Source organism: Netta rufina (assembly GCF_964035555.1).
Source record: "Netta rufina genome assembly, chromosome: 12".
Taxonomy (NCBI): domain Eukaryota; kingdom Metazoa; phylum Chordata; class Aves; order Anseriformes; family Anatidae; genus Netta; species Netta rufina.
Window position 1 is genome coordinate 19489518 of NC_140135.1, and position 288358 is coordinate 19777875.

Genomic DNA, 288358 nt, shown 5'->3' on the forward strand with positions numbered 1-288358 from the left:
TAAGTACACAGCTGATGTCTCCTTCAAGAATGGTTCTATGGCTTTTTGATATAAGCTGTAAAAAGAGCACCTGTGAGCCCATTGTTAGTCAGACAAGAGCCCTTGAAGTATTACTTTCTATTATTCAGCATTTAAAAAGTTTAATAAGCTGCATTTTATCAAATATTGCTAGCTCTTTCAAAGGATTTTTGAGAGACTGTCTTAACCATTTTTTTCCCAAACCCCAGACAACGTGAGAAGAAAATGAGAGCCAGCGCACAGGCCTTGGGGGACCTCCCCTTCGTGCCTCAGCCCGTTCATGGTCCTCCTGGTGGGCTCCCAAAAAGCACAGCTTTTGGATGGGCTTTCTGTGGGAAGCACAGAGCGGTCGGCAGCAGCTGCCCCAGGGGAGATGTGCTGTACCGGGGGGAATTCCTGGGGGCTCATCAGCTGCCTTGGTCCATTTTCTGCTATATAAAGCGGTAAAGCTAAGTGAAGTCTGGCACTTGGCTGAAAACAGTATCAGTAACATAAAATCTTTAGCTAAATCAAGCTTTATTAATTGATTGATCGATTTTCCGATGTGGCGGAGGAAATGTAATTAAAATGCGGACAGAACACAAACTACTATTCACCTACTAAAGGCTGCTCGTGAAGGGCATGGTTTAGCTGTGAGCGAGCGAACACGCAGCGCATCCTGCTGCTATGTGGGAACCCATAGGCGAGATGGTGAAAGTTGAGTATGTCAAAAATTGGTTTTAAGGTCTCTCAACATTACTAATAACTTATTATCAGTTGAGTATACAGAAATAGTGACTGCTTTTCTTGTGCCTTCCAGTGACATTCTTGTATTTCAGCCCTACAGTGATGTTGGACGAGCCCAGATGGCCCAACACCATGGCACAACATTAACCATGTCTGATCATGAAGGGACTTGTGGTGTGAACTGCTCAGGACGGGCACACGGCGTGCCAGGAGGTTTTGTGGTGCACACACCGGGGCCTCACATCCACCTCAGACTTCACTGTGAGGCGACAGAGCGCTGGGACGGGCTGCCGGCGGAGAGCCTCCATCTCTGGAGACACCCAGAGCCCGCCCGGCCGTGAGGCGACTCCGCGCCAGGTGCGGGCTCTGCGAGCTCCCCGGGCCCGGCTCTCCCCTCACGCACCCGGCACCGCCGTGCCCGCGGCGAGGCCGCAGGCGCCGTGCGCGCGCGCCGTGCCCGCGCACCGCGCCGTGCCCTCGCAGCCCGCCCCGGCCGCCGTGTGCCCCCCCCCCACACACACCCCGGGGCGGGGGGCGGGCGCGCGCTGTCCCGGCCGGCGCTGATCTCGCGCCGCCATTGGCCGCTGTCTGCGCTGACGTCACGATCATGCTGAGAATGGCTGATCGGGGCCGCTGATTTCATTGTGTGACGCCGGGACCCGCCCAGCCCCGGCCGCCTGCAGCCGCAGCCCCGCGCAGCACGGTGAGCCCGCCGAGGGGCCGGCGGCCGGGCAACGCCCCGGGGGGGGCGGCGGGCAATGAGGGGAGGGGGGCGGCCCGGGACCCGCCGGGGGCTCCGCGGCCGGGGCGGGCGGGCGGGAGGCGGCGCGGGGCCGGCGGGAGAAGGAGGGGGGGGGGGGGGGAGAGAGCGCGCGCGGGGGGGCGCCGCGCGGGCTGGCGCGCGCGGAGCCGCCTCGGGCGCGCACGCGCGCTGCGCCTCCCTCCCGGCGGGCCCGCAGCCGCCGCGCCGCCGGGAGGGGGGCCGCGTGCGCATGCGCCGCGTCAGCGGGGGGAGGGAGGGCGGGCGGGCGTGCGCGGCGCGGCCTCGGGGCGGGCTGGGCGCATGCGCACAGAGCGCGTCTCCCCCTCCCCGCCGCCCGGGCGCGTTGCTAGGGCTTCGCGGGCCCGGCCTGAGGGGGGGCCTCGGCTGCCCGGGCTGTTGGTTTGGGGCAAGCACTGAGGGGTGAAGGTGCCCCGCATCGAGTGTGGTGTCCTTCAGACTGGGAATAAAGCTTGGAATAAAACCGTCTTTGATTGTGCCCTGGGTTTAGTGCAGTTTTCCAAGTTAGTGCTGCAAGGGCCTTTCGTGCTCTCGTTCGTAGGCTTACTAGAAATAACCCACCCAAACCTACACAAATAATACTGGAGTGTGCAAATAATAAACCATGAGGTCTCCCCAAAAAGCCCTACACCTTACAAAGTTTTTACTAAGTGGCAGCCAAAAGTAGTCCCAACACCCTCCAAACTGGAGTATTGAAGCAGTTGATGTCCCCAGGGTAAAACTGACTCCTTTTTGCTGACAAGGGCTTTACAAACGCTGTTGTACCTGGTTAAGTTAAAACGGGGCTGATGCAGCTGAGGCCAGAAGCCTCATCAGCATGCATAAAGTTAGGTGAGATGCATAAACCTGCGGAGCAGATGCCATAGGTCATGCTGTTACCAAGTTTCTGAGAGCTCGTTTGTCCCTGAGCAAGGGCTGAGTTTTATAAGCAGAACTCTAATTATACTAGATTGCAAATGCTGTACCTGCTGCTGTAAGTCACAGAGACTTAGAAGTAGTTTCATGGGACAGGCAGCGTATTACACTCACCCATGGATCAGCGTGATCTGCCGCGCTGACAGCCTGCATGGGAAAGGACCAGCAACCTGCACCTTCAGGGGATTAACCATGGGTGCTGGGTGTCTGCTACCTTCATGCACGCTGTGTGATTGGGGGGAATTCATTACTGTGTTTTTATTTTGTTTCTTAACTTTCCCCTTGGGATGTGTGAAAAAACTCAGTTTTTACCAGACATGGGAAGTGAATGAACTGATTGCTAGTTCAGGTCAGGTTTCTAAAGCTGTAGCTAATAGTGTCTCTGCCGTGGTCTTGTTTTATTTATGTATGTAATAGCTTCCTTATTATAGTCGCAGTTTTGTCTCGGGTTTGTATTGGCACTGAGTCTTGTTATTTTGTACCACTGGAGTTCTGTGGATGGAAAGAAAAATTGAAATGAGGAACGTGCTGATTTTCTTACTGCGCCTGTTGAGGATGGGCAGACTAGAAGAGCAGTAGGCTTAGAGGCTTTTACAAGAGGACTTTTTTTTTTTCACCAAACAAATTCTTGTATGGTGCTGAGGTTAAAAAACAAAACACAAAACAACCCTGCTTGTTCCCTTTTACCCCTGTGTTAATCCCTGACAGTTTTATAATGGTTTATAGTGTAAAATAATTTTACACAGTTACAGTGGCTCGTTCTCTGTGTAAAAATCTTCTTAAGTGTGATGTGTGATTTCAACTCCAGGACTGATTTCTGTTACAGCTTGGAATGAGAGGGATATCCTTAAATTTTTATTTCGCATCTTTCAAATGTATGGGTATTTTTAACGCAGCATCTTACAGAGACTTACCTTGTAAGTTAGTTTACTTGGCTCAGCAATCTTAACATTCCCAGACTTTTTGATGTCTGTAATGCTACACATCGTAGACTCACTTTAGACCACAGACAGATTTATTCTTTTCCCTCTGCTGCTGCTTCTCTTTTTCCATTTACTTTTTCCCCCAGACCTTTCAAGTAGTCATTGTGGAGCACTTTTCTTTTTTTTTTTTTTAATAAGGAATCATCAGTACAGGAATATTCCCTTTTTCTTATGGTTGTTCCTTCTCTTGTGATGCTCCTTGACACCAAGTTGTCTTCAGTAGTTTCTAAAAACACATCTCTGGGCTTCACCAGGTCTCCCTGGAGAGATTTTTAATTCTGGAAGCTGAATAAAGCAGCTAGAGCGGAAGAACTAGGCAGTTGTGGCAAACTGTGGGATCGTCATTACGTTAAGTACGTGTTTCATAAAGCAAATGCAAAGTTGCATGAAGCAAACTTCAGGAGCCAGCTTGGCTTTAATTCTCCCTTCTTCCCTTGTGCTCTCTTGCACAAAGGGAAAAAAGAAGGATACTTTGGGAAAAGTTGCTCAAATGCTGTCTAAAGAAGTTCAGCTGTAAGAATAACCTTGATCTCATCTGACGAGGAGCCAGTGTGACAGGCTGAAGTGTGTTAGTAGGATCGTCCTTCCTGAGGCTCGTATTCAGCAGTCTTGGAGAAACTGAAGGGCATGGAGTTCCCATCGTGGTCCTTACCTCTCACGAGCCTGAGATCCCCAGGGTCTGACTTCAGCACTTGGGCTGTTTACATCTGCCTAACTGCTGCATATAGAGAAGGGGTTCTTCTGGTGCTATTATATGTATATATATATATATTTATTTTATTTTATTTTATTTTATTATTTTTTTCAATTAGCTTTCAGTTTAGAAGGGGAGTGAGGGTTAACATCTTTATCTTGATGGGTTCACCAAAGACTGAGGAGTGGGAGACAACCAGCCTGGGAAGCTGAATGATGTGTGTTGGCTTAGGACACACAGCAATTGTGAAGGAAATACTTAGAGGAAACCTGTTTTTAAACTTGTCATAGGTTGTTCTCAGCACTGTCACTTAGACATCAAAATACGTGCCGAAGCTGCCTTATTTTATTAGCAGAGCAGGTGGATGTTGAGTCTTCAAAAATACTGCTTTGTTACCCCTACCTTTTTCTGAAGGTTCATGGAATTTCACTTTACTTACTGCTTTGCCTGAATTTAACAAATGTTACTGAATTCTGTAACAGTCTCTCTTCAGTTCCAATGTATTGCCCACCAGCAGTACACCTGTTTTTCTGAAAAGCTCCAATGTGTGTTTTCTAAGCTTGGCAAGTCAAACATTAAAAATTAAATCCTGATAAGAATCCACGTGGATTTCTAACTCGGAGTCTGAGGTTCAGGATAAAGGTGAGAAATCTGAAGAAACCGGAGTGCTTTGTGGATACACGATTTGGGAAAAGGAGATTATTGCCTTTGAAGTTACTGAGATTCCCCTGAATGATACTGAGTTCATTGTGAAGGCGTATCAACTTCTGATTACCTTGATACTAATGGGGCTGCATTACTGCTTAGCGACGTCAGCACTCTGTAAGTTATCTCCAGTCTGTGGATATTTCCACTGGCAGCTGGGGATCTCCAGTGTCGAAGTGCAAGAATTAATACCCAGTTCTGAACAGCTACAGAAACCGATGCAAAATCAGTAATACTTCTCCAAAAAGCCTCAGTGTAATACTTTGATGAATATACCTTGTATGGTTGTAGTCTCCAAGTCACGTTTTCCCCTTTGCGGATGCTCAATGTAGTCAGTGTAGGTAAATGGTAGGTTTGACAAGCATGGGAATAAGCAAAACCTGCCTGTGAAATGGGATGTGCAGAGGCAACACCTTGTGAATTAACATGACCATCACGGATTGGTTTGGAAGTAACCTTATAGCCCACCCAGTCCCCAGTGCCATGGGCAGGGACCCCTCCTACCAGCCCAGGCTGCCCAAATCGCACCCAGCCTGGCCTTGGGCACTGCCTGGGATGGGGCACCCACAGCTCCTCTGGGTAGCCTGAGCCACGGCCTCACCGCCCCCAGAGTGAAGAATTTCTTCCTATTATCTAGTCTAAACCTCCCTTCTGCTTTATCAACTGCACCGCTCACCTTGCTGTCAGTTTGGTGCTTTGGGAGTATATATGGCTTTCTAATGGAGTTTCCAAACATTCAGTAATTGGGTTATTCAGCACAGGATATCCTAAGTATGTGCTTAAGAACTGCTGATAGCAAACTGATTTCCATCTAGACTTTACAGATAATGTGCTATCAGTGTGGTGTTGTATTTTTAAGCATGCAAGAGAAGAAATACTGCTAAATGTCCTGCACACTTGTGTGAAGACAGCATGCAAGTTTTGTCCTATGCTATTGAGGTAGAATGCTTGGAAGTTTACTGTTAGTCGTAGTAGAAATAGTAGTAATAACCTTGTGATTTCTTATTCCTAATTAGAAACTATGTGGGCAATTAAAACAAGCAAAGAAACAAACAAACCAAAAAAAAAAAAAAAAGCCCAACAATTTACCATCTGAAATTAAGGTGATTCCTGATTTCCTTCCTCTTGTTCTTTATTATCTGAGATCTTCACGAGAAGTTGCATTTCCTGCCCAGCTATGAACATCTTGTGAGGTTTGCTACATCTGGAATCCAAATAGCAAAAACCACTGCAGCTTCCTGGGGGGCAGGATGGGTTTCTTGGGCTTCATCCCAGACGTTAGTGCTGTACGTTGAGGTTTCCTATCCCTTGTGCACTCTACAGCTTAACATCTTCTTGTTATTGATGGTGTTACGCTGAACAACTGTAGTTTAGGTGACGGTATTGTGGGGTGTGAGAGAAATGCTGCAGTGGAGCACCACAGAATTGGTCAGTTGGCTTTGGGTAGAAGTTGAACCTCATTTTCTGTTGGGCAGGTACAGCTGCCGGCATAAGCCCACTGTTCTGCTATTTAGCCCTACATTTTTGTTGTGCCTGATAACAGACAGTTTTTAAAAACTTCCTTTAACAGGCTGCTCCCTGTTCCCCAGTCACAGCACCAAGCCTGCTGGAATTCGAGGAGCGTTTGGACACCGCTATCAGACATGTGGGATTTGGGTGGTCCTGTGTGGGGCCAGGGGTTGGACTCAATGATCCTTGTGGGTCCCTTCCAGCTCGGGATATTCCATGAATTAATTGGCAGAACAGAATGAATAAGATTGTCTTACAGTGCAGGATAGCTAGTGAGTTTTTTTTATCAGTTGGAACTAGAAATAAGAGTATTTTCTTGTCTTATTTTTCTGTAGTTTCGGTAAATGTGTGTGGATGGGTTGGGCAGTGGGAGGCAGTACAGAGCTCTTTGTTGACCTCGGGTTCAGTATAAAATGCAAAAAGCATTAATAAATTCTTACTTGCTCCTTTGAAAGTTGAGCTTACATTCTAACAATAAAGTTATGACTCAGCTTCCGTAACTGTATCGGTAGTGTCCTGCAATCTGTTTATTTAAATCCAATCCTGATTGCCTCTGCACAGATACTCCGAGCTGTACTTGATCAGACTCGAAGGCAAAAGTTGCTACGGAATCTTACCAATGTTTTAGTTGGCAGGTGTAACTTCCAAGCACTTGAAAGGTAACCACAAAAATGCGGTGTTTAACAAACCAGACTGTGACCTCTTCTCAGTTGAGGTAGGCGAAGTCTGTCATGCAATGTGTATTTTGGATGTATATTGGATGACAGGCTTCATCTTCAGCATCAGGAAGACAGAAGGTTCATAACTATTTCTGATGAGGTCATTCTTGGGTGCTGATCTCAGCTAAATAAAACAGGACCACTGGTACTGGGACAGAAACTGGATCTTGTCCTGTCATGTTCAGTGTTTTTTTAGAGGCCTGTTGAACTCAAGTGTCCATTACCATTAACTAGCATAATTATCTTAATAACATGAAGGGTGTTGGGTGTTTGCTCCTGCTCGTGACCCCTTAATGATTTTCTTTATTTGCTGTTAGATGTTCTGCGAAGATTGTGTATATTTCCCTTCTCCTCCTTTCCATCTGAGATTTCCAAAATCAACAATTAAAAGTTGGTAGCTACAAAGGGTTGCCCCCTTAGCTTTATTTTCCTGCAAGGTGACAGTGTGGTTTCTTACTCTTCAGTTTGTTCTGCGTTATTTTTATGTAAATACTGAAAGTATTAAACATAACTTGTGGCTGGTGCCATTTCCCTTTTCTGAAGCACTGAGTCAGATGCAGACTGTTCCTGGACAGTGGCTTGATTTGTCTCAGCTGGCAGCTTTCTGTGTGAGACAAAATAAAGGCCCCATTTTGGAAACCTTGTGGTGATGGGGCTTTTCCTACCAGTTTTGGTAATACTAATTGGAGCTAGATAGCCAGGGGATTGTATGTTATTTGCCCGTGTAGAGCATGTAACAAGTGTGAAACCCAACTTTGCCAGTATGGAGTCCCTTCAGTAGTAATTTGCTCGCACTTGGTAACATCCAGCTGCCTGCTGTCTGCCTTTTGCAGTCCCGGGTGTGAATTTCACACGTAAGAGGCTGTGCCTGGCCTGATGCTTCCACCAGGCCGCAGCTGACGAGGCCGCCTCAGCACCTTCACCACCGAGCCTCGGGCCCTGCGTGGCTGCATGGGGTCTCTCGTGGGGAAACCAAGTGCTGGAGGCAAGATCCGAAAGCGCCGCCAGGTTCCCATGAGCTCTGGAGGGAGCAGGGAGGGTCTCGGTTCTGGCTGAGTGGGCTGGAAAACTTGGTGCCGCTTTGGATAAAGCCATGAAGCAGGAAGGCTTCCTGAGGGCTGTGGCACTGGGCTCTGTTCAGCATCCAACACTGGTTTATATCACTGTAAAACAACCCTTAAGCATTCTTTTAAAAAAAAAAAAAATAAAAAGGTATTACTTTAGGGTACAGTTTCATGGTATCTTTCACGTTTCCAAATGCAGGCTGTGGTTCGTGTGGTCCCTCCTTTGTGTTAATATTACTGCGTTAGCATTGCGGTGGGCTGGACTGAACCCCCAGAGCCTTTCTGTTTGCTTTTTTGTTTTTGTCTTTTGAGTTGGTCTTCAGTCCTGGTCCTTGATCTTTTCAACCTTGCAGCTGCAAAGTGTGGGTGCTGACGCAGCAGGAGGAGTGGGATTGACCAGCCATAATGGAGTGTAGGATTTGCTGAAGTCAGAGACGGTGGAAACTACTCGTGCCAGACTGTAACCTTCCTTTTATCTCAGATTGTCTCTTTTTTTGGTAGGGGAGGGGACGCAAATCTGCCAATATTGTTGGAGCAGCTGGTGTTACTCTGTTTTGCCTAATGCCTTTTTTTTTCCTTTTTTCAAGTGACAAACTTTTTTCTTTGTCTGAAACCAGAGGCTCTTGGGCTTAGCGCTTCAATGTAATACTTGCTTATGAAAGGCTGTCAGTGTTGTTCCAAACATGTAGCTCACCTGCTCAACTTGAGTCCCTCACAAAGGAGTCACTAATGCTGACTGTAACAGTATTGTCTTTTCAGTTTTTTTGAAAGTAAAAGTAAGTAAAAGTATGGGTAAAGGATTCCTTAAAGATGTCAGCACTTAGCATTACCACAAGCATAAATAAGAGCCTGTGCATTCTACGAGCATTACAGTTTTTATTCCAACTTTCAGAGTATCTTCTTTTATTTTTAGATGAATCTGCGTTCTGTATTTACTGTAGAACAACAAAGGATATTACAGCGTTATTATGAAAATGGAATGACAAATCAAAGTAAAAATTGCTTTCAGCTCATATTACAGTGTGCACAAGAAACTAAACTGGACTTCAGTGTAGTCAGGGTAAGTACTGAGGCCTTCCAAATTTGTATGTTAAAGTTGTACACGTTCATTTCTTTACATAAAATATCTTCAGAGGGCTGAAGTCTTTAACTCCATACGTGTCTCTAAATCAGACTTCATGCTTGTATAATGTTCGTTTTTATTCAGTGAGCCTGTTTATAGTCTGTTTGCTCTGAAATGTCATCACATGGTTGCTGTATTAAGCAGGAGCCTGGATTGCACAAGGAGTGTTTGTTTTGTTTTTGTTTCTTTTTTATTTTGTTATTTTTCTTTGTCTTTTGTTAATGGTGTTGTGTTTGTATTTTGCTGTGTTCTTTTTTTTTCTTTTTTTTTTTTTTTAATTAAACTGCAAATAGAATTGCCCTATAGAAGCTTTGTGCAATGTATTGTATCAAAGAAAGGTCATGTTATTAAGAAACTATTCTTAGTTAAACCAATTTCTGTAACCTTATGTATTTGGGAAAAAATGTGGAAGTCTTTTTTTTTAACACACTGCCACATTTGTATTCCATGTCACAATCATAAATATTATGCTCATGCATGGTTATTTGCAGTGAGTACATTCTTTTCTTAGAGAAGAAGAATGCCAATAGTGCTAGCATGAGCTCTTCCAAAGTCTATGAATTCAATGCGAAGGGAAAGAATAATGTCTTTATGAAACTCTAGACAATAAAATGGCTGTTGTCTTAGAGCAGAAATAGAAATCATGAAACATTAACTGAAAAAATAACAGTGGGAGTGGAGCTAGGAGTTACTGTGACACTGGGCATAAAGGAGCAAGAAGAAAGACCAGTCTAGTTCTTAGATATATGCCTGGGGTATACTGAAACTGACAACTCCTCCTGCCTCTTAATTCTTCATTCCCATCTCTCAAAAGGCTCTGGAAATACTAAACTTAACTTTCTCAGCTCAGGAAGTTCTGAAAGTCAGCCAGAAATTCAGACTCCCTGGGACAAACAGTTGTAACAGGAATCTGGATGCTGATGATGCAGTCGGGCCTATTTTTCTATTTTTATTCTGATTGAAGGACCTAGAGGAGGCAGCTAGTCTGCTCTGCTTGCAGTCCTCATTCATTATCCACCTTATTACTCTTCCCTCTTCTCTTTCCCTTACTGCAATAATGTGTCATAGCTTTTTTCTTTAGTTCTCTTCCTTTATTGTGCCCTTCTTTGCAACCCATATACTCTTCCTGCTTGTGAAACGCAATGGAAACAGACTGAGTATTTGTCCTGCGCTTGTCATACTTTCAATGATCTTACCTTTCTCTTCTTCATACCTCTCATTTCTGCCTCTGAATTCCCACCCCCCTCTTTTTTTGTAGGACTGTTGGACAGGGATTAGTAGTTTGTACAGTGTCTAACAAAGTGATGCGTAGGTTGCACCTGACACTTGTAGATAAGACTGTAATATAAACATGAGTTACCTAAATGTGTGTTATAATTGAGAAGCCATAACTCTACGGATAAATAATTTCCCAAAATGGGATTTCTATAGCCTTATCCCATAGAACTACATCCAGTCTTTCTAATCTTTAGATGGATTGAAGAGTCCAATTTATGATTTGGTGTAAACATCTACAGATTTTTTTTTTTTTACCACAATATATAAACTATGCCTCTCCCTTTTAAAATTAGGAAATGTGGAAATGTTAGTTCTGGGAAAATCACTTAACCCTCTTCAAAATTGATAGAGATGCATTTGAGCTGTATAGGGTTTGAATAGCATGTTTTTGTTCATTAATATTAGCACACTTCTACTCTTGGTTGCTTTTTGTGTTTGCAGTAAGTATAAGCAGTATGTCTTGTTGAAGTTCTCTGACGATTTTTCGTAGTTATCACCGAATGCTGAGGAGCATGTGTTATACCCTTTTGGGGAGTTACACCCACAGATCATTCAGGTGGGTGCTTTAGGTTATATGGTGCGAGCAAGAACCTAGAACCTGGGGACAGAATCAGTAGAATGGGACTCTGAGCAGGGGGACATCTGACTTGGGATGTCTTATGAAACTTTACTTCAATCCCAAGTGAATAGTACTACTAGTAAGTTATTTGCATTTCTTTATTTTGTTGATTCCTTTTTAGGAAAGTTGTGAGAAAAACTTCAGGTTTTAGTTTAATACAGTTGAAGAAGTTAGGGGTGGGGGATCTTTCTTCCTGGCCCCAAATTTGCAGTGTCTCTAGTTATAATGTCTACCTTGAAAATTTACTGACTGAGAAGAAAAAATGAAAAACAAATTTGATCATTTAAATTTGTTTTATGCAACAAAAGACAGTAACTTGAGACCTGTGGCTGTAATTTTGTATATTTACACTTGGTTTTGTGAAGCTAAATTCTATCACTAGTAACTGAGGGGTTTTTTGCATGCAATGAATCATGCCTCAGATTAGGCATTTTGTAAAATTCGACAATGAAAATGAGTAGAATGGATTGGAGACTTCAAGATATTTCTGTATGACAGGAGTGCATATTTTGCTGTAGAAAATCTATTTACTTCCTTAGTAGGTGTCAGTATGTGAAGAAAGCTCGCCTGCTTTCATGCGATGAGATGGAAATCCAAGATAGGTACTCGGTGCAGTTGCTTCTTGTGGGGTGAGGTGGTTTATTGATTACATCAACTGGTTTGGCTTGCTCAGTGTTGAGATCTTGTGTTGGTTTGGTTTTAGATGTGCAGCAGATGATATCCATAGTGGTACAGAAAACTGTTTCACCATATTTATATATGCATATCTGATTCTTTTCAGTAACCAACATAAGCTGATGCAAAAGCTTATTTTTTAATTCTTTGGTGCTTGTGTCTTATTCCCTTTTGCTGTCACATTCAGTACAAATGTCGTGTGGTGACAGAATTTAGCAAGTCTTGTCTCACTGATCCTGTAAGTTCCCAGGAACAGTTATGCAGTGCTTATGCTTCCAGTGCTAGAGCTGATGCTTCCACCAGATTAATTCTCTTTATCTTGAAACACTGAAGTTAATATTTCCCCTTAAGTTCTTTTAGCTGTATTTTAATTTATTACTTGCAGGACAGGCTTTCCTGTCTATTTAAAATAAACAGCAGCATATTTTGTTGTGTGTATAACCCCCATAGCAGGGGAAAAAATACCTACCTGAAAAAAGGAATGTTGTCTTTTACATTAGTCCATATATTGTCATTGTCACTTTCAGAAATGTCCTAATAGGAAATTTCTGTTGGAATTCAACCCCTGTAGTCCTAATCTTGTCTCTCAAAAGCTTTTTGACATCAGATCTTGACTTATGTAGCTGGCAGAAGAGGAATTAGTCCTTAGGTTTAAATACTTCACAAAATCGTTTTATCATTTTCTAACAGAAAGAGTAGTTCCTGTTCTTGTTTTCTTCCTCTCATCTAAAATAAAGAATTGGCAGATTCTGTTCAAGGCAGTATTGAAAATTGAGTCTGTCAAGTTATTTGTTTGAGGAATCTTACTTCTTTTAGAAGTTTTTCCATGTATTTCAACAATGGTTTGGGATCCCAATGTGCTAAATATAAAAACTAAAATTCAGGGGAACTCACCACAGGGGTTCCACAATGAAATAAATCTTAAGGATAACTTTGGGATAGGAGGCATGATAGAGTCTATTAGGGTTTTTGAGAAACTAGGGATTTGGGATTGAGACTGGGATTCTCATGTGTATTACTGTGTGAATCCCAAGCATGAGAGACATGGATTTCCACCCTGCATTGTTCAGACTCTGCATAATCAGTAAATGACTTACAGGCTTGTAAACTTAGGTCTCAACTTGAACACTTAACATTTCATCAGATCTGCTTAAAGATTAAAAAAATGCCTATTTTTTTCTGCTTATTTAATGCTTTGTTTTGTGTTTGTTGTCATTGTTGTTTGTTGTTTGCAGACGTGGGTTGGCAATAAAAGAAGGAAGATGAGCAGCAAGAGTGCTGTAGAATCTGGAGGCACTCCCCCAGGGACTGCCCCTACTACTCCCTCAGTACCTCCAGAAGCAGCAGTTAGAAATGTGGTAAATATTGCTCGATCCCAAAGTCAGCAGTCTTCTTGGACCTCTTCTAATAACGATGTAATAGTTACTGGTATATACAGTCCTGCTAGCTCATCCAGTAGGCAAGGATCCACCAAGCAGACAAATGCTTCAATGGCAGAAATACACAAAACCTCTATTCCAAGACTCTCGGGAAAAAATGACACAGACTTTCAGCAGCAGCACATCCCTATAGGACGACAAGTACCACACTGTAAAAATGCTTCCCTATTAGTAGGGGAAAAGACTATTATTTTATCTAGACAAACAAGCGTACTGAATTCTGCGAACTCCATTTATAGCCACACTAAAAAGAGCTATGGTGGCTCCTCAGTGCAGACCGCAGAGTTGGTGTTACCTCAGAAACCGATGATATGCCACAGACCTTGTAAAGCTGAACCCGTGGGATGTCAAAGGTTACAAAAACCGGAACATGCAGCTCTTGCATCGCATGTGCCCCCCGGACAAAGGGCTAATACTAGGGACCCTTCTTGTAGCACGCAAAACCTGGAAATTCGTGAAGTGTTTTCTCTGGCGGTTACAGATCAACCTCAAAGAATCGTGGGAGGAAGCACGGCACAGAAGCACTGCTCGGGGGAAGGCAGCTGTCTGTCCATTGCGATGGAAACTGGCGACGTGGATGACGAGTATGCTAGAGAAGAAGAACTAGCATCCATGGGAGCACAAATACAAAGCTATTCAAGATACTGTGAAAGTAGCAGCTCTGTTCGAGTAGAGAACCAAAGCGCAGCCTTGTCGGGGCCAGGACGAAACGTGAGCTGTAGTTCTCAGCTGGTGAATGCCAGGGACGTGCCTGACAATGTTCTGTATCATAACAGAGACTACCACTTGCCTGCACGGACCTCGTTGCATACAACATCCAGTACATTATATAGCAGTGCTAATCCATCAAGAAGTACTTTTTCTCCTCATTTTACATCTTCAAGTCAACTGAGGCTGTCACAAAACCAAAATAATTACCAGGTAATCTGTCAATTTATTCGTCTTCAAATCTTGAAGACAAGGTCATAGATGAGTAATGTATTCTTTGAAGGCTGGTGGCTAGTAAGGGGTAGGTTCATATTTCTGCAAGCTGTGCTCGATTTACATCCTTCAGCAGAGCTGATTCCTTCTTAAATAGAAGCAAAGGTATGACTAAAATATGGTAGCACATAGCTGTGTGGCTGAGCCTGTGGCTGTAGTGGGCAGCCATACAATGAGGAGCAGTCTGGGCTTTATGGTTTTACTAGGTAAAGTTTGCTTACAAGAGGCTCATACCTGTGACTGCTGATGCACGCTACTCTGTGTTGTCCTGACTTGGCTTGCCAGTGCATGTCACAGCTCTTCCCTTGGTTGTTCCTCTGCAGGCATCCTTTGCACGTGGCAGAGGGCACAACACGGGATCACACTGTCATTTGTGTGCTGTACAGTTGCTTGCCCTTATTAATGTCAGCTTGGATTAGCTCTTCCATCAGCACTGCCTTTACCCACTATAGAATTGCTGATACTGTGGACCGGTTTTCTGTTAGTTATTAGATCTCACACAAGCTAGATAAGATGATGGAAGACACTAAGCAAGCAAATATTCTTCCTCTCCCACAGCATCTAATTCAAATATCAGTTTTACATTCAGTCCTGTTATTTCCTCATCCTACAACAGAGCCCATTCAACGAATATTGAGAGGGGAAAATTAAATGCAGATAATTGAAGAACTACAAGATCTTCAGAAGAAGCTGTAACACTGATACACTTACTTTTTTATTTTTTTATTTTATTTAATAAACAGGGGAGAGATAATCATGCAGGAAACATCCAAATTGATTTTTTAATGGATTTTTGTGCAGTCTGGCATGCCATAATCTATAGACACTGCGATAAGTCTTACAACTGACAGGATGTTATATTACCTGTGTTACTTCTGTGCTTTTCTCTGTTACATTTTCAAATTTATCCCCAAAATGAACCATATAAAAACATACCATCTTTTCTTGTGCATTGCTCACTAGTGTAGGGAACAATACTTTGTGGTGGTTTTTCTATTTTTTTTCCTCTTCTTTCTGACATGTTCCTATCTTGTGAGGATTTGAAAGAAAGTTTTTGAGTCCAAGTGCATACCACTTTTCACCAGAAATCATCAGGATTACTGCTTTTCTTGGCAAACCTGAGGTTTGAGGAACATGTGCTCTCTGGACTAGATTCTGTGCAGTAGAGGGGATATCTCCAATTCTTATTTATGGCCTTTATTAAGTCAAATAATTCGGATAAGCTGTTTTTCCCCTTTTTCCCATCTGCTCTCAGATGGTCTGTCAGTGTTTGCTATTACTATTCTTGAATTACAAAATTCATTAAATGCTGTTTACTTTTGAAATTTCAGTTTCATGGGAGAGGAAAAGCTGTAAATGTGTGCATCTGTTCTATCAAGGGTTGGTAAAGCTGCAAAAGCGCATACAGCACAGTTAAGGAAACTTTTCTTAAGTTTCACATAGTGAAATATAGTATTGATACCTCCAGCCGTATGCTCATGGTACTTTATTTCACTCTTGAAAAAGCATTAGTTATCAGTATTACTGTTTTATTTATTTATTTATTTATTCATTTGTTTGCTTTTAATTATTATTATTGTTTTTATTCTTTTAGAAATTTGAAATAACTCATATTGGGGATATTTTGGGGGTAGGGACTGAGGCTCTGTATAGATAGAATGGTTCATGGCAGGTGACATTTTATCCATGTGGTGTGGATCGGAACAAGGACATCTCTGTAACTTACTTTGTTGTCGTTGTTTCTTTGTTGTTTTTCCACATTATAAAGATGTTTGGTAAGTAAGGAATTCTTCTTTACTCCGTTTGACTTCCATGCCTGTCTTTAACAAGCTCTGTTCTATGGAATTTTGGAATGCAGCTTGGGCTGGGGGAAATTCTGTTTCTTGTGGCATCCTTTGCCTTTCCCAGTCTTAAGCCTTGGAAAAACTGGGAAGGTTGCTGTTAACTGACTTGGTGCTGTAAGCATCCATGCTGTGAAACTCTGAGATGATACTCATCAGTATCAGAAAATTTACGAGGGCAGATCCGTACAGCCATGCAGAAATTGGTGGTGCTGATTTCTCCACATCACTGCATTCCTTGACAAGAGTTTTTAGCGTATTGCAGAACAATGCAACGTTGAGGTCTGTATCTTAGGACGTGTCAGTGTATGGCAGGAACTCACTTCCAAAACTCAGCTCACTTTTACAAGAAAAGTTCACTGCCACCTTCAAAATCGTCTGTAATGTAGCACACCCCAATAGGCTGATAACACGTTTTACCAAAATCTTCAGGTCTGCACTGCTTTCACTCCCTCCCTCCCCAAGTGCTCCTCCTAAAATTATGAGTTATCAGCCCTCCTTTCAACTCCTTAGGTCTGTAGGAAGGCTTGCTCGGATCTAATACTGATCTTCAGTTAAGAAGCCCACTGCTTCCCCTTTCCTTGCCTGCCTTGTTTTTGCCCCCAGGCTGTGTGGTGGAGCACAGGCATTATTCCCCTGAGACCTGGACTGAAGAGTAGTTCCAGTTTGGGGCTGAAAGCTGGAATTCAGAGGAATGACTTTTCTGTTGGCTGAATTTAGCAGTCCTTGCTCAGCCCAAGTAGAAGGGGAAAAGGGGAAAAAACAGCTCTCCGTACAGCTCTCCGTACCCAACGCACTCCTTGGCTGCATTTTGGTTGTCTGTGGTCCTTGGGTCAGGTTGGGCAGTGTTTTAAGTACTCATTTGCTTTCCAGAATTTAAGGGAAGCCAAAGAAAAAACCCTGAGTCTGGTATGACTGGTACCTCTCATAGACACTCCCTTTCCTTACACCTTAATAACCTCTATATATTAAACTTCCAGAGACGTGTATTTTATAACTGTATTAATTCTTTTTTTTTTCTTCTTGAGAGCTTTTTTTTTTTCCTCCTCGGGTGCTGTCTAACGTCTTGTAGACATGTATAGGATCACACTTCTTTTGTGTGTAGTCAGTTCCAGTTACTGTTATTGCCCTTCTTAGCCAATTTATCAGCCTAGGAACGAAGATCCTTAAGCTTAGGGACATTTTCCTAAATTTAAAAATAGATTAAACCCGAGTTTGCAGGATTGTTAGAGTGGTTAAGCAGCCAAGCAGATGCTTCTTTAAAGGCAGGAACGCGTGATTGGTGTTTTGATGAAGTGATTACTGTTGTACATTGGTGGGGCATCTAATTAGCAATTAGTTATAGCTTCCTTACTGGTTCAATTAATCAAATCCATGTTAGTGTAACCTAAGAATAAATTTAATAAAATGATCAATTTTAATGCCTGAGCAGTTTTGCTAAACAAATTGTTCAACCCACTTACTTTGCTTAGTTTGGCTTTCAGCTCCCCGAATGAGAGGCTCCTTGCTGCTCCTCAGGCTGAATGCAGATTTAGTCGCAGTTTACTCCCCCCCCAACCCTAAGGGGCAAAAATCCTGTGGAAAACATGTGCGGTTTTTTTAATTACTTTGTTCTACACACTGAAGCACGGTTAATCTAATTTAGTCCCATCTTCTTCTAGGGAAAGTCCTGAACACTGCAGCCAGTGCAGCAGAGTAGGATATGTGTAATTTGGATTTATTTATTACTGAGATCCACTTTAAGGATACTGCTTTGTATGAATGAGCTCTGAGTTTGCTTTATTTAAGGAAATGGAAATCAAATTCACTTCTGTGTTATTAAATGTGTCAGAGGGGTTTGTTTACTTCCTTGGTGTTTTTTTGCAGAGGAGAGGAGGGCTTCCTTGTTCATTTTGGGCAGCACGGCGTTTTGTGGGGGAAGCAGCGTGGTTTTCTCTGGAGTCTTGGGCAAAGCGTTCCTGACACTGGTTCTTGTAACAGAAGCAGAGCTGCGTTTGGCACAGCTGGTGGCTGCCCTTTATTTCTGGGACACACGAGCAGGGAGAACCCCTGGGCCTGCTGGGGGGGAGAGCAGCAGGGAGCAGGCTGCTGAAGCACTGCATGGGGCCTGCCCTGGCTCCAGGGAACAGGCCCAGGTGCTGCCTGGGGCTCTGGATTTGCCCCAGGGCATTGAGTCTGGGACGGTGGCATCCAGGTGAACTGGGAGGAGGTTGTGTGGGCACTTTATATTGCCTAATCTCTTGAAGATACCAAAATGGTAGCACGCCAGTGTTGCAGTACTTTGGGGCTTTCTGTAGCGTCTGCGAGAGTTCCCCCTTGGGCTCTGTTCCCTCTGAGACACAATATATTTTCTTTAACAGCTGCTTTAGGTCGTTTTTGCAACTCGCCGTGGCTGTTCCAGTTGGAGCAGGACTAGGGGGCACGGCTGCGGGTGTCTGGGCTCTAGCTGCTGCAGGAAGACAACCAAAGAAGAAAAACCCTTCTGCCTCTTTATAGAGCCAGTTGAGAACATTTCCATGTATATTGCCTTTCAAATAGTTAAACTTTATTGGATTTGGCATCATATCTGTCAGAACTGGTGTACATCTCTGTTCCAACCAACTGCTAGTTCATGCTCTGCCAGACCGATCCTTCTATTTACACAAAAAAGCACTTTTTTTTTTTTCCATAGCCCCTCTTTAAATTTGTTGGTCTTCTGAGGAATAAGAATATAAAGCAGTGTTGGATCTGATCCACTGCTGAAGTAATTCAGTTTAACCTCGCAGTTAATTTAGCAGGAAAAATAAATAAATAAAAATAAACAGGAATTATGTGGATACTCGCATTGCTTTTCTGTTGTGTGAAGCTGTTGTGTGGGGTAGGAAATTGTAATGGACGTAACTTGTTTCTACTTGGTTTCTAAAATGTGTGCAAGTAAGAAATTGATATTTTAGTCAAGGAAGCTGGTGCAGACTTGCTCTTAGGAGGAGAGGGTGTTCATTTCTAGCCCTCTCTCTCTGCCCTCCTTGTGCTATAATGGGAAAGTGTCTGACATGAGGTAACCCTCAAGCACTTTCAGCTAAAAGCTAGAAGAATAAAAGTATCTTATGTGCTTGTACAGCAGACAAACTGTACCAGGTATTCTATATTTGGTTATACTCATGCTGAAAGATGCATTATTAGAGCCCTTCCCAAATACAGAAACTATTAGCATAGCTTGATAGAGTCAGCAGAAGCAAGTAGATTTTTCTTCCTCGTACATAGTGTGTGTAACAACTTGAGATTGATTAATCTCTTGAGCTATGTTTAGTCTGAAGCATTGCTTGTCTGCAGCAGAAGCTGAACATGGAATCCTAAATAAGCCGCCAATATTCCCGGTGATGAAACATCGCCCATGTCCAGGGAAAATAATACAAGATTATTTTTGATAAGCCTGGCTCTAGGAATGGTGGGGGAGCAACAGGAATCAAGGAAGCTAACCTTCGCCTTCACACCCAGTCCTCATCCTTCTCCAGCCTAATCTCCCTGTTTTTTTCTGATAGTCTACAAATTCTTAACATTCAATGTTAAATATTTCAGTTACTAATGTCCTAGTATTTCTCTTCTGAAAGCTCAACTGACATAACTGAAAAATACATTACAGCCCTTCTGCCAAACATTAGGCCTTTGCTAACTCCGGTTTGCTTAATCTTATGAGCTTTGCGACAGATGGAAGATGAAAACTTAAATTTTTATAATACAAGTTTTGAGATAGTAAAGTACAGAAGGGTCTGAGGTGTGGTTGTGTTGTCACCCTCAACCGAAGAACCAGTTGATTTTTAGTCTTATAACAGTGAGGCAAGTGTGAGTCTGTTTTGCTTTTACATCTTAAACTGTTTTAAATGCACTGCTATCAGAACCAAATGCACAACACTGAAGTCTTTTGAAAGCTGCTCTCTATTGTTCTAGTAGCAACCTAAACTGATGTTGTTTTCTGTTCTGTTTTCCCCTTCCCCTCTACAGATTTCAGGAAACCTTACTGTGCCTTGGATTACAGGTTGTTCCAGAAAAAGAGCAGTAAGTATATTTCCATTCAAGCATATGATGTATCGAGTAGAAGAATAAAATTTCATGTAAATGCATTTTTGAAAATTTCAGTTCGGTTTAGGTTGTGTGCTTATTTGGGTGTGTGTTTTGTGTTTTTTTTTTCCCCTTAATGTTTGTTTTAGTCAAAGCATAATCTACAGCTACAATGCTTCAGTTAGCATGAAGTTGATGTTTATCTTCAAAAGCAAGTCAAGTAATGTGATGCCCAGGTATATGATTGTGCTATTAGCTGAAATGGAATGGTTTCTATTCGGGAGAGAATGAAACGCCCCAGCGAGTAACTCTCTTTTCAGTTACTCTGTGCACATTCACAGAATTAGTCCCTGCTATCTGTAGTAACTTTCTCAAATCTCATTTTACCCATGTGTCATTTTACATTAGGCAGAACCAGCCAGGTTGGTGTCTTCAATTCACAAATTACTCCAAGCATGATACAAGGTATGAAACAGCTTTTGTAGGGAAAATACCCAACTCTTCTGTTTGGTTACTGTTCAAGAGTAGCTTGTGAACTTCTCTTTGAAGAGCATGGAGAATCTGCTTTTAAACCTGCAGCTTGGGTGGTACAAACTAAGCTCTCGAGAGGCGTTTATGTGTTAGTCCAACTATATCAGAAGCAACAGTCCCGTGATGACTATCGTGATAACCAAACTACAAACCAATGAGCTGCATCATGTGTATTGCTTTGGTAATGATGTCTGGGTAATGGAAGAACCTTGCCTTGCCTTCTCTTCCCCGCTGTGTACCCATGGCTGTTCGCTGACGTTAATTGTTTTCTCTCAGACTTTTGCTAGGTTTCAACAGTGGCACATTCCTAGTTTCTTCAGACTTCGATAGTGTCATTTTTATTTCTCTTCATTAGAGAGTACTTCAGAAGAGCACTTCCCAGAGGAAGATGCTCTTCCTTTTATACAAATCCTGTATAAAATTGTTCATTGAGGTGAAGGTGACAGCAATCCTGTTGCTTGTTCCATCTATCCTGTCCCTTCCAAGTACAACCTTTCTTGAGTAAGCTTTTATAAATGTAGCCTTTTTCTGGAAGGCACCTTCCCACTTTCATCTAAAACATCAAGCTGGTCAGTGTCCTAAGGTACAGCTTCACTAGTTGGCTGAGCTGATTTCACAGCACTTCACTGCCCAAAGGGGAATTTCGCCCCCACCCACACTCCATCTGGGTGCACCACCACCCCGGCCATGGCACTGGTGCTGGTATCTAATTGCAAGGTACTCCAGGTCAAACACCTGACCTGTCAGATATATTTTTCTTCTGCTGAGCTTGTATTTCCACTGCTTTTAGTGAGCCGAACATACTTGGGATCAGGTGAGTGCCAGAGCCAGCTCCAAGTAGGCAGCAGGAGCTGCTGGCTGGGAGCAGTGACCTGGTGGGTAAAAGCAGAGCTCCCGGTGCTGGCTGCGGCCGTCTGCAGCAGATTCTGTCCTGGTCTAGTGCAGAGCCCTGCAGGACTGTTAAGAATAACACCAAATTCCTTGTTGTTTCTCCATTTTTTTTTATTATCAGTGGATAATGCTTAGGCAGGACATCTTGAGCTTTTAACAGTATTTAAACTGATAGTTTAGAAGTTCACGTTTCTGAACAGAGTAATCTGCTCTGTGCTGCAGTTGGTGTATTTTTTTGCAGAGAATTGGGGCATTTTACCTCCTGATGAACCACAGATTTGCTGACTAATTCCTTCTGTAGTAAGGGAAGTTACTGTGCCAGGCTGCTCTCTGTTTACAAGTGGAATCTCTCCGGGGGCAGTGTCTCCTGGGGAAGGGCTGGTGGTTCCACTTTCTTCTGGCATTTCAATTATAGCTGCCTTTCCCCACAGCATGCTGTACTCCCGCTCTTACTTTGAGGTAAGCATTACAACTTGACACTTCTCTAGCTTGAACTTTAGATACTTGGAACACTTAAGGGAAGACTTTTCCATTACCATCAGCAGCTGCATTAGCTCCCTAAACCATAACTTTAATCACCCGTTTAACAGTGTAAACTATTTTTTCCAAGCCATTTTGCTCCGAAGTCCCTATGTAAATGAAATCATTTCTTTTTCTCATTACTTCTCCTGTTCCTCTGCCAGCCAGACTGCAACACCCGACTTAGATTGTTCAGAAAGTTAGTATGCAACTTTTTTTTGGGGGGGGGGGGGATGGTTTTGTTCAATTTCTTTCTCCTCTTTTTGCTCTACCAAGGTTGCGTTGCCATATGGGGATGCACCCAACTGGAAAATGCAGATGTAAGCAATTGCTGTGGCTGCTGCAGGGAGGTTGTTATGACTGAGAAGGCAACAGATAGAATTTCAAGGCAGCTGTCTTCACAGCACAGAGTGAATCACAAATGGTGTATCTCCTTTGCTGCATAGGGCAGAAAGGATCCTACCTTTCTACCAGGTACTCCAGATAAGTTACATCTTAGGGCAGTGTTTACCCTCATCTGACATACATTTGGATGGATCTATGTAGAAGGTGAGCCTTCGAGGATTTGGGAATGCTGGTTTTTAAGGGTGATTATTAGGGATTTCTTTTTCCTTAGACCTTCTCTCCTGTGTCTTTTTTAACCAACAGTTTTGTGGTTTATTGATTAATATAATCCAATTCAACAGCATCTGTTTCCAGATCTGTGGCTTGCCTTTTTCCAATTTGCATGCATAATTGGTCATGTTGAGGAGAAAAGTTTAGGAGTTGGCGCTCCAAAGCTGATGTATTCACAAGAGCGTAAGAAAACAGGAAGGGAGAACAAGCTCCTACTTCCTAGGAAACTTTTATTTTCAAACGTGAAATTCTTCTGAAGAAAGAGCATGAGGGAGCAGAATTAGAATGGATAGAGTTGCGATTGCGGCAATTACTGCCATTCAAACAGCAAAACGGCTGATCTGTATTTTATCTAAAATGGAGAAGATTGGCTTTTACATGATCTGATTTTTTTTTTTAATCTTCTGCTTTGATATTTTGTTTTCCTTGCCCTGTCCTTCAACTGCATCAAGAGACAAATAAGAGCTATCTGTGCAGGTCTGCAGAAACTTGCTAGTCTGCTCAGCTATGCCCTAAAATGATGTAATCCTGACAGTTAATGAATATTAGTGCAGAAATATCACTCAGTTATTCATGAGAATGTCCTTGGAAAATGTGGAGTCCCATATTCTGTTACGGTGCGTGCAGAGCGTTGCCCTTTATGAACACTCTGATTTATTCTTTTTTCCCCACAGTGTGGTGGAAGGACAAGGATTCAAAGACAGCGATGAAGATAGTTGGTTAAATAAAAAAGAGGAAAATATCTTTTATCTTTTTCTTCTCCTTACACTTCAGTCTTAAGTGTACTAACTGTTCTTAAGTCATGTCATCTGATGTCTTAACGGAATGGTTAGCATTTGTAATATATCAAACGTGGAAGGCATGTTATAACTTAGTGTGCTGACAACAGAAACCATTTTTCACAGGTGTTGACTCTAGGTAAGCTGTGCCTGGCTTAGCTGTGGAGTTTTGTTTCTGGAGGACAGCCAAGGGCCATGGAATTTTTTTTGGGGGGAGGGGGAGGGGAGAGGAGGAGGTGTTTTTTTTTTTTCTCAATTTCTATTTAGAAATAGTTCTAGTGGTATTAGTGACTTTGTGTTCCAGACTTGATATTAAGACAACAGATTAAGCTTTTAGAATTATTTCAGCCCGTCATCCTTGAGCAGCAGACATAGTAAATCAGAGAGTACGCAGCACATATGTATTTTGGCTGGGATTTTCAGCGAAATTTATTGCCTTTCATGCTAATGTCAGGGCTAGCTCATGCAGGGTTTCAAGGGGACATCGCCTTCAGTAGAAAAAGCTCAAAAGGGAGCTGATTTTTGTATTTCCCTTCCACCTGGAATAACGTTGCATTGTAGCGACGGCTTTGATCCCTTGCATAGTGTGCTTCTCAGGTCGGTGAGGCCTCTGAAGGTTGGTGAGCTGGGTGTGCCTAGAGCTTCAGCTGGCATTCACTGACCTCTCAGGCTGCTGTGCGGATATTTTCCCCCAAAACGTGGGAGTCCCCCAGGGCTCCTGTCCTGAACGTTTGCGTTTTGATTTTAAATTGCTGGTTTAATACAGACTATTTCAATAAAATTCTGGAGATAGCAGCAGTACAACGCTCCCTCAGACTTGTGCCTGTCACAGAAGGAACACAGTAAGTGTGTTTTGAATCAAGTGGAGGACTGGATCTAACTCCAGGTCGCTGTGAGACCTGCCAGGAGTTATACTGGCACGCCTGGGCACAGGGTGCTGACAGCTGGTATGTGTGGAGGGCACTAAGTGGGGACATCACTAAGTAGGGACATCACTACAGCTGCTGAAGAAAGGACCTCGTTGGGCTCTGCTCTGAAAGCCTCGTGAAAACTCCTACTGCCAGAGTAAGCCAACGTGCACTGGAGAAAATATGTCTTCGAGCAGCTTTTAAAGTAAAACAAGCACCCACAGGGATTAAAACTACTTGCAGCAAAGTGCACTTCAGTTGTACCTTTTTAGTTTAAAACTGCATGCCAGTATTAAAATATTTATCAGTCCTGCCTCACCCGGAGCACACCGAAAGCTTACCAACATAGTGGAAAAAGAGGCAAAAAGTCTCTTTTCTGGAAGTCTTAAGTTTGTGTGCTAGTGCTACATTAGCTGGAATAGTTTAAGGGTGCCTTTGGATGCTGCTTTCCTTGTCATCTGTTTCAAACACGATTTTGTCTGCAGGCTGTGCAGCTTGCAGTCTTCTGCAGGTGTCATGCTCCGAATGAAGCTGGTGGTAACACCGTTCTGCTAGCTGTTTTTAGGGGCCTTCAGGTATGTTTCTGCATCCTAAGAAGATTGGAAGTGTCTTGTGATGAGTAGTTGTCTGCCCATATGTGGAGAAAGGAACTGTCACGTCCTGGGGAAGGGCTGTGTCCAGAAACCAAACAGAATTGTTCTGGTAGTTATGGCCATCAGCTGCCTTCAATTTTTTTTGTTGTTTTTGTACTCAAGGGAGAAATATGTATGGCCTGGGAGTCTTAGAGGGTGGAAGTGCACATAGTGTGCCTGTCTGCGGCACATCTAGCTCTTCAAGGGTGCTTCGGGCTGCACTGTGTATAAGAATAATATTAAATGGTACAGATGAGAAAGCAGGAATATGTACAGAATGGTTAATTCAGAAGTAACTTCCTACTTACAAATAAGATCTTTACAAATGAATTGATAATTCTCTGGGAAAAAAAAACAACTAGACGATTAGAAGTGTCAGAGTTCAAAGAGCTGAACGCTGGCATCATTGGGAATGGGGAACAAAGCAAAATAATGTCAGAAGTAGAGAAAATCTAGGATTTGGTCACACCTTGTAGGCTGTTTGCGATTCTGATCATCCTGTGCCTCCCAAAATTTAATAGAGCGATCAAACCAGTGATCAAAGTGACAGTGATCAAAGGCACGGAATAGCCACACCGTGAACAGCCAGATGGGCTGCACCTCTTCAGACCTGAAAATAGGTGACTAGGAGGGGGTGGAGGAGCATGATGGAGATCTTTGAAAGTATGTGAAGTGTGGAGAAGAAAATGCAAGACTCATTTATTTCAGTGGAAGAACGGGCATCAAATGAAGCTAGTGTTAGTTTGGCTCAAAAGCAGATCTGTTTAGATTAGCTTAGGTAAAGAATTTGAAAGATATTGCGTGATTTGGCTGCCAGAGAAGAACCTTGAAAGCATGCAAAAAAAAAAAAAAAAAAGAGAGAGAGAATTATGCTGTGAGTTCTCCTGCTGTTTCTCCATGACAGAGTTTCTGAGTGGTAGCAACTAAAATTTGTCATGAGAAGTTTGTTTGCTAGAAATAACTCTGACCTTAGAATACTTCATCACGGAGCATCACAACTGAGCTGTTGGTTTCGTTAATATAATTGCAGTGGAATTTTAATACATCTTTTTGTCTGTAACACCATATGTAACTCAGCTGCAGCATAAATGCAACAGTCACTGCATCTATTTTAAAGCTCCAGTTCTTTCAGTTTGGAATATGCCACATAATCTGAAGATTCTGGGTAGCTTCTGCACGTGTGGCCTCAAACGCTTTCAACTGATGCAAAAAAACTGATCTAAAAGCAGGCTGTAATGACAGACAGGATAAGGGCACTCTGCTGAAATGTAATTATTCCTACCAATTACAGCCACTAGATTTGCACCACAAATGCTGCGTGCACAGTGGGTATTACGAGGGGCTTGGCCAAGGGCCAGGAGTGCCCGTAATAAACTGGGTCATCTCTTCGAAGAATGTTGTCATTACACTTGAGAGGTCAGGGGATAAGCAGGGTTTAACCCTCAGCTTGGCAGAACTGCTGATTCAATTTGCTCGCAAGGATTGCTTTTCATTGGGAGTTGATGGTCTGTTCTCTGCTGTAGGGAGCTTCCCTCGGCTTTCCAAAACGTGGACAACAGAAGTGATAAATGTAACGTGTTCTGCAGACAGTTAACGCTCCCGAGGATAAAGCCGAGCCTCAAATCAGCAAGTAGGGGATCTGAAGAGAGGAAATGAGAATTGCATTCATAATATTTGTTATAACCAAGTAAAAATAGGAACTGAATTCCTGACTTGTCTTGAGATATGAAAAGTATTATCCTAAACACAAAGCTTTTCAGTATTATCTTTTGATATTTTCCCCTGTGATAACTGATGCATAACCGTCACTGTTAGGAGATTTGTAGGACTGTGGTTTTTGTTTCCTCAGTCCCTCTGATGATACTGAGCATGCAGAGGTATTAATATTAACTAAACTGATGGAAGTGCCGCTGTATATTTGATGCAGGGACTCTCCCCTTTGTTTTCTTGCAGAAGACCTTGATTGTTAGGAGAGCATAATGTCATGTTTGAGCAGCACAGAGTGCAGGACTCCAAGCACCATCTTTGTCAAGGGCGTAATCGTGTAACTGAATGTAGCTCCTCTAAGAAATTCGTGAAAAGGTGTATGGCACGGTCACTTAGAGGAGTTAGCCTGGATCTGAGTTGTGGACAACCCAAAGTGTTATTTACATCTGGTGAGCCTAAGGGTCGGGGCTGATCCCAGCAGCACGGGAGAGCAGCGTAAGGACGCTCCTCCTTTACTCTGTACTCTGCATAACGCAGTGCCCGTGTGCTGGGAGCAGTGCAGGCAGGCAGCTACCGGGCTCTGTTTAATATGCAGTAACCTGCTGGCTTCTCTCTGACTTGTCGTCGAATCTGAGCCCCCAGATGTCAAGAGTCTTCCTGCTGGGGCACTGGTGACATTCCAGGTCCGGTGATGGATGCTGCTGTTCGTGGCTGCAGACCGCCGAGCTGTAAGAAGTTGTCACTTCGGCTGTCAGGAGGTAGCTCTCTGAAGGCAGCACTCGGAGCTGTTCAGGGGAGGCTCGATTCCTACCTGCTTGGCTGCTTGTAGAAGGTTATTCAGTGCTGAGCTTGGTGAGCAAAAATGGCACAAATCAGATATGGACTCAAGAGGTGAAAGTTGAAGTGGGATGAGAGATCGTAATTGGAGAATACACCGAGTTTGCTGGGGTAGACTGAGTCCTGCATCACAGTGAGGCTGTTAACTTCAGCCCTGAGAGGGAACTGACTCTTCATTATAGCTTTTAACCGTTCCCTACTGCAAATTTTATTAATTTATCTACTTTTGACGAATATCATCTTCTGCTTACTTGAACTTGTTTTTGTCCTCTCAGTTTGTTTCTGCTGTCTGGACTGTCTCAGGCAGTATGTGCTGTAGGCTTTTGGTTTTGCTTTGTGTTTGTTCTTTCATATCAGTAGGCTGAAAAAGCTTGTTCTCCCTTTCCTTCTGTGACCTATGATCAGTATCAGCGTGATTCATGTGCTGCTGCACGAGTCCTTCAGCACCGAGAAAAAGTGAAGTACCTGATGTGACAGTCTCTGCAAGAGCAGCACAAATATGTATTGTCAGCTTAAACACTAGGGAGTATTTCTGAGAATGAGGTAAAGCAGAAATTCCAAGTTCTCTTTGCATATTAAGCGTAGTAGAGCTCATACGATGCTGCTTGAGTGATGCAGCAGTGTTGTCAATGACCTCTCCAGCAGCAGCAACAAATGCTGTTCATTTTTAGAAAAACACTCAATGTGCTTTAGAAGGTGGAGTTGCCCTGAGCTACCTACCTGTTCAGGGAAGCTGGAGAGGCCAGAGTGACTTGTTTCTCCTTGTAGGTTTAGCACTGCTTTCACATTGCTTCCTGCCTTCCCTTTTCTCAGCGCTCGGCTGCCTCTCCCTGACTGCTCCATGCAGAACAAGGGAGAACTCCCCCAGCCATTTTCAGAATTTGCAGTCTGTTTTGCCAACAGCCATAAAAAGAGATATTGGCGCAGTGATTCGGGATGGAGACGGCTCCTACACTTCTTCATTTCAATGTGTGAAAGTGCAGCCAAGGTTCTGCCACCCCTGGTCCACACCAGTGTATTTAGGAGGCTCAGGTGCTTCTCATGTGCTGAGATGTACAATGCAATTTTTGAAGAATATTGTAAAGATTACCATATCTGGGAACTAACAAAGATTGAAATTGGTAATGTATGTGATCCAAATTATTCTAGTTCTGCAAAATTTCTTTTTGCTACACTTTAAGGTTACTTCCTTCTAACTTTTAACAGCTTTTCAATGAGCAAACCTAGATTTCAGACCTGAAATCACAATCATTTCTTACAAAGTTCAACCGTTGAAATAATGACAAATTTGGCACGAGCAGCAACTACTGATGCGCTTTATGGTTGCATTTGTGTACTCCTAATAGCAGGAAAGATGACAAAGATGGGTTGGTATACAGAAACTGGAAGTATTAATTAAAATTCTGGGCTAACAGCTATTGATAAAGCTTTTAAGTCCTGTTAACAGGATGGTACTCTATTCCCTTAGAAGTGGTAGGAAGAAATAGTATGAAGTCCAGCTTCGTTTCTCACTTCTACTGCTTATTATCAGTAATCTACTAGCACATATTTTGACAAATATACACACGGAGCTAGGGAACTTGCAAATAAACAGTAGAACCAATTTAAACTCTGAAGCTTACCAAATAAACATTAAAGTTTTCCCTTTAGGAACCCAGAATCCTTTGAATTATGCATGTATTGTAGTTTGCAGTAAGATAAAAGAACTTCAGGGGGGGAGGGTGAGAAACTTGAAAAGCCTTAAGGAATAATTTGCATAAATTGGGTGGAGAGAGTAAACAGCACGAGGGGAAACAGTTATTTTCAGTAAGGCCTTATAGAGTGAGATAAAACAAATTAAAAAATCAGGTGGAGTTTGAAACAAAGCTAAAGTGCTTTGGACTTGCTTTAGCACTGGCACTGTCTTTCAGGCAAATCCCAGGGAACTCTCTACCAGCCTGGATGGGAAACAGCACTTACAAAAAACCTTAAGGGAGAGTAAAAAGAGAAGAGCCACGGAGGCAGTGTAACATGTATTACTGTATGCAAGACCTCTGGAAATTAAATGAACATTGTAAGGACTTCTTTTAAATCTAACAGTATTTTTTTTTTGTTTTGTTTATCTTACAGTTACAGGACCGCACACAATTTAGTGACCGAGACTTAGCTACCCTAAAGAAATACTGGGATAATGGCATGACCAGCCTGGGCTCAGTCTGCAGAGAGAAAATTGAAGCTGTTGCTGCAGAATTAAATGTTGACTGTGAAATAGTGCGGGTAAGAAATCCAGAGTCTTCCCCTATCTTGTTGCAGAAGCAAAAATAGGACAGATGAAAGCTTTTAAAAATTTCATGAGGAAGCTTGAAATAGATTTCATGTATTACATAATGAATGACCATGTTGGGAAGTGCTCTCTTGTTCTTTTTGCAGTCTATATATAGAAAAAAGCCCTCAGGTAAGAGTCTTATCGATCAGCAGCGGGAGGAGCACTACGAACCATTTGACATTCTCTTTAGATTCAAGTGAGATTTTGAGTAAATGTGATAAATGTTTTTGGGGATATCCTAGAAGAATTAAAAGCATTATCATTTATATTGTGATTAAGATTCAAAGAAGCTTCTCTAAAAATATAGAGAAAATATTTTTCCATTAATGCTTATAGGGAAAAATAAACATATATAAAAGAACAAAGGGTTGTTTTAGGATTTACAGGCTTAGTGTAGGTGACCTGCTTTCTGAGAATCACTCCACATCATCTGCTCCAGAGGCGGGGAAGTTTGTTAAAGTGTCAGTTGTTGCCACTGTATTCACAATTACCAGACATCACCGCTCTGAATCTGTGACTGTCTTACTCACTCAGAGCTTCCATTCTTCAGAAAATAGTCTGACTGCCTTTGCAGTTGGTACAAAAATGTCATTAGTCTTCCCTTCCCATCATAATGGTCATGACGACTGTGACTAGTCCTTTCAGCCTTTGTCTTCTTTTTCCACCTCTCCCTTAAAATTTTGACATCAAAGCAGAAGAGGAGATAGGAGCCATTATTTGAGAAAGACAGGATGACAACTATCAAACTACTCCGAAATATAGGAGGAATATAAGGAAAATGCATGGTAATTTTATTTAATAGAACACAAACTTTCATACATAAAAGGTCAAATGCTACTCCGAATCACCTACCAAAGCAAAAGATGAGGTAGGAGCCCTTATTTGAAACTCCTCCCTTGTGGCCATCTCTGTTGGATTGATATATCAAACTGGGACCAGAGTTGGTTTCAGTATTGAACACTGATCTGCTTATTTACTTGCTTGTTTTCCTAAGCAAATCTGCATTAAGAAAAAATTAAATTGCATTTTTTGGAGGTTTAGAAGTATTATTTTTTTATCTCTAGAGAACAAAGCTTCTGCATATTTTTCGGGCTCTTCAGTTTGTTTTTTGAAAGGTGAACCTGTTTCCACTGAAAACATCTCAAAATGGGCTCCCAGCTCTATAGTACCTTACTCATAGGACAGGAGAGTTGACACCCTTGCTTAGCTTCCATTACTTCGTTTCCTTAAGAACATCCTTACTGGCAAAATTTTGTGCACATCTTTCAGTGCTTTTGTCTTCAGGGCAGATGTACCAGGCTCAGATGAACTCCATAAAACTCTATGCTGTGCACACGAATGAATGAATAAACAAAGAAAAAGATTTATTTTCTTCATAGTAGCTGATTGTTGTTGCCAGTATCTGACCTCCCTCTGCCTCTGGTTCCTCTGTATAACAGCATGGAAAAGTTAGAGTGAGATTTAGGTTGGTCCTGCATCATGCTACGCTTTTTTTTTTTTTGTTTGTTTCAAAGGGCTGAATTTGTGCTATGGGGAATGTGTGATCTTCAGTGCTTCCTCCTGTCGGTCCTCTAAGGCACTCTGTATCCCAGATGTGGATAGGAAATTTCCGTAACGTGCTGAGGAATCTCTCCTAAATTTGTCTTGGGCTCTATGTAGGCACAACGTATTATGCCTCTTTCTTTATGTGCCAGCCTGGGTTTTCTTCAGGAGGAAACACGAATGTCTGGAGATTAGAGTGCAGTGTGCTTGCTTTCTTGGAGTCAGGACGCAGCGGTGATGTATTGCAAGGCCTGAGTGAGCCCTAAAGTCTGTGCTCTATACTCCTTGCTCAGCTAAGAAGAGTTGCACTAAGAGACTCTTCTGGAAAAACCTCTCCATTTTCAGTAAAGGTACAGGCCTTGTTGCCTTTGGGTGTATTTCACTGTACCTTACATTCTAGGTAGGTGGTGTACAACTAGCAACCGTCTCTCCATTTGTGACATAACAAAATAAAAGTAAAATAGTAATAAATATAAATATATATATATAAACAAATCAAGTATATATATAAGGTATGTATTAGGAACATACTTCTTATACATTTATGTAATTTATATTACACATTTTATATTTACATAACTATGTACAATAGTTTTATATACATATTGAAGCTTGATTCAATTCAATTAAATGCACTTCCCCCCTTTTCCCTTTCAATAGCTTTTTCAATGGAAATTCATTATTTTTGTCCAGATAAATGTTGCTTTTCCAGAAGTACAAATGATTGATCCTTATGACCCTGTGCTTGCTTTAAAGATTGCCAGTACTACACACATATCAGTATTACTGGAAAGGTAAAGTTTGCCACCATGCATAGTTCCACTGCATTTGATCGCTCACAGATGCACAGGGCATTTGCTGGCTTCTTCTGCTGGGACTCTGCCCTTTCTTCCCCAATTTTTGCTGCTCATCTGTTCAGATGAAGCAGGGGAAGTTGCTGCTGAGTTCATTATGGGCTGCTCTAGGTAGGTGTAGTCAGTTTAATTACATATATTTTACAGATGTGTGAAGTTTTTAAGGAGGTAATATTTTAGGGATATAATGAGAATTAGCTTTTTGTGTACCTATTTTGCATTCATCATTGAGGAAATTTAGAGCTGGGAAAGCAAAAATGATTTATCAAAACCAGTCCTAAGCATGTCATTTTTTAGCTAAAGAGATTCAGCTTAATTTTTAATTATTTGGAAATAGCAATTGTGCATGCTTCCTGGAGGTATGTTTGGTTTTTAGTAACCCAGAAGTTCCAGCACTAAGTATTCCTCAAAACCTACTAATGACCACGCAGTAACGGAGCAGACTCTGCACAGCCACAGCTTACAAGGCCAAATCCCCCTATTGGCAGTCATAGAATCATAGAATCATAGAATATCCTGAGTTGGAAGGGACCCTTAAGGATCATCAAGTCCAACTCTTGACACCGCACAGGTCTACCCAAAAGTTCAGACCATGTGACTAAGTGCACAGTCCAATCTCTTCTTAAATTCAGCCAGGCTCGGTGCAGTGACCACTTCCCTGGGGAGCCTGTTCCAGTGTGCAACCACCCTCTCTGTGAAGAACCCCCTCCTGACGTCCAGCCTAAATTTCCCCTGCCTCAGCTTAACCCCGTTCCCGCGGGTCCTGTCACTAGTGTTAATGGAGAAAAGGTCTCCTGCCTCTCGACACCCCCTTACGAGGAAGTTGTAGACTGTGATGAGGTCTCCCCTCAGTCTCCTCTTCTCCAGGCTGAACAGGCCCAGTGACCTCAGCCGTTCCTCGTACGTCTTCCCCTCCAGGCCTTTCACCATCTTCGTAGCCCTCCTCTGGACACTTTCCAACAGTTTCATGTCCTTGAGCAGCAGGTGGCCAGGCCCTGGGACAATGTGGAAGGTGCCTGTAGTGCTGTCAGCACTGCTCCGGGCGTCTCACAGACACTGTGGAAGGTGAGGAGAGCCAGGTCAAGAAGACTAGAGGTTAAAATAAGCAAAGAAGTTGATTCCTGGCTGTGAGAGGACTTTTGGATGCCAGTGAGGAATTGACTTTGAGTAAAGTGTCTGGGAACAGGAGCTGATAAGTAGAGTTGAAATTGGATGAGATACCAAAAGCCTGAGTAACGCAACAAAAGGAAGGGAGTTAAATGGTAGAGGTACGGACAACTCTTACTGCATCATGTTAAACTCTATTTTGAGTCTTTAATAGTTTTAGCATAATTTTTCTTTAGAATTTATCAGAAAGCAAGTCAGATTTATTGATGTAAAATGAACTTAGAGCATCCATACCTATCTGATCATGAATGGGGGTTTCCAAGTTCCCTGGTCCTGGCCCTGTTTCATCTCCCACTACTGTTATCCCTTACTGCAAGCAAATTTTCTTAAAGACTCATCTTCCAATTAAAGAGAAGTGAAAGATAATACTGCTTTGGGCTTACTTCTGCCAAAGTGGAGTGATGTAGAGCTACCACCTTGGATAATTTCTTCTGTGCTATAGGAAATCCTAGAATAGATGGACCATTTGGGTCACTGGATGCTTTAGTCCCACCAGAAGATGCAGAGTGGGAGCGCCTGAATCAAAGATCACATGTTAAATTCATACAGTGATTTAGGTAGGGATGGACCTTACAAGGTCACCTAATCCTACTCTTTATTCAGAGCACGACTGACTTCAGAGCGAGGTCAGGTTTTTCAGGACCTTGTCCAGTAAGATGTTGAGTCCTTGCAAAGTTGGCGATTCCAAAACTGTGGGCAAAGTGTGCCGGTACTGAACTACCCTCACTGTAAAACTTTTTCTTTTTTCTTAATTCCAATCAGAATTTTCCTTGTGTGACCTGCAGCTGTTGCCTCTCTTCCTCTTGCTCTGCACAACTTTCCCTTTTCCCTTGCCCTGGAGGACTAAAACTGAACACAGTACTCCGGGAAGCAGCCTCATGAAGGTCAAACACTGGGGAATAATCACCTCCCTTGGATTGCTGGCTATGCTCTTGGTCTTAGAGTGCAGATGTGCTAAATTCACTTGGTTGTGGGCCTGTTGCTTTGTTATAGTTTCTGATATCATTCATGTTTATTTCTCTTGCAAGACGTGGATTGGGAATCGAAGACGGAAATACCGTTTAATGGGGATTGAGGTCCCACCCCCTAGAGGAGGTCCTGCTGATTTCTCTGATCAATCTGAATTTGTTTCTAAATCAGCACTTAATCCAGGAGAGGAAACTGCTACTGAAGTGGGGGATGATAATGATAGGAATGATGAAGTATCAATCTGCTTATCTGAAGGAAGCTCACAAGGTATTTGACAATGCAGTTCCTACTGTACATATATTTTTAATTTTATGCAGTGTGCATGCTTTGGATTCTCTGTTGTACGCATTCAAATATGTCTGCAAGTGTCTAACAGTTGCAAGTTATGTACCTTGGCTATGCTGAGGGTATCGTTTGGTCTCTTCTTTTACTTCTGTATGAGTTTTGTTGATATTTTTATCTCAAAGCTTGCAGAAACCTTTTTTCATAAGACCTGTGTTTCTGCCAGATTCATCAGAAGTTAATTACCAAGTTCGCAATTTGCTGGAGCAACTGAGAGATGAACAGACAGTACAAACGTGTAGGTCTCACTTCCTTAAGGAGCTGGTTTCTAAGAAAAATGCTCTCTGCTAACTTGCCAGTTCTACTCTGCCAGCTTGAATATCCGTTCGTGTTAGCGTGAGCCACATCAGCAGTTCTTGTCTTAACAAGCACTGATGTGTGTGAACCTGCGAGCTCTGAGGTGACCAGAACTATGTAATTACAGTTCCCGTAATAAACTCTTGCTGATGAGATATGCTCAGAAAATACATTGCCTCAAACTTGGTCTTGAACTGAAGGAGCTTCAGACTATGTCAGAGCGCGGCAGAAGGCGTCATTAAGCTGTCTGAGGTGTGTGCATGGGCTCTGACAAGCAAACACAAACCTGCAGAAAAGATCAAAGTCAGTAGCAGGGGACGTTCAGGCAGCCTTAGAACTGCACAGGCAGGGTGCGTGTTTCTTCACAGTAAACTCCATGATCTCGACTGATAAGTGTCTTGAACTTAATTCCCTTTTTACCCCACCTCACATAACCGCATGACCACGTTGAATAAACCTCTCCCTTCCCCTCCTGTACACTTGTGCTCTGGGCCTAGGGCGGATGAACTGCTGCTCGGCACGTTTCAGTAGCTTCACAAGCTCAACTAATTGCTCCCAGTGCTTCTGATTAGAAGAGATCAATAAAACCTTTGCTCTCTAAACTGAAAGAAAGTCTGATCGAGCGCATGCTATTTCAGCTTAATACGCCAGACTTGATCTTGTCATTTTGGCTGAACAATTTAAAGGAAAGAACTAGAAAATGGAGAACTGCTGGGAATGAATTTGTGATAGCTTTGTCATATTGCACTGTAAAGAGAATAATATGATAAAGAAATGGGTCAAATGATTGAACGCCAAGTGAGATGCAGAATCTGAGTCCTTGATTTGCCTGAGGTGTAGAAGGAGCTGATGTAGTCAGATCTGTTTGGAAGAAAATGGTAATGGGGGAAGAATCTGAGCATTTTGCAGCTTAAAGTGAAAAATAACGCCGAATTTATCGAAAGACTTTCTTAAAACAGGGCAGAGCTGTAAGACTATGAATAAATAGATGGCTACAAGACGTAAAGAAGTGTAAGAAACTGATAGGATTTCCATAGCATCCAGAAATCCTGCTTTAATTCTACCACAAGAATTGTTTGTTTGCTCTTGCAGCTGAAACCAGTAGGTTTCCCTACTGCAGTTCAGTTTGTTTTGAACTTCCTGGAAAATACTTACAGCAATAATCCTGTATGCTATTCAGCCACAGATGCGTGATTGATTGTAATATAACTTTTGGTCCTAATTAAACAACAAAACAAACAAACAACCCCCCCAACTCTCAAAGAAAGGATATTTTTAGTTGCCTAATTAGAGCAGAAGTGTTGGTGGCATTAGCTTTTAAAGAGTAGTGTGTAAATATTAAAAGAGAAGAAGAAGAACAACAAAAAAAGGCTGTACTCGGAGGCAAAATTAAGCACTAAGATTCTCATAATGCCTTGCCTTTTTTAAAGGTACGTTAATTGAATCCATAGTTTGTGTAAATGAACACAGCTCTGTGGAGGCCATTACAGCTCTGCCAGTTTGTATTAGCTGAGGATGAATTTTTAAAGACTTTAAAGTGCTGTAGGGAGCTGGATTCGATAGCCAGATGGAGTGAGGGGTGAGGCAGGGTGACGGAGCTGCTGGTGCTGGGGCTGCTGCAGCCCCTGCAAGGGTGGCGATGAGGCTGCATGTGGCTCCTGCTTCACGCTTCTCCCATTTGCCACCACTTGCTTTTGTTTCTAGCAGCAGTTTTGCTCTGAAGTTACAGCAGTGGCAGATCAAATTTAGCTGAAACAACTTCTGGTTGCATTGTGGGTGCCCTCCACGCCGCCTCTCCCTGCTAGCTGGGCCACTGGCCCTATAATGCCAGCTCTGCAGTGCGTTTCCCCTGAGTAGCCTTCCTGTTAATGGTGGCATTTAAGGTTCTTAGCAGAGCACTCTGACTTCTGTGTTTTGGTTTATTTCCCGATTTGCTGTTTCTGTGAACCACTTTCTTCTGGACTGCACATTAAATGTAGAGGAATTGAAGTAAATCTGAGAAACATACTTAATTGTAGGAACAAATATGCTTCTCTCTCACTTCTCCTGTTGGCCATATTCAGGGCTGATAGAATCATCTCAGCTTGTGGCTGGGACTGAAGGTTAAGGTTTGCTGTTTTCAAGTGCGAACCTTGCTCTTACATATAAGAAACAAGCTTAGATTTATTAGGACCTAACAGTTTGCCATACAAGAATGAAATAATCTGCATGATGGGTTTTCTGTACAAAAGTAGTCAGTGCCTGCAAGAAGGAGGTGGGATTCTGACATGTACCCTGTAATCACAGGGCATGCTGGATTTTTCATGTATTAATTTATTTTTTTTTAAAGTTCTGGGCACCTCTGATGTGAAACACTTCATCAACTTTGAATATTCCAATGTGAACCTAAAGCTAAGAACAGTTTGGAAGGTTGCAAGAGAGTAACTGGTACTCTTTCTGTCTTTTCAATCAGAGATTGACATGACTAGCCTGAAAAACTTATGATAGGATGTCTTGTTTAATGGGATATACAGTATTTTTTTGAGTAGATACTGATAATGACTTTTTTTTTGTATCTAGCAGATGTGACATATTTAGTGGTAAAGACTACTAATGTTTCTTAAGCATTAAATTGAATGAAATCTGAAAAATGATTTATTTCTGCAGAAGAGGCAAATGAAGGTCTTCAGAATGAAGAAATTCATCACAAAGAAGATGATCAGAATCCAGTATCTACTGATAATGTGGTACGTATACCTTTCCTTTTCCACTAATTTTGAGGTTGCTGTCCAACACCAGTGTTTTTCAGTAGGTGAAAACTTCATTTGGGTGTGCTGAGAATCCTTCCTTATTGCTTGTGTGCTAAAAGAAATTGTACTTAAAGTACTAGAAGAAAATTTTGCACGTTCAGTAGAAATTGAATACTACAGATGTTTCTGTATTATAACAGACTGGTGTTCTTTTTCTGGAGTGCAAAGCACAATGCTTGAGTAGTGTTCTGTAAGTATATAGTATAGTAAAACAATAAGAATGAAATAAAAATAAAAATTGAAAATGTTTTTCTGTAGCTTTGAGAAAGTCAGATATTGCTATTGCTTCCTCTCTATACCTAACCTTGCATCTGTGAGATAAACCAGGGTGCTATGTACTCTTTGTTCCCATAATCTCGATAGGGCATTATTTAGATGATCGTTGTTTTCTCACTTGCATTCACCTTAATTCAAACACAGTTGTTCTTGCTGTTTTTAATTGACTGCAGTGAGACTAGGAAGGAAAGACAGAGGGAGGAGTCATGGCAAATAATGCAATATGTCCCTTTGTTTAGCCTGCCTTCTCTCAAATTAGAAGAAAGGAGAGGAGGAAGAGGAGAGAAGACCCCAAGTGGTAGGGTATTTTTTATCTTAAAAAGTTATCTAGAGAATGAACAGGGGATGGTTCCAGTTCCCAGTAACACTCTTATTGCAGTCAGAGACAACACTAGCTCAGAACATGACTAAAACATTTGTTTTACTTTAATCACACAAAACCTGAAATGGGGAAATGAACAGGAGATTCTCTTTCCTTTCTCTTTCCTCCATATGTGCATATATATATATATAGGATGTATATATACGTGTAAAGGAGAATGTTTAATTTTCTGTTACTGTAAGATCATCTTTTGGATAAACCGAAAAGCCACAGCTGTATTTTCTGTGGCTTACCTGAATAGAAGCAGCAGCCTTTTTCCTTTCTGTTTACCTTAGCAGCCTGCTGTGACCTTAGATATAATCACTCAGGCTGCTGCGTTTGCCATGGAGATGCAGAACGTAAAATGACAAAGGTAAAGGTTTGCAAAGGTGATGTCCAAGAGATTCAGTTCTCCAGTCTACCTAAACTCCAGCATTACATAATCTGTCACAATAAGAGGGGCAAAAAAGATGACTACTTTTTTCATACTCTATTTTGAAAACACAGTAATTTTTTTTTTAAATGTTTGCTATTGAAATTGGAATTGCTAAGAGATTTCTTATTTGAAATTCTAATCCATTCTTTCCCCTGCTATCTTAAAGTGTATAATTATAAGATAGTGTGACTGTTTGGCATTTATTTAGGAACTTTTTCTTCAGGCTGAGTCTAAAACCAAAAATATTGAAATCACAGTGTTACTCAGTGCATGATACCGCAGCAGATCTTTGTGACATTAAGACTTTGAAATGCTGTCACTTCAGCTGGGTTGTCAGACGCTGAGGGACAGAAAAAGTGTTTTTCCCTCATTTCCTTCAACACATGCTGGTGAGCTTGGTGGGATCTGCTAGTGAGAGCGATAACCTCTCTTTATGGATTTCTGACGGGCGATGAGAAGGAAATTTCCAGTGACAGGTCTGTAGGTAGATGGAAGAAACACATCTGTGCTGTAGTGACGAGATCTCTAAAATAATACCTCAAGAACTAATGATCAGAGGGTATTGTGTCAGTGTGGGCCCTCACCCACATTGTATTATGCAGCATACTAAATAATGTAATAAACTTACTTTAACCTATTACATGCAGTCTCTATTATAAGCATACAGCTACCAAAACAGTGAACAATAGTGAAAACAACAAAACAGCCAAATCCCCTCTTCTTACACTGCCACTGCTTCCCCTCTGATCCAGTGAAATTTGTAGTTTTATCTGAGCAGTGATCCTTCCGAGCTCTTGCTTAGAAATGCCACTCTCTTGCTGCTATTTAATTCAAAATTGTTCCATCTGTTTGAGATCTAATTTAGATATGAATAAAAATGAAAATCTTACAGGTGCACTAAAAACATATAATTGTTCTGTTTACTCCTATGGAGATAACTTTTTAATTTTCTCACGCAAGAAGTCTTTCTTTTGGGGAGAAAAAGCGTGATGTGTAGAAGTGAGAGAATGTCTTAAAACTTCACATACAGTTATGTTGCATTTCTATATTTTAAATAACATAAAGTTGGCCTTTAACATTTGAGTTTAGATATCTTTAGAAAACCCAACATAAAACTATCACAAAAATTGTTGTGAATTAAGGGAAAATGTCCACGTTTATGCATTTGGAACTGTCTTCTGTATCAATGCCTTACACTTTTCAGGGCGTTTGACTTGCCTGTGACCAAAGTAGGCCAAAAGGGCACCTCTCCTATTTCCTTGGCAAGAAGCAGGTCAGCTAGGCCTTGCCTGTCACTTGCTGTAATGTCTCTTTCTTCAGAGGAATAATCTTTGATAGTTTTTGCTCTCTAGGAAGTCTTCAACAAATGGCTTATGGAATAAAACACAGGCCATAGTGAGCCGGTATGCGATTTAATGCCAAAAGCGTGGTGGCACGTAGCGCCTCCTCTGCACACAGCTCTCAGCACAGTTTCAGCTCGGATTCTTCTTGTGGCTGAGGTGCATGATTGCCACCTAATGGGTGCTTCACAATCCAGAACTGTTCATGAGCAAACGGGTCCTCTTCCCCTCGTCCTGTCCCGTCAGCTCGAGATGCAGGTTGCTTGCCTGATTTATACGTTGCATATTTGGAATGAACCCTCTGCTTCTGTTTCAGAAAATAGAAATCATAGATGATGAAGAAAGCGATATGATAAGTAATTCTGAAGTGGATCAAATGAGTTCTCTTCTGGATTATAAGGTGAGTAATTCGGGCTGCGAGATGTTTAGCAGGCTAGGCCTTCACAGGAGGTGCTGACAGGTCTGCGAGGAATTCTGCAGAGGTTTGTGAGAGCCTGCAGCTCCCCTGTCAGGAAGCCGTGGCACCACACATCATCCCCACAATCATGTCTCCTTGTCCCATTTACAGGGAGCTTACCCTAGTTTTAGTGCAGAGGGAGGCAGGAAAAATTCTGCTTGTGCAGAACAGCTCTGCTACCAGAGCTGTACCATCTGCAGCTCCTGCCACGTGTCCCAAAACAAAGCAGCAATTTCCTTAGCGTCTAAAACAAAACTTCATCTTCCTGTGCCAGAATTGTTCTTTGGAGTGCTATGGCATGATTTTAAATGCGGCATGTTGCTGCCAGCTCTGGAAAGGGACATAACAGCTGGAATCCTCTAATAAAATGGAGGGAACAGAGAAATCAGTCATCCTAACAATGTAGTGTGGGACGTGTCTGTAAGCGGTAGTTGTGGGTTGGAGGAAAATCAGTTGGATACCTGACAGCTGCTGTCTTCTGCCAAATGGTAAAGGTTGTGTGTGTGTGCTACTGCTCTCAGACGAGTCGCCACAGTTCTGTACTGTGTAGTGAGTGGATTTTTATGCATCTAGCTAAATTTTTCCATTAGGTACAGGTATGCTCTACTAATGATAATTGGTTACCAAGATAATGAATAGATCATCTGTTCAGAACAAAAATTACTCCCTCAAGCATGATTTTCCTGGTAAGGGCAATGCAGAATGAATATGGATAGGGAATGACCTTTTCATAATGTCACCTGTCACCAGGCTGAAAGGCTTGTTGTGACAGCATGCCCTACAGAATCCTGCTTGTTGTTTTGGTGTTTGACATTGGTGATTAGTCTTTGTGGCGACGTGTTTCGCGCATAAATCTGAATCCCATCTTTGGCTGGCCAAAATCTATTGCTGCTTGTTTCTATCTAGAAAATAGAAAAGTTTCTATCTAAAAGGAAGACATTAAGCTGATTTCCTTTTGAAAGCCTTAAAATCATAGCCCAAATATTTATCCCTTACTCTCAGAGCTGTTATGACCCGAAACATTATGGTGAGCAATGATTTGATTGATGACACCTGAATTTTCAGTACGAAATACAACAAACAATAACTACATTTGAAGGCTTGTTACATGCTTCCCATTCATCACCTACTTTCACCTTGTCTCACCACCTAAAGTTGAACTACAGCCAGTCTAGCAAATGGCAGCAGGACTATCAGAGCATCGTTCTGTATTATGACAAAAATACTTTAATAAAAGCAAAATGCTAACTCTTGTAAGTTGAGTATTAGAATCTGTTTATGTAACTATTTACTGCCATCAAAACCAGCCATCAAGGAACATTTTATATGCAGCACTGCCAACCTAATTAGTCATGTGGCTGCCTAATAAAGGACTGCTTTTTTTTTTCCTACTTCCTTTCCATATTGAAAGGGAGAAAATTAATTTTAGCTTTACTCTGATCAACAGATAGATTTAGCATTTGAATCTTACATACCAATCAGTTGATAAGTTTGAAGGAAAAGAGACACTTGTAACAAACTGAAGTACGTATCAAATGTGAATTTTTAATCAAGATGTTTGTTATTTCGGTATAAAAGAAGTGATTTGCATGTACAGTGACGTTATTTATATGAAGGTTGGGAAGAATGTCTTTTCATCCACACTATATAGAGATTACTAATATTACCCCATTTTTGTACATATGTTGCTATTCATTCTGTAACCTGAGAGTTCCTGGGGAGGTTGGTAAGCTGCTGCTTCATGATACAAAATTGGGCTGCATTAGAAAATGCTAGTGATGAATGCAGTAATTCTGAAATGCCTTGGCTGCTTGTAATGTGATTTGCCATCACACATCTCTTTTGGAGGGTAGTGAGAAGGGAAATGGCATGTGCCATTTTGTCACTTAGTACTGATTTTTGCAGGAATCATAACATGCAGTTTTACCTATTTCCACTAAAAATAATTCAATACAAATATGTTTAGGTGTCATTAAAATGATGCAGTACTTATTTATTCGGTGTTTATTATTTCCAGAACTTTATGTAATTTTCCCCCACAGAATGAAGAAGTCAGATTCATTGAAAATGAGCTGGAGAATCACAAACAGAAGTATTTTGAATTACAGACGTTTACTCGGAGTTTGATACTTGCTATTAAATCAGATGATAAAGAACAGCAGCAGGTGAGTCTTAAAGTAGATTTTAATAATAGGAGGTATTTGTCATTTTGTGTTCTGTCATTTCCTTGGTTTTATTCCTCTGTGCCCAGAGGCTCCAATTACGATTAGGGCAGCATTGTGCTGAACATCTTGTAGACAAAGAAAAGTTGAACATATAAAAGAAACATCTCACAATCTACACAAACAATGACATGGGGAAAGTATTACTTTTACAAAGGGACAACCAGTGCAACAGCATACACTGAGCAAATTTGATTCATCTGTTGGGAAATGGATCTAGGAAAAAAAAAGCCAGACTTCTTCAGTTTTACTGCACTGTGTTTCATACATAGCACTTCTTGTTATATTTGGTTGGATCATGTCCTGTATGACTAATGTTCACTTTTCTTTTTTCCTTTTTTTAAAGGGATTTTGTTGTCTTTTTTTTTTCTCTTCATCTCTACAGTCTGCAATTTTTCAGGTGTAAAAATAGTAACTATAAGTGACAAGAAAGAAACTTAGAATACCTCCAAAATAAATTTGTCTTCTCGTTGTTTTTATAATTCTTTCATAAACCAATGTGAACTGAATATAAAGAAAAGTGAACTTGAAGTCTTTTGAGATAAATAATGTAACAGTAAAGATCTTGTACACACCATTTCTATCCCTTGTGTGCTCACAGTATAGCATGATTGTAGATACATTAAAGCTTTTGCATGTCCAAAATATCTGAATAAAATAAATGAATATAAATCATGTGGTTTTGTCCAGTTTGGGGGAAAAAATATTTTGACTTGTTTCGAGAACAACTGAAGTAACTTATGGGATTGTTGTTCTAAGACGCTCATCTTGGACAATGTTCTTCTTTTCAACATCTGTCAGTACTGACCTTGCGGGGGGTTGTTTGTTTGTTTTTAACCCATCCAATATGAACGCTGACCAAAAAGCTCAACAGTTTCTTCACTATATGTTTGAAAGATATTTAATTGCTGATATAAAACAGATACCTAATACTGCATTGTAATATTTCTTAAATTGTAGGCACTGCTCTCAGACTTACCTCCTGAATTAGAAGAAATGGATTTCAATCACACGTCCCCAGAGCCTGATGATACCTCATTCAGCTTGTCGTCTTTATCGGAGAAAAATGCCTCAGACAGTTTGTGATTATTTTTTTCAATTATTTTTAACTGACAAAAAGAAACCCCGTGTAACATGTAGGTTTCAAGAGAACAGCATTTTGCTATCCACTGTTCTTCAGTCCAAACCAGAAAGCCCAAGGTGAAGTAGACCTGCCTGAAGGATGCCTGTAGTACGTAATGGCTGCACTTTGCAGTGTCAAGAAATTTCAAGTGTTGTTTGTGCTAAACGAAAGAACCGTGTGAGGAAATGTTTCACTTTTAGCAGTTTGTCCTTGATTAGGATAACTTCTGACTTTCCAGAATAACACTTGCTCTGTAGCAAAGTCCTTTTGAGCAGGGATCCAAGAATGGAAAACAACTATCCTACTATACAGACAGCTAATTTTTCAGAGTTGCTCACCAGTCCTAGTTTTATATTTTTCTCCATTTTTACTCAGGTAGGCGGACTAAAAATTGGGAATCCAAATAAAATAATGATTTTTTTTTTTTTGAGTTGTGCTTGAACCCTTTGAAAATCTGAAATTAAACTAAAGTGTTCTTCATTACATGACTTCAGATTATTGAATCTTCTATTTTCTGACCAAAATAGCTGAAAACACTTTGAAAGCCTAACTGAATAATTTGAATTATCATCAATAAATTATTAATGTACAGAAGCAGTCCATATGTGTTGTAACAAATTAGATTGTGGGAAACCTGAGAGCTGTGGAATGTGACTTTCTGATATTGCCACAATAGCAATGGGTTTAGATATGTTTACACTACTGCTTGGGGTTTATGAATGTACTTACAGATTTTCTTTGTCCAGGTCTGAATGGTAATGTTCATTGTTTTTAATATCGTTTACTTATTTTTCAACAAACTTTACTCAGTTTTTCAAGAGAGTGTCTTAAATCCACAGCTGTCATTGTGTCCTGAAAGGCATTTAAGTATTTGGAACTGAGCATTGCAGATCTTCATGTGACCTGTTTTAGAAGTGTCCCTGTCTGATGAATTTTTTGGCAAGTGCCATGTTACCGTTGCCATTTCTAAAATGTGAGCTTGATTGCAGGCAGTGACTGAAATGAATTCTTCCTTTCCCAGCTGTCATCCACATTGAATCCCTTCACTCATCTGCAAGTGGATGTGCAGACACATTCAGATAAACTTAGCAGGGCATGTAGGTGCATGCTCCTATTATTAATGCTCTATAATTTCTAATCTGAATATTCCTCAGCAAGCATTTTTGAAACATACCTTACATCAAGTAATAATTTAGTCTGATGAATCCCTATTCATGCAGTACAGTAAGTAATCCCATTAATTTCAGTGGTAGGTCCTAGGTGTAGCTCAGAAAATTCAAGAGTGTTGGCTGGGTGGGAGTGGGGACAAAAACAGTTTTTTTATTTAATACTGGGATCAACTCACCGGCTTCATTTTGTTTTCAGTCTGATCCTGGTCCTCCCTAATTACTTTGGCAGATTTTCTCTTCTTAGTATCTGTAGTGAGCTCTGTTCTTTTTCTTTTCTTTTGTTCTGTTTCCATGTTGTCCTTGGACATGGGGAGTTTGTACTGTTAAATGCCAGTTGCATAAAGGATAGTAGCAGTTTTAAAAGGTTTTTAGAGGAAAAAAAAAAAAAAAACAGAAAAGGTTTCACAGTTCTGATTACTATACAATTCAGTTAGTATTTGGTCCTCAAAAGACCTCTTGCCATCTATTATACAGAGTAACCCCAAAAAAGGATGCTGTTGGGCCTGTACTTGAGTTGAGATAATAAAACTCAAAGCAGTAGCCCATGAGGGAGAGAAGGCACTCTGCGTAAGCAGTGTGTAAGGGGCACGTTGTTCACCCTCTCACTACCTGAGCTGAAATATCCCATCCTGGCTGCCAGAAACATCCTCATATCCTTGCTCGAAGGAGGAACCATATTTTACATCCCTGCTGAAATGACCACCAATCTAAAATTAATTAAGGTTCGTGAGCAAAGACCACAATACTACCCTTCAAATGTGAGATAGAGCTCAACTGTGATTCTGCTCACTGTGGAAAAAATCTTTTACAAAGGGTTTTTTTATACTGAGTTAACAATGCTCTCTATTACTGTTCTCTTGAGATAGGAAATTTGTGCCACTGACAATAAAGCCTCTTGTTTCCTGTGAGCTTTGCTGAAATAATGAAAAAATAGTACTGAGATCTGCCACTATTTGGACCCTGTTTTCCTGCTGCTTTTGCTTAAATTCCCATGACAAAGGGCAGGAAACTCTTACTGAGAGTTCTTGATTTTGTGGTCAGTTAAGTTATCCACCTGTATACATGAAAACTTTCCTTGCTAATAACTGGTATTTGCCCTGTCTTGCTTTTATTTGATGTGCCAAATAAATTGAAGGAATTAATTCTGAATGTACTACTGTCAGATTCAAGCAATTACACAAGCCCCTTTTCTCAAGGGATTGGGAATTGTCTTTAGGATGTGCTGCTGAAGTACTAGCTGCAGTCACCACCCGTGTCATCCCTTTGGACAAGTTGTTCTTTGGTCCTTTTTTTCTGTAGGGTGACGAGACAAAACACAGTGAAGTAGTCACAAACATGTGGCAATATACAGGCTGTTCAGGAGGAAGAGGTATGAATTATGTTCCTGTGTAACGAAATACTGGACAAGATCATACTGCACAGCTGTTCTGTGCTCCTTTTCCAATCTCAGTATGTATTTCCTGTCATAGGTAAAACAAAAAGCTTACTGCTATATTACCCTTGCTGGGTATTTAAAATGTTGCAGCAACAGTAGTTTTGCAGTTCAGTGGCTGAAAAGCAAGACGCTCGCTTCTGAGGCTAACACAGAGCTCAGCGATCCTTCAGGGTTACGGAAAGCACATCCCGGAGTACTGCAGATCAGACTAGCACCACGCATGCTTTATGGCTTTGTGATTTGTTTTTTTGTTTGTTTGTTTGTGTCCCTGACAGACTTAATGTGCCCCTCAAATTTGCAGATTACGTCCAGATCCTGGTAACTTGTATCAGTTCAGCTGGACCTTAGAACAGGATGACGGAATTTGGCAATTGTTGCCATCCATATTCCTGTCCAGTTTTGTCGTAGCAGTTGTGCTGAGAAGCATCAGGTTCTGCTGTGGAGTCATCAGGTTATTCATTTCCACTCTGAGAGTTCTTCAGGTGATGGAAAATGATAGTGAGAGCTCTCTGGGCCCATGACATATTTAGGATTTTGGTTTGTTTTTATGTGCTCGTAGGATGAGCACAACAGCACACACTAAGTGCTGGTTCAGCATTAGCACAGACTTCCCATGACAGAGAAAGCTAATGTTGCGTTGTGTCATGATGAAAGAAGCAAGTCCCCCTTGCTGTTTCCCTGCTTTGGATCTGTAAGTTGAATCACTGCTGCAGCCGCAGTGCTGTGTGTTGATGTTTTCGTTGTCTTGCTGCTAAGGCTCTCATTTGTCCATGGAAGGTGACTTGGCAGGCGTTGTTTATTCCTAATGCATCTGTTGGAATACGAATGGCCAACCTTTCTGAAGAAACCAAAGTGGGAAAAGGTAGTTCAGAACAGACTCGTGACAACAGAACCAGGGCGCTCTCCTTTCTTAAGGAGCAGTGCACTTCTTTGCTAGCAAGCTTACTTATTCTTAAGAAAGCTGCTTCCTGAAGCTATGCCTCTTTTCATTTCCCTGCAGATGTTGCTTCTGTCAAGTGTATAGGTCTAACAGGAGTAATAGTAAATATTCTAATAGGTTAATTTTGGCAGATTTAAAAGTACGTGAACAGACGTACCATACAAGTGTCAATTTTCTTGAGTACTTGGCTCTTGAAGCAGCACTGCACTTTAATCTTTCCAAGTATTTCTTTTTCGCTAAGGCAATAAAAAGTATGAAAACGACAAGCAGATCATGGGCTTTGCAGTCCTCTGAGTTTCTCATTTTCTAAATTTGGGAAGCAGTTTGTCAGGTCTATGAACCAAACGGGGACAGTAATATGTACAGTTGTGGTTATAGAGCTGAAATGATAGGACAAATCAATCATATCATGCACACCTTTATTGTGGAAATTCCTGCTTAAAATTCATCAGCTATCCGATTCGGGGTCTCTATTGCACTACCGTATTAGTAACATTAAAAAGAAGATAATGCACAGCACTAACTTTTCCATAGGTACTATAGTCGTAGCTGACTGTTGGTCTCAGGATACTGATAGAATAAGATAAGAAAATAATATGCATAAATGGAATAGCACACAGAATATCTGAAACGTGAAGAATTAGTAATTTGTAATATTGCAACCAAAAGTGTAATTTACTACCTCCAGTCCTGCTGCCCAGATCCTTCAGGTCAGCCCGTGAATTACAAGGCTGCTTTCCGTGTTGGAGGAGCTAGCAGCTGCCTAGCTCTCAACTTGCATTTCAGGACTCTGCCTTTTCTGCCCCAAAATAATCATAACACTTTAAGTTATCAGTTGTGAGGTGCCTGGCCAAAGTTAGAGGGTGGTAAGAAAGCTCCAGCTAGTTATTAGAGAAAACAGGAGCTGGTTTACAGCGTTTGATTTATCTGACCAATTAATATGTTAGTACATTGGCCAAATGTGGAAAGCTATGAGCAAAAAATAAGAAAAAAAGGTACTACAAAATGCTTTCTGCGGCAGAATAGGGTTTTTACTCTTGACTAAAGAGTATTTGTCTCTCTAAGATAGTGACTGACATTTTGGTCAGAAGACAACACAGAACAGAGGCAGAAACTTGGGCTCGTGGTGGTTGTTTGTTATTGTTTTTAGACAAATAAGCAATCCTCTTCAATAAATGATGCTTAAGAATGTTTCTGTAAGGAAAATGGTTTCAGGTCAGTGCTTGGGTTCTGGTGAACATTTTACTGTATGACGGAACTAAGTAAACCTTTTCAAACTCTGTATTGCATTTTACACACACTACCTCTGAAACATAACACCACCTTTAAAACCACACAGAAAATGTGAATTAAAAAAAAAAGTTTTTATAGGCAATAAATTATTTCCAACACACATTCTTCAATTTTGTGCTTGTTTTTTAGTTGTGTGATATGTCCTTTTTTTTTTTTTTTTGTAATTTTAGTATATTTTATGTACTTGTCTTAAACAGTCTATGGACAGGGAAGTAATAAAAATGTGATACTGGGGAAAAAAAGATTAGCATATGTTAACAGTAGTAAATATTTATATAAAAGTTCAAGGATGATACAGTCAATTTTTGTAGCTGTACAATTTTTGGTATAGCTGTTGTAAGAAATGGATATTATACTTAGAAATACTCTGGTACTAAATGATTGTCGTAATGTTTCTTAATACGTCGTAGATTAATTTATCAGAGAGATCAGTCAAATAACACATCTCAGCAATGTAATGAGAAGGAATAAGATTTTACATTTTCTGAGATAAAATATTTCATAAGAATGTTCTCTTCTTTTAGTGCCAGCTATTTTTTTTTATTTTTTTTTTTTCATACCAACATGTGTAAAGGTCTTGTAGAAACTATTTTGATTTGCTTGTAAGCAAGTGTTAAGTTAAAATGAGTCAGTAGCAAGCTAAGGCTTATATGTAAATGTAGATCATGTTTTGTAACAAAGTCCCTATAATTTTCCCCATCCCATCTATCTCTACAAAATACATGGGGGGAGGTGGACAGAACAAACAAGCCTCTTCAAGCTGTGGCTTTGGGGAGGGAATGAGACAAGGAAGCATTTCAGCTGAATGGCAGCAATGAAGGTCTTGGGGATTTTATTAAAATATATATATAAAAGAATAGAAAAATTTCAACACCTTGGATAATATGAGCTTCTACTTTATCTCTGATTTTGTGAAGTACAGTTTATAAAGTCAGACTCCACTAAATCGTGTTGGGGAAAATGTTGCTCTCTAATGGGAAGTAATTTCTATAATTTTTAGAATTACTGAGAGTGTATATGAATATAGGTGTGCATAATTATAATGTGCACAGATAGAATGAACACGATCGACCTATTAGCACCTACAAAGATACTTAAAATACTAATGTAATTCATCTAAAATATACTTGATTTGCTCTCATTTTTGTAAGTTTTACTATATTGATTACATAGTTCTGAAAAGTTAAAAAGGGGTAAAATACATCCATACAAATATTGATTAGAGTTCAGCTCCGCAAAACCGGTAACTTTAGGCTTGGAAATGCATTAAAATGCCCCTAATAATGGTATTTCTAAGTGCTCTTGGCGTATAAACAAACTGCTGTATTTATGAAGAGGTAATGAATCTTCTGCTATGATAGGTTCTGTTTTAATTTCCCTAAAGGTATTAGTTTGACGTCTTCTCAGAGTTTAAATGTTATCCTGTATCATGGATGTTTTCATCAGCTTACAAAGCATAACATAACTGACCAGCTTAAAACTAGTGTGATTTCCTTCTGGGCCAATCTGTCAAGCCTTGTAACCTGAGTGTATTAATGACTCTCTGTGAAAGATCAGTATTTATATTGCGTTTTTATTATTTGTATCAGTATGTGTAGCAAAGAAACTACTATAAATCCTAAACTGAAGTACCTCCACTATAGTCCAGGACGGATGATCTTGGCTTATTTGAGAGATGGATGCCTAGTGAAATATTCCATTCATTTATATATATTTTTTGTTCTGTATATATAAGGGTATTTATAATTCTGTATTAACAGAGTCATCATAAGAAATGCTTATTTCCTTCTTTAGAAGCCTGCTCAGCTATTTTTATATAAAATGTTGGTCTTTGCCTTATTTTTTTTTATTTTTTATTTTTTTTTGTGAAAAGTTGTGCCATAGATATTTAAACTTATCCACAGCTGGTTTACAGAATTTGCTTTGACTTATTTTTATTATTTTTTCCTAAAATTATTCTAAATTGTTTTATGTTTTATCCTCCAGGTGTGTGTCAAGATGCTTTTTTCCTTTTTTTTTTTTTTTTTTTGGTAAAGTTTTGGAAGATATCTTCATATGCATGCTTTGATAGAACAAGCTTTTTCTCTGTAGCTTATTGTTTATAGTTTAGCAAAACCTTTCACTGAAAAAAAAAAATGAAGTAATGCTTGTACAAATGTATCTAGGATGGCCCAAATGGTCAGAGCAAAGGGCTATTTAGCATTGGTAAATTTGTCTACTAGACTCAAGGATATTTTTCTACGTCTGTCAAGTTTGGGACTATGGAGAAATGAAATAAAGGTTAACTAACTCCTTTTCCTACACGAAGTTCTCAGTTTCTATATTTCCTATTGTCTTGTAAAAACTCACGTGTATAAAAGTGGACACTGCGTTCGTGGAACCTCATTCCTTACTCAGTCCGGATGTCCGTGTGTAGGGCCTGGAAAGGTACAGCCCTTCCTGTGGGTTAATGTTGGGTGGTGAACCATTCAGCTAACCACTATCAGTTTATAGATTGATTAGCAGGGAGCTACAGCCTTAGTTATTAACATATAAAAGAAAAAAATAAATAAAATCACACTAATTCAGGTGAGCCATTAATGTTTTAAAGCATTTTTTAAATTATTTATTTTGAAGCTAAATGTCAGCTCTAAGTTGCTGCTAATCATGATACCAGCTCTTAGCACTTCATCTCCGGAGCTAAATGCACTTGCCTCTGTCTTCAGCTGGGAACCTAAATAATTGGTTTGACTCGGTGCTAGAAACCTGCCAAAAGTTGGAGGTGCCAATTGCTGTTGGCTGTCTGAGCAAGCGTGGGTGATGAATATAATAAAACACTACAGCAGTCCTGGAGAGCTGACGTGGTGCTGCGCTGCAAGCAACAGGACTAAGGGGAAGAACTTAAATGAGTTCAAGACCGGGACTAGCAAGAGAGAAAACCAGCTGCAGGAAATGCTGTGGAAAAGGGCTCTGGTGCCTGGGAGCTGGCTTCCATGCGTGGCACGAGCCCACAACCCCTCCAGGACGAGTTTCTGCTGGCACTACTTGGGACAAGGCTGATCACAGTTTTATTTGAGCGGGCTCCTGTTCAGAAGTGCTGCCAGGTGGCAGTGTGGCTGCGTGCACACGCGGGCACTGTGCTGGGTGGGCACACGCTCACCTCTCTGCAGCTGCAGGTGTGAGCCTGATCCCTGCTCATTTACAGAGGCTTTGTAAGTAAAATTCTCAGTCCTCTGACATCAACTGAGTTCATCCAAAGCTGGCCTTTGCAAGGATAAAACTTTACATTGAAAACTGCAAAAAAGCCCCTGTCAGTAGCACAGAGGGGCTAAGTCATGCTTTAGAAGGACTAACTTGTTCTGGTCTAGACATTCGGGAAAAAGTATTTCAGTCACTATTTCTCCTCTTTCTATGTCCCCACACACCCTCGGGCAGCCACACAGCTCCAGTTCTTTCCCCCCCCCAAGAAAAGCTGTGGAGGTCACGAGCATCACAGCCTGGTGCTCCTGGTGGCAGCCGGAGCGCAGTTACGGGGCTACAGGGATGCAGAGGAGGAGATTTAAAAAGTTTGAGAGAGAAAAGCAATAAATGAAGATGAAGCAAGTATGTCAGACACAAAAGCTTTAGTAACAAATTTGCAGGTGATTGAAATTGAATGTTTTGGGGGGAAAGAAAAGATGCGATGGCTGTGGCTGCATTGCCACCTGGTGGCGAAGAACTAGTAATTGGGGAAAAAATGCCTTGAGCTGTCCTCACTGTATTTTTCACGAGTAACTCTTAAAAATGTAAATGAAAAATAAATGCAGTATTAAACTGAGGAATCAAGCATTTAAAAATCAGGAGACCGAGACCAGGCTGAATGTGCAGCCTTAGCTCTGCCCCCTGTTCGTCCGTGGCCATTCTGCTCAGCACCGCGTGCGTGTAGCTCAGTCCTACTTCAACGTTTTGAAATCCAGTGTAGTACAGAAGTAGTAACTAAACAGGACTTTCAGGATAATATCTAAAGTCTCGATACCAGTATTTTTGCTGAGCACATTAAGAACAAACGTGTGTGTGTATCAGGTAAACCAAATTTCCTGGCGCTGTCCCAGCCTGAAGGAAACTCTTCCCAGAAAGCATCCAGGGACTTGCAGTGTGATGCTGAGCCTTCCAGCTAGTTTGTAGTCTTCCCTGTCAGAACAGTGTGTTTCTGCAACAAACGCCTGTAAAAGAAATGCTACCAGAAAGAAGATAAAATATTGGCTGCAGTCATCTGAGGAGTACTGAGGAGCTGAGTGTGTAAAGTGCAGGTACTGTTCAAGAAAAAGGTCTGGAAAACTTCCACAAAAGCTGGCATCCAGCAGAGGGATGGGTTTTCACCAGGAAAGAGGCAGGCGTAGGGTGCCCGGGGAGCTGCTCTGGAAGGAGGTGATGCCTGGAAAACCAAAATACTCACGTGGGTGTGGGCAGTGCTGGGTTTGCTCTTTCTGATGTGGCCGAGCAGAGCGTACAAGGGCTTTTACACAATTGTTCGTTCTTCTCATGCAGCAGCTTCAGCCACGTCCAAAATATTCCCCAGCAGCTCTTCCCTGGCCTTGCACACAGGCAGCAGATAAGGGGAAAAAAAATAATAATCAAAAAGTGTTTTCTGGTTGTTTACTTGCTGTTGTTTGTTTCATTTTAGTGGGGAAGAGGCAAGGAAGAAAGGGAGGCTGTTATTCCTGCTGAAGAGAACTGAAAATATCCTGACCTTATCTGTGATTTTATCTGAATTTTTAGATTTTTTTTTCCCTTGCACCGAAAATCTGGAATAATTTTGAACTGCATTTTTTTTTTCTAAAAGAGAAAATCTTATTTTATTTTATTTTTGAAAGTAAAGTTTTCCCTAGTCCCTATCTTTCTGCAGCTGTTTTCTCTGTTTTGTGTGAAATTTCAGCTAAAGGTCTGTTCCTGGTCTCTTTCTTCAGCAGGGTTTTGGGTCCAGCTGGCCTCACAGAGCAGGGATGGGGGAGAGGGGAGGATCCTGTACTGGCACTTGCTTGAACCAGCCCCGTCGCTTGGCCTGGGAGGCCTTGGGAACAAAAATGCACTGTTAGTATTCGGGCAGGAGGCCAGCTGTGTCATCTGCCTCTTCCTGAAGGGAAGCAGGGTTTCAGGGCGAGTGGTGCTGTGTGGAAACCCCATCCCAGAGCACAGCATCACTCCCGGGATTTCATCGGTGGGATCCATATGAATCCAGCAGCAGGTGATCCTCCTGCCCAGGCTGCTGCCTCCTTGCTTCTCCTCTGTAGCTTAAATAAATCCCCAGCAGATCGCCCAGACGTGCCACACAGCACGCAGCGAGCAGAGGCGCTCCCCTATCCCCCTTTTGCTATTCCCTACTTCACAGGGGATGAAAAGAGACTGAGCAAAGTGGGGAATCATGAAAGACTTAAGAAAAAGCTGGCGGAGGTGGAGATCAAGAACAAAACCATATGGAGGCACTTAAAAGGGAATTAAAAACCCCAACCAGCAATACCCCCCTGGTCAAAGACGACCTGAGCCTGCAGCACGAGAGCAGCAAACAACACCAGGAGGGCACGTCCCGAACGGCCCCGGCACCCGTGAGCAGCTTCTCACCGCAGAGACCGCCGGGGAATTTGCCTGTATTTAAATGTTCTCTTAATACTTTTGTTCTTTAATATCTGCAAAACCATTGCAAGCAAAATCCCTCCGATGCTGGGCCTTCTTTCCAATAATAGTAAGTAAGTGGCTCACTGTGATCTCAACTATAAACAGATTTTATGAATCCTGCCAGAAATTTAATATTGAATTATTTCTTTATGCCCACATGTCTTTCCTGCTTTTCTTAATTCTGCCAAATATTTAGCTCAGCAATCTCTTCTCTCAGCAACCCACACTCCCCTAGCTACATAAGCCCATTTTTGGACCATTATTTAAGATTTCAGCATTTTCACAGAGCTGGCCAAAGCAGCGAAAGTGATCTGAGAGGAACAAAATGAACGCACTTGGTCAGCTCTTATCTGTAGCTCATGGTATTCACTGCTCACATGAAATTTGGACGAGCAAGCAGCAGGGTTTGAATATAAATTTAAGCAGCCTGTGTGCGCCGCTAACCTGCCCCGTGCCCTGGCAAGCCCCCTCCTTTCTTTCTCCCCTCCCTGGGTGCACGGACCCCTGGCACAGGGCCCTGGTTTGTAACCCCTCAGGGAAGTGGAGCCCTGCGATTTCCCCTGCTCGCTCTTCCCAAAGCAAGCACTGACCAGTTTATTTGCAATAACCAGCTCAATGTGCTCCTTTACGCTAAATTCTGAGAACCTGGGGAATCAGAATAAGTGCCGGTGAGCGTCACTGTGCACAGGGCAAGCCCCTTCGGAGCACGGCTTTTGCCTCCTTGCTGAGCTGAGAGCCACAAGAAATGGATGGGTCCGCTCCTGCATCGCACCTCACACGTCACAGCCACACCAGAAATATCCAAATGTCATTTCTGGCTGCCATCAGTGGGCCATGAGCTCACTCACGCCTGCTATGCTCTGTTTCCTCATAGGGAAACAGGATGAACACGCCACTTAATTTTCAGAGTGTTTATTTGTGTAAATGGCATATGTAGGGAAAAAAAAAATAAAAAAAGAAGAAGGAAAAAAAAAGGAAATGTTGCTCACTCTTTTTGTTTGTTTTTGTTTGATTGCTCAGCTATCAAGCACAGACAATGATTGAAAATGAAATGAAAGAATCCGAATCTGTGCAGGCACTCACAACGAAGAGTTAAAGCCACCTTTGTAGGCTGTGTATGTGGTCTGCTCCCGCCGTGAGGCCCTTACACCTTCCTGCTGGAGAAGCCACCGAGGATGACACCCAAAAACTTGCTGCAGCTGCTGGCTCCGTGCCTGCAGCCCCCGTGGCTGCTGCCCTGGGCACAGCACCAGGGGAATGGGGGCACCGGGGGCTGCCAGAGCCCCGCAGCCCCCGGGACGGTGCCGGCGGCAGCACCGGCTGCTGGCTTCTCCCACGCCGAGGCGATGTGTTGATTCACTCTGTAATTGATTTGGGCAGCTCGAAGCAATTGGTTTCCAAGATACCACATCCTTCAGATATTTAAAAAATCATAACTCTGGCAGTATATTATATTTAAATGTCGATGTATAATGTGTGTGTGTGTGTGTGTATATATATATACAGACTCATAGGTCTCTGTGTGAATTGAAGCTGGATACAGGGGAAGGGAAGCGTGTGTAGCTGCTGCTTCTCATCCAAGGAGGCTGCTGGAGGTTCGGTGGGTGGCACCTCTGTGAGTCACGGCTCCGTCAACATCTCAGCACAGCCTTCGACTCGCTGCTTTATCTCCTGCACTCTGGTTCTTGGGTAGAGCTCAAATTAACATCCTGACCACATGCAGTTATGAAAGATTAATTTCAGATTTTTCTTAAAAACGCAGGGGCAGTGACCAGCTCGGCAAGATCCGTATTATTTGCTGTTTCTGGGGGAAACATTGTGGTCCCTCATCGTCTTCCCCACCTGTCACTGCCTGGCCACCACGGCTCTCCTAGGGGCTGCTAGCGGTGATGGGATGGCCTCCCACCTTCGTAAATGTGGTGCCAAACACAGTTTAGATGTGGTAGCTGTTGGTCTTGGGGATGCAGTTACTCCTCAAGCTGGCTCTGCTGGTGCAGGAGCAAGGTTAAGTTTGGAGGAAGGGAGATTTTCTGTCCTCTCTGCTTTGTGATTCTCAAACAGGAGCTGCCTTTGTTGAAATCCTGAGATCTGGCATGAGCAAAGCTTAGGCAACGCAGTTTTCCTCCCTTGTTCTGAGGCAAAGACAAGTTGTGAAGTGTATTAAGAATGGAGATAAAACAAAGGCTTGTGACCATCGTGATTTAGGTTTGAATATACAGCCTGGTTCCAAGATCACCCAAATTCTCATCATATCTGTCTCTTGGGTGTAAGCACTGGCAGGAGACCACACAGGGACCATAAGCAAACAGCCAACCCAGCTGGGAACTGCGGGTAACAAAACCAGATTTAACCAATGGACATCGGTGTAAATACATAATGAGAAAGGGAAGCCTGTAAAAAAAAAAAGGACAACTGCATGAGACGTGCAAATGCAGTCTAAGGAAGGGTTTGAGTACACGAGTGGACCTGTGGAAGGAAGAGCAGCTTACTGACAGCAAAGACAGAGCACCACGAAGGAGGTGAAGCATTTGCTTTGTGTTCATGGTAAATAGAGAAAGCCTGCAGATGTACCAGATGGCAGTACACATGTACAGGCCTTGGAGGAGAAAGAAAGAGTGGCAGGAACTTGGAACCAAACCGCAGGAGCCTCCTTGCTGGGGTTTAGTCAGAGCTGACCTTGGGCATTGCTGCCTTTCCTTCTCCCATCTGCCCTTCTGGGATGGCACCAAAGGGCTACGGCAGCGGGGCAAGGGAAGAAACTGGGGGAGACGTGCACAGGGAATCAGGGGGCATCATCTTCACTGCTGCCTTCAAAAGAGGCAGCAGTCAGCATTTAAGAGCTAAGTGGCAAAACCATTACCTGATGCCTGTCCCTTACCAGCACTTCTTGTTGAGATGGAGTAAGAAAAACTATTGAGTAACACCAAAATGCTCCAATGCACTGCTGAAAACATGGACAAGTCAGTTCTGATGCTGAAGTGAAATTCACACTGTAAATTAGAAATATGGTTGGAGAAGTCGTCCGAACATAAGCGTGTCACCCAGGACTGCACAAATTCAGCCTGGCACACATCAGGAAGGTGCAGCATCCTCGGTACGAGTCCTGGTGCTGTTTGTGTACATGCTGCTTTGATGACGTGGCCTGTAGGTGTATCAGTGGGACATAATAACAGTTGATTTGGTGCTCAATAAGGGGGAAAAAATAAAACCTTTTAGAATTGTGTTACATGTAAAAATAAAATGTGTGCACAAAGTAATAATTTGTATTAAAAGCAATACAGTAATTAAAAGAAGAAATTAGATCTGTTAGTAAAACTCCTGACCAGGAGGAGTTTTACAGGCTGTTTGTACACTTACATGGTACTGATGTTGGGTTACATATTGTTTTCCATATCCTAACGATTTCAAAATGATGAGTGTTTTTTCTAAAAGTACGTCTTAGTTCAAGGAAAGAGATCTTGAACTGATTCACCTCATGCTCGGAAATAAACAGGGTTGTACCAACTGCCTCTGTCCAAGATCTGACCTGATAACTCTAATTTACGCCTCTTTGGTGACTCCTTCAAGGTATTAGTCATTCAAATATAACCAGAGCTTGTAAATGTGTGTTTAAATTTGTAGTAAAAGGCAGAATTTTAGCTTCTGAGGGGCTCTTGCAAGAACCAGCTGGGAGCTGTGGAGCAGTGTTGCGTGGTGCTGGTCGGGAGCGATGCTGACTGCAGCAGAGGGACAGCCTGGCTGAAGCAGCCCTTGCCCAGATGCTGTTTCTGAGAGCTTTCTGGATACATCACCCCAGGATTATGATAACCCACGTGTCAGACTGGAGCTCTCGAGGTCCCTGAAGACTTTGAATCTCTCAGGAAATCTGGAGGGCCATGCAAAAAGGTTTTAGCAGCTCTCTGTGAAATCGATGCCAGCTGAAAGATGGACAGTCTGGAGGCAAAACAGCTGACTCGGTAGCACTCAATGTGCTTAATAATTTTCAGCACACTCGATAAGAAATTAAAACAAAAATTGAGAGGGATTGCAGGCTACGGAGACAAAGCAGAAGAAAGATGATTTACATAGAGAGTGGGATGGAGAAAAAAACACAGAAGAGCTTGGGACTGCATTAGGGCCAATCAACATGCTTGCCGTTTGGGGGGTTAAGGCCCTCAGTAAAAGCTCAAAATATGATTTCCTGCTCAAAAACAAAACAGAAACCCCCACACTCACCCACACGCAGAGCAAGAAGCTGCAATGTTCTCCAAATTAACCCTTCCCAAAGTGAGAAGGATTTGATAGCGAAATGAAGTCTCTCAAACCTCTCCACTGAGGTGGTGAACACGGCGGGCTGCTCAGGCAGGATTTGGCCCGGTGTCCCTCATGTCACTGATGGGAAAAGGAGAGAGGTGGAGGTGTCCAAGCCACGGAGAAGCTGATGCCATGGAGAAGCCCTTGCTCCTTGCAAATATTTAAACGATTCTGAAGTGAAATGCATTGGCAGCAGTTTTGGCAGGTGCTGTTCAGACTGAACCACCAACCTGTGCGAGTGAATCACCCTCTTTGGAGGCAGTGTTTGGTAAAATGCTGGTTCAGCAGCCAAGGCGTTTTGCAGGTGATCTCTCTTTTTTCCAGCTGTATAGAGTATAATGAGATGTAGGTGTCGCTTTGACGTGTCAATAGCATTAAAACAAGCATTCCCAGAGTCTCAGAACAACTTTGGAAAAAGCCAGGAGTGCTGGATTAATGTTCAACAAACAGTCGAGCAAACAAGGAAGGACAATTTTCATTTCCCCTGGGCTTTCTGCGTCGATCTGTGGGTTATGCAGCTCTGTCAGCGTGACTCGAGGGGAGTCGGAAGGAAATTCTGAGCACTCAGCGTGATGCTTTATGAAAGAAAAGTCTTTTATGAAAAAAAAACTTTACGGCAAAATATTCTCTACAGAAAGAGAATCCAGCACGTTTGTCCCACTGAAAGCCTATCTAACTTTGTAATGCCTCTGCAGGTGCCTTGTGCCGGTTCTGCGCTCAGATAAGCATACGCCTTGCTTGAAAAATGCCATTTCTCAGTGTTAAATGGGCACACGGGTTTATCTGTAGCTGGTAAAACAGATACAATAATCTCGGAGTGAAAATATGTGCCATCCCGTGAGCTAAGTAAGCAATATTGATAGCTGGACGTAAAATGTCTGTAATACCATGAGACACTTTATAACTGTCTTACAAAAGCACATTAAGCAGTGAGAACTTTGTCATAACAGAAGAAATATGTTACTTCTGTTGCTGCAAGCTTAATAATTATGCTTAATCACCCATTGTTTGGTAATTCAAAATTTAGAAGGGTGTTTTGGTTTAATTTTTAAGAGTTCTCAGAGTTCATGTGCTGTAGAAAAGAATCGCTGGGAGGCAGTTACAGTACTCTACAGACCCTAATTTACCATTAAACCCCAAGTTTCAGAACTGCTGCCCCAGCCACATCCTTCCTAAAGCCCTTCCTGCTGAGCTCAGCGACTTCAGCTTTCACTTAACGGGGCCAATTTCATTCCCTGAGTTGATTTGAACTTCAGCCCTTTGTCATCTACCTCTGTTTGTGTGCATTTATACATACATAATTTTTTTAAAATTAATATTTCAATCTGGATATTTAAAGTATTTTAATTCTGACTATCTCTTTCAATGGTTCCTATAATTACAAGGTACATCATTCATTGCAGATTTAAATATGCTTCCTTCCCACACAAACCCAGCATTCTTTCTTTCTTTCTTTCCTTTTTTTTTTTTTTTTCCTTTATATTACAGTTAACATATTTTAAAAGTGTCTTTTTTTTTTTTTTTTTTTTTTTTTAAGTTTTTGGATTAAGAAATCAGTTCCTCCTCTTTCTAAGAGTCCTGCTCCATTGCCTTCGCTGCCCTTCTAACATTGGTGCTAGGTTGTGTTGGTCACAGGAAAAAATACCAGCAGCTCTTCTTTTATTAGATAAATGTTGATGTTCAGAATTACAAGTTTAAAAGCCCAGCATTTAATAAAAGTAGAATTTTATATCCCCAGCTATAAGATACACTTGTGTTTCTAAACTCTAGGGTTTTAAGCATCCATCCGTTTATGAGATGGTGTCAGGATCGGCCAAGCTACCCATGTAGCTCAAAAGAGGAGAAGGTGCAAAACCAGCCCCAGAGCACTTCCCTGGGGTGCAGCAGAGACTTAAACCAGGGGTTTTATTGTTGCAAGAAAGTAATGTAATCACATATTGCCTGCACTGCTAGAAGAGGAACAAGCCTGTTTATGAAGTTACTGAAATTTAAAGAGAAATAACGTTGCCAGATCATTGCTACAGAATTTAATTTTGACGCAGCCTTTGCCTTTTCCCCTTTCCCTTTAAGACTGTCTGGGTAACAGCAGTGCTTCGGCAGCAAGGCTCTACATCCAGCTCCTTTCTGCTGTTTTTTTTTTTTTAGCCTTGTCATATCAGCTACAGGGCTTAATTCTAATTTGCTTGTTCTCATTGAAGCACCGCTAGCTGGTGAAATGCGGTGAACTTAAGGCAGGCCAGAGCTGATCTTTTGTAGCTTCATTAGGATTTTCAGGGTACCTCCTCCTCGCATTATTCTTCCTGTTAATAGAAAGTTATTTATTGTTTACTCTGTAGTGACCTGCTGATGTTCTGCTTTGTTGGGTAATAGCCATTCTTTAAAAGTCTGACCTCATTCTATTAGATGCTTCCTTTGTTAAGTGCTCCCATTTCTCACTGAAGCCAATACACAAGGCTTACTAAAAAAAAAAAAAAAGGAAACAGTCCTCCCATTAAAGCCAACGAGAATCTGTCTCTCAGATGGTTTGGACTGTATTTTTTCCTTATCGTTAAGAAGTCTGTTTGTCTGTCATTTTTTACTGCTTTCATCTGTTCTGCCATGGCTGCTGATCGATGCCTGTGACAGCTCATCATTAAAAGGAGAAGCAGCTCTTTCAGTGTCAAAGTCAACTCGCTGAAAACTCTCTGTAATCTCTTGTCCTCATAGATTTATGGCAAATGAGAAAATATTACAAAGAACTGGAAACAGTCACAAGTAATGTTCTTTTTTAACTTGGCATTCAGCTGCCCTATGACCGCTGTCTTTTATTAAAGCAGTAGAAGAAACAAGATAATGAAATGAACGGTGAAGCCTTTTGTGGCATTTCCCTGTATGAAATATACTGTTTAAAAATAAATTACAATTGTGATAGCTGCTTCAGATTCGTCCTGGGAAAGCTCAATGTGACTGGGATAAATAGTTCTGACTTTGCTGATGGTGTCCTGTTATCAGATAGCATTGGCAGGACCGAACAGTTAACTCTTGCAGAACAACATGGTACATCAGAGAGACAAGGAAAAAGCAGGGAGGAGTTACGGTACACAGAAATTCTGTATTTAATACGTGGATGTAACGTCAGTTTAGAGTAATGTGAGTTACAGGCACGCTTCAGAGACAACCTTGCATGTTCCCTTAGTCTTTTAAACAAACCATGTGTGACTACAAAGGGTTCTCAGCCTGTTACCCAAGCCAGGATAGTTTCAAGCAAGTTCTTTCTCTTCACTTACCTGCTTATCTGCATATAATACTGTTATTTGTCTAATTGTTTCTATTCTTGTGTGTTTGGTATGTGAAAATGCAGCGAAGCCATTATGCAGGAAAAGAAAAGGAAAGTAGTTGAGATGATTATTCTGTTATCAGTCATGACTAAGATGAAGAGAGATATACTAGCAAGACATTGTTCCTAAAATAGCTATCTTGCAAACAAGAAATGTCAGTCAAATGAGGTTTAAATTAAATTCCTGATGGCAATTACTTAGAGAATGATCATGTTCCCATTGAAATTATTATGAAAATTTGCACCATTTTTAATGGAAAAAGAATTTGGGCTTCAGATACTGGTTCTGAAACATATTTCAGAATGGCCTCAGCTTTTTCCATATGTTTATATCCTGCTAAACCCAAAGTTATCCTTCTGCATAATAGGTACTTGGCTGAACTGTGGCTTTAAGAAAGACTCTGCACAGGATTGTATGAAAATGAATTAAATTGAGAAATCGGTACTTGAATGAAGTATTGAATGGCCACAAACAAGTGACCTCACTGGGAGGAAAAGTGATGAAGTAAAGAAATGTGATGTGTGTTCCAAATAAAGAACTGATGAGTCAAGTCATGCCCTAATTGGAACAGAAGCAAAGTCAAGATGACTTGGAAATAACCTTGATAACAGCAGAGAAAAAATAGCTATCAGTCCGAGTTATGTTGACCCACAGAAATTCGGAGAATACCAGTGGGTTGGGAAGGCATGGTGATTTCTCTTTCTCCAGGAGTGGGGATTCTGAAAGTCCTGCTGTTACAGCAATTATCTGAAGGCATAAACTAATATGGCAGAAGTGGTATTCAGCGACCTACTCTGTATTCCCAGTAATACATCTATTACTCATGCAGTCAAGTCCTTTTGTTCCACAATAAGGAGAAAACATTTTCTAAATATAATATGTTAAATCAGTATCTTTATGCTGCAAGACACAAACAGCTACCGCTGAATGATTGCTGACAGATACTAAGTCCCTATTTAATCTTGCAGGTTGAGACATTCTTCTAAGCATGGCTCAGTAGGAAGTTAATTATAATCTTCCAAAATGGGAAGATTTTTCACCTGAGATGATTAGGATACTAGTTTGAGGCATGATATGTGGGCTCCTAGCTAAAGTTAGGGACTGGCAACAGCTTTGGCTCTGTATCATTTCAAAAGTAACACCCCTGCTGTCACAAAAACTTCCCTGGAGACTGAGATCATGATGATTTTAGATGCAATCAATTCCTTAAGTATTCATCATTGTTGATACATTTGCATGTTGGAACATCATGGTGGTTTGTTCTGTGCTCTGAGGCAAAATTCACAGCAAATTCTAGCCAGATTTCTCTGATTTCATTTCAGTTTCAAGGATTAAACAGGTTTGAAGAAAAATAATGAAGTAAGTTTTGGAAAATGCAAATGAGATTTGAATGTGAGATTCAGTTTAAAAAAAAATAAATCAGTTGCTTATGGTAAATTTGCTATTTCTTGGTGTGTTCAGACTGCGGTGGTAACTGATTGTAATATTTAAATTCTTTTTTGACCCGTGTTTGGCTCGGCTCAGCTGAGGTGTTTATATGCAAAATATAGTTGCTTTGTTTTTCTTCTGTAGCTTTTGGAAACAGAACTAGACTACCAAAGAAATTCTCGTTTGATGAGCACTTAAAACCAGGTTTGATAAAGCTGGGCCTTTGGGTTTTCCACTGCAAACTTTAGGTGGAGGCTGGGGTATTTCTGTGGTTCACTGCTGTGCTTTTCCAAGCTCAGATTCCAAAACTGTACACAAAGCCTCAGTCTCCATCTCTGCAATGGCCCCTGTGGATGCAAAACAAACTCCCTCCTTACCAGATTGCTGCTTGTCCACCCAGTTCTCGTGGTAAGCCTGTAATTTGCTTTGAGTCACCTGTCATTCCCCAAAGGACTTCGATAGCTAATGACTGCTCATTACTTACCTTTCCTTTTGTAATTCATGCACGCTATTGGTAGCTATTTAATATTCACTTCCACATTGCTAGTGAAAATATGTAAAGAGAAACTAGAATTTCTCCACCCTTCATTCACAACTGACTAAACAGCCCAGGAATCTCAGCCTGGGAAACAGAGAAGAGGACGACAGGATGGTGCAGGTGGGAAATACACCACACACACACAATCACAACCGATGTGGAAAGGCTGCTTAATCCCTATTACAAAGTGCAGCTGGGGAACATTGGATAAAACTAAGGGGTAGGCTAAAAGTGAGCCTCTGAAATAAGGTGTAGTTGTGGAACTTGTGAGATATTATCTCTGCTGAAAAATTTAGAGATTCAAGAGTGTTTGGGCAGATTCATGGAAGAAATATCCATCAAGACTATTCAGTACAAGACACCACCCAGGGCTCAGGAAACCTGAATGGCTGGAGGCTGAAAACAAATTCTGGAAAAGTATGGTTATGTACTGCTTACCCTGTTTGTATTTTCTGTCTGGGATCCACTTTCTTGGCCAGAGACAGGACGCTGGGTCTTTAACTTCACTGTAAGCAGTTTTTGGTTTGATAGCATACAACTTCTGAGATATGTGAGTTGGCTGGTCTGGAGCATTCATCCAGTTCCACAAAAATATTATGTTGTAGGATATTTGAATTCAAAATACATTTTGAAATGAAGAACAAGTCCAAAGTTTTAAGTGGAAAAAAAAAAAATAAAATAATGAGATAAGCATAAAAATATCTAGCAGGAGCTTCACTCACTGTGCCTATATAGTTTTTACTCCCTTTTCTTGATGCAACGTGATCAGCAGAGATTAAATTCATTGTGTGTTCTGCTTGTCTGAGATCTTTCTTTAGCTCATTTCGGATGAAAGTGGCAAAACTTGTTGCTAAATTTGTCCTCTGGGGCTAGCTGGCTACTATTCTGTAATAGCCTGAGAAAAGTGTGATGCTTTGATGGTGAGAGTGAAATAGCAAGTATCAAGGATCTTTATCAAGGCATTGACCTATGAGCGTCATCTCTTAAATTGGTCTGCTTTTTTATCCGTAAACAAGCTTTTTAAAAACTTGCTACAAAAGTACAAAAGATGTAGATGGAAAAATATAATCATAACGCTGAAGAAGGGATTCAATAAGGGCCTCTTCACTTGTCCTTCATATAATCATAAATGAATGCAAAAGCGTTTCTTGCTGTTTCTTCACATAATTGACTTCTCTTGCCTTAGTAGGATGGGGCATACTACATAATGAACTGTTTAACAACATGAAGCTGTTTATAATATATTTTATACCACAGTTCTCTAAATGCATACATGAGTTTGCCTTTATTCACATTTTTTAAATATCAGTATAATCAGGATGGGATACAGACTCTCACATCGCTATTTCTAAGACTAACTCAGTATCGATTGAAGATTTTCTCAGGATACTCTTCTATAACTTAACCATTTCTATTTAGTTGGATTATTATTTTTATATTAGTTTGTAGAATTTCAAAAATCTTGCTGTAATATTTGCTTTATTAAGACCAGATCGATTTGTGCTGTGTGTAAAGTATCTGCACAGCTTACTAGCTACAGCTGTGACCCTGGACTGAGAATGAAAACACTGCGCTGTCTTACATCAGTGTGAGAGCCCACCCTCCCGACTGCCTGACCCTTGTGTACATCAGTTCCTGCTCTGGAACAGTTCTGATGTAGACACAAGCACACAACCAAACATTTTCTGTGCATCAGGACAGTTCTTTTTCCTTTCTGAATGAGAACGAGTCATGCTAATAGAAGCATGCTTTGTACCCACGTAAATTCAGCCACACAATAGGAAAGAGTTGTACTGCTCAGACAGTGCAAGTGTTGTTGAATTGTATCGTACAAAAGATTAAAGGTGAAATAATTCAGAATTTGAATAAACTTGCCCTAAGAAATTAACTGTATCCTCCCCTAGACCACCTCCACAATCGATACTAGAGCTCACATCCTGCTTTGAACGGAATCTACAGAAACTAAATTTGCATTTTTTCCCTTTCAGGGGCTTTACCATTGTAGTAAATTCAAAATAAATCTTCAGTCTTGACTTGGGCAGTTTGCTCAAACTTTTCTTTTTATATGTTTCCTTCCTGAGATCTTGCTGAACGAGATACTCTTCATGTATTCCTATATCCACACTGCTTTTTCTGCTTTGCTTTCCAGGGTGGAGCTGCGCTGTACTTGCCGTGGTTAGCATGGTTCGGATTCCAGTATCAGTAACTGGCAGGAGGAGGGGAACAGAAGAAACTGGCCTGATCATAGTATTCTTCCTTTTCCTTTGTTGGAAAACTCGCTGGATGAATGAGTGCAAAGGTTGTGGGATCCTTCTGAAATAATCCTGTTTAGGGACAAGGTTGACACAGATTGACAGAAAACTTAGATGGGAGTGCAGCTCTATAATATGCTTCTCTGAGAAGGCATATTCCTAGTACTGCTAGGAATCATCCACAGAAAATTTGCAGAGATATTTTTATCTCATAAATAATCTGTTCTTCATATTCTCAAGTGTATGACTGATACTTTCAGAGAAACTGAATGAGCAAGCTACGCATGGATGCTGTGAGTTGGCCACAGTTGTGAAGTCTACAAAAAGGACAACTGAATGATTAGAGCTCATGTTACTGACACTGAACAGGCTGAATTTGGGCTGCAGATCCTGTTTATTATTATTATAATTCCTTTTCTACTAGGGTAGGTAAAAGAGTATTCTCAGCAACTTTGCCTTGTCATAGAATTAATTTTAAAATCAATAAATATTTAGAAACTGGTTACTTTGAAACCTTCATCTAATAAATGTACCTGGCAGAGGGAAAAAAGGTTATAATGTCATGCTGATCATACAACAACATGCTGTGGAACATAATGAGCAGAACTTGCTGAACAAATTAAGCTTCTGGAATGCAAGAAATATTCAGCTGAGAACTGCGCACCAAATGAGATCTGATATCCTCACCTGAAAACTGCACACCAAAGGAGATCTGATATCCATACAGTCATGGACACGGGTGAGATGAGATACTCTGAAAAACAGGTATAAAAAACATTTATATATATATAATTGAAATATTCGTTTGAAACCCAAGACATAAGACCTTGGTCTTCCTAACTTATTGACTTGCTATGATATTGTTGATGTTTTCTTTCTCTATAAAAGCCCATTTCTTTTTGGATCTTGCCAAGTTTTGAATTTCAGTGACATATTGCTGCCTTTTTAAATGAATATCTTTTGTTTCTTTGGTTGTGAAACCTAGAGTAAAAGAAATTCTGAAATTACTTTTCTGAATCAGTCATTATTATATCTACCTGTATCACAATTTCACTCTTGTAATCTTTGACAAGAAACGAGTAACAATGCCAACTTCTTCAATCATTGCTTTACTCTGAACTTCTCAAATATTATAGTGTTAGGACTTTGGGGATGCAGGGCCATCATTTGTATCCTCATAGTGTTTGAGACACTAAAGAAAAGCCTCAGTAGCATTAAAAAAAAGTCAGATGCAGAGAGCCATCTGCAACACAAGTTTTAAAAACCAGTTCTTGCTGAGCACTCAAGCACTTTCAGAAAGTCACTTCTCAGTTGATTTCCTTTGTATGTAAATTAAGATCTGTTCCACGGCACTGATCAAGTATATGAATATTTAATCTCAAAGAAAAATAAATAAATAAATAAAAAGCTTTGCCCCTTTGGCTGCTTGTGGACACACACCAGTAACACTAAGGAGCAGAGGCACTGGGGTAGGTGGCAGTGTGTGAACCAAAGGCTCACGAAGCTGGGGCTTGTCACCTGCTCTGCCGCTGCGTGTTTGCTCTAAGAGCTCCGGGTACACATTATCCTACTACAACAAAAACAATGTTTACAAGTGACCTATCCTAAATAGTTCTATATTTGGAATGTAAATTCTCTCTCAATATTAAGAAGTGGTAACTCTGGTCCTGTGTTTTCTCGTATACTTTTTATTTTCTGAAGGAGCACATTCCTGGTACACAGTCTCCGTTTCAGTCCAAAGCATTTGTCTTCCACGGTTGAGTTACAGACCTTTAAAAATAGGTTTGCAATGGAAATGCTGACATGCCAGCTGGCTCTTGCTGCAATGACACATCCACAATAGGCAACTCTTCAGCAGGCTGGGTGGCAGGGGACGGTACCGGTGAGCGCTGTGGAACAGGTTGCCCAAATTTAACCAAGGATGGCAGCAGCCAGGCATCTTCTACCTGTTTGTCCGACGACTGACTTCTGAGTTAAAAAAAACAGCATTCTGGACTATGGAGTGTACCATTTTGCTCCCTCGATCGTACTAATTTCATCAAAATTATTTGGCAATTTAGAACAGTTTGAGACTTCCTTTTCCAGCTTTATCTAAGGGGCAGGGCTCACCGACAGATCGTGCGGCGCTTAAATAAATACTCGGTGTCAGTGAGGCAGTTTTCTGTCCTTAAAATTACGTATTTTCGGTAGCACCGTCGAATGTTTTCCAGCTCCCAGCATCAAACAGTGCTGGGAAAACATTATTTTCTCATCCCTGGCCTTGTATTTCCCCCCTCAGGTTCGGAAATGCCGCGGCGTTTCTCTCCAAGCCCGTGCCTGGAAACAAAGGCGGCCGCCCACTCGCGGGTCGGTAACCAGGGAGAGGCGGCGCGGCTCCCCCGGGCCCGGCTCGTCCTGCTGCTCGGCTCCCTGCTTTGCAGCCGCCTCCCCTTCGTATCCTGCCACCCCCGAGTTGCAAAAAAAAAAAAAAAAAAAAAAGTAAAAAATAGACGCAGGGAAAAACTTTTCTCCCTCAGTCTCCTCACCGGGTAGCACAGCCCCAGGAGGCTCCGCCGGCGTTCGTGAGGGGAGCTCACGGCGCCCCGGGTCGTGCGGGCGGGCTGAGGGGACGGCGGCTCCCTCAGCTGGGGGCAGCCTCGCTGAGGTGACGGCACCTTTGTGCTTATTGATTTATTGATTGATTTATTGATTTACTGATTTATTGATTTATTTTTAAATGCCCTCCTGCTCTCCGAGGCCTTCGCTCCTTCTCCCCCATCCTCACACAGCCCCCTCAGGTGCTGCCCGCCCCCCACCATGAGGCGGGACGGCGGCTCCCTCAGCCGGGGGGCAGCCTCGCTGCGTTGAGGCGACGGCAGCTTTGCGCTTATTTTTTTATTAATTTATTGATTATCCCTTAAACACCCTCCTGCCGCTCTCCCAGGACTTCACCCTTCCTCCCCCAGCCTCACACAGCCCCCCAATGCGCTACCCACGGAGCCCTGCAGCCGAGCACCCCCCACTCCCCGGTCACCTCCCCTCCCTCCTCTCCTCTCCCCTCCCCGTGTCAGGGATTCTCCGTCCCGCCCTGACGTCACCCCCGTGCGGCGCAGGCCCTGCCCCCGGCGGCCGCCATGTTGGGGGGTGTGCGCGGGGGAGCGCAGCGCGGAGCCGCCCCCGCCGGCCGGCAGCAGCCGCAGCCGTGAGCCCGAGCCCGAGCCCCGCCGCGCTGCGCTGCGTGGGCGGCGGCAGGGGGCTCCGCCGCCTCCCGGCCCCCGCGGAATGCGCAGCGGCACCACCACCACCACCACCACCATTACCACTACCACCACCACCACCAGCAGCAGCCCCAGCAGCAGCAGCCGGTGGCGGCGGCGGCTCCCCCGGTAGGGAGCAGAGCGGCGGCGCGGCGCGGAGCCGGGCCATGGTGCCGTTCGCTCCGCTGGAGGACGCGGAGGAGCCGGAGCCCCGCCACAAAATGGAGCTGTACGTGAGCGGCGGCGAGGTCAGTGCGGGGCGGGGCGGCGCCGCGGGGGCTCCCCCGTTACAAGGGCACCTGCCCGCCGGACACCGGGAGCCGCCTGCCCACGGAGGGTGCCTCCCGGGGAGCCCCCTCCTCGCTCCCCGGTCCCCTCGGGTAGGGCAGGGCAGGGCAGGCGGCCGCGCCCCCCGCGCCGGGGCAGAGCCCGGCCCCGCGGCTTCCTCCGGCGCCCGCGGCCGACGCCACTTCCTCGCGGCCCCGGCGGCGGGGGCGAAGCTGGGGGTGGGGGGGGGGGTGCTCGCAGCACGGTGCCTGGGGAGGGGAGAGGGGGTGTTGGGGCTGCGTGGTCTCGGGGTGAAAATGCGGCCCCCGAGCTCTTGAGCCGCCCCGGCAAAGTTGCGGGAACTTGTGCGAAATCGCCTCCGTGCCGCCGGGAGCTCGGGCAGGCGGCAGGCACCGGGAGCCGGTTCCTCGCTGCACGCCCCGGGGGGCACCGGGGTGAAGGCTCCGGGGCACCGCTCGGTGCCTGCCTCTGCCCCTAAGGCGGTGCCGAGCAGGCGGCTGCTGGTGCTCGGGTGCCGGGTTGTAGCTCCGCGGGAGCACCGAAACTTTTCCCCGGCTGAATCGCAAGCCGGTGCCGGTAGGTGTGACAAAAAGGGGGAGGCTGCACCTCGGTGCGTTTAGACGCGCAGGAGATGTTATCGAAATAAAGCTGCTGGGAACTGGTCGGACTCGCTTGCTGGGATGCGGTGGGGTTCGCTTATCGGGAGCGGAGAAGGCTGCAGCAGATTCGTCTCCGTGTACAAAGTGCGCCCAGTCGGCCTACCTGCACGTTTGGGGATGGATGAAATAATCGCCAGCGAAGGATCTTGGTGAAGTTTACTCCTGATAACGTCGATACGTAAAGGAAACATACAGTAGTTCACAATAGGAATAAATCCATGGGATTTCAAACGCTGTATTTATTTTTATTCTCTGCTGCTGGGTCTACAGAGTGCCACATCCAAGCCCTGTAATTACTGGACATGCATTTCTACACCGTGCCTGCTACACTTTAAGTATCTTAATGGTCTAATACTTAACGCAGTTCATGTACCTTAATAATAGAGAAATCCTAATTACGTTAGTGAAGCTAAAGGTAAGGATTAAAAAGCCAGCAGAAGTATTAAAGCCTATTTGTTGCTATTATGGTTTGTAAAAATAGCACGCTGTACTTAAGGTATGAGGCTTACTGAATGTCTGAGAATGTTCTTGACACCACTGAGCTATTCTTGAAGAGTATTGCGATATGGTAGGGTTTAAAACACACACACAGTTAAAGTGTTGCAGTTGAAATGTAAAACTTTGTGGTTGCTGCCCAGCTCATGGTACTTTTTGTCTGGGCAAACACCCCTCTGCAAATGGCTCGTGCTACTTTCAACGTCTTGTGTTCATGCTGCTCCCGTGTACGGTCTCTGCCATAAATACTGTATTGACAGCAGGATTGGCAGGAGGACCTGTGATAGCTCCAGCACTGCAGAGCTCAGACAGGTGGTTCTGCTGACTGTGGTGACGTCCGAGTTATCTTCAACGCCTCCGTGGGTGTTTGTGAAGAGCCGGGAGCTTGGCAATGCATTCCTGTAGGAGCCTGGCTTCGCAGTCCTGCTTACCCAGCCAAGGTGGTGTGGGGCAATGGATGGATGTCCAGAACAGCCCTGTTAGCAACAGTTGCTCTTCAAATTGTGCTTTCCTCAAGCCCCTACAGGAACTGCTTACCTAACAGTGTCTGCATAAACCTGTTTCAGTTGTGCTCTGATTAAAATGAGACATCACATTTGTTATGTCCTTGTTACATTTGGTTAGCAGCCTTTAAAACTTCATTTATACCAAAAACAGTTCCTTCAGGTTGCCTGTGAAGTTCCCAAATTGCGTTAGCAAATACTATTGTCGTAACACTTCATCTAAGTGGAGTTAGGAGAGATGTAGTATTCATTGGGAATTTTACATTCAGTTGGTTTAGGGGATCTAGGGGGGTGGTTTAGTTTAGATTCTTCACTTAACATTTATAGAATGAATTATTGCTTATAATACTTAATGTAATCCTGTGTTTACGATCTGATAGGTCTAGGTGACCTTGCGCTTGCAGGAACTATGGTCAACTAAGAGATGGTCTTCTGTTTTAAAGACTAAATTATTTGCACTTACTAGAGCTCTTGTCCATTAGTTGTACCACAGGAGGAAAAAGTGGTGAAACAATTCTCTCTGAGGAATCTGCTTGTTGGCTAAATTTAGAATTACATTATTAGAAATAAGTGCATTTCCAGTGAAGTAGCACTTGTGTCGACTTGATGAACTAAAGCAGTTGGCAAAGGAAGAATGCAATCTTGAAGGTAGGAAACAAACTTTCATGCTTGAAGGCATAAAAACAACATGAACTTCTGGAGGAAGTTTAGAATTAAATTATTTTGTGCTTTTTCATGTTGGGCTGCTTTTGAAGTGCTGAGGATTTGATTTTGAACTGTGCGCCACGAAGTTTCTTTGTCTATTCTTGTGTTCCTATGACAGTGTCACTTCTGAAACAGTTCTGTGGCTATGGGAATTCCTTAAGCATATGTAAAAGCTTTAGTGTCATGCAGTTTAAGCTTCAGATATCAGTGAACTTCTTTCCTTTGAAATACAGGATTAAAAAGTAGTTTCATTGTCAAAAATAGATACAATAGAGGTATTGATTATAAACAAATGTAGCAGATCAGTAAAATGACTGCAATCTACAAAGAAACAGAATACTTGTGAACACTTTATTCGCCAAGCTAACAAAATGCCAAAATACTCAGAAATGGGCAGAATACGGGACTTTTGGGGTTTTCTGCTCACTTAATAGAAGTGGTATTGCACGCGTTTCAAGTAAGAACCGCACTTGCCTTAGCAAGTGTATGTTGTTGACAATATTAATAGTGTGAATTGCATAAATGCAACTTCATACTCATTTATTTGTTAAATAAGTACTTCAGAAACTGATTGCTTAACTGGCTGCAAGTGACACGGAGGATAAGGCTGGAACAGCAAAGTGACTGGAAATGGAAGTATTCAGCTAGAAAGCTGAGATGTGTTGAAAGTTGCAGCCTTCAAAAAGACGTGCTCCTAAGTGGAGCGTTGCTGTTGTTGTACATAGTCTGTCCATACCAATTTAAGTAAATACATCTTTGATTTGGGTCCATCCTTTCAAGCATGTTATGATCCTGGTCCGTCAAAGGCCACTGAATTTTGTCAGTGTTAGGAGTTGCATAACTCCTTTGTGAGTAATTACTGGCAGTGACGTGGATGACTCAGCTACCTAGTTCTGTGCATCTCTGAAAATTTCCACAATTAGGCAGTGCTATGCCAAGAAAAAAACAAGTACTAGTTGCACAGAACTTGCGAATTGGGGGCCCTCTTCCATTGCAGCCATGTTCACTTTTCATAAAGACAAGAACAAGGTGCCTTAAAAAGGGGGATGAGATGGGGGAGTAAGCACATTAATTCTCTTAGATGGAAAAAAAATGGATGTCTTTATGCACTGGAAGGTGCTGCAATAGAGTAAGTGTTTTGATATATCACTTTTGAAGATCGTTGTGGAGTTCTGAGTCTCTGGAAGAGCCAGGGCTCTGCTGAGGCAGCTCACCTCGCTGCTTTGGAGAAACTGCCCAGTGACTCTAGAAGAAGTGTGTCATTTCTTACCTCCTGATGTACAGAAATTCAATGTGTGTGTGGATGTAGTTCTTTATTACATTAGGAATAAGATGAAGTACGTTGTTTTCATCAGTTTTCAGCCTTATCTGTCACAAAAGAGGACTCTGAGGCTGCTTTACGCGCGTTTGTTGTGGAGCTTCATGCCTCTCCCTGTCAGGCAGCACCTTCGGTCCTCGCAGATCCCGGTGTTCACGGCCACGTTTGTGGCTTGTCTGTAACCGATGGGAGATGTGTAGCTCTCCATCTGATAACGGAAAGGATCAAAATGTTCGCTTAATCACTAATTAAGTGCTACTGAAGGTCTGTTAGCCTGATTGAATGTATATTGTCTTTGCCACAGGAAAACAAGTTTGTAACTTTCCCTAGAAATTGATGAGGGCCTTAGGAACTCTTCTAAAGGTGGATGTCTCTATCTCCCTCTCCTATCTGATCCATTTAAAGTAGGTGTGAGGGAATTTCCTGGCCTGGTCTCTTGAGAGGAGCTGAGCCCAGCAGTGGGGTCTGAGCAGCGAGGGGCTGGGCAGGAGGCCCTGGGGTGCCCGGGCCCTGTGCACCTGTGGGGCCTGGAGCTGACAACAAGACTTTTAGACATTGTTTTAAAATCAAATCTCTGCCTGTTGAGGTGTGCACAGAAAACCAAAGTTTCTTAGTCCAGTCTCAGGAAACACAATTCAGTAGGCCAATGTGTGGTTAATTAAATTAATGATGCAAACTGTCTGCAGGTGTGATTCGAAATAAAAGAGGAACAAACATGGGCGCCTTAACATGTTTTTTTTCCCCAAAAAGTTGTTTTTTCAAAGCCTTTGGAATAAGGGGCTCCTAACGTAAGCTCATGCTCTTAACATTTTGAAATAGGTTTTTGAAGAAATACTTCTGTAAATAGGAAGCAAACTGGTTTGTCTTGTGCTTGCTTGGGAGAACTGAGAGGGGTTGGTCTGGCTGTAGCTGCGGTATCAGCAAATCAGGGCAGTGAGGGAGAAACCTGGGAGGTGCAGACACTGCTGTTGATCCATACATAAAGCTGAACCTGTCTGAAGCCAGGCTAGGTTATACATGATGAGGAACACATTCTTACTTCTGTTAATAAAATTCCTGGGTCTGCTTTCTTCCTCCTTTTTACCTCTGTTTGAATGCTGAAATGAAGATGTTTAAAAACAGGACAGAGCGAACCCACTTGACTTGACAAGGAAAAACTCTACTGTTTTTCCTTGTAGTGAGGCACATTTACTGACCATTTGTCTGTTTTCTTTTTGTTTGTTTGTTTGTTTTTGTCAAACCTATAGACCATCAAACTGTAATGCATTTACCGTGTAAACAGTTAAAACATCATCAATATGTGAAGAAATACCTATATTTAGATGGTTCTAATCTCTGGTCATTCTGGGATTCCTCTGCTCTGCTGTAATTATCTGAGGAAAAGCATGCGCAATAGTAGTTAAGCCTTTTACTAGCCCACAGAAGCTGTTTAGATATTCTCCCAAGGTAGTATGGTATAGGCCCAGCTAGTCATGGGACCCATTGCAGCTATTTAAATTAGAAGGCAGATTGCACCGTGTTACCTCAGAGAGAGCTTGCCATTGCAGGAGTGGGACTTTTAGCCTGCACCTCTGGAAAAGTAAGTTTCTTACACTCCAGGTTGTATGATCTCAACTTTGTTCTTATCTTTTTTAATGCATTGTTTTATGTTAACTTTTATACTGATCAACAATGCGGAGTATTCACTTGAATTTTGAAAATTATTTGGAAAGCATTGATGCTGTTCGCCTCAATGTCTGAGTTTAGTTTGTGTCGTAATGAAAGTTAATATTGAAAATGTTCAGTTAATTATAAAAGTTTAGTGCAGAAGTGCAGAACAGCAGAATGATTCCAGGATGAAAGTCTCCTTCAGAATAATGGTACTTGTTTCCTTTCACCTGTTAGCTATAGGCAGGTGTTCTCTAATTCTCAGTAATAAATTCACTTTCTGGATTCGTGAATATTCACTAAGTAATAACTTAGAAATTAAAGCAGTTCTGTTCTTTATATGTTTGTGTATAAATATTCATAATTAAATCAGTAAAGGAGGTCCTAGTTGGCTGCAGAAACAGAAATTTGTACTTTTTCCCGTAAAGCTGGTAATTGAGGGTGTTGGGTTTTTTTTATTTGATAGTATAGGGGAGAGAGTGGAAACTTTTAGTTAGTGAAACTTGGCCAATACAAGTAACTGGGCAGAAGAGTAGTGATTTGCTTTTTGTCATTGATTCTTTTTTAACTGAATAGTTAACATTTTTATATTTTTATTTTTTAAAATTGCTAGCCTTTGGGTTGTGATCTGACAGGTGTGTTACTTTTTTAAACAGACTTGCTGACCAGGGTTTGCAAACAAATAAGCCAGAAGTGTAACTGTCTGTGTCTGTCAGGCAATAAAAGTAGATTTATGTGCTTGAACATAAAATTCTTTGGACTAAAAACTGGCAGACATCCCAGTTTTTGTAATTGTAGAGAGACTGGACAGGAAAAAAACAAGCAACAATGGGGGGGAAAGTGTATGATAGGAAATTGTTAATTAAGATGACATTTGATTACCTGCCATAAATATCCCATAACTTAGTATATTTGATTTGCCAGAAAGCTGAAAGTATGCTTGCATGGCGTGCTCAGAAACTGCAGAAATCAGATAGCACACTGATCTTTTTGTTCAAAAACTGATTTAAGCCATGATAGCGTTCTTTATCTGATTGTCTGGAGTTGAGCTGGTTTTGGTGTATCTGCAGTTCTTTTGGCTAGTGATGTTGGCTCCAGAGTTTAAATTCAAATAACTAATCTTTGAAAATGTTGACAGCATTTAAAGAAAGAAAAGGCTAAATGTACAATAAATTAATTTCAAGTTTAAGTCCACGAGTGGAGAATTGTATCTTATTTCTGAACACCTAGAGGGGAAACCCTTTTCTTTACTAGTTTTTGGACAGCTTTGGCGGGCTTCACATTGGCTCAGGCTTGAACGCAGTCTTACAAAGCTGTGAAAAGAGATCAGGTGGAGGAGGCTGGAGTTCATATCTGGTGTGAATTTTGGCATTGTGCCTTGATGTATTCAATTAATTTTGTACAATACTAAGTATAGTGGGCATCCCTCCCCACTTATCTAACTTGGAAAAAAAAAATATGCAGAAAAGGAAATAAGTTGTGCAGCAAAAGTAGTACATTGGCTTCGGTAGTGCATGTGAGGTTTCTGAATCCAGGGTAATAGGTTAGTGAATTTTGGCCTTGAGGGATTAAGGTGGCAGTGCATGATGTGTGTGCATGACAAGGAAGTGCTAAATATGCCAGCTCTTGTTTAGATGGATGGGTCTTCTGTTACGTGCTCATCCAGACTTGCAGTTAATGTGAACAGTGTGTGTGCTGACTGTGGTTAAAATAAATAGAAAGTGAGAGAAGAGCGAAAGTAACCGAAGCCTCATACTAGTTCCTCCGGTTACTTTCGTCAGTGATGAGAATGTAGTCCAAAAATAAGCGCTAGCATCTTGATACAGGAGTTGGAGAGCTATGTTAGGAAAATCATTCGTTTAGGACTCAGCTCTTAAATGGTGTACTTGAAATCAAGAGTCCTTCTAGAAGAAGCAGTGCAAGTGGTTGAGGGTTTGCTTAGATGACGCAACCACGATGGCATAAACCTGTCCCTGCAGCCCTACTAGTTTGTCTGGTTTTCCCTCCTTAAATAGGGGCATGGTCTGTAAGGCATTTCGAAAGTCTTTGTAATCCTGTGTTTTACCGATTCATGTACCGGTAACCGTACCGTATTTCGGTGTCTTAAGCACGTATTTTAAGTAAATAGGGAAGTACAAGGAAAGAAAGTCATTACCTAGTCTGAGAACTTGCTTGCTTTAGCTTCTGTTTTCAGGGAAAATGTAGTTGTGAGTTTCCGTATCTTATTTAGTGTGTTCTTGTGTGGGATCCGTGCCACGTGAAGGTAGTGATGCTGAGCAATTAACGTATAAACAAATTAGCAATTATCACTAGCAAAATCCGTAATTGCCTTCACCCATTTTATCAGGTATTTCCAGTTTATAATTAATGTTTTGCATGTTGGGACAAAGCATGCCCTTTCTGATTCTTGTTTTTTTATCTGTTAAACAGCATTGAATCATTTGTTATTTAAGGAGAGATTGAACTTCATCTATAAATCCAACTCTTCTCTTACTGTGACTATGGGGTTGGTGTCTTCTTTATACTGTTGGATGAAGTGGGGTGTGTTGTGGCATTCCCATGTAAGAGTGTGCTATTTATTTGCTCCAATGTAAATTGGTTGAATTATGAACTCTGCTTTTTCAAAATTATTTGGTCTTAATGTTTTGTCTAATGCATTTTCCATCTTTCCCCTCTTCAGCTAAATGGCCTTAAAATGGCAGATGAGCCTATGGAAGAAGGAGAACCATATTCCTACCATGTAAGTCTCTGATAAACGTTCACTTCAGACACTCATTAGCCTTACTTCCTTATGAAGGAAAAAAAAAAAAGGCATTGCCTGCTATTTAAGTTTCGAACCTGTCACTTTATTTGTCCAGATCTGAAGAGGCTCTGTCTCAAAGATGTCTTTGAAAAATGGCCCCTGGATAGGGGCCTGAAGTGGCTTGTTTGGGAAAGTTTGCAGCATGAGGCAGTGCTTTAAGGAGAACAGATTCTCTGTGCTGGAGAGAGCATTTACAGATCTATCTAGCTCAGGTCAACCTCAAACCTCTTATATTTTGTGTGCTTAATGTTTCTCTCTCTACAAAAGCAGAAGTGATAGCGTATTTCTTGTCATATAGTTGCTTACATTCATCTAGAAGATACTTAATACTTGTCCAGTGCCTTGGTAACTTGCATTTTTAGGAAATTCTGAAGATCGGTGTTCTGTTTGCTGGCTAAATCTTGCAATAAACTAAAAAGGCTAACTTTGTGGTGAAATGCCTGACTTTGGTAAAAACTGGCTATCATTCTTCAGCGCACACCTCTGTATTTTTCAACAGTATCGTGGAAGAGGGTATCGAGTAGATCTTACTGCTTGGTATTGAAATAATAACTTTTAATTAAGTGATTTAGAGACTAAACTCTTGTGAGTTTATGTGATGTGATAGTTGTCTGTTTCCTGGTGTGGAGTAAGTAAATAAACCTTCAGCCTGGTCATCCTCTTCCAGGTAGCAAGGAAAGATGAGCAATGGGTTGTGCCTCAGTCTTTCACTGTACTCGAACCAGAAGGATGTTGCAGAGCTTGTTTGTTGGGTGCTTGGAGCAACATACCACTCAAGCTGTAACTAAGTTAGATGGCAAAAAGCCATAACTGATTGTGGCGTTTCTTTCAGTGCTTTGCCTTCTGTTTAACCTGCTGGGAAGAGTTACCTCATTTGCAAGGTGGATTACTGAGAGCTGGTACCTGAACCCTGCAGTAGATTTGCTGCTCAAAAGCAGAACGTAAAATCAGATAACCAAATTTGCAGTTCATGGAGGCCAAACTAGAAAGGAAAATGAAACTGGCTTACATATCCATGCAACTTTTTACCCGCTCATTCATTGCTGATGATGCAGAGATCTTTTTATACTTCAGCCATACCAATTTCTAGGGCTTTAATGATAGTTAAGTAGCTGAAATTATATAGACATCTTTTGTAAAGGCGAAGCTACTTATAAAATTAACTCATTTAATGCATCTGAAGTTATTCTTTATTTGCATGGAAAACATTTTTCTCCTCAGTCACATTTAGAAATACTGTCTCCGCAGCAACCAAATGTGATGTCACAGGCTAATGACTCAAGGTGGGTGATAAATAGAAGAGCAGATGAACTCTTAAACATCTTTTCTCATGCAAAGGTTCATGGTGTTAAGCAACACAAATTAAGATGTTGAGGTAAAAATGCTTCTAAATAGAGCATTTACATACTTCATAGAAAGAATGAGCAGTTAGGATTCTTCTTCCCCATGGCATATAAGGAGAGGAACTGCTGCTTTCTGTCATCAGATAACTTGAAATGCTGGTCTTCTTACCTGCCTTAAATTCCAAGCATGGGAAGCATGTGTTACAAAAAAAAAAATGTGCACCTTTCATGTAAATACATATATACAGAGTCAGCAAGATGGATGGATGAAATGAAGTTGGGATGTATATATGCTGTATCATTAGTGTATGTCAACTGATTTTGTGAAGAAAGAGGGGAAGTAAGTAGCCTATAGCGTGAATTGAAGAATTGACTTTGTTATCCAGCAGTGACTTGTGTTAATACCTACCTTTGCATAGGAAGCAGGCAGAACAAACAGCCCTTTTCCAGAATATGAAATAGGAGATGTAGGGGAGACTCTCATAGTAACAGCTGCACTACAGTCTGTAAATATATGGAGATGCTGGAGCTCCTTCCATTGCTGGATGAACAAAAGGCAATTAAAGCATAGACAGTTAATGCAGTGTGATGGTTGCCTGTTATTTTTTCATTAGTGTAGTGAGTACATCCACATCTGGATGATCGGATTTCTTCCTGATCTTCTGTGTAATGTGACCTAGAGAATTGCATTTAGAAGTGTGTCTATCAAGTCTGATAAAGCTGACTGTAAACTTCTATGCTTGCTCTTAGGCTGCGAGACTTTGTATAGTCACCCTGACCATGACTGTAGTAAGATGTTTTCTGTTAAAACTAACCATTTCATCAAGTGGTCTGTCTGATGTCTTTATCTGTCAGACTCCTTGTTGAAGGAGAGGAATGCACTGCAGGATTTTGTTTTTATTTTTCCTGGTCCGTCTTCAGTAAGAAAAGTTTGAGGTGAAGAACTGACGAGAAGATAGGAGAACAGTTAATAATTTGGATACCCTAAAGTCCACAAAGTACTGCAAATTGGGTGGGATTTTCTGTTGTCATTAGGTTTTATTTGCTGAGCACAAGAAATTCATTGGTGTTCTTGATAGGGCGAAGGGTACGGTTCCTCTGCTATGGGCAAGCTCAGATTGCTGTTGCAGGCCTTAGCATGCAGTTCAGTTTCAAGAGTCCTTATTTTGACACCTCAGTTGTTTTGCCTCACAGAATTTTCTCTTACGTATTGCATGCCTATAAAATTTATGGTGTAATCTGTTGTGTTTTCATCACGAATGGTTGTTTTTTCACAATTATAGCTGTTGTGCCCTACTTATAGAATCATTAAGGTTGGAAACGACCTCCAAAATCATCTGGTCCAACTGTCCCCAACAAACGATTAGACCAACAGGAAAAAGGCAACTAGATCTCTCCCTGCCTCAGAATTGCCCTCAGCTTTCTGAAGGAGGACTCCACACAGGAGAGTTTCCCTGAGCCTTGCACCTCAGAGCTGCATTTCTTCTGTTGGATGAAAGAATTCTCAGAGTGATTAGGATGACTCATGTATTATTTATGCTCTTCAAACAACGCATGTTCCTTTAGCGACAGTAGTGGATGACCATATTTATTATTTGCTGCTGTGAAAAGCAGTAATTATCTAAAATGATGAAATTCAATTTAGCTTTCATTAAGGCTATTTCAGGAAAGGGAAAGATGAGAAGAGCAATCACTGGGAAAACTAAAGGCAACTAAACCAAAGGTAAAGCATAGAAGGATCACCTCAGACTTGGTTTAAAAATCTGTATATTAATTCCTTTCATGTAAGAAAATTCATGTTTGTTTCAGTTGTAATATTCATGACTAAAGAAAATAAGCATTATTCAATTGGGTGAGAATTTGACTTCAGCTTAGAGTTTGAAAACACGCATTTGTTTCAGAAAGTATGGATGGGAAACTTTCCATTTGAATAGCTTTCTTTTAGGCCTCATTAAAACTTAATTTTTTTAAAAAGGCATTTATATGCAAATCTAATAAGAGTTGATTAATTCTGGACTGTTCATTGTTGTATTTTGTTTGCTTTGAAATAATAGGATGAAGGAAGTGTGAAAGAAATTCCCATTACCCATCATGTGAAAGAAGGATGTGAGAAAGCAGATCCAGCACAGTTTGAACTACTTAAGGTTCTTGGTCAGGGATCGTTTGGAAAGGTAAGACAGCACATCTTGTTTTCATCTGAGGGCTGCTTTCAACCTGCTTTGTCTTACTGATGTTAACACTAATAGGAATACATGTTAATGTTTTACTTCCATTGTAATACTACCAGGACATTTCAGAAATCACGTTAGGTATAAAGCCAATAATTCAGAGTACAAATAGATGTGCTTATGGGTACTGCCCTGTTTTGGAGGAAGTTACCCTATTTTACTGTTTATTTTTTATTTGTATTTATTTACTTTGCTATAACAGCCTTTCTGGCTTTACCTTTTTAGGAGGAATTGACAGTTACTGGAAAAGCAACATCTTTTTCTAGACCTATCCAGGCATTCAGCCTGGGAAGGGTTAGCTCAAGTATGTTTTTGGGGCAAGAAAGTGCCATAGCTGAGTCACTAGGAACATTTGAGAAGATATTGACAGATGCAACCTTTTTCCAGTCTTGCGCTGGTGCAAAGAGAACACTATTTATAGCAGGACTCCAAATCGTATCAGACCCAGATAGGCAACAGCATCAGTCTCTAGGCAGGAGGGTGAGTCTGTAGCAGCTCTGCAGGAGGTCTGCCATGGAAAGTTCCCCTTTGCTTTGAGCAGGGAGGCATGTTTGTGGTTCATCTCAACTGGTATCTGCAGCTTTGTGGAAACAATGGCACCAACAGCAAAGGATTTTACCGCTTGGGTTGTAGAATTAAGTGTGGTTTTTATGCAACAGCTCTGGCATGTTCTGTTTGTTCAGTGCCATGGCTATTTGAAATATAATCGTGGTGTCTTCAGCTGCCTTAAGACTCTTTTGTGCAGTGTCTGGTGAGGAAGTGGAATGAATTTCTCTGTTCAGTACTTGTGCGTCCTCTGCTGTTTAGGTTGATGCTTGGGGGTGCCAGTGGTGTAATAAATACTGGTAGACATTTACAGAGGAGATGATGGTTCGTCTTTTAATGATGCTACTTGATCAAGTGTGAATGTTTGATTCTTCCACAGCCCCTGCCTCCCCGCTTTCCCAAATGTGAAAGCTTTATTGATGGAGGTACAGAGTTATGATTGTGGTAATTTAGAACTTGAGCTGAAGTAACAATAAAGTAAATAGCCTCGGAAATGTTTAATTTTTATTTTGCTGTATTTGTCAGGTGATCTACAGTTCCAGACACTAAGTGAAAAATTATTTAAATAGGTTATAGAAGAACTGTGGCAACGTTGCGGTAATTTTTTGTAATGTGCCACTTGCAGTCACATTGCAGAAATGAAATTAAAAATGTTTCAGGCACTAATTTGAAACACATTTATTAAAACAGTAATCCTAGTGTATATGTAGACAACTTATTTTTTTAAATTAGTCTGTTAAACTAGATTTTTGCAACACTTGTACCTTTTTTCTTTGCAATCGCCTATACATATTTTTCCAATTTCCTGTTCTTTTGCTGATTTTTTTTTTTCTTTTCCTGTTTTGTGGCAGGAACAAACCTCTGTATAGAGTTGAATGAGAAGGGAAAAATAATTTAGACATTAGATTGAGAAACTTTTCCTTATCTGGTGAAGTTGGCTGCCAACTCCCTGTGTGCTGCTTCTCTATAGAGACTTCAGATGCTCCATGCATTTATTCCTCAAACTTTGTCTCACCCTGTCTTGAGGTTCAGCGCACCTGGTATGGACATCTTCACCCTGCCTCAGTTTGTTTCTCACTTTACAGTGCTCAGGCTTCTGGTAGCCGTAGGAGCGCTGTTGCTCAGAATCCCACCAGCTTGGCAAAACGTCTGTTGCAGAGCTTGTAAAGCCTGGCAGAACTTGGTTCAAGAACCAGCTTTAAGAACCAGATGGTAACTGTTACATCTCTGAACAGGGGTGGTTTTATCTAATGTTTGCTGCTTGCTGTTCAAAAGAGAAAACAAACAATGAAGATCAGTAGCTGTTGCCTTCATGATCCTTGTTTTCTCTCTCCAGTTCTGTACCTCCCAGGCCTTTTCCTTTGGGTTTAGCAAACACAAGGCTTGTTTCCTCTGGCCCAGTATAGTACTGCTGCATCTGTGCAGGGTTTAACACTACTTCACAGAAATAAAGGGTTAAACCTTATGTCTGCTGTTGAGCTTTTCAGTTCAGCCTTTGCTAATGGTCTAAGGCTTCAGCACCCAGTCTGTTGAAGCTGCTCCTTGCTGAGCTGAGGTGAGTCACTTTGTGCAGCAGGTGTCTGTCTGAATGCATGCTTTACAGCTGAACAACCAACCACTGCATCTCCACAAGGTGTTGAGTTTTGGAGAATTTGGCTGCAAATTTAAGTAGAGGGTGCTAAAGGAGTTTTCACCATGGCGGTTGTTTAGGTCCTTAGTAGTTTGTTTTTGTAGCTGATACATGCATTTATTCAGCATTAAAGCATTAGTACATGCTTATTAAGGCTTTATTTGTATAATAGATTGTGGGTATATTAACCTACAGATGTCTTCTCATTTGCTCATGTTTGAATTACTGCCTTCGCTATTTGAGAAACAACATCACATAACAGGGGAGCGATGCAATAGGTCAGCCGCTGGTCATAGCTTTAACAATAAAAGCCTGTTAACCAGGAAACACCACGACTTCTGATCAGAGCTTACAACAAAAGCCACCCCTCTCCCAGCCCCATCATTGGCAGAGTATGAATTTCTGATTCTAGAATGAAAAAGCTTACTAGTTCACTTTTTTAATTAGTTCTAGATATTTAATCATGTCTAAAGAATTATGTGTAAATATATCTAATATTAAGGAAAGTGTGAGTACAAGGAAGACCAGAGGCAATTTCAGGTAGCTCTTGAATGTAAAAACTGTAGTTAAAACAAAACCCTCATAAAAAAAAAAATGTTGTTCTTATAACAGCCATTATTAGAAACAGAAGCACATACTAAACAATTCTATGCACTGAAAGACCTAGTAGTTAGAATATTAATCAATGGAGATATGTGTATTCATGCTGCATCATTCTAAGTGTTTCTTAATGTCAAGTTACCACCTATCTCTAAAACTCTGGAAAGGAAAGAGCAGAAAAACCTGTTGGAGTTGTTATTCCAGAGGGAAGGTGTACTTTCATCACAAATGGTGGTGTTCCATAGCTTTCGTCTTGCCACCCTTACAGAATTCATTAGTATAGCCTCTTATATATTTGAGAGTTAGGTCTTAAACCTCAAAAATCTCTTAGTGTAAGAGGTGGCAGACCAGGCAGTCCTGCTATTGTCGTTCTTCAAGAAAGTAAAGCAAAACCCACATGGTATAAGAGCACTCTACATGTATTTGATGAATACTTAAGGTGTTGGCTATAGGAAAGAATGTATACTCTATCTGGCTACTTAAGGGAATGTGGTAGTATATATACCTTTGATCTGATTAAGGGAATTCTGTCCTTTTTTAGAAAGATGCATATGCTTAGGAAAGAATACCTAAAGGTGTCTGAAACTAGTGTGAAGTTTCCAAATACTTTGTGGTAGTTGTTTATTTTTAGCAGTAATTTTAAAGGTGGCATTTTTCTTACTAGGTCTTCCTCGTACGGAAAATAATTGGTCCTGATGCTGGGCAACTTTATGCAATGAAAGTATTGAAAAAAGCTTCTTTAAAAGGTATGTGTATCTTTTTATTTAAACTTCAGAAAATAGATTTTCAGTGCACCTCTCTTAAATGTTGTTGTCTAAATATTTCTTTTGAGAATAAATTTCATCTTAAAACTTTCTCAGTGATTTCAAATCTGGCCAGATAGCTTTAATTATGTAGTAAAATTTACTTTTTCAGAGTTTAAAATTGCATTATTTATTTCTGCTTATTTTTATTCTACCAGAGCAGATTAATTTATTAAACAATTTTCATTTTGCCTGTTAAGTTAGAACTCTACTGTGGCTAAAACTCAAGTCGGTCATTCTTGTTATAGGTGTGACAGAAAGCTAACTTAGTTCTGGCTTTCAGAAGATGCCTTAATGAAGGCAATTGACTGTACAAATGGGGAGTGTCGAGGAGGGAAAAAGTGATCTTAACAGTCAGAACGTTTATATTCAGTGAAATAGTTAATTCTAGTTAAAGAAAAAGTTGAGGCAAGAAACAAAATACAGTTTTGCTGTCTGAAAATGTGTTTTGTGGAAGACTTACAAAATATTGTAACCTCTTCTAATTTTTACTGCTAAAAAGGTAAAAGTACTGCCTTGGACACTAAAAATTTCCCATATTCTAATTTGTTCCTTTTATATTATAATATATTTTGATACTAGTATTCTTTTTTTTTTTCACCAGTTCGGGATAGAGTTCGTACAAAAATGGAGAGAGATATATTAGTAGAAGTAAATCATCCATTTATCGTCAAACTGCACTATGGTTGGTACTTTTTTGTTGGTACAGCTTTTCTTTGCTTGAAACGTTGCTGTTCTTGGTAGTGAAGTGGTGTGCTTTAAAACGCAATTTTCTTTTTAAGTATGATAAAATAAGATGGCATATAGTTAACTGGTAAGAAGGACAAGAAAACAAGACCTGCTCAATGTTGTTCATGTCCCAATATATGAAACATGGGATGTTTAATACATGAAAACATATGGTCTGACTACATGAAAGTGTATGGTCTGGCTGGAAGAATTGTTCTGCCATGATGATGCTCAATGACCTTCAGAAAGAACCTTAAGTAAAATAAATGTAGCAGCATTTCTAAAGTAGCCTCTGCAGAATTGCCTGAGGAGTTTAAATGTGCATACCTCTTTCTTTTATAATCGTATTTTAGACTTGGTGTTAGGCTTCCTTGGTATTCCTTTTCATACTGATTCTCTTCATATGGATGTAGTAGCTTGATGTGTCAGTTGTTGCCTATGGAATTTTGCCTTTAGCATGCAAACGCACATGGTGTGTAATTGCAAATCTGATATTTTTCATGCATATATACAATTTTATTCAGATGAAATTCAGATGAGGGTTTTCTTCTGATGATGGACTGTTAAGCTGTAACACGTTAAGCTGGTCACACTTTTTAAATAGCCTTTCAGCTCAATCAGTCCCCAGGCAACCGCAGCCCACCCCTGGCCAATTTCCCCCAGTTTTATTGTTCAGCATTAGGACACAAGGTATGGGGTATCCCTTTGGCCAGTGTGGGTCAGTTGCCCTGGCTCTGTCCCCTCCCAGCTGCTTGTGCTGGCAGGCAGTATGAGAGGCTGAGAAGTCCTTGATTCAGCATTAACACTGCTCTGCAACAATTAAAACATGGGTGTGTTATCAGCATTTTTCTCATCCTAAATCGAAAACACAGCACCATGCCAGCTACTAGAAAGAAAATTAACTATCCCAGCTGAAACCAGGACAACATATTTCTTTTTTAGATTGGGTTCTTTTGAAAGTAAAGATTTCCTGGAAAATTCATAGAAGTTCTGCAGGGTCTTTTAATTTTCATTGAGTGAAAATGAAACACAGTCGTTAATGTACTTGGAGTTTCTCTGTTTGGCAAAGGAGAAATAAAAGAACAGTATTTTAATGATCTTTTATGACTAAGATTGTCTTCTGTGAAGAAGCAAGCAAGTAATCATTCATTAAAATTAGTAACTCATGTAAATTTCGTATTGGCTGCTGAACTATGTCAGTTCCAAAACATAAATATTGCATTTCTCTAACATCTCCCTGTTGTAAAAGCATTTAGATCTGTTTTGTAGATCATCTTTGTCATGCACAACTATTGATTTTTTTTAAAGCCTTTCAGACTGAAGGGAAGCTATATTTAATATTGGATTTTCTCAGGGGAGGAGATGTATTCACACGATTATCCAAAGAGGTAAGTACCTAAAATTTTATCTCAACTCAGTATTTGGCAGATTTTCTTTGACAGTATAGGATTCTTTTTTTATAGCTATTTCCACTGTGATTCTTTAAGAAGTTTTTAAGAACTTAGTTGGGTTTTCCTTACATATTGTAGAATAATGAACTGTAACCTTAAGTGTGTACTGGTTAGTAGCCTGAGCTTTTCTCTGTTATCTACAAAGGCCAGTCCTTTTGTCTAAAAATGTTTTGTTGCTTGGAAACCCAACTGAAGTAAATTAAAATTCATCAAAACTAAAGCAGATGTATAGTTCTTATGCTCACAGTTAGCTTAGGTGCTCTTGGAAACCTGTATCTGTAAGAGGTTTTTGCTGCATTGCAAACTTGGATAATGCTATAATATAAATCCTAATGTTTAATCTCACAAACTGTGAATGAGCATTTTTAAGACACCCCTCTGCCATCTAATTTTAGTGTGTAACTGGAATTATAATTTTTCATTTCTGTTTTCTTGGGAGAGAATTTCAGAGGAGGGAATATGATGCAGCCTGGCCTTGTTTTTTCTTAAATTTAATATAATAAATATTTGATGGCAAATATCATGACCATCCTTAAGATTTTATTTTCTTTTTGCAAAGCTTCCATAAAGCTCTAAATTTTTAACGGCAGATTTCCCGACAACTTCACAGTTAGAGAGCTTTCCAGTGCTTTCACAAATGTGAATGTTTATTGCTAATGCTTAGGAAAAGATAACCCAGTTTTCTGATTTAAGAAAGTATCTAGCTGATTTGTTCCATCTAGTTTTACTTCAGGAGCAGGTAAAAGCGAAGAAAGAATTGAAAAGGTTTTTCCTCTCATTTTTAAGAAAGCTTACCTTGGTAGAACAGTGATCATCTCTAAAAATTGAGATCAAAATTAATTAAACTTGAGCTGTAAAACCAGGGGCTAAAAACTGTTAAAAGAATGGACAGGCTTGTAAAGGGCTATTGGAACACACTAGGTAGGAATGAGGTCACTCTGCTCTCATATAGGCTGTCTGATTATAGGGGAAATTCTGGTATAACTGAACCATTCTTTTTTGCACCAACACAGCTGAGATTACTGACTATGCAAAATCCTTGAATTAAGGGATGCAAGTCTATGTGTAATAATAATAGCTAGCTGAAAGAAGTATGCACTTTCCTTGAGAATAAAGAATTAACAATTGTGAGATTATTCTAAAGTTTCCACACGTGTGTTGTGGTTATTTTTGGAACTTCATTTACCTTCTATGATGGCATTTAAACATTTACCATATCTATATATAGGAAAAAAATGGGCCTTTTAAATTCCTAATAGGAGGAAAGGATGCTTTCAAAAGTTCCTGGTAATACAAAGACAGTGGATAACCTGAGTGTAAATTACCCATTGTACTTCATACTTTGCATACTCGAGGATTATTTAAGTTAGTAGGGTTTAGTATGAGGTTATTAAAACACTCTTGCTAGTGTTTAAGTTCTGATGCGGGTATGAGAGTTTCGGCTATGGAAATGAAATGGGTACTCATTGAAGTCTTCTGTGGTACAATTGAATGAAATTCACTTGCACTGTGTTTAATTTAACACACAGTAGTTTGTAAGTGAAATTGTTACTGCAAGGCTGTAGATTACCATTTAGCATTTCTGTATTTTGAGATGTGCATTTCGGTTATCCCAAGGAATAGTGATGTTTTTCCCTTGTGAATGGAGGTGGAAGATTGTATCAGCTTTGCCCTTACAAAATTAAGGGGAAACTTCCATGTGCTGTTTCTATCGTGTAACAGCTTTATTGTGCATTGCCTATTGATAACTGACACGGTGAAATTTGGCAATATTTCTGTTACTGGTACAACAAATTACATATTTTGTGTGCAGTACCAAGTATTGATCAGTGTATTACTAAGTCAGGAAGCCCCAATATGGTAGTATAAAATTTTAAAATGTGTTTACTGTGCAGTTGAGAGGGCTCTTCTTATTCCTGGTATTTTCAACAAATAGGGAAGAGTTGAGTTTTGGAATTAAATTTTTGAGGCTTCACATTTGAAGATTACTAGTTTATCCAGTGATTTGTAGAACACAGCAAGAGCCAAAGTAGATAGTCTTTATAGGAAAATTAGAAGCAACCTGTTGAGTATTTAGGATGGGAAAGCATCTGTATAAAATGCTGTGTAGGTTGCTTGGTTCTTCAGTGTCTTGCTAGGGATTCTTGGGCTTTTTAAAATTTCTTTTCCTAAGAAGAATAGAGTAGGTTCCTGGTTTAACTCACTGCTAATTTTCTCATCGCAGTTATTTTTACAGAGTATTTTATTTAGCATACTTCTGCTATTTTTTCTAAATATTGGTAATGTGAGGTCAGAGATGCACAATGAGTGACACAAATAGCTGTTGATATGTCAAATTTTGTGATGCAGTGGACAGCAGTTTACGTTGGATTGCAACTGAAAATGCTGGTGGTCAGTAACACCAAACACAACAATTAAATTCATTATCTTAAAAGTTAGTGCCTTCTGGTAACTGCAGATGTTCTTGAGTGTTGCAGATTGTTCTTTTACTTGATGTTTACTATCATGATAATTAGCATGTATTATTGTATCATTTCTGTTAGGTAAATTCATGAATTACCAGTTCATGGTTTACTTTTAAAACTTATTTTGAAATTAAGGCAGACAGGAGTATTTTTTTTTAGTTTGCAGTTTTAAAAACTGAAGACAAGATCAGAAGGTAAATCTATACAGTTCTTATTAGGTTATGTTTACAGAGGAAGATGTGAAATTCTACCTCGCAGAACTGGCCCTTGCTTTGGATCACCTTCACAGCTTGGGAATTGTATACAGGGACCTGAAGCCAGAAAAGTAAAGTAAAATGTATTTTACCACTATTATGTGTATTTTACTTGTTGCTTTGCATTTTCTACTGTAGTGATGTAAAAATATTTTTAATTTTTTACATTGTTTATTTACATAATCTTATAAAAATGCATTTGTGACTAAAATGCAATAATACTGGTTTGTTAATTTAATGATGGAAGTCGGAGATCAAAATTAACTACTATATTTTAAATGTTATATGCAAACATTCCTGTTTATGTGTATCGGTGAATGTGAATTTTAATTTTCAGCATTTTGCTTGATGAAGCAGGACATATCAAGTTAACAGGTAGGTAATATTTATTAGTACAGCACTTTCTGTGTATATCTCTGTATAAGCTTATAGATACAAACCTAAGACACATATAGTGATAGTTGTAGCGTGAGGCCAGTACTTAGCTGCTTAGAGAATTTCTTTCTGATTCATATAAAAACTGAGCAATATTACTTCCATTTATAATAATTCTTTATGTACCACTAAGTACTTCTGTTGAAGCATTTTTAGATTACAGGAGACTGTATCAGATGATTTCTTTTACCATATCCTGATGCATTTTCCACAGAGGTTATTTTTCACTTTGGCTGATCTTTGTATTGATCAGGTTCCAGTATTAGCAGTAATATCACTGTAAAATGCGGATCCTAATTACTGTGGTTAAAATAAAAGAAATATAGATGATAATACAAAAACAGCCATTGAATATGATTTACTTTAAATGAACTTCAGTTCCAATGGTAGTGTTTTAATAACTAAAGTTATGAAAATTTCTAAGCTATGTCAAGATCTACTGTGAAATGCCTTTTAGTTGAAGATCAAGAAGTTGTTAGTCTCAGCCAGCAACTTTAAGCCTGGATCTTTTTTTATAAGGGAAATATAAAAGGAACAGAGGTTCTCTTGGTATAGAAAGCTCTTAGTGCAAAATAAGACCTCTTCTAAATTATTATTGTATTTCAGGATTATCACTCTTAAAGGCAGATGAAATTGCAGGGAAATGGTTTATAGGGAACAACTGAAATATGTCTTCTAAGAAATTACATTTAAGGTGAAACTTATCTATAGATCCAAATATGTAATGAATTTATATTGCTATTAGATTCTGAGTGGGGAAAAAAAGTTGTTTAAACTCTTTGAGAGTTGAATGACGTTGGAAATTGTTTATAAAATGCACTGCTTTAAAAACTTCTGAACAGTACACTTAAATCCAATTCAGTCTTTCACTTCCTTCTGAAAGTGGGAAGACTGAGGGTATTGTTGATTAGCAGTCATTTCCCCTCTCATAAAAGGGAATGTTGAAAGTCTTATCAAGGACTTGTTTCAGCAAGGCCATTGAATAGACAAGGAAGGAAAAAAGTATTCTGGCATTTAAGACTTCTTTACTGAACTTGTGATTCACATTGCAGAACTATATTGTCTTATATAACAACATTATTTTTAGTCTGACTTTAATTCATCATTCAGTAATAGCAGAGCATGCAGACTACGATCTTTGAAACTCATTTAATTGCATGCAGTCTTTTGTATGGATAAAGCAGGTAGCAAGCAGAAAAAGATTTTTTGCTTATCTTAAGGCTCTGAATATGTAACACTTCAAATACTGAAGTATTAATATTTTGAGTAGTATTATTGATGGCTAATCTGTAGCTTATAGAATGGCTTTGGTGGCATATAGTAAGTTAAATGTTTGATGCCTCTCTAGATATCTGCAGCTTCTTGTTTCATGAAGCATTAGGATAACAACATAATGTTCCTGAACAGAAGCAAACAAAAGCTGTCAACGCTTTCATTTTGAAATGCCATATACAGTGTTGTTTTTTCCTGAAGTTCTTTACTGGCTATATTCTTGTAATGCTGTTGTTGTAGACTTTGGACTCAGCAAAGAATCAGTAGATCAAGAGAAGAAGGCCTATTCTTTCTGTGGTACTGTAGAATACATGGCACCTGAAGTAGTAAACAGGCGAGGGCACAACCAGAGTGCTGACTGGTGGTCCTTTGGTGTTCTTATGGTACTGTATGCTTCGCTGCTTACCTCGCTTAAAGGTCACGATATGCTGCATATGTCTAAAGTGAATGTGAAATAATGTGTCTAGAATAGGCTTGTCCAGATTTAATTAACAATGCTTGGGTGAGGGGGGCGGGGGGTAGAATTTGATGACCAAAGTGCTACTGAAATAACAACTAGTTTGAATAAAAGTTTACTTTTTACCTGCTTAGGTAAGGACTACTTACTAGGAACCTGAAAAATCATGCATCTGGTCAGTTTAGTTGTTTTGAATAGTCATTGTCATAGTGTGAAACTTCAGTTTGTATAGTTATTTTCCAAAAAATAATTGACAAAAAAAAAAAAGATTTGTTTTAATGGAAAATCAATTGCTTTTGTAAGTTTGAATACTGCTGGAGTGGAGTAGAGTAATGAGTCAGTAATGCTAGCACTTATGCTTTTGCTGTAATGCATTAGAGAATCAAACAAATATACATACTGGCATTAAAAGTAAAATACAGTTTTAGAACTTACTCTTATTGCTCCCTTCATAGTACAGCAAAGCCTAAAATTAAGGCATGGAGGGGATTTTATTACTCTAAAGTAGCTCATGGCTGTGAAATGTTCCTAATCATCATCACAACTGCCACTGTTATAATGTGAACTAACAATTAAAAACAAAATTTTAGATTTTTGAACTTTTTTGATAATATCTCTTAAAAGTCAAGTCAGTTTGCCTAATGTAGCAATAGGAAACAGTACAGTACTTAACACTTCGAGCAACTGGGGGAAAAGTGTTGATTTAGATTAACATTTGTTCTTTTCAGTTTGAAATGCTTACTGGTACACTACCGTTTCAAGGTAAAGATCGCAATGAAACTATGAATATGATACTGAAGTAAGTATTTTTTCTTACTCTTTAGAATATCAGAAAACGTAATTTAAATGTGTTTAACAGCTTGTTTCAAATCCTTGTGCTTGAGAGCATTAAAACTAGAAGAGAAACAAAAAAGCCACCCCATTGCACTGCCTCTGTGCACATGTACAATAAATACAGTTTAGATCCCAGACTATGGAAATTCTGTTAAGTATCTGCAGGAATTGAAATCATAGGGATAAACTTGCATCTTCATTGTAGGTGTATAATAAAGATAACAACATTACAGTGAATTGGAACAGCATTACTTGCCATTCATGTTGTTATATACTCTTGCTACTGTTAGAGCATACCTTATTTTGTAAGCAGTAGTTAATCAGCTATTGCTTTATGAACATATATATGGAGACTGCAGTTACATGCTCACATTTTCATATTACATTACCTGAGTTGCAGCACAAGCTGTCCAACAGGACAAACTGGGTAAACTGGTGACTTCTGAAGCAAGTTGTTAGGCAAACATGCTCTCATCTTTATTTGTGCTTAGTTAACAAAGACTTTCCTTTGGACCACATGCAGAGCCTTGGGCCTTTTGAGGGGGTGATATTCGAGGAAGGGATGAGAGAGAAAGCTTTCTTCTTAACAAATGGCAGTTTGAATTTATAGAGATACTAACTGTTAAACGTTAGCAATCACTTTAGGGGATAATAGCAAGTTGGAAATAATTCTGCATTTGGTGAGTCTCTTTGGGCCTTGCTTCTGGTAGACATTTTGGTGGTAACTTACTTGTGACATGAAGATATCTTTGAAATACTTGTGTGTTCCTGAGATAATTGCTTTACTATGTTTTAGCATGAAGTTTGTTTTGGGGTCATGAAGGGAGTGAGGCTTTTGTGTGGTGTGGGTTTTTTATTTGCTTTTGAAAACCACTCATGTAGAATGTGGAACTTTAAAGCTAATGAGTTAAATGTATACACCAGACAAGACTTTAGAATAGGTCCTTAATACACCAAATTATGCGGTGATGCTTATGTACACTTTTTTTAGTAAGCTAAATTTCTTTCTCTTACTCATTTTCTGTTTTCATTTAGGGCAAAACTTGGAATGCCTCAGTTTCTCAGCCCTGAAGCTCAAAGTCTTCTGAGAATGTTATTTAAAAGGAACCCATCAAATAGATTAGGTGGGTTCACTTCTTTGGATCATTGAAATAAAAGTAGGTGGGCTGAATTTCTTATTTAAAGAAAGCAGTTGCTGGAGACTCTTCAAGCTCCAGCGTTGATGGTCGGTAAGACTTGACTTTTGATACCATTTCATGTTAGCGTGGGTCGTGACTTTCTGGGTTTGGCTAATGGATGGTTACTTTCTTGAACCAGTTACTATTAGCAGCGAGAACAAAGCTTTGACAGTGTCAGAGTAAAGGAGTATTGACACTGTATTTATGGTCTTCTTTTATTCTTGTATGTCTCATCAGGTAGGCAAATGTGCTCAGTCAAATATTTTATATGCCTCATATAACCATGCATATACAAATTAAGGAAAAAAAAGCAACACACAGTATTGCAGTTTCGTTCAAAGACTTTGCCCTCAAAATGTTTTAAATTCAGTGTTTTCTTTGTTCAGGAGCTGGTTCAGATGGAGTTGAAGAAATCAAGAGACATCCTTTTTTTTCTACTGTTGACTGGAATGTAAGTAGGAAAGGATCTGAATAAAACTCCTTATTTTTGCCTACCTTGTATATAGGTATTTGCCTCTGAATAGGGTGCAATAAACACTACACTACTGCTGACTTAGATTCTGGCCTCTACTGCAACCTTACTTGGCATCTGGAACTGTATTTATGGTGTAAAGAGTAATCAATTATAAATTGGACACTTAATTGTTTAATAATTAGAGTTGCAGCATTCTAAAGCTTAAATTGTCAGTTACATCATCTGTAGTTGGAGAGCATGCTGGCACTCCCTGTGTGCAAGAATCATTCTCTCGAGTAGGTGTCCATCCCGTACAAGCATGTCTCATAACTTCCATGCAGGTCACAAAGCCTCGCTGTGACTACAGTTCTCTTTGACTTAACTGTAGTTAGCTGTAGCGCATTCCTCTCTTATCAGTCATATTCCATGAACAGCTGAAGTGTTGACTCTCATGCTTTGAGGTGATCAGAAGTCTGTACAAGTCCATGGCTGCTTTCTTAATTTTTAACAAGCATGTTGATGTGGGGCCTTTTGAGATGTGTTGCCCAGAAACATTCGCAAAAATGAGGTGCTCTATATCAAATATATCTACCCTGCAAACATGCCTTTGCTGTAATGCCTAGAGAAGGATAGACGCAAGGAATGATGTTGCTATGCTGATGTGACTACACGCAATGCTACTTACTGCTGTTCTTAACTGGTTCTTTATTTATTTTTAAATTATTTATAAAAAATTATTTTTTATTATTTATTTTTATTTAGCTATGGTGGTACTAATGAACGCTTCAGTATTTTATTTCATTTTCTTTGGGGATGAAATCAGGTCTCTCTTGCTTGTGTGTTCTTGGTTTGGGGTTTTGTGTGTTTTTTGTTTTTTATTACATGTACGAGATCTGACAGGACAAGAAAAATGCCAAAAAAAAAAAAAAAGTTCTCAACTTCCTGAAATTTGTGTGGGACTTTGACATAATTTGACGTGAAATTTTCCATAAAATGAGACTCGTCATTGTAAATGTGACTTATATTGCTGTTTTGATAACAGTTGGCAAAGTGTTTTTCTAAAGCATATCGAGTAAAGGAGAAGAAAATGAGAAGCCTTTGTTCTACTTTTCCTTCCCTCCTTCTAACTTAGTTTAGTAGGTCAGGAAAAACCTGGAGTAGTTTGGGGAACTGGCAGTTCCTTGCCAAGAGGGAAACCTTTGCTTTTGAGAGTTATTTTTATTCTGGGTCCCAGACAGAGGCAAAGACTATATTGCATACCTTCCCTTTGGAGTGGGTATTTCTGGGTGGTAACCACTGTCCAAAATAGCAGTGAACCAGATCTGAGGTGACTGATAGAAGATGCACGGTAGCTGTTCTCTGAATAAGCCCAAGATGAACTGGTGATAAATGGCAGTCTGCTACCCTAGTTTAAAAAGGACAAATCTGGTAGGTGAGGAGATTTCAAAAGAGCAAGAGCTGTGTGTTTGACTTGCTTGGTACCATTTCACTTAGCGTTTGAAATAAATATAACTCTGTTTTTGCATATGTAATTGAGTCTCTCTAATTGCTGTATACTATGCAGTTTTTCAGAAAACTGTTTTTAATACAATGACATTTGAGTTGCTTACCCTCTAGCTTGGCAAAATTACATGATGGAAGCTTCATTCACTCTTAATTAAATGAACTTTGTTCTTCTACTTCAGAAACTGTTCAGAAGAGAAATTCAACCCCCATTTAAACCTGCTTCTGGAAAACCAGAAGATACCTTTTGTTTTGATCCAGAATTCACAGCAAAAACACCAAAAGGTAATTGTGCATCTTTCACTTATTAGCTGGTGAGGCTTATGGCACTATAGGGGTAAAATGTTTTTTTTAATTTGGTATTTGTGGACTGAAATAGAAGACTGGAACTGGTCAGATTTGAATTTTATATGTAGTGAAAGATAAAATATGTAAACCCAATACCTTCTTAATAAAGTAACTGTAGCATTTATTATTAATGTACAACCAACTTTGTTCTTTTCTTTTAATTATGGTTTCCCTAGATGTAATGACAAGGAAGGTAGAGGGCAAGTCCTGTTCTGCTATAAGGAGAATACCTGTTAATTTTGTCTTAAATCTATCCAGGCTTCCCTTTTCTTTTATTGTCAATACCTAATGGAGTTTGTTTGAATGTGAGTCTCAAATATTTGGGTTCTCTTATGTGTATCAAGTAACTCCTGAGAAGTTCAGGGCAACACACTCACTGCACTGAGGACCTATACTATTAAATTATTTTCAAAGACATCTCAACTAGTTTCAAGAAGCCTTTAAAATTAACTTTTAACATGTCTCTTAGAAATTTTCCTAGTGCAATAATCTAAGTAACTGAACTTTGGAAGAAAGTAAGTGCTGTTTTTCATTGATTAGTGTATTCACTTCAGATTTTCTTATGTGATTTTTTTTCTCTACTATTGCATCCAACTTTTAAAACCACTTGTCATATTTGTTTGGAGAGTGTCTGTGGTTTTGATAGACTACACAGAATTATCAAGCCGTGCTTATTTTGAAATTTCAAACAGTGAATTCAAAAGTGCACATAATAGAATCTGAGGTAAATTTGGCTTAATGTTTTTTGGTTTTCTGATTTTTTTTTTTTACTAATTGAATATTTTTGTATTGCTTCATTTCTGCCTTATCTGCATATATACTGCTGAGGTAGCAAAATGTATGGGCACTCTTAGGCAGTCCTTGAACATAAGGTTATGATATTTATTTTGCATAAATAGTGTTGTGCTTCAGTAAATTTCTTTCTAAAAACATGTATTCGTACACTAATTTCTGCAGTTTTAGGTGAAACATAGAAGTAGTACTTATGTTGTGTGACGCTGAAATACTGTAAGACAGATCACTGGATAGAAGTCTTAATTCAATGTCTAGTGCTACTTTTGTCTCTTCCCTCAAAATGTTTCTTCTAACATACCTGTACTGAATGTTCAAAAAATAGCTCTGCTAAGCTTTAGTCATGCTAATGAAATGTGTGTTCAACTAGATTCTCCAGGAGTCCCACCTAGTGCCAATGCACATCAGCTCTTCAAAGGATTTAGTTTTGTTGCAACTACTACTGTAGAAGATCATAAAATATCACCACTCACCAATATACTGCCAATAGTACAGGTAAAAGTTATTTATTTGGTAAACCATTTTTCAAACGCCAAAGATTAACCAGTATGTAGAGTTTGCAGTTTGTTCTTTTTTTTTTTTTGTGGAGGCTATTATAAAATACACATTATTTAAATCAATCCATGGGGTATTTAACTCCACAACTGGGGGTGCCGGGAAGCAGAATGCTGCCTTTCAAAAGAGATCATGGGCAAGCAGAAAAACTTTTGCTGCTGGAAATAGTGTATAGGTTCTCGTTGTTTTAGATGACAGCTTGTATGTGTTTGTTTTTTAAAGCAACTTCATGGAAACAGTGTGCAGTTTACTGATGTATATGAACTGAAGGAAGATATTGGTGTTGGTTCCTACTCTGTTTGCAAGCGGTGTATACACATAGCTACAAATATGGAGTTTGCTGTAAAGGTACTTTTAATAAATTTATTTTTGACTTATTGCTTAGCAGACGTTTAAATGCTTGAATTCTACAGTTACTGTAGCTGTTCATATGCAGTGAGAAATGAAAACTGTGTTTTCTTTTTTTCACTGAAATTGCATATTGGCTTCTGTAGTTCTTGTTTCTGTGGGTAAACTTGTGGCATTGAAGAACTAATTTTCAAAACTACAGTTTTGAAGCCTTAAAATACTGTATGATGATGAACACACCTGAAGTAAAATAAATGTGAGAGCCCAGTAGGTCGGGACTGGCCTGCAGGGAAGTGGTGCTTCAGGCTGTTGAGTAAATTCCATTGTCCACTGAAGCAGGTTAGGCTGCGTTAATAATAGATGTAACTGGTAGCAAGGATAGAACAAGAACTGAGTAAACAGGGATGTGAAGCTGGAAGATGAATTAGTCACAATTAATAAGAAGTAATGAACTCTTGACATTTTTGAAACTGTTGCAAAATTTGTTTTCATGTTACTGTATTTTGCAGATCATTGATAAAAGTAAGAGGGATCCCTCAGAAGAAATTGAGATTCTCATGCGTTATGGACAGCATCCAAATATTATTACTTTAAAGGATGTATGTACCTCTCTCTGCTACCTCTTATTACACACGAGTCAATACATATTTATATATAAATATAGACGTGGGGAGTTTATTGAGGTTTACATTTCCTTTGCATGTCAAAATATATCGACAGCAGTATATATAGTAAAGTATAGAGTATTAAGTGTCCTGGTACTAATATTTTATAAAGATTGCTTAATGAACTTGAAGTGAGAAATGATGTACATGTTAAATTAGAAGAAATATGACTTTTTCAAATAATCAGTTAATGTGTTGGTGATCTGAATCTGAAAAAGCAGTTGCATGTGTCATGTATGTGCAAAGTATCAGCAGCTTAAAATCCTCTGGAGGGGAAGAGGAATAAGGGAGTGATAGAGCTAGTCTCCTCTTACAAACAGAAGTTCCTAGACTGAAGAAATGTCATTCTGAGTCATGATTTAATAATCTATTATCTCAACATCTCACAGAATGACACAAGCTTTCTTTAGGCTTCATGCTTTAAGGCTCTTGAATTGCAGAATTAAATTTGACAGCCCCTGCTGTTTGCACTTTATGTTCATATACGTGAATGGGTGAACAATCTAGTCTGTAATTTTCAGATTTTTCAGGTTCTATAATTATGGATGATCTGGATGAATATGTATGTCTGTATATATGTGTGCTTGTTAAACTTCTTCAGGTGTATGATGATGGTAGATTCATATACCTTGTCACTGAGCTGATGAAAGGAGGAGAGCTGCTTGATCGAATTCTCAGACAGAAGTTCTTCTCGGAACGAGAGGCTAGTGCTGTCTTGTACACTATAACTAAGACTGTGGATTACCTGCACTGCCAAGGAGTGAGTGATTTGTTTTATTCACAGCTCTTAGAGTTAACAAATGCTATTGGTTACGTGCTTTGAGCGGCTTTTTTTTTAACAGCAGAAGGGAAGATTTGAGTATTTTTCATAAAAGACGATATAAGTGACCCATGTAATTATTCTGCAAGTCCTTCTAACTTCACTTTTACTTATGAAATGCTAGATACTTGTTCTATGCTTGTTTGTGAGCTGGTTATGTTAGTTCCAGTTGCATTATGAGCCAGTATGCTTTTTTATGTGGTTACTGAAATACATTTCTCATTACTTGAAAGTTAGATAATTGTGTGGAAGTGTTAGTCTCTGGCTTACTATACCTATTATTTGTTATGAATTGTAAAATTTGCATGTATGTGTGTTTGTACATCTTCGAAATAATAGATTTTAAAATGTCCTTTTTTAAAGGTAGTGCATCGAGACCTTAAACCTAGTAATATTTTATATACGGATGATTCAAATAATGCTGATTCTATCAGGATTTGTGATTTTGGATTTGCGAAACAACTTCGAGGAGAAAATGGACTACTTCTGACTCCATGCTACACTGCAAATTTCGTGGCACCAGAGGTATCTTAAGCTGCCATGCATTTTGTCTACCCTGGTTTTGATGTATCAAATACTTAATCCTTTCAGTAGTTTTAAAAACAAAACAAAAACCTACCCTGCTAGTTTTCCTTAGATGTGTCTATAAATACGAGTGTATGTGTGTTTACTTCAAGTCTTTTTAAAAATAGTAGAGGCTACCCTCAAAAATAAGATGGATGCATGTTGAGGATCTTTCTGGGAACATATTTTCCCAAAGAAATATTTTCAATAGTTACTGTAACCTGTATATTGAACAAGAAATGAAGCCTCTGAAACTATATTGGGACTGACTTATCCTTCCTCATCCTGTGTGTGTAGTGTTTTGGGGCTGGGGGGTGGCTTTTTTCTTTTTTTTTTTTTTTTATATATGAAAAGTCTCTAACTTTTTTTTTTTTAAAGGTTCTCATGCGACAAGGTTATGATGCTGCTTGTGACATATGGAGCTTGGGTGTTCTTCTTTACACAATGTTGGCAGGGTGAGAAATATTAGCTTATTTTGTTTACCTAAAGTTACAGCATGCTGCACAAATCCATGCTTTTATTAAAATCGTAAGATATTACCTCACTTGTTTGAATGCAGAATAACAAAGACTCTGAAGAGGAACAGGAAGCTGTGAGTTTATAAATCTGAACATAAACAAGGCTTATCTTGCAGGTAGTTTTGGGTCTTTTCTCTCTTCCCTAGTACATGACTAGAGGATGCCAAAGACTCTCCCTAGTTTAGGGGAAAACTCTTAATCAATAAAACCACGTGTTGGTTTTCTTCTTTTTTTTCCTTCTGTCCCTTGTTCTCCCCCCCACCCATGCAGTCCATCCTCTTGTATCTCTTTCTGCAGCCTTGATTCATGGCCCTTTTACAGAATGAGCTGGCTTGTAATCTCTCCAGTTTTCTAAACTTCTAAACTTTCATCTAAGCTTTCATTAAGGACTAGAAAGTACTTCAAAAATTAATAGCGTTTATCAATTTCTGTACTGACAGGTTAAGTATTTTTTTCCATTTTTATCTATAAATACTGTCTTTTGGAAACCTTGATCATACAGTACTTCTCCCTGTAAAATAACTATCGCCACTACAGTTTTGTCATCAAAACTCAGTTTTCTGTATTATTTATATGCAGTTATGCAGATCTTGGGCATTACACTGCCTGCGTGTGTAAGAAACATTTTCTGAACAAAAGACACAGCAGGTAACAAGTAAGGGAGAAGAATGGTCCAACTTGGTTTTCTAGCTTTCCATTTTGTTCCCCTTAAGCTCATCATCTGAAGTACTACAACTAAACTGGTTGGGATACTTCCTAAACCTTTGATGTTGATTGACTTCTATGTAAAGCTTTCAAAGTACTAAGATACAACACATTAACGTGTAGTACTGATTTGATATCTGATGGGTGTTATGAGTTAATTAATTTGATTGAGATTTTAATTTTTTTTTAAATTAAAACTAACTTGGTACTGGTCTATGACCATGGGAGATGCCAAAACATTGTACTACTTCTGATCCTGTTAAAAGGTGTACTTTTGAATGTCTAAGTGAATGACTAAAAAGTCATTAAGATAGGGGTTTCAGACTTGCCAGGTGAGTTATTTTGTTCTTCACAGTAGGATTTGTAAGGAAAATAATCTGAATTTACAGGAAAGCCAGTAAACTATTAAAAGCCTCCCAAACCAATAATCTTGTGGTTTAAGCCTCCCAAACTCACTTAAAAATAAATAATAACAAATCTTGATTGATTTGTCTTGCAGCTTTTCCCACAAATTGTAGATGTATTCACATATTGCTCATTCTTTGTGAAAATGTATGTACATACCCCAAACTCTATATTACTCCAGCTTCATTAGACCGTTCTGTTGGGGTACTGTTCCAGGTTTGGATTACTTAATTGCTCTGGCTGTCTAACATAATTTTTGTTTATGAATCATTTTCACTTGATTTGAAAGTCTGCACTAGTTAGAATGTATTATTAAGATACTTACTTAAAACATCTTGTTAATCTGTATTACTATTTATTCTATTTGAGTAACAATTGAGTAACAATTATGGGGAAAAAGAAAATAATAGTTTCAAAGATGAAATGCTAATTAATGTATGCTTTATTTGATAGTATAGAGTGTGTTACTGTCAGTACTTGTCAGAATGATTTATGAGGTTTTAACAACTTCTTTAACATTTTTTTTCCCTTTCAATAGTTACACTCCATTTGCAAATGGTCCTAATGATACTCCTGAGGAGATCCTGGTACGAATAGGCAGTGGAAAATTCTCCTTAAGTGGAGGCAACTGGGACACTGTTTCAGATGCAGCAAAGGTATAAATGTGTGTTGTGTTTTTTCCTGGTATTTTGTAGAATTCGAACAAACATCTCTTCAGTGCCATGAAACAGACTGATCTAACACACAAGTTTGCTAGTCTTGTCTGCAGTTTATTGCAATAAAGGTCACCAACATCCTGCTCAAAACAGGGTCAGCTCATGATCAGAATAGGTAGCTCAGGGTTTTATTCAGTCTGATTTTAAAAACCTCCAAGGGTGAAGACTATACAACCTGCCCAGGCAGCCTTCTCTTGACTACCTTAATGAGGAAGAAGCTTCTTCTGATTTAAAGCTGTAACACCTCTTGTTTTATTTTGTCCTCTGTCTCCATTTCTTTGGCTGTGCTGGCTGAAAGAATGCAATCATCTCCCTCAGTTTACTTTCTTCTTAATCTGTACTTCTTGTTCAGTTCTCATTGCAAACATGACAGGTGTGCTCTGTTGCTTCACCCAGGTCATTGATACCCATTTTAGGTAGGATGGGTTCCTGTATAAGCTTTCCTAATCATTTAATTCATTGTTTATATTGGACCAAAACCAGATGAATGTGGTATTACTTAAGTGGAAGGATGTCTTTTTACAGTTACATTAGTTATAGTAGCTGACTAGTTTTTGTATTAATGTTTTTTTCCTGTAGTATAGGCTCACTCTTTTGACTTGTTTGACACTGAAGTTGTCAGGTCTTTGTATTTTTGTTACTACTTTCAGCAATTAAACTAATGATTTGATATATATCTTGATATTTTTGCAAATAGTCTGTCAGCTTGATTATGCTCCTTTGTTTAAAGATGCTGTCATGCACCACATATCAATTGCTGTATGCGTTCTCAGGGTTTCGTGTTGGCCTACTCTGTAGGTATCTTAGTCACTATTTTTACCTTTCATAAATCTTGGTGTTAGTATTAATTTTTTTTTTACCTAATCCTTTGGGACTGTGTTATTTGTTCATCCCAATAGGAGTGATTCAGAATACTTGTTGGCTGATTCTGTCTTAGCACAAGTAATTCAATTCTGCATAGTCAAGAACATTTAACATTTTGTACCTAAAACAAAGGGAACATTCTGTCAGCTTGTTCATATTTTGTTTTCTTTCAAGCTATTCCTGTCTTTCTGTGTACTTCCCATCCAGCTCATCTTTTGACCAGCACTACAATTCCTAGCTTGTTACTAATGCTTCTAAACAGCCAAAAACAAATGTTCATTCTTGTTTGGTTTTACTCTTTATATATCTTGAAGGAAAAAATCTTTGGTAGTATATAACGAATATGTGTGTGTATATATATATATATATATATATATATATATATATATATATACATATATATATATATATATTCATATACGTATATGTGTGTGTGTGTGTATATATATATATATATATATATACACACACACACACATATACGTATATGAATTCAACTGTAATATGCTGCAGACCCCAAGTGCCTAGTAGGAACGAGGAAAGGTATTTGCCAATAATATTCTTCCATAAGCACTTTCTGTTAGATTTTAATACTATTTTTGGTCTTCTAGACATGTTATAAACAAAATGAAATATGAAACATGGAAGCAACAGTAAGTTTCTTTACAATAAAGGCCTGCTCTGTTAAACTGATTATAGTACACCACATTGTTTTCAGACTTCTGCAGTGTCAAGGCACAAAATGATCCAATTTATCTGCTGCTTTGTGTGTTTGCATTGTTTATCCCTGCCATATAAGATCCTTTTTAAAAAACTGCCATAATTAATGCCTTATAGTCTGTATTAAGATTATTTTAACTGAATGGTATGTGTTTGTTGTTTTTTATCTAGGACTTGTTATCACATATGCTTCATGTAGATCCGCATCAGAGGTATACAGCAGAGCAAGTATTAAAACATTCATGGATAGCGTGTAGGGACCAGTTGCCTCATTATCAACTAAACAGGCAAGATGCACCACATCTAGTAAAGGTAAACCTGAATATTGCTTGAGCTGATGGATGTGCAATGGTTTGGGTCACCTCTGGAGCTACAGGCATACTGATTTTTGTGCTTAGCTTTCTTTTCTCTTTGCTAGTATGTACATCCTCACTTAAGTTATATAAGCAGACAAATAATCAGTTAACTTTTTTTTTTCGACTTCTCTTTTTGTTCCTTTTGTGCTTTCAAAGCTTAAGGTAGCTTTGGCCATACACGAACCAGCTCAGACAGTTATCTGAGACTTCCACAGGTGCCCTAGCATGCTTATTCAAGAAATTCAGGCATTAAAACAGGCTCCCCAGGGAAGTGGTTTTGGCGAGCTCAAGAAGCATGTGCACAGCACTCTCAGATGTTTTGATTTTTTTTTTTTTTTGTGTGTGTGTGGAGCCATGAGTTGGATTCGATGATCCTTGTGGGTACCTTCTGACTCAGGATAGTCTATTAGTCTATGATTCTATGAAACCTTTGGAGATTTGTTTCTAACTCTATTACGGTCTCCTGACAACAACAACAAATTAGCAATCTAGCTACAATTTTTGTACTTTATCTGTTTGTTTTTTTATCTATGATTCTGACCTGTGATACACAAGCAAATTCTAATATATGCAAACAGCTTTTAAGACTCCATCAATTTTGTAGAATTAAAAAGCAAAGACCTGTGAAAGCTAGTCTTAATTATGTTGTGTTCATAAGTCAGGACCTGAATAGCCACTTAAGTGGCTGTATTTGATAAATCGATGCTAATATTGCTTGGAAGATCCTGATTCTGACCCACATTAAGAGGTTACTGCTACATGCTACATCTAAGGTATGTAGAAGAACTACACGGGAAAGAAAAAGATGTCATACACCCATGCTTAGAAACCTGAAGGATTCAGTAATAAATCTTCTTTTTCTTTCGAAACAAACTTCATAAAATGTGACCTACTGTAAGCCCAGTTTTTATAGAATTCTGTAAGAATTTAATATTGAGTTGTTTTATTTTGTTTTGTTTTGTTTTTTTTAAAAAAAGACTTACAATCTTTTATGTGATTCATTGTTCTCTAGGGAGCCATGGCTGCTACATATTCTGCACTGAATCACAAGACATTTCAGCCAGTGTTAGAGCCTGTTGCAGCCTCGAGTTTAGCTCAACGACGGAGCATGAAAAAGCTAACATCTACAGACTTATAGATCCACTGGGACACCTTAGCAAACAGAAGCAAGGGGAAAATCCAATAAGTGGCTCTACTTTGCCTGACCTGTGATCAAAAGGCATCTATGGTTTCCTGCTACACTACTTGAATTCTGTAAAAGTCCTTTTTTAAAAAAGAAAAAAAAAAATCCACAGGTTCATACTGTGTTGTTTTACAGGCTGTATCTGTTAAATTAATTTAACATCAGGTACACACCATAATGAATTTCTCTACACTGTCCTTTAAGAGATCTGTTGCAAATATTATTTCGCATTCTGTATAGTTTTGCTGGGTTCATTTTAAAATGGTTTAGGGGACCGTTGTCAATGACCAAGTTGTACATAAAAAAGTGTCAGTGTAAGGTTTTTTAATTTCTTCACATATTTAAATCCTGTTGTGAAGGACAAATTCTTAATTTTGTAATTGGACACTTGACTGATTCAACTTAATTCACTTTTTCATTACTTTTATGAAAAACTGACTGATGTATTGTGCCAATATTAAATGCATTAATGCTAATTTGGCAGGTCTGTGTTTGCATGGTGCCAGTAACTGATAATTTTATGTGGAAAATATAAACAAAAGCAATGTGTAAGGTCCTGCACTTTACCTGTAAAATCAACTTGATCACTTGTGACCTGAAAGAAATGCTGGTTAACTAATGGCCTCTTACAGGAAAATGAACACTTCAAATTATTACCATGAATGGTACTGTGTCCTGCACTGAGCTGGAGAAAGTACGTATGTGTATAAACAGTCAAAATTAAGGATTGAAATAACATTGTTATTTTAAGACAACATCATGCAATCCAGTTCTGTTCAAAAAAAAAATAATTATATTGTCTATCCATTTGTACAGTGGCTGTATTACTGTTTCCTTGGCAGATGTTTCCACTGAATACATGTATATCCAATATTAAGTATGTTAGGTGTATGAGACAAACTGACACTTTGTTATAACAAACTTGGCATGTGGATTTTAATTTTATTTATTTGATTTTTATAGAACATTGCTTTTATCTGAATCTCTAGCCGCATGTACAAATACTACAGAACATAAATGCAAAATTCTATTTGCCTAACTGTAGGGGTAGCTTGGGAAAATAAATAAGCCTTGCAGTGCGCCCAGATAAGGGAATTTTGACCAAGAAATTTCACAGTTATGGGCAAGTTACTGACAATATCCCGTTGCCGGCACTCACTTGTTCTCTCTGTCTTGGTGTTAGGACTTCAGCTCTTTCTACGTGCTGTGATAGACAGGAAACAAATCTCAGGGCCAGAATCACCTTTGAGTTTTCTGACTCAAAACCAGTGCTGACTTGCATCTGCTCATAGACTGGGAACTAATACATTCAGAGATAATAAGCTTAAAGTAAAATATTTTCACAAGTTGTAGGCATTACTGTACAATTGTATTGACATAGTAGGATGGTACGCATTTTAAACATTAGGTAAGTATATTAGTGACCAACAGTTAGACTGTGAACAGTTGGGGAATGCAAGTGACCAAAAATTGTAGTTGACTGATTTGCTGTCATTGAATTTCCTGTTCCTGATAGCTTTGGCAAATTACAAGACATCTACGATGGCAGAACTCTGCATTTTGAGACAGGAAGAAAAGGAAGAAAAAGCTTTCCGAAGAATTCTGGCCTAACTGCCAAGAATGGCAATAGTAACTCAGATCTTAAAATGCAGAGGGTGCTGGCTGGTTTTTGCTTATACCTGTGAAGTACTTGGTGTCACTGAAAGTACTGTTAGATGAGCTGCTTTCTTCTGTTGTGGTGGGGGAAGATGGAAATTATCTGGCCAAATAGTTAGGTATGAATATATGTAGATTTGAGACTCAATGAATATAGCAAACATAGGTGTGCTATTTGTATCATGCAGAACATACCCCATACTAAATTTCTTGAGTGTTTGATAGATGTTGGAAGCATACTGGGGCAATTTGTGCCTGATTTTGAGGTGCCTGTTTGAAATGCTTGAAAGCTATCAAAGAACACGACTGCTTCCTGGAAAGCTTATTGTTTAGTACCAAATCTGCGTCTTATGCAGTTGGTTCATCCTTTTTATTATCAGAGACCTTGGCCCAGAAGTATGTGTGTAAACCTCTTATTTACAGTCTGTAATTTTGTTCGTCAACGTATAAATAACTACCAGAAGAATTTGAATTCACTGAGTAGAGAGGGGTAGAATAGATGTGGTAAAAAATAAGCTACCTTGACCAAGGTCAAGGTGTAATGTGGGTTGTAATGCACTAGGAAAAACTGCGTTGGTAGAGGGTAATGCAAGGAATGGAACAGAACTAAAATGTCAAATTTGAATTGTCTTCAGCTTTCCTGTAAGGTAGCAGCTGGTCTTTAATGGCTTTATTCATGAATCATTTAACAGTGTTTATATTGGTATTTTCTTTTAGCTTGCTTAGAAGCACCACATTATAAGCACCTTAAAAGCATTTTGCACAAATACAGTTGTAAGCAGCTGAAGATACTCAAGTTCTTGTCAAAAGAAAGGTGGTAAGAAGAAATATGCGCAAACAAGATGGATATTCTGATTCTTAGCAAAGAATTTTAAACATAAGTTTATTCCTGGTGTGTTTTTATATCATTACTAGCCTTTAGTGCAAATGGTACTCCTGGGGCAAAGGCAAGGTTTCAGTGACTGCAACATTAACAAGTTGTCTTATCACAAGGAAAACATATGGACAAACATCTTTCTGATATCTGACAAGACCAGCGTATTCTGGTATGCCGATTTTTAATCCTTAAATCACTTGAGGGAAAGAACTTAACTTGCTATGAATATTTCAGCATATCTGTTTTGAAACATTTTGGATATACAGGGATACAAAAGAGTTCTTACACATTTACTTCTAATATGGTATTTAATGATTATCTTTGATACTTCTGTTGTAACCTCATATTTTTTTCAAGCTCAGATTTTGTTCAATCAATTATTAATACTCATGAACAGATGATGCATTATCAGTTCAGTGTTTGAAATGGAAGAACACTTGAACATGCTCTTGGTTGGAGTGAAAGGTTAGTGTAATGTTTCATTTTCATATCCTCTCTGCACAGTTCAAGACTAGTTATGATCATACTATAATACAAACATTTTCTTCTTCACTGCTCAGATATTTTGGGTGTGATCTCTGTTACTGCCAGCAAAATGACATCTACTCTTATTTTGATAATGGCAGTTATAAGTGAGTGCTAGCTCTCACTAGCAGTCTGATATGGTTCTCACTGAAAGGATTAGATACCTACAGACCTGAACTGTAGCTGGAGCCCGTACTTGACATATCTGCTTCTTTTTCATTAGCTGGGTATTGCAATTACTATCTTCAGTTTTTCTTTCGCTGAAAACCAGAGAACTCTGTTGTATTCCTGTATTTTATTTAAAAGCTACACAGTGGCATCAACATCTGCCAGTGGTGCATAATGAAGAGTGCCCATGCCAGCAAACATTAGCGTGGGTAGATTCATTTAAGCTGCTGTTCTGTGGCTTGTCTAAATGCTGTTGTTGTGTATTTTTCCCATTATGCTTGAAACTAGTAAATTCTTCTTGACCCTGTAAAGAGCCTAAGGTATAGGTGGTCTAAGCATACTTCTAGTTGAGGCCCATGTTCCATGGTTTTAAATGTTCTGCTAGCATTCAGAGAAGGCATCCAAATCCTTACCCAAGTCAGTCATACTGAGCTTGAATTGTCTTCCGTGTTTTAATTCATTTTCCAAAGCTAATCTTAATATATGTATTGAAGAAATTAATATGTCCAGTAGTTAAAATTACATCTAGCAAAGCAACAATTGGAAGTTACTCGCAGTATACACTGGTCATTTGCAGTGACAGATGGCTGCATCTAGTGTTCTCTCTGCTGTCAAATGTTGCAATTAAAAAGTTAGGAGAGCTTATAAGGATTGAGTTAAATGAATTACATAGTAATATAGTAATTATCCTGATTCATATAAATGAAATAAGGCTCATGCATCAATGCAATTATGGGGTTTTATGTACTTCTGTAGCACTTAAGTTTTTAAATCCTACCAGAGTTGAAACTTTCCTAATGTTTGTGGGAGGGAAGGGAGGAGCAGATTTCAGAAGGCTTCCTAAGCCATGATAATAGGGTCCTTATGTAATGCTATCACAGCTCTACAGGTTTTTTTCAAGCTACTCATTGAAAGTTCACTTTTTTTTTTTTTGTTTTTTTTTCTTGAGTATGTGTTGGTATACCTATTGGTAACATGCATACACTGTTATACACCATGTACCATCCTTCTGCATTAACTTCTCTTTAGTTAAGTACCCTCTGAATAAATTTTGTCCCTACTTCAGTGTATTTTCTTAAACGTTTACTCCCCCAAATTATTTTGTGGATAAGCTTGTATTTTCACTTGAATAGAATAATACAAATCCAAAGCAAAACAAAAACCAACACCCTAGTGTATAGCTATAAAGTTGATTTGAGTATTACGGTATCTTATGTAAATAGAAGTTGCTCACCTGCCCCCTTGCTCCTCCCCGTTAATCGGTGACAGGCTTTCTTGAGATTTTCTTATATAAAGAAAGCAATTTTACTCTGAAAGCTTTAAATGATAAATGATCTTTGATTATGTCTCTTAATAATTAAGATTTGGGAGATAGCCTATTACCAATAATGAGTTTGAATAACATTGGATCTGGGTTTGTGGGGTTGTTATTTTTGCGTGTATATGCGTGAGGACTGAAAACATGCTCAAGGCGGATCTCCTTTGCAGGACAAAGTGTTCCTATTTTGTATGTTTTGCATTAGGCTTATGAGCAGCATTTGCTAAGTAATTGCAGTGTCATAATATCCCAAGCACTTTGGCATCTTGCACTGATACTCTGATTAGAGCTAAAACTATTCTGGCACGTGACTGGCTATAAATCTCAATATACAAAAGGGCATTAATTGAAAACAGCGTGCAATGAATCACATGCTCTCTGAGGTACTTCAAAGATGAAACTATACAAAAGGTCCCCGTTATCAGATATTGTAACTGTCATTTCTTTCTCTAAGCATATTGTGGATTTTGTATCATATTGTATTTATTTCATTTAATTTTAAAAAATGTTTTCTTTAAAGCTCTGTATATATTGACATTAAAGTTTGCATTGTACTACGTTCTCTTCTCCTTGTAAGGCTGAATCTAGTAGTGCATTGTATGGTATGTTGTCTTTCTTTGCACTGTGCTGCTAAAAGATACTATTGCCTTGAATGCGACATGCCAAAGACAACCTCAAAATTGTATTTATTTTTGTTAAACTTTGTGAATAATGATAAAGGTACAGTTTTAAATAGCTGGCAGTTCCTTGAGTACTAGAATAAAAAGGTTGCAAATTCATAATATTTTATAATTGACAAAAATAGGTCATTTATGATTTGGAAGTTCAACTCTTTTTTAAAAAAAAAAATTGATATAAAGATCAATGAGCAAACATTCCTAAATTAAATGTACTGTGAATTGCATTATTTGGTAAGCCTTGCCAAAAACAACACATACATCAAGAGCTGTTTATAAATTTATATTCACAGTAAAGTGTTTCATGCCCCACTTTCAATAAACCATACATTCACTGATAGGATTGATGTATTACTTTAGGGCGGGATAATCTACCTTCTGTACATTTTTCAGGTATTCAGCTTTGACTTCATGTATACAAGAAGAAATAATTTTTCTGCAAAGGTCTGGTCCTTTGAAATAAAGGCACTTACATTGCAAATGAGAGTAATCGCATTAACAGCGGTGACCTGCACAAATGGTTAACTATCTGCATCAGTGTTTGCCATGTGAGGTCATAAAAAGTTGTAGTGAAAAGCTCTTTCTACTACAGTGGTTTGGTTTTGAAATTAAGATATATTTCTTCAGCTGATAGAAATCTTTTGTCCTATATCTGAGCTATTACTACAAAGCCAAATGTTGATACATCACTACTAGGTGGCAGCACACTTCGCTATGTAGCTAACCCCATCACAGGATGAGTATGAGATAAGTCAATGTAATTGCACTGAAGTGCAATATGTGGTTTTAAAATAAGGTATTTGGTAACTAGTGCTGCAGTCTTGTTTTTCAGTTACCATATTGGACCAAATACAGATAAAGGATTTTTCTAAAATTGCCTGAAGTAAATCCATCTCCCAGCTCCTGCACTTTTTAAAGGCTCCTTTAGGCCTTTCTTGGGGCAGGAGTCACCTGGCCCTTGGCATCGCCTGCTGGGGAAGGAGCCCTGAGATAACTGCTGAGCAGTCTGGCAAACGCAAAGTGCTCCAGATTTTGTGATGTTTTCATTAGTAAGTTGATAACTGAAGTAGGAAGGGGGAAGCAGGAGCTAAATAAGGACCGAGTGCTTCGTGGTAGGGGGCTGTTGCCTTTCCCTGGGCAGCCAGAAGTGTGCCAGAGGGTGGCCATGCCTGGGGGGCTGCCAAAGCTGCTACAGGGGCTGGTGGAGGGCTGAAGCCACTGGTGGTGCCTGGAGGGGTAGTGGAAGCCACAGGGGAGGCAGCAAGAAACAGGTTTGCAGAGGAGGGTGGCTTGATGCGTTTGGTGTTGGTAGTGGCGAAACTGGACTAAAAACTTCCAAAAAACTACCAACAACCCCAAGCTCTCAAGTAGTGCATTCTTTGTGTGGTTGAGACTGACTGCTGCTGGGAAAAGAGGCAAGGTAAGGATTAAAAAAACAAACAAACAAAAAAACCTCAGGTGCCAGTGAGGAGATTTAGGAAGAAGACTAAATAGCGTATGTTCTGTATTGCTGTGCTTTCTTGCAAATCTTGGCTGCAGAAGAGCTCAGTTTTGCCTGTGATTCATCTCTGAAACTTTATGAGGTACCTTCCCACTTCTTTCTTTTGTGTTTTAACAGGATAGAAAACGTTAAAAAATGTGTTTTGTGAGCGTTTTTATGTTCACCTTAAAATAGGTGCGTGCTTTAGCTGAGCAACTTCCCTCAGGCAGCCACTGAATCAAGCTGCCATCGCTGACGGCACAGTGTGGTGCTGTGCTGGAGGAGACACAGCGATGGGCACCGTGGCCAGGGAGGGCCTAGGCTGGGTTCAGGGATCCCTGCCCTTGAACCACAGGTGAACCACCTTGATCCCTGCACCTAGAAACACAGGTGAGTGAAGAGGAGGACCGTAGTTCGCCTTCCCTCACATGTAACATGCTTTTGCGATGTAAGCACCTCACGGCGGTGCCCCAGGACCGAGGGGCTCCCAGTACCCGGAGCCGGGGCTGTGGCGGCCGGGAGATGGCGGCAGCCCCGCGCGGCATGGCCTGGGCTGGGGGCACGGAGCGGGGGGGGGCGGCCCCACGAGGGTTTATTTTATATCAGAAGTTCCCACTTCTGATCCAGAGGAGCAAAAATATAAAAATCCACAAAATAGAGGTCAAATCTCTTCGTTTAGTGATCTGTTCAAAGCTTTTGGATTCTGCTTCGGCGGAACTGGCTTAGAAGCATACTTAGGTGCCTGTAACACAACTTTTTTGATTATTTTTCTATTTTTCTATTTTGATTTTTTGATTAGGGATTTTTTTTTTTTTTTTTTTATATAGTTTGCTATTTCGATTAGGGAACTTACTGCAATTTGAATATTCCGTGACTCTGCAGGATTCAGCATTGGGGTAGATTCTACTGTAGAAAATCTTGCTGACAACAAGACAACACTTGAGGGAATAAGACAACTCCTCATGAATAAAAATTATTTAAGAGCTTTTTAAGAGTTAAGGAAGCATGCTGGCTGGTTTGCTGAATGGTGACGGGCTGGCACTGACCTGCACCACCATGTCCTGGAAGGGCCAGCATAGGGGGAAGTCATAGTAATCCTCTGGCTGAGGTTTCTCTCAGGTTCACGTCATTTCTTATACCTGAATTTACAATTATTTGTAGCAGAGGCTGCCTCTGTGTGCCAGTTGTGCCCCAGTAAAACAAGTGCTTTCCTCGCAGGTCGGTGAGGGGCACAGAACCATCGCATAGTGTTAATAATCGGCCTCAGGTAACGAACTCCCCCTGCACCGAGCTGGGAACGCATCCTTTGGCTGTCTGCTTAATTTTCTGCGTCTCATGGAAAATGATCAAATTTGGAAACAGCTGAAAGAATTCATTTAAATGCGTTGGGAATGGTTGTCAGTGATGGAACGTACTACCAGAAGGGCAAATCTGAGGAAATTAGTAACATAACCGAAAGTTCCTAGCAAACTACTGAGAGAGGCAATGTAAACTTGGTTTCAAATTAATTACCACAAATAAACATTTGAAATGCTACAGGCCAAATTAATATTTCAGAATTCTTTGCTATTTATTACTGTGCTTAATTTTCTTACTTAAACATATTTTGGGCCTTGGGCTGTTAAGAATTTAATTTTTGAGGTAGTTTAATGAATTATAAAACATGCTTTAAACAGAAATGAATAACTAATAAATGCCAAAAGTGATTAATTTTCTGAAACGTGGAAAGGCCTTTGTATTTAATTAAAAAAAAAAAAAAAATATTGCCCTAAATTATTGGAAAGTGAAGAGAAAGAAAACAGAGTGGATCAATGGAAGTTTTGATTAGCTTACCAAAGGATGAGCGGCTCAGCTTTTGGGCCACGGCAATGACTCCCAACCAGGTGGTGGGGCCTGGAAGGTGGTTCGCCTTACAGGGCTTTGCAGATATTTGTAGCTTAATGGTAAGGGATTTTAAAGATATTTTGCTGCTACTAAGGGCTGTTGCTGCTGATCTTACCATCACAAGAGTTGCCGCAGCTGCTTTTAGGAGAATGCTCACTTTTCACAACTGTTGCTTTAGAAACGCTTGTAAAATGCTCACTGGTTGAACGTGACCTTTGTTAGCAGCGAAATTTCAGTGTTAAATTACTTCCTAATTCTATTAGCTTGATACGTAACTAGCTTTTGAGTGTGTTTTATGGCTGCTGTTGGGAACTGTTCTATTATCTGTACAGCTCTGATGTTGTACAAGCTGAGTGAAAAGCAAAGTCTACAGGAAGACTGCTTTTGGAGTGGGTTTATGCAGGAAGGAGGCACTGCCAATATTGGTGCCATTTAACTATAGGTATGAATTGATTTAGCTAGGTGATACCCAGACATTTTAGCCTTTGCATGTTAACAAGCAGTATGTCACTAATGTCTTGCACACAGCTTTAAAAAATAAAAATCAAAGCACTCTTAAACGGTGAACTGGCCAGGAAGAGCTGCTGTGTGCTTCAAGCTGTGGTGTCCTCACAGGATCTGGGTGCTGAAGGGGGCAGGTTTTTCTTTACAGGAATTTGCGGACCCACCTGGCTCCAGGCTGTGAAAGAAAAGAGATATCAGTTTTTTCTAAGGATGTTAACACTTGGGTAGGTATGTGTCCATGATTTCATGGCATTTGGGGATCCCTGGGGGGCGTGTGATGTGCAACCCTCCCGCTCGGGTACCACCACGATGGATGAGGGCCACCCCAGGGCAACCCAGATTCTGCTTTTTTCCCTTCAACCTTACCAAGGGTGCAGATCTTGATGCTCGGATGCCTGTGGTGACAGCCGCTGCCTCAGCCCTGTTCGATGCAGCAGCCCCTGGGAAGGTCTTGTGGGGGCTGGCAGTGCCTGGGGGCGAGCGACTTTGGCTGAAGGCGGGGAAGGCCTTGACGGTGAAGCCTTTCTTCAGCGAGATGATCTCCAGGCAGGGAGGGGAGATGCTGGCCCTCACTGTCCCCGGGCTGTCCTCGGGGACTGCAGCAGGGGGCTGGCAGGTGACTGGAGGCCCCTTGGCTTCATTGCAGGGTGAGAGCAGCTGAGGGGAGCGGCTTGCACGCTGCTGAAAATGCCCCCACTGTGGGCTTTGCTGCGTGGAGGGGGATGCCGGCTGGCCCCACTGCGGCGTTGTTTTTATTTCTAAAGAAAATGCAGGATTTGGCTCCGCAGGACTCCAAGCAGCTGCTGAGGCTGGTGCAGGAGAGGTCCTGGCTGCAGCCGCAGCGACGGGTGCCTTTTTTTGCTCGAAGATGAAGAGCAGAGGCTGCTGCCAACCAGCATTGGGCCGGGCTGCTGGTGGGCTCGATGGCCCCGGCTGCCGTGCGTTCACCACCAAGGGCTTGGGTTTGCAGCTGGAGCCTGTGGGCTGCCCCCGGCACTGGGAGGGGGCGACTGTTGTGGCAGGGGCTGCTCGGCCAGCCAGGGGCCTTGTTGTGTGCTTCTGGTGCTGGAAGATGGAAATTTGGCATGTTACTGACTAGCCCCATGCTGCTCACATTGCCCCCTGTCCCTCCTGTGGATGCAGGGACCTGCTCCAGTCCCTGCAGGCCCCGCACGTTGTCAGATGTGAGCCTCGAGCGTACTCACGTGTAAGTCTGATGGCTTCGATCTGGGCTTTGACCCTGGTCGGCACGGCTTGGAAAACTTCAGGGGAAAATTCATCCGTGGCTGTTGCATTGGCTTGGACATCTTGGTATCTGAAATTCAAACAAGAGAGAGGGGAGCATGGAGAGAAAAAGCTTTACCTTGTACACGTGATGATCAGGCCTAGGCATTTTGGGGCGATGAAACGTTCCTTGCTGCTTTTAAAATCAATGAGATAAAATGGCGTTCTCACTGAATTTTTCTAATATGCTCTATCTAAATAAGTGGCAAGTCATACAGTGCTAATGACAGTAATGCTTGTATGGTATTTTAAATAAAAGTAAACACTTAAACACGTTGTCGGATTAAAATTGCATTTTTGGTTAAATAAAGGCTGTCACACGCTTCCATTCCAAGCCGTATTTCATTTAATCTGTGATAGAAACACCCAGGGTATAGCCCCGACAGAGCGCAGTTGTGCTTCGAGGAGCATCACGCAACAGTTCTTTGCACCAGTCTGGAGAAAGATGCGGCATGGGGGAAGACCCCCACCTCCTGTGGGGCTGTGGACAGGTGAGTGGGTGCCCTTGTCCATCCTGTCTTGCCTCGGGGTCACGCTGCTGCTGGGACACGTGCCACTGCTGGCTGGGACACTCCTCTGCCCTGCATCGGGGCTGGCGTCACTGCTTTCTTTGCTATTTTCTTCTCTCAGCCCCAAACTCGTTGGGCATATCCTTTAGATGAGGCAGAAGAAAGCAATACAGAAGTAGGCACAACCTTGTTCTGAATCCCAGCCAGCTGGGTGCATGGCAGCTCTTAGGACCACAGTTTACCCAATCTAGACTTGACGTAACTAAATTTTTCCTGGGCTACTTCAAAGACAAATTATTTTGTATGCACATATTCTTCTGACCATTTAGTTTGTTTCACTTAAAAGTGAAAAGATTAGAATGGAGAGGTTTTCCTAGTTTAGGTTTTGTAGTTTACGTTTGAATGTGGGGCTTGTGGAATGCTTAAAATTATATGAACCTCATCTTGACGTGGGGATTTATGTGTATGGCTTCCTGCACGTTGAGATGAGAATACCTATCATTAATTTTTGTGGCTTGAAACCAAGCTTGATTTAGATGCTTTCTTCCCAAGGGAAGAGACATTTTATAAAATCACCACAGTGGTAATTGTTTTGAGTTCAGAGTGAACTAACTTAAACTTCACATGAATCAATTGTGTACTGTAAATGATTTATGCCCTAGTACATGCCTTCAGATGTCCTTACAAATTATATGGAGCTAAGAATAGGATGATTTGCTGCCAGTGACGCTTTGTGGTACATTCAGCAAAAGTGTTTGCTTGCAGATCTTGTTATAGGAATATCCTGATAATCAGTGGGGTCGATGAAACAAACTCCTTCCGAATGTTCCCTTTCTTGAGTGAGCGGAAATACACACGTGTACATATACAAACCCAGCATCTCTCCTACAAGGCATTACCTCGTTAAGCATTGGTTTTACATGCTACAGGCACTATTCCTTCTCAGCAGAAGAAAAAATACTTTGACAACAATAAACATAGATGCTCAACGAGGCTAGAGGTCTGACAAAGGTATCCCTGCTAACAGTTTTCCAAAGGTGTGAGCATCAGGGGGAGATAATTATTATTCGGGATGCAAAGATAAAAAGCTGCATGCAATTTAGTACTCGGATGACACTAGCAAAGGGAAATTTAATTTAGAAGATCAAACAAAATTTCTTAATGTCTTGGAAGATAAAGCTGAGAGGAGAAGAAAAAGGTATCATCAGGAAAGAAACACTAGAAAATGCAGTGCAAAAATATATTTCAGTATATCTAACTGTGAAGTCTTGCATTTCTTGGCAAATTTCTATATTCTGCTGTATTTTTTCCCATACTTTACCTGTTTTCTATAAATCCTAGTTTAAAAAGTCCTTTTATTCTCTGGGTTTTGAAATTTCCTAAATTCTTTTTACTTTGAAATTATTTTGCTTCGGAGCCTTTAGAATGCTTGAATCGATTTCTGTTTCTTTTCTTATTAATGAAACCATTCATCCAAGAAAACTTTGGAGAAGAGAGATCTAATTTACAGACCTACCCTAGTGAAAAGAAATAAGGTGAACAATCAGCTGGACCATCCAAGGGATTATTACTATTTCAACGTAAGCTGTTTAAGAAAATGTCTGTGGGGAAATATCTGGAAATGTAATAACTTAATCCTAAATATCATGAAAACAAAGCAAATAACAGTATATTGCAGAGACTGAGAACATGGGCAGAGACAGCTGCTGATCAGGGAGGTTTGTTTTAGGCAGCCAGGAAGTTTTTGTTGTGCTGCAGTCTGTCCACGAAAAAAAGGCGATCCTGAAACTTGCCATGATGGCATGCGGTTCGCTGTTTTACAGGTGAAAAGCTCTTTCAAATGTAAAAATACCAAGGATCCTGCATGCCCCTCTTTGTTGGTACATTACCTTCCATTTTAGAAGTGTGAACATTGATATTGGGTTGTATTACGTTAAGTATGTCAATGAGCGTAATCTGTTAAAGCTGACTTAAAGTTGTTGTTGTTTAAATATTTTTTTTAAATTATATATTTTTTTACCTTTAAGCAGCTGCTTTCCTCCTCCCTTTTCTTAGCTGTGCCAAAAATGACTTCTTTTTGTAGCCAGCCTTGGGGAATACAGGAGGTAATTTTGGGGACTGAAGTGGAGATGGATGGATGCAGCCACAGAGTGACAGCCACCGAGTCCAGTCATGTTCACCGAGTTTTTGCCAGCATATAGAGGTGGCAAAAGCCCAGCCAGACACTTCCTTTGTCAGAGCTTCACCACTGATTGACAGAAGAGCCCTGGCAGCAAGACTTGCTGTAGTGTTGTGTGCTACCGATCGCACATCTCCGCTAACTTAATCCCAGCATGGTTTCCACCACCCACAGCCAGAGGAATTCTGGCCTTGGTTTCACCTGTGCCTTGTGTTGGGTCAAAGCGATGCTGCAGCTCCCTGCAGCCTCCTCCGGCAGCCACGTGGAGACGTGGACAGCCCAGTCCTGCCAGGGAAGGAGCTGAGCCAGCCGGGGGCAATCGGTCGTTCTTGTAGAGATGGCAGGAAAATGTGTGCTCTGCCCATTGCCAGGCCCTGCACAGCAATTATTCATGCTGGAGACCCAATGCTAGGAAACATGGGCTCAGTGAGGGGGAATGTCTAGTGCTGGTAGGACGAGGTCATTGTGCTGCAGCTTGAATGAAAGGCATTTTTTTTTTCATAACAAAGATAAGACAGGCCATGAAAGACACTTGTTTTCCACGAAGGAGGAAAGCGTTATCCCGCTTAGATGATTTAGACAGACTTTATTTTCTAGGAAAGCCATGAGTCTCTTCATGGATCATTGTCTCCAGACTGAGCTGCTGCTCAGTGAGACCTTTCATCTATGGAAAAGTGAGCGAGTGGCGAGAGCTGAGCTGTGACCTTCCACCACTGTAAGTCAGGAACCATAGAAATGTTTGTCAACGCTTTGAAAAGAAATGGTTGCACTTGAGATGCTTTCCTCAGAAAAAAAACTTAATGTGGAGCTACAGTGAGGCCAGATTGTAGGACAGATCTGCTGGTACGCATAGATCTCTTGGAAGTAAGTAGTGTTAGCTCAGTTTTGGGGATCATATAAGGAAAATATTCACCATTTTAATTTTTAACTTGGGTGTTACCATACACTGAACCATGTGCTAACATCAGCGAGCAGTGGATGTTTCTGGCGCATGAGATTCCACCTAGACATTTGCAATACTTCATAATTACTGTTTTGCCCCAAACCTGTTTTTTCTCCCTTTTTTTCCCTAAAGTGGAACTCCATCTCAAAGCCCTGTGTCACAAGCTGCCCCCCACTCCCCGAGTGCTTGCAGGTACTTACTGTCCTTGGCGGGGTCCCTCCTGCAGCACTGCCCGCACGCAGGTGTCTGTGACATCCTTGCTGCAGGAGGTGACATCATAAGGAAGGCAGCACGGGGCTCCTGGGCATATTGGGGGGAGTCAAACGTATTTAGAGACAAAACTGCATTAAAATAAATTCTATAATGCAGTATTTCGCTAACAAGTGGAATATTTAATTTGGCAAGATTAACTTACAAAGTTTGTTTATTCGTTTGACATCAATACGGAGAACGTGAGAAGATAACCACTTTGCTTCGTTGTGACTTAATGCCAGGCTTTCAATTTCTACCGATTAATTCATATTTGTGTTGCACTGAAAGAAATGAATGAAGGGGAGATGGGCTTTGGTGTGCTAGGCCTGGCGTGGTGCTGCGGTCCCACTGCTGCCAGGCATGCCAAGCAGCTCTGCTCGGGCATCCCCTGCGCTGGGACTGAGGCAATTTGTATGCGAGGCTGCAGCCAGGGAAAGCGTTGAACAGTTGCCCATGGGATGTCTGAGAAATGGCTTTTTAGGAAAATCAGTATGAAAATGCAGGAGACGTGCTGTCATATATAGAAGGTTCTTTTCTGTGCGAGATAATGTGATTTTTTTCAGAAATGACTGGGCCTGCTTAGAAATTGCCTTGTTGGGATTTGTAGGGTAGAATATCATTTTCTCGTGTTTCATTCACACATCCATGATGTTAGCGTCTCCTAAATAATCACATCGATATTAGCAAGTTGGCCAATAATGACACAAAGCCCATGTGGTTACTCTCTACCTCTACGTAAGGCAGCATTCAGAGGAAAATGAGCTGTGCCGTCTTCATGTTGTTTTAAAATAGGATGTGACGTGAACAGAGTGGGGTTTTCAATCAAAGTTTTGTGCCTGACTTGTGGTCAGATCTGCTCGTCCATGGCACAGGCAGCTACACTTCCTCCAGTGTTGTCCACACAGGGAGCACAAGTAGAGGCTTCTGGTAGTCAAGCAGCTCGAATCCACGTGGGTAACATCGATCCCTCCCAACAAATATCAAGCTGGAGGGGATTACCTGCAGGTTATCTGCCCAGTGTTTGCTGTTGTATGCAAATTGTATGTACCATGTACAAAGCTGCATGTGGTTAACACTTCACATCACAGCACCAAAAAAAAATCATTCACAGAGGCGGGTTGTTTGTTTTATTCAGACACTGTTGGAATTAGGTGGTGTCTCCTCAGAATTTCCCAGTGGGTGGTGGTTCTGGGAGAAAGCAGCAATAAAACAAAGCGTGCTAAAGTTACCGTCCTTCTCCTGGCTGTTGCTGCCCGTGAGCATATCACACATGGTGAGTTGTGTTTGTTCACTTGTGAAGAGCAGCTCTGGGGTGGGTGCAGGAGAAAGGAGCGTCCGTCCAACGCACTGACTGTTTTGGTGCAGACTCCCTCTCGTTGCAAGTTTTCAGGACTCCCACTTTTGCACCCTGGTCTCCTTTTGCATCAGTCATAATGATCTTCAATTTCAGAAAATAGAAGTCTATTAGGAATATAATAAGGTACTGAGACCTGGGCTGTCATGGGTTTAAAATTCAAGCGATTATTTTCCTTCTGTTATACAAAGAAAATTGCAAAGTATACCCAGGAATGCATGTGTATTATGGGACCGCAATGGCATCCAGGAGGCTCCCAGTACACTATTTTCATTTAAAGAGCATGGTGACTGCTGAGGTATGTGCCTCAAGACAATTTAATACATCTCTTTTCACCATTAGCCATCAGGTATTTGACAGTTGCAAAATGTTTACCACAACTGCAAAAGCACAGACTCTAAACAAGTCTGCGATGACGATGAGCCTAATGAGACTCATGGATCAAAACCTCCATTGCCTGCTGCTAGGGAGGGAATTTCTACAGCAGGGGGAGTTTGTGCTTCGGACACGGCAGCAGTGACCATCCTCAAACAGCGTGGAGCCTGTGCAGCAGGTAATGGGTCTGCGGGCAGGCACCGATGCTGTCCCCTTTCCCCAGAATGCCTCCTTTTCTACCTCCAGTGACCTTTAACGAGCAACTTTACAAGAATTTCCAGTACAATTTTGTCCACCTGTTTCTCTTGTTTCTCTCTTTTTTTTTTTTTTTTTTTTTTTAAATCAGAATTTTTGGTTGGTCAAGACATTGCTGTTTATGAAAATGTGTTTGTTGTTGTTGCAGGAAAAGAGGATAGCTGTCTCTATGTATTTGCATTGAAATACATTATGTCAAAGTCTTAGTACTATGTTGCATACTTGAAACTACATCTTTGGTGTTTCTTAGGATATTGCAATTTTCCAGGCTGTTTTCAATGCTAATTTGAGTGTTGTGAATGAGGATGACTTTTCTGAAGAAACTACTTTCTCCATGGCGGAGCTTGATCGGTATTTTTAAAACTTTCCATACCTTTTACTTAAAGTCCTTATGTTGATTTGCTTTCTGATGAAAGCACATCATGATCGGCTTTAGAGGAAAACAAAACAAGCAAATGAAATTATTGTTCTTCTGCATAGCACACCGGGTCTACATCAGCTGCTTACCTGTTTGTTAATGGAAAGGGGACAAAGTCTGCTTGATGGCTTATACGACATCTTCGGAGGTGGAGGTTTCGCAAAGAGAAGGCTGGTCTTGATCAGTGACTTTGGTGGCAACTCACCAAAAATTGAATCTAGATCTAGAAAAGAGTCACAGTTTGAGAAGAGGAAACATCTGTTTCTTTTACAGTCGCATCTTGACTGCCATTTTATAGCATACATCTCAATTTGAGAGACATATTATTGATGTTATTTATTAGAGAAATTTCAATGCAGCATTTAAAATGGATTTGAAAGCTCCAGGGAAATAGAGAAGGAACTTATCCGGTAGCAGAGGGGCTGCTCTGAGGGCTGAGTCTGTCCTGAGATGGCCGCTGGGCTAGCCCCCAGACACACGTGGCTGTGCTCTCACTCTTGGAAGTTCAGTTGCAAAATTGAAGCAAAAATGACTGCTCCAAGGATTAGAAACAAAGAGCAAAACAGAACTGATCAGTGGCCCTTTCTGTAGTGTATCTCTGCTGTCATCTCCTCTGACATTTTTTTTCACCATAGGTTTTCCCGGTAATTCAGCTGAGAGAGGTGTTTGGTTGGGTGTGGTTGCTTCAGAGTGGGGAAGGGGAGAAAACTGAGACAGGGAAATTTGGAATGGCTTCACCTTATTTACATTAATTTCTCTGCTTCCATGCTTCAAGTTGTATTTCCTTATTACATTATTTTCTGAACTATTAGAATGGTAATAAAAAGCAGGTTATTAACAAAGCTAAAGTGGAAAAACGCCAAGTTTATATAAAATTTCAGCATTGATGCCAAAATAAATTCAGAAGGTTCTTATTTGTGTTGTTTTGAGTCAGTTTACCCCCAAGGTAACTGCAGCCCAGGGGGGGAAGATGCTGGGATTTGTATTGTATTGGGTAATTGTAAAATAAAATAAAATGGGGAAAGGAGGTGGCATTTTATACAGATTATTGTAGGAAATGTGTATGCACAACATATTTTGTCTTGCATGGTCCAAACCTATATTGTGTTCACAGAGCTTTGCAACAGTTATTCTGGTCTCTGTGAAAGTCAGGATTCTTCCTATTTCTAAGATTGTTATTATTTTTTTTAATCAAGACTATAGTATGTTAGAGATTTAATGTATTACATGATTTTTTTCCTGTGGTTCCCTGCTGTGTGGTTAGCCCTTCAGAAGAATCTCCCTCAGCTGTGGGAGGTGAATTGCTGCCTGTGTCTAAGCAGTCTGGTTCCTTCTTTGTGCTTCTATCTGCTTCTTCCTTTGCTGCTTCATCCAGGTTCTCATTGGCTGGGTCCCATTCATAAACCTCCTCATAATATCTGGGGGGGGGGGAAAAAAAAAAAAAAAAAAAGAATTGGACTGTAACTTGGCTCTTGGGCTCAGAAGAGTTATGTTGTGGATTTTTTTTGGCCTTTAAGGTCCCTTCCAACCCAAGCCATTCTAGGATTCTCTGATTCAGTTTGTTAACAGAACAGTAGGAAGGACCTAGCAGACAGGCACGCATCCTCAGATGGACAAAAAGCTATCGAATGTCTTCCAAAATTCTCACACATCTCTTTCTGTGAGATAACAGCGTATTATAAGTGTTTTTTGGACCTGACCAAAGCCCATTAGCATTGTCTTGGCCTTTCATGTCTCCATCTCCTCCCTTTACTGGGGAAATATAATAATACTGCTGTATGCAAATATAAATTGTTTACTTTCTATTGGAGTTAATTTACTGGAAGACTAGGCACAGCATGTGAACATACCTATTTTCTTTCATTCCTGTTAGAAAAATCAAGTTTTAAATTCCTAAATGAAAACTTTGATCTATAAGCACTCCTAGCAAATCGAGTGAGGAAGGTTTTGCCCTTCTGTGACTTACTTTTCAGGGATCTCCATCATAAAGGTGCTGTTCTTCGATCAACAAAATTCATTCCTGTGAGCAGACTTGAAGCCAAGGGCTGTGCAACTGGCATGTGCAGCATTATTGCATCATTACATGATAAAGCATTGATTTAACGACATCACGTGTAACTTTTCTGGGTTTTAGGCAGCTGGGATAGCAGGAGAGACAGGAAAGTGGAAGGCAGCCCTGTGGCAGCAGCCACATTGCTCTGCTGTGTGGTACCTGGAGTGTAGGCATTGCTTGTTCTTATTGCACCCTTGTCTCAGAGTTGCGAGAACTCCAGGTTGAATGAGGTATTTGCGTTAGAGGTGGTGTATTGTTTTATGCCCCAGATGGGGCAGAGGACTGAAAGGATGAAAATTTGATCATTTGATGGCATCATTTTGAAGTGGTTTGAGTGTATGTAAGTCTAGTTAGCAAGACTGATACGTCAGTGGTTATGACACTGTAATAGGTCTCTTGTTGCTGGGCGTTTTTTAAAGTTCTTAAAAAAAATAAAATAAATAAAATAACAATTTTCTTTGATGGCAGCATTGTGACTCATTGAATGAAAGGACATGGGAGCAGCTAGATGCACCCGAAACCTCCCAGCTCCCTCCTGCCCCTTCCTCCCACCCCCAGCTTGCCACCCAAGTGTTCACAGCATCACCTTCAGACAGGCTAAGCCCAACTGATGCAGGTCAGACACAAAAAATACACATATCTATGTACTTACTGGCAGCCTTTCTTTTAATGTCAAACCTCCTAAATCAGGTGTTCATATCTGGCCTCTGATATAGCTGCAAACATTTCTCTTTAGACGTAATTTATTGCAAGAGGTGATTATATTCAGAAAACACAAACGGTAAGGGAAGAAATATTTAAAGGATAATCCTTGAAACCTTGGACCCCGTCACTGCATCACGGAGCAGATTAGCTCATTTATTTTTATTGTACAGTGCAATGAGCAATATTCATGCTGAAAAGCAAACGAGATTTGGAGACTGACTCCTTCTGAGTAACTGTAAATTTTGTTAACAACACAGATTTAAATAATGGCTTTTCCTGTAGTTTTTATCCTGTTTGTGTCCCTCTTTGCTTGCCCAAATCTGTACATCATTCATTTGATCACTTGTTCAAAATTGATTAAAACTGATTGCTGTTGCTTTCCCACGCAGACTGAATTTTCTGGATGACCTCCTTCATTTTACTCCTTGGACAACTCATGCCCTGTCCTGCCCGGGTTGTGGGATGCTCTGGCTGCAATGTGTGGAGCATAAAGTGTAGGCTGGGGAAGCAGCTATGAGGACTGCTGGGGCCAGGGACCTGAACAAGCTTGGGGGCTCCTCCAGAGCCGCCTGCCCTCTGGTTTGGCCACATGCATAGCCCTGCAGCAGCCTGGCACCCTCCCTTATCAACAGGTAGCCAGCAGGTTACAAATGTGAAAACGGTCACTGGTAATAGTCGCTGAGGTGTTCATTGATATGTAGTTGTTGTTTTGGGGAGGAAAAGTGTTACTCTGTCCATGGGAAAGTCTCGTTAATACAAATAGGCATTTGTATTGGAGGTGGGAAGCCAGCGTGCAAATGCACGTGAGCCCATCAGCATCTCAACCTTTTGGACAGTATTTAGCTACTGAAGATATTAGAATTAATAACTAGTTTGTAGGAAAACTTTGGTAACATCTACTTAATTGTTTATTTAAAGTTTTTGGTAATAACTACTTATTTATTTACTTAGTGAAGTTCCTTTCTCAAAGGCTACACAAGACTGTGAAGCTCATGGGAGCTAAAGGGTCTCCCTCCTTCAAAGCATTGCTTCTGCTTCAGGTTCACCCTCCATAAATCTACATTTCCAAAGGGAAACATTCAGATGTCTCCTTCTTTAGGTGGGTGTCTCCCTGCAACAAATATTGCACTTGACTGGGGAGATTCACGCTTTTGAACAGCTATTTGCTGCTTTTCTGGTTTCTTGTTTATGAGGAAAACATAAAAACGCATTCTGCACTTAAAGCCATTCTGGTAACGCTTTAAATTCTATGCTTAAGGATTCATTTAATTAAAGATTGACTATGGCATAAAGTGTAGGTTAATTAAATACCAATCAATTCGTGTATAAAATAAATATAAAAGGGCTTTGACTCAGAACATAAAATGAGTCTCCAAGAAGAGATACCCCTCTTCCATGCTGTGCAGCTGAAGAATGACTTCCCACTGTATTTGCGTGTCAAAATACTAAAGTACCTGTGTAAAAGCTCTGTTGGTGGAAATAAAGTTCTGGTTTGATGTGTTCAGAAGAGATTCACAAAAACTTTTGCATTGACCACTGGGATTTCAATCAGGTCATCACCATTACTTCGTTATGGTATAATTGCACAAAACTCTAATTTAGGAAATAGTAACTCTGAAGTGCTGTAGTTAATTTTTTCCAAATATTTTTTGATAAAGTCCCTAATCAAATCTTGTAGAATCAGTACCATGAGAGACATTAAATGAAGCCACCTTCTACAAAACTAATGGAAAGAGATGGCTTCTCATGAAGCAAGTAGTTAAACTGCTGGAGGCTTTATCGTAGGCTGTTGCGTATGCTGAAATTTAGGAGGGCTCCAGGGAAGAGAGGAGTTTTGGAGGTCTGGAAGAGGAGCCCTATGTGGGAGAAGCCCTGTGTGGTTGTCCCAGCCCTGTGTTCCTCCCCAGGCCCCTGAGGATGTTCCAGGGCTTGGTGGGACCTTGGTCTGACCTTCTGCAGCTGGTCTTGCAGGGTACGGCTGGCTCTGTTTCACTGGTGGTGGCAGTGAATGTCTGGATGTTAATGCTAACATTTCAGAAAGATGCCTGAAGTTCCTGCTTGTGAAGGTTACACAGTGAATCAGGGCAGAGTTTCTGTTCTGACTGGATCTACTTCTTCAGAGGACTTCATAAGAATGATTTTAGGGGCTCGTTGCTCTCTGTGGTACTTCAGCAGTGTTAACATGGTGAAAAACAAAGTTAGCCTACTTCAGAGTAGTGCTATAAAAGTGAAGAGTTTAAAAGAGATCCTTGATTTTAAAGTTCTTCAGAACTCTTTTATTGGACATTCTTACGTTAAGGCTAATAAAAAAGGAGTCTAAACGCAATGGTTTATTCAGTAGGAAAATTATTAACATAATTTTGAAATGTTTTTAAGTACGTGGTTCTATTAAAAACACCGTTGTTCTTTTATTTCCCATAAACGCCCTTATATCAAAGCTTTCCCCATTGAGAGGTGTCCATCTCCTCCTTTCAAAAGCTCTCTTACATTGCTGCAGCACTGTCCCTCCCAGGAGCTTGAGGCACCTGGTCCGTGTCACAGGACTTACTAGAAGTATTTTTCCAGTTTTGCAGAAGGAGAAATGGGAGCTAAAACCAATCTCAACTCTTGTATTTGCTCCCTCCTCCTCCTCTTTCATTCTGTCTTTATGCCCTGGCTCCGAGCTGGCTGAGGACAGGAGCGAGGTGCCTTGTGAGCCCTGGGTCGGAGCCAGCCAAGTGAAAAGCCCGCGGAGGTGAAGTTCTCCAAGCCCAAAGACCCCGTTGCTTCCCGCTGGTATTGTGCCTGCCACGTGCATACAAGGTATGAGTTGCAGAACTGAAGTTGCAAGTTAATTGTTCTTGCTGCTGAAAGGCCTAGGTTAGTTGCTGTCATTACACTAATTTTTATACTGTCTGAGTGACCTTCATATCATATTAACGATTTTATATTATGTTAGCAAATTGCTCAGTGAGAGCTGCTAGTCTGATTGCATTCTGAAGGTCATTAATATGATATGAAAATCTTATTGTATTCTCTGCTTTCATATTTTATTAGTGATATGGAAAGCAATAAGGCGGCTGATTTTTGCTGGGAGGTTCCCCGGGGAAACGGGCTCTACAGCAGTGGTGTCCCACATTGGCTCCTAATCCAATCTCAACGGGAAGTTCAATTTCCTCATCATTAATTATTTAGCTGTATTTAACTGCTGTAAATTCTCAGATTAATTTTTTTTAACTGTTGGGTTTGATGACCTCTAAAGACATTGGCATTAAGCAGTGCAATATGAAATATAGTTGCTTAATGCAAATAAAAGCTAACTCTTCCACGAGGATTTGTGTGAAGGCATAATAACGGCAAATTTAATTTTTCCGCTATAACAGCGAAGGCTTATTGTATTACCACCTTTGGTGCAGTTCAGTATCACAAAATGAAGGATGAAGGCAATCGTGGCTGTGCCATTCCCTGAAGGTGAAGCAGGCCAGGACTGGGGTGGGTGCAGGATGCTGGAGCCGTCCCGTGGGTGCGCTGCTGACCACCAGGCAGATTTTTCCTTCCATGAACTTCCTGGTGCATTCGACTGCCAATCGACTGTGCCGGTACAGGGGAGAGTTAACATAAGTCAGGGCTCGGTTTGGGTTCCTAAAAAATTTTATTTCTCAACTAATGGAGGGCAATAAAGTTCTAATGAGTGTGCAGCGATAGGTTAAAATGTTATCAGTCACCTAAAGCAGCCAAATGTGAAGGCAATAACCTTTGGGCAATTTTTGTCTATTTAAATCCGATGGAGCTTTAATCCTGAAGAAAGTTAGAAACAATGAAGACTTAATAGAAAAGAAAGGTCATCACTTGCGAAGACAAATGATTTTCTGAGTTAACAACGCACTATATTAAAATGACTTCAGCCGAAAGGATGACTTTGTTATTAAGCAGCAACAGTTATGTGCTTTATGCCTTAACAGCCTCGTGGCCCCTTAACTCACCCTTAAAATGACACATAACAGTGATTTATCGGATGTTACCAACAGCGATATTGAGTTAAAGGTAGCACTTGCCCTCCTGCGCAGACACCTTCCCCTCCTGGACGCGCTGCTGTTCGTGTCGCTGTTCTCATCCCTGGGAGACTCAGCAGCAGCGTTTGGCAGAGAACAGGGAAGGATTCATAAAGTTTCCTTACCGAGAAAAAGGCACCATAGAACCATTTTTTTTTTTCCACCTAGCCCGTTTTAATGATTGGTTTCACGCTTTGCCCTGCCACGATATGAGGCCACTTTGTGTTCCTTGGCTTCAGTGATGCAATGGCTGCAGCACAGGTGAGATGTAACCTCAGCTCCTGGGGATGCACTTCCAAAACTAATTTATATTTGGTTTGATTGGTAGGAAGTGCATGCAGGAGAGTTAGGCTGGAGGTTCCTGCAGCCTGGGGGAAATCCCATTGGGTTTCTCCAGGGCTCTGCACAGCTTGGGGGAACAGCAAAAAATAAAAGTAAAAAAAATGCATTATAAGCTCACTGGATTTCTGTGCTGAGGGATGTGGCCTGAATTTATAGCAAGTGGTACTGTGCAGTGACAACTGGCCTGCCTGGAGTACTGAAAGGCAAAACCTAAACCAAACCTTGGGGCTCGATGCAAGTTTGAGCAAGCAGTGAGTCATAAAGCCCTAAACCCAACCTAAATATCGTTACATACAGCTGATGCGGAGCTTGTGCGTCGTGCACACGTCCACAGCGACCAGATTTAACAAGCATTATTAACGTGATTATTATTTTATTGCTGCAGTGCTGGCGGCCGTGCTGCAGGTGGCGATGCTGCACCGGGGCTGTGCAACCCTGGGTAACATCAAGGCTGGTGTGGGACACGAGCAGAAGTTCTCCAGCCTCTCTTGGACATGAGCAAGTCCTCCGGCCTCTGTGCAGGAGAGAGGACCACATCTGGCATGACACTGGTTAACACTGTCTGAGACAACGGCCTGAAAGCACCGAAGGTAAGGCCCTGTGGACTCAGCTATATTTCATCACAACCAGAGCCCTTTAACCAGCAAACTTGTTCTGGGAAAGTTTCCAATTCAGACAATCTCTTGCGTTGTGGGGTGTGGGATCTCTCATGCTAGGAGCATCAAAGGAGTCTCGGGAGATGTTTGAAAAGAGGACAGGAGCCTGGGAGGGAGACTTCAAAATGCTGGCGAGTGTACAAATAAAATACACTTCGGTCTTAAATTAATGTAAAATATTATGAAACTGTCTCTCAGAGATTATTCCCAATGTGGAGTTTAAATACAAACATGCAAACAAAAGGAAAAAAGCTGGCCGCTGTCCACAAAGAACAAGTGGTCTGGTTCCTAACCTCTGAATGACGACAATTCTCCAAAAATCACCTCTTTGGGAAGATTCCACTTCACAGGTTTTTATCTGTTTTGTCAGTTAAAGAAAAAAAAAAAAAAAAAAAAAAGCACTGCTTTGAAGCATCACAGGTATCTGAGAAAAACAAGAACTTGTCCTTTGACCTAGAACATGCAAGAGGGGCTTTGTTTAAAAAGTTTGTTTTTCCTTCCAGAAATCGGACAAGTGTATGTTGCCAAGAATGGTCAGCTGGAGATAAATCACGCCTGAAAGATGCTCAAAAACCTGTTTTGGAGGACCTTGGGTATGCTTGGCTCATTCTGCAGAAGGTGAGCATCTCCAGGAGGGCTTTCCTCTTGCTGGCACAAATCAGCGTGCCTGGCTCTGATGCTGGAGGTGATGCTTCCCCTGGTATGGCTGTGCCAGCTCTGCTTAGGCTACCTCTGCTCTCTGGATCCACTCTGCTTTTTTGGCAGTTGCTGCTTCACACTCATTGTGAGTAGCAAAACTGAACCCTAAAAGCAGTTTCTCCCCAGCCAGGTTGGAGTGCAAAGTTGGGGCTGTGTCTGTCAGGGAGCAAATAAAAAAGGTAAAGCAAAAGGACAAAAAAAAAAAAGACAGACCTGAGCAGAAAAGACATTAAGAGAAAAGATAATAATAATAATGACAAAATTTAATTAATTGGCTGCTAATGAATTTTATAAGCACCATAAAATTGCCATAGAAGCCTAATTGCCTTGCCAGCAGCCAATGAGGACACAAAGTGCTGTAATCCCCTTTATTTCGGCGTGGGAGGCAGCGATGAAGGGAGGTGTGCTGGGGTGCCAGGGGCTGCACGGGCAGCTGCTGCCGACCCAGCTGCAGGTGGCACAGAGGTGGCCCACAGCTGCCTGTCCGGCTGCCCCCAGTTGATTTTCAGTGCACTATAATTCTGGAAGAAATGTGGAGAAGTTGTGGTTTTATTGCAGCTGCTTTCACACTTTCCTTCAAACCCTCCAACCTCGTATTGCCTTCCTGAAATAATTTCTTAACATAACGGCAGCACAGATTTTTTTGCACTTGCTTACTCTTCATAATAACCACACACTTAGAGTCCTCAGTGACTCGGGATGCAGAGATAACAGTTCCCAAAGCTGCAGGAGCATCTGTTCCTCTCTGCTGTTTGAATTCCTTCGGAAGAGCACCAAACAGGGAGGTGCTCGGTGACGGTGGGGTTCAGGTGGAGCTGCCCGCTGCGGGCTCTGCGTGGCCAAGCCCTGTGCTGCTCTTCGGGCGGCGCCACAGTCTCGCCTGAAGCAGTTCTTGAAGGAGCTGGTGCTTTTAATGTTTTATCATTATCATCCAGCGAGGAAAATAAGCAGCAGGACTGCTAGTATAAGACTGGAAGGTATCCACCAGCTGTGCTCAGCAGTGAAAATTTTATCAGTGATTTTCTTTTTCTTTTCTTTCCTTTTTTTTTTTTTTTTTCCTTTCTCCTTTTTTATTTTTTTTTTTTAGTGTTGTATCTCTGGCAAAACACTTCTGAAGCCCTTTGTTAAGGGAGACAGGACATTTAGGAACACTCCAAATGTTTAAAGGCATCAACAAACAGTGACCCATCGCTGCCCTGTGCAGCTGCAGCCCGTAATCACCTTCCTCATGGATGGAAACCCTTTGCTCCAGCCACCTACAATGTTTCTTACTTTGTGATTGCTTATGTGCACAGAACAATAGGGGAAAGTGGGTTTACTGACTGTAGGGAAAGGTGGACAGTTTCTCCTGTGCTGTTTTTGGCAGTGCTACCACACTTGCCATCGGTTCTGTAACGAGCCATTTGGAATTGTCCCTGCAAAGCCCTCTCATTGAGGGATGGGAAAAAGGCTTCCGCTGTGTGCTGGCTCTCTTTTCAGGAGTTAGTCCTTTCTTTCATAAAAATGGTAATCGAGTGAGATGACATCATAATTTGCCATAATCTTATCGCTAGACAACATTTCATCTCATCCCATAATTTCTGAAGACAAAAACAAATTGCCGTCAATATGGGTTCTGTATGGTACAGCAAAAATTCTTCAGCTATTATTGCACAGAGTTTTGCTGCTGACTTTTCTGTCTTTAAGTATTCATATTTCTTCCATTCATAACAAAATGTTCTTTCAGCATGCATCTTTGTCAGGAAGATGATGAGGACCAACTAAAAGCATCTAAACATAACCAAAAAAGGGGAAAAATACACCAAGTGAGCAAACCTAACGCTCTTCCTGCTTCATTAGAATTTAATGAAGAAATACTCAGAGCCCAACAGGGCAATCCTAATTCATTATGTCTTTTGAATTCTCATTAAGCATATGTACGGTGACTTCTAGAACACGGCTCACTTTAAGCTCTGTTGTCCGTTGCGCTTAAATGCTGATAATAGGAGAAAGCCATGCAGGTTTTATTTCTGTAATTAATTGTCACTGTTTGGTTCCTGGCTAGTTTCCAGCTCTGCTCCGGTGGTGGCTGAATCAGAATCTGTGCCCGGGACAGGTTAGGGCTGCTCTGGCAATGCTCTGAGAAGAGGATGGGCCCCATCGCGCATCCCCACGCCTGCACAAGGCTGTCCTCTCCCCAGCCCAAGGAATCACCTCGGACCCGGAGGGCTCTGCTGCTTCATTATGTGGGGAAAAGCTCATTGTTTATGTAAATGGTGTAAATTAAAGGAATGGTTTGGGCCCAGTATCTGGATGCTTACAGGAGTCTGGTGCTGTCCAGGAGGCATAATGCTTTGCGCAGCTTTCCACCACTCTCGGGTGAACACTTCTAAAGGAGGCATGTGCCAGAAAACATGATATTACTAAATGTTTCTGACTTATTATTTAGCTTCAGGCAACGTTTAAAAGCTGCTTAATCACTCGCAGCTATATTTTAGTTGTTTTATTGTAAGTGGCAAAGGAGATACTCATTCCTATATTTCTTTGCAGTTATTAACACTCTCATTTTTTACCTTTATTAGTCAAAGTGGTTAATAGCTCTGAAACAAGGAATCTTGAGGGGTGTCACAGTCGAGAAGGGCTGGTTCTGTTACAGCTGCTCTCCAGAGATCTTTTTTCCCCTGCTCCTTGCAGTCTGGCTCTGTCAGCATGCGAGGAACCTGTTACAAACCTTGTGCCTGCAGGCTGCTGTGCAGTGGACGCCAGCCCCAGCCACATCCCCGGTGCTGCTCTGATGGTGACGCCACGTCGCAGGGACACAAACGCTTCTGGCTTGACCTTCCCAAGCACACATGCCTGCCAGCCACCCCCTGCTTCACTTAGCACAGGTGAGATAGCACTTGATAACATCCTAATGTCTTGGTGAAACTCTGCCCAGAGGGTTTCCCGGTTTGGGAGAGGGCGGGTGGTGGGGATGGGGTGGAGGTGCAGGAGTGGGGATGCCGTGGCTTATCACAGAAAAGCCTTTTGGATATCTGAAGAGATCTCTCTTCAGGTTCCTCACAAATTTTCTCAGCAGATTTCTTCCTGATAATCTCATGTATCCTAATTCCCTTAGGAAGATGATGGCAGCCCCCAGAAGCTCTGACTGTATCCTTTACAAGCGAACTTGAAGTCAGCTAATATTTTCGCAGTGGTGATAGCCGTCGAAACAAAGTGCTCTTTGGTGCATGTAAAGTAATCTGCGTATCCAATCTGAAATCTGTGTGAGTAATTAGAAAGTTGATCCAAAGCCGAAGTTAATGGGTGTCTCTCGATCAGCCTCAGCGGCTCTCCCCCCGCTCCCCACCACGACGGCACCGCAGGGGAGAGCCCCCCGGGGTGGCAGAGCCGTGTGCCTGTGCGGTGCCCGGCACTGCCCGGGTGTCACCCTCAGCTTAATGCACTTTCCTGCTCCAAACAGCATCTGCGTTCCCAAGACATGCGTATTTTCTTGGGTTTTTATTGCTTCATATTGGATTTTATTTTCCTTATAGAGGTGAAAATAAATGTAGTAAATCTCTCTATAAAAGCAGAGCGTATTTGTTGGTGTCTTTTAACCTATTGGCTGCTCTAGAAATGCCCTTAGCACACATTCTTGCTCCCCGATGCCTCTGCACAGTGAAGCATTAGAAATTACTCATTATTTGTGTCATTCCAGTGACAAATCTCCACTATAATGAGTTTTTATCCTTTTAAAACAAAATAACTTTTATTAATTCCCTGAATTAATAATCGAAGGCTTGACTTTCAAGGGGGGGAGGTGTTTGTTGTGATTAATAGCATGCATTCACTGTGCTTCACCTAACTTTGCTAAATCTTAGCAATGGTGTGGGGTCAGTTTCACTGTTATTAATAGTAATGATAATTATATCTCTTGGAAGCTGTCAGAAAAGTATCTTTTGTACAAGTCAGAGCAGTGTAAACAGACTGTACAGGCAGGCACTACCCTTTCCATCAATAGGTAAACAATCTTTGTTAAGCTCATCTTGATAGTCTTATTTTGTTGCCACATTTTAATTACTCATCCTGTCTGTTTATATTCCGTTGCGTTTTGCTGAAGATACAAGCTTTAAAAATCATTGGTATTTAGGAAAATCCAAAGCTGGGGTGATGCATGCTCAGGTGCTAATTTATTTACATCAATTAATTTCAGGCCCCTGATGTAAACCAATTAGTATTCAACACTTAATGGAGTCATTATCTGTCAGATTAGCTTTTAGAAATGCTTGTCACTGCTACAGGACCAGGCAGCAGAACTTTGCTAATAAAACTAGCAGAATTAATGGAGTGAACAGCATAGATAATGACTTAATGTGGAACATACAGTATAGAAAAGAGACTGAACAACTGTCTTCAAGAAATGAAGATATCATTGAGCTAGCTACTTTATTCCAAAAATGAGCTTAGGCAGTGCTCTTCAGAAACATCAAAGGTGTCTGGCTAAGCCTTTGCAAAGTTATGTTTCTTAATAAATAATTTTCAACCTTCGTGCCCTCACAAACGCACAACCTGCCTCTGGAGCTCGATGTGGCATGCAGATAAGTGCTTCAGATGGCACCACCCCCCGGTAACTGGAAGCTTTTACTCCCAAAGCACGGAGTCCCTGGCAGGGACAACATCCACGTTACTGAGCGGCTTCCGTGGTGTCACCTCGCAGCAGCGCGGGTGCTGCCTCTCTGGGCGAGACCTGCTTTGTGCAACGCACTTATCGCCCAGCCTCAGGGCTGTGGGACACTGCAGAATAAATGATATTTGAGAAAGCCATCCACAAGATTAAATTCTATAGGGAAGCAAGACTGACATCGGACCCACAGTAATCTGGTGAGATCTGCAAGGAGCAATAAACCTCCAAAAAGCTTTGCTACGGCTATGTAGGTTTTCAGAAGCTTTCCTCACGGGCGGAAGATGACTGTATTTGTGTGTCGTCTCGTTCTCCTAAGCTGTTACCTCTTTTGTGTTTCACCGAGGAAACCTTTGCAAATCCTTTCTTTGTGTTTTTTAGCCAGTCTGGTTATTCCCACACGTCAGTGACAGAACGCAACGTGCTCCGTGTCAGACGTTGTCCTCACTTGGGGTACAATCACACAACTGGATTCCAATACAAGCTTTTTGGAGAAGAATGCAAGTGCTGTTGAAAATCATACATAGGGTATTTGCGTAGTGATTCCCATGACTTATGCTTTACCAGGAGCCATGGCACATACTGGTACGTGAGCTGGTGATAAGGGTGACCTCGCTGGCTGAGGAGACAGTTCTACACCTTCGCTCTCTAGTGTCCTGCTTTCGGGGATACAGACTGGTGTGGGGACCCTGTGGCCAGTTTCTTGTCTTTTTCTTCTATATCTTCTATAACTGAGCTCCATCGTTTCACTTCCAAGGAGGCTTATGACTGGTAAGAATTTCTAAAATGATTTTATTTAATTAGTCTCTTGTTTAACAATGAAATTCAGGGAATGTGAAAGGCAGTGCATGTGAAGGCATTGCAAGACATTTTCTGAAGCTAACACATAATTATGTATGTGCCACGTAACATGTGGAACTCCTTGCCCCAAGAGGTCAGCAGGGTTTAGGCTGTGGGAGAAGTCGAAGAAAGACTGGGCATAGATTTGAGTCGTGAATATGTTCTAAATTGCATGGGAAATTCCTCTAGAGTAGAGATATTTATGGCTGCATTTGAAGAAAAGTCGCTATAGCTGACTGTGTAAGCCGAGGTGACAACGTATGTATTCCCCAGTGCCTTTCCTTTCAGATGTTTCCTTGTCACAGTACCAAAATTTGAATTCCACCATACAATAAGAAGGAATAAAGATATTACTGTGTTATTTACTTTTCTTAGTATAGCTTATAGTCTCTTGCCAGTTTTCTTCCTGTGCTGCTCACTTGAGCCTGAATGATCTCTTGTTCTTGTCAAGCAACCAGATTAGTTTTTACAGTTTTAGGTTATGCACCATTTAGGTAACACTATGGGATAGCTGTCTTCGATCTCAGAGATGATGCCATGTCAGATATTTTTAAGTCTCCCTCCTTGAAGAAACTGCACCTTATATATGTAGCCTATCACTGTATGGATGTTGTAGGTGAGCGCTGATGGCCATATGTAAGTAATTAACTGCTGACTATCTTTTTGTCTGCATTGGCCCTCCTGGTTCTCAATCCTGATTTTACACACACACACAGAGGGACTCAGTTCATGGGGCAAAATCAACATGTACGTTTGGTTTTCCTCATGGCACATGGTCGGTGAGGTATAGGTGACCGTGCAGCTCCCCCTCCAGAAGAATTGCCTTGCTTCAGCTCTGCTGCTCAAGAAATTTGCTCTCCTGCAGCCCCTAACGTTTCCCTCCAGGAGTGTCCTTGGGAGAAGGGAGACTTTTTTATTTTTCCCCTCCATCTTTTGGTGATGTTAAACTTTCCCCAATTTTCAATATTTAAAAACAAATAAAACAACAACAAAAGCACTTGGTGAAAGATGGATATAAGGTAGCCTTTCCCTATCTATCACATCCATCCCCCACAAAGCCGTGAACAGTTGCTATACGAGCACCCACGTGACAGAGGTTTCAGAAATATCAGTGACAGAGAATATTTGCAGATTTATTTTTTCAGTAATTGCAGCAGAAAATCCTTGGCTGTGTGACTTTCTCGTTCAGCTGCTTATCTACATGATCCCTGGAGTGGGAGAACTTGGACCACAAGGAGCGAGGCGTGTTGGCAGCCAGCCTCCAGGAGGTACCAGTGGCAAAAGGGGGAAGTCCTGGGCATTTTGGTAAAGAGGGCAGGAGTTTTGAGGGTGGAGGGCTGAAAGCCAGAGAATCTGTATTGCTTTTGTGAGCAAGATAGAGGCATGAGAAACAATCTGATTTCATGGATTTCTAGCTCAGCTGAACTCCATTTTAATATCTGTAAAGAAATTCAAACCCAGATTAACCTCAATGAGACTCAGATTTCATTGTGAACATTTTTTACAGCTGTTCAGAGTTTTCTGGTGTTCCAAAGAACAATTAATTCTGGTATTAATAATTTGTTTCTTCAAAAGTATATCCATATGGCTATCAAGACAGTTTATATTTCCATAATTGAAATCATATATGACTGCTGCAGGATCCTTGAAAGGGTTTTGGAGATTTTGTTTTGTGTATTTTTTTTTCCCCTACTACATTACTTAGCCTTTATTTGTCAGTCTAAGTAGTTGCTGGTCATACTTTGTAGCTGGTGATACGACCCTGCTGCTGTGCTTTGTGAACGCACAATACGAGATGTCGCGATTCAGATCCTGCTTTGTGGTCCTACCTACTGGAGATGCCCCCTTTGAAAGGAGAGGAAATTGCTTTTGGATAACATCGCTATCCCGTCACAGCTGGTATTGGCTGGTGCAGATACGTGTTTACATTTTGCTTTGAAAATGTAAACACTAATTAAGCATTAATGTTAATGGGTCCTGGTTCTGGCAGGCTGGAGGCAGGGCGCTGCTTCTGGCGCTGCCCTGGCTGCAGTCCATGTCACCCCACTCGCTATCTGTGTTTTCTGGCACAAAATAAGGATAATTATTTATCCTTTTCCAAAGAGGGGGGGAAAGGGACACCGGGGAGGGTCATGTAAGGACAAAATATTGTGTTGCTGTGAATAAAACTGAAACACCAGCCCTATGAAAGAGGTGGGAGTGGTCTGTTGTCCCCAGGTTCCCGAGCAGAGGGGCCAAGATGTGAGCCCTGAGCCCCTGGAGCGAGGCAGCGCTCAGAGAGAAAAAATCCTTCGCCTTTCCTGCTCTCGCTTCCTCCACCCAAACTCAGCTTTCCTGTGCAGTTACTGTGAAAAACTCTATAGAAGGCCATAGTGTGAGTATAAGAGGCATTGAGCAGTTTTTGGCATTGTGGAAGCAAACCAGCATCCAGTCCTGCTGCGGCATAGCCAGTCCAGATTTCAGTTTTAATTTTCTCTATAAAAGACTTTGTTTTCTATGCGCCTAATGTGTTCCCTTTCCATGTAGCACCGCGGAGTGAAATGGTCACCGTGGTGCCGCCGCTGTTGTCTGGTCCTGGCATGGTTTTAGCCATGGCCGATTCAGGTCTGTGCTGGCAGATTTTACATTTTCCTTTGGATGGCTTCGGCACGCCTGCGAGAAGCGAACAGCAGCTATTCTAATTAGGCGAGCGTAATTTCTCACAAACGGGTCCTTTCCCTTTGTGAGCCCATAGATCTGCAAAAAAAGCATAAAAGAGCACTGATTGTCTCCTCCTTTCAGCCCTTCCACTGATGAGGAGTGTTGCTACACCTAATAAATTAAAGGACACAAAGTTAATGAATTTTTCATTCGAACTCACAGCTAGGTATGGATTAGCGAGGCTGACGTTACTGAAGAGCTCAGAATTAGGAAGGGTCTTACAGGGACATTTTCCTCCTTACTGAAATCTTTTCATTCACCTTTTCAAGCATTATCTTGCTCTGTAGAAAGAGTTCTTTTCACAACATATAGCCTGTGGGGTCTGCTTTCTGTCCGCAGCATAAATGTGATCATTCATTTTGTTTGTCTAATGGATAAAAATAAAGGGCAACGTGAATGACATTCAGACAGCCCCTCTACTGAAAGAGAAGGGATTCAGATGATCTGGAGCAGTGCTCTGGAACAGACCTTCATTAAGCATAAATGGTCCCAGTTCCTGTAAGTTCCAGTTTACACCATTTACACCAGCAGAATATCTACTTTCCTCCCCCTTGAGGAGCGATGTGAGCTGCAGAAGGCTTGGGCTTAGAAATAAAACTACAATCAGTTAATTAAAAAATAATAATAATGTCCAAGGACCTATGCTATTTAGAATTATTTTCCTCAATTTCAAAGGATGGTGGCAGCTTTCCATGTGCAAACTGAGTTCTGTCTGAGGCTTCTGCTTCCCAACGTGGCTTCAGTGCGAACCAGCACATGCTGCTTCCCTACAAACAGCTGCATTCCGAACCAGTTTGCATTCCTATTTTTGGGGTACAAATTATGTCCTTTGGCTTTAATACTTGCTTGCCTTTTGATGCTCTGTAATAGTTTCTTTAAAAGGGTGAATCAAAACAAAACAAAAGCATGCGATACACTATCTGATCTGACGATATAACTAGCTTTAGCGGCGAGGGAGAAAGTTCCCTCTAGCAGACGTGATGCCAAGGGGAATGCATTTCCTGCAGGCTGTTGGAGAAACACAGAAATTGCGGTACATGGGACAGAGGAGACTGATAAAGCCAAGGTTTGCTGTGTGCTTATCCTCTCAAAGGGCTGGGGAATTCGTGTTTCAGGCAGGAACTCGCTTTTACTCTCTGGCTTGTAATGCCCCTCGTGGCGTTACACAAATAAGAGCCTGAGGGCTTAAAAGATGCAATCCCCAACCCTCACTCTGCTTCCCATGGTCCCAGAGCAGAACTCCAGTAATTTGTACTAGAAACCTTCAAGTCCCAAAATTTGGGTGCAGAAATTAAATTAGGAAAGGATTAAAAAAAAAAAAAAAAAAAAAAGGAAAAAAAAAGAAATCTAATTGTAAATTATGTATCAGAGATTAAGATTTCTGTTCTTGTAGATGTGGTTACCTTTTCATTTTAGATTTTATTTTTTTTTTCCCTGATTTAAGAAGAAAGTTATTGCGATCTGTTGATAGGCATCAGCACATCAGCATGGGCTGGGAGTGATATTCCAGTGTGTGCTTCTCTTGTTAAAATATTTTCCAAGTGCTGCTGGTTTCCTCTTTTCCAAAGATGACTGCTCTTGCTGAGCATCCCTGTGGGTTTTTTTCTGATTTTTTTTTTTTAAATGAATATAACTTTGTGGATCAGACAGAATTTCAGTGTATACGTTTGTGTTATGGCACTCACTAATCTGCCTAGGCTGATTTGCAACTCAAATACTAAGAAAATATAATTATGAATGTACTTCTTAATGGAACCAAAACAGATTTCAGAGGATATATTCACAGACAGCCAACAGTTTTGCATCGTAAATGTGCTGTGTTTCTTCTTATTTTCTCTATTCATTATTACACTTGCAAACAATTCATTATTGATAATTAATATTAATTTCATACACTTAATTGACAGTATTACCAGGGGGTGAGTAGATCAGCTTCCCAGTATTAAATAATTTTTACCAATTTGTACTGCTCAGCTTGCTGCTTTGCTGATTTCCCAGTTGCTTCATCTCTTCTGCATCTACAGGCAGACACAGGGGGAATCAGAGCAGTTCAAAATCAATAGATCAGCAGCGAGAGCAAGAGAAATATGCGCGTTTGCTGTGTGACCATGCGTCTCCGACGGAAGAGCTCTGAGACTCGGAATATTTGATCACACATCCACGTGATCCATCTTGCCACTGGAACACCAGATGTTTGCACAATATATTGCTCAGATGCATTGCATAGATGTTAAGCACCGTTAAGAAAGTACAATTTTTGTCTAATCATAAGCTTGTCTGCTCAGTTCGGCAGCTTTTCGTTTTAGGACCCCACTGTATTCTCTTTATTGCTTTGATTCATGCCAGTATATTTGCAGATTTGCTATGGGAACGCGTTACATTAATGCTTTCAGCCTCAAAAAGGATGGCAAAAATTAATGGTCAGCCTGCATTTCTCTGTGGAAGGAGCTCAGAGACCCTAAAATATGTTTTCAGAAAAAAATATTTGTGCTATACAACTGAGCCCAAATACTCTCCTTTGAGCATAGGAAGGAGTGGTAATTTTGCTTGTTTTCAACAAACCATTTGGACAAACTCTGACTTTGGGATTTTATTTTCCCTTTTAAAATTCTCACCACCCTCCCGCAACATCCCCTGCCCCAATTAAAGGTTTTCCTCACTTTTATTTCTTGTGGGGAGGCTGCCCTCTGGGAAACCTCCCATCTCGAGGGCTGTGGTGCTCCTGTTTTCCTCCCTCTCGGTCCCCTCTTCCTCCTCGCTGGGTTTGGCAAAGCCCGAGGCATTTCTGCTGCCCCAAAGGGCAATCGGGGCTTGTCATCACGGGGCTGGCCTGCCACCCACGGAGCTGCTGCACAGGGGAACCTGGCCCTAATTGGAAATTTCACGACATTTCAACACAGTAGGCAAACGCCGGGTGCGGGCCAAGAAATAACGTTGAATTCCTGCGACCGGGTTTACACGGCTGTGAAGCCTTGGGGGACTGACTTTCTCAGGACGTCTGGTTTTCATAAAGCACTCGTGACGTAAGGCTTGCGATGGCCCGTTTCGGCATGCGCCTTTCCTCGCACAGCCGCCTCGTTCCGTGCCCTCTGCTCCTGCATCTCGATACCTCAGTCCTTGCTGGGGCTGGCAGAGGGCTTAGCTTTAAATCAGGCATTTCTGTGTAAGTAATGCTAACCCTGCTGTTGTGCCGACACTATTTTTTTAATCCCCAGCCATACAGAATACTTTATGCGCATAGTTTTTTAATACTCTATTATAAAACAAATAAAAAAGCGTTAGTGCTCCAGCGGAACGGAGAACAAATAGCAATGGCCTCATTATATTTGATGTCTTGTTTCTACTCCTTTCGTGTACTTGTAATAACTGCTACTTAAATGACCTGTTGTTTTCATTACCAATTATGAGATCAAAAGTGATTTTAAAATGGAAAAATAGTTCAATTTTCCTGAGCAATCTCTTTGAGGTAATACTAGGACATAATCCATTTACTGATTTTGCGTGTTTTATTTTCATGGCTGCTTTTGAACAGAAACTACTTCAGGGAAGTTCATGCTTTGAGGAGCTCAGGAGAGCACGAGATACTTTTTTCAGTATTTTGCTTCCTGGATGATATCTTCATCATTTACAACTGGCAAAAAAAGACATTGTTTTTATTCTTTTCCCAGGAGAGTTTATGTGCAAATACAGCAATGCACAGTGACAGAAGTTTTATAAGGTGTGGGATGAGACCTTAAAAGGTTGCTCGGATCGCCAGGTCCTTAGGCAGCATGACCCTACCGTTCTGCGTGCTTCATCTTTAGGGAGGAGGTGTCGGGGTTGGATCCCGTTCAGTGAAATACTGTTTTTCAAGGTTTTACCATTTCTTAATGCACTCAAACTTTTCTTGTAAGTTCATTGAGCACAATATTCCTGTCCTTAAAGAATTCAGCAGGATCACCACTGTGAAAGCTGAACATTAGCGAGAAATTTACTAAGCATGATGACCAGCAAGTAAAAAGTTGAACTCTAGAGGAAAGGACGCTTGCATTTGTATGATTTTGTCTCTGTATGGTTTTGATACACGGAGAGCTGGTATCAACTAGCATGATTGGGTTCATATGGATGGTTTCCTTAAACAATACCACTACTTGGAGTTTTTCAAGACCCACAGCTTGGTGGGTAAACCCCTTCCCCTTCATCCTATATGTGGGTTCAGGGCACCACTGGGGTGGTTGTTATTTGTTCTGTAACACATCCAAACGTTGGTAAGCCTATTTGACTGAGGATTAGCAGTAGGTGTTCTTCATTTGTTTTCTCAGTCACCAGGCACACTGTGCAGTTTCTGAAGGGTTAGTTAAGCAGAATACTGCTTTCCCTTTTGGGGACCATCCTAAAAATGTCTTTGTGTAACTTATTGGCCAACTGTCTTTTCATTTGACAACCCCCTGTTGGTCTCTTTTGCCCTTTACTCTGCTGCTCTTCTACGCGTCCACAGTCCCCCACTGCTCGCTCCGCAGTTTGGTGTGGTTCCTTTCCTCCCAGCTTTGGTTATTTCAGACTTGAATTTGTTCACTGCTAGCTCACTCCCATTCTGACTGCACTTTTTCCACGTTTCCATCACCTTTCCAGGAACCGTCCATCACTGGGAAGTCTGCAGTCACCAAGGAGCACTGATCCAGCGCGCTTGGTGCAACCAAGGACCCGGGACCTTATCACACAGAGTGAAATTAAGATGTGATATATTTAGAACAGATACAAAGAAAAGAAAAAACAAAACAGAACAACAACAACAACAAAAAACATGTGTAGTGTTTAATTAGCTTGTAAACCCTGCTGTTGTGTAGAAGTGAAATGAATTTCCTGCAGTGGTCTGAGCAGGCTGTGGGAACAGGAGCAGTGTTCCTCCTCTGTGTCAGGAGTCTCCAAAAAGGTTGGTTTTTATTTTTATTTTTTTCTTCCACATTTTAGCTTAAAAACTCTGAGAGCAGAAGGAAACTTGAAGTCTCTGATTGGGTTTCTGCTGGAGCATGCGCTGCGGGGCCGTGCTGGAGATGTAGATGGAGATGCCGGGTGAGGCGGGTCGCTGGGATGTTGTGCACAGCTATTTGTCGGTGGTGGTGTCGTCTGTGTCACGTTGGTGGCATCATCTGTGTCACGTTGGTGGTGTCATCTCTTCCTTTCTGGCTGCTTCAAAGGAGAGAATTAACACCGTGCTGTTGTTGTGGTCTCTTTACAAATTTTGCCTTGAGAATGGCTTCATGCTTTGCCATTTTCTGTTCTCGTTACAGTGTTTGTTATGAGAATGAGATATCATAATTTTAATGCCCAGTATAGCCTGTGAAAGACTATAAACATTTAATAGACTCATAAACATAGACTTTAACCTTTTCAATATTCGGCGGTCTGATTGGCCCCCGCTGCACTGCATCCCCACAGGTTACTGCTGCGAGCACGAGGGATGGCCACGGCGAGTGAATCAAGCAGCAGAAACCCCGGAAAGGTCAGAGCGGCGCAGTTTACTATTATCTTCCTTAGGATATATGAGGCGTTACAACCCTGATACCGCGTTTCTGGGGCTTGGGCTGGGGCAAGAGGGAGAAATGGCCTGCCGTAAATCTGTTCCGAGGACAATCGGCGTAGCGTGGCTGGAGGCGAGCACCTCGTGAACCCATCTCCCGTCTGGCCGGGCTGGTGCCTGCCCTCCTCGCCCCGCTTCCCGGCTGGTCCCACGGCAAGATTGTGACTTCAGACATGGTGTTACTGGAAACGATCTGACATTTGTGGGTGGCATAGTGAGCGGCTACGACATAGCAGGCAACACAGCCTTTAGTTTTTAATCTGCCTTTAGGATGACTGCAACAGGCGCTCTCTTTTGCAGAGTTGGGCTTAAATTGCTTTCTGTGCACTTGCATGTTTCTATGAGAAACCATTTGCAGTCACATGAGCGTGCGTATTCACTTCTCCCCAGATCCTGTTACAGATGGATTTACTTAGGCTGTTCTACAGCCTTACCATCGTATGGACGCTATGTAGTAGTATAACTTATGCCACTACTTTTTCAATTAAAAAGTTACCATGGCTGTATAATTTGGGATACGTAGTGTTCTCTCTCTGCTGTGGCTATGAGAAAGTTTGGATGTCTGAGCAGGGCAGGGTTTGGGAGCTGGGTTCGTATTTGCGAGGTGCTGTGTTGGTCCTGTGTCCTTGTTGGGTTGCTGCAGGAGTACCCGCGGTGCTGGTGAAAAGCAGATCTGTACAGCAGGATTCGCCCCTGCAAAATCTGCATTCGGACTGAACTCCCACTGCTGGGTTGTTTCCTTCCTGAGATGCCATATCAAAGGTAATAAAGTTTTAAATCAATAGAGTCTAAACATATGCAGAGCTATAATCTTCCTGTAGGTTTAGTAATCCCCCATGACATTTACAGGACAGTTTCTGCAAGCTGGAAATTCTAGCACTGAATTAGCATTTCTTAGCTCTGAAAGACCGGCTGTGTTCGTACAATGTGTGCGAAGCCAGGAGCAGCAAAGTATAACAAACTAACGTTTCAACGGCATTTGTAATTCTGTGATAGCAGCTCCATTTTCGGGAGCCAGAAAAAAAGCTTGTGGCTAACTTTCCCCACCTGCAAATGTGTTTTTTGTCGGGATTTTGACTTTACTCCTTCCCCCCCCCCAGCCCAGCATGGAGCCTTGCAGAAGCCCCGTGCCACGAAAGCCCCAGGTTTGCCACAGCAATTGCACAGAATTTGTGCTGCGGAGCCTGACTCCCAGCACCTGCTGGGAGGCTTTCAATCTGGTTTAACTAGATCACAAGTTCCTAACTGTAGATATATGTAACAGAGGCTAATCCCATAATCTGGACAGAGCTACAAGCCCTGAATGGGGAGGCCTGCCCCACGGCTCGTGTTACCTCCGCGTGCACTCCAGCTGACACGGCAGGAAGAGTTCAGGCATTGCCATCCGCCCCACTGCACTTTATGGTTAATCAGATCCGCAGGCTGATTTGTATTTATTTATTTATTCGTCTTCCCAAAGCCAGCAGATGAATATGCAAAACAAAACTTCATGCCTCGGCCAAGAAGGAAAAGAGCTTCAGCACAAAAATGGTGCTTCTACACTGGGTAAATATTATTTGTACTCGAGGTGCAGAGTCAAGGACTGGCATCGTTTAAAAAGAAAAATCCAGGGGCAAAAGAATGGAGTCACGTTTTCTGTCCCTTAATAGTAACCAACAGTGGCGAGAGAGGCTGCTGCCTGCCTTCGAACAATCACTGCTAGAAATATTCGTGTTTTTAAAAATCCTTTTGCAGAAGCAGACTTCTCAGTGCCGTTTCAGTGCTGCTCTGTGCCGCCACTTTCTGGCATCAAATTGATCAGGGAGAGCGCGAGGCTGCGGAGCCAGAACCCAGTAATCGATAATACAGTCAAATGTGAGCTGGCAGATATGATATTTACCATTAGCTTTTTAACTTCTTGTTGGCAGGCTCTTATCAGTGATGCTGTCTTCCCCCCGTGCTCTCCCAGGATTTAGCGCCGGGTTACCGCTGTAACTGAGGACCTGGTCCTACCCACGGCCAGCAGCCGGCAACATCACCTGCTGGTCACAGCTACAGGCACGTCTAAATCAAGGTACCATTCACATCACCACCATGTAAGAGGGTAGCTTGCCCTGCTTTCCAAAATCTTCAAAACTCACCCCAAAACCCATTTGAATCCGCTGTTGGAGTAGAAGTCTTGCTTTCTTTTCATCATATTAAACCAAAAGTTATTTACTTTGGCCCTCTCCGTATCTTACAGTGTTAACAAAAATAGATGCTTATTGCTTTAATAATGGTTCCGATTTGGAAATTATTTACCATTTATACTTTGTACATTGTAATTGCTTTTGATTCTTCAGAATATATATAATGGAAACCAGCTGAAAGACTGTGGTTTAAAAATGGGCTCTTGCACATTTGAAGTAAATTTCATCCTGCAATCAGTCATAAAGATCTTAACTGCAGCTATCACATATCCTAAATATGTAATTGCTGTGGAGCCTTTCTGGTCTATTGGTTACAGGACAGGTTTAGGAAAAGGGGAAAGCAAGTGCAAATGTGGGCCTGACCTCTGCTTTCGGGGGTACTTGGCTGGATCACTCACCTGCCTAGGATCTTGTTTTCTAGGACGGGGTCTTGGAGTTGGTTTGCTGCCCGGCTGCTGGGGAAGGATTCGGGTTTGAACTGTGCCTCCATCTGGGTGCGGGGCTGCCCTAAAAACCAGCCGTGTTTTGGCATGCCCATGCAGGACCCAGTGTGGCCAGCTGTTGTGGTCTGCTCTGCCTGAAGCTATAAAATTACTGCTTAAAAACAAAGAAGGAAAAACTCCAACTACTTTCTTTTGAAGGATTTTGAAAGCCTCTTGGTCAAGTGCAGTCCAGGTATGGATTTACTGGTCCCTAAGCTGCATGCATGGTGGTAAAGACTGCTATGAGGTGAGCTTGCTTTTAGTAGTTTTGCCTTCAGGTGAACACCCTTGTATCATCCTGGTCTTCTCTAAAGGGGAGGAGAGCTTGAGAATTTTTGAAAATTAAATACAAAGGAAGCCTCTGGTTCTCTTCTGTTGGAGTAACTTAAAAGGCAAAGGAGATTCAGCCTCAAAATTTGTTAAAGATGCTTAACACCCTCCACCGAAATCACAAGAGCAGTGCAAGTCATTGCTACCAGAGAAATGCATTCCTCCGGCCCTTTCTTCGTGCAGGAGCGTGTGAGGTGTCTCAGTACGGAATCAGTATCTCCATTAGTGTGGATGGCTGCAGGCATGTGCCATAAATCCTGGCCGTGCCAGGGCTGTGCCGGGGGCACGCCACGACCAAGGGCCTGGAGAGGAGCTTGCCGAGGAGCTGCTGTAAGCCCAGGGCTTCCCAGCCAGAGCTGGGCTCCAGCGGTGGTGGGCAGCTTCCCAAAGCCTGGATGGGCTCGTTCTGGATTTGCTCTATCATAACTAAGACCTAATTTGGAACCCGTCCTTCTCATGATTATTCCCCTGGGCTTCCTTCCGCCCCCTCTCGCTTTATTTATTTATTTTGAATAATTTCCTGAATTCAGAAGAATTCCTGGTCCTTGAGAGCGAAGCCAAGGCTTCTTCCGCTCCCGGTGCCTTGGGTGCTGTGCCTTGGGTGCTGTGCCTTGGGTGCTGTACCTTGGGTGCTGTGCTTTGGGTGCTGTGCGGGGGCAGCACCCCCAGGCCTCCTGCGCACATGGCGTGCGGTGGGCAGCGAAGACAACAGTGATCTGTACTTAACATTAGGTGGCACAAAAGAGTTTCCTTTTGCTCGCAGGAATACTGAAGTGCGGGGGAATAATGAAGGGAGAATTTCCTTTTCTTCGTTTCAATGCCGTTCTCCTTCCCGATTTTTCTGGCTTTCGAGTGGTCTTTGGAGCACTTCTTCTGCTGATAAACTTTATTTCTTCGTTCCTCGCGTCTCTTTTGTCTCTTGATGCAATTTGTTGGAAAAATATCACCAAAAAAAAAAACCCGAGCTTGCTGTAGTTGTATTTACAGAACGACCAAACGGCTCTAAAATCGGCTAATTTCAGAGAAATGCTGGCTGTCCGAGCCCACGCTGGCTGTAAGGGCTTTACCTCTGAGGACCCTGGATGCCCAGAGCCGTGTAGGCGCTGCGGCCGTGTTTTAGGGGAGATTTTCCTCCTCTCCGTGGCGCTTGCAGCCGGTGGCGCTGAGCTGGCGGTGCGGCACCCGCTGCTCGGGGCTCGTTTGTTTTGTTTCTGGAGCCGGCTGAGGAACGGGGTGTCGGGGGGCTGCTATTTCCTTCTCCTCCCGTTTTAACCCTTTTTGCCCTAGCTGCAGCTTGGCGTCCCAGGCAGGGACGAGCAGCAGCAGCATCCCCTCGCGGAGCGGAGCGCAGCACGGCCAAAAGGTGCCCTCCGGCAGCACCGGGGCCGGCTTGGAGCAGCCACAACCTCCGGGGGCTGCCCGCGGCCCCACCGCCCCCCGAGCCCCCCCAGCGGTGCCGGCTGCGGCGCTCGCCCGGCCCCGCTGCTCGGGGCCGAACCTCAAAGCGCGGCCCCATTGTTCGGGGCCCCGCTGCCCCTCCTCGGGGGGAGCTGTGCCGGGGGCGGCCCCCCCGGGCATTGTGCGCCCTGCCCCGGCCGGGCCGTGCCGCTCATTGTTCCTCCGGGCCGCCCGGGGGGGGCCGGGGGCGCAGCAGCCGCGGCCCCGCCGTAACCCGCCCCCGGCGGCGGGGGGGCGAGGAACAAAAGGCAAAAGTCCCCCCCCGAGCCCCGCCGAGGGATGGCGAGGAGCGGGGGGGGGGGGTCCCCAGGGGGGTCCCCCGGCCCCGGCAGGTGCGGGGAGGGGCAGGGGGATCCGGGGGGGGGGGGGAGGGCGAGGCCGGAGCGACCCCCGCCGCCCCCCGGCGCTCAAACAAGGCGGCACGAAGCTGTCCGGTCGGCTTTTGTAAAAATGTTTATTTAAACCTTTTTTTTCTTTCTTTCTTTTTTCTTTTTTTTTTTTTCCTTAATTTTTTGTTTTACAACAATAAAATATTGCGTCGATATAAACCCCTTGACTGAAACTGGTCGACCACCAAACGTTACAGCGACTCCGTGATTTTTTTTAGTGTTCCGTGATTTTTTTCCGACACCCACTTATTATTTTTTTTTTCTTTCTGAAACGTTTTTTTTCTTTTTTTTTTTTTTTTAAACATAATGCGGAATTTATTGAAAATAAATAATTGTTGGCAACTGCAATAGGCAATTTTGGATAAAATAGTTGAAAAAAGCAACCTTTAATGAAAATAGCGTTTATTATACATCAGTTACTAAATGAATAAACTAAATGATCTTTCTTTAAATTAATAACTTCCAAAAAACGTTTAATATACAAAACTGTACAGTTATAAAGTTGGCAGAAATAGGCAGGTCCTCAGTGTCGAGTTGTTTTTTTTTTTTCTTTCTTTCATTTTTTCCTTTTTTTTCTTTTTTTTTTTTTTTTTTTTTATAGCGCTTACTGAAAAATACTTGAAAAATATAAATGTCGAAAGGAAAAATCTGACAGCCGGGGAAGGGGAATGGGGGCTATGTGAGGGGGGGGGCCCGGCCCGGCCCGGCAGCCCCCGGCCGGGCGAGGCGCGCAGGCCCCGCGCAGCGCAGCGCAGCCCCGCGGAGCCGCTGCGCGGGGCCCGGCCCGGCCGTGCCCGTGGCGCGGAGCGCTGCGCACCCGGGATAGGGGGGAGGAAGGACGGGGGGGGGGACGGGGGACGGGTACAGCTCCGCGCTTCCCTGTGCCGAAAAAAAAAACGGGTTAGGTCGTTAGCGTCGACTTTTGCTTTGTTCGTTCGTTTTTCTCCCTGTTCTCTCTTTCTAGGTATATTTCTGAAAGCTCTCCAGCAAATCCAGCAGCTCCCTGTGACGCGGAAACAAGCTCAGCGTGAACCGAATGCGGGCGGTTTCTGTCCCCCTCCCTCCCTCCCTCCCTCCCTCCCTCCCTTCTCCCCCCCCGAAATCGATGAGACACCTCATTCCTCTCCACTACCGAAACAAAATACAGAGAAACTGATTTCCGAAGCCGAAGCGCAGAATTACGAAGGTGTTTTACTACAGACCTCTCAGCCTGGCGCCGCTCAAAAAAGCCCAGCTCATCTTCGGAGAGAAAAGGACCGGCCAATGCCGCGATTTTGTTTGTGCTGCTTTAATTTCGGCTCCCTCGGAAATTACCGTTAGCATCGTTTTGTTTGGTTTAATTTTTGTTTGTTTTGTTTTGTTTTGTTCCCTGGGAGAAAAGGGGGGGCGGGGGGGAGGGAGGCGGGATGGCGACCCGCCCGTCTGGCGGTGCTCGGAGGTCCTCGGGAAGGCAGGGAAGGAAGAGCTGCACCCAACGAGCCCCGTCTCGGGGCTCCGAGGGGCTCCGCGGGCACGGAGGCGATGTCCTTGCCCCCGGGGCGCCGAGAGGAGCCCCCGGCTGCCGGGGGGGGGCCCGGGCACGGGCACGGGGGGGGAGGAAGGGCCGCGGCCGCCCTGCCCCGTCCCGTCCCCGCCCGGTGACATTGGCAGCGCGCGGGGAAGGGAGGAAGGTTGGGCTGCTCGATCCGATAGAAATTAGGTCACAAATATTGTGTACAGTTTGTAGTAAAACACCTCAGACATTTAAAAACGCTATAGAAGTCTTTAAAAATGCAAAACTAGTCTATTGTAAAACAGATTCACCTGAAATACAGCTGATATAACCAAGGCGCTGGAAGGTTATTCATAGGCACACATCTGTCTTTCCTTTTTTCGTCGTCGGGTTTTCGCTTTTTTTTTTTTTTTTTTCCTCCGGTTTTCGCGTTCTTTTCCTTTCCGTTTGCAGTTCGTTGGTTTTTTTTTTTTTTGTTTGTTTGTTTTTAATTATTATTTATTTATTTTTCCCCCTTCGTCCCGTGTTCCCCTTCGTCCCGGCGGGGACCGAGAGCGAGCCTTGTCCGCGGGTCCCCGCCGCGGCTCCGGCCCGCGGGGGGCGAGGAGGGGAGGGACGGGGCGAGGAGGGCAGGAGGGGTGGGGGGAAGGCAGGGGGAGCAGGAGGGGGGCCGCAGGGCAGCGGGGGCCGCTGCCGGCTCCCCCCGGCGTGCACAGGTCCGAGCCCGCGGGGCCGCCGCCCGGCTAAGCCCCGGTCAGAGGTCGTGGCAGGCCGTGTCCGTTTTGACGCCGTGCGAGTAGACGTCGTGCTGCTGCTGCTGCTGCTGCTGCTGCTCGCCCGGCGGCGTCATGCGCTTCTCCTTCTGCCGCCGGTTGCAGAACCAGACCCGCACCACCTCCTTCTCCAGCTGCAGGCTGTCGGCCAGCGAGGAGATCTCCTGGGCGGCCGGCTTGGGGCACTTGAGGAAGTGCGTCTCCAGCACGCCCTTGACACTCACCTCGATGGAGGTGCGCTTCTTCCTCTTCCTGCCCTGCGCCGCGATCTTGTCGATGCTGGTGGGGCTGCCGGTGGAGGAGTCGGCCTCCTCCAGCCACTTGTTCAGCAGCGGCTTCAGCTTGCACATGTTCTTGAAGCTGAGCTGCAGGGCCTCGAAGCGGCAGATGGTGGTCTGCGAGAAGACGTTGCCGTACAGCGTCCCCAGCGCCAGCCCCACGTCGGCCTGGGTGAAGCCCAGCTTGATGCGGCGCTGCTTGAACTGCTTGGCGAACTGCTCCAGCTCGTCCGACGTCGGCGTCTCCTCGTCCGAGTGGTCCTGGCAGTGGTGCCCGCCCAGCTCGCCGTGCTCGCCGCCGTCGCGCAGCCCCGGGTGCAAGCCCTGCGCGGCGGCGGCTGCGGCGGCGGCGGCGGCAGCGGCCGCAGCGGCGGCGGCGGCGGCGGCGGCGGGCGGCGGGGTGAGGCCGCCGTGCTCCAGCATGCCGCCCACCGCGAAGCCGGCCTGCGGGTAGGCGCCCAGGGGCTGCGCGGCGGGGGCCAGCGCGGCGCTGTGCGCGGGGCTGGCCCCCCAGGCGCCGGGGTGCGTGGCGTGGGGCGAGTGGTGCGCGACGTGGGGCGAGCGGTGGTGCGCCACGGCGCCCAGCTGCAGGTCCTCGCGGCCCGGCTTCACGTCGGGCTGCTCCAGGGGGCCGCCGGCCAGCGCGGCGGCGGGCCAGGCCCCGGCGTCTCCCAGGCCCGTCACCCAGTGGTGCCCCAGCGGGTGCCCCCCGCCGCCGCCGCCGCCGCCGCCGCCGCCGCCGCCGCCGGGGACGCCCTGCAGGTACTCGCCCTGCAGCAGCTTCTGCGGGCCGCGGAACGCGCCGCCCTGCTGCATGCCCGCGCCGTCGGCGGGGCCGAGCGCGCCGGCGCCCAGCAGGCTGTAGGGGTTGGAGGCGGCTGTGGCCATGGCCGCCGCGCAGCCCCACGAGTTATACTGAGCCGCCGCCGCCGCCGCAGCCTTTGACATCCACCGGCACGGCGGCCCGGGCAGCGGCCGCGCCGCGACTGGCGGCCGCGCCGCCCAATGGGGGCGCGCCGCCGCCGGGCCCGCGCGGCGCGGGCCAATGGGTGCGCTGAAGGGGCGGGGCGAGGCGCCGAGGGGCGGGGCGAAGGGGGAGCCGCGCGGGCCGCGGCCAGGAAGTGAATCACTCCGCCGTGCTGCGGGGGGCGGCCGCGGCGCGGCCCCGCCGCTTAACTCCTTCCGCGCTGCGCCCCGCGGGCGGGCTGGAAGGGGGGGGCGGGGGGGGTGGAAGGGGGAAGCCGGGCGGGGGGGGGGGTGGGCGCGGGGCACGGCTTAAATGCGGAGCCATTAGCGCCCGGCAGCGCGGCGCACAGGTTAAGCGGCGGCAGCACGGCGGGACCACCCCGGAGAAGCCCGGCCCCGTGCCCCCCGTACCCCCCACACCCCCCTCCCAACCCCTCCGGTGCCCGCCCCGTGCCCGCTCCGTGCCCGCCCCGCGCTGCCCCCGGGCCTCCCCGCGCCCCCCTCCCCGGCCCGTGCGCTCCCGCGGAGCGCAAACAACGAAAAAAGCCCCAAATCGCCCCAAAAGGCGCTGCCCCAGCGCTGCGGCCGGGAAACTCCGCGCCCCCTGCCCGACCCCGGGGCTGCCGGGGGGCACCGAGCCCCGCTGCAACCCCCCCACCCCCCGGCCCCGCACCTCGGGCCGGCTCCGAAGTTAGCGGCTGCCCTCTCCCTGCATAATTGCGGAGGTAGCCTGGCTGCGTAATTGTGTTTGCACTTGCAGAGGGCTGCATCGGAGTTCCCTTATTGGTTTGAAATTCCATTAAATATATTGCAAGAGCTCCTAGGTTAAGCTTGATTTAAATTTGCATACATTTTCATATATTTAGCAGAAATAAAAGAAGGCTTGCAGCTAGCCGAAAGTCATTAAGGCATTAGTTTCTCTGGGAAGACAGATCTGAAGAAAAAAAAAAAAAAAAAAAAAAAAGTCAAGAAAATAGCTAGACCCAAGGTGAGCGCTCCTCCGCTTCCTCCGCAGCCGGGCACCGCCGCTCCCGGCCCCGCAGCGGGCAGCGAGCCCCGGGGCTCGGGCACGCCGCGGCCGGGGCAGCTCCGGGGCCGGGGGGGGGGGCTCCGGGGCCGGGGGTGGGCTCCGGGGCTCGGGGGAGGGGGTCCGGGGTCGGGGGGGGGGGGTCTCCGCCGCCGCTCCCGGGCCGCCCGCTGCCGGCCGCGTCCCCTCGGCGGGCCCGGGGCGGCTCGGAGAAAAGTTTGCAGGTAGCCGGGAGGCGCTCGGCGAGCTGCGGGAGGGGTCAGCCGGGAGGTCAGGGGTGACAAATGGCCCTGCGAGAGGGGCTCCGAGCCCAGCCCGGCCGAGCCCGGCCCGCCGGAGGCGCTGGGCACACCGGGGAGGGCACCCACGGAGCTGTATGGGCGCTCCGCGGCTTTCTGTTCGCCTCTTCTATTTTTTTATTTTTTTTTTTCCATCCCTCCCCCCCCCCCCCCCCCCGCCCTCTCTCCGCCCGCACGAGCTTCGCAAAATAAATATCACCGGAGCCCGCGGAAAAAAAAAAAAAAAAAAAAAAAAGGAAAGAAAGGAAAGAAAAAAAAAATCCAGGCTGTATAAAAACGTAACTAAATTATTTAAAATTAATTTGCACTTGAACTTGCGAAACAATTTTTCAAATCCCGTTGCCCGTGGAAAGAGCTGCGCAGAGCCGCCGCTCGGTCCCGGCGGTGCCTGGCAGGGCACGGAGCCGCAGGGCTCGCTGTACCGGGGCAAGGCAGCGCTCCGCTCCCGGCCGAGGGGCTCGCACCTCGCCCGTGGGCGAGCCCGCCGTATTTTAAAGTGTTTTTATCTGCATATAGTTAAATCTTCTTGCTGTTCTAACTAATCTGCTGGAGAGGGTTTCTTTAGCTCTTTCCTGTCAGTCTAACTTCCCAAGTGTAACAGATGCCGCTCTCAAGCGGTCCTTTCTGCTGCTTTTCTTTATTCAGCCTCGCATATTTCTCCCCATGATCTGGGTTTCCATAGAGAGAGGAATAAAAGGGGGACCATGGCCACAAATCCCCTGCCCCATGCAGAATAAAAGAGCCTTATTCAATAGACGACCCCGTCTGGACATGGGAGAAAAATAAGTACATGCAAAGCTACTGTTGCAAGAATTTGTAACTTATTTTTCATAGACTGAAACCCATTAAAGTAAAAAAAGTTTCGGGGTCCGGACCGTGCTCCGCAGCCCTTTGGCTCCGGGTGCCTTCGCGCTCGGGGGACCCACGTTTCCCCGGCGGGCGCCTTGCCTTCCTACCTACTTTTTCTGCTAAATCTTTGGCACGAAAAAAGATCACACAATAGCTGAAGGCAGCCTACCGTCTTGGGGCAGCTAGAAGTCGCTATAGAGAAAACCCGGCTTTGAAGTGGAGGAGCTGTAATTGTGTCGAGTCCCCTCGCCCGGCGGAGGCACCGCGAGCGGCTCGGGGCAGCCGGGGGCCGGGCGCAGCCTCCCCCCTTTCCCTCTTCCCCTTTTTTCCCCTTCCTTCTCCCTTTTTTTTTTTTTTTTCCCCGTCCCCTTTTTCCCCGTGGTGGGCACCGGGCTGGCGGCGGCGGCACCTCCGAGCGCAGCCCGCGGGGCGGCGGCAGCGCCGGCCCCGGCTGCGGCGGGGGAAGGAAGGCGGGGAGGGGGGGGTCCCCGGTGCCCCCCGCACCCAGCCCCGTTACGAGCCCCGGGCCGGGGGTGCCTGGTCCCAGCCGGCTCCGTAGGTGCCTCTCTCGGGGTAGGGAGCTCGGGGGGAGCGAGCCGAGAAGCGCCGGGAACGGTTTCATCGGGGCTGGGGGCATTATATTTTGGAGAGTTTTCTCATTGTTCGTCTGCGGGAGGGAAGAAAAAAAAAAAAAAAAAAGAAAAAAAAACTGGCCAGAAAGGGGTTCGTTTTGATTGTGTTTAATACGGCATGAAGCTCGGAGCGGTAAGCTGTGCCTCGGTGTCATGACCTCTATATTGAAAACTTCACCTTCAACACAAGTTCACTTCGGAGACAGGACGAGTTAGATTGCGCTTGGTGGGAACAAGTGCAAATTTAAAAACAGAGTCAATCATAACGGGGGTGGGGGCTGGGAAAGGGCAATTTAACCGTTTCTGGAGCCAGGAGTTAAGGTTTGCATTGTGTACGCCGAGGCGCTGATACTAACGCTGAAACCCAGCCCCGCATCGCTCAGCAAGCAGAGCTGGGAAACAGGCTCCTGGATCTCCGGAGATGCTTTGTGAAAGCCTAGCCTGCGTGGGGGAAGGTTAGGAGGAAAAGAGGAATTTACAGAGTATTAGCAGAAATTAGCCAATGCCGACACAAGCTCAATTAGTTCTTTTTTTTTTTTTTTTTTTTTTTTTTTTGGGTCTCTGTTGGCTGTTCTCGAACGTGAGTAAATGCCGTGCAGGGAGAGGGAGAGCCCCAGCACACTGCCATCTCAGAGCCGCAGCCAGGAGATGGACTGACAGATTGCAAATTAAAAGAGTCCCAATGTCAGAACGACCGCAGCCCCCGGCGCGCAGAGCCCGGTAGCGCTAAGCCCGGCACGGAGCGAGCGGGGCTGCGGCGGGGCCGGTCCTGCGCCGGAGCTGGGCTAGGCAGGGACAATAAAGCCAGGCACGGGCAGAGAAAATCGCAAGGTAAATTGCATTCGTGTTCTAACTGCTGCGGTTTCCAAATCGTTGTGTGCACCTCCTCGCTGCTCTGCTCGATTCGCCATTTATGAGTATTATATTATTATTTTTTTTTTTCCACGCTGTTAATGTCTGAAAAATGTACTTGCTGGGGAGAAAAAGATGTCGTTCGTTTGTGCGCTACCACGTCACGGGCAGGTCACTGCTCTCTCTGTAGCTCGGCGGATGCGTGGCAGGTACCGGAGCGAACATTTGGTTGGTTTGCTGCCGAGAGCAAAAAATATTCCGGGAAGTCTCTCCAAAGCGCACTTTAAAAAAAAAAAAAAAAAAAAAAGATGATTATTATTTAACCGTGGGACAGGTCCGTCTTGCCGTGCCTTAAATCCAGGCGGTGAAACGTCGGGGGTGGCTGCAGAGCAGGGCGCGGAGCGGCTCGGCGGCTCTCGGGGCACCTCCGGGGTGCTGGGTCCGCGCAGCACCCTGGGGCGCCCCCCTGTGCGCTGGGACCTTCCCCGCGGAGCCGCCCCACGCGCGGGGCTCGGGAATAATCCAAACACGGGTCCCGAGCGTGCGGGATCCTGCTCAGACACATCTAAAGGAAGGGGACTGGGTTTGAAACCGCGCCGAATGGCGTGCTGCTTAACCTCTGGTGGCTAACGAGACACCGAAGACAAATCGCTCTGTTCCTAGGCTGACAAATACCTGCCTTGCTGTTTGTTAGTTTGCTGAATAATTTCAACGTGCCTATGATTTATTTATTTATTTTTTAAACTGTACGTTTTTTTCCAGCTTTATCAGTCAGCGTGCGAATTGCTCGGTGATGCCCGTGATCCTGCAGAGGGACCTGCAGGTCCCTTGCACTCCGAGGTGCCTCGTCCTTCCTAGGGTCACGTTCAGAAAGACGCCCGTGGTGCCGCTAATTCTTTGTTTTCCCGCAGATGAAATGGTTTTGGGTTGGCGGAAACTTTGCTCCCTGCTTCACTCGCGCTGTTACAAATCGAAGCCGTTACAAAAGCCGAACTTTCAGGCCAGGCTGGGCTGCTGAGGGATGCTTCTTCCTTCGGGAACAGCTCTCGGGGGACGAGAAAGCGCTGAGGGACACGAGGCAGCTCAGCCTCTGCTCGGACACCGGCACGGGGCCGGGGCAGGTGAATGCCTGGCGCACCCCGGTGCCGGCCGGCTGCGGGAGGCGCAACTTGCGCCCGGCTGCACGCAGGGCACACAAAGGCTCTGCCCGGCCCCCCCCGGCCCTGCGGGCCCTGCCGCCGCCCCCTGCCGCCCCCCGGCCCCCAGGGGTCGAGCCACATCCCCAGGCTGTGCCCTGCCTCGGCCCCGCGGAGGGGGGGGCGGCTTCCCCCAGCCGCCCTCCTCTCCCCGCTTCGCCTGGCATCTCCTGGCACCTCTTTTTATTATTTATTTATTTATTTATTTATTTATTTATTTATTTATTCTTCCAGGAGCAGCCTGCTTAAAGGCGCTGGAGGCTTCGCCGCCCCCTTCCCCCGTTTCCGCCCCTCGCCTTCCCGCGGGCAGGGGGCGCGGGGGGGGGGCAGCGGGGCTGTGCGGGCCCTAAAGCGGGGCAGTGCCCGGGACGGGCCGAGACACGCGTGGGAGAACAGCCATCAGAGGGGAGCCGCAGCCCCCCCAGCTCTGCCTGCCCGGCAGGAATAAACACAAATAAATCAAAGCGGCGGGGCCCGGCCTCCCCGGGGCGGGCGGAGGCTGCCCGGTGACCTCCGCTACCCGCAACGGGGCAGCGGGGCCGGGGATGCGCTCCCCGCAAACTTTTTCTGAAATCGTTAAGATTTTGGTTTCTCTGCGCTGCGGGCGGCTGAGGGCATCCCCTGGGGACGGGGCGGGAGGGCGGAGGGGAGCGGCGCCGCGCCGAGCCCCTCGGATTTGGGGTTATTTCGCCTTTCAGCATGGAGATGCTGCGGGGAGGTCTGAGCCATCCCGCTCACGCTGGGGGTGCGGAAACCACGGGGAGCAACCGGCTCTAGGCCCTTCGTGCAGCCCTGGAAACGCGGCCTCGCCGGGGAGGCTGCACCGGGAGGAGGCAGAGCCACCGGGGGAGGCTGCACCGGGAGCCACCGGGGGCGGGGGTCCGGCCCCTGATCCCGCAGCTCCGCGGCTGTTTGCTGCCGGCCTCCCCGAGTGGCACCTTCACGTGCTCGGCTTCTGCTGCCAAGTGCCTAGAAATTACTAGTAGTGGCTAAGTAAATTGCAAGTAAACCTAGTGAATTAGGATGATTCTCTATCGGTTTAATTTATGTTTTATAGTTAGTTTAGCCTTCTGATTTGATTGCCTTAGTAATGTGAATTGCCTACAGCTGCTGATGATACAGCTTTAATTCTGTTTTAAAGGTCATGTAAACATGTGCCTGTAGCATAAGGAATGCAAATTCAATTCCCTTTTAATGCTTCCTCGCATTCACTTCACAGCCTTCACCTCGAAAATTAACAGGATTTAATATAAAACTCTTTTAATGTTATGATTTCATTAAAAGCCCCCTCCCGCCTGCCCCGCCGCCTCCCATCAGGGGCGGGGGGTCCCCGGGTCCTCCTGGGGCAAGGTGGGAGCGCCTCTGCGCCCCCGGGCCGAGCCGTGCCAAGCTGTGCCAAGCCGTGCCAAGCCGTGCCGAGCCGCCAGCTCTGCCCGGAGCTTGGTTGAGCTGCAGGTGGGCACGGCGACACCGCGACCCGGTGCCACGAAGGAGCGGGGCCGCCGTGCAGGTGTGTGCGCGGGGCCAGACCGAGGTGCGGCCGCTCCTCCGGGTTCATCGCTAAGCACAGCCAGCCCCGGGATCACGACGTCCTCCTCCTGTACTTTAGGGAAAAGAAAAAAGAAAAAAAAAAAGGCAGTATTTCCCCCAAATACCCCCTCCCCGTTTCTTTTCGAAAGGTTTTAAGTGAAGTTGCTGGGAAGTTTGCTTGGGGAAGCCTTTGAAACGACCGGCCCCAAGGAGCGGGGGCAGCCGCTCGGAAACGGGAGCGCCCCGGCCCCGCACGGCTGCCCCGGCCCGCACCGAGCCCGGAGCCCTCGGGGGGGACCGGCCGGGGCCCCTCGGGCCGTCTCGGTGCCCGAGGAGCCGGGGGCAGGCGGGGGGGCTCTGCCCCGGGCCGCTCCTCCTCCGCAGAGGGTGTCCCGGGTTCCCCCCGGACCCCCCCGGTGGCAGCGAGGGGTCCCGGCGGCCCGGGGTCCCTCTCCGTTCGGGGAGCGAGCGATTTCTGCGAAATCTGAATACTTGGAGGAACAGCTCATTGGTGATTCTGTTAATGTTGCACACCTCATTAAATAGCCCCAAACAGAAGGAGGTTTAAATGACTTTATTGAATTAAAAATAGCATAGAAAATCACCTACGGTCCTTTCATCAAATAATTAATGTAAACTATATACATATAGCGAGAGGTTCCTTTTAACAAATCTGTTCGTAAAATGCGCAGGGGTTTACTTAATGGCTGAAATAACTCAGAGCAGCACAACTCGCCCGAAACAGTGAGCCGCACTCGCACACTTCCTAATATGTTCTTGTGTGTTTCCCTGAGTGTTTTTCTTCCTTATCTTTTTTATATCTGAAGTTCTATTCCCCTCCTCTACTCCATGTATTTGATCATTTTTTCAAGTCCCTTGGCTGAACCAATCTCTTTTCATGCAGAGGATAAAAAGAGAAAAACTTCAAAGTAGGTTCAGGTAATTAACAGCTGAGGGGAATATAATCTAAACCATAGGCCCTGCTTTGCACCCAGGTCTGCTTTCAGAGCCAGCCGGCAAGGGAGTGCCTATTCCCTATAGCATCCAAATCTGCTTCCTCTGAACAGCTTTGCCAGGCCTCCAGTTATCACATCTGCATTTCAAACACCATGTCTCTGGCATTAATTATTAATTAGCCTACAGTCACCCCAGAGGATTTAAGTTCCAGCCTGCACATACTTATTCATTGACCTCTATCTTAGTTTTTGTTGGAAAAAACCCACTAGAATGCTTAATAATTTCCTTTCTCTCAGACCCTCTGTTCTAGTTTCATGGAGGGGAAACAGTATATTTTCAGAGATGGAAAATCACAGGGTTGTCTAGAAATTTGTTTAGATCAAAACGCTATGTCAAGAGTTTGAACAAACCATTTCAAAAGATTTAGCAGGAATTTGGTGTAAGTATTTTTACCTTTGACAAATGAATTTATGGATTTCCCAGAACTGAGAGGCGGTGGATACAAATACAATGCGCTTTAGCTCTGCGCAGGGTATTGCTCGGTGTGCACTTTAAAAATACAAACTGGATTTAATTACTGGGTAGCACACTTATATGATCAAACTAATGCAAACGTTTATTTGAAAGCTCTGGGGTTACACTGCTGTTGACACTAGTAAGAATGAAAAAATGCCGTTGCAAGGCACATTAGTACTTGGGCATTAAATATGCACTCCATCCTCAGGAATATGCAGCCGAAGAAGTATGTTTTATAACTATTTTGCATCGTTCCCAAGGTAGTTTGGAGGATCCTCTTTAGCCAGCAGAATAACTGCGTGTCATGCTACTGCTTTCCTGAGCACTGTACTTCTTGACATTAAGCTTCCAGAGTTAAACATTTGGAGTAATCAGGTAGGAACCAGGTTATGTGTTTTTCTCTTCTTCACAATGCTACCTGAAATTTAAAGTGATTGTTAGAGTTTCACTGGGCTGCATACTGGATATTGCCTTTTGTTAACGTATTTTAATATTACAGTGTCCCAAACCTCTGAATGAGCCCTATTTTATGGAATTATCCATGGATAAACTTCCTTAAATATTGCCAGGATTTCTCATTTTTATATGTGGAACTGTCTCAAATAATTACTGAAACATAAAATATTCCTACACTTTGTTTCCTAAAGAAGTGTTTGCTCTGTAAATCACAAGGTCAGACTGGTTAACTTATATGCCAGCCTAGAATTGATTTTTGAAAGCATTTAATCTACGCCTAAGACTCTTTTGAGTTTCTGTTTAGTGAATGCTATGGAAAAGAGGCTTGATGTACAACCATGCATGGGTGAACTGCTGGGCTATCTCAGTAAACACAAATGCATTTTCCAAAATTACAGCTAAAGCAGCCCTTTAGGTAAAATCACAAGCCTCAGGTGCCTGTGTTTCAGGAAATGATCACCTGAGAATAATTGTGGGGACTAATGCTGGAGGCTTCCATGAGGTCTCTCTCTCCCTGCCTTCCCTGAGAATTTTGCAGATTGGGCTGCTATTGGCCTTTTATTGTTTTCAGATTTTATGAGCAGATCTGGGTAGTGTTCAGCATTGTATAGTAAATCTTTTTGCCTCTGCTTCAGGTATTTGGACTTGTTCTTACCTGGAATTTTCCTAGCAAAAGTACTTCTATTTCAGAATGAAGAGAGGAGTAGGCAGTACTTCAAAGTCCCTTTCCAAAAAGATTATTCTTGTTTATAAAATAACAGAATTCATCCTGATGCTGAACAGAGAAGTAGAACTATTTTAATAACATGTCCAGGACCTTTAAATCACTTCTGCAGTGATACTAATACTAGTAATAACAGTGATAATAGAAAGAAAAAAACAAAAAACAAAAAACAAAAAACCACAAAAACTAGTGTGAAACCAGGGCTGGAATCTGTTCTTTGTAAATGTCAGAATGCTCATGAAATTAAAACTTAGCTGTTAATGTAGCTCTGCACCCGATGAATATTGAAGAGGGATAAGGACTCCATTTCTTCCACAGCAGAGTAGAGTGAGATGTTGTTTTGGAAAACAAATCACATGGCAGCTTCATTTGCAGCGATGTACATAGTGTGTTTTAGAGGATGTCTGACTCCTGGGCATCAGGGAGATTTCACAGCTTTTGAATAGGGGCTGCTCCTGGGCTGTGAGCTCGCTGCTCCGAGGCCTCTGGTGCTGCCTGTGGCCGTGGCGCACAACCCTGCGCCGTGCTGTGATGGCAGAGCGTCTGCTGCAGCTTCGTGCTGCCCGCGGCCCCTGTCCTTGTGCAGGGGCTTCCTTTCCCCCTGGCAGCTGGAGCCGGGCATCTCACGGGCCGGTGCTTTAAGACACCCCCAGTAGTGAGGGTGGACTGGCTCTGGCTTACCCAGGGCTTGCTTTATGTGGTTAAAATCGCAGTGATTATCTATGGCAACACAGGGGAGTCTTCCTGTAGTTGAGAGCTTTTTCCAGCCCGTGTGAACTTAAATACGGCAAAATAAATACATTTTCTCCTCCTGTCTGCCTCCTTTCCGGACTAAGATTGCAGGTTGAAGCAGGATCTTGAGATATTGGCTCCATATCCCAAGGCTGGAAAACTGTTCCCAGTGCCATTATATAACTTTTTTTGGTGGTTATTGTGCCTGGCGTGGGGAAGGCATGAAAGTACATGTCCGGCGGGTTTGACATGTTATGAAATATATGGACCGTTCGTGTTACGAGGCATGAATTTCCATAAGAAGCTTATTTTATGGTTCATTTTATATGTATTTGCATTTATATTTTTCCATTAAAGCTTAAATATTTTACTTCCTTGGTAAGACCTATTTCTTGGCAAGCCTTGGAAGTGCTTTAACCTCTTCTTTCTATTATATTCTGCACTTTAAAAAAAAAAAGGAAAAAAATAAATACATGTGATAGTTTTCCAATAGTGACTAGCATCCACAAGGACTGAGCTGTAACTGGGTTTTGTGTTTCTAATGTTTCATGTGAGCATGTTTTGAATTCAGATTTGTCTGTTGGAGATCACTTTGTATCTGGAGAAATCACATGGGTAATTCTGATTTTGAATTACTTGAACAGTGATTATCATAAAACATTGCTGATTTCTTGTGCGTCTGAAGTCCATGGACATCTGTTGGTAGAGCCTCAGTTGCTGGGTTGAAGGAGTGTTACCCACTGGTGCACTTACCTGTAGGTGGGAAGCACTCGCATGCAAAGGAGGGTAGGAGAAGCTGGAGATCGCTGCAGATGTCCTTGTGTCAGCAGAAATGGCTTTGGATTAGATTAGGCGTTTGTGGGGCCAGACCTTCAGTTGACATAAATTGGTGCAGTAGTGTTGGTATTCAGGAAGTTAGACCGAGTTACATGGACTGGAGATTTGCTTAGCCCGAGCAAAAGATTGCATGAGTGATATCAGAATTAGTTTGCATAATGTCTGCAATGATCTTAGCCCGGATGAAGTACTTTGCCTTCCTTATAGCGTAGTGTGCTAATGATGCAACCTGAACTCCAACGCGCAGTGTACCCAACACAGATTATCGCTAAGAAGTCAACGAATGCCTCTGACACAGGAGATGTCACAGGTACTCCAACTGTGGCAGCAGTGAGTGTTGACTTCTGTGTGGTGACCATTTCCCAGGGTATTTCTGCAAGCGCTGCAGAAACATGTGTGCTCTGAGAGCAGCAGTCCACCCTCAACTTGCCTTTGCCCTGAGTAAGACCGTATCGGGACCGTGCTCTTAAACTTTGCTTTTAGCCATCTCGGTCTGCAAAACCAAACGAAGGTCCCTAGGCCCCTCGCTGACCACACTCTGGTGCTTCATTACACGGCATAAAAACTGACGCACTTTAATTTCTAAAGAAGCAGTGAAGTGCTCTCAGGATCTGCCTGGCAGTGCTCCAACGCGCAGCCACCCTGCCTGCAAGGAGAATAACCTGCATATGGGCTCGTACGCCGGTGACTGCCAGGCAGCGCGTCTGTGCAGACGCACAGATCATGCCTCTTGACCCGCCAGCTCCACCCTGAAACTCCCACTCATCATGCCTGTTGCGAAGGGCTTTTAAGAGCAGTGTTGTGGCAATCATGTGCAGGCTTTCCTCTGCCTGGAAGCTCTTTTTTTTTTTGGCAGTGCCTGGATGTAAAGTTTTAAAAGACTTTATAGAGCTTCCATTTCCATTTCCATTTTTTTTCCCCCTCTATGTGTAAATAACTGGAGCTTTTTTTTTTTTTTTTTTTGCCCTACCCTTGCTGTGGATTTGAGTCTGTACCCGAATGAGTTAATGGGGCTGGGCTGACACCTAAGGTAAATCGTCACAGTTTGGGTGACTTTCCATCAGCTGGGAATCTAGTCCACTGGTTGCAGATAATGTGCTTGTTGCAATTAAACACTTCAGTGCCACATATGAACAGGATATTTAAAAATTGTTTGTACGCATAAAGCAGTGCATGAAACCCGAAGAACATGAATTTTTACCTATTATCATTATTATTACGACGTTTTTAATCATAAAATGATGTGTATGTGTGTGCTGTGTAGCTACTACTACCAAATCACATGTAACACTCAATGGTAATTGTGTTCATAATTATGGAGTTAATTGAATTTCTGTAATAGTAAAAACTGGCATATAAAAAGTCTCTCAAGATTAAATGTTTTAGTTAGGTAAGAATATACTCAATTGGAGTATTTAATATAAAGAAAGTAGCCCCATATGCAAGTGAGCCTGAGCTTAATAAAATTATCTCTGAAAACAAATCTTCCCCATAAAGGCTGTTCCAAACAAAACGTGGCATCACACACACACACACAAACACACACAAATATGCTTTCTCATACTGCTCCTATTTTTGCCTCTGAAGGAAAAGCAGCATACACTGAGGTATTTGCAAACTGGAGAGATACATTAAAGGAGCCTTCTGGTGCAGCTTCATCATCCGCATCTGTCAATCTTATAGGATATGAGAAGTGCACTGGAAATGCACTGTTCTGTGTGGCAAAATTAGTGCTGATGTTAACAGCTTAATTTCCTAACAGCACCATATTAGAAAGACAAATTTTGCTTATAGCATTTGACCTTAAAGGAGTGGTATCTTTCTTTCTCCTTTTTTTTTTTTTCTTTTTTTCCTTTTTTTTTTTTTTTTTTTTTGGTAATCCATTAGGTGTTTTAGTACCACTTAAGGCTAACTTCATGGCTGATTTACAACTCACTGATTTCACAGGGGAGTCACAAGATGTAATACAATACAGAATATTGCCCTGTGTGTCTAGTATCTTTGTTCCATAGGTTATCTGCTGATTCATTTTTTAAGAGAAAAGAATAAGGTTAAGAATTCCAAATTTGTAAGATATTAAAACATGGGCAGTCAGCCTTCTGAAAATGAGAAAAGGATCAATAAAAATGTATTGGAGTTTTCTCTTCTCTTCTCTTCTCTTCTCTTCTCTTCTCTTCTCTTCTCTTCTCTTCTCTTCTCTTCTCTTCTCTTCTCTTCTCTTCTCTTCTCTTCTCTCTTGTCTCTTCTCTTCAGAAAAAACATGAAGGCAGATACTACTTTATTTGTTACAGCTCTAAATTTTGCTCTTGTTTAGTATCACTAAGAATATATATATATATATTATATATATATATATTCTTCTCTAGGCAGGAAAGTCTCTTTTTAAGTATACATATTAAAAGAACGGTGGCAGCTGAACATTTTTAACAATGAAGTAATATACATTTTGAAAAAAGAGCCTCAAATGTCAGCTAACACAGTAATGACCCGGCCCTGTAGCAAATCTTGCTTTAATACCTCTTTTCCAAAAGATCACGTATTGAGTTTCATTATTTTCTGCTCAGATTCATGGGAGACTGTTTCATGCTATAGCCTGCTTTTGTTTATGAAGAGACAGGCTTGAGTGTGTAAAATGCAAAATATTGATAATTAGACCTCAGTTCCCTCATCTTTAGCAATGCATAGTTTCCATTCACTATTTGTTTTGTTTTTTTAAAAAAAGTTGGTTGTTCATGCTTGATTGCTACTCTATATTTTCGATATTACTATTGTTAGTTTATGTAATAAAAAATGTAAAGTGCTCCTGAACTAGCACGAAGTGTCGTGGCTTTATTTTTGTTATTTCTCACTTCCTCACAATCCCTGCTCCCCTCCCCCAGCCGCTCCACTACAAAGCTTGTTGTACAGGGACTCCATTAATCCTACATTTCCTAGATGGTATCTGAGGCACAGTGGGTTTCCACAGAAATTAATTTGTCCTGACAACAGGCCTAAAGATTGGAGTCCAGGGATCACTTGGCAAATTCCCTTTAAACTGAGCACAATAATAAACAGAAAGCTGATAACGACAGTTCTAAAAGACCACACAGAGGAAGGACCCCGAGTAGACTTGCTCTGTGTATATCTGCGAATACCTCTGATAACTAGCAGACAGAAGCTTTATGCTTGATAGGAAAATGAGCAGACTGATTTATGCACGTTTTAATATTACAGCACCTCGACAGAACTAACTTCATCTAGCAACACACAACCTAAACTGCTTTCTGCAACAAGAAGAGAAGTTCGATGTCGATCTGGCCAGCTGGTTTATACTACTCTTATTTAATATTTGCATTAATGGCCCTGCGATCGTTTTTCATGTCTTTCGTATTTTAACATAGCTCTAATTTTCTCGGTACATCTTGCTTGTGTAAACATTTTAAAAAGTTAAATAGCGGATAACAGTATTTTAAGGACTGAATCTGGAAAGTTAGCCATCTGCTCTAAATATACTTTTTTGTAACCTTTGAGATTATGTTTATTTTTGTTTTCAATCATCTTCCGTGTAGTAATTCCTTATTAAGAAGACTGAAGAGCATTTTAGACAGCCTTATTGCCTGTTTGCTTGTTTTTATTTATCTTTGCCTTGGGTGCATATTTAGATGTTGTTGTTTTCCCAAAGCTAAGGTATGGAAAATAGCCGTGTTGGAAATATATACTAATGCAGTAAGTGAATAAACAAGCATTCATTCAACATTTTAGAGCTTGTCAAGTGCATTTCAACCCTTGATTTTTGTCAATATGGAATTTAGAGCTTTGAAGATAATTAGAATTTGTGGTGTGTCAGTAAACTGCTGCCAGTTACATTTCTGAAAAAAGCCATCATAATATTAAGAGTTAGGATTGGTAGAGTGATGTTAAGTAATATATATGCTGCTTAACTCTTCATCACTTCAGAGTAGGGTATGTAAAAATATAAATAATGGATAAAAGAGGAGGACAACTTAAAAGAAGGTACAGAAAACAAATTTTGGTTATTGAAAGATACCTCAAAAGTAAAGTCTGTGTTTGTTTTCTATGCCCCAAATGCATTGGGAAATAGGATACAGACAGGAATATGGAGCTTTGTCAAAAGAAGACAACTAGTATGCCTGACAGGTATGGTCATACATCTGAATAGCGCGAGTCACGTTTGATTACTTTTAATAGCTCTGATGTTTCTTTTAAGATAGAAATTTGGTAAGGGAATTCTACAGGATATATCCAAACTCATCAACAAGCATAAAAACAATGCACGGTCCGCAAACTTTGCCGAGTAAAGAAATGTGTACGTGCTGGAGATAAGCAGAAATATGAAAGCTGCAAATCTGCAGCACCCAGGGAAGGCAGAGGGGAGGCGGGTGCGGGTGCGGGTGCGGGTGCTGGCGGGCGCGGGGCACGTCGTGCTCACTCCTGCATCGCTATGCGAGGCCGGGTGGCAGGCTGCCAGCGGCTGGGTAGTTAAGGGCTTGGAATGCTGGCTGCCCTTGGCATTTGTGATACAGAGAGTTTATATAAAAAAAGTTCTGTCTTACATGCTTTTCCGGCACAGCTAATGGGCCCAATTCTGCTTCTATTATCGGTAATGACAAAACTACCATTGACTTCAGTAAGGGCAGCATCAGACTCACTATTTAAGAGCTTAACTAGCTGAGAGGTGGGGTTCTATTATACTGCTGGAGTGTGATGTATATACCACGCCTCCCTGCTGAAAAATAAAATCTTTTGCTCTCATTATTGGCTTTAAATTAGTTTGTACACTATGAATTAATCAATTACAGCCAACATACTTTGGAAATTAAATTCAGGATGAGTAGTGTAATTTATATTTGTCACACTTAAAGAACTCTATTGTATGGGAATGTGGATGATTTGAAAACAACTAGTTTTAATGCTCTCTAGCTCCTCTTCCTAGGTTCTGGTGCAAGAGCAAATCGACTTGCTGTGCCTTTTAGTTTTGTAAAAGAACAAACCCAAACACTCCCCTCCACTTTTCCCATCACAACCATTCTATGGATTTCAGTGTATGAGCTATTAGTTTTTTTTGAATTTGGATCAAATCAGGCATTTTTCGCCCAGCAACTAGTACTCTCGTGTGCCTTATACATTTGATTTGAAGGACTGTGTGTTATTTGATGTTCTTATGAGATAAACAATAAACTTTTGAATATGTTTTTTCCATTTGAATACAAGCCTAGGGATGCTTCACCCTGCATCCTAAAGCCTGATTTCCCCTGGGACTCATTATCATGCAGCTCACATGTTCAGTCACCTACACTGTTGAACTTACTATCAAATAACCTTCGAAACGTTACTAGTTATTACGTGTCAGAGGGCAGATTTATGATAAACTAACTTTGAAACAAAATAATGAATTCTCAGCGTTCTGTTTTCCAGCAGCATTTCTGGTAATTTTGTTCAATTTAAATTTTAAAACAGTAAGTTGCCTTTTTCTCTTATTCTATCATATAAAACAGCTCCCTCCCCTCGTGAAATTTCTCCCTCCTTAAATATGGTTTATGATGATTTGAGCACTGACTATAAAGAATAAAAATGAGAACATTTGTCTGTGAGCTACCAAACTGCCCACTGGAGTTCATTTGCGATTAAACTTTCATAGCTGCCTAACTTGGTGAAAGTTAAATTAACTTAACCCTTAGCATAGTCTACCAGTGTCAAAAATACAGCTGTGTAATAGATGTTGGCAAACACAAATCTTTTCTCCTTGTGCTTTGCAGTGCCAGTATTTTAAGGTTTCCAGTGAGGTTCTTGCATAACAGTGACAAAAATCAATAGTGTCATCTTCCCAGAAAACACAAACGTTTTACAGTGGACTAGAAAGGCAATCCAAAAAGGTTTCCCGAATGCTGTGCTGTGTTTCAGCCCTTAAAGGCCATGCTCAAGGATATAAATAATTGGCAAATTTTCAAGAAAGCTGAACATGGCTTCAGTAGCCACTCCTTTAAATGGTAGCCGGCACGATTGTGACTTTTAATGAGATTGTCTCACAGGGATGAAATTCGGGTAGATAAATGCTGTATAATCATTCTGGAGGTGATCAGAATAGCAAACGTCCGCAGATGAAATGTAACAGTACACCATGTCAAAAATTAAGTCTGGCTAATTTGGATAAAAATCAGTGTAGTTCCTCTTGGTATCAGTGGAATTTTTTTTTTTCCTGCTCTATTTTAGACAAGTATTGAGCAGATTAATGTCATCTCCTACTGGGCAAAGCGTGGGCTTTGAGATATTGCTCATCTATGATATTGCATGGAAAGCGCCTGACCTGGGGTAGCCCTGTGAAGCTTGGGGATAGAGCCACCACCTTCAGTACACTCTCTCATCTCTTTTGCTCCTCTTGCCGTGATTATGGTTCTCCAAGGGCATTACGGGCAAAAGTTCCACATCAGTCTGTCTATTAATATTTATGCAGCATTTCAGGAGGTAATGCATTGTTAAAATACAAGTTGGAAATCCACCAAATTTAATCACTTTTAGTACTGGAAATTATCTATTTCTACATCAGATGGAGGGGAAGGGGGCAGCTATCATTACAACAGTTTTTTTACCAACTTCTTTGCCAGTTCTGAGAAGGCTTGAATTAAAAGGGGCAGTGAATGCTGTTGAATAGCTGAAGGTTTTTTTAAAGGAATATAAGATGTATACATGCAATTTAACGTGAGGCACGCCAAAATATTTAAAGCAGATGCATACTATATAAGTAGGTCCTCTGATCACTCATGTTGATTTAGTTTATCTCTATCTTCATGCATAAGGACTGCTTGTGTACACACAGGCCAGTAGAATTTGCCCTTTCCTACCATGCAATTCCTCCTGCCTAAGTGCAGAAAGAATATTTTTTATCACTGGTATCGTTTCATTTTTGTAGCTGTCTGTGTGCATCAGGTTAGTAATACAAACTCTGTCAAAGACCAGTCTCTCCCTTCCACACACTACAAAATCTACAATTATTATTTAGAGTTAACCTCGTTAGAAAGTGTTCATTATTTGAACTGTTCAATCCCAAAAAGAATTGTTAACTATTGTTATCTAAGGACCTCCTGCAGTCTCCCCTTAGTCAAATAAGGCTCCTTTTGTTTTCAATAGGAGTTTTTTTTCTGAGAACTAGCTCTGAGCTTTCATGCAAGCAAAATAAATCCAGTGAAAGTAAAACATTAATTAAAATGTATAAAAAATAAAAAAGAGAATGTTCAAGAAGACTGGTACTCAAATAAAACACTTTTTTTCAGGTCACTTGGCTTTCTGATGTCATTTCTGGCAGATTCGTTAGCCTGGCTCCATCACGTTATGTTCTGAACCATAACGTGATGGGAGATGATCAAAGTGAGAATGCTAAAGGCTCAGGACATTTAAAAAATGTTCTATTCTGGAAATTGTTCTAAAACTATAAACAGATTACATTAAAAATCTGTGGTACTGAACATGGTTGCTCATCATCTTTTTTTAGAAGGAGATACTGAAAAGTTTGGGTAAACAGCATTGAAGTTTTTATGATGGCAAGCTGAACGTTTCTCCAGAATTTTAGGCAATGCAAGCCTCTCTGAAATGTAATATAACCCATTTCTGCTTTTAGGCATGTTGTTTTAATCTTTATACTTGAAAGTAGTAAGCATATGGGTCAGATCACCCACTCCTGCTAATGGACACAGTTCCATGGACTTCAGTGTCCAATTATGCCAGCTAAAGATCTCACCATTGCTGGGTTTTATTTCCTTATTTTTCTTGTCTTCCTGATCTTTGACCCCTTATCAAAGGAATGCCATCTGTAATATGATAATAATATGAAATTCTCTGCTCACTTTATAACAGCACATGTCCCAAAGAATTGTAATGATCCTCACCTTTATACAAAACGCAGCTTATGAAGGATTTCAGTGCTGTCATTGTCTTTGGCTGGCAGAGGGGCGACACTCAGGTAGCTCGCTCTGCCATTGCGGAGGAATATTCAGCATTTTTGCATTTCCCTGAAACAATTGCTCTGTGGGATGAGTGAGCAAATAAACTCATTGGCAAGTCAACAGACTGACAGGAGGTCATTTTTCCTAATTTTAGATGCATTTTAGTGCTCAGGAAAGTGAGAAATAGTAGTGCTGATTTCTGAGTTTTTAAGGTTACACACTCTGGTGCTCTCAATCAGTGCTAGGATGTGGGTGAAGGTGGAGGCAGAAGCACACAGACAGTGTGACACCGTAGGTACATGATGGAGCTACAAGAGAGTGTAAAAAGGATTTAGATCTATAAGCAGGGTTTGACTATCGATTTTGATTTATGGGCTGAATATAAGTGTGTATTTTAAGGAGCCATTAGAGTTTGTGATTTGAAATATGCAGAGTGCAGGCTTCCCCTCAGTGCGGTGCAGGAAATCATGCTTCTTTATATTAAGTTTGCAGCAAGAAAACCCTTAGTTTCAGACTCTGTACACCACGTAAGCAATGGAGTGGCCAGGAACAGCATGATCCATCACTTCCACTGCTATGCTTTCCGGGAGAAGAGGAGGGAATGCTTACACTGTGCTTCAGTGTACAGCTTGCATTCCAGGTGTGGTTTTTGGTAAGTCAGTGCTGCTCAAAGAACTGTTGCTGTTGATAGGGGCCACACAAATGCTTGAGAAGGGCCGGGGCTTTTGGGGTACCCGCGTGGTGCAATAAAGAAACACTTGGTGAGTCTGAGAAGCGGCGGTCAGCTGGATAGTGGTTAGAAACGTGGCTGTACTAAGTGGTGTGAGAGGCATCCTGGGGCAATCGCTTGAACAGTGCAGCAGGAGCTTTTGGCACCTCCCAACCTCCCCTGTCCCCCATCCTTCCACCCCGCTGCAGGCGTGCAGCTCCTCTTCTTGGGTGGCAACAGCAGTTGCAGCTGGTGACCCTCATTTGGTGCCCTCTGGCTCTGCCTTTGCTACAGCTCTTATCATTTGGACAAATGCTGCTCTTGTTTACAATAATGTAAATTTGGAGCAACCCCTCTGCCATTTCTCCAGCATAAATATTGCCCTCTGTGTGATTCCTGTCTCCTCCTTCACACAGATGGGGCCTGGGAGGCAAGGGAGGAAGCCTTCTCTTTCTGAGTACCCATGCATTGATCTTTTGCCTGCAGGCCCCAGGTGACTGAGCAGGCCATACATTCGATCTATGTAGATATGGGAGCTGCTGTTTGTCTTTCCTCTTTTTTTTTTTCTTTTTTTTTTTTTTTTTTTCCCCTCTCTTGACTAAAAGCACTTCCCTTCCCAGCTCTAAAAATGACTTTCTGTGGGAACCAAGGATGCAGCCCACAGTTTCTTTACTGCACCTCATTACTGCTACTCCAGTCATGAGAAAAGGCTGTCTCGCCATGACAAACTGTGAGCTGGCTCTGTGATTTGTGCAAGCTCAAATTTTGCACTAATTCACTTATATATACTAGATGGAAAACACAGCCTCGGGGCTGCTATAAACTATGCTGCTGGAGCCGTGGAGGAGCGCTCTGCCAGCTGGGGAGTCGCTGGAGCGTGCCTTGCACGGGGCCGCGGGAAGGAGGGAAATGGAGTTTATGCACTTGTCAAAAAAGCTGCAGCAGGGAGAGATCCAGCACGGCACAGCACAGCTAACAGCCCTGCAGCCGGGGCACCTGTGCCCGAGTTAACGCGGTGACACACCGGTTGCATCGCTGGCAGCAGTGAACACCCATCCTGGCAGCCGCCCCGGCTCTGTCCACGTGTTGGCTGCCCAAAATCAGCAACTGCTTTGCACTCTTTGTTGAAAAAAGTTGTCTCTTTTCCCCTTTGCTCCCCTGCAGCCTCGATCCGCCCTTGTGTTTTGTTTGGTGCTGCAGTGCAGTTCTGCAGCTTTAGTTTTCCGTACAGCCTGCTGGAAGATAATTTAAGAACATTTTCTTTTAAGAACAGTAAGAGTGCCACATTAGCTGACTCCCAAAACGATTGCTTGTCTGGTTACAGATAGCTGTTGACCTGTTCCTTTAATGTTACAAGCCTGCATCTCACTGCTCTCTCAAGCCAACCTACTTCCTTCTTTTTAATGAAATTGTCCCTTTAGCCTTTTTCCCGGGCTGGCTTTTCAACAATAACATTAGAAACAGCCTGCTCAGTTCTTTCCTCTGCTAATGCCTTGCCCAGAGCTAACTTGCAGCTTCACTCTGTCAGCTGTAAGATATAGGTATACTGTTGTCTTAATTACTCATATTTCTCCTGCTGCTCATAATTCTGCTTGTTCCACCAAAGAGCTCTTCAGAGAGCTTTACTGCTTCCTTTTTCCTTTCTTTGGGGGTTTAAAGGTTGTCAGATATATAAACGCTCCTTGTTGCAGAGCTTTGGTGGTGACAGTGTCCTTTGTAGAAAAGATTTAGGGGGATGGGAGAACTAAATATGAATGCTTTTACACTAAGTCTCTGTGGAAGGAGAGAACACACGTAGCATTACCTTGCATAACAGAGCATCAGGAGTGTGTATGGCAAATCCCATCTCTAATGAATAGCCAGGCAGCTATTCCTTCTGCAGCTTCAAGTGCTGATGCTGCCTGTCAGGAGCAGGGGTTTCTTTGCTCTCACTGTCCACCGCTGACTATTCATGAATTGATCTGGCCTACTGCTATTCCTCTAAAAATACCATTGAAGAGGAACTGGAAACTTAAAACCCACTGTCGCTGTGCTACGGCAAAACCCTAGTTCTTTGTGGTTTCAGCTCTCCCTTTTATGATTATAGGCTACTGCTTCTGTTGCTGATATTAATTAAATAATCTATCTGCTACTGCATGTAGAGTCATCTAGAGCAGACTGACAACATGACATTTATTTTTTCTATTATTATTTTTTTTTTTTTTTGGTAAACGTTTGAACTAGCTTTGTTGCAGAAGCTAGCTCTGTAATGGGTGACACCTTTGGCCAAAAACCTTCTCTCCTGGTTGTTTGAAGCCCTCTTTCAGTCTTAGTGGACATCCGCTCTATATGGGGAGCTAGCTTGCTGGCAGAATATATCATAGCATTCAGCTGGTTGTCTTAGTTCAGTTTAGTTCAGCTGGCTGACAGGTTCAGGAAGCAGTACTGTGAATTTATGTTAATTGAATAAATTAAGAGCCTGTCAAATGGCTGTGGCTGAGCCTGCTTCTACCACTGAGCTTGTTGAGCTGGTGGTATGATCTGAGGTGGGGCTGAGCTGGATGAACCTTCTGCAAGTGTGACTCAAACCCTCCACTCCAGATTTCAGTTTGCTAATTTTGTTGTGGTTGCTTTGGAATAATTACCTGGAGAAAATGCTGTACACATACACAGGAAGAAACAGAGCAGTGAGAGACAGCAGCATCAGAGAATTACAACTCTTCGAGGTTTAAACTGACCTAATAGAAGTAATAGGCCTACCAACAACAGGCTGCAGTAAGGCAGGACCAAACTCATCAAGTAGCACAGATGTGACTAAAGAGTCTGTTAGAAGAAACGAATGGAAATAGATAAGAGAACTTGGTGAGAGGCATTAGAACTAAGAAGTGATTCTGTTCTGCATGGAGGAATAGCACGGAGAAAATAGCTCTTCAAGTTAGTGCACTGCTCTAGAGGAGCTAACGGGGAGCGGAGTAGCTGCCTCAGACAAGTCAAGTTTCAGGCAAGGTCACACGAGTTAGGACATGTGGGAAATAGATGGGAAATAGAAGCAAATGATAGCTCATTTCATACACTTGTGTACGGGAAGCTCACAGCCAAGGAAGGCCATATGAGCAACACACGGCGCGGCTGCTGCCCCAAAAGAGGGTGAGAGAACTGGTGAAGTTGGCACTACAGAAAATCCCAGTTCCCTGATGTTTGCCACAGAATTTGGTGCAGAGCAAACCGCCACGTGCTCTGCGATACTCAGCAGTGGGCATCTGCACTGCTCCCGTCTGCAAGGTGAGTTCTGCCTGGGTGAGAAGAAGAAAACACTCTGGGAAGCTGGCAAGGACCAGGGGTGGTCAGTTCAGCCTAATTTTATTGTAGTGGCCAGTGGCACAGCTGGAGGCTGCCAACTGCAGTTGACGAGTAGTTATTTGGCTCTGTTTGGCTCAAGCTTTCCTCTGGGAGCCCCAGCACTGTCTCCTGAAAGCAGTTCTGAGGGTGTGGGGGTATTTATGTGGTCATGCAGCTGCTTTGGCACCTAGTCCCTTCTGGTCAGTCTTCTGCAGTGATCCTGGATAAATTACTTGACCTTGTGCCTCAGTTCTCCAAATGTAAGGATGTTTCCTGATTAATTTCTGGTTGTTAAGAGAAATAGGTCTTATGACTGTGTGGTACTTGGATGCCATGGCAATGTAATTAGCTGCACAGCAATTTTGCTAAAAATGTCTTTGGTGGAGGAGAGGCCAGGGTGGGGGACTTGTTCAGGGGATGGGTGCTAAAGGGGAGCAAGTTTCCAGAGTTGTGGCTTCCCCACAGCTTGACTGCATAAGACAGGTCGTTGAAGGCAGATGTGGCTGACCCAGAGATTCAGAGCATGTTTACTACATGTGTTCATGTGAGATACAACGCAGTACAAACCATTTGAAGTGTTAATACATTATATAACAGCTTTCCACCCCCAGCAAGCCTTTTGAAATTTTTATGTGTTATCTTGGGCTAAAAATCTTTTTGAGCTGATGTATACCTTCGAGTGAACTTCAAGAAAGTATTACTGCTGTCATTAAATTCCCTTTTTCTCCTTCTTTCTCTTCAAACTTATATATGCATTCAGGAACTTCTGGACTGCTTAATCCAAAGGAGAGAGGCTTGGGTTTGTGCGTGGAAATCTGAAAGGCTCAGAGCAGGAAAGCTGTGCTGATGATTCGTTTATCTGTTACTCTGCCAAACCCCCAGACTTTGGCTGCCTGGGTCTTTTTGCCTTTTTATGTCTGTTAGGTCTTTTTTACTCCCTACCCTCAGAATGACCTCTGTAGCTATGGTTCCCAAATGTTACCCATATTAAATATGAGTATGTGTATCAGCATCCACAAGACACACACTTCCAAGCTGTTCAAGCCCTTACATAGTAGCAGCAGCCTGGTTAGGGAGCAGTCTAAAAACCCCAAAGCCTGAAGCTTCTGGAGTTAACAGCTCTAGTTAGCTGAAAGTTATTGTGACTACATCCTTGCTACTCCACCGAGGAACAAATTTGTTCCTGTCATTTATAGTTAACCCTACTGTAAATCTACACAAGAAATGATAGGCTATTTTTGTTGGTTGAATGACGACTAACCATAGTAATAAAAAGTAAGCTTTCATAGTGATATTTAGAACATATTTTTAAAATTTAGTGAGATAATGCAATGATGTAATGAAGGGTGAGCTTGGATTGGGTGGGATTTTGGTGGATTTTTTAATTCAGATGTTGTTCTCTTGTATTTGGGTTTTCTTGCATGTTAGGACGAGGCACAGTCAGACATATTTTCCATTCTGATGAATGAAACAGAGCTCAAGGAGTTTAGCTGAGATTGGCTTCCCCTGCAAGAAAGATTGCTCTTTGTTGCCTGGATCATAATTTTAAGGCATGAAAACTATTCATCAGGAAAGCAGCATTTTAACTCCTTCCATCTTGCAGTCTGATCTTCGCTGAGTTAAAAATCCTCATCCAGAGAAGCTGATCAGAGTTTGCTATGGGCTGTAATAAGTCTATAGGGTCACCTTGATTACTGTACATCAGTGCGGTTCTAGCAGTATGTTCTTGATAAGCCAACCCATTGCCGTGATTTAATCCAAATCTGTTTAATCATATATAATCCACATAATTCAAACATACTCACCAAGGATCCGGTTTTATGGCTGTACCGGGGGGAGGGAAATCTTGTGTTGTCACAAGTCATGCTGACATCAGTGGGGTTTCTTATTGATGTAGGACTTAGTGCTGGCACATGCAGTTACAGCAAAATTGGGGTTTTAGCATATTTGCAATTTGATGTATTTTTAGGAGGCCATTGCTTTGAGTTAAGTGAGTAAATGAACTCTGGGCCATGTCCAACAAAATCTCTGACTGAGAATTGTGCCCAGCGGTCATTTCAAGGAAATATGTACAGTGGTCTGAAATTATTTGTTGTGCAATTAAAAAGTCATAAGCCTTTTGTTTGTATTTCTGGATTAGAAATTTCATTTTATACTTTGTCTGTCAAAAAGAGCCTGTGTGTTTTACAGGGCATTCTTTACGGTTTTATGAAATTTCAACAAAACATAGATGCTTTTCAGCATAAGTAATGTACAGATGTTATTGCAACGGTACTGGTGACAATCCTTGTGTTCAACACACCCACTTCAGATCCCAGTACATTTACGTAGCCATTTGCTAACATGATGCACATGCACCCTAATGCCTCATAGCCTGGAATCTGAAAAAAGTGCTCAAACTCCTGAGTAACAGTAAACATCTGAGTAATCCTGTTGAAGTCAGCCCATGCATCCGTTAACAGTGCAAACTAATCCTTAGAAAAAAATTATGAAAAGGGCAAAAAGATGACACCGTTCTTTCCAAGCCAATGAAACCCCACGCGTGCTTAACCTTAGATACTGGATTGAGTAATCGGTGCATGGTTTGAGAGACTGAACCCGTACTTGCAACCATGGTTTGTGAAAACATACTATATGGTGAACTTTGTGCAGCTTGCCTACTGTATCACTTCTGATATATTTGTGATGATGCTTTTTTCTTTGTGACCATTTTGAAATTTTCTACGGATTTGTTTTGATTGCAAATAGGCATACACATTAGCTAAAGCCAGATAATTTCTTCTGGCCAGCTTTGCCAGTAAATCACTGAGCTATGTAATTGGGTTTGTATAAAATTATGCATTGTGAACTTGGGAATAAGTAAAACAGAAACAAAAAGTTGATTTTTAAATTGTATCATCGTTGTGCAAAATTTGTGTTTTGACCCTGTTCTTCTGCTCCCTAACATGGTCATTTTGATTGTTCTTTCAAAGTTAAATGAAAAGCAAACTACAGAGTAAGTTCAAGTAAAACTGGTAATAATTTCTGGTTTGGCTTGTAGGTGGAGCTGAATACAATGCCTGCATTTGTGGCTAACTACAAGCAATATGTTATGAAGATGATGGTATTCAGACACACACCCAAACAATTTGATTCAGACAAATTGGATACAAGACTTTGACCAGCATAAGAAGAACAGGTGAGAACCCTTGAGAGAGGAGCTGAAATAACTATTCTGGTGGTCAGGAAAAATATTTCTCCTGAAACACAATAGGTCTTCTATTAGAAAGTCAAAATACTAATTACAATCTGCCTAAAGACTTATTATAAATGAAGTGGAGATAGAAACATGTTTATATTATGGGGAGGCTTATTTGCAGATAAGCAGGAAACCAGTCACACATCTTCACAAACATAATTTTAGCTGTTTTAATTAGCAGGTTTGCTTTGATTTAATTTAATTCAGCGATTCCTTCTATCTTTACTGACACATGTGCAAATAAAATGCTCCTACCTGACTTTTGACATCCAGTTTCCTTTTTCATTTCTGTTTTTGTTGTTGTTGATTTCGGCAGTGTTTACAGTGAAATGATGGGGTCAACACTTCCTAACAGCGTGGCCAACAGATGTAGCGTGGAGATGACAACTGTACATTTTAGCCATCTTTTGTTACCTCAGCACTGACTGATGGCTGAGGAGCTTGAAGCCAGGATGTCAAAGGCCATCAGAAGTCCTAGTAGCCTCTAGATCCCATTTCTATTAGGGTCTGGGATGACAAAAATATGCCTTTTTGTGTAGCTCTGTGTAAAAGTGCAGGAAGCATTTTTGCAAGGGAATGAGACCCTAAGAAGAAGCCCCATGTGTGCCTTTAGCAACTTATTATAGCTTGTGCACAAACTTCGGGTTGAAAAGCAAGATTTAAGAGCTGTCAGAATTCATATGTTTAATGTTTGGAGATTTGGTGGTTTTATCTAACAATGAAAGCAGTTCTTGACAGAATAAGAATGTGTAGTCTGGCATAAAAATACGACATTATCATGATGACAAAAAAAAATCTGTGTTGACTTTGCTGAGCTCTTGGTTGGTCCGAGTGCGCAGAAACTGCTTTTATTTCTTTATGTCAGAAAAACAACTGCTAATATACCAGGTGGTGTTCTCCCTTCTCTCTCAACCCCTCCCTTTTTCAGAGGCTCACAGCTGTATGATAGGTAATTAAAACAATCACTGAAATGTTTTGAAGCTGTTGTAGCCTTTAGTTGACTTTTAAAATTCGTATTTGAAGAAGAATAGTAAAATTAATTTGTATCTGGCTCAGGAAAGTGCTCTTTACTTGAGCAATGGACTTTACAACATTGCCAACAAAAAGAATGAAATTAATATTACACTTGCCTTTATCTAGGGTTATTCTGTTAACTGTTTTATACTGGAAATTAATTTCAATATCATACAGGCAAATCCTGAATGCAGCAGTTCTAGCATACAGACTGATAGCTTCCTCTTCATAATCATGGTAAAAATAATAATTCAAAAGAAGTAAACTTGCCAGGACAATTAAATGATTCTGCCTCTAGATAAAGGAAAGAGGAAGTTTGTAAGAATGGACTGTAAAATACAGAAGATTAAAAAGTGTCATTTAAAAAATAAGAAAAAAAAGTATTATGTGGTTATTTTTGAAAGAACAGTAATGTTACAGGTTCATCTTTCTACTGAGAAAAATTGCCAGAGACTGTGAGATACAGATAATTCTGGATAGGTGTATTTTTGATGCTGAAACTCTCAGTGTTTTTTTTCTTTTTTGTCTGTTGGTGTATTTTTTTTATCTGTGTGTTTCAGTACTCTGCTTCAGCAGTTGGCTTTATAAAACTTGCAATTCATCCATTATGCTTGGTCTGTTGGATAGGATTTTATTCTTAAAATAAACTTCCTTGTTATATATTCTTTTTGATCCTTAAAAAAAAACAACCCTTCATCTTTACAAATGAATGTGTTACGTCAGTGTAAAGTGGATCATGGAAACTAAATAGCACAAGTGAACAACAAGCCCAAAGGCCCAATGAGCAATGTGTATGAAATGTAAGAACATGACCAAGAAAAACTGTATAACCTAAGAATTAAACAGGAAAATATTTTTGGAAACATGTTTTATTCTCTCCAACCTTGTGAGGTTCCAGATATTCACACGTTTATTGATAAAAATGGCTGCATTTGCAGGAAAAAACGTGCCTCAGAAATAATAAAAATATCGCAGATGATGCAAGGAGAGTTTTAAACCTCCCCTGGCTAAGTACTGAGTTTGTAGGTCCAGGCAGAAACGTCCCTCAGAGGTCAGGTGCAGGCTCACTTTCCTTTTCTTGTTCTCAGGAGTATACCTGCCTTACCACACTTCTCTTGGACTGCCTCACAAAATTCCTCTTCTTCCTTTTTGCCCTCCTCCCTTCCACTTTGCTTTGTCCCTCTTTGGAAATTTAAACTTACCCAGCATGAGCATGAGCGGTGACAACTGCCACATACATAAAATACAAGTTAGGGAGTTTTCAGTCTGAATAGAATTGGTTCTGCCATAGAAATTACTAATTTAAAGAAAAACACGTAAGATGATAGATTTTGCATATTCCTCATTGGTTTGTGGGGAATCCTTACCTGATGCATATATAAATATGTACACAGAACAAGTGCTTTTATATAAGTATATCTAAAAATCTGGAAGATACCAGCTAACAGTGGAAACCAAAAATGTCAGTACTGGCAAATCTCCATACTTACACTACCCGTTAATTAAAAACAAACAAACAAACAAATAACAAAAAAACAACAACACACAACAAAACAAAGCCCACCTATAGCTGTTTGTACAAATATTTCCTATTCATTAAAGATGGTATAATCTCTTCTTCTTCTTTACTCCTTTGTGAATTCTTCTAACCACACACAGGTACTGCAAAGAAATTTACAAATGAGAATAAAAATAAGACTCAACCACTAATCTGCATCTTTGCTTCAGCACAACTCAATTTGACAGTATATTTTTGCCAGGTGGAACAAAGAGCAATAAATTAGTTTTGAACATTTATGATCTTGCATTATAAAGACTGCAACAGACTGTGTTCAAAATCAATTGTCAGAGTGATGGGGGATTAATAACTCTGGTACTGTAACCTTTTACATATCTGTAGACCGGGTAAGGGCACATTTCAAGATCAGCTGCCATATTTCATTATTGCAACTTATATTTGAAAGACCTTTTTGATGCTTAAAAAAAGAAACAGATTAGTTTTTAGTAGAGCTGGATGAATAACCCATAATTAATAATTCATTCAGTGAATTTTGCCTTTTATTCTGTGGGAAGAATAAAAAAACAGTTGTCAAAATTTTTCATGAGTTCTATTGACTAGCTGGTTTTCTAATCAAAACTGGAAATCAGAATTCAAGGTGTGTTACTCGTTTGTGATTGCTAAGTCATGTAGCATTGGTTTAATTCCCCAGTTAATTGAGGACAAATACTAGAATAATTTCATGATTAAATGTTTGAGGATAGTGTACTTAAAAATCACTTGCCGCATGCATGCAAGTTGAAAACCAGTTTTTGCAAGTATCACTGAAAGTAAAAATCCAAATGCATGAAAATCATTGAAAGGAAATGCAAATGAAGCAGGAATATGGCCAAACTAAATTAATTACAGGACACAAATGAGTTTCTGTAGACTTGTACAGTATTTTCTAGCTCTAGTTTTTCCTTGTTAGCTCAAGCATGTGTTTTAAGAGAAGACCACTAAATATTAAGAATAAATATGGGAGCAAGGTATATGAGAGTTGAGGTAATAGGTTCTGTTCATTAGCAGCTTTATTGAATTTCTCTAGCTCTTCAGCTGTGGTATTGTATTTTATGATAGTGAAACATTTTATAACAGCAAAACTACTTGAACGGTTGTCATCATTTGGCTTTCTCTACCTCTCAGCTGGCAAGTCTGAATCGCACCAATGCAAGCTCTGCTGGGTTAAGAGGCATGTATGGATTTCTTTTTTTTTTTTTTTTTTTTTTTTTTTTCTTTTCATATATGCACTTTATTTTGGTTCCTTCCTAAATAGAGGAAAAGCAGTTAAATATTTCCCTACAAAATACACATATGCAATCTCCAGGGCCGTGCATACCATCTAACTGTCATTTCCTTTGATTAACCTTCACCTGACCTCACTCCCTAAGGCAGTTTCAAATCCTTTTGTTCCTCCATTTAAGTATTGCACTCTATCAGGTGAGTACATCTGTCATTAAGGAGCTGGCCATTTTACTAGAACTCAGCAGAGATATTGTGCTGGAAAACTACGTGCAGAATCTGTCACAGATTAGACAACCTGGTCTGATGCACAGAGCTGGTGCCACTAGCTCTATGTATCCTTTCCAAATGACAAGAAAGTAGACCTGGTATAAATGCAGTTCAAGATTGATGAATTTTAAGAGTCTAGTTCAATTATTTTATGAATATTATTGAATTTTAAGATCAGAAGAGGATCATGACTGGGATAAACTGGACTCTCCTGTTGCAATTCCATGTTTTCAGGAAGTGCCAGTTTGTGGGGATAAAATTACTAACAGGAGAGGGGCAGAGTTAACGAAGCACCTCCTTTATAATAGTAGAGTGTGGCAGTTGCCTAGATAGTCAGTTTTAGCATTTTGAAACACACCACATTTGTTTGATCTCATTTTTTCCTTTCCAGATAGCAAGAAAACGAAAATTTAAAGTCTAGAAGAAAGAATATTTCAAAGCAATCTGTGCCTATAAACTTCAATCAATCCAACCTGAACTTTTTGTGTGGCTGTTTGCAAGAAATATTGACACTTTGTGTTTGGTACAATTCTTATTTTTTTTTTTTAATCCTGGAAATTTGTTTAGGGTGAATAATGTGAAACAAGTAGGACTCCAGTCTGATCACACATTTGGCTGACAGCAATGAAGAGCAAAGCCTACACTGATTCCTTCTTTTATATTGGAGAATGCTTTTTGGAATGATAGTAAAAGCCATGTTTGATGAGGTATCTCTGCATCTTAAAAAAAGCTGTCCAGGGTATCCTTGTTGTTCCTCGCAGCCAAAGCTGTGCATTCTGCTTCTAGGCTTAATTTGATTGTTGAATTTTATCTTTACCTGATAGATTAAAGGTGTGCTATCAGAATATTTCAGCATTGTATCAATTCCTATGGATGATGATCAACTCATCCCTTACCTTATTCTCTGAAGAACTGAATAGGTCAGGATTCCTTGTTATTTCATCGTCAGCATATTTTATAGATGTTATATTATTTCTGCAGATGTTTTTTTGCCTTTTCCAGTTTGTCATTTTTTAACATACAGTTTAAGGTTTGGAGAACACAGTCTAATTAGGCAAACATTTCATGATTTCTACTCAAATCTTGAAGGATCCAATCCTTCTGCAAAGGATTTATAATCTATTTTTCAGCTTTTATTCATGCTGGCATTTTTTTCCCATTCCAGTGGGCAAATTGCTTACATTTTGTACCTCATGTGGAAGCTGACACCGTTACAGCTGCAGAGTGGTGTTTGTAAGAGCTGCCAGCATGCCAGCATCGGTGAGTCTGTACCAGCCAGCAGCATCGAGATCCCTGCCTGGTGCAAACTGGTGTGGTCCGATCACTTTATGACATTTTAACTAATACCTAGAAAAAGTCATTATATAAAGCCACGGGGACTGTAAAATCTCAGTTCTGGAGTAATGTGACCTGGTTCTGTCCCTTTCAAGGTTTTGCAAATGATTCTCCAGAGCAAATATTTTCTATGAAATCCTCTCCAAAAACAATCTGCTCTCTGTGCATGTGCTTTAGTGACAGAGAGATACTCACCTGGTGTACTGAAGAATTTAAATGGAAGAACAAAAAGAAACTGAAATTGCCTAAGGGATTGAGGTCAGGTGAAGGTTAATCAAAGGAAATGACAGTAAAATGGCATTCATGGCTCTTGGTACATTTTTAATCATTCCTCTCTCTTTCTCTCTCACTCTCATGAAAGACACACAGGATGGACAACTTTTTACTGTTGTATTTAGCTAGGGGAGACTTTTATTTTTGTCTTGATTATTTTAAAATGAACTTTCTTTTGGATTTGCCGGTGGATTTAGCTCCTGAAAACTTGTATCACAGTGTCTTAAAATTGTGTGTGGGAAATAGAGAATGTGTGTGGGGGAAGGAGAATGTTCAGAAAAGCGAGTAATTTCCCCCAGAATCTCTTTCATTTTATCATCTCTTTCTAATGTAATATATTTTGAGGGATTTCTAGAAGCCATGAGTGTAGGGAATAAACACTTACTAAAGCCAAATATTCATTCTTACACAAGTGTCAGGCTAAATGAAGTCCATAAAAGCAACTATTGGAAATAAGAATACTTTCTTTCAGACTGCTAATCTACAAGTAATTATTCTGTTTTTGAGTGTAGATGTTATGTATATTTTTTTTAAAAGTTATTAGAATAACCTTCACAATTACAATGAGACTTTGATATCATGCCTGTTTGTGGGCTGTCCGTTATATTCTGATTTTGTGTATGTGAAAAGGCCCCATTTAGAAACCCTTGTTTTTGGAGTTTGGCGTTGTCATTTTGTGCTAGTCACCTTAGATAACTTTGGCATAACTGCAACAGGAACAGGAGCAACTTTATGTAACTTATAACTGCCTGAGGCAGCCTTTAAAAAATGTGAGCAATGCATTTTTTCCAAGTATGTTTATATAGCTCCCTTCCCCCTGTAATGTAGAGAATCCTAAAGGGTATATATAAAACCCAAACAGCTCTCAACTGTGGTAACTTGGCTGAAGCAAATGTGTTCTCCCAGCTCTTTAGATCTTATGCTACGAAGCATCACGCGTTGGGTACCTTCAGTGATGTGGCTGGGAGCCGAGGTCATGCGAGACCTCAACATGTTAAACCTCCTGAGGGGAATGGGGGACTTAAAGTAAACATATTGCTGGAAACCCATCACCGCTGCAAGTTGCAGTGAAAAAAAAAAGCGATGTTTTATACGTATGTTTTCTCCACATCTCGGGAAAAAAAAATAATCTGGAACTCATTTCTTTGTGTGTCATTGTGCTGTTTACTGCCGTGATTGCTACTGGTAATGTGGCACTTTTCTGCCTGATCCCACATGCTGCCACATGGGTGCCATATGGGATTTTTGCCATGGAGCTGATGAAGGAGGGAAAGCCCTGCTCCACAATACAAACAATGCTGAGAAAAGAGCATCAGACAATTATTTAAAAATAAGGACTTGGTCAAAAATGGGAAAAACGTATCTGAATTGTAATTGAATTCAATTTACCTCTTAATTTAGAGCTGCAAAACCCAAGTCTCTACAGATATGCGAGGGAAGAAAAAGAAATTTAGCTGTAAAGGCTGAGCTGTGCCATGGCTCTGATGGCGACACCATCAACAAGCGATTGCTTTTGCAGACACAGATAGATGGGTAACTTGAGCATTTCCATGTTTACAGGACTTGACTGTGATTTTATGATGCTGTAACAATATCAATGTTGTTTATAGACTGGATTTTTCAAAGGTACTCAGCGTCAGCTTGAGCAGCAGACTATCTCACCTGTAACTTGCCTGTCTTGTAAAAATTCCATATTAGTGGTAGAATTATAAATAATTCTTGGTGAGTCTTTGGCGAAAAAAGGAATATCTGTTTAAGGAAAAGAAAAGTAAAACACGAGAAAGACCATTTTAAATCAAAACTGAATACCTGAGTTGAAGACAGAATTAACTACTGACAAGTAGAAAACTAGTAGAAAATTGGACAGAGAAAATAGGATATTTTTCATGAACAATATGACCTCAGATTTTTTTCTTTTTTCTGAAGTAAATACAAATGAATCATACCAAATCATGTATATATTCTTAAAGCATATAATAAAAATATTCAAACTATTATATGCCTGCACACCCAAACTATTCAAATAGAGGAAGCAGTATATGGGTCTGAGTATTTTTATTCAAGCCATTCAGACTGGCTCCTGGAATTAGTAACTTTCTTCAAAGGTTTATTTTTAAAAGTTGCTAAACTTGTTCAGTGTATCATTTTCCCAAAAAGCAGAATTTACTGGAAAAAGTACGAAGCATAACGGTCAATGGAGAACTGAGGCTGAAATTAAATCTCCCAGATGTGTTGTCTGCACATATTTGATTGCTGTGTGTTTTTCCTGCCTGGACTGGCACTTGGATAACGAGGCTGGGGGTGTGTTCAGCCCCGTACCCCCCATCTGAGCCCCCCAGGACTGCAGGGACCTATCACTGCCCTTCTTGTGCATCTGTGTGTCTGTCTGTCCTGCAGCAGGGCTTGCGGTGAGGACAAAGCCTCTCATAGGAATGATCCTGGATTAATGTTTTGGGGTTTTGTCCATTTTTCAAAATGGCTGTGGGATTAAATATGAGCATTTGCAGTTTCCCCTGTGGGCAGAAAGTGGTGCTTTGTGTTCAGCCTTTGCTGAAACTGCAGTAAAGGCAATCAAGTGGCCGAAGATCAGAGGGGAAGCTCTGCTTGGTGTCTTGTACTTTTGCAGGCTGGTTTTTGCATCTTGTACCAGATTAACAGCACACCTGCCCTGAGAGGGGAATTTCAGAGTGAGGAAACTCATTTGAGCATCAAAGCAATATGATAAAAAATGATGGATTACAGCAAAATCAGATGCTTTTGCATTTCCTTTCACTTTCTGTTTTTGGAACTGGAAAGAAATGTTTTGTGAAACTGTTCTCAAGGGGTGTGATGGTGGCTCCTGTTGGAATATATCAGTTGTCTCAGCTCAGTCCCCCAAGACTTCTGATAAAAATAACTGTTTTTGTACCTTAGCTTCATCAAGCCCACATGCTGACTGGTATTTGCTGCATATGAGGGATCATTGTAGGTCAGAGATGTACCGAGCACGGTGTCTCACGTACTGCTGTGTCAGTGTCCTGCTGATAAACAGGGGCTTTGTGGCTGGTGCTCTTGGGTTTCCACCTTCATTTTATACTGCTCCACCAAGATGCAGTGATGCTGTGGAGGAAATTCTTGCTACCTAATTTTAAACATCCAGTGCAGGTTGTTTCTGGCTGTAGTAGAGCACAGCCTCTGCTTGCTGTGAGTCCAGAGGCAATCCTTCCATTGCAGTGAGCTCATTGCTCACCTGGGGGCACGCAGGGTGCAGGCCTGTGGTGTCTCCGCCACGGCTGCTCCCTGCCAGGGCTCGCAGCAGGGTCTGGGTTCCTCATATGTGCAGAATCAGTCCCTTCATCCCTTCTAAGGGCTTCTCTGATAAAACCTTGGTATAATCAACGCTCGCAGAAAGGCTTTGAAAAAGAAACCAGTCTGCGAAAATATTTCGCAGTGGGCGGAACTGGGCGAAGGTTCACATGGTCTGAGAGGGTGTCAGTGCTTTCTGCAACAAAAGATTTCACCATGTGCCAAGTCAGCTGGGAACAAACTGTGAGATTGCCTTGTGCCCCCTGGGGCATTGCTGGTCAGGTGGAGCCTTCTGCAGCCATTTTGCACTGCAAGTCCTTGCAGAAGCAGGAGGTGGCCAACTCTTTTGTCATGTTAAGTGAGGTAGACACCCATTCTAGATTTCTTTCTTCCATCACACGCAGTTAATTTAATGCTAAATTCATGCCTAAATGGGGGCTAACTTCTTTTAGGGGATTTTCGTCTGAAGATGAATTTAGAGCAGTTACTCCCTTGCATTCTCTGCTGCAGAAGGATGGGCACTGTCTGAAAGAGCAGCTTAAAAATAGTGATGTTTCTTCAGGGGGTTTGTTCAGCAATATGAACCACAGCAATTGTTGGCTGGAAGGAGATACCTTTACATTTAGAGATGTTGACCGGATGAGAATCATCAGAAATTCAGGAGAGCAGTAGCTGCCTGGGCAGCCTTGAGAGGCTTTGGACAATTTGCTGTGGCCACCCGTGGTTATTAGTTTAGAAAACATGTCACTATTTTACCTTGGCATCTGTTCAAAGTACTAATTCTGTGGATCAGTGTCTTTCAGATGAAGAAAGTAAAATCCTTTTTTGCCCCTGGTGCCTGAGTAAATTGATATCAAATACTCTAATGAAAAGACAACTGTTGTCAGCAGAGGCAAGCAGCAAGAAAATCTGGGACAGTAGGTAACTTCATAATGTATTCTTCATCCTTAGGGACTTCCAGTGCACTGAGGATTAATTTTTTATTACATCCACATGTGGGGCTTTTCTTAAATACACTTCCACTAACAACTTAATACTTTTTTTCAATTAAACTATCATAAAATGCTACAACTTTTTGTCTTTCTGTCACTTAGAAGACACTTCCAATGTTGTGAGCATTGATACTGCCTCATACTTTTTGTTAAATGAAGCGTCTTTTTGCTGTCCAACTGAAGCTGCGTTTTTGATCAGGGAGGATACTCTGCACCCTGTCATGGATACAAGCAAAAAAACTACCCACAAAACACAACAACAACAACAAAAAACCTTCTGGAACTGCTCTTCTGCAGTGATTTGTTTGTGAATTCCTATTTCCGTGATAGCTGGCTTAGTCTTCTGCAGGTAGACTTTATGTTATAGAGACTTTGCCAGAAATGCATCTTTTCCTTATTTTAGTTCCCTTGGTTCAGATTAATTTCACATGCAGTAACTCTATGAACACATTCAAGGAAAAAAAAAAAAGGATCATTTTCACCTGCTGGAGTGTTCACCTGCTTGACTACAACAGGAGATTGAACAAGACAGAGCAAGCAACAATCTTATACCACACATAAAGATGAATTGTGCAGACTATAACAGGTTAAAGCCCATGTTCTATAAATAAGTTGGTTTTGGATTTAGGTAACAATGGGTTACAGCCTATTGTAGGAAAGTGGTCAGTAGCTCAAATAGCTTGTAGCTCTCCATTCAGAAATGTAGGAGGTTGGAGAATAAAAAATAGATAGCATAAGGATGCCTGAGAATTGCCTCTGCACTGAAGAGAGCCTGAAGTGTTTGTGAGGCTATCGTCACCTTCGGTAAGATGGATCAGTGTTGCCAGTCACACAATATCACTTCTGGTAGAACAAGGCTTTAGAGGGCTTCTTAGCCTGGGGAATTACTGAACCATTTTGATTTTGTTGGCACCAACAAGGAAGAAACGCATTGATTTTACAAGACAGCTCACAAAGATCCTCACAGAGTTCTTTGATTTTGGAAATATCAAACTAGCTGCCTATCCTGAAAAATAATAATTGATTTAGAAAATGATTTTAAAGCAAAATATTTTGAAGTCCCAAACAAGCTGAATTGAAAATTAGAGACGATGTCTGTAGAAGGGGCTTGGGCAGATATTGAGTTGCACATACTCCTTGTGAAGGCACAGGGCAGGCTGAAATCAGCATCTGAATTCCTCAGTCAGACTAAGGACAGGTCAATTGAACTGCTGGTATCCACTGGCAAGTAAGGCTGCCCAGCTGCTTTCCCACACATTTTCTCTCTGTCTTCTTCATTGAGAGAAACAGGTAAAATCCTTTCTGAGGCAATGTTTATATGAAACAAAATCATCGTGTGTCAGTGTACAGAACATAAACTAATCTGAGTTAATCTTCTCTGTTTTCTTCTGCACCTCCATTTTATAAAATAGAATTGGAAGAAAATTATGGTCACAAAACCTGATTTTTGCTTCAATTCTGGTCTTCATACAGAACTACCTGACAATTAATATTTGTGTATACCTTTTGAAATATCTGACCTTTGGGGAGTTGACAGAGCTATAATATTAGTCTTTGTATGCTAGCCTGGCTTTTAAACTCCCTGCCTAGTGGATGTAAGTTCAGTGGATACAGATCTGAAACTTGATTTCCTCAGTATAGCTGCATTAGCATTCAGCTGTGGGTATGTAAGATAATAGTATTAAAAGCAACCTTCCATCCTGTTGTCATGGATGCAGCACAGCCCAATCCTCGTAGCAGTATACCACCAGTCTTTGTACAATCTCATTTTTATCTACAAATTTTAATTTAATTATACCAGAAATTCTTTAACTGTATATAATATATGGTTTTATTTTCTATTTCCAGCATTAAAATGTAAGAATTGAACAGCTCATGTTCTTTGTCCAGTGCTCATTTTTTTGCATTCCAAGTATCTGTCAGTATTAGTTATGAGACTGTGTGAAATAAGTAGCCATGAAAGATGCCTGCTTTTATGACAGAATGAGTGGTTTCATGAATTTTAAAGGAGCACATTTGTATTTTCTGTTCTTGAACTACACAGGCTACTCACAAATATGACAGAAGATAATTGTTTGAGGAATTATGATGCCTTTCAAGATTTTGCAGGATATTACTATTTTCATAATCTTTCATTTATCAGGTTATATGACTTGATTTATTTATGTGTGTAATTTGGAAATTAAAGTACTCCCATTCTGTCAGCATAGGTACATGTTTTCTTCATATAGCTCATACTCCTGTTAGCAAAAATAATGAATGTGCTAATTTTTTTGTCAGTTACTAAAGAAACGCGTCAGAATTGGAGGATAGTCAGGTATTATTCTGGACCACGTGAGACAATGTGGAACTGTACGTACTGCTCCCTCAATGCCTTAGGATCGCGGCAGCGCGTATTTCAATATATAACACTAACAGTGTCGCCAGGCAGTGCATGTACTGCAGTTTGTTAAGATTTAAATGAATGCATTGTTAGTACTGACTTCAGCAGGGATTTTGTGTGAGTGAGTAAAGGCTTCAAGCCTTTAATTGACTAAGAAAATCTTTTTAGTTGTGATTACAGGGACAGATACTCAGCTGGTGAGAACTGATGGTGCTCCATTGAATCAATTTTCATACCCCGTCTGAAGTCAATGGAGCAGTGCTCATTTATAACCCGGTACCTGGCCCATTATTATAAAAAGACGTTTCAAGCCTGGTATTTGAGTGGCACGGTAACCTTTTATTGCAGAGCTGCTTGACTTGTTTTAAAAATTTCATCAAAATCAGTGGTAAAATCCTTGGGCTAATAAATTCAGTGTCATAAGCTATTTTCATTTTGTTAGGAGCTTGAGTGTGGAAACCTATGACTGTGTCCTGTTTACTTGAAAGCATGGTGGTGTATCTGCTGTACTTTTGTATTTAGCATGCAGTTGTCTTTTTAAAAACTAAAATGAAGCATCTCTTTACCTATCCTTCTCTGTTTCAGTCACAAAATATTTGCATGTTTTCTCTTGGCAATATTACCACACCTTCCATCCCGTGCTAACTGTATAGTAGGATTTTATGGTAAAAATTTCTGAACATCTTTATGTATTATGCATGTTCATAACGTCTGAATTTTGTTGCTGAAAATCTCCTCTCAAAATTCTGTGCATGCCCATAATTAAACTGCTCTGAAGGTGCAGTCAGGAAAACCAGGCACCAGCATTATGGAGTGAAAATTAAAGAGGCAAAACATCAGAGTGTCTACTGTATGTGCCTGCTGTTAGACACTCAAGCATGGAGAACAGGATACACCTCTATGGATGGATAGCTTTCCTTATTAAAAAAACACAGTAGGACGCACAGTAGGGGAACACACTAAAACAAGGCTTTGTAGTAATTTCCTTGAAAGAAATTTCCCAAGATAGCAACTTGAAAAGCTTTTAATCTTATGACTAGCTATATAGTGAGTTTTACTGTAGGTGGTATAAAAAAGACCATTAGATTACAGCCGATCTGGTAGGGTTGGTCCAAAGCTTGTTCCCTTCAAGTCCTCCTTCTCCTTTGCCCTCAAGAAAAGGCTTAGACTTTCCTTGTACCAAAATGAGTTTTGAACAGATTGGTGTGGGTTATACCATATTTAATAACTTTAAATAAGTCTCTCAAGTTTGAGATTAGTTAGTTTCTATTTTCAAGTTAGAAAATGGAGAATCCACCCTTACCGTCTGAAATACATGACCAAACTGCTGCAGCTGAAGTGATCCATGAGATTAAAGTTTCTCCTATGTACCTAAATTTGAAACCACTGTAGGGCTTTTCTTACTGTCACTTGTATGTTTGAGCTGATGTCTGTGTCTCTGCTGATTTTGGGTCTCTGAACAGTGTCCATTTGGAGGAACATAAAAAGTACTTCTCATAAACTCATGAGGAGAGGGCTCTCGTGACTGTGCAGCAGTAGCTCCATCCATGCACAGCGGTGTGCTAGCAGCATGCTCATTGGACTTTCCCCATCTGTGTTATTTATTCAACATGACTATTAAACTTCAAAGAAGAAAAATCTGGAGGAATTCCCATGCAAATATGCTGGAAGGCTGTTACATGTGTTATGGCCTCAGCATGCCGGCCCGGGTTACCTGGTATTCCTCAAACCAGCAGGCTTGTGGGCTCTGTGTTGTGCTGGGTGCCTCTTAACACGTCAAGGGCCCTTCTCTGAAGGCCTGCAGCTTTCTCAGGCTCATCCTTCTGCATTTTGGTGTCATGGCTATGAAGTGCTAACCCCAAAAGCTCAGTATGGGAGGCTGTAGGCACAGCACAGGCGTTGGAGCCAGCGGGAGCTGAGGGGCTCAGCACCTACGTGCATGTGAGCATCAGTGGAGAAGACCTAACATCTTGTGTGTATCTTGTGTCTGCCACTGAGAGCTGAGAACAAGGAACAAACATGTCTGATAATGTGTTTCACATTGAAATAATTAAAGAGAATTGTTGCTGGAGGGAAATGTGCCTTTAAAAATTAACCCTGACATCTCACTGACAATTTGGCTTATTACAGAGATTCTTTTTTTTTTTTTTTTTCTTTTTTTAGTTTTACTAAACTTGATATGCATTTTTCAGCCCCTTAGAAAATGTAGAGCCTTTGAAAACTTCCTTGTATGAGTAGTCTATACTTATGTGAACAGTCCCATCCATTTTTCACTGGGCTACTCACAGGACTGATGTTTAAAGGATCAGGTCTGTAGTAAATGACACATTCTGCTATGCCCTGGAGCCTGCGCTAGTTATTATTGTTTGAATCTATCTCTTGATTGCATATATTGCAGTCTTCTATCACACAGGGTGCCAGTTTTGAATGTTGCTCTTCAAATAGCCATCAAGCAGCTTGCTTTTTTATTTCTTCTTATAGTGAAACAAGTCACTGGAAATTGAAAGCCCTAATTTCCATAAAGCACTAAAAGTTTAAAAACATTATTCTTGTTGTATCTGGAGTGCTTGAAAACAAATAAAAGGCATATGGAAGTGCTATTATTTATTTTAAAAATTCTAGATATGTCTAAGGATTATATTCACATTTTTGTGATTCATGGGAAGTAAAAACCAGAATCATGTATTGGTGTTTAGGAAGTTTGTGTTGATTATATCATGGCTATAACAGTTATTTAAATTCAAAAATTGTGCCTTTTTTTTTTCTTTTTATTGGGGTGAACTCCAGTGTTTTCAGTTTGCCATCTGATCAAAATTTGTTTATCCAGGTTTGGGAAATTTTGAGTTTCTCTGTTTGTTTGATCATTTTCTAACTAAAGTTAAGCTGCATTTAAATAGTATAAAAAAGCACGAGAGGTGGCAGGATTGGAGGCCTGATGTTCAGGCTGCTTTCATCTGCTTGATGTTGCTTGAACTGCCTCAAATTGTGAGCGTGTGTGTGTGTGTGTGTGTGTGTGTGTTTAAAAGGGCTCTCTTCCTTCGGTGTGCCTGCCAGTCAATGTGAGGAATTCAAGTACATTATTCCAGCTGCGGTGGCTTGGAATTGTTCAATTCTCCATCCTGAGGAATGGCTGAGGTGCTGCTAATACATTTTTCAGTTTCAATTCTGCAACTAACAAAATAGACATGCAAATTCTCCTTGATACGGTGAAAAAAATCTTTTTTTTTTTTTTTTTTTGGCTTTTGAATACCATAACGCCTGACTTCCCATTAGGAAAAGACAGTAAAATACACAGGAGCTAGAAAATACTTTAAATTTGTATTCTGTACATTGATTGGCATGCCCTCATTTGGTATAATGCTGGTTTACAGCAGCTGAGAATTTGATTCCTGGAGCTGGCACCTAATTCCTTCCTTAGTCAAGGGGAAGAGATTCAACCCCTTATCTTCTGTCCCACTGAACTTGTAATAATTTGGTGATCTTGGGTGCAGTCCTTCGGGATGCTGAGTACTCCCATGGGTGCTTAAATCAGGGTAGCAGATGGCTTGTGATACTTCTTAGAACTGGGCACTTCATTAGCTAAAATTTAAAACATAAAATACTTTAAAAACACTTATCAAAAACATTTTTCTTGGCTTGGGAAGGATTTTTACCCTTTTTATAAAAACAGCAACTAAAGAAGTATCTGTTAGTTGCTGTGACATTTGCTGTAAACCTAGCTGTACACAACATTTCTGTTATGTTCTTTCTGGCTATTAAAGGCTCATTAAAAAAATTAAAGTCTCCACAACTTACAATATTTTCCATTGAAATAGCGTGTTAACACATTTCTTTAATCAGTGTGTAACTGTCAAGGGAAAGAACAATTCATCTAGTATATGCATACATTAGAAAAAAATTATCAGATTTAATTTTATTTGTTTTATATTCAGGTCTTTTTTGAAGGAATTCCTGCAGGGAAATGGTTAATCTATTTTTAACTAAAGCTTACTTTTGTAATCTATCCAGTGCTTAGAGTTCTGTCATTGATCTATGATTTATGTGATTTAAACCACCTCTTGGCTGTAACATTGGTTTCTATCCAAGATGCTGAGCTGAATACTAATTACAAGATCAAATTTATGCTGTTGGGCTAAGCAGCTGAAGGAGCTTTCCATGCAGGACTCCCTTAAACCATGCCACCATTGAGCATTAGTGAAATATTTGGTGGGGGGGAAGGGAAAAATACTGGAAAAGAGAAAAATATTGCAGGAAAACTGAAGTGTCCTCTGAAAGCTTTATTTTTAGTTCTGTTGAATGACTGTACAGAGCTATATGCAGATATTCAGTGTGTGTAAGTCTGTGAATATGCACATGGTTAGGTATTTCCAACAGAATCTGACTAATTCACCCTAATGAGTGGGAAACCCATTGAGAAAAGCCAAATGGCATGAGTAAGCAAACAAATAAATAAGATTGGAGATATTTTATTTCAAAACATACTTTATGCCTTTATTTTGACAAGTATCATGTTGTCAGAATGATTTATGATATTTCATAGCGTATCAGTAAATGCACTGTAGTATGTTTTCTTACAGTAAGAAGGTCTTGGTAACAATAGCTTTGCTTCACTTCTTCTTACAACATCTTTGCTGAGAAAAAAGCCAAGAACACCAATTTTATAGAAAATACAGGTCTTAGGTTTTCCTTCTGTAAGAAGGAGTAACACTGTTCCGTTTGCCTGCATCACCTTGGCAGAGGAGGTCACAATGGCAGCGATATTCTGGAGTATAGGCAGTCAAAACATGTTCAAACAGCTCTGAATCCAAAATGCAGTTTGAATAAAAATGAATTTTTCTATAGGAATTTTGTTGATCGTTCAGTTTTGAGACAAAATATGTTCCAGTGACTCATTTGACTTTCATCTGTGTTGGTATAATGTTGATATGTTTCATTTTAATGATGCTGAAATGTTTTAATCTGCTCAGGCTTCCGTTTTGTATTTGTGGTGCTGTTCTCACTTTTACTGTATGCTTTGGTTTATGTTTTGTTACATTTGGATCACTTTACAAGTCACAGACTACAACAACTGCATATTATTAAAATGTAACTTTTTCATAAAATGTCCTCATAACTTCAATTTTACAGGAATCTTTTAAGATTTCATTTCCCTTTTGCACAAAGGGGTTTGTCAAAATAAAGGAATTTCTCACAGAACAGAAATTGCCAGATCTTGACTTTTTTTTTTTTTTTTTTTTTTTTTTTTTTTTATGTCTGAGTGGTGAATTGCTGTGCCCTCGGGGCTCTGGAGATGCAGTCTTGGCCAACAGACTAATATATAGGTTGCAGGTGATGTAGGGAGAACGATTAGGATACACTTTTGTTTTCCTTGTGACATCTGTGTTGCCCAGGGTGAGGGTTGTTTCAAGATCCCCTTTCTCCCCTCCATGAGGCTGCAGCGGCCCCCCCTGCTGCTGAGCCAGGATTTTTATATCTATGCTATGGTGTTTTAAAGAAATTCACAGTCTGCCTACATATGAAATGATTGTCTTGAACCTTGTTCAACTGGATGTGTGCGCTCGCATGCCTCCACTCTTGCAAAGGTTACAGCATTGTGCCTGGAGTCAGCAGGCCATCGTGCTTGGTCTGTAGGAGGCCCTTTAGTGTGGAATTAGTTCTCTTTTATCCTCATTCTTGCTCACTTTAAAAACAAAAACCAAAACAAATAAAAAAACAGAAACAGAAATAAAACAAACAGAAAACCTTGAAAAAGTTTCTTCCAAGGGCATTTGTAGACTAACGCTCTCTTGTTGCCTATCTGTTGCTTACTGTCTCCTTCATTTCTTGTTTCTCTCAGTGTGGAGAAGCTCTTATTCTAGTTAGACTTCTTGGCTTTTAAAAATTACATTTGCTCGTATTCTGCTTGATGTCATACTAGCTTTTCTCTGTGCATCGTTATAAATATTTTTCAATATGAATAATACACATTGCATAAGTTTGGTCAAAGGTGAATATATGGTGTATGTCATGGAAGTGAGATGTACTTGGAAACAGTTTTATTAAGAGGAGCCACAGTTTATGATTACATTTATGTATATTGCTCTCCTGTGATGCAGTCCTTACCCACCCCATCTGTAGGTGCTCTAGGTTACATATCTGAACGCTGCCAGCAGTGGAGACGGATTGCCTTACAGCCTTACAGCTGCAAAATGGAGGCTATTAAAAAGTCAGGATGAGCCCAGGCACCTCAAAGAAGCTGCACGTTGTGGCTGTAATTGTGATTGGGTCATTCTGCAAGCTCACCATAGCTGCAGTATGTGACACACATTCCCTTACTGCTTATGCAGGGAAATAATTTGCACTATCAGTGGTGGTGTTGATCTTGAGTGAGAGTAGGTAAAACAACACAAGTGAAGATGGGTCTTCAGTTAATTGCTGTCATGGTCTGAAGGACTTCAAAGGAATTGTTTTACTGAAAGCCTCATTAAATGGGTTGGATATTTTACTACACCGGGCACCATCACAGCAGTTCTTTATGGCTGGCTCCTGCACAGTCTCCGCCGTCCCTCCAAGCATGCAGGTCCCCACCTGTGTCCCAGTCCCACAATATGTCCTGACAGTCACAGCCACCAACAGTGAATCCACACAGTGAGTCTGAGTCCTTGGGTGTCTGTCACGAACATCTCTGTGGCCCTGGGGTGCCGTGGGTCAGTGGGTGCTCCAAATGGACGTGTTTGAACAGGAGAGCTGCCACCAGGATGTGGCAGGGATGGCCAGGGCTGCCCTGCAGGACATCACCCACCGTGGCGTCCCCCCTATTGGTGTGTGCATAGGGACGGGGAGACAAGCTGGGGAACAGCCTGTATATTTGTTCGTAGATTGAGCATTGCAAGTCTGACATTTGGGAGTTGTGATGGAGAGGGAGAAGGAGGTCTGGGAGAGCAACACGGTGTTTCATGTCATGTTTCCCTTCTCCAGGGCTCAACTGTGCCTTACTCCACTTCTACAGAGCAGAAAGTCAGTGAAGTGGAAAGTGGTGCTGTATGTTATCTAATAAAATAGCATTCTAGAGGTAACAGACAATATTTTGAATATATGTGTAGTAAATGTTTTTTCTCCTTTCTCTTATTTGTAGTAGAACTGTTAAATTAATGATCACTGCTTTGACAGTAAGGTGGGGGGATTTCCACTGAAGGTACAAAAGTTAGTATGATGTAGATTTAACATATATATGTGCTTGCATATATTTAAAATGTGATTCCTGTATGCCATTAAAGCTGATTCTTTGTATACCTTCATGTATACAAACACAGAAATTGTACACAACATAATTTATGGGAGGAGAGGGCATTTTGGAAAGCTGTTGTGGATAGTGGTTGATTAGTGCTGCCTGTCTTCATGATGTGAAAATGTCGTAATACACCCTCAGGAGAGCCCTGCTATCACCTTGTAACATCACTTTTCCCAGGTTGAGAAGAGGAATATGTCTGCAGCCATTTGGGGGATTCTCATGTGGTTTTCCGGCTATGCTGCATGCATGCACACATGCTGGGGTGTGCTACTGACTGATGTCAGAAAGTCTTTGACTGATGTCAACTGTCTCATAGCTCCATCCTTCCTCTAAAAATTTTGCCTGTTCCTCTCACAAACCTCACGTACATTAGCTCTAATGTGTCCTTTGAGACCTTACCTTCCTGCCTGTTTCCACAGAATCTCAGTTTGTCTGCACAAAGCTATCAAGTCCATGGTGACAGTTACTTAAAGCTTGGTTGAGGTGCCACATTACTCTGAAATTTTCTCTGCCTGGGTTCAGATCCTACAGACCCTACAGATCAGGCTTGGATAGTCTGCTGGTGAGTGAATTTGATCTAATGCAGCACTTTTGGTAACTGCCAATTCTGCTGTCTCTTCCTAAAATTTTGTGCTTTATAGGAAAGGGAGCAAAATCCCACGCTGCATGGTGATAACAATATGCTGGTCACTGGTTTTCTCTCCTTCTCTCTTGTGACAAGAGAAGTTCAGATTTTCATAATATTTCTCTATCCTTGATTAAGAAGGGCTGCTTACTAATCCCACAGATGTAAAATTGTTTGAAGAGTAAAAGGATTGAAGTCAACCCAAGCTACTGAACATCCAAAAAGAGAAAGACCTACCATACAAATCAATTGCTTGCCCTTGGGAACGCAGTTATCAACAACAACAACAAAAAGATGTTTCTCCTTGAGTTTAAACACTAATCCTAGCGAAGAGAAACAACAGAGAAATATAAGTTACAGACAGCAATGCAGGACATGGGATGCCCTTTTTATGGAAGAACCAGCATCAGCAGGCCTAATGCACTGCCTGGTTTTCAGGGAAAATGTATTCAAGTTAGGATATAATATATAAATAAGCACAGAGTGCTGTAATTTTTGCAATTTCTATTAATTTCTGCAAAATTAATAGAACCTAGGGCGAGTTATTTGATAAAACTGAGCAGACAAAGTGTGTGTAACTATCCGTAGAGTTGCTGACATGATGAATGATGATGGATCTAAACTCATCTGAAGTTCTTTAGGAATAATAGCAGCATAAAGTAATTTCTATAGGGTGCTTAAATGTGCTCAAAACAGAACAGTATATTGAAGGTTGTGCATTATGCTAAGAGTGACAAGTATTTATGATTGGAAGATCTCTGTGTTGGTTTTATCACTTTTTGTGTAACCTTTCTTGGTTCTTTAATCTTTTGACTTAAAGACCCATCCAGAGATAAAAAAAAAAAAAAAAAAAAAAAAAAAAAAAAAAGGCTAGTTCATGTAATTGTATTGCAGAGATAGTAAATACCCTCTTACCTCAAGAAAATCAGGGGCCTGATACTACACAGGTGTTTTTCTTCTGGAGTTATGAGTGCCCTCATTCAAGAACAGCTGGTGAGAGAGGTGCCTGGTGCTAGTGTAAGAGTGGCCCAGCAAGGCAGCTGGGTGTGTGTGCTGCTGCTCTGTGCCTTCCCATCAATGAGAAAAAAAATCCTAGCATCCAATGCCTGTTGAATCTAGAGAGTTTTATGTTAATACATTTGCAGATGTAGTTGAAGAAATTAAAATAAAAAAGCATTTTTTAATTTACAGTCACACTTGTGGTTAGAAGTGGCAGCTGAAGAAAAATATGGCTGTAACTATATGGAGTTGTCAGAGCACTGGAAATCTACAAAACTATGAGGGGACTGAGGTGGAATTTTAAAGGAGGTGCCCGTTCTGATAAAATTCTTGCCTTCCAGCTGTCTTTGTGTCTCTGGGATATTGTAGGTCCTGCTCAAAAGCAGGCAAATGGAAAATCGTGGTCAGTCTGTTTTGCCAATGCAGGCTGTTTCTATTTATGGCCTTGTTAGAACATACCTGTGATTTTCATTATTATTATTATTATTTTTAAATGTGTGACAAATACAGTCTATGTTTCTCTTGAGTATGATGAAAGAGGAGAAACTTTTGTATGATACATAGATCAATTTGCAAGACCTTAATGTTCTTGGCTTTCCCTAACCCTTTCTCGCCTACCGCAGCAATCTGTTCTTTGAATGCTAGGTCATGCCAGTCCTCCTAGGTCTACAAGAGCCTTTGAGACAGAGCTAATTTTTTCAGTACTGACTATAGAAGCTTGTGATTGTAGAGCTGAATGTCCCTTTTTCAACTCTGCTACCAGTGACCCACTGCATAGTAAGTGTCTTGCATTATAAAGTGGTTATTCACAACAGGGTTTGACCAATGCTATCTGGAGGGTGGGAGATGCTTTCCTGGCAATGGGATGTGAACATCATGGGGCAGATCTTTGGCCAGTATACATCCTGCTTGGTCCTGCAGCTCAATGGACTTCTGTTAATTCATGTGGAAAATGTACGGCCCCAGCAAGATCACAAAGTTCAGTGTTCTTGACTGAGAGCAGTACTTTACAGTCAAAGTCGAAAACTCTTTCTACAATTCCCCTGAATTTTGACTGTTCCGTATATCCTTTACATTGTTATATACCAAAAGCTATGACATTGTCCACGAAAGCTTTGAGGGAAATTTTGTGTGATCTTTCTTTCTCTTTTATTAGCTTATTGCATTTCCATATGAGTAGGAATACTGAGCCCTGAAAGCACACCTGGACCCTCTGCTCATGCCCTGTATTCATTTTGTACAGAGATTAAAGTCCACTGATTCTGGCATGCCCATTATTACCGTAGCAACCACTCAGGACTTTATTTGCTTATTCTTGAAGAGCCTCAATCTTTTATTTTTAATGTAGTCACACTGAAATCTTGAGGAAACTCTCCTGGTTGATGGATTGCCCTCTAACAGGCACGTTTGTAGGACAGACTGAAGTGCCTGTGCTGTGGGCAAATTTCTCTTGCATTTTAGTGGCAAAGAACTGAAAGTTGGAATTTCCTTGTGCTTGAACAAATCCCATGAGACAGGATTTGCAGTACTCCTTTAGGTCAGTGCAGTGCAGCCAAGCACCCTCCAGGCAGTGCAGCCTTCCTCTGCTCCCTGTGAATGCAAGCAAGGTATTTGGAAAGATGAATTGTATGCTGTCGTGTGCCTCTGAAGGCAACGATAAATTGGGTAAACATGTATGAAGCTTTTATATTGCACCAAAGTGCCTGTTTTCAGCCAGCGATTCAGCCCTTTGTCTTTCCATCAAATACATCAGCTGAGGGTCTCCCCTCTTCTGTAATCTTCACTCACGATTCCACCAGCACTGGCAGTGATGCTGCTGATAGCATCGGTGATGGCAGACCTGGAGCAGGCTCCCGTGAGGTCCCTAACTTCTGTCTCAACATGACTTTCCCTTTGATCCAGTCATCGGTACCCAAGCACAGACGTGTCTCAAAGCTTTGCCATTTTTGATTGGTTCCATTATTGGTATATGCAGCTGTACACCTTCCTTATTTAAAATTTATTTTACTTGTTGCATGGATGCCTATAAATGCATCTCATAGACCTTCCCCTCTTCCCAGGCACACTTATTTTTATTGCTGTGGAACATCGTTAGGGGATTTTGTCAACTTGAACTAGAATCACTGAAAAAGAAAAGATGCAGCTTCAGGTAGCAAGGTAGCCCTTGAGTGCCCCAGTCAAGTTTTGTGTTTATGCACGGATTTTCTCATTAGATTTTTTTTTTAACATGATTTTCCTCACCTTGTTACATTATGCACATCCATGTGAAAAACAAAATGGAATGGTCAGGAAGAAATGTGAAAGCCGGTGGCACACCAAATGCTGCCACATGCAGAAAGCAAGCAAGGGTACAGAGGTTCAGTGTTTCCCTGCTCCTCCATTCTCATTTCTTTTGTTCATAATAATTTATTACTTAAAGTAATACCAGATACAGAAAAGAGCAGAAAAACTTGGCTTTAGGAAGTTGGCTTTTCAGTGTGAGTGAACTTTGCCATTATAAAGCTCTGTCACCGTTCACGCAAAGACTAACTTACAAATGGTATCTACGCAGAGTTAAATGTCAAATATGTGTTGTGAGCATGTCACAGTCGTGAGCAGCGTGCATTATAAATAGTTATAAGTCTATTGATTTGTGGGTGGATGATTAGAAAAAACCTGTTTCTCTATTGGACTCTGGAAAACACATCTGAAAAAAGGCTTCTGTTTTCCCAGTGATCAACAACATACGTCTGAGCTGGAAAATCTGGCAGGGTTTTTCCTAGAAAAATGGTGGTGATATTATTGAAAATTAGTTATGTACATATACAGAGTTCTTGCTTCCACTGGAGAGGTCTCAGTGTTGCGTTTTATTGCATTTCTTGTCGTCTTGTGGAAAACCAAGTGGAGGCCAATTCCTTTCAACCAAGTGGGGCAGCATTTGTACATGGAGTTGGGCTGCCCTAATCTCACCCACAGGTCCCTGCTCTGGGTTGGATCAAGAACCTAAAAATTGGGATCTATTTTCAGCAGCATGCCCATCAAATATAAAGCTCTATACTTATCTGAGAGCCATTTATGTCATTAGTGACATAAATGAGCTAACAACTGCCACATAGAGCCAGCAACTACAGCTGTAGGCACATAACTACTCCTTTCCCAAACATTACTCTGGAGCATGCATTATGCATAGTGATGTTCTCTAGGTCTTCCTCCTTTACACAAGCAAGAAGCCTCAGCTCCAAGTCAATGTGAACCTTGCTGTCTCTCCTGGCTTACCTTGTATTACATATTTTCTCTTGTTAGTGCTATTTTGACCTTCTCCAGCAGAAGGTGTGATAGCCCTTTTTCAATGGAGTGCTGTGGGTTTAAGGTCTCCTTATTCAACAGATGAGCATCCTGCTCAAGATGCTGCCTTTTCTGTTGGCCTAAACTTAAGGATTACGTTGCTCTGTTGCAGTCACTTCTCTCTGTCAGTGAATACTGCTCCTTGAAAGCAGCAGGCTATACTGTATATTCAAGCTTCGTAGATTCCATTAACATTTTGTTAATGAAATAGTGCTTTGTCAAAGAGTCTTGAAAACTTAAAAGGGTATTTAAGCTTCTTCCATGAGTCAATACCATATAATGTCAACATTGCCACGAAGGGATAATTCAGAGATGTCACACAAAGCATGTGTTATGCCATTTGCAGCGTAGGAAAACAGCTCAGCATTTATGTTGTTTAATCCATCTTCAAAAATCTTTTGTTCTGAAAAAGTTGAAGATCAATCTTGTCGGTATTTACTGACACAAAGCTGATGTAAGTCGCTGTGCTCCTATTGACTTCATCTGAGTTGCAGTGATTTACCCCAGACTCAAATTAAGACCAAATTAGGCACAAAAAGAACTTAATATCAAACTTCTGAGGAATATAGAGTTAAAAATGGAAATATGGCTAAAAGTAGAGTGAAGCAAATAGTTTGAAATGATCTGGGAAGGCACAGAAACAATTTGTTGATACTTGGAGAAAAGCAACATTATATAAGACTTGGCACTTTTGAAATAATGTACTTTTCTGGTTAGAAGTAAATATGAAATGAGGAAATAGAAAGAGTTCAGGCCTGAGCTCTGACAATGAGGTAGGGCATGTGGACATTGGAGCTAATTTCCAAAATGTGTTTGCTGCAGTATCCTGGGTTTGCATCACTGTCTCACTGAGTCTGACTGAGGTGCTCATGAAATCCCTCCTTCCCTTTCTCCTTCTTTCCCTCCTTCATTATTGGAGTAATTCTGTAATCGTACCCACTGTGCAAGGAAGGAGTTTCATCCCACTGAGCATTGCAGTAATGCTGTTTGTTTTACCCTTGTACTTTTTATTCCTTTTCCAGTAAAGCTCTATATAATGTAGTTGAATGTAATGAAAGGTAGCCTCAGCTTTCTTTGAAGAAAATAGTCTGCCTTACTTCATATTTAGCTGAATATGAAGCACTTTCCCATGATTATTCCTTAGCTGTGTTAAATCTTTTTCTGTTTCAGACTTCCCAGATATATGGGGTCACTTCTGCAACACGCAGGATGATGTAAAGTTCTTTAAAAATAATTCATGTATCTCGGTGGCAAAGGTTTGTGTTTCATTCTCATTCAGGATTTTTCTTTCAACCCAGGCATTGTACAGACAGGCAGCAATGCAGACCTGCTGGAGGAGCTCAGCAGGAGGAGAGCCCGCGCTGCACCAGCAACGTGAGTGAGCGGGGGCAATATCCTTGTGCTGTATTACTGCTGGCAGGTCAGGTATGCCGAGGTAGCTTGCAGGATCTTTCTGAGTAAGGGATACTTTCTGGCTTGATTGCACACAGCAGGAAGAAAAATAGTATGAGGCTCCTCATGTGTACTTTTACGCTCTTTCACAGCCTGGGAAACATATGGAGCATAAAACAATTGCTCTTTCTGTGAAGAGCTATGGAGGCCTTGCAGCCTCATTGCTCCAGGTGAGGTCACTGCAAGAACAACAAAAATGAGAATAAAATATGGGAAAAAAAAACTCACAATGAAAATAGAGGCTTTAAAACATTCTGAAAGCACGTTGTTCATATAGTGTGTGTGCTGGCAGCCTTAAAGTATGAAGGGGTCTCAGTATGCTTAGTTTGTCTCAAGGTCTGTCTCACGACAGCCATACACGATGACAGTGCATGCAATATGTACATAATCTTACAATTACATCAAGTTCTTGGAATTATCTCCCAGATCCCAGTATACTTTATCGGATACATTAAAAAGTAATGCACTTGCAGTGCTAAGTAGGAACGAAAATTTAAAAAACCTCAAGTGTTACCCAAGAAATGGAATCAGACATAAAGTTTACGATCCATTTTGGCCTGCTGTTATAGACAGAACTTGGAGTAAGCCACTGAATCTGGAATACTGCAGTCAGCACTGCAGTAAAATGAAGCATGTGGAAATGGAGGCAATGCTTACGATGAGTTAGAAAAAAATAAATAAAATAACCCACAAATTATATACTTTGAATAAAAATAATAAATTATACGGGGAGTGATGCAACTGTACATGCTGTCCCAAAGGCTTTACAGATTTTAATAAGACAACTGCAATATAAATACGAGGAGTCTAAGAAAGGCGGGTGGAGGCTGCAGTGGAGGATGCTGTATATTTTAATCTAGTATTTAAAAAAAAAAAAAAAAGAAAAGTTCTTGAAGACCTTAGATACTGAAGAACTGTTACAGATCGTGGAAACAGAGATGGAGTATGAATCCGCAGTAGTAAACATTTGAAGGGATGGGGAGGTGGCTAGTGCCAGATGGATGATGGCAGTGGGAGTTGGGATAGAGCCCTCTAACTTGGGACAGTGTGGGATTAAATCCCATAGATGCAACTGCCATCTCTCAGTACCAAATATGAGTCTTGCAGATGCAGAGCTACTTACATCTTACCAAAAATCTGGCGTTACAAAGATTTAATCTAAATTGTTTTAAAAAAGAAGTCAAGTGTTTGGTGCAAAGCCTCCATAGATATTCTACAGGACTACTGTAGTTCTGCTTCACTTAAAAATCCACTTCTGATTTCCTTAGCATCATCAGTGACATTAAACATCTGTTGATCTGTTTGAGCACGAACCCTGCATCTCTCCTTGTCTCAGTTCTCCATGTGTAAAATGAGAACTGTACTCCTATACTTTTCTACGTTTCCTGTGTAGATGGTGAGCTCTGAGAAAAGCAGCTCTGTATTACTCTGTGGTTAGGCAGCACCCATCCTTGCAGAGCTCTTATTTTATCCAGGGATTTCTAGGTCTGACCACACAAAACAGGTAATTGCTGTCATTTATGAAATGAGTGGAATATTTCCTCTACATGGCATTAGATTGGGTAGCTAAAAGAAACCAGTATTTGTTACCACTCTCATATGTTATACAAGAGCTTATTCTCATTTCCTTGTTTCAGGTGGTCTGAACAGAGGTCTGTGTTGGTCCAGCTCATTGGAAACTTTCATGCTTAAATCAGGAGGATGCTATAGTTGGAGCTAATCTGCGAGTAAGTTTTCTGGAGGCCTTTATGTCTCCTGTGGTTTTCGTTATTTTTTCTTTTTTTCTTTTTTTCTTTTTCTTTTTTTTTTTTTTTTCTGAAGGAGGCATTGCTCCGTGTGTGTCTGTGTGAGGGAAAGAGAGAAAGAGCATTGCCTAGAGGGTTTCAGTTATCACACTGTCTAAATATCCCTTATTTTTAGTAGGAGTCTTCTGAATATGAGATCCCACTACAGGTAGGTGAAGTGACCTCGTTGGTTTTGAATCTGCTCTTCCCTGGCAGATGCAAGGCTGCAGCTTTGAACAAGAACCCCCTCCTGCTCCATGCAAAGCTCTTTGAATTGCCCCTGATATGCTTCTAAGGCTCCCTGGTTGTGCACGAGGCACTTTGAAGATGAATGCCCCAGCATAAGGAAAACATGAAACAAAACGTACTCCCTTATGTCAGAGTGTGCTGCAGATTTCTCAGAGATCTTCAGTACAATGGCTGCTCTTTGGTGGGTGAGAGGGAACGGGCTGGTTCACCAGCTCGTCAAAGCAACAGAGCAAAATTGCACAGGGCTATCCATTGGGTGGTAGATCAGGCACAAGAAATGCATTTGAAGGTCTCCACAATATTCAAGTCTGGCAAATCTTAATTCAAGTCGACTTCATTGGATCTTACTTAATGAAGACAATTTACTTTTATTACATTTTCTTCCCCCTGAAGTTTGCTACATTTTTTTTAGTGACACAACAACAAATCCTGCCTCCATAGGTACAAGATGGGAAGATATTGGGCAAGTATTTGAGAAGTTGGAGATGGATTGTTTCCTTCTCCCTCCCCTTGTGCTTACCTCTGATATATATATACCACCTCGACAGGGACCTGTGGCTACTAAGTGTGGGAGACTTTGAAGGCAGGATGAGGTGGCTGAAGAGCAGCTGCATGACTCTTCTGCCTGGTGTGTGCCACAGAACCTTCTGTGCTTAAATCAGGCAAAGGGCATTTCAGCTGTATGGCTTCACTCAATATAATATTGAGGGGAAATACTTTTCTGTGTCTCCATGGAAGTGACGGAGCAGAGCTCGTTAGGTTGCTTGTTGCCATCAGAATTGTCTCATACCTCTGCGATGAGACTTAGAGCCCTGGGAGTTGAGGGATCAATGGGTGCCTGGGAGAGTGGCACCCTACCCTAAAGGGTAGGGAATTTTATCTTGTCCATCTGGCCTAAGTGAGTGGTGATGTATGGTCCAAAAGTTTACTGTCAGATGAATGAACGCATTTTCTTAATGGGTTAATGGGCTTAAAATGTAAAAAAAAAAAAAAATGAACTGATATCCCAGCAGAGATTAGGTGCAGAAACAGAAGGGAAGAGGAAAAAGTAAAGGAAAAGGAAATTCAAAAATAGAGACTGGTAAATAGAGTTTGGTGACATTCTTTTCATCTCTTTTTGGATGACTACAGTGCAGACGTTCAAACTCCCTGTAAATGGAGAAAAGTAGAACCCTCTGGGCCACAATTCTTCTCTGTATGTGATAGATGCCCTTCCTTCCAATCAATTAATTGCATCCTAAAAACATCTATTTCTCACCATTGACTTTAAAGGGATTTTAGATGACTAGCTCAGATATAGCTGTCTACCGAATAAGTGATTAAAGTTAGGTTAGATGAGCTGGCAAACTAAGTGGATTTTTTTCTCTTTTCGTGCAAACCCTAAATCAAAGGAATCTCATCAGAGAATTATAAAATACAACCTTCAGAGGGGTAGTCATCTACTTCCATATTCTGGCATCTGAAAGGAGGAGGGAGACTCCCATCAATTTAGAGAGAGGTAAAGATTTCATCTTTCTGCCTCTCTCAAAATCATGGCCATTTTGGGAAATTCAGACATTTATGAGATTTGCTTAGCCAAATATGGATTATTCTGTTTGTCTTTATGATACTGTAGCAAAAGCAGAGTAGTCACTTTTTTTTCCCTTAGACTGCAGATGCAGTCCATGTACATTATAAACTGAAGTTTGCAGTGGCCCTCTCCCTGTGACTACAAAATACTCATAAACTGCAGGTGCTTATTGACGGGAAACCTCCCAAAGAAGCATTTATCAATTCACCAAGAAAGAAATTATCACAAAAAAAATCCATACGAGTTTTACCTGTATTATGTTTGAATTTTAAAAACAGGTAAGGTTGTAAGTGATTTAAGTGTGACCTACAAGCTTCTGACAATTGGTGAATATTTCCTTTGGGTTTCAAAAGTTGAAAAATCTGATACATATTGTACTTTTTTTTTGAGTCAATATTAAATTCCAGGATTGGAGAAAGCAAAGCAAGGGATGACTTAGTTTAGTTTTAAGTCAGGATGGGACTCACTGTGACACAGTGCATGTATTTGTTTCCTCTAATTTAAATGTTAATTTCTTGACATAATGGCTAAAATATCAAATTATTATTTAAACCTACAAATAAAGCGAGTGTCCCTTTTCCTATCTGTAAGTAATGCTCTTCTGCCAAATGATAGGCATGACTGTATTTTTTCCTAATCAAATCTGCATATCTTTTTCTCTGATAGTCCACTGCTGAATATTGATGGTTGTAATAATTGGCTCTTTATTGCTATATTGTGATTTCTCTGGGATGTTTCAAATTTCTGCAGTAAATCCTCTTCAGTTTTACTTCCTTTATGGTTTGGTACTCACAAAAGTTGCTAATTCTGGTGGAACTGTAAGGCTGTGAGCGTGAGTCAGTATTTTGATTTGTTGTGTAAGTCATGTATCGGTATCTAGTATCTCTCCATTTCTCTTTTCTAATAGAAATACCTCAGTTGTTACTGGCTATATTTAGCAAGCAAGCTCAATCTTTCTCCTCTGTCTGTTATTTTATATCTGTCCCTAGCTTCAAGGGTTGGTGGCACTCTATGGTGGCTAAATGCAAGAAAATCTAATAATGCCTTTCTAATATACCCATTTATCTGGTATCATATTTTATTTTAACTCTTAATGCAACTGTATAATCATTGCTCCATTGCTGTAATTGGATTTGGAAGTATATTTGTGCAATTAAATTACATCTATAGCATTTCTATAAGCTTATTCAGAGTAATTAGTAATCTTAGAGTTTTTATTGGAATCATACTTTATATCCACTGTGCTCATTTTTCTCTTCAAATTCTCCAACACATTTGCATCAATTTTGCTTTTTGCTCTGGATTTTCTGGCATAAATAATCATTAAGATTTCTTTTTCTTCACTGCGAATGTGAACAGAGTCTAATCCAGCTTGCATTGAGGTCAATGGTAATCTTTTCATTTGCTTTAGTGGGAACTGGATCATGCTAATAGGTTGCAAACTGCATTCAAGGCAAACCCACGTCTTGTTGAAATCATTGAGTAACAAAGGACTGTATATTGATGGAAGATATAAAATAGCTGATTGCTTACAGATTTTCTTGCCAGAATATTTATAGATTCTCTTATTCACCTTTATTACTGTTTAGCTCGTAAGTTATAGTATCCCACCAATTTTTAAAATAATGATTTCAACTCAATGTTTTTGACAAATAAATAAACCCTTTCAGCTGAAGATTTTTGCCAAGAGACTAGAACTTTGCTTTCCAGGCACCAAGTTATCTACCTATTCATTTCATTTAGAAGAGCTTTGAAGTTGGGCATTATTTCAGTTAAAAAATAATTTTTTTTTCTTCAGTTTAATTGAAAAACAAGTATTTTATATTTTTTTTAGCATGTCACATCAGAGCTGTATTGGTCCATTAGTATAATTGATCCTCTTGCTGCTGAATAAGAAAACCTGGAAGCACTTCCATCTAAAAAGACTATTCTGCCAAATTACTCTCCCAAATACTCACAAATTTATGTTGTGCACATTTTCCAACAGTTTTATTTTGCAACTGCAGAGTGCTAATTACATGTCCCAAATCATGTAGATAGATAGATAGGTAGATATAGATATAAGTATGTATTTTTAAACTATTGCAGCTTGCTTGCTAAGGAAGTTTTATTTATTCATTTTTCCTGCACAGCTCCCACTCTGTTGATTAGGGGTTTGTTGCTTTGTGCTGTCTCTCTCTCCTTCAGGCAATTAATGATTGCAGACTACTCTCTAACCTACAGATTTGGGGAAGGTTATTGAGAAGGTGATATGCAACAATTGTAATTGTTTCTGGAGTTTAGAAATGTCCTTAGTCTTTGCGGGCCAGGTGTCCAGGTGTCCTGGAACTTGGAGTTGAAGTGGTGCTGGCATCCAGGAGTGAAGACATTTTCCTGTGCTATTTATTCAAAAATCATGTCAGACTCTAAGGTTGGAAAGAACATTGTGACAGATGGTAAACTGCTGTTTAATTCTTAATAAATTGTAAAAGTGAATGGTGCCTATCCCATCCCAGGTAGAAGTTGACCTTTGTAGACTTGAGGATTATCCCCTTGGACCTCCAAGGAGACCTTGCTCAGCTGGTGGAAAGGTGGCTGGTAACTCTGGGCATGATTTTAGAGCTTCGAGAGCCTTTGCATGCTGGAGTGTGTTTAGTTTCAAATGACAGGATAACGTATTTGTATGTCCGTCCTTTTGATTGCAAATGGGTTGGTGAGACACTGTAGTGGAGATTTTGTAGCAGTCTTTCAGTATGTAGAAGAGTTGTTTATGAACCTTAAAAGGAAAAAAAAAAAAAAGACCTTTAAGTTCAGCCATTTCATTAATAATAATTAGAAAGAAGCAGTGTGAACACCCATGCAGCTGAAATACAAATCCTTAATACAGAAATTATTTGCATATTGTATGTGTGCCTCCCCACTAACACTAATGGGAGCTGTGTTCCCAGATCAAGGGGATGCTCCTCAACAGAGGTCGGGTTTTGCCAGTAGATGCATGTGAGCAATTTGTACTGAAATTTTGTCAAAAAATGACTAGTGCTTTGCCACTTTAAAACCATGGAAACATCACAATGTTCTTTTAGAAATGACTCCATAAATTAATTGCAAATTATTTATTAATGAAACAAATATTCAGCTGTCACTGGTACTAAACTACACGATATGCTTAATGATTATTTTTTAAGAAAACACTTTTGCGTTTGTTTGATCTGTGTAGTGCTAACAGCAATAGAAAAAGAGGGTAGAATTTGGTGTTGGAGTGGAAACTTGAAAGTGGCAGAAAGAAGAATGGGAGGAGAAACATCAGCCAATAACTGCAAAATAGGTGAAAACACAAGGAAATTACAGTTCCTTAAAAATTACATTGGAAAACCCTCTTACTCTAGGCAGCCATGGTTAAGTCATGAGTAGAGAGTAAAATATGGTGACACAGGCCAGGAAAGCTGGCAGTGAAAGTTTTCACAGTGATGTTAATTCAGCCACATACCACGTCTGTAAAACGCGCGTGAAAGAACTGCCCTCACGTGGGATGGGTAAATGTTTGCAGACTACAAGGAAACTCTCAAATGAATGCAAGATGTTATCTGTATTTTTAAAAATCATAATAAAAATCAACCTTGGCAATTAGGGAACGCGTGTGGATTTGGTCTAGGACAAACCCACCAGAGCACTGCGCTGTGGTGTGCAGCTGTTCCCAGTGCAGCACTGGGTTAAATCCCACTGGAAATGGCTGAGCAGCAGTGAGCCTAACGGGGTTTTTTTCTCCCCTTTGCTCTCAGTGGCAAGGGGTGGATATAAATAGATAACAAAGCCTTTACTCTCTTTGCCGCGCTACTGATGCTGTTTACAAGACCAGGAATGCGGGCCAGTGTATGAGCAAGGCAGGTACGGCTGCGTTCTAAATAAATCTCAGGTGTCCTTGTGCTGTTGCTGCTAAATTATTTACTGCTCAGCAAGCGTGTGCCTGTGTGAGATATTTAAAGGAGGGTATTTGAGGTGAAACCCCATCAGTTTACCCAGAGCTGACACTGGAATATTCATTATCACATTAAATCTAACCACAACGAAAATGAAGGCTTCCGTTGATTATGTGCTTGCATAAAAGATTTCTTTGGTGGCAAGCCTCTGTGACAGAGATCTGAATATAAAATCTAGTAAATGGAAACTATTTTCTTTATGGTAAATTTTCCTTCTTGGAAGTTATGAGACTTGGCAGATTTAAACCCATGTTTTAAACCCATGGTGTATTATACGATTTTTAACTGGCCACAAGCAATACGAGCACACATTATGTGTGCTCAGCCCCAGCCAGGAGCATGGTTCAGGATTTCCTATACAGAGAAAAAAAATCCTGATTTGCTAACCAGACAACGGTATGTAGTTATCTCAATTTAACATTAGCTTTGGGGGTTGGATGGTGGCCTCCTCTTCTGGAGTGCTGAGGCAAACAGAGTTATCTGCACACACCTGCCTTTTCTTGTCCCCCTTCATCCTGACTTCATGCTGGAGCAGAGTGAGCAGCAGAGCTTGGAGATGTGTTTGAGGAACCCTTTGGTGTTGTAATTGTGGAAGAGTTCAGTAAAAGGCAAGGGACTGGCCCCAAAAGAGATGAAAGCTATTCCCTCTCTCTCTTCATCCATCCTCTTTCCCTTCCTGCCTCCTCTCTCTCAGGGATCCTGTTGAATATAAAGATTGAATTAAACCTTCTTCCCTGGGGAACAGAGAAAATAATAGAAATGATTAAAAAACACTTTGAAACACCACCTATTGAGCAGATTGTCCCGTAGGGAAACAGGAGGGCTGCCTGTTCGAGCCCACCTAGCTCTGTAAAATAAAAAGGAAGGCAGGCTTTGATGGAGGTAAGCGTTTACAGAAATAGGAGAATAAACACCTGTTCTGTTAATGCTGAGTGATGATCACTCAGTAATTTATTGAAATATGCAACTGATTACATCAGCACAAATAATACAACCCCACCAAAAAAAAAAAAAAAAAATGTTCCTTCATTCCATAATACTTACAACGGACTTTCTACTCAGGCAAATGGCATGGAAGCAACATCATGATCTGAAGCCAGGCTCACTGAGTCATAAATGGCAATTGATAAAGCTTGATTTGAAGTGTGGTTACAATGAAACCATCATCTTCCAGAGTAACATCAGCTTGCTTTCTAAGAAGGCTGAAGATATTTTATGGCACATTCTTCTCTTTATGCCTCCTGTTTTCATCTTTAGTTGCAAATGTACTTAGTGTGCAAGAATAAAATACAAATGTACGGTAAATACAAAAGTTCCAACCACCTTCAGCTTTCACTGATGCTTGTAGAGAGCACAGAACAGAAACAAAACGATCTGCAACTATAACTGAGTCCAAAAAAAAAACACAACCCACCACCCAACAATCTATGTTTAATCAACATTTAAAGGAGATATTACATGTGCCACAGCTCCCCTTTTATATTGCATTTAACGTCCCCTTACCTGCCCTTTAGTTTTCATGGTTTTCCTTATCTTATCCTTATTCCTTATTGTCATTGAATCATTATTTCAACAGGATTTGCTTCCTCACTGCCCAAACAGTTATGCACTGTATTCTGTGCTTACAAACCAAAAAGAATATAAATATACTTTTGATGCAAACCCAATCTAATTCATCATGTAGCTGTGAGTTAGTCCATGGATCATTGATCAGAACAGGTCTGTTAGTGGAGAAAGTTAATTTGTTAATGGGAATGTCTCCAGTCTGGTGGTGTGTAAGCTGGCTTTGGTGCAGCGAGCCAAAGGGGCCAGGTACTGCCAGAGTGCAGGTAAGGGAGGGTGCACAGGGGACAAGCAGGGGTCGGGACAGAATGATGCCTGGGACAGACACTAAAAGGGCAAGTTTGGAGGGACTGGTTGGCTGGAGGAAGACTAAAGAGGTTCTGTTTGAGACGGATGTGACTGCAAAAGGGAAGGCATGGAGAAAGACTGGGAAGAAAGTAGAAGTGGATGGAAGAAGTTAAGGCTGTTTCTCAGGCTGACAGCTTGAGGAGGAAAGGGATGATTTGGGTATGTGGTGAAGAAAGAAACACGGAATGTGGGGTAAGAGGCTGGGAGAGGAAGTGTGGGGCCGATGTCTGAAGATGAGAAGCCACCACCAGGTTGGTCATGGGACCAACAGAGATAAAGAGGTTAGAAAAGGCTAGTGGAAGTGGGATTTAGCAAGAAAATGGAAAAAGAATCATTTGAGCTTTGTGGAAAACATTACTATTATCACTTATTATCAATTTACTTAAATATGGTTTGTTTTTTATCTTACAAACAGCTTCTATCAGAAAGAATAGAAGGCAAGTTTTAAATGTAGGCTTTACTTTTGCTCTGTTTATTAAAGAGGCTTGTTTTACTAATATCTTGTAAGTAAACATAGTGAAAACATTCAGTGTGATAAAGATAGTTGATTAAGATGATTAACCATTGAAATGTGGTTCCACACTGAGCATGTAATTGGCAATTAATGCATTACTTTATTTTCCACTTGAAAGTATATGATTTTAGGTCTTGGTCTTACAATGCTTGGCACATAGGCAGAGGCATAAGAAGTCAGCCAGGCTCCCCAAGGGTGCTGGACTCTTCCTGTTTGCGACACATGTTCAGATTGTGGCTTAAATAGTATAGCTGTTCCCTTGATCAAGTACTACCTCATTTACTATATGTGCAGACTACCTTCCCAGTGGCACCTTGACCGTAGATCAGGGACTGCAGCATCACCCTTGAAAATAACAATAATAACAGAAACACTACTAATAGTTAGTAAAAATGGCACTGTATTTTTTATGGTTAATTTTAGAAGACGGAGTTCATTTTTGGCCCAAAGCAGTAGATGTAAGCATCGAAGCAGGAAAAAAAAACCTTTTAACAGAGTAGAAATTTCAGCTGTGAGATGTAAAAGGAAGTTGAGTTGAACACTGAGAAAATTTCAAAAAGATAAAAACGATTTCAGTTTGGTAGTTCTTCACTGGTTTTGCAGTTTGGCAGCTGTCAACATCTCAAAATATCATCTCACCCAAACTGTTGAAAGAAAGAAACCCTTTGATTTTTCCCTTGAGACTCTGAAGCTGAAAATGGACTCTTTGTAGTCTCAGCCTCATTTCAGACAGTTTTTTTTTTTTTTTTTTTAAACATTCTTGCTGGCAGGAACAACTAATTCATAAATAGAGTCTCTGTTAATTAAATAAGTTTTATCGTTTAAACTTGCCTTGTAAAATGAAAAAGAGAAAGTAAATCTTTAGCATATTTTCTTCTTTATTACAAATCTTAAGAGACTAAGCATCACATTTCTTGCATCATTAATAATGCAAATTAGTTTTTGTTTGGGTCTCACATAAGTTTATAGTTAGAAGTAAATATTTAATGTAAAGATCAGAGAAATCTAATCATATATAGCATAAATTTTACTTTCTAGTTATTGAAAGTTAATGTAAGATCGGAGGCACTGTGGTTTCTGTTTATTTAACCTCTCTTGCTCTTGCTTTTCTTTCAGTAGAACTCTTTGTAACTTGTCATTAAACACTGTTATATTCCTCCAGTATCTGTTTTTACTATCTTTACAGTAGCCACAGTGTTCAGCATTTAATACCATTTTAAAGTAAAGGTTAAACATATATAGCATACTTAGGGCTATAAGGATTATAGTTTTGGTCCTGATTATTGGCAGGAAAACCAGGTGATTATTTACCATAATACCTAAAAATGTGTTGACTTTGCAGCAGTTTTTCCCTGGTTTGCTTAATGAAGCAATAGTCAGATAGCCAAATAAGATTAAACAACACTCCAGGCCTCTATTTTTTGTATAGTAATGCCTCATGAGCATGAGAATAAAATGATTTGATTTGTTTACTTGTTAACACAGGGATAGTTAGTGGCTAGTGTATATACCCCATAGGAGGTTTTTCTGCCTTGTGTTTTACACATTATTCCCAGAAATATTCTCCATATGAAATGTCTGTAGGTGTGATACTTTACAGCATTGCAGGACACCCATATTGGCAATACCAAAGTATGTGGTAGCAATGACACGGCACACTTAAATGAGAGCTGATAAGTCTCTTTTTTAAGCTAATAATCAATATAAGCTGTACACTCTCTATACAAATGCAAGATCTTCCCTGCACCCACACGTGCATCTCCATATAAATTACGGATATTTTGCAAAGACATCTGTGCTTTCTGTTGTGATTTTGTGTGTGTGTGTGTGTGTGGTGGATAACAAAAAATATTAAGTATCCTGTTATTTTGTGCATGAAATCTGATAGCGAATAAGACACCAGAGAGAATTCTTTGCTGATAAAAATTTAAATAGATCCATTTATCAATGTGACAGAGATTTGACCTGAAAGTTAAAGTGTTTGAAAGTTAAGTGGGGTTGTATAAAGGAAGTTGAGGCTGTGCTACAGATAGACTCTAGTTTTTGTAAGTTATTAAATCAAAATAAAAGATATTGACAAAACAATAAATTGCCCATATCACCCCATCTAATAGCTTCTGGGAGCACTAAATACATTCTCCACACTAAAGATGTGTGAAGCCTTTTCCTTTCTCATACTTTTGTTCTTCTACTTGAAAACACTCGTGCCATGGTTGGCTTTGTAACAGAGCCACAGAATTGCGTGGGTGAGTACTTTGCCAGGCAACTTGCTTGGAGCAAGCATCTTATGGAGCAGGAGCAGTGGCACTGCTCTTGTGTCAGTGTTACTGCTGAACTTTGCAGATGTGGTCCTAATTATGCTCCCGGGGAAGAAAAAATAAAACGAGGGCACTGCTATCCACTACACGAAGGGAGATCATGCTGCGGTGCTCTCTGCTCTCCTTGGGAGTCCTCGGTGATGTTTCCACACTGCAGCCCCCTGGGATTTGTGGAGTAGCGGTGTCAGGGAGCAGCTGCTCTTCAGGGCGCGCTCCCTGTGCATGGGGCCGTTTTTGGGATCGAGGAGCCATGTGGCAGTTAATGCCGCCTGCAGAACGACGCCAGGCGAACCCTCCGCAGCGGCTGTCGCCTTGCTCGGCGGGGCTGGGGGGGCAGCTCTTCCTCCCAGCTTCATTAGCTGGAACCCGCTTCATCCTCTGGCTGCTCAGCCTCCACAGGGTTATGGGGGCATACCCCCCACCTACGGCTTCCCCACCGAGGAGAGAATGAGCCTGGCTCTCTTTGGCTTGAAAACGACACAGATTTGAGACTATTTCCCCTCCTGCCGATTTTTCCATGGAGAGGAGCGGAGAAGACATTACTATTTATAGTGCACAGCGCGTGTACACAGCATGGCATCCACCGGCTTTTCAAGCGAGCATCCTACCCGTTCAGAGGGGGGGTTCTCCCTGCGATGTCCGCAGCAGGCCTCAGCCGCTCCCATGGGAGCTGCCCTGGTGGCAGGAGTACAGGCACTTTTGGAAATCACCCACCTCCCCTGTAGGTTTCTTTTACTTCTGTTTACCTTAAAATACTTGCCTCTCTGTCCAAAGTCACAGCAAGTTGTGCTCCCAGCATGAATTAAGGGAGAGTTTTAAGGGCAGGGAGAGGGATTGCCCTAATGCGCTGAAGGTACTAAGGGGTTGCAGTGCATCTGCATCATCTGATTTGGGGACAGAGAGCTCATCTGTGCTCACAGCCTGGACAACCACGGAAGTACCTAGATTTGCACTCCATGAGGTTTTTACTCCTAGGTGCTATGGCACTCATGGTGCCTGAGCATGTTCAGTCCCATCTATGCATCCTGCTTCTAAACAGAGAGATTGTTGCTTTGCTATTTGTTGCCTAAAACTTCCAGAATAGTAGGGATTTTATGCAGTAATGCACTGGAATATGTTCCTACAGCCTGAGGAGCCCTTTGTGCAGAATGAGTCCCACTCAATGACCATGCCTCTGTCCTACAAAGCATCCAGGTACAGGGGTAGAACAGCCAAGGGGTGGAGCGAAACAAAGAAGAGTGCATTGATTTAAATAAGGCTTTTTAGGGAGACTTTCAGGGGATGAGGGCCAGCAGCAGGACTTGGGTTTTCCCACTGCCCACTCAGTGCCCGGCTGCTGGGTGACGTGGCGTCTCCTTCTGTTTGTTTATGGCTTCAAAAAATCAGAGCGTCTTCATCCAAGCTCCATTCTTGATATGAAAAAGATAGCTGACAATGGCAATAAAAATAACAGTAAGCGGTTGGAAAGGCCCAGCTCAAATCATGCTCTGTCAACAGCTTTGCAATCTGTATAAATATGAGTGGAAAGACAAACAACTCTGATTTCTCTTTAAGAATGTGAGTATCCATTGTCGTAGATTTAAATTAGGATGTTTTACTTGTACTGTATGTAAATTCATTCTTGGCAAATAACCCATGTCCACTAATGTATGTGTATTTTGGGTCTGTATAGTTTTGGTCTCTGTGAAATACAATGAAATTTGATAGCACACAGAAATACTTGCATGGAATGTCACATTTTTTGTGTGTGCTTCTCACATATCCATAAAAGAGTTTACACATTTCTAATTACTCATTCAAAAAGAGACTTTACAGCACTTTTAAAAGAGAGCCAATTTTTTCCCCACTGTGTTCTGTTTTTACAGCTTGTGGAAAGCTTATTTAACGAAAGTTTAAGTAATCAACGAAAGTCATTTCTGAGAAAAGACTGACAGATATGAAGCCTCTTTTCACACTTCATAAGAGGTGGAGATAGTAGCCATAAAATTTACAACTGAATAGTACTTTGTTTAATTTAAGTTATAGAATTATTAGTTTTTCAGGCATGTGATAGATTCTGGTCAGGTTAAGTATTATAAATGATTAGATATGCTTTGTATAGCTGAGGTGTGTGTGCAATACAAATGACAACCTACCCCTCCAAACCCAGCGCCCTGTACGCTCCTCCAGGGCTGATGTTGTGCTAAAAATATGTGTTTGGAGCTGACTTAGGTTCGTGGTGTATTAATAAAATGCTAGCAATATGTTCCCTTCATAGTGACTCACCTCTGGCTATGAATGTATGAATTCCCAGGCCATGGAAATGAAAAGCCAGGGCATGTCGGGTGAGAAATGAGGCACCGGGGAGTTTAGCTCCATCATCATGTCTGTCCCAGCTCCTGCAGAGCAGGGAGACTCAGGTTTTACTGAGGTCGACCGCTAATTTTACCAGATCTTGCTCAGCAAGAGGAGAGCTCTTCCTGCAGCTCAGTTTTTGGGATGGAAGCCCCAGGGTGAGCTTTAGCTCATTTCTGATCTTTCCTACTGCTCAAGGAAGGACCAAAATTGAGCAGAAGCCTTGCTATAGAGTGACTGAGGGGAAGTGATTTCTTTTTGCAGGTCATGACCATTTATATGTAAAAAGAGCTGAATACTGAGGAAGACCTTAGCTGTATTATGAGACTGAACAGTTCTTGAGAAATCCCCGTTTCAGCTCATAGAAATTTGCATACCTTTTAGAGATAGTAAGAGACATGAATCTTTTTAAATATTATGAGATGCCCAGATGGTATGGCAATGGGTAACACATCCAAATACTTACTGTGACATCTAAATAAGCAAACAAAAGCAATTACTAAAGGCGTTTAAATGTTAGTCTCTCTGTATCATCCTTTCATCCCAGAGTTTTTGTAGTGCTTTAGATGTAACTGCTTACCCAGGAGCAAACAGCAGAGAGGTTTTCATAGTTCTTTAAAACAACAAATTGCACGAGCCGGAGTCTAGTCCCATTGCAATCACTTTGAGGTTTGCCGTTGGTTTCAACAGGATGAGAGCAGGACATGCATTTGCCAAATCAGGGACACATCGTTCATCCTCACTGTGGCAGCTGGAGTGTAACATTAACACAGTGAAGTGGCTCACCACAAAACTTGCATCAATATGCAGTTTAAGTGTAGCGTAATGTTTGTATTTGGTTTATTCACTTTTATGAGAGCCTAATACGGCCAGCCTCATAATGCTCAATCTTGCACCAGTTTAAAGGGATGTCTGTGTAGCATTTACTGGTTGTTCATAAATGGTGGTGGCACTTTGTTACTGTCCACAAGTTGTTTTTTGAGGTAAAGGTTTCAGTCATTAAGATGTGCAAAATTATCTCGGGCATAGTTTTAGTCCTGGAGGAATGATGGGAAGAGGTGCCTTGGTACGTTTGGCATTTGTGGAAAATGGTGTGTGTACAGCGTGCCATTAGAAAGCTGATACACACGATACCATTAGCTGCTGTATTAACAAGCACTTTAACTAAATATACAGAAAATTCTCCTGTGTATTTATGCAATGCAGGAAAAGTACTTATCATTACCAGTTTGCAAATTCCCAGTGTTTACCTCTGATGTCTATCTCATCTCAATTTAAGGTTTTCTGGGCTTTGAACACTTAGATTTCAGGTACAGATCTCAATTACAGTAGAAGTGCCTCGATTTGTCAAACCCTACAGGTTTTCAGCTCCGGCTGAAATATCAACAATTCCTAAATCCTATTCAGTTCACTCTGAAAACTGTATTCTGGGGGCGTTCAGCGATCCTGCATTCAAATGGTTAATTTGCACTACGTTCTGTTAAAGAAAAGGAAAACTGTCACCCTGTCATTTCAGAGTCTGACACTAAGCTTGTCAAAAGAGACAGCTGTTAAACTGAATTACTGTTGACATGCAGAGAAACGGCCCTTGCCAGATGTAAAGGACATCTGCGGCAATGAAGTGGTACAGGGTGGCTTTTAAAATGTGGTCATACTGGTATTTGAATAGAGCGTCTATGGCATTAAAACGTGGCCTTGACTCAGACAGTTTAAGGCAGCGAACCAGAGCCAATGAGAAGCACAAAGAAGTGCTGATCTGTTGCTATATCCATAACTTATGCATGAATATGAAAACACTGCGGTGTCAAAGCTATTAAGCTCTTATCTTGTATCCAGGAGGATGTGGGTTTAAAACACAGTAGGAAATATTTTGTATTTCTGGGTCCTTGAATGTGCGGATAGGTGAGGTGTAAATTCATAAGGTGGATTATGCAGGGAATGAATAGAAATAAGTCTTCTTGTCTTCAGCTAACAACTGCTCAGACAAGAATTGCAAAGGGCATTAAGCTTGTGAAGTGAGTGCTGGATGTGCCTTGCCAGCACTCCCGATAAGGCTGCCTGCACGCAGAGCACATGGGTGGGTGGTGGGGAGGTTGTTCTTTGGAGGGGGCAGCGAATAAAAATGGAAATAGCTACGTGGAGAGGCTGGTAAAATTTTGTCCATATATCTTGACATGATTTACATAAAAAAGTCAGGATACAAAATTCATTTTGTAAAAAATAAAAAATAATATAAAAAAAAAGTAGGGATTATGAATATTTTATGATTTAGCGATTGAACCGACACTAGGGAATTCTGCACATGATATAAGTGTGTGAGTCTTTGATTTGCATGTTTTTAGGGTAGAAATAAAGCTGTTTTGGAAAAAAAATGTATCAGTTAAGCAATTTTGCTAAATGTATGAAAAATGAAATGTTATGAGATGAAGCATGTATTCATTACGAAATGAAATTGATGTTTGAAGCTAAAAAAAATTGAGGCCAAACATCATTTTGAATATGTTAGCAGATCATATCTTGATGATTTATTTGTATGTTTAGTGGTGGCAGAAACCAAAGAGTTTGCCATCTGTAGGGAAGAAGGCAAATGATGATATTTCTAAATCACACAGGCTACACTGCTCCTTTCTGCAGGAAATCAACAACAATTTGTTTGAGACAGCAAAAATGCTGCAAAGGGCAGGTATGAGAGGTGTTTTCTCTCTTTGTAATAGGAAAAATTTGCTTCCAAAGGACCTGGGTTTCTCCATGCAGGAAGGCTGGTGTTGACTGCATCGAGCTTGTTCCCCTGTGCTTCATCAAAGAGCTTCAGATGAGCTGGGTGATGATCTGTCTCTGAGCTGGAGCCCTGCTTTGCTCCATACACCATACATCTCTCCCTTTACCATACAGAGCATTTAGCATCATGGTAGCGTGTACTTTAGTGCTGTGACTCACTCTACACAACACGGAGGACCATGGGGCAGTGCCGCTGCCAAATCTGACCAAATGGCGTCTTGCACATGCTATAGGTGGCGCGCCCAGCAATCCTTACTGCTATGGTTAGCTGGAGCACAACTCACAACTGCTTTACAAGTACAAATATCTAGGGTCTAACACAGTCCTTGAAAATGTGTTTATCAACAACTGCCAGAGGTCTTCTACATATGAGGGAGGTGGTAAGTAGAGTTGGCATTCAACCACCATGGCACTGTGCAGAACACAGAGGGGCTGTTGGCTTTCTGTGGTCTCCAGGAGCCAGGGTCTCCTGCTTTGTCCCAGTCTCTGCTCGCAACCTTAACTTAAAAGTTTTGAATGTATTCTAGCTTCCAGAAGACAATAAGGCAGGTGGCTACCTAGCAGGGCTGCCACCATTTAATGGATGTGCTGTGGTGACCACTGGAAGCCATGACGAGCTCCCAGGCTGTAAAGGACAGGGTGAGACAGAGCTAAGAGGGAATTACTTTCCATGCATTTTCTGCCTTCCCTCTGAGGTGCTGTGTATGCTGCTGTCTGTGCTAAAACAGCAATAGTGCTGAAGTGCTCTGCAAAGGCAATGCCATTGCAAAACCGTTCCTGTGGTTATGCTGGGGTGGGGCTTTGGGTGGTTGCTGTCACCCTGACAGTCGCAGAGGAGTTGTCTGAACAAAATCTCAAATATACCTTCATCAGAGGGCTGGTGTATGCTGCAGTAAAAAAGGCTGAAATCTCAATATTCACTCTTAACCATTCAGGTAGAGCTGCAGCTCAGTTTTGTAGGTTTTATCCAGTGCAGACTTGTCTATTTACACAAGTTTAGTTATGCTGTAATTATTAACTTTTTACAAACAAGCAGGAGGTGGACCACTTAAATAGACAGCAACAATTGTGTTAATAGATGGCAGGTTTGTCTGTGATAGCTCTTGTAATACCATCATTAGTTTATTTAAGCTTACCATGAAAAATCTTTTTCTCCTATTCTGAGCTCTTTCATACAGCTTCCGATTTTGATTGACACTAACATAAAATAACTAACCTATAAATTATAACGTATGATTTAAATGAGGTATAAATGCATTATTTTTAAATCACTGCAAGGATCATCAGTGTGCAACATGCATGTTTTTAAGAAAATAAAAAATATATTACCAAGATGATAGTAAGGCAGCTCTTCCTGTGAAGCTCTCACCACATACTCATGTTAAGTGTAATAATCCAACAAACTAAGAAGAGAACCTAATGCCATCAGCCATGTGAACTTCATCATGTAATCAGTCCCAGGTCAAAAATTAGCACTTATGCATTCATCACAGAAATGCACCTCTTGGTCTTTGCTAGTTGTCAAACAAGCAAATTTCTGTCACTGAAGTCACCCTAGAATTCAGGTTTGTAAATATGTTTGTACTCACCTGTTTGCTGATGTTGAAAGGACACCTTTCTTTCTCATTTTATTCAAGCCAAGAAATGAAACTTCCTGAGTGTTGTGTGTTCACTGAAAGATGCTTTCCTCCGACTGTGTGTTGGTACAGTGAGCAGAGCTGAATTACTCCAGCTGAAGATCTACCCCAAGCTTTAGATTCCCAGTTAAGTATCACAGACAGCACTGGAACTAGGTCATTGACAAACAGAAAATAATACACAATGGCTTGTTATAATCCATCCATTTGTTCGGGAAACCAGACATCTCCAGGGAGTGAAAGGACTCCACATTATTTTTTAAGTACCGTATTTCAAATTAGTGTTTCTAGTTCAACTTTTGCGTAGCCTGGTAACTGTTCATTACTGTGAGCAGGATTTCACACAGTACTTATGCTGTCCAAGATCATCAGTACCACAGGCTCCAAGTTTGGTCTGAAAGGCCATTACATAGTATTAGTGCTTGGTGAGTACCATCAATGTGCTTTGGATCTGACTGTACCGTTCCCGGAGTGGAAGATGTGGCTCTTGCCCTTAGGGGTTTGCAGTGTGAAATGACTTAATAGTACATTTCAGGCTAGATCTGAGTGCATATTATGAATGACTAATTTATTTCTTGAATTTAGGATTTGCCCCTGCTAAGATGCATTGTGAGTTCTATGAATATTTTGCTGTAAAACAGGTAGCCCTCTTTTTCTCTGTGGTATGAATTTACCAGCCAAAGTGGTTGTTACTGTTCCTTGTTTGAAAGTTCGTGGCATGTTTCTGGCAAACACCTGGAATACAGTTTCCAAGGCTGTGGATAGCAAAGGGCATGTCTAACAGAAATAAAATGAGACTGATGGGACAGCACGATGGGAACCCTTCTTAATGTTGAAAGCCATCAAAAGAGCTAAGACATGCATGTGTGCTATAGCTCCATGCGTGATCAAAATATTTACCTGGGTTTTGTGCAGTTCAACAATGCAGAGAGTTTGGGATCATCATAAACTATAACCCCACTATCTCCCAAACATTTTCAGTGGTGCGAAGTCTTTTGTGATCTAAGCTAATTCGCAATGGGACTAGTCTTGAGGTAAGGTCATGAGGAATTATTTTGTTTCTTTAATGCAGTTTTCTCCCATGTGCAACTCTTGAAGGCCAGCTTCAGACTGACTTGGTAAACTGTGTTCTGCATAAATATACTGATAAATACCCACTGTGACTTAAGGCAAAGTAGAACCAGAGATATGCCAAGAAGGTTGGCTTCTGGTCCATCTTTGCTTGCTCTGAGCATATTTGTTGTTTCAATGTTATTTTTTCCTTATCACTTAATCTTTTTGTAAGCACTGTGAAAAGCCAGGTAGTATATTTAGCTCTAGACCATGTCCATGAAAGTTTTTAAAGATTAATTTCACAGGTACAACCAGCTTCTCCAAACATCAGCCTTTTCTCTGTTTAACCATAAATGTAGGTATCTAGTTCTTCCTGCTTTGTTCTCTTTTTAGAAATATCATTTATTACACTGAGATGAGTGACCATGGCTAAGTTTCCTTTAAATTGAATGGGAAAGCCACTTGTAAATACGTTTTCTCATGTAAAGCTATCATCTCCTTGTAGGTAACCACATTTCTAGCAGAGGAACAGAATTTTGGCTATTTTTGCTTTTTTCTGTATGATTTTTCATATTTTATAAAAGCTGTAGGTATAGGTAAAGATGAGCATGGGTATTGGTAGTGCTCACTGAGAAGCTGATTTTCAGAAATGGGAATCCCACGGGGCTGACTTTCAGCCAGGTGACCAACACACTTTGCATTTTATTTATTTATCTGGCTACTTAGCCCTTCTTACAGTTTCTCTTCTATAAACTAATTTACCCTATAAAGCATCTCCTGCAATAATCAATGACTCATTACACTGAAAATGAATGGGAAAGATTAATTAAATGAAAAGTATGTAAGAGGAATGTTCAACTGTTTTATTTCAAGTGACCCAGATATTTAGTGCTTTCTTTATGCTGAGTTCTTGTAAGTTACAGCAGAGGTTTTTTACCTTGAGCCACAGGGAGTTCAGCTGGCTTAGAGTGTAGTGATATTTCCTAGACACACTGAATCCAGTTCATTTATCATCAATATCCACAGGAAATAATAATCTGTTTATACATCACATTTCTCTGAGCTCTGCAAGGTTCTTGTTATGAATTCTTTCCAGCTGCTTTTCTCATTCCCACAGAAGAATTGCATGTGAAGGGTTACTGCTTACCCATCAGTTACTGTAACAATTATTGACTGATAACCACTGGTAATTCCAACTCTGTGACAATCTTTGATAAGGATTTTCTATAGTTATTACGCTCTAAAATGTTGCCTCATCTGTAAAGGTCTTGAACTTCAGGTTGGGTAGCTGACACAGCTGCCTTTTCTGGATCCTTGAATAGAAGGAGGTTAATAATATGGACCATGGAGCTTCTACAGTTATAGAAATACCGTGTAAAACTGGGAATCCATTCAAAGCTCCTGCTTTCCATCACACAGGAGCAATTTCATCTGGTTGCCTTTTGGTAAGTGATGCCTGCCAATCAGCAGCAGCTCAGGAGACAAGTGACTGAGGGAAAAAATCTCTGTCACCTCAGGGCTTCTTCTGTTCTGTCCGATGATATCTGGAGAAAGAAAGACATAAACGAAAGAAATTAGAACAAGGTTAAAATAAACGAATAAATAAATAAGCTCATGTGCTTTACCTTCTTTGCACTCCTGGTTTTGCAGCACACTGGCTCTCAGTTTGTGTTTGGTTTTCTCTCTGCATACCCAGTCTCTGCTCATCCCAATTTATTTCCTTTTATCTGTTGCAGATTTATGTTTTGGTTAAGATCAGTGTGTAACTGTAGTCAGTCAGACTCGCACTGTAGCAAGGCAGATTTGCCGCTCCCATTCCAGTTTAGCATGCGATCAAGTGAAAGTCGGGGAGATTTCCCATCCTGGGAAGGTTCAGACCAGGCTTGCAATCCTCCAGGAGCTGAGGACGGTCCCGAGATGTGCTGACAGTGAAACTGGTGCTGCTGTAAAGTGAAGGGAATAGCAATGCCCCCACATCCTGACAAACACACCAGGTGTAATTACTTTGCTTTTACAATAATCTGGGAAAAGAAGGGGACTAGGAAGGAGAGGGATGAATTCTCTGTTCAGTTTTAAAACAGTAGGATTTTAAGTCATTTTAGTGCAACATGTTAATTATTATGTCCAAAGAGCTGGTAAAGTACAATAATATAGAGGATAACTTCTTCAAATCGTAGGTGACCGACAGAAATCTGGATGAACATATGACACTGCCTCTGCTTCTAGTTGTCAGCTAATAAATTGCGTTAAAAATGGTGCAGACACATGAAAGATTTTTGCAATATTTTGTTCTCAATTGTAAGCATTTGTAATTGCTTATGCTGCCCTGTAGGGCAGGGAAGGCAGTATTGTAAGGGTATGCTAGAAAAAGATTTCAGTCTCAAATGGATGAAACCTGAGATATGAATGCGTGTCTCAACCCCTAACTGTGGGTTTTCAGGGAGAAAAACTAAATGGTATTAGTACTGGATTGAATCTATTTGTTCTGTGAATCAAAAGATTTTTTTTTTCCTTGCTCTTGTGTAATTTTATTGAAGTAAAATTGTAGAAAGCTTTTGCCTTAATGTTTTTGCCCATTTTTTTCAGTGCTTCAAGGGACTGATATAGGTTACATAGCTGTCTTTCAGTCTAGTTTCTTCCTCACCAACTTTTGCAATTCAATGGGACTGATGGGTTATAGCACTTTGGAAATCATGCACTAACTTCTGATATCTACAATTCATAAAAGTTTGAATTGCTTATATTTTGCCCTCAACTTACACTATATATCTTTAAGACAATTGAAAAAAAAAAAAAAATCATTTAAAATTGTCTCTTTATTTGGAGATAGTTTAATATCAAAAGAGACTAGATTCCTAAAACTTCCTAGAACTAAAAATGTTTGATACGGGGTTGTATCAGATAAACTTTGTTCCCCAAACTGCTGCTGAATGATGTTAGAGAGAAACAAAGGTGAGGAGATGACCCCATCTAGAAACTCTGAAGTCACTGGAGACTCCTGCTTTAGTTTGGCATAAGGGGAGATAATCCAGTGTAGTGGAGGATTCTGCCACTAACTGCTACATAGTCTGCATGTATATTCTGCAATGTACACTGTTGTACGTTGAAGTTAGAAGTGATCGCTGGAGATTTTTAAGGCAGACAGAGAAAGTTCCAGGCAAAAAGAGAGGGGCCAAAGCTGGTGAATAAACTGGTTTCACATGACAAGACCATCAAATCGCCAAGAACTGTTGCTTAAGGTGAAGGGTTGTTGCATCCAGAGTCAGCCAGTCCCAGATGATTTCAGAAGTAATTATAAAGTTGAATCTGGGAATAACCTTAGAGGCAACAGCAAAGCCACCAAAGAAAGGCAGCAGAGGAATTTGACAATGAACTCCAGAAAGAAAATGCAGAGCCACAAAGAGGGGGGACGCTTGGGCACCTGTTGTGACAGCTGTGACTAAGCATACTATGACCAGATCAGAGTGAATAATGAGAGAATCTGCTCATTTAAGAGTGTATATACAAACGCAGCAGGGACATGAAACTGTTTTGCTTTGTTTTACTGATAATGTGTTATTGGAGTCATGTCTCTGACTGTGTCCTAGAGTGGGTTCAAAACAATTACTTATATAACACAGGATATATTTAAGTCAGGGAGGTGTGGTAAGGGAGAAATGAATGTATCTCAATTTCTGGTTTAGAATCAAAATGAAATTATGTTTTTCTGAATAGATTTATTGATTTCCATTTATCCAACACAGGGGTATCCACCTCAGGGTCTGGATTGACCTTGCACAATTTAAACTGTAACGTAATTGATGAGTCAGATTAAACCCCATATACATCTCTTGCCAGCTCCTGGTTCATACCCTAACCTGAATTTAAAAAATAACTCCCTTAAAAATAATCAGTCAGTTCCATCTGCAAAAGTTCAATTCCGTTTCCAGCCTGTGTGTGGCTCCAGCCTGAGAGAAATTCTTGGCTGATCCATGGCACTGGACTCCCCTCTTATAATTCTCTGCCTTAGAAGCAGGTAGGCATGTTCTGGATTAGTTTGGGGATTAAAGAACATGATTTTTAAGTGACAAATGAATGCCTCTGGCAAAATTACACCCATATGTGAAAGAAAATTGCCTTTGCTGCTCATTTATAGAACAGAGTGATATGCAGGACAACATAAGGGAAAACAAACTGAAAAATAAAACCCAACAGAGCAGTTCTTTGGGCACCAAGAAATAGCACGGTCTAATGCAGCTGCCCACATTGCAAAGCCAACTGACAAATAATGGCATTCTGTGCAAGAACAATCACTGCTACTTTGATTTAAAATGAAAACCAGATTGAGAAACTTTGACTAAGAGGACAGGATGTGTGGAATGTAAATACCTGGTGGGTGCAGCCAACCAGCACGAAATGTATTTGGAGGGAGCTGGAGCTCAGTCCCTACAGGAGTGTCCTGTACTTACAGATCATCATGTACAAGGAATAAATTACAGTAGTGTTTGTCAACTAATTTGGTGGAGGTATGAATTCTTTATCTATTAATCACTGTAGGGAAGCATGAAGCACCTATAAACCATTCATCTCACTTTAGCGTCTTGTTTAAATTTAATTAGAGTTGGTCTGATTTGATTGGAAAAAATAGAGGTACCTTTGAAAGTAAAGGTGTCAAATGGAGAATCTTAGATTGCACTTACTGCTGCAAAACGGTAAGGCAATGAGTCAAGTAGTTCAGATATTTTTTTCCAAAATGAACAGCCATAAAAACCCTTCCAGGGTGACACACCTCATGCACAAGTAAAGGAAAAGATGCTCAAGGTGCCAGCTCCTTGCTGATGTGAATGGTGTTTGCAACAGTGTGAACCGGTTCATTTCTCTTGTGCCTGCAGATCTTTTCCCCTCTCTCAACAGGTTTTTGTTTTTTTTTTCCATTCCTTTATTGTTATATATATGCATGTATATACATACACAACAGTGATATTTTATAGGAAAACTTAATTTCTTCACGTTTTATCCTAACTTTTTTTACTGCTATCAATGTTAAAAATGTCATTAACTGAAGTTGAATCAGACCAGTGCTATTTTTAAAAAAGTCTCTCATAAAGCTGTTTACCTTTTCTTTGCATAATTTCCACAGGGATTATGGATAAGGATACCTGTACATGGTTATGGTATTTTTAATACTGCACAGGCAATATGCGATGCATATAGTTGCAACTGCAACTGTAGAAAGCTCCAGTGGGTCACTTGCATTTCATTCCTCTTCAGTGTGACTTTAAATCGGTTACATTTGGTTGTTATTTTTAATAAGATAACTCTTTGAAATGCTTTTTTTTTTTTTTTTTTTTAAATGAAAAGTTATTGCTAAGCCTTAGAGTCCTTCATAAGCCTTAGAGTACTACATGCAAGACTTGAAAACTGCAGGTTCACTAAAAAGCATGCACTAAATATGATATACATTGATGCATGCTTATTATGGATAAATACTGTTCTCTGGGTAGTGCCTAGAAATTTTAATTAATTTCAGATACGCCCTATTTTTGCCACGTATGCAGATTTCAAATCTGTGCATTCGCTGATTTTGACACAGTGCGATGATGTATCCTAGCTTTCAGATGTCTGGCTCTTGGAGTTGTGAAATGATAAAACAAACAAAAACAACAGTTTCAGCCTTGTCAATCTAGTTCTCAGTGGACAGATGCCCTGGCGCTAGAAAAGCATCATCCCATGCAATACCTTTTGGCAGCGTTTGAAAAAAAGCCCGAGATCTTCTAGATGTAAAAGTAAAGCTGGCTTCTTGTCTCTAAAGGAGTCGTGTTTATGGTCATGCTGAAGCTCCTGGGTAGGGCTGCAAGAGAGATGTGCATAACCTCTGCGTGTTCTGTGCCTGATTTGTGCACAAGTAAGTGATTTCTGGTCTCCCAGATAATCAATCTGATCTGCTTCTGGAGCATGTTGCCTCTGGACAGTGATGGATTAATGGGTGAGGGTCCAGGCTTGTGCATTGAGGTTTCGGGAATGAGCTGGGTCGATTGTTACAGTTTGTGGATTGAATCATTAATTAATGGAATGGTATCATTAATTACAGATTTAAATGTTTTATTGTATACTTATCCAGCAGGAGTTGCCTAAACCCACGAGGAAGATGGGAGGCTTTGGGCTTACCGTGGCCCACCAGCAGGGCCAGCTGTGTCCCACCAACGTGTGTCCATGGCTCTGTACACTTGAAGGCCACTCCTGGACGCCCCAGCCCAGCTGGCCCAGCTGTGTGAGACAGTTCCTGCCACAAGGCACAGCACCATACTGAAAGTCTTGTCATATTGGTTTCAAAACACACAGAACCCATGGAATTTGTAGTACAGAAATACTGGCTACTACTGAGAAAGGAGGCGGTGAATTGCTTTGGTACAGATGAGGTTTTCTTTTGGCTAATGATTTGTTTTTAATGTCGCACACAGTATTGTGAGAACTTGCATCATTTGGGCATTTTTAATGAATTCGTATTGCTTGCATATTAGTAGGAATATTTCCACTGCAGCAAACACCATAAACAGTTTCCACACTGGGGTATGTTATACTGCCACCAGAATTGGTTCTTCTGATGGTTCATTTCTTTTATGCTGAGAATTCAGGACCAATTCAGCTTGGTTTTATGCATCATTAGAGATTTACAATTACTTTGCTATAGTTTCTTTCTGGAAGCCTATCTCTCATGGTTAATGCTATGGGAGCCCTGTTGTGTAGAGGCTGGTATTAGCCACCTTATAGCAATAAAGCGTTTGAAAAGGATTTAGAATTATGAGTGGCTAAATTCTCCATGCAGTGACTGCAATACTGTTATCCCTTGCTGAGCTTGGGTTGAAACATTTTTTTCTTCTGCTCAAATTAGAAAAAAAATGCTGTTTCTTCAAGAGGTTTTGAATCATTTACATGTAATTTTTTTGTTGAACTACTGCAGTCAGAAAAGAGAAATTGTGAGAAATTCCATTTGGATTTCATGATGCTTAAAATACATTTACATTGCATTAGTACATAATGAAAAGAAGGCCTCCTCATTTTTTATCTCACTTTTTAAAAGTGTAATCAGTATTTGAGACTTTCTTTTGTGGTTTAGATTTTACGTGTGTAACCAAACTCAATAAATTTCACAGGGTTTGCCTTTGGACAATAAGTAGTGGATTTGTATGTGTTATAATCCACCAAATTCATGTTTTAGATAAATGCAGTCTTGCACTGAAACAAACATGATATGCAGTGAATAATATGGGCCCGATCTAAAGCCCATTAAAATCAATGAAAAGATTTCAAATTAACTTTTATAGCCTTTAGATCAGGCTCTAAATGGGCAAATTACAGTTATGGAGTTTCCCATTTACATACCTGTGTGATGCATTTAATATATTTTATGGAATTGAAATTACTTGGTACTCTTTTTCATGCTTTTTTTTTTTTTTTTTTTTTAGGATAAGAATTTGCCAAGGGCATCAACAGCAGTTTTCCCAGACTTCAGAACAAGGATTATGTAGTCAATCCACAAATGACTCAAATCTTTGAAAAAACGGACATGGTTATCAGAGGGGCTTTGACAGCAGCAAGGGTGGGAGTGCTATCTGGCGTAGTGCATCAGAGGCTCTTATTCCATCTCATTAACGCACTCAGGACATCAGCACCGGCCACTGGTCCAGGGGATTCAGGTACAACTTTTAACAGAAAATGCACAAGATCTCCCCCCAGCACTGTTTTAAATAGATCAAATCAGATGTGTCTTGTATAAGATTAGAAGAAAGACCACGGCACTGTAGCAGACGGGGGAGAGATTCAAGTGTTGCAGGGAATTTTCAAACCCATTGTTAGAACCTGGTGATCTTTCTTCTTGCACGGCGTTTCTTGAATCCCACTGAGAAGGCACCAAGCTGATCTCTACATCTGCAATCTCTGCGGCCTCTAAGTGTGAAAAAGGAGCGCCTCTACCTGCTCCTTCTGAGCACCCTTATAATTAAAAACCCTTTTGGAGCAACACTAGAAATAAGCCATCACGGTATCTGATTAAACCTCTTAGGAATCTGTCACTGATCACCTTCTCTGGTCTTGATGGAATACTTTTATGCATTATAAATACACTTCCTGTGTGGATGCTCCATAAATCACATTTAGCACTTGTATATGATGTATAAGCATATTCTATAGAATACACACAAATACAGATGCCAAACTCCCACAGAGTTCGTCACTGGAAAATGTTTGAAGGATCTGATCCTTAATATTTAATGAGGAAGATGCTATTTCCTTCCTCAGCTTTTATCTCTGGTTTGGCATAGTCATTAAATTTCTTGTTTCCTTGCAAGATTATATAATTTATGACCTAATTTTAGACTTTTGTGTAACTGTTCTAAAATACTCATGGAGTATCCGGATTTCTTTGTATGGAGTGTTTTGGGATTAGGCAACGGATAGAACATGACTGCTCAGCCATGAGCTGCCGTCAGTACGGAGTTACAAGCATTAAAGGAGAACAGCACAGCATTATTCAGATAGCATTACAGGGTTGTATTGTGTTTTCATTTTTCCCTGTAAAAATATGATTTAGCAGCATTTCCAAATCCTACTGTATGCAGTGGTTGCCAGGAATCCCCAGGTAATGCAGTAATTGCCCAACAACTGCTATTACTTAAAATATTTTCATGTAGCAGCTTCTGACTTTCAGGCTGTTCTGGGACAAATCCATGCAGCCTTAAACGCAGGGAGGGTTGCAGGACGCTGGGGTAGCAGGTGAAAAGTGATAGGTAGGGCTTTAAAGTGGCTTTCAGCCTCCTCGCCCTCTGAGCAGCCAATTTTTTTTAGCCATGGCGGGAGGCTGGGGCTGATGGGGTCCCCAGCTGCTGCACAGCAGAGGGAAGGTCTCAGGCTGGCCCCAGGGCTCGAGGCAGCATTACTTCCAAACCAGCACCTCCCAGCTTAAGAGCAAGCTTTTGGCTTTATCCTCGGCTTTGGGCTAAGAACCAAGAAAGCCTCTGCTCTGCGGTGTCAGGCTGGCTGAGGTGATGCTCTGCAGCACAAGGTGTTGCCAGATAACTCCTGTATGAATTATGCTAAAGCTGCAGCCACAGGGTTTTTGCGTGCCTGTGTGTCTTCTGCATGTCCAGAGTAATTCAGTGGTGTCATAAATAGCGCCATGAGTTTCAGGTGTTCGTCAATTTAAACCATATTGTTTGGACCGGCCTTTCATCAAATTTAATACACCAGTTATTGCATTAATGCACTTTGAGAGCGGTTTATTTGGATGTTTAAGCAGGAAGTGGCTGGCTGCTGACTATGAGGTTAGCGGCGTGCTCCCAGCCTGCAGCACAGTGAGGAGGCTTTGCCAAGGTTCACCTCGTCTCCTGCCCCAGCCCGAGGTGCCAGGCAGTGCTGGGCACCCTCAGAGCGGGCAGCTCTGCTCACCCCTCTAACATCACAGCCCCATGCATTGTGCAGGGCGAGGTGGGTGAAAGAAAAATAGTCCAGATGAAGAGGAGACATTATTTCTTGGAATAAGAAAGATTGGAGAGTGGATCTGTCTGGCTTTAATGGAGCAGTTCCAGGAAAGCAGCAGCGACAAAAGTGTTTTCAGTATCACATAACTCAAGAGTAAAATCATAGTTCCAATTACCATTTCAGCCATTTCTGGCCTTGGGAAACCTATGCTAATATTTATTATTATATGATTGACCTATGATTTCTTCATCATTTACATTAGCAACTATGATATTCATAGTAACATCCTTTAAATCATATAAGCAGATGTCAACAGTGCATGATGAAGTCACATCCTGCAGATTTTTTATTTACTTAGTCTCTTTTTTTTTTCCTGATAAAATAACATTGTGAGATGCATAATCTCACCTCCATGAGGCCTCTAGGGGCATATATGATCACAGAATGCATTTTCTATAATCTCACAAAATGAGTCAATTCTAGCTGAGGTACAAACAGTTGTACAAAGTCAGTATTTCACTTCCATCACTGTCTGACATCATCTTCTACACAGTGCAAGAAAATATTTACTTAGCTCTTTGACATGAGTTGCCACAAAGCCTTTGCAACAACAACAAAAAATATTTGAGAAAAGTGAGGAATTAAAATGGTAACTTGATTTAAAGAACTTCTTTAGCCTCTGTTCTAGGTGCAGGATTTAGGTTTGTAATTTTGTCAGACACGTTCCTGTAATAGCCACACTGGCCATCCACACCTCCAGTCTCTGTTCTTCTGGGACCTGCCTAGAGTTGTGCAGACCATCCAAGTCTAGAAGCTGGTCCTCCTTTATTTATTATTATTATTATTATTATTATTATTATTATTATTACTATTATTGTTATGCACAAATGAGCACATTAGAATTAAGATACTGCACTTGTTTTCCAGGCAGCCTTCCTAGGCAAGCTGTTTCTGATGCTTTCAGTGGAAGGCGGTACAGAGCAAGCGTGGTTGCCTCCGGTGAGAGGCAGAGCCTGCTCCCAGGAGAGCTCATGGCTTTGATCCAAACACAGGATAAAAGGCTGTGCATCCTCAGCTGCATCAGGCGGCACAGTGCGGGGGGGTGCTGATGGCCAGCCACGGCTCCCCTGCATCTCCCCTCCTCTTTCTGCTAAATCCACATCTGCTTGGTCTACCGGCAATGCTTGGCAATAATCTCCCTGAAAACAGCTTCTTGTCCCACACAGGCATTACCAGCTGTAGTTCTCACTGGCTGTAAAATCACTTTGGGTTCTTTCTTGCCCCTCCCAGGCCGCATTGGACTGGTGTTCACACAGCCCGCAGCACACAGCCGCACACCCCAGCAGGACAGCTGGCTCTCTGCCGTGCAGGTGAGGTGCCAAAGGGATCTCGAGGCTTGTCACTGCCTTCAGGTATCATTGACCTCATTGTATTTATTCATGAAGGGGCCACAGAGAATTGTTCAAGGTTCAGATTGTTCTGGCGACATGAAAAACCTTTAATTCTCCATCCATCTCCCATATCCATTCCTGTTTTTTCTGTCTGGATGCAGTTCCTCCTTTTGTTCAATGGCAGAGAGCACAGCCGTGTTTTTCAGCATCTCCTCTGGAAACATGCTTCATCTGCAGGGCTTGGAGAAGTGGGACCCCTCAGGCCTTTGATTGCCTTCCTCTTCATCCATCGCTTTTTTACTGAAGTTAAATTCTTCTGACCTTACATTGCCTTTAAAGGTTTACCTGGCTCCGCAGGTGCCAGATTTAGGATGTTTCAAATAGTTTTTGGGTCAGTGGAGGACAGATATCTAAGGTTAGTGTGCCTTATCCAGGCTGTCAGGCACACAGACTCTTTTCTACTCTCTGGTGCTGAAGTGCTGAAAATGCCCTCTCATTTCTAGATGCACGGCAAGGGAGAAAGGTCAGAATAGGCTTGTATTGTGTTTCTGAAGATTGGCACTGTATAACAATTATTAAAAGTTTCTGTAATGATGCATGTTACAAACAGAGAACCAAACACCTGCAGTGAACCTCCTCAGGCAAAATTCTCAATGACTTCAATGGTGTTTTTTCCCGAGAAGAGGCTGCCGGCTGTGCTCAGGGCATTAAACATATTCCTGACTTAAGAGGCACTTAAAATCTACTGGTAAGCGACTTATTAGCAATGTAAAAATGATTTTTAAGCTAGCAAAGTATTCTTCCTGGAAGAAATATACTTTTTGTAAGATTACTTTTGCTGACAGAAGTAGTTTGGCTAACTCCTTGTGATTATGGATGTTGTTGTAGCCCCTTATCATACCAAAGCAAATGGTGTCAAATGCTTTGAACCTTGTAAATAATTGTTTCCAAAGTGTTTTTTTTTTCTTTCTATATAAAATCTTTAGAGAAAAGCTGTCTTCTAATCCTTTCTCTTCCAAGGCTTTACAGCTCTGCTTCTTCCCACTCTTGCTATTCTTTTATTTTCCTTCTTTGGGCTTTAATATCTCTTAGATATTATAGAAGTCTCTTTTAAAGGTAAATGCAGAGCCTTGCTCATATTGCAAAAAGGCATTTCTAAAGCTTTAATAAACTGGAGAGGAAAAAAAAAAAAAAAGACTTAATTTCAAACTGTCACAGCTGCTGGTGCTGGGACTGCCACCCGGAGCTGCAGCTGGGACCTGCACCCTGGGAGGGAGGAGGAGGAAGAGGATGTAGTCTGAGAGCCTGGCCAGTGCCTGGTCTGGAGGTCTTGGCCATCAGTTTTAGCAACAAATATTAGGCTAGAGAGGACATAAACCTCTCTCAGTACATTATTAAAGCAGCATCGGAAGCCCAGAGAAAACCCACACTTACTATTTGCATAAAAACAAGCAAGCTCATGAGTGTGGGAAAACTGAAATGCTGGAAAAACAAGACCTAATGATGCCCTGACTTCCTTGAAAGTTGGCTGCGATTATTTTTAATGTCTTCCATCTATCTACATGTCTACTTACTTTGGCAAAAGACACAACTGAGGAGAAATGGATGCCTCTATCCAGAGCAGTTCCCTTGCCTTGAAATAAGAGTGTGTGGGCATCTTCTTGGAAGCAGGAAGGATGGCTTTCATTTGGGCATACCTGTGTGGTGCGGAGTAATAAAGAATAACAAACGACTGTTGTCTACACAAATATTTCCACTGGAGCAGCCCTGGGCATGAATTTCCCAGCCACCAGCATCTCACAGCACCTCCCTGAACCACTCTCAAAGCAAACACATGAAAACCCCACCCAGCCTCACCAGCCCTTCTTCTCACCAAGGTCTGGCCACAGCTGGGGGACACCAGCTGGATGTCACCTCTTTGTGCCATGCTGCCTGTCCCCAGCTGTCCTCCCGCGCAGGGGGAGAATATGGTTCCTGTTAAGCCCAGCTGTGAAACTTGTATTTTGAATCTCTGTGTAAGAACTGGATGGTCAGAGGCTCCTAGCAAGGCTGGGCTGCCCTCTGTCCCCCTTCTCCAAAGGCAGCGGTTTCAGGTTTTAGATGCCACCCTAAATGAACTACACTTTTTGGCAAAGAACTTCACATTTCCAGATCTTTCTTATTTTTAATGGGTATGATTTTTAAGAAGACACATTACAGCAGAGCCCAAATGGGAACACTTACACCTTTAGCAACTTTCCCCCTGCCTTGCCAGCTTCTTTGCATCAGATGCCATCAAGGAGCGTGGAGGGCGCGGTGGCCAGGAGGAGCTGCCAGGCGGTGCTGGCACTGCTCCCTGCCACCCAGGGGATTTCTTCCCTGACAACTTTTGGCTCCCTCGGGTTAGTTTGTAGCTGCACGGAATGTGTAATGTTCCACGCTGGCGGAGAGGCTGACAGGGAAGTTAAATACAGGCTGCAAAGATAGATCATCTCCCACCATCACTTTGTTTTTTTGCTGCTCTAAAATCATTTTGCTTGTTCCTGCGGCTCCTATAAAGCCAGAAGAGCTCTCTATATTTGCTTTCCGGATGCCTTTTTCTCCTCTGCTTACAACTATAAAAGCAGCTTTTCATGCTCCAAATCAGAGATAAATTGAAATCACTGCTGAAGAAATAAAACACAAGGCTAATCAAATTGTAGCACAGGAAGCAGCCTTCAGCCAGTGCATTTTTGAAAGCTATTTTTAGAATATATTTTTATTTTGTCACTCCATATGGGAAGTCAAACCCATATGGTTTGGGAGAATGGAAGGTTGGGCTTTTATAGAGATCTCACAAACCGTCCCTGCTCAGCCCTGTACTTAAACATGTGCTTAAATCCAATTGTCTGCAGTGGGAGTTGAGCGCATAAACTCCGTGCTGGCTGGGGCCTCGGGCCCTATCTGAGGTTGTCGCAGTATTACTCCCTCCTGAGATGTAAAACTACTCTGTATTCGTTAAACTAGTCTCCAGTTAACTTGGCTCTTCTTAATTATGACATTTCTAATTCATACATCTTCCTTTTCTTCCCCCCATTTTTTTTTTCTTCAGTTTTTTTTCTCCATGGTCTGGATGCCCTGATGAGTTCAGTTGGTCCATCTCCAGCCAGGGTGTGAAGCTGAACATCAAGAGCCATCGCCCTCCTGCCCTTTGCACTGACCATGCTGCCCTGCCAATGTCAAGATCAACGGGCTGTTGGGGAGAACAACTAAATTCTACCCCCAGTACTTCTGCATTTACTGATGAAACAAGAACCGACTAGGAAAGGTACTGTGCAGGTGATAAACGAAATGTAGAGAATGAGAAGTTCCCCTCAGTGTTCTTCCAGCAGGATATATTGGAAGGAGTACCCATTCTACTTGTGGTTTGTGTTGCTCCATGGGACTTAACAGAGAATTATGTTTCCTTTAAAGCATTTCATGGGGCTGTTAAAAACACTCACAGAAAGTTTCCAACCTGCTAAATTCCAGAGGGTTATTTTGTGAATCTTTTCTACTGTGAAGTTGGGATTTCTTCCCTGTGCAGTTCTGTATGTTTTCTCAGAAGGTGAAGCTCAAAACAACAGTTTTAAAATATGTGATGTTTGTCATAATTTGAGAGGAAAAATCTACCTGAGCCTGTATTCCTTGTGCTCCCAAATCTATCACTGACTGTGCCACTGAGGTATCGTTTTTTACAAGCCAGTAAAGATGCCTCTATAAGAATAGCATGTGTAATAACAGTCATGGGGTGAGCTGAGATATTCAGTCTTACTAAGTCCTTATAAATTACAGTGGAACCAACATCTCCCTCTAACTGTGAGAAGACCCTGTGGGTCTTCTGCTGGGGAGCACAGCATCCAAACTCCTTGTGAGACAGCTGGACTTCCCACGGGTACATAATGATTGGGAAAGTTCAGCTGTATAACAGTTAGACAATTAGCATGAAATGCTTAAATAACCATTCTAGTATTTCTGAGAGGACAGCTGACTTTGTCTGCAAGTGCTCTGCAAGTCAAAATACAAATCAAATACAAAATCAAAATACAGTGCAGATGCTTTTATAGCTACCATGATGGGCAGAGGCTCAGAAATTTGGGTGGTGTGGATTACACAGGTTCAGCATAGTGAACACCCTGCAGAGCTGCTTTCTGACTAAAGGGGAAGTCATTTTCTGTGTCGCTTTTGATTCGAGAGCTGTATTTGGCCTCCACGTGGAAGGAGAGCTAAAGGAGGAGCGCGGCATTGCCTGCAGCACTCAGCCTTCAGCAGAGCCACTGCGTGCAGCGTGTGTTCCCTGCGAGGAGACTCCTGTAAGTGTCTACACTGTGACAGGCACAGGAGAGCAGGGTCACCAAATCAGCAGCCATGCCTTGGTGCCTGCTCCTAGATGGGGGTGAAGGTACTGATGTGCCTGCCACCAGCCCTGTCCTGACAATGGGGCTGTCCCGTCTTTGCAGGAGCACCTTTGTATAATGGAAATGTATGGGATTTGTTGTATGTCTACTGCCAGTTAATATTTGTATACCTTTGTTTTTCTTTAGGAAACAGTTCTCCTACCTTTTTTTTTTTTTTGCATGAAGTGCAATGGGGAGTGAAGAATTCAGTGAAGAATTCAGCGTGGCAGAGGGATAGAAGCGTAGAGATTTCTGATACGGTTTGGATACTGCTGCCACCATGTAAAAGAGATCTCATAATAAAAGTGTTGATCAGAGCTTACACTACATATTGATTCTTTCATTGGAAAGTCAAGAAAACAACTATTGTGTGTTTTTTTCATGAATATAAAGCAGAGATCTTGTGTGAGAGGAGAAATGTTAAAATAACGAAGCACCAGAAGGGGTTAAAAGGGAAGGCCTGAGCCTAGAGCAGAAAGAAGGTGCCAAAAGATAAACATTAAAAGAAATTTAATAAAGAAATATTTGTATTCAAAATCTATGACCATTATGATATCAAAATAGCTACTGTTCAATTCCATGCTTACAGTAGCTTCATAGTAAGGAAAATTGCCATCACTTGCATCACACTATTAAAACAAATTCTATACCCTTCCAAAATCACAAAAGACAATTAAAAATACCCGCATTTCTGATATTTGGGTGTATTGAATTAGGTGTAAGTTCCCAGAAATATTATTTCAGAACATTTGAATAATGTGGCTTTCAGAGCAAGTGCCAAACAGTCCATGCACTTGGGCTGTGTTTGTGACACGCGTACGTGGTCACTGTGAGATGGACGCGTGGTGTTACTGTTCACCTCCTGTAGCTGAACATCATGGCCCCGGTAAAGTCAACCCAGAGCTTGCAACTGACTTTAGTGGAGCCAGAATTTCATCCCAGGCCGGGAGCAGCTGATGGAGGGTGCCACGGACTGGTGACCTGCAGCAATTTCAGGTCAGTGATGCAGAAGCAAAAAAAATTCGATGTCACATAACCGCTGTAGCTCAGGCTACCTGAATTTCACTTCGGATTTTCTACTGCATTTCCGTTCACATCGCAACTCTATAGATAATGTGTTAAGGCATCGTTCTTAAAAAAGAAAGATTTAACTTTTTTAAAGAGATGGGTGATTTGTAGAAGACATTTGTGTAATTTTGTATTCTAAATGTGATTTATTTTTATAAATAAATTTGCATAAAATCTCCAGCCCTCGATGTCATAGTTCTATTTTATCTTTAATTCAGATGCTCAAGAAATGTAAATTATTTTTACAGCTAAATAAAAGCTATACAAAGCTGCCAGGAAAGAATAATGAGATACACATTGTGCCATGCAGCCATGATAAATCCAGCAGCACCATGGTTACAGTCAAAATGTGAGGCCATCAGCAACTAGGGAATATCGGCGCATATAGATTCCTCCGACTAGATTTAGCAAACTAATCTTAACTGGGGAAGCTCATGACACTAGGTCAGGAAGAGAAAATATTTACCTAAAAGATAGACAGGCACTTAATAGGAGGAACAGTTGGCTCATAGGGCAAGATTTTATTATAGAATAAAAATATCATAGTTGGGCCGTGCTTTGCATGCGTGCTTTACAGAAATAAAGATATCAGCAAATTACTGGTGGATATCTTAATGGTTGCATGGGCTTATAAAGAACAGTCATAAGAAGGACCCCAAGGAGAATGGGTAGCCACATCCCCTTGGTCAGCGTAGCCAAAGGCTTCCCTGCACACCTGGGGAAGAAGAAGAGCTCCTGCCCAGTGCTGCCCCAGCACCCCACTGCAAAGCTGCCCCATGGAGTAAGCAATGAGCTCCCCTCAGCAGCAAATAACTCACCCATGAGCAGATAATTATACAGAACAAGGGTGTGAGCATCCTCAGCTGACACTGGTTAAAGGAAGTGAATAAAAAGTGCTCTGAGGGCACAGGCTGCTGTTTTGTTGAGGAAGATTAAGAGCTAACTTGTCTGAAGTTGCAAGAGGACCAATGCTGCTTTTCATGACCTGCTGTTGCTGGTACAGCTAAGTCTCATCATTCTGTTTTTGTCTTGTCTTTGGCTACATTTCATAGTAACTATTTTATTCTTCCTGATGGAAGCATTTTAATCCACACTGCTCTTTGGAGTTTAAATAATTCTGATATGCGTGCACTGCTGACTTATTGATATTCCCTGTTTGTTGAATTACAGTGTGATGTTGCTTTAATTAAAGCTGGCATTCAAGTCAAACTGCTCCAAAAGTAGCTTCCCAGAGCCCAGGAGCTGGGTGATTGCTCCAAGACTTTGCAGGAGGAGGTGTGCAGAAAGCCAGGCAGTGATGAATGGGTGCTTTCAGTTTCCTGTGGATAGCAAACCATGAGGGATTTAAGGGACACTGGGCTCTCAGAGTCTTAAGAACTGAACCCTGTGATGCTCAGTTTTCCAAAGTGTGGGGGCAATGGCTTGCAGTGAATAGGAATAGCCTAAAACTTTCATCAAAAGCAATGCTTTGTTTTTGCTGAATCAGGGTGGTGAATGCATGTGCATCTCTGAGAGCATGGACAGCCCTGTTGACTCCTAAGGGCCACTCATGTGCTTTAATTGAGTATGTGCATGAATGCTTAGCTGGTTGGGATCAGCATAAACATCCCTGAATGTCAAGCTCTCTATTTTGTGAGGCTAATGACCATCAGGTGTTTAAAACCTGGTTTTGGTCACCTTAAAATGTTATATCTTTGTTTCAGAGACATTAGATCATAGAAAAATGGAGAGCCATAAACTTCATGGCCTTGGAAGTTTAAGGTTTTTTTCTTTAGAGTGTGTGTATTCAAAGGAGCCAGATAATGCTGCTTAGAAACATTTAAAAACAAAAAATCATGCTCAGCAGACAGCTCTTATGACAAGACTCTGCCCAGAGTGAATTTTTATGCTTGAGTTATAAACCCTTGAAAAATGGGGATCCTAATGCAAAAGCTGACACAGCTTTAACTAAAGCAGCTCTAGTAAGTGCTGCTATAATTATTTGCTCATTAATTACAAATTTTGCAAGACACGAGAGTAACACAAATTGGAAAATAGGAATAATTATCAGTAATAATGCCACAGAAGCTGGACACATTGAAAGTATCTTCCTCTTTAAATTTAATAATAGCAAGACAGCTAGGAAACTAATAAGAAATACATAATTGAAAATTAACCTTGCAAATCTGCTGTTAATAAACCATGGTACTCTTGTGTTACAATAATTTTACAGAGCCCTTAATTTGCATTTGAAGTGTTATCCCAGGTAATACTTTGTGCATTCACAACAATTAGTATGTCTCTGATTTAAAACAAAAATGCAAAGGTGGGATTTAGTGTGGTTGGAGAGTACAGAATAACACGTGCTGCTGTTCTTAGTAGCTCAGAGCCAGAACGATTGGAAACCAAACGTACAATGGTGATTTTTGTGCCTGCTGTTATGCCTGAATGCTGTTTTGTTATTGTTGAATTGGAGCATTGTAGTGCTTCGTGCTTTCATCCTTAGCTTGTTTCATGTTTGTGTAAATATACCAGTGTGACTACTGGATTGCTTGCACAGTCATATGCTCTGAGGTGCGAGGCTTGATGATTTAGAGATGCTTGAAAAAATTCACCATGTTGGAACAGGTTTCTTGTGGCTTGTGAAACACTCTGCTGCAGTGTGTGCTTCCACCATCATCTCCGAGTAGCCTGAACGGATCTTGTGGGGCCAGGCTCCTGGAGCTGGGGGGGTTGGAGGAGAGGAGGTTTGCTGCAGCAGAGTAACTCAGCTTAGCCTGCGCTTCAGTGCGAATGTGCTGCTTTTCTACAGGCAGACATGTTATGCAAGTGGGCTCCATTCATAAAGGAAAATGGTACTTACTTACCTATCTTTTTAGTTCTGTTGCCAATTAACAGAAGTACATATATATATATATATATATATATATATATATAAGTAATCACTTAATCAATTTGTAAGTAATGATGAAGAGAATTATTCAAAGCTCAGGCTGAGCTGACTTATCTTGCTAAACACCTCCCACTAATAGAATAAAGCTGATGTGTATTTCTGACTGGGCAAATGCAAGAAACATTCAGCAAATTTGCACACTCATAGACAAGCATGTAATAACAGGGGTGCTCCGATCTGCGGGGCTCAAGTGCTCAGCTGAAAAAAGGAGGAAGGATCATCACAGAGGGGCTTCCCTGTCTGCTGCTTGTACTTGTAACAGTGTTGATGGCAGTAGAGGTATAGGCAGGGTTTCAAACTTGTCTATGACCAAGCAGCTTAAAAAATAACCCTGAGACCTACAGTGTTTGGCATCAGTGTGGAGGAACATTGTACACAAACAATTGGGTTAAGAGTGTGTACTCCAAACAGTCTTGCTGCACAATTCCAAACTCCATCAAGGACTGCATGTAAAATGTTGGCTTCTTTGTGCAAACCCACAAATCCTAGGGAAAAGGCCATTAGGGGTCAGCAATTCAGCTGTTTGTCTGTTCACTTTATGTAAGAGGTTAGCAGCAGTATGCTTTTTGTCCAAAGCCAGCAATAGCAGGAACAGCTTGTTTCTGAAAGGGCTGTGGCTCCCCTAGCAGTGATAGAAGAAGGGGTCCTGAAATAAACCTAGAATGTGGATAGTCTTTGATTTGACCTTTTGTCCATTTATTTGGCTATAAGCGTATGCTTAGCACAGCGTTTGACTCCTGTCATTCCCCTCTAATGTCCTATATAGCTCAAGCACCACAAGTGCAGATGCTTTTTTTTTTTTCTTATCAGTATGCTTCAGGGAATTCAGAACAACCTATTGTCCCATGCTGCAATGATTTCTGGTTGTCAAACCTCTTTCTCCAGACAAGTTCAGGACATTGCACAGAAAGGTAAGCTTTCCATGACCTTGCAGCACCTGTCCAAAGTCCCAACAGCATAGTAATCCTCCATGGCAGGAGAGGACAGCATGGTCTCCTTTCAAATACGTTTTGAATCAGATTTCAAATAGTCTTTTTAAGATGTAAACTGACTTGCAAATATCTCCTTTAGGGGCAAACCATGGAAAGGTCTCAAAACAGTGGTGTAGATCCTATTTGTGTGCACTCATTGTGGTTGTGTCTGACTCTGATAGTGTCAGGAGAGCTTCATTTCATCCACACAGCCGTGCTCTGGAGACAGAGCATGATGAGGATGGCTGTTCCTCAGCACAGTCCTGGTTGTGATGTAAGCACTGCATTTGTGACAATTCTCAGCTGAGAGAGGACCCAGTGAAGGACCATACATGACTGGTTAGCTGGGTCCTTATGGCTATCTCTGGGTCCTATCAGCACTTCCCTGCAAGACCAGAGCAAGTGCTGGGGATGTGCTGGGTTTCCCATGGAGCTACAAAGCTCAGCCAGCCTGAGAGCAGCACTTTGAGCAGAGGTGCATGTCATTTAAAAGAGACTTTGAGACCTGAGTGGATGAAGAGGAGTATGGAGGGGGGCAGTCACTGCCTCAGCCTTGCAAATGGAGACAGAAACCACCTCCCCTTCCAAAAAGCAGGAGGGTATGGGAGAAATGTTTCCCAATGATGCTATTGATGCAGTTTCTGTTAGTGATACACAATCAGTATTCTGTTCATCACTGCTTTCCCAAGGAAAGCCGTAAAGGAACAATTTAGCCAAAGAAAGCTATTTTTAGAAGACAGATTTTTTTTAAACTGCTCTGCTGTTATTTATGTTGCATAGATCTTGAGTTATTTATTTCAGTGGGAGCTGATATGAAGTAGGACTGTGTTTAATGTGTGGAAGGGTGGCAAAATCTATCCTACACCTGTCCTTGCTATTTCAGGGTGAGGCTTTGGTAGTCTTTCTAACCTGCAAGGTGGATGGTGCTTTGTCTCCCTTCGTCTTCCCCTGTGCTGGCCATGCTTCTGCTGTTTCCCTCTGAAGCATGTTTTAACCTGCCACTTAACTCACTGATATTAATTTTTAAAACATGAAGAAGCAACTGATAATCTGAAGCGTGATCCAAGCTAAAAATAAGATGTTAATACTTTGCACTGATGGAAACTAATTTATGCGAGCTGGGCTCTGCTCACAACTGCAGCAAGGTAGAGCTGGTGACATCACTGAGCGTGAGCTCTGCCAACCTGGGTTAGTGTTGGAGTGACAACGCGGTGATTTAGCTGTTATGATCTCACTTAATATTTCATACTTAAAATGTAGCCTAACCTGCAATTCAGGGTTATATGAAGCACATATTGTGGAGCTGGTTCAGAGTAGATTTTGACAAAACTTTGCATTTAAAGGAAATGTTTGAGTGGCATAAGTGCTTCATATGCTGTGACTTTGTAAGGGTGGTGGAAATCCTTTCAGAAAAGACATTCCACAGTAAACTTTCATATAATATATGTGCTTGTATATATGCACATCAACACAAAAGGGGAGAATCTGGAATGTTGTCTTAAGCTTTCTGATATGAAATCATTGCAGGAGAAGAAAATCACTTGGCTGGAACAAAGATAACTGCAGCTTTTAAATCCAGAAATCAAACACCATCCTCACAGCGATGAAAACAACAAAAATACTGTAGACATGATGGGTCATGAGCTAAAACTTCTAACAACAATTTTATCTTCCAGCCTCTTTACAGAAACAGTGCTAAAGTGACCTCACATCCAGTGAGGGAGGTATTGCAGCTGCTCTGAAAAAACACCAAGTAAAGCAGTGGGAGAAGAAAAGCTTGTTTTACTTGATGCTTTTGCTCCCCAGGTGTGCAGCTGATGCTGGGGGGAATGAGATGTGCTTCCCCCCTCCATGCTTCAGTTCTAGCCTTTACAGCTGGAAGTATTTGGTTAACTTGTTCAGCTCTCACTTTTTTAGTAATTTGTATGGCAGTTAGAATAACAAGGCTTACCTATTCCCTCACATGGTGAGGAGAGGCAGGTTGTAGGCTGAATGGTGGGGGAACATTTTAGGATAAGATCTTTTTCTCTAGGAATGTGGTAGTTTGCATCTGCAGTTCAGCTATGTCTAAGGTACTCAGAGCTTCATTCTGCATGAACTTAATGGTCAGTGGTGCTGTTCCTCCTCGAGTTTGCAGACTCAAGCCATGAATGTGGTCATGGCTTGAGTCTGCAAACTGCCTTCTGCCTGGGAAAGTGGCTCTTTTTCATCTAAGACTTGCTTGTTCTGTATCATGAAGCCAGGTCTGGTTACTCACTGCTGCTCATATTTGAAAACTCATTCAATGGTTACTCAGCAAGGCTGAGACTGCATGGGTAGGGGAGGGTGGTTTTCACTGGATGCGGCTTTAGTACCAGTGGTTGAAAGCATTTTATGAAGAAAATTTCTATACCAGTGGAATGACTTTGTCACTGCTATAAATACTTAACAGATTCATCTGTTACTAGTTTGAGTATAATAAATATAAGAAGTATTCATCAATGTCTTTCAGTTGTGTTAGAATGAGAAAATGGAGTATGCAAATCCAGAATTTCAGAATTTTTGGTTTATTTAATGTTACTTTAGGATTATTCAGTCCAGAATGGATTTCCAATTTTCCATACAGCTAGTAGATTTTATTAAAATCAGTATTAGTTTAACCCACTAGAAAACACCCTTTGTTCCTATATTGATAGAAACGCAGTACTCTTCCTTCCTGTTTTGCCTTCCCTGCCCTGGATGCAATGGGAGTAAACACAGTAGCAGGATTTGTATCACCAGCAAAGAGGAACAATTGCAGCAGTGTTTAAATTTGCAAGGTTTGAGGATTGTAATTTGAGTTTATTTGAGGGAAGGGGGTGAAATATTTATTCCACTCTATTTTTAGAGGCTCTCTATTGTGTTATCCATGCTTATCACACAGGGACAAACGTTTTTCCATATAACAAATATTTCTGAATCTATTCCAAAAATAGCCTAGGAGCCATGAGATCCCAGGAATAGGCTTCTCCCTCTAGTGGCGGCAGGAGGGAAGTTACAGAGCTGTCAGATGAGGCATTTATGAAAAATAAAAAGCAAGCTGTATATATGATAAAATATCTGCAGTCTTTCCATCTTCAGTAAGATTACTGTGGTAGGAGATCTGTCACCACTTTAAGGTTCTTCTTAGCTACTGAAATACTCTTGAAATACTTGTAAAGCTGAGACATACCAAAATGAGGATGTTTCTTTTTTTTTTTCTTTTTTTTTTTTTTTTTTTTTTAAGTCCAAGGTTAAAGTGTAACTCAGGCAATTTAGTAAACAAATGCTAGTTTGTCCTACATGCCTAGCAGCAAGCTTGTGTGGTGAATGTTTCTTATGTTATGGGCAGAGATTGAAAAAGTTTTGTTATAACCATACTGGGAACAGCTGCTGTGTCCAAGCTGTTTTGTGCTGGAGGAGCAGCAGAGCAGGTATCGTACCTGGGAGTAACCACTGGAGCTTGCTGAGCAGCTGTCCCTCCAGGTAAAGCCTGGCACTGGCTAGCATGTTTCCAGAACAGTTATTGGAAAGAAAAGAAGGTAAAACACTGCTGTGGTTGGGGTGCAGCTGAATGTAGGCACCAGGTGATGGGGGTTACCTTTGTGCGGCAGAAGCAGAGGTGTCCCTTGCTGGGCTGGGGCAGGATGTGTGTGAGCTTCCATGTGGGCTCTGGCAGCAGAGTGCTTCATCTTGGAAGGTCCAAAGGAAAAAATATATATGGCCAGTGTCTGTACTGCAGGTAATTAAGTGCATGTTGTCCCCTGGGATGTGGGAAATAAGACCTATAATGTCATGTGTGTTGGTCCTTGGGTTTTGAGCTCTTCTGTCAGAGGAACTTTAGTGATGTTAGCATAAAATGTCAACTGTTTCTTGTTGTTAGGATCATGCATACCTTTCTAATCAAGTTAATGATTTGGAGATCCAGGGCTTGGGAATAGAATTTGAAGTGTTTAATCCTTTTCTTTGTGGTTCTTTGAATTTTAGAGTTCTATCTGACAGCAAGTGCTTGGCCTTCCTGTGAGAGCTGACCTGTGGTTAAGGGATTCCAGTGCTTAAGAAAACCCACCAGGGAGTGCCTGACTCCCAGTGCCACCACAGGCTGGCAGGGCAGTCTGGTTACAACCTTCTGAGGGGGCTAACCCACAATATCTCTAGTGGATGTTGCTTTGGAGCCTGTTCTGTGTTAGGGCTTTCTGAGGACAACTTCTGCCTTGGTGTAGGATGCCCTGGTTCCAGCAGCCCTGTTTGTGCCCACCGGATGGTTACGGCTGCCTGAGCACACGGAGGTTGGGAGACCTTGGCAGAAGGATGTTTGTCTGATGTATTTATCCAGGAGCAGATGAGCTCATTGAAGGCATCTGCCCAGCAGCCATCATGCTGCCTGGATGGTTCCTTAGGATATTAATTAACAGCAGTACAGAAAATATGGTGCCTCTTCTGCACTGTCTTCTCCTGTGAGGAAGCTTAAATTTTAGGCACTTTCCAAAACATAAAGCAATAAGTCGGTCTTAATGTGGTCTTTCCTTTGCATAGTATCTTGCACTTACTTAGCTCTGGCAGATACCTGGTCTGCTCTTCCAGCCCCTTCCTTCTGCACTGTACCCAAAAGCTGTTCTAATTTTATCTTACCTCCCCTTAAGGATTCCTTTCATTTGCTTCTGTTGCTTTTCTTATCACTTTTTATGCTTTCAACTTCATTATGCAATTGTTCCAACCGTGTTCAGTATTTGATGTTTTATAACTCGTGTCTGCCTCTTTCCCCCATTGTTGATTACTTTTACACTTCTGTTCCTTCACACTGGCTTTAAAAATAAAATACAAAAAAACAACTTGAACATTTCTTGTGCAATTACTGTGAGGTGTTGTGCGTAACCCTTGGGCATACATTAATTTCTTCGAACACCTATTTCCTGTGTCCTTTCTCTCCCTGGCTTGTATTGAATTTCCACCTGCACTTACTGAGTCTCTAAACTTTACTCTGCTAAAATGTAATCTACCTTTTTAACTTTTAGTTGAATATTAATCCTAGTGAAATCCTTAAAGACTGCAGTCCCGATTCTTCCCCACACCTGCACCACCAGCCATGTCACAGAAGCCTTGCTTAAGAATTACTCCTGACAAAAAGCCATCACTTTTTGCAAACTTCTTATGATGAAAATGATACTTTCAGCCAGGTGAACTGTAAGACTGCACAGTAAGGATTTTTTCTCCAGCATCCACAAATTCAATGGAAAAATGGGGGTGGGAACAGATCAGGTGCAGCACTGGCTCCTCCTTGCCAGGCATGGAGGAGTGAAGCAGCAGGAACACTGGGGAGGTTCTCACTGATCCGTGACTCATGGGACTCACACTAAATAGTGACAGTTTCCCAAGGTGCTGAATTGTTGGTGAAGGTGTTCAGTGAGGGATGCTCTATAGAATCAGTGTAGAGTCCAGCTTTTCCTCAACACAGGAGGGAACAGATGTATATACTAGAGACCTGAGAGCTGTCTTCTGCATATGATCTCAGCTTCTCTAGTGAGAAGTCTTCTGCAGAGTGGTTTCAGGACTGCCCATGCATGGCTGTGGTCTGTCAGAAATACCCCCCTGAGGTGAGATGTCCTGGCCATGGCAGTGTCCCTAACAAGTCTGCTGAAAGGCACCTGTGTGGGATGGGATTGAGGTCACCCAGGGCAGCATCCATCACAGAATGATGGGCAGATGTCACAATGCAGGGGGACAGCCTTGGGGGGAGTCACACCAGCAGGAGAAATAAACTGCCCAGATGTGGGTGGTAGAGCAAGGAGTGGAGAAGAGGATTTCCTGTCCCCATAATGTGTAGCTGTGCCTGGAGAAAAATGCAGTGGTATGTGCAGCAAGTGGGAAAGGAGGCGGGTCCCTGAAGAAAGGGAGAGTGGCTGTTGTGCACCTGCGGTCTTGACTTTTCCATCAATTTCCTTCAAAAGCCACCTTTGGTAAGCATGGGGTCTACTTGGTGGTCAACAGAGGACTTGAAACACCTCAGGCAAATCCTGGTTTTCCAGGCATAAGAACTACTTCCTGTAAATCGTCAGTTATTACCATTAAATGTACCTCTCTGTAGCCAATTACTAATGCATATGAAATTGTATCAGTGTTGAAACTTTCTGAATGTATTTTTCCTGTTCTTCTATAGCTTTTATCTAGTCCTTGTGTTATTGTATGTAATTAACACATCTAATAATATATAGACTTTAAGTGACCTTGTTAATGTCATGGCTTATGAAGTTTGTTTTCATGTAATGTTTACATTAATTTATAGTAAATTCTGAGTACATGTATTTTGTAAAATAAAATTGAAATGCATTGTGCTTTCAAGAAACATTTTCAAGTAAAGCAAATGATGTATATTAGTATGCTTTTAATAAAGTGCAACCTGAACATGTCTCATATTGCCTTTCTCCACAGAAAGGTAGCAGACCAAAGACTAAAGATTTCTTGTGCAGAATTAAGACAACTTTCTTAACCCTTCTTCACTTCAGCATTTCATCTCAAGTGAAAACTCATGATCAGAACGCATGCTTTCAGCTCAGGTTGAAAAAGTATTCTTCACAAAAGAGTATCTGTTTGGGGGGAGAAAGCTCTAATTGTAAATATTAGTTCTCACAATAAATATTTCTGTAGACTTTGAATTGACTAAACATCACTTTCAGCAAAGTGCAAAATCAGATCAACCCACATCTTGTTTATTTACATGGCCAGCTTTAATTTATCATTAGTTTTATTGAGCAGTAAAGCTTTTAGTGCAGTAGACTTTCACTTAATAGTCTTTTGGTTTATTTTTTTAAAAGCATTTCTGCCATGGCTAATATAATGATAAACTTTCCGGAGTAGAATTGGCACTTACTGGTGGCTTATGGCTGGGTGTTGTTTAGCCATGGGTTCAGAAGTACCCTTAGCCATGGTATGCTGTGATCTGAAATCAGTTACCTCGTGATAAATATATTTCTGATTTGGCTGAACTTTTCATAAGACTACATTGTGCCAGTATATTCTGTAGGATTTTTGACCCAGCTTACTGCATTTTTTTGATTAGAAGACAAAAAACAATCCAAGGTAGCCTGTGAGTAAAACTGGGGAGGCACTCTGCATCCCTGTATGCAGTGCTCTCTGAGCAAGGGCACAGGAGCTGTGCCTAGAAGGGAGATTAAATAAGTGGAAACAAGTTCTAGAGCAAATCATGGGAAGAGAGAGGGCAGGTCATGGTAGGAGACTTTATTTTGAATTGTAGTGAAGGACTAATGGCAAGAGATGATTATTCAACGCAGTTTTTCTCGGGGCTAGAACTATGTTTCTGTAGCCCCTAACGCACAGATGTGCGGGACTGAGCCTTTTCACAGAGAAACTTTTTTAATCATGGATACAACTCTGCTAAAACTTTTCATACTGAAATGCTAAGGAAATCTGACTTCAGCTTCCTTCTCACCCTCTAATTTCCCTTGCTGGTTCATGCAAGCACCACAAGCTCTTTTTTGTTAGTGTGTGAGGGTATTTATAAGTGGTGTCTGGGCTGAGATGCTGGGATAGTGACTGGCACCTGTTTAGTGAGGATGACTGTGCATGAAGATGGACCTGAGCTCACCGGGCTGAGGTCTGGGGCAAAAACTTTGAATTAATGCAACACAAACTGAACAAGTACAACATGGCTGGCTGTGCTTTTTGTGCTTAACATGGGCAAAATAGGCTTCCCATGGCTTTAGATGGATTCTGCTTCAGTTAGCCCATGTTCTTCTGGGTTTTAGAGCTGTTGTTGCAGATGCATCTCCTCTGTTGCTGCTGAAACTCAGAGCTGCCTACAGAGATGTGGCTAGGGCTGATGGTGGAGGGGGCAAGAGGGCTTTGCTCTGCTCTTTCCAACAGCCAGAGTGCATTTCTGACCTGAAATGTGGAGCTGTGATGTGGCTCTAGATTCTTCTCCTGGCATGGAGAAGCATAGTTTGCTTGTCTTCCTCTCTTTGCTATAAGAACATGCTTTAAAAAAAAAAAAAAAAGCTTCCCCTCCCCCAAATATCTATGGTTTTGCTCTACTTTAATGATCTCTTATGTATATATAATAGTCTAAGGCTCAGTTTTTGGAAATTTAATTTTTGAAAGAATTAACAGAGAAGGCTTTAATATTTTTCATATAGTACAGACTGCTGGGAAGAAAAGCAATATCCAGAGACAGTTGTGTTTTCACTGATGCCCAGAATTGAAATACATGTTGACTCTTGTTTTTTTATTTTTGGCATCTTCTCTTCTTGAGCAAAGAACTTCTGAGTGCAATCAATTAAAGAAAGGATCTGATTTGCTTTGTAATTGTTTTTCTGTCTGTATGAATGATGTAAGGGCATATTGGAAGAATTTACTTCACTACTCTGTCTTTTCTAAAATAACAGGTTTACTGGTTGATTTATGGGCTGTTTGTTTTGTTTTTGTTGTTCTGTCTGTAGGTGAGAAAAAGGTTAATTTGCTTGAGAAATCATGTCTATGCCAGAGAAGGTCAACTTGTTCCATCATCGTGTACTGCCATGGGAGGCTGACCTGAACCTAAGCACGGTGGTTTAATGGAAGAATTAGGCATCCTGTTTTTCTGTATGCTCTTCCCAGCATTTGTTTTTTTTTCTTCTTGTTTTTATAGTTTCTCAGAAAAGGCAGGAGGGTGTTACTCTGTAGTTAGTTTCTTATTCTCACCAGAACTGATTCTGCTCCCTGTAAGGTTGTTTTTGATGTTCTGCTTCAAAAAATGTCAGACTCTGTGGCTGTGCCAAGTTCATGGTTTCTCCCATCCTCTGGCTGACCAAAAGGCAAAATGCCAAGAAGTAGAGATGAAGGCATTGAGATGTTGCTGGGCAGCTGGGCTGGGGAGCACTGCTGGTATGTGCAAAGGGCATCCCAGTTTCCAAGGGAATGGGCTCTTTCAGCAGGGTCTGCGTGTTAAAAGCACTGAGGAAATGCATGAATATAACAATTCTGAAACACAGAATATAAAATTTCTCATACACAGAGCTGTCCAAGAACATAAGAATGTGCAGGCTGATGGGGTGCCTGGGGAAGTCCTCAGTTCCTCTTCCCTGGCTGCTCTGCTGAACTATTCTGGACTCGTAGGATCTGGACCACAAAGGATGAGAGACCAAAGCATTGTTGGAGTTTAAACCTTTTGCAGTGCCATCAGAGCTAATTAAAATGAAGGGTTTTCATGTTGCGTGTTTTTTTTCCTAGTAGAACAAGTTTAATATTAATGAAACAGAACTGGATGTCTAGTTCCTTGCTCTATCAGCCATCGCTCACTGCAGCTGAATGCTAAACATCAAAGTCTCTTGTTTTTTTCTGCTCCTTTTTTCTCTTCGTATGTTATTTAAGTTCATGTACATAATGCATATTTTCAATATGTCTGATCATCATGTGTGGGAAAGGAAAGTGTAGTGATAGTCTATTTCAGAGCAGTAGTTTGAGACAGATTAAATCTCATAGAAATAATTTGGGTTCTATTTTCTGGATATGTGATGAGATCAAGAACTGGTTATTGGGTTTGCTCATATATTCTGCCGTATTCATTTTTATAAGTTTATTGAACTACAATCATTATGTTCTTATTTCAGTGTACTTTTTTTTTTTTTTTTTTGCCGTTTTATATAGTTACTTGAAATATTTTTTGTAATTTTGTTTTTGTATTTCCTGGGGAAATCTATTCTGACCAGGAGCCTGGTTTCTTGGGAGCTGCCAGCCAATCTCTGCTGTTGTAAGAAAGTGGATGTTATGTGGTCTGTTATTTCTTGAAAGGAATTGGATGTAGTGGATTTGGGAAATGGAAGTTTCAACTAATTTATTGGCAACCGAATGATAATTCAGTAGTAATTGGGTTGTGTTGGTAATGCATGAATTTGAAATGCAAGTCAACAAGAGTCCCTTTTGCATGGATATATTTGGTGTGTTCTCGGGTATTTCCTGTGAGAGACCCAAAGAAAAAGAGAAGTAATTCAAGAAAACTCATGTTTTTTCTAGCTAGCCTCATTCCTGGGGTCCTTCTTTGTATTTTTGTAGATGTGCAAGCGGTATTAAGGTTCAAGGGGTCAAAATGAAACAAAATACTTCATATTGCAGCGGGGACAGAAAAGAAAATACTTTTTTCTTTTTACTAGTAAAGTATGTAAATTATATGCTTGGAGTTTGTCAGTATGGAAACAAATGTCTTAATTTACTTGCAAGAGCTCTCAAGACTTCAGGATCTTCAACCTTTTCAGGTATAAAACCCCCTGCAGTAACAAGCGCGTTTACAGTTTTTTGCATAATTTACTATTTTTGATGAAAAATAGCATCAAAGTGACACCTAAGGCACCACATCCATTACCCTTTGATAAGAGACTGAAGTTGGTCAATCCTGTTCTTTTCATTTATTTGTACTGTTTCGGAGGGCGAAGAAATGACAATTGGGAAGGGATAGTTATGCAGGAACTTCTGAACTATAGAGGCATAACTGATATAAAAGACTCACTTCCTTTAGGCTCCCAGAGCATCAGCATATGCTTATGGTGGTCTCTTCAGAAATGTGCAAGTCAAAACATTTGATATTTCTTTCTGGTAGTTTCTCATATAACTTCTGACTTCTAAGTATTCTTTTTCTTCATTAAGTACTCAAAGCGTTCTTGGTGATTTTTTTTTTTAATGTTTAATTTGCACACCCACTTTAAACTTTGGGGATACATAGCACAACATATAACAGTTCCTATTATAGCTTTTAAAGATGTCCTGAATTGTTCTTTGCCTCTGAGCAGATCATGTATTGCACCCTGTTTAACTCCTTCAGGATGTCCAGGAAGAGATTTCATGTATGTAGAGGCAGCCAGGCCCCCCTGTCCTTGAGCCTGCGTGGAAAGGGTGTATGGTTTGGATTTTTCAACTGCATAGGATGGGGTTTATTATCAGTGGAGTATGCATAGATCAATATTCAATATAGCTGTACACATGCATCCTTCAGATGTGTGTGCTGCCTCGGCCAGCTGTGAGAGTGTAGAATTTACTAAGGCAGCAGCAGCTTTTGAACTGGCAGGGATATCTCCTGGGACCAGAGAGCAAGAGTGAAAATGTGGGTGATGGAAATAGCTGTGTGACTCCCAAATGGTCATCATGTGCACCATATATACTGCATACGGTGCGGAGGGTGCAGAGCAGCTTTCCTGAGGGATCCAAGAGTGATCTACATGCAGATGTAGCAAGACAAAACATGTGAGTTTTGGTAGAGATTTGAGTATGGTTTTTGTTGCAACCATTCTGCATCAGACACAATCCAATGCTAATCTGCTGGGGCACAGAGCGCAATTAAGTGAGGCCAAATCTTTAGGATAAGGTTTCTCCCAATCCAAGCGAGGTCTTTATCTTGCTTCTAAGTCTGGAGATACAGGTATCTCCTATATTAAAGTGGAGGGGATTGGGGAAATTTGTCCTTGGTTGTAGTTCTTCCATGGAGGGAAGGGAGAATAAACTGGACATCCTCATGAAAAGCCCAGGTGTGTGTCCAGCAGCGCTGAAATCCTCAATGAGGGGTCCTGCCTGAACAGAACCCCTTGTAAGTCCACACCTAAAAATAGGAGATACACTGGGGCACCTTGTTGGCAGTATCTATTTTCTTTACTCCTCCCCATTCTGAGGTTAAATTGCTGTCTCTGAGAAATTTTGTTTTGCTTTTGTATTGCTGCACAATCTCTCCTTCTGTTTAAGGTTGCTTTAGATTGGACAGGGAGCCTCTGTGGGGTCTGAGGGCAGTCAGTTCTGTGAAGCTTTTTCTCATTATGGAGAAAAGGCTTTATCCGAGTGCTTATGGTGTGCTAGGAGGCCTGTGTGAGACACAATTGCCAGGGAATAAAACCGTTGGCAGATCTCATCTAACCCACTTCCACGGCACGTACTTCAAGTGCCATACAGAACTAAACAAGACTCAAAATAAAACAGGGATTTGTCTCCCTGCGCATGAATTTCTTGGTTTGAGATGTCGTGTCAGGCAGGCAGAAATAATTATTACTGGGAGAAGATGGGAATTCTTCCCTCAAAGATGCTCATTCATTCATTCACCAGGAGAACAATTAATGACAACTCACTAATGGCTGCAACACTTTATTTTCTATTTCCAGTGGCATGTGCAGGCCCAGGCTCTGAGCGCCTGGGTCCTCCCTCCCTGGCCCCGGTTGCTTTGGCAGGGAAGCGCGGTGTGCTGCAGGGACCGGCGCTTCCCCGAGCAGGCGGCTGCCCAGCCAAGAGTAGCTCTGAGCTTTTGGCACTGAAGTAATGCATATGAGTAGCGCTGGGTAGGAGAAATCGCTGATTGTTTCCAGCAAAGGAATGGCAGTTGTGTTTTAACTATGTAATTAATTACCACCAATTAGGGGGAGGGAGGGAAAAAGGGTATTTGGGTTTTGTAGCTAAGCAGAAGTATGGGAGACTTCCCAGTAAAGGAAACATTTCCTTACAAGGTAAAAACAAAATGAAACATGCAAGGAAACAGAAAGGTCTTAAAAATCAGACTTCAATAAAATAAAATAAAAAGAATTACTGCTCTCTATCTAGTTTCCTTGTCAAGCTTTTGTCCTGAGCCTGTGTGCCATGTCAAATGGTCGATCTCCCAGCATTCAGATGTGTTGACTTGGCTTTTAACTCCTTCCATCATTGCTTATGCTGATGTGATGAAAATGGAAAAAGTGCCTCCAACTTTGCCAGTGTCACTGCTGATCTTTTGGAGGGCCTTTCCACAGCTGTAAATGCAAAGGTGTTTGGCTCAAGCCAAGGAGAGGCAGGGGATTAACTGGGGGTCTGTAACTGTGCGTATCGTGCGTGTGCAGAAGAAAAAAAGCTGTCTGGGGCTCTATCACAGGATAGCGGTCTGGGAGGGACCCACATCCCTTGGCTTGTTTTGCTGACCTGGGGGATGGGGAATGGAGCTGCATGGCCAAGCCTGGTGGCAGACCTGGCTCTTCTGGGGATGAACCACACCCCATCCAGCCCCTTTGCATCACTGGCTCGTTGGAGAAGTGGTGAGGCATCCAGTCCAAGCTGTTTAAAGGAAATCCCACTGGATAAGGGTGGTAGCTGAATATCAAAGAGATGCCAATGGAAGCTGGCAGCTTAAGGCTTTCACGTCTATTGAAAACTGTTACTCCTAATGTACTACCTCTTCAGACTTGAAAGGAGAAAACCCCAATGCTAGCTAATAATGAAGTGATTAACTGTAATAATATGCTGCGCTTCTGGAAGTGAGCAGTATAGGTGCAGACAAATTAGGAATGAATATACATTTGCCCTGCAGTTTGCAAAAGTGTATTCTAAATACACATAGAAAAGTATATTTATGACTTAATTACCATTCTAAAAACAGCTGCTCAGAGAAGAAATATACTGTCCTGTTGTTTGCATTACTCTTGCACAAAGAAACATCCAAAGGTGGCTTGTAATCTACTTTAACTGATGTTTCTGTATAATTTATTTGTTTCTGGGCTGCATTTTTGACTATGCTGCTATGGCTGATCTTGGGAAGTGGAGGAGCGAGTCTGAGCTCAGGAAGGAATCGCTCTTTATCCAAAAAGTGCTGCTGTAGCAGAAGCAGTCTTTGATCCCAGAGAGACGATTGTGAGATTTAGGGCTTGCAATGTTCCCACTGCTGAATATGTAATTTAGGTCGCTGAACTATGTTTTGGTGGAAGATACTTATCTATTCCACTTCTTGCTGATGTCATGTGCTGGGAAATCAGATGTTAGAGTGCAAAAATACATGAGAGGCCAGCCTTAACAATCACATAAAATATAAATGGCTGCGTGATTGAGTGCTTGCAGTGTGGGACAGTGGTTAAAGGGGATGAAGGTCACATCACTTCTCTACTTCATTGTCCTGCTTTATTCAAACTCTGATTAAAAAAAAAAAAAAAAAAAAAAAGGCTTATCTCGCCTGCCTTTGATTTTGGTCTCTATATGTGCAGAGCATGAGCAGAAAATCCAAAGAAAACTGTCCCCTACTTGCTACGTAGAAAGCATCTCTTGTAATACCTCCATTCAATTTAGGGAGGTTGAGAGGATGTTAAATTTGGAAGCTATGCCCCGTCTCCAACAGAGGTGTTCACTAAGAGCAAGAAATCTTAATTTAACCCAATATAGTTGTCCTAGAGAAAATTGACTTCCAAATGCATGGCAATGGGACTTGACCAGGTGACTGTTTGTATAAGTCAGGCTTCCCTAATCTTGGAGCTAGCTGTGCATATGTTATCCTGGTAAGCATTAGTTAAATCGTTTCATTGTTTAACGCAATCAGCTGCTGACTGACCTGCTAGAAAAGTCTGTCCAGATCTATGTAGCTTCCTGAACTTTTTTCCTTTTTTTTTTTTTTTTTTTTTTTTTTTTCCCTGGAATCTGCCTATTTTTTACTTGGGGGAAATTGTTTACAGTGAGCAAACTTTTAGGAGGGTGTGTAGGTGCTCATCTTAGTTGCAAAAGTACTAAAAAAAAAAAAAAAAAGGTACTAAAAGTTCAGCAGATAATAGCAATGCAAATCTTAAAAAACAAAAGCCCTCACACTGAACTAGAACAACAAAACCAACAAACAAAAACCAAAACAAACAAAACACCTTACCCTTGGGTAACAAATAGAGAATATGCCTCCTGGATAATTCATCAGGCAGAACAGTGCTCAGAAAACAGCAAGAGGAAAATATTTTTCCTAACTCTCCTGGTACAAGACAAAACAAGCAGTTTTCCTCTAGAAAAAAAAAAAAATAAAAATCAACAAATAGTGATCAGTAATGCAGCTGTGAGAAATATCAACTGTTTTTGCCACCTAATGTTAGAAATCTCACAATTTACAGCAGCAGCCGATGTCAGTCAGGACTCTGCAAATCAATTTCCGCATTTGTAGTTGCTAAGATCTGAAGAATCAGAGCTCCTAAATTCACATTTTCTGCAGGTTTTTATCAGATTCCAACCTAACTGTATCTATAGAAGTAATCAGCTTTCTCATGCTGTGACTTTCAATGACATATGAAGGTGTGTAGTACAGGATACCTAAAAATCAATAACAGTGCACCTTTTCAGTTAAATCTGGAAGCTTTAACAAGTTTGGAGCAGGATTTGGTTCTTTCACTCTTCCCTCCCTACCCCAGATGTAAATCCTGTATGAATGTTTGTATAAATAATATAAATACATGTATATGTTAGCATGTATACTAATACTCATATTCATATTTATTATTACTTGAATGCACCTTTTTGTGCTTCCTGATGGGTGATTAATTTGGCCAAAGCTCACAAAGCTAGTGATATATATTGCATTATGTTACGCACTAAATCAAAGATATTGCCCTGAAATTTACTGTGAAAGATTAATTGCTGAAGTTATGAAGTAGAAGGTATGTGCAGCTTGGCATAATTTGTAGTTTATTTAAAACAAACAAACAAAAAACAACCTGCACTCTTACTAAAAGTTACAGGATTTACAGATGAGTTGATCTGGATTACCTTTGTGCAGTAGTTAATTATTGGCTCCTGGGCTACTAGGTTTTCCTTTAAAATTAGCTCCTTGCTCATTCAGTCTTGCTTTTAAAAACAGTTTCAGAGTATGGAATATATTTGCTACCTCAGCTGCAGCATTTATCTTAGGCATTGGTGAGTCTCTTAAACTGCACTAAGCGCTTCCAGCACACTTCAGAGTGAAGCTGTCGCTCTGAATTTCTCTCTCTCAAGAATTGATTAAAGTGATAATTCTTTAGCAGTTGTGGCATAAATACTGCTAGTAATGCCTCTAATGGACGAGAGGCACAAATAACTACTGAGTTCAAAAAAATTTGCAGAGTTTTTCCTTCATTGGCTTGTTATTCTGAAATAAAAATAATGTCCAAAATAATTAGTAATTGTCAGGAAGATTTCACATAGCTGTTAGAAGGCTGCAGAATCCATTTCCAACAGCAAAATGTGCAAGATGTTTCTGCAAATCTTCGAACATGCATCTGGCTGCATGCAGCCTTTCTGCATGCACACAAGTACTATGGGGTGGAAAACAAATATCGGAGATTATTCACCAAAATAATTTAAGCTCCTATTAGATGAGACAAGGGTATAATTTTCCTGCCAGGGTGAGAGGAGGTGAAGAAGGAGAAAAAACACATACAAAGATTTTCTGTTTAGTACTGCAACTACATTTCTAAGTTGTATGTATTTGGTATTGTGCAAAGAAAATATATTTTGGAATACCATATCTCAATTATTTTTTATTATTTTTTCCCAGATCATAGTAACTTTTTGTTCGCCAGTAGTTACAGTTGCTTTAGCAAGTAAGATATATTGAGACATAATTCAAAATGACAGGAAAGGAGTAACCAATATACGGCGCACAAATGACTCCCTGTTAACATGTCACGTATTACATCCTTTATTAAAAACAGCCCCTGCTCCGTATTGGCAAACAGTGTTTACAACCATCACCCTCAGCTCGGTTTATGATCGATTGTCTTAAAGCTTACTAGTATGTGTAGTAAAATATTAGCATCAGTATAAATATACGATATTGTTTATATTATCTCTTTCTTTATATTGTCTTAGTAGGGATTTATGTTCAAACAATCTTTTTAATCACAGCTCACAGTTTTAAACGGGTTTCCTAAGGCAGACTGGATTCCAAACCATAGAGGTATTTCAGCAGCCAACTTTTTATACCCAGTTAATTTGCTGAGGGTTAAGGGCATAAATGTTAAACTGGTGTCTGTCTGTCTGCATCAGGTGTGCAACTTCCTTGCATTCCTCTATCCTCAGTTTTTGTACAGCCTCATTTATATTTGAGAGTAATTTTAAAAATATTTTTTCTTTATTATGTTATTTGTCACCCAACTTTTTGTTCTATAAAAAATTTAAGCTGTGCATAAATCCTGAATTGCTATATTAAGGATTTAAAATTCCTGGATGCTCTGCTCAGTTTTACCCTTTGTTTTGAACTTTTTTTCTTTGTGCTGAAACTGGAAAATCTTGACTCTTTATTCCAATGTTACTGCAACAGATGTCTCTCGTGAGCTCCGTCCTCAGTGAACTTTTCTCAGCCAGCCAGCGAGTAGACACACTGTTACTGCTGAACAAGGGAAGACTTAGAAATACGTGGCTTTTTAAAGCCTGTGTATATATTTCTAGAGTGTGCATGTTTACACACAGATGCCAGACAATGTTTTAAAACAGGCTGCTAGTATAAACAAGTGGATATGCTATTATTTATTGATTATGATAATGCCTCATACACATTACAAAAGCTTTCATCAGAAAATAGGTTTTGTAGGGGCTAATCTTTGCAAACATCCAACACTCAGAAAGCCAAACCCGCCAGCTCTGTAAGTGCAGGAGGAGGCTGATGGACAGGGAGGACCAGCCCCTGCACTGCAGGCTGACGAGGGCCATGGGTTTGGCAGTGCTGGCAGGGGGAGCCCACCCTACTGCACGCTGCTGGCAGTTTTCCATCACGTGGCGACACCACCACACTGAACAAATGCCATGTTGTCTTGGTGGGAAAGGTGATGGTATGTTTATCGCACAGCGAAGAAATAAATGGTAGCCATTACAAAGGTGTATAATTCGGCAATTACAGTTATTTGTTTTTCTGACACCTCCTGCAAACAGTTATCGCTTCAGTCAAACATAATTTGATTATCTTTTTTTTTTTTTTTCCTGGTACTGTATATTAACAGGGCAAATAAAAGGGAAAATAGTGTGGTCCCTTGTAATAAAGAAAACAGCAGCAAACTATTAATGCTCTTTGAAAAGAGTAGTTTTAACAAAGTAAGCAAGAATCATTTTCTTTGGTTGAGTGTTGATTCCCTAGTGTGCTCTCAGTAAGTAATTAGAATGGCCCAGTGAATGTCAGCATCAGCTTGTTTATTCTCATTATTTTATCATTTTAAAAACCCTCTAGGTGATGAGACATGCAGTATAGAACATAATTACCATTATTAGCATACTAATTGGACACAAAAATAGGCCAACTACAAGGTAGCCAACTGAATAATTTCACATTAATCAAACACCATAGTGAATAAGCCTATTGTTAAATTGACAGCTACAATAATTGGCAATATTTCGCTGCAAAATATAAGAAATTCCTTGCAATATCTCTGCAACGTTATATAATTTAGTCATTTCCCATATTTTCATTCTTAACTTTGTACATGTAGTTCAAGTTCAAGAAAACATCATGATAAGATTATTAGTCTATTATCAAGTGGACGGAGTATATAAAGACCTGCTTGTTAGCATTCAGGAACAGATTCACATGATAATAGCACAAAAAGGATACCAATTTAGTTACTTGTTGCTTCAGCATTGAATATGCATAAAGGTTCATAAGACTTTTTAAAACTGTATATTAAAGTCTAACTCAAATCTTAGAGGGACAGAAAATGGGAAAGAAATTAAAGGGGGAAAAAAGCAAGTCCTAAAATAAAATTAAAAAAAAAAAAAAAAAAAAAAAACACAACACAATAACAACTGAAAAAAAAAAAGTGTGATCTGCAACTTTCGTCTTCTAGGATAATTTTCTGGCTGGAGCTGATGGTTTTTCGGTTGTGCATTTGTCTCTGTGCTACTCCAGTCTGATCGAACAGCAAGCTGGAAAGTTGTCGAGCCACCAGCAGAAGTGAGAACTCATGAAATGCTGGATTTGTGGCAGGCAGGAAGGGAGTGCTGGCCCTGCCTGTGTTTCGCTTTAAAACCCATGAGGGAAATAGGACAGGAAGGGAGCGAGTGGAAAGGCAAGGAGAAACAAAGAAGGGGAAGGTGTAAGCAGGGGAAAATGAGGGTTTGCAGCAGAGGGAAAGGAGCTGATAAGGAGAACAGAACCAGATGGTGAAACAAGAGGAGCAGAGCTAGGAGAAGACGAGAAGAAAGAAAAACAGTGAGGAAGAAAGAAAATAGTCATCAGGAAAAGGGAGGAAGAGAAGGTAAGGTGAGATTGGGGGAATGGAGTGCAGATTTGGAAGAATATGAAACAATATTCTTCTTTTATGAACTTGGAGGCAAGGGGAAACAGAAAGATCTCACTGAAAGCACCATTTCCTTCCCACTCCCTGGGCTTTCAGATGGGAGGCTGGGAAGAAAGGTGGAGAGGCTTCGCTTTAAGTTGCTGTTTATTTTGATAGGAAAAATGTTTTTGGAAATTTAATGTAAAAAACTGTTTCATAAGGCTATTCACATGGCTATCGGATGCACATTGTGGATGGGCACTGAGGCTTCGGTGGCACAACGGCCATAATCCTTTTTCTGACCCCTGGATATTTGTGGATGGCTTCTCTGGTACAAATGGGCTGATCAAAGCCAAAAACTCATGTGGGTAAACTTGACCGATGGCATATAAGTTAAAGAAACAAAAGGAAAGGAGGGTTAGAAAGGCAAAACATTGGCATAAATAGCTTTTATAAAATGCCTGCTTTCACAACCCCAGACCTGGCTCCTGCTGCAGCGGCCGCAAGGCCTTGGGTAGGCTTTGGGCCTTTCATGCAGTGCTGGAGAAGGAAGACTGGGGCTTGAAGGCATTCAGAGCAGGCCAGTGGCTACCTGAAATACCACTTTGTTATTGCAGTTAAATTATTGAAATCTCTCTGCGTCAGTCTCCAAGCAGGAGAGCCTCCTTTGCTGGGTGGCAGACACTGCCTGGCCCTGGGGTGGAGGCTGAAGGGTGCTGCGAGCACTTACCAGTGGGGCAGGGCTGGCTCTGGAGCTGCTCTACTAATTTAATTAAAAGCAGGAGCAGCTTTTTATACAAAGTGACCTCTAAGTTTGTGTTGAAATTTGTCTGCCTTATTTTGAATTAAACTGCAGGTATATATTGATTCTTCAATGTACAATTTTATTTCCCATAAAAATTGGAATTTTTTTTTTTATCAAATATATGATTTTTTTTTTCTCTGGTTGCTCTTTGCTTATTAATCTGATAGTGGGCAATTTTCTGGTAGTGAGTGGGGATGCCTGCTAGTCTATCGCAGATTGCCTGCAATCCCCGTTTATTGATTAGCTGTTTTATTTCTCTTTGTATAGCCTTTCTCCTCAGCAGCAGACCCACAGTAAAAAAGCACAGCACTACTGCAGATATCTCTTGGTACAGAGAGAAACCACCATGGGAAAAGTTGGGTGGTACAAAGTAGGCTGAGGTGTGCAGTGCGTGCTCAGGCTTTTTTTTTTTTTTTTTTTTAGCATGAGTATACAAGGTCTTTGATCTACTCACTGAACTTGAGAAATAAATCTCTGGGCTCTCACTGTGTGGAATTCTTTCCTTTAGCAAAGTCTGTATTTAGCAATGACTGTAATACCTGTGACAGGGTAGTGGTGAAAAGATCTCTGAGTGTTGCAATCCACCTTTTGTCGAGGAAAAGTTAGGGGAAAGATAAAGGAAACAGCCTGTGCCAGGTTTGCAGCAGAATTAAGGACAACAGCCAAGGCTGTGTTTTTGCTGATAGATGAGGATGGCTCCACAATGTGCCAACCCTGTAGCTTGGAATGAAGAAAATGAGAAAACTGAAAATATCCTTGACAAGACATCTTTTAACACATCACGAGGCTGTCCAAACAGCAAAAAAAATGCTCGGCAGTTCCTTTCCTTCTGTCGCGGTGTCTGTGCTTGGTGGTTGGAGTTGCGGGGCTCAGCTGAAATGCTGCCTGTTGGATTATGCTGGAGTAACAGCTAAAGGACAGCGTGTTTACTGAGTGTGGTGTCTCACCTGCTCCTCTCTATGCCAGCTATCGAGGGCACTACACAATCATGAAAAATGACTTGGCTGATCCCGCAGCTAGGTCTGGGCAGCATGTTTGGCATAGGCATGCATATCCATCGTACATCATGACTGTTTCTTTCATAAAGACATTGCAAATCTGATGTTTTCTCATCCCTTTAAATACATTTGGATGAGTAATGAAAGCAATACCTAGCCTCCTACCTCAAAAAAAATTTAAAAAAAAAAAATCAAACTCCACAACCAAAAGCCAAAGGAAAGAAGGGTATTTTGTGCATTCAGGCACAGTAAACAGAAGAAAAACACAGGGAAGGATAGTTGTTGAATACATTTGAATAACAAATACATTTGAGGAAATCCCAGTCTGCTTGGGGACAGAGAAAAGAAAAATAAATTCATCACATTATTCACTAGAAATTATTTGTTCTGCTCTGCTCCTTAATGTGTCAGCTAAAGATGATTTCTAAGAGTGAAGATTTTCTTTTCTTGCTCAAAATGACTCAAGAAGAAATGAATATTCCAGCCACCAAGTGAGGTTAATATATGAGTTTCATAGTCATTTACTCAACACCGCTGTTCCCTGCAGAGTAATGGCAATGAGATGCATTCTGGGATTGCCAGAGGTGAAACCATAGTAGATGTTCTTGAATAATTTAGCAATGTATGAAAGCTTATTTCATCATCATCAACACAGTAATACCTTGCACCAATGGAGTGTTTTACATTTCTGCTCTTCAAAAATGTGCAAGTATTCTCATTTCCACTTCTCAGGTATGGAAACTTGAGAATGGAGAAACAAAATCATTTTCCAAAGGGGGGCGAGGGCAATGGGTGGCCTGGGATAAGCACTGGTAATTTTGAAGTGGCCGAGCAGCTTCATATCCAATTCTTTCAATGAAAGCAGGCTATGGTTGCATTGTGGAGTAATTATTAACGTTAGGCTAAAGGAGCAGAGGAAACTCTTGTGCCTGTATTTGGGCTGTTTAAACATGCATGTAGTTGGCAACTTTTTTGTGCTTAAGGAGTCTAAAATCTCATCAGTCTTATTCTTCCCTGAATGTAGATTGGTCTTTAATGAGATCAATGAATAGTGCTGGTACTTTGCTGGCCCAAAATTGTAAATGTACTGTTGTTTCCTTTTTACCCTGTAGCACAGGGATTTCAGAGCGTTACTGCTAATGTGTTTTGCATTCTATTGCTCTCCCACAAAATTTATGGCCAGAGAGAGATTGTGGAACTGGTACGGGCAGAGCTAGGTTGTATTCTCTGTACTACAGTCAGATTTGTTTTTTCTAAAGTATATGGTTTCAAAATAGTCAAAGGGAAAAGGAAATGCAGAGCAAAAAGGGAGCTGGGAATGTGAAAGAATTTGAGACTGGTTTCGTAAAAATAAAATTTTGGTTTCTGAGCTATGTCAGATGTTGAAGAAGAAATGTATCTAGTATTATGACTCTAAAATGCTGAGTGTTTTTATTTTTTGGTCTCTTTTTGTTGCGTTTGTCCATGACCCACCATCCTGAAGTGGCTCCAGTGAAGTTGGGTCCCACAGGACAGACTTAGCCTTAGAGTGGAAGGTTTCTCTCTGCCAGGGAATGGAGTCATCACTGAGCATTCTTTATGTATTAATCTTCTGAGATGCACTAAAACAGGTAAAAACTATAGTCCTGACTGAGTATGAAATGGGTAATCAGTAAGAGAGTTGAGGTAGGATGGAAAGGCCTTGCTTGGCACATTTGTGCAAATTTATACAGTGAATCACATTTCATACTGACCCACAGCGTCATGCTGGGTATGCAGGGGTGGTGATCAGAAAGTATAGAAAATGTAGAGGATTTAATTCCAATGATCCAATGAGTTGGACTCTTCAGAGGGAATTTAAAAGGTCTGAAGCAAATTGTGGATAAGAGTACAAAAATCCCAAAGGAAACAGAAGGTGTACATGTGAAAAATCTGAGAAAGATGAGAGATGCCCAACAGATGAGCAACAGGAATAACATGTGTCAAAGAGCAGCTGGGGAGCATGTGTGCAGATGTGTAGGTCAGTGCTGCCTGTGCCTCCACATGAAGCTCTCTAGAGCTTGCCCATGGAGTGAGCAGTTCATCACCCTCTACCTCTGGTATTTTCCAGCTCTGCACCGTTTCTAAACATCATTAGCCTTGCTGTTATTGTACTATTCCCAGTGACACTGCCTGTGAAATAGTACTCGACAGGTGGTAGTAGAGCTGGATAGGCTGTTTGATTAACTCCGTGAAATGATTCCTGGAGCTCCTGCCTCCCAGATGAAATGCAGTGAGGATATCCAGGGCCCTGCAAGTGGACTGCTGGCAAGTGCAATATTGTTAACCCTGCCCAAACACTGCAGTCTATGGCATTTTGTCTGTTATCCCTGAATCTGAAATGCAGAAAGGGCTCTCTTGCTTTGAAAGACAGGCAGAAACTTGGAGGTGTTGAGCAATCAGTCAAATCGACCACATAAAAATTATCTTGGGAAACAACAGAGAATGTTATTGTATGTGTTATTGGTCAGGAAAAAAAAATCTGAAAAAGACCAAACTGGTGAGGGAAAACAACTCTGCAGATCCTGAAGCCTGGACTGATCACAGCTAAATGCAGCCACAAAATTCCACTGAAATCCTTTACCTGTGCTTGATGGTGTCATGCCCCTCTGAAGCCAGTAGAGCTGATTTTTTGAGAAAGTCCTTGCTAAGAAGGATCCCTCAGCAGCAAAAAGCAGATGGGTGACTGCTCACCTCCTGCTCTCCTGGCTCTGGCAGGGACAGCATAGTAAGGAGCTGGGGTGTAGGAAGAGCTGCTGCAGCCTGGTGGTCCCTAGAAGTAGCACAATGGCAGGTTGGGTGTACATGTGGGAAGAGCACATCCACAGCAGCTTTACAACTTCTGTCATGGTATGGGGGCCAAACTGTGGCCAAAGCTCAGCGTTGCCTTTGCTTGATGCAACTTTGCCAGATCTGCAAAGTTGTGCTCCAGGATGTGCCATTCCATGAGTCATGAGGAATAATGCAGGTGATGACAGGAGAGAGAAAGCAGATAAAATTTTGAACAACTTTTTTTGAGGAGCTGGTCTAAGCTCTATTCTTGATTACTGTGGTAAAAAAAGGAATAACTCCTTTTTATTTGAAGTTCATATTAACCTCAAGTGATTGTAGTATTTAGCTTTCATCCTCCAAATAATATGGCTTTCTATGCACTTCTTGCATATTGGACATCTGTTATACTTTATGTTATTACCCAAGTTTCCTCTGCAAAGAGCAAAGTTTCTCTCTGCTACTTGATGCAGGATTTCAGTGTGCATCCTCCCTTTAATTCCACACGCTTCCTTTTTTAAAGTCTGTCTTTCCATCCTTAAGTATCACTGAATTGCCAGATAAAACAGTTATTTTTCATATTACAAGAGGATCGTAATGGATTTATATAAAATTCAGACAGTGGCATTGTACTTGAAGTCGATTTTATTGTAATGAAGTTCCACTCTTAATATTCCATGATCTTCGATGTCCTTTACAAGTAACTTTTTATAAATTAATCTATAATAATCTAATTCAAGTCAGTTAAAGTGGATAACTATACTCCAATTACAATATTGGGAAGAGTTTTTACATAATGGGGGCTTTTATATAGATGGTTAACGCTAATACTGTAGTTTACAACATACTGTATGAATCACTAATTAAATGCCTAAGTAGCAATAATGGAAGTGGAACTATCAATACAGAGAAGATATCAATGATGTAAGGCATTAATAAAACTTTATGGTACCATTTAATCTTTTTTTATGGGTACTCCATTATGTCAGTGAAAAGAAAAGGCAGGGAAAAAAAAGAGTGGAGCTGAAAGGGACAAGGAAATGAAAAATAAAATGTTCTTTGTATCTTTCCCACAAAATGGGCCAGATACACAATTAATGAGAACTACCCAGGAGAAATAAACTCATCACCTCTTAAAAACATAGCTCTTCATTGCACTTGAACGGTTTAAATGCTACTTAAATAACCAATATTCTCTGAAATAAACCAAGAGCAGCATAAATAGTATCTTCAAAAGAGAAATATAAGTTTAGTAACACACCGCCCGAAAAGGAACAGCTAAACTGTTGTTTTCCTGCTATTGGCCAGCAGAGATGACTAGCAGGGTAAATATATAAACATTTATATTGGAAGGAAAAACTATTAACAAAGGTATTTTATTTTTAAGCCAAAACACAAACTTGGCTCTCAGCGCTGCCCGAGGAGCAGTGGAGGCAGCCGGGCTGCTCTCCTGACAGGACATCTCCTCTGTGTTCCTTGGACGCCTTCCAGTGTCCCCCACAGGAAAGCAAGCTGCCCATTTGCATATCAAAGCAGAGGAATAAGCCAACCCCAGCAGACCTCTAAAGGGAAGTGAGAGTATATGGGAATTTTTAGTTTTAACAGCTCTCAATAAAAAAAAAAAAAAAGACCACCTCCATTCCTTTCATGCAACAGTCCCTTCGAATGCTTTTGTAACACATCTGAGCAGAAACAAGCATTAACCCTTCCTGTTCTCTTGCAGGGGCTCTCGGTTTCCTGAAATATCAGAAAATCCACTTGCTATCAGCTCTATGCAGCGTTTTGAAAGTGATTGCACTGAGACCTCCTCCACACTGCACTGTGTATGTGTGCAGCAGCCATGTTAGTGCTTCGTGCTGGCTGTTGTTGAGGTGACAAGTTTATTTAGTGCAGGACTTCCAGCCTTGCATGTTTCTTTGCCTCGTAGGAGGTATTTGACATCATCTGCATGGAATATGGTTGCCGAGGTTTGGCTCCAAGCTCCACCTTTCCTGGGTGTCCATCACTGCCCAAGCGCTAGGCAAACTGGAACTGACAACCTGCCTTGCAGCTTCTAATAAAAATAAATCTTTCTGTATTATTTTAAAACTGACTTCAGTATGAGTAGATGAAGAGGCTATGAAAATTCTTTGCCAATATCGGTGAAGATTAGATCCAAGGAATAATGTCTGTCTGTGATGGGAAATTCATTATTTCCCTTGCCCATCAAATACAGTTGTTGGCAACCTTCTGCCTTAAGTACACGAAGATGAGGACATCAATAATCCTGCAAATTTGCAAGTGAAACCCAATCTTTGCTCAGCCCCCCCCTCAGTGTATTGCTTCCTTTCACATCCACGATGTCTGCTTGGTCTGAACACCTTTGAAGAGCCGCAGGAGTTTAACTTCACTATTACATTTCTGGCATTTAAAGCCAATGCTGACTCTGTTGAATGGGTTTTGATGCACCTGTTGTTCAACAAAACACAGCTGAAATGCATGGATGGATACAGCTCCATTTCTTTGTATCACCAAACTCATCCTAGTCTTGTTATTAATAGCATGATCAAACCCCAACAGTAATTAAAAGGTATCTTCAAAAGGATGTGGGGTTCCTCTTCACAGATTCTGCACCAACTTTGGCCTGCGTTGTGTTAGCAGAGCTCGTTCCTGGTGAGTTGTGTTTGTCCTGACTTCAGGCACATCCATCAGCTGTTACTTGAGCAATCATTAGCTATTGTATGGGCATGAACAATCAACCACAAAACAAACTACACTTTATAGTATATTTAATCATCACTTTAATCATTCTAAGGGGCTGTAGGTTTTTCTTGACTTATCTAGAGCTGTAAAATAGGGGAAGCTGCGATTGTCCTTGTTGTGGAGTTTGCTGGAAGAAGTTCTACCACAAAGCTTTGGTCCTTCAACACTTTCCAGTCTTTCAATGGCTTTTTTTTTTCTTGGTAGAAAGAAAAGAAAAAAGGAGAAAAGATCAATGGAGGTTTGCTGTGGTCCAGTAATCTTAGCCACCCTGTCCCGTCTCTTCCTTCACTCATATCCCTCGTGACATGGTTGTGCACATGTTGTATAATATGCCATAAACCCAGGACCTAATCACAGCTTATTCAGGAGTCTAGAAGTGACACGAATGGACAAAAACAAAAAAATGGGCCTGGAGCCTGGGCATGCAGGATGAGCGCGCAGGATGGCAGCAGGGGCTGGCACTGGTTTTGTTAGCGCAGTGATAACTGTAGGTTTAGGTTTGCATAAATAATGTCAGGACACGTAGCTACGCTAAGGTACCATACAGCTGTGGATGTGTGGTAACAGCTCATCTGCTTGTTAAGTTTCTCCAGTGTGAACAACCAAAATTATAAAGCAGGTTAATTAAAGTTGTGCCTTGGACAACTTTGTATAAGATGTTTTGCAATATGGACTCTGTGCCTATCTATGCTACCTGGGCTATGTGGGTGCCATAGATTGCATTGGAGCTGAAATATTTAAGGAAAGACAAATCAGGAGGCTACACTTTTTGTCAGGAAAACACATTTTTGCTTGCTGCACCTCCTGGGGCCTGTGTGTCTGTTTACATAAATTCATAATGTGGTGATTTAACAAACTGAGCCTACCACCTGAATTATATTTCCACTTTTTAAGTGAATTTTTTCTTTCAGTATCGTGTGGGGACTATCATCATTCTTTGTCTGGGAGGGTCTGCAGGCTTTATACAGGGTCAAAGTTAAAATAGGAAACAGGTTCAGCTGGATGAGAAACAGTTTGCTTTTTTATTTTAAGGAGTGTTTGGATATACATTGAGATTTTCAATGCTAGTTGTTATGATGGGATCCTGGTGCCTTCAAACGCACCTAAACATTCAGTATCACTGCCATTTCATCTGTAATGCAATAAAAGATGTCATGTTTAATTTTATTTATGGGCTCAATATTCAGGTTTTTCACATTTTTCTTACATGGACATTTAGATATGTTAGAAACATCATTATCTTCTGATATTAGGAGTAATATGTTAATAAGAAGATTAGCATCTCACTGATGGACAAAAATACTGTGCCAAGGCATGCACATCCACAATGGACCACAAAGCAAAGACTATAGGCCGTGGAGGACTGGAACATCATAATGCATTGGTGCACTACCAGATGTAATACTCCCTCCTGTTTTAACTTTAAAATGTCCTTTCAAATGTGCATTATTAAGTGTCTGTGCCTGTTAATAGGCTTCCCCACTAATAGGTGGTCAAAGGACTTCTCGACTTCAGCCTTTGCTGGAAGCAGGAGACATCTGTGTCTTAGGCAATCCTTTTGCACACATGTGAATGAAATAAACTTGTCTGATATTTATTCTCATATTTTTTGTATAATTCATCAAGAAGTAAATCTGGTGCAGATAAAAATTAGTTTTCTGTGCTGGCTGCTTCCCTGTAAGCCTGTGATATCTCTGTTGGCTGGTAGAGCTGGGGCTGTCCTCAGAGGGTTGCTGTTCAACCTTCATCTCCACAGTGCTTGTGTGCCACGTGCCTACAAAACACCACTTTTGGAGCATGTTACGCTCTTACTAAATGAAACCTGTTGCAAGTTCAAGATTGGGGTTGACAGGGTATGGAGAGCAGCTGTGATGTTCCTCTAAAGCTAAATGTTGCCAGTTTAATCTGCAGAAATATGTTGTTGGGCCCAGGGCTCCAGCTGGCGCCCTGCCACCATTTGGGGAGAGAGGCTTCGTCTCTGACACCGAGATGTCAGCCTAGCACAGAAGAGACCCATCTCTGTGTTTGGAAAATTGCAATTCTTGCAAAATGGCCACTGAAAAGGGAACAAACGGGGGTGTGGTTTCCAGAAGCAGCGAGCTCGTTCTGTGATGGCCGATGTAGCTGTGATGGGAATAGCGGGACTGCTGCATGCTGTGGTGTTAGCATGTGTGCACCACAATCTTCTTAATACCCGTGGTAAATCCCACTGCCTGCTACAAGCTCTGTTCTGAATGTTAGGCTTGTTTGCCTTCTGTTTTTTAAGCTTATAAACACTTTGGGGCTGAAATTCCCTCAGAAGGTAACAGGAGTGAGGTTAACCCTCTGAAATGGTCTATTTAGGGGATTTATCTTGGGCGAGTGAGGCAAACAGACCAATCGAACAGGCCTGCAGGTTAAGCTGTTGTTTACACCTGAGCTCTTATTTTTAAGCACGCTGCTGCTGCTCATGGAGGGTGATGGAGGGTTTGAGCCCAGTTTGCCAGGATTATGCGAGCTGCTTTAAGTAGGTAAGGCTTTGTAATGTTATAAAATGCTTTTGCGCTCCGAGAATGTAAAGTTCTTGTAGAGGTTGCAATTAAGCAGATGATTTGGCACGGATCCTTGCTCCTGGAGTTGTACCAGAAATCTTCTGCCTTTGATGGAGTGAACAAGGCATCAGAAATCCCACGTGAAACCCCCACCACTGTTTTTTAAACAGCCTGCATGAAGGTTCCACTTGGTTATTATTTTTAATTAGCGTAAAAGAAAAGATGATGCTAATATCTGCAGTCCTTTACCTCCTAGATCAAAATGCTATTGCCTTCAAAAGATGTTAGACCTAGATGCAAACTCAGAAGAGGCTGACAGGGTAGATCTGCTGGTCCAGCTGGGGCAGCCTTCTTGAAGCAGATTTGGTTTTGTGGCGAGATGCATGGAGAGTGGAGGGTATGAATTCTGCAGGAGGCGTTCAGGAGTGGTTAGGTTCAATAAAAAGGTTGGTTGAGAACTTGCTGTACTGATTCTAATGTCTATTAATAAATAAAATTCCTGGGCAATTTTGGTGAATGCTGTGTTGAAGCTTTTTTTTTTTTTTTTTTTTTTTTTTTTTTTTTTTTGTGTGTGTGTGTGTGTGTGTAAATGCTTGGTCTGTAGCTTGGGAAAGAGAAAGGGGACTACAGCCTGCCTTTCCCTTAGCTCTGGCCCCCCAGCACGGCGTCCCCAGAGTTGCAAGAACATTTGCCCATCTCCAACACTTTCCATCTCATCCTGCATCCACAGACACCTCCCTGGGGGCAGCTGGACTTCACTTCCCCATGCACACACCTGCAAGAGCAGCGCTCCCAAATCTCACAGCGGTGCTCTGAAAAAAGACCTTACAGGCGAAGGTACCATGAGACTGTATCAATATCAACAATTTATTCCACTCTATTTTACCTAAAATAATAGCAAATTCCTTCTTTTATTTATAACCATGTAGAAAGTGCAAATAAGTATTGTGGAGCATAGTGAGGAGGCTGCTGAGAGGTTGCTTGCCCTGTGTCACGAGCAGACTAATAGCCAAATCTCCCCCAAATATGTGCATTCTTCTTTGGGTGATTCTTGCAGTCTGTTTTATTTGCTAGCAAAATATATATTTAATCTGACGGAAACCTGCACAGCCTTTTTTTTTCCATCTGACTGATTTCCCTCCTTTGGGTTGTTTATCCTTCAAACTTGTATTAAAGGAATGAGGAAAATGTTTCCTGGGCTGTTAAAGAATGGGCCATAATCAGGGAAAAGAGTACTCACCATCCTCCCTTGGCAAGTGCATTTCAGCACTTCTCCTAATAAATCACCACCGTGAATTGAAGGTGTGAATAAAACCTTCTGATGTGCTGCAGGGTGATAAGAAAGTAATGTTTCCAGAGGCATGGTGTGGAAGAAGTGGGCTTTTAGGTGTGCAGGTAGGAGCTGTAGGGTGATGCTCTAACCAAGTTTTGCCCATCCAGGCATTTTAGCTTATTATTTGAGACATTTCTGTTTTGGTATCTACAGCATTTTAACCTTTGCTGTATGCTACTGGTAAATAACTCGGTGTAATGAAGCACTGATGACTGATTTATAGAATATTTTAAAATCCTCCTAGCTGGGTGCTTCTGTGATGGGCAGCGCACAGTGGTAAGCCTAAAGGTGATAAAATTATCTTCTTGTGGACCACGTCTCTGTGCTTTTATGGAACAGGCCTGGGATGTTTGTGCCCGTCTTGCAAAAACTTTGCCAAGATGCTCTGGGTGAGTGGGGCTGGCCGTGGCTGAGAGAGAAGCACATGCCTGACTTACAGTGAGGGCAGTGACCACTCTTCTGGGAGAGAAAGAAAAAATAAAGCAAGTTCTTTAGAAACCTGCAGTCCTAAATCCATTCCAATGCCACTAAACAGAAAACAGTTTAGAGGTCTGACTTCATGTAGCTTTCGGACAAAATTTTAATCTCAGGTACCTCATGTTTCAAACAGTATTTCTTTCTTTTTTTTTTTTTCCTTTCAGTGAGAAATTTAATTACATGCCTGTGTTGAGCAATTTCTGTCAGGATTAGCAATTTCTTTTCTGCCTGCTCTACGGTCGCTGTGTGTGGAGATGATGATTCTCATTTGCAAATAATTTCAGCATTTGTTCCTATCTGCACGGCTGAGAAGGATGGATCAAAACAAAAAGTGCTTTCAAACAGATGCGTGCAAAACAATCCTCTCGCAAACAAAATGACTCAGAAAATGCAGTCCTTTAAAAAAAATCTTGTTATCTGTTCTCCCTGGTAAATGTTTATTAGAAACTGATAACGCAATGTTTTAAATGTGAAATCCAACAGTATCTCAAAACACTTGTAGAATACCCCCCGCTGCTCTAATATAATGATCTGTAACAAAAGATTTTAGAAACATCCTTTGTCATGTCAAAGGAAAATAGCACTTTTTTTATCCATTCTTCTCCCTACCAACTAAATTGTCCCCGAAGTTGTTATTAAATAATGAAGGACTGAAACGTTAGAGGAAGAAAAGGCTACATCCACTATTGTTACTTCCAATATACTGAGTTTGGTTAAGGAACTTCAGCTTTTTCATTTATTTAATATATCTCAGATTGGTATCTGCTGAAGTCATAGCAGCTTACCCCTGCCAACAGGCAAGCTCTGCAGAATTTACTACAGTAAAATGCAGGCATGCTTCACATAGCCTTAATTTGTTTTGAGATCCCATCTTTTATCTATGGAAACCTGCTCTCTCAGCAGGATGAACTTCTCTGTGAGAAAGTAAATTGGTTGTAATGTGGCGTAGGTCCCAGCATGCAACGCTTATTATAGCTCTCCCTTCTGATGCCCTGCAAAATGGGTGGAAGAAAGAGTTAAATCAGCCTTTAGCATCTTGCATAATTATTCCTGGCCAATTGTCTCCAACTGGAAACTCACAATTTGTTACCACTTAGTTGGTTTCGGTGAATGAGGAGGATTCATTGCTTTTTGCCAGCATTCAGACCTTTTGTTCACAGTTTCGAGAAAATTGCAATCTCTTTTCTTGCTAGTGTTCCAGGTTTAGCCATGCTTGGTTAAGTCAACACTCAAGTTTCTCTGGATTCGTGTGTGCTAATCCGGGAGCGTGCAATTTTTATTTTCTTTTTAGTGATTTTGCTTGAGTGTTTTGTTCCTAAACCGACGCTAGCAGAGCATTTTGTTTTACAATCTGAATATTTTTATGGTGGCTACGCTCTGTCTTTACTGGGGGGAGGGGAGCATTTACCTGAATCTTATGTTGAAGTTTTCTAAGCTTTGCAAGAGACCAAGTAAATAAAAAACAAACCACGGGTATAGGCATATGGAAATAAAATTGACGAGAAACAGCAGTAGCAACTTGCATAAACCTGCATCCGTGTGCTTGTTTATAGGTTAGTTAACTTTTGTGAGTGACATCAGTAATTCGTGAAGGAGAAGCATGGTTTGTGTCTTCACTGGAAAGCTCCCAGAGAATCTAGTAACTGAAGGGTTATTTTCTTTAATAAAAAACTGAATGAGTTGTAGTACACTGACTCTGATTAACCAACTGTGACAGATGGTAATTCTCTTTAAATGTGGCTTAGAGAAATTAAATCCAAGGTGATTTGAGAACTACTTAAGAACTTTTGAAGCCAACTTAAAGAAAAAATAAAAAAGGCAAGGAGAACACCTTGAAGCTCGCTTTGTACGCTCTTGCACAAACGTCTCTGAGGGCTGGAGCCAGCCTCCTTCCCAAGCACTCTCAGCGATGTTTGCACTTAAATGTAGTTTCCAGCATCTTTTTTACTGTACTGTGCTACTGGTCCAGAAAATAGTTCTAGTCATGTGATCTTCTTTTGACCTAAAGAATAGTCATTTATTGTCATCCCAGGAAATCACACTCTCAAGATAAATATTTAGGAGTCAGGGATTGAATTATTACACATTTGCTAGCAGACTGGTTAGCTGAGTTCCACAAAACTCATGCTGTATGTCTTTTGAAAGCCCATTTTTGGGGCTTGGATCAATACAGGGGGCTGAGAACTTCAATTGTAATACTCAGTACTTCAGTTTGTATTTGAGGTTTAAGGGGGTCTCAGTTTACCAAGGCAAAAAACAGCTGTGTTCATCTGGGGTCATGCTAACAGTCTATGAATAGCAATAGACTCTTCTTCGTTGAATTGAATCATCAGAAATTATACACACATTATCTCAAAAGGGGACTCAATTTCACTCTGAAGATATCTGAATCTGCTTTTGCAGTCTAAGTAGATTGTTTAAAACAAAGAGTTTGAAGTCTCAGACTGAGGAGAGCTTGCATTTCTTTGGGCTCTGTATGATAGGTATATGCCCGTGTAATGTACAGGTGACATAAACTTTTGTTTTGTTTTGTTTTGTTTTGTTTTTAAATCACAAGGAAGCGATTTCTAAGAGCTGTGGGAGTTACCTGCACCTAGTTGGTAGGACAGCAGCTCACTGACTGTTCCTGCTGGAACAAATGCAAGATTACAGGGCAGGAACCCCTGCAGCAAGATTTAGCCTGGCCTTCACGTTTTGCAGATTGCTTCCACAGGGCTGCGTGCATCCCTGAGCTTGAACGGGTCTTGAACACATGAAGAAGAAAGTGAGGCAGCTCTAAGGGTGCAGCACAGAAGGTGGTAAAGGTTTCCCTGCTTCGCAGGATGGCTCTCTTCAGCTTTTACTCTTTGTGAAGCTGAACTGTTCCTGTACAAACATGAATCTTTTTGTTTAGAAAACACAATGTTTCAGCTATTGTGTGTTATCTTGGTGTCAGTGGTTTCAATATGATCTCTTGAAATTGCTTTTGTCAGCTATTGGGTAATAGTGCTCTTGAAATGCATGTTTATATATATATACATATAGCTTTACACTTCACTCTACATATGCACGCACACACATGCACATATATATTTATACCAGATACTCTTTTCAACTAACTTTTAGTCTGATTATAGCACTGAGTCTGTCAATTATTAGAAAATGTATGCACCATGCAAAATTATTGATGATAATTTTTTTATTTTTTAAATCTTTTAAGTATTTCATCTACAGAACGTGAACCATGATTTGCTTTGCTTAGTCATGAATGGCGTATTCATTTTTCCTTTTCTGTTTGGATGAGTTTATCCCTTCGGAGAGGTTTCTAGGGTGCGTGTTCACAGGTATAAGTTGGAAATATTCTTTTTCTGTAGCTATTCTGCAGCATTCACCTGAACGCTGATGATTGCTTAAACAACCTTGTCTCTGACAGGAGTTTTCTTTTCATTTTCTCATAGTAACTTTTTTCTGTAAGGCTTGTGCTGTGTACATTCTTTCAGAATTATCTCAAACTGCACTGTCTCCTCATTGATGGCAGGTGTTATTGAATGCTGTTGTTTGTTCAATAGCCTTCTGCCTTCTTTCTGCACCTATAGGCGAGGGCTGTCCTGGTATCGGGAGCATCCTCTGTCCAGTCAGTGCTCTGCCAGACTTTATGAAAGGCACTCTGATGGACTGTGTTGGTCAGGGTGGCATCCCATAACCTCACAAGGGCAAAGCTGGGTGCATTTTATTATTTTTAATGCTTGCAGAATGATTTATTAATATGCATTATGTATGTATTCTAACATCTCATATGTGGCACAGAAGAGTATTACAATTGTTATCAGGCAAATCAAACAGCCAGTGCTGAGCTTATTTAAAGTAGTACAGCACGATGTAGCAGTCATATTAATGGCAAGCAATAGCATTTGTAGTCTGAGATTTAAATATATGACAATTTCGTGAAATCATTGTATTCTACACTTCGAGGCTTTTTTAGGAAGAAATTACTGACTTAAAGTAACATGTGGTCATTATTCTTCTATCGAGCTCTCTTTACTTCATGAGGATTAGTGAGATGACAATCGTGTATCTGTATTCATGTTCAACATTATTGATATTTACTCTGATTATCCTGCTGAAGAAAATATTTTGCATTATCACAAAATGGTCTTAAGTGGAAATATTTTTGCCACAAAGCACAGTGGTGCCAATCTGATGAGCTGTTTTGAAGTGTTAGTATGGTTGATAATCAATATTTAATAAAAAAATATGGAAATAGATATTCTTTGGGATGAGTACTTAGTGATTGTATTTGGTTTTGATAGTTGTTTGCTAAATCTGATGGATTATATATGTTTTCTTTTCTGCTTAGAGTTCAGTTTCCAGGCGAGAGTGAACGAAACCAAACCCTCAAGTCTTTATGAATAATTCTTCCAGTTAAACACCATGGTCCTCTATCTGTACTGTGCTAGCTGCAGTAGGCGGCACGGCTCATCCAAAAATTTGTTTCAGTTTTTTGCAGTTTGTTATTTACTGTAGAGAAAGGATGGTGTTGAAAGTCCCGCTCCCCTCCTTTGGAGCGGTGTTTACTGGTACTGAGTGACTGGGGAGACTGCAGCATGAGGAAGTTCAGCTTTGTTTGTCTTCTACCTGCAAAGCGGGTGCTGAGTGCTACGGAGAGGCTGCAAAGTTCATTCTCTCCAGCAAGGTTACTCCTCTTGATGAGCATTAAAAGATAGCTTTAAGCCATTCACAATTATGACCTTGACTAGGAAAATGTAAGTTAATAAGGCTTCAACAAATTATGGTCTTTTTGGTCGATTTGCCTAGTGAACTGTTAATTGTAAAACTGAAAGACATTATGTTCAGCTTTCTCTATCACATCTTTTGTGTTTTAACAGTGACACTTCATTGAGTGCAATTAACAAAGCCTAGGAGATTTATTAACACACTTCTTCATGGCCAATGATCCATTCCACTTAAGACATAACACTGTAAAATGCACATTATCTCCTTTTGGCACTTACAATAATGCTTCATGAACTAGGAAGGCATATGTTAAAGCAGATAAAATAGCATTATTAGCTGACAAATCTTACAATTTATTAGACAGTTAATTTATCAGCTTAAAAGACACTTAAAACAGCTGTGCATTTAATGTCTTTTTAATGTATCCAGTAAAACTTGCATAATTGCCTGTAGTGCAATTTATTTTTAGCTATGTTGCAAAATGTCTGCATTTACTGTTTACATCTTCTTTAATTTTTCCTGCAAGGCTCATCACATCTAGGCACAAGCCCTAACAATGAGGGCAGATAATCAGATAAAAAGACTTCTCGTACAAATGGCTGCCCATGAATGAACTATTCAGAAGTGCACGCTGAGCCGGACCAAAGACTTCTTGCATTTTATCTCCACCCCAAGGGCAAGAGGGAGAAAGAAGCAGGGGTGCCTCATGGAGGGCGCAGTCATGGCCTGCCAAGCACGGCGCATCGGAGGCTGACAATGCTCGCCTTTCCTGGCATTAGCATTTGGAGCCCATTCGGAGCCACATGTCTGGGGTGTAAACTAACAAGGCTCCGAGACTGCATTAGCAGAGGTGTTTCATTTTATAATTAAGGTAACTGCTCCCCGCAGATCAATTGTAGCAGACCTAAGTGCTATCTGTGAAGAAAGTGTTGGAGAGGATACACATTTAATGACTCTGATGCATAAATTGGCTGTGTTTGTTTATTGCTCTCCAATTTAACGGAACCTTTTGTTAAATCTTTCTGGTTCTTTTCTTTCCCTTTCTTTCTTTTTCTTTCTTTCTTTCTTTCTTTCTTTCTTTCTTTCTTTCTTTCTTTCTTTCTTTCTTTCTTTCTTTCTTTCTTTCTTTCTTTCTTTCTTTCTTTCTTTCTTTCATAGCTCTAGTAATGATTTCTGTGGGAACAAAGAGTGCCACTTATTAAAATAAAAAGTCAAACATTGCTGTTGCCATTAATTAAATGTCAGATTAGCTTAATCTTTTTATAAATATTGGATGTAATCTATTTACTGAGAGAAAACAGGACTGCAAATGCCGGCACATGGAGGAGGAGTATAGGAAGTGCAGTTCTTGTTTTGCAGCAGGCAGGTAGGGGTGAGAGCTGCGCAGGTCAGACCTGTCTGCAGCTGGGCTTGTGGAAAAAGCAGGGAGGCAGTTTATGAAATACAATGAGTACAGGAATTTAGGTTAAAACAAACAAACAAAATAAAACCACGTCAACAGGGCACTTCTGCCAAAAGGAAAAGTGCTCTTTTGGAGAGTTCAAGCTCAAGTTTCCAACCTCACGTTTGAGAGTAGCAGAGTCCCTCTGTCTGTCTGCAGGTGATAATCCAACCCCATGCACAGCTGTCTCCCAATGCCCGGAGACTGAAAATGTGTGGCATTCATTGGCACGGGCCGTTCCCCCCAAAATAAATAAAAGGAACAAAACATTTTTGGGGGAGAGAGGTGAAAGAAAAGTGTTAAGATTTTGGTCAGACAGTGAGATCTTAATGATATAGGAAGTCAAGGAATCCAAGGCTAAATCCTCCTAAAATTCTCCCATCATGTCAGGATGTCCTTTGTTTTCCTTAATGCAGTTATCCACTCAGAACTGTTGCATTTGATGCAAGTTTACAGAAGCAGTGAGTATCTAAGGTGTCAGCAGTATAATCCTAGGCAGCCTTGGAGTTATCATCAGAAACTTTTCCCCCAGATGACTTCTGTTAGTAAGCTGACAACATGATAAATTGTCCATGTGAGCGGATGTGAGAAAAATGGATGAATTATTGAAGTCAAGTATAGTAGAGGCATATGGATACCTATATTCATTACAAGAAAATTTTATGTATTACATTTAATTAAACCTAAACATGTAATAGAGCATTATTCATGCAGAGATAGCCATCTAATGAGAGCTGCCTCACAGTTTGATTAGTGCAGCATTGTTGACTATTTTATTGCCGTACAGTAAATTGTTGGAGAGTTGTCTTCATCCTAATTAAACTGAATTCTGATTTTCAAGGCTACTACTGCAGAAGTAATGTGCTGTAAAAGTCCTCCCTTCTCTCTTCTGCATTCTGTCAGAAGCACATCATCATCCACTTCATGTTCTTTCGATTTGTCACTAACAATTGAATTGCAATTTACTTAAAAGTAAAATACGTCCAGGTAGGAAACTAACACAGTCTGTTCTGGTTCAGGCTAGCACCAATGTGGGGCAATTTTTAGCTGGACTGTGGCTTTGGGTTTACTATAGTATTTTCTTATACAGAGAAAAATCTAACCCTTGAAATCTTGTTGGAGCAAAATCTACCTTGTTACAGCAATAGTACTTTATTTTGCAGGCTGGTGAGGTTACCTCATTTTGTGAACAGCTTAAAATTAAACTCAGCTGTAATGACAAACACTTGAGAAACTTTTTACGTTCCCGTTCGAAAGTTTGCAGACATGGAAAGAGGACCATTTGTTCTAAAATGATAGGTTGAAAGTACAGTTCTTCTCATCTGGAATGTTTTCTGTTATTTAATAAACAGTAATGTAAAAAGTTAAAAAGGGGAAGAGAGTCTAAAAAAATGGTTGCTTTTTTGTCAAAGCATTGTGAGCCTTCCTCTCCACGCCTTGTGGGTCCATAGAAGATGGTTTATAAATGCATTTGTGGCTTCAGACTCGCCAAGTCCCCTTCACTGAGCTTGTGGTTTGAAGTGTAAGCTCTATTCAGTGACTTGTCTGTCTAATGAGCTACTAAAACATGCAGGAAACACACATGTTGGCTCTGAAATTCAGACTTTCATTTGGGAAGTAAAAAACCAACGTACTGTACAGGAAGCTCTTCTTCAGATGAGAGGGCAGAAAACCTTGATACGTGATTTTGGGAAGTTGGGTGATGGAAGGAGAGGAAGAGCTGGAGGAAAGGGGCCTTCCCCCAGTTCTGTAGTTCCACTGAATTATTCTTTCTGGGTTAACAGTTTCTCTGTGGGACTGCTTTAAACAACTAAAACTTTAATTTCTTTTTACATGGGATGGTTCACTTCCATAAGCTAGTTACTTAGACAGACCTTGTGTCAGAGCCTGAAGATAGCCGGGTGTACTGTCTTCTAATAGCATTTCATTAGAGATTAGTTACTAGGAAAATATGTATAATTTCAAGGCTATTATGCCATACCTCACTGTCTCATTAGGTGGGATTTGTCTTCCCTGATGTGTGAAATACCGTTTCCTGCTACTGTCCTTTTAGCAGTAATCTTTGTAAAAGTTTGTTTTTAAAAGCCTACATTTGAGCAGGCAGTGCTACTTTAACGAGAAACACATTTGGCTTTGTGGAGAACAGTGTGAGAGAAGCGGGAGCGTTTGGAAATCCTTTTCAGGGCTGCAGTCTTTTGGGGTAGAGACCAGTGGGGACTCGTGATGCTCTGAGCTCATGCTGGGGTTCCCCAGAGCACTGGGTACTTGGACAGCTCTGCCCTCACCACACACTGGAGGAAAAAAAATAACTCTTCCTATGGGTTTTACAAGGAACAGTTAGAAAACCATATCCACTGAGCTTCCCTTACAAAATAGCTTGATGCATGTTATATATATCAGAGTGTATCTCATTCCATCCTCTTTAACAGTAAATAAAATTTGTCCTTTTTTCTGCTTTTCTGTGAATGTAACCTGTACCCAGAAGATGAACCTGTAGTTAACACTGATTTTGATTCGTGTTGTTTTTCCCCCTGAGCATCAGATGCCAGATGTTTTTGGTGAAAAGGAAATTAATGGCCTAAATAATGAATATATTGAAGTACTGTAGCCACAGTCCATCTGCTGCTTCAGGCTCTGCTCTTAATGAGTCAGGATCAGACCCTCTTTTAATTTTTGGAGTATCTGATATATATTTTGTAAATGTGAATAAAACATAGATTAGCCTACTCCAACCAGGAAACACTGCAAGTACTCAAACTTTATTTCTAAGAACCTTGTTTTTGTTATGATCCACCAGGAAGCTGTTATGACTGTTTTAGAGCACCCTGACAATAATCTTTTATACAAGCAGTTGTGTGGGCAGAGACTTATGGAGGAACAGGCACTGTAATAGAAAATGACCACAGTCTTCAGTTTGGTTTCCTGGAAGTTTATTTGTTTGTTTGTTTCTAATATTTTTTATTTTATTATTATTATTATTTTAATGTGATGACTTGAGAGGCAATATTTTTCCAGCTGGTCTTCTGTTCTGATAGCTTGGGTGAATTACTGGTGGTCCTGTTCCTTCAGATGTGCTAGAACAGTGATTGGGTTCAAGTGCTTTGCTTTCAATGCTACTGAAAATCTTTGTAACCTTGGAATTCACCTCTTTGCAGTTCCTCTTTTGTCCTTGATTTTACGGCATGCCTAAATCTATGCCACCAAAATAGCCAGTCTAGCAGAGTCCTACCTTTCCATCCCATTTTTATCATTGTGACAAGGTGCACGACTTACCTGGTTTTAACTAAGGTCAGTTTGAGTAATGACAGGGCTCTGAGGTCACATGCTCGAGTACTTGGTTTCAAAAGAAAAAAATATATATATACATCAGTACTTTTCCTCATAGTTAATGTCACTGCTTCACTTTGGAATTGAGTTGTTAGAGCAATAATGCAAGTTGTGAGCTGGATTCACATATCCAGGGATATGTTCAGCATCATGGAAATGACAATACACGTAGTTAAATGAAGAGGGTACTGTATTTTCTGCTCTGAATGTCTAAGCACAGCTGCATTCCAAAAACATGGGCCTTCTCTGTCAGGTTTGGCACACAGAGGCATGAAGAGGGTTATATTTCCATTGGTAATGGTAGTTGCCCAACACTCACTGAAGGAGCAGGGAAAGCCCTGCTTTTCCTCTGTGCAGCAGCCATGTAAGTGCTGTTGCACACAGGTGGTTTAGTCCTCCAGTGGGTATTACACAAAAGCTTAAAAGGCTTAAGGTTAAAAGACAGTCTTTTTTTTGTAAAGGAACCTTTGGGTTAAGTGGCCCATCCCCATAACCTACCCTACATCTTGCTCTGAAGTGGCTCAAGGTCCCTGCCATGCTCCTTGTGTCGATGCTGGAGCTTTGTGAGCAGTGCCTGGCCACCAGACGGTACATCCTCCCGTCCGACCACTGTGACAGCAGCACTTCCAGCAGCCTGGGCACTCTGCTGGAGGTGCAGCTTGATGGGAAAAAGGCATTTGTTACGGATCACTGCAGTCTTGGGTGAGGAAGGATTTGCTCGTCCTTTCTGAACCAGCCACCTGCAGAATTTTTTCCTCTTCTCCTCTGTGAATTACTTCACGGGTTCTTAATGGAGGTGTCTCTCATTTCATCCCTTAATGTTATTTCATCAATGGCCTAACGTTTTACCATGCTAAACAGTATCAAAGTGGGGAGAAAAAAATATTACAATGATTGATGAGGTTCGGACCAAGAAAAATATCTGAATGAGGTAATATCTCCTCAGAAAAACACTCATTTGAAAATGCAATCTCTGCAGCAGAGTATTTTTAGCACCAGTCTTTTGTATAATTTATTTCACCCATGTTTACTGAGTCATAAAGATACTTATATGTAAAAAGATAAAGTTTTCAACCTGTACTCAGTGGGCTCAGAATTTATACCAGTACACACAGTCTGTGGGGGATTTGGGGTCATTTAATTATGCTTGTCACCAACTTCATTTGAGGCAAAGAGGAAGATTGCTTTGTGATGTGAAAAAAACTATTTTTTAAAACTAAAGAAGTATTCTTGGTGTAACTATTTGCATCTGATGACACATGGGGTTGCATTTTGCTTTCTTTTTCAACAAGTCTATATAACACGGCCAAAATAGCTTGTTACAGTACTGTGTCATTACTTTTCCCATCATAATGAAATATTAAATCAAACTTGATATCAGTGGAGGATTTCACCTGTATTTTCTAAAGGTATTCATGTGTACATCTAGCTCCCACTGAAGGTTGGTGGGAGCCTGCCTTTTTTGTCCTCTGTGTCTTTTAAAGGGACTGGAGCAAAGAGGGAATATCTTAGGACATCATACACCACCCAGTAACTCAGTTGCTCTCCTGCTTCAGAGCACTGCACAATACTTCAAACTGTGGAGCCCTTCCCCTCTCCCACTCTGGCCACATAACAGGGGTTGGAGATGTCCCATACGCAGCATCCATCCAGCAAAGCTTTGGCCCATCCAGCTCTCTCTTATTAGAGTCCTAAATGTGTATGCAATGACTTAAAAGCCTTTTCAAGTTGCAGTATTGCAACTAAGCATATGTCAGACCTCTCAGAAGTTCAATTTTCTGCCATTCTGCACCAAACCTAGAAATGTTTGTCTGTTGAAAGTCTGTAGTATCTTCTTTCAATCCTGACTGATTTCAGTGTAAAGATGTTCAAAAGCAGCTTCTTCCCTGTTTCTGTACCTACCCAAAGCAAAAAGCTGGGTTTTGTGTCTTATCAAAATGGCCAAGCATACAAAATTAAAGAACAGAATTAAAGCCATGGGATAAAAATCATTTTTTTGTTCGTTTTAAGCCAAAAACTGTTGCTTGTAGAGGTTGGCAAAAAGAAATACTTCTAGTGGGCTGGAAATCTGTAAAACACACACAGGTATAAATGGCAATTGAGAATTTTAATGTGTAGAGTGTTTATTTGTATTTTGAAAGCATCAGGGGGTCTGCCTGGGTAAGGAACTTGGTGCTCTCAAGAGTGGGAAAAGATGTACAGTAATCCTTCAAAGTGGTGCTGGTTTGAAAGTCACAGGAAGGGAAGAGGTCTGCATCCTATGGAGAGAAAATATTTTCATGCACCAGGTCAGTGATCTTCAAATGAAAAGAAAAAAAAAAAAAAAAAAGTAGGTTTGGAGATATTAGAGCATAACATCTCCCAAGAAATTGTTTCAGAGAGTTGGCCAAATGGTCTGAGTCAACAAGATGCTTTTGTACAGCCTCGGGCTCGGTGCTGGTGCTGATTGAGCCTGCTTGCACTGCTGTATAATAACCCTGTGTTCCTGTGCAACCTCGGAAATGCTTGTCTGCAGATTTGTAGTTGGGAATGTTTCTATGATCTGTAGAATACCGACGTGTCCTCTGGAAGCAAGGCAATGCAATGACATAAACCACTGGTGTGTTATAAAAAGTGGGAATTTAAGCTGGATAATTTAAACTCTCGTTCGTGCTCTTGTACTGTTCCCTTGACCCCAGTTTTGTTCAATTGGTACTACTGTGTCAACCTGGATTTTCAGTCCATTTAATCATCTGCCTCTACCTTTCCCCTTGTTTGTTTCTATCTCCACGCTAAAAAGACTGCTTCTAACATGTTATTGAGTAAGGCAGTGCTCTGTATGCTGCAGAGCACTTTCCCTTAGTGGTGATAAAACGGTGATAAAAACGAAAAGTGACACTTCAAACGCAAGCCTGCTTTTGAGCTTCAATGCATATTGCTTTTTCTTTCCCCAACCCAACTCTGTATTTTTTCTCTCAACAACTGATCATTTTGAAACAGGATAAGAATGCACATATGGCATGGGAAGTCTTTCCAATATTTGGTGGTGTGATCTGTAAAAATGATGCGACCCATCAACGTAGTGGAGCCTACGATACTGCAGAAGCTGCTAATATTTAGAGAGAGCAATTTATGTGCTAGGAAGGTTTCCACCTCTGTTGTTGCTGTGGGTTGGACTGTGGGTCCTGCAGTCTCCGTAACTGTTCGACTTTAC

The 288358-nt window shown here is 41.4% G+C and overlaps 3 protein-coding genes across 3 annotated transcripts; 2 read left to right on the forward strand and 1 right to left on the reverse strand.

Annotated features, from left to right (window-relative positions):
* Positions 1 to 1342: 1342 nt before the first annotated feature.
* On the forward strand, positions 1343 to 44671 carry HDX (highly divergent homeobox). Its single transcript, XM_084293943.1, has 10 exons — positions 1343 to 1447; positions 9028 to 9174; positions 13045 to 14169; positions 20052 to 20105; positions 29637 to 29783; positions 34424 to 34631; positions 37650 to 37729; positions 40522 to 40605; positions 42705 to 42827; positions 43845 to 44671. The coding sequence occupies exons 2-10, from the start codon at positions 9028 to 9030 to the stop codon at positions 43968 to 43970; spliced, it is 2094 nt and encodes a 697-aa protein (XP_084150069.1). The 5' UTR covers positions 1343 to 1447; the 3' UTR covers positions 43971 to 44671.
* Positions 44672 to 69417: 24746 nt separating this feature from the next.
* On the forward strand, positions 69418 to 111223 carry RPS6KA6 (ribosomal protein S6 kinase A6). The gene is made up of 22 exons (XM_084294369.1): positions 69418 to 69787; positions 77835 to 77894; positions 81355 to 81471; positions 84969 to 85050; positions 85712 to 85792; positions 87145 to 87224; positions 89971 to 90077; positions 90344 to 90381; positions 91954 to 92096; positions 92899 to 92969; positions 94040 to 94128; positions 94569 to 94633; positions 96322 to 96424; positions 97650 to 97774; positions 98057 to 98182; positions 98692 to 98781; positions 99449 to 99607; positions 100031 to 100192; positions 100610 to 100686; positions 102398 to 102515; positions 104331 to 104471; positions 105528 to 111223. The coding sequence occupies exons 1-22, from the start codon at positions 69707 to 69709 to the stop codon at positions 105651 to 105653; spliced, it is 2241 nt and encodes a 746-aa protein (XP_084150495.1). The 5' UTR covers positions 69418 to 69706; the 3' UTR covers positions 105654 to 111223.
* A 40434-nt stretch (positions 111224 to 151657) lies between these two features.
* On the reverse strand, positions 151658 to 152842 carry POU3F4 (POU class 3 homeobox 4; the record flags this gene model as incomplete). The annotated part of the gene is made up of 1 exon (XM_084294327.1): positions 151658 to 152842. The coding sequence occupies one exon, from the start codon at positions 152840 to 152842 to the stop codon at positions 151658 to 151660; it is 1185 nt and encodes a 394-aa protein (XP_084150453.1).
* Between the last annotated feature and the right edge of the window lie 135516 nt (positions 152843 to 288358).

Coding starts and splice junctions, on each gene's coding strand:
- HDX (XM_084293943.1), top strand. CDS start 9,028: ATGAATCTGCGTTCTGTATTTACTGTAGAACAACAAAGGATATTACAG. Junction 29,784..34,423: donor TTGACTGTGAAATAGTGCGG/GTAAGAAATCCA, acceptor TTCTCTTGCAAG/ACGTGGATTGGGAATCGAAG. Junction 37,730..40,521: donor CAGTATCTACTGATAATGTG/GTACGTATACCT, acceptor CTTCTGTTTCAG/AAAATAGAAATCATAGATGA.
- RPS6KA6 (XM_084294369.1), top strand. CDS start 69,707: ATGGTGCCGTTCGCTCCGCTGGAGGACGCGGAGGAGCCGGAGCCCCGC. Junction 87,225..89,970: donor TCACACGATTATCCAAAGAG/GTAAGTACCTAA, acceptor AGTTCTTATTAG/GTTATGTTTACAGAGGAAGA. Junction 90,382..91,953: donor AGGACATATCAAGTTAACAG/GTAGGTAATATT, acceptor CTGTTGTTGTAG/ACTTTGGACTCAGCAAAGAA.